Below are 288,358 nucleotides of genomic sequence, written 5' to 3'. Positions count from 1 at the left end.
AACATAATAAAAATATCTTATACTTACACACTGACTAATCGTAACCAAACTATGCTTAATGTATATATTTAAATTGTGATTTTATACTGGTTTAAATTTAAATGTATGTTACATTATTCTCTGGAAAATTTGTTAAGTGACGATGATAGAAGACGGTTGTCAGATGCACGTTTAAAGTTATATTAAATGTCTGGATGTAAGAATTTTATACTCGTGCACATTTTCCCTAAAATAAAATATAAACAATTTACCTGCTTGCATCTTCATATGAAAAATACTTATTTTCCTTACTTCTTCGGTAATTTAATCAAAAAAAAAAACTATGACTGTGATATTATAATATAACTAATAAATAGTGAATATTAGATATTTTAGATCTGCACTGCCACAGCAGTTATATAAAGGGTTAAATAGTTGCAAAGGGTGTATAATAACTAAAATAATCGATTATTTTACGAACTCACAACAATAATTTGAACCCGAGTATTTAAAAATTGTTTTTGGAACCAGTGAGTGATTTTCTACAACTCGGCTCAAGCCTCATTTATTAACTACTAAAAAACTGGTTGAATTGCCATAAATTGAATATCATATATATGTAGAAAGTGGCATGCTCAGGTGAGAAGCATTTATATGACAACATTCAGTGGGTAATATAGAAACGAACAAAAATAAATGTGACGTAGGTATATTTGAGAATTTTATTGACTTTAATTAAATGAGATCTTTCACCTGTAAGAAAATATTAAGATCGATTTTGAAGATTGGATAATGCAATAAAAATAACATCCTTTCCCGTTGATCAAACATATTAACTTGCATCTAGTGTCAAAATAATTTTGTTGGTAATATTCCCCCAATTATACGTATTAACAATCAAACACCACTCACTGCAAATTTCTATGGAAACTGTACTGACACATGTAACGAATATTTTGATCGTAGGGGTGTTTTGCGTTGACAGGGCGGAACTGTGTATATTCAGACAATTGGGTAAAGGTTAATTTATTGTATCTATAAAGAAATTTGTAAAATATTTTAAGCACCCTTATATAATATATAATATTATCAAAATTATCCAGATAGATGATTTCCAACTTATAATAATTATTTACCCCTTTGGTCAACCGTTAATGGAATTACGTTATATCAATATTATTTCGCTGAAGGTATGAAAGTAAACGTTTGAATTTAAGGACTGGACATATTAGCATTTAAATCAGAAGGTCATATGGTCAAATTTTGCGACCGAACCCATTGGTTGTTTTTCTCAAGCACATTTAATCGGAATAATAATTATGAAAGTAATGTTTATGTCTTTAATTATTGTTTTCTTTTTAAAAAAGGTTTTTATATGATTGATATTTTAAAATACAACGTTCACATTGAAAAATAATGAAATTCCTAATTCGGAACATTTGATACATTAGCACATAGGTATTAGAAAAAAATATTCATGATGACTGGAACTCGAACCCGCATCCATCGGCTTCTATCTAATTTGATTTACGAATAAAGCTATTTACTCCAAACTTAATCACTTCAAAATTATCTAACAACTATTTATCAAATTTCTTTAATATTAGCAACCATATTTTGTGATTTTAAATCAAGATACTTATTATTACTAGGTATTTTTAATTTTTACGTGCTTGCAGCAGCCAATAACTTTGAATGTTATATTCTTAAATGTTGTGATTTGTTGAACGAAAAATTAGTGTAGTATTATAGTGATATTCATTAAAGTTCTTTCAACATTAGGTAGGTACCAAAATATAGTACTTACATAAATTATCGTGAATCTAATTATTAATAATTGTTTATTTTCACTCTTTTTGTAAAAGACACCTAATATTATTAATTCAAATTATTAAAAAGCAATTAACGATGTATGAAACATAACAGTAAAATAATTCACAATCGTTTCTTATTGGAGTACTGGATTCGCATCTGACATGAATACCTCCCCATGACATAATTTCGTTTTGACCCTCTTCAGCAGAAGTGATCCCGTCTAATTGAAATTAGAATACCTCACTGCCAGTAAACTTAAACCTGTCTCCTCCCGTAATTCAAATTTAAATTTTATCTTTATCTCTTGTGAGCCCATTAATACACTTTGTTCAATAAGGAGGGTACAATAATATAATATATTTCACAAAACAAATAAATTAAATTTATTTTCATTTAACATTTTCAATATTTTTTTTTAATATAAAGTCATTCTATTTTTTTTTTTGTTACCCTGTCCGATCCTAATAATATCTTATTATGGGCTTCCATAGAGTGAAGGTTTTTATTAAAAGATTTTTGTTTTTATGAGAAATGGATGTTAGCCACTTGCTCAACCTATTAGGTCCATACTCCAACTCAAACACAAATTTAAAAACAATATGTGTACCCAGGAATCGAACCTGAGACATCGAGTGACTACTAAAGTATTAAAACCAACTTAAGTTTTTTTATTTATTGTTTTTTTTTCTTTATGTTTTTATCGAAGTTTTTCAACATAAAAATACGGTACTCACACGGAAAGGAAAATATATTGTAAAAACGGCAATTGATATTAAGTAGTACTAATTATTTTTTCCTCTCGTGGTGTAGTGGTGTAGTGAAAGCTCCGGGTTCGTTCCCGGTAAGGTCACAAGTCACAATATATTTATGCGACTTTCTCAGAACCTGATTGCTTATAATTGTTTCACTTCTATTACTAAATACACTACTGTTTCCCTACACTACTGTCATTCGGTCTCTTGGCCTGTTGTAGTGTTATAAATAATATATATATTGATAATTTAATTTTATATTTTTTTATTCGATGACTCGTCAACTCCAGTCGAGTCTTGGTCTCTTCGATTGCTTTACTAAAAAATACTTTTGTCATATTGAATATTTTTTCATTGTTATATTGTTCAACTTAAGTATTATTAGGATTACATGGGTTATTAACACATTCCAAGCTTACATAATGCACAATAAACGGCTACAATAAATGTCACGATAAAATTCCGAAAAAAAACCAACCCCCTTATTAATAAAAATTCCAGTCGTGCTTTCCCCTGCCGGTCACCCTCGCCGTATAATGAGTGTATAATTTGTAGAACAGTGAGTGAAAATAAATAAGATTGTAATTTTATTTCGAGTTGTTTTTTTACAGGGATGATTTTGCCACCCCTTATAATTTCGGGGAAGCGAACCCGGTGACAGATGCGAATGAAAATACACTGTTACGTTAGGGGATTTCTATGGTCACATCAGTTGGAATTTATTGTATTTAGTATAGGTAATATGTTAACTTATTGCATTTAATCGAAATATAAAGTACCAATAATAATTAATTGTGCAAACGAAAAAGAGAGTTCAGTAAAAAATCACTACTTCTCAAAACAGGCAAAGGTTGAGCTTTAGTTAATATGATTATACTTATATTTTGTATGCAGTTTGCCAATTTCAAGGTAGTTGATTCGAAACTTTTCTCCTTTACGCATATTACCTACCTATGTGCATTATGGTATATTTGGCATATTATATAACTAAAGCAGTATCACCCGACGATGCACGGGAGTGGAATGGTTTAATATTTGAAAATAAAAATTCTAAATTTAATACGTAGAGTGCAAAGGGTTGAATTTAAAAAAAAGTAAAAAAAAATATAATATTAGAGATTTTTATTTTTATTTAAATATCTCAAAAAGTAGTACATATTATATTTATTGTTTTAAGGCTTTTCTATATAATATAAATATCCATCCATAATATAAATATCCAATCCATCATTCCAGAGCTTTTCGATATACAATAAATGTGGCTTTTCCATTTGGTGCCAAAATATAATATAGATTTTGACTACTACCCACTCTTGATGCCGCGACATACAATTATTGTCCGTGAGTGAAGCATTCCAATCTAATGTGGTAGTAATCCGTCACTCGCGCAACCTGCCGATTAGCGATTCTAATAACACAATTATTTGCATATAACTTTGCCATGTGACCTCGGATCGAGCTGAAATAAACGCCAATATTTTTTAAATGTACACATTCTAGCGACATTTTGAATAAAAAAATGGGGGTTGCAGCATTAACTTCCGCGTTTCAAGGCCCTGTACGCGGCGGCCTTTTCTGTAAAAACTGTAAAACTGTCCCCGGGTGCAACTGGTTAAATCTAAAATTCGAGACCCCGACCACTTTTGCCGTCTACCATCCAAATTTGTCGAAATTCGACTGCCCGTGTGGATTTTTATAAAAAAAAAAAACAAAGGATGGTAGATACAAACATCTAAATATATTCTTCAAATATAGTATGATTTTTTTAAAATTATTAGATTGATTGATCTCTCCTTTTCTTTCATACTCAGTTATAGTACCTATATTAAGTTTGTATGTATTTAGTGACGTCTCGTGAGGGGTAGGCATGTGATGTGTCGCTTTTGGGATAAGTTAATTTCTGGACCTTAGTCCAGAATAAGTGAATATTACAGCATTTGAAATTATGTATCGGTGGATGCGGTTGTCATAAAATTATTCATTGTGATTAGACTTAGATATTTGTTTAATATAACTTTAGGTAAATGATATATTATTATTGTGGTTGGTATATATAAAAAATGTACATAAAATTGAATTACAATTGTCAAGGTACCTACTGGTACTTTTAATGTATGTGTTAAATATTCGCTCATTATGGAGACTTCGTCACGGTGTACCCATACCATAGGCAGTGACGTCCAGTGAAGGCGGGCAGATTGATCATCGCTTGCGGTGATAGTTACTCGAAGTGCGGCAAATCGAGGAGAATCATTTAGTATATTATATAGATATATTACTATATTAATGGTTATTTTCTTAGCATGGTACACTTGGAACATTTGAAAAAATTAATACGCATGCCTATTTACACCCAGATGAGGCATGTGGCGACGGTATCTACCCACCTAACGGTAAATACTATGTAATAAGGACGATTCACTTTCTGTGACTCTTTTGTTTCAAATATAATAGATAAAGAATACAAACATTCCAGACAAGCATAAAGACGTTTACATACAAAGAAATACGTAGAAATTAGAATGCGTCCAGAAGAAATTTCTTCAATGTCTTTATTTTAAGACATATAACTTTACTATTTTCCTTTCGATAATTATTCGTCAAATGATTATTTTCCGACTGCCTTTCTATAAGGCATGATTATCTTTCACTCTCTTGAATCACGTCGGTCTTTTCATCTCTTGAAACACTTTTCGCGAGGGATGTTTTCTAATCCTGGTGTCCTAATGAATTTGAATTTACATGCGCCTGTCAATTACCTACGTGGTCTCAACCATGATTTATTCTGCATCGGAACCGTTTCCTCGTGTCAAACCTATCAGGCACCATTAGCGAGGGGTGCAAGACTAGTCAATGTGCTCCCCAAAGACGTAGACATATTCGGTGACGTGCTATGTATTTTGTATTCGAAATTTTATTTTTCTGTATAAAATTGTATCTACATTTCTACATATGTTTTTTGTATTTTTTTATTATTATTATTATATATATTATGCTCTTCATCTCTCTTGTGAGGGTAATATTTGTTATAGGTAATATACATCTCATGTTGTGAACGCCTTGAATTTAGATTTGTTATGTCCACACTATTTTATTTTTTTAAATAAATGAAAATTTATTATAGTTTATTATTAGATTATTTTAGTGTACTATTGAGTTAATAAAATGGAAAACTCTTGATTTATAATATTTTTTTTTTTGATTATAATATGTGAAGTTATTAGCTACAGATAGGCCATTACTATACACATACATTATTGCTTTTTTAAATAATTAGATGTATTAGATTATTTTTTTATGATGCATGATATCACACAATATTATATATATCTTAATAACGTGATAAAAGCAAATAGTACCAACATAGATAGCCTAATGCAGGGGACTAACATTACCGGGTCTTTGTCGTGAAAATTGGGCTGGGGAGTGAGGGAGAGGGAGGGGGTTGCAGTTTGTGCACTTTGGGGTTATTTCCAAATCACACCCTAATCTCCTATATATTTTTGTGAGCCTTTTTCCTTCTAATGCTTGCTCATTTGATGTTTACTGCCGATGTTTACAGTTTATCGAGCATGGCGGGTAATATAGTCAGAAATTGAATTAACTTACCGATTTCGGCATCACCAATCGCCTACGTTGCATGCTTAATATTATATTTTAGCGTTTTTACTGCAATAATTAATAAACAGCATAATTTAATGAGACTATACACAATAGGACTATATAGATAAATTACATGAATTTGGATGTAAATTAAATTGAAAGCCAGATATATTTTTACAATATTGGTTCTTGTATGATGCACTTATTTACCATTTAAATTAAGTTAAATACGTATATGGATTTATAGATACGGAGAATAAAATTATCTGACATGTTGAGATTAACCAAACTGTTTTGCGAAAAGCGAAAGTAAAACTAGATTAGGCTGTTGCTTGCCGCCCGCGTCGGTTTGGTTTGGCCAGTGGTTTTCGAGATGACCATATTATAGTATATATTCTTAGCTCTGAAACAATAAATTTCGTAGACTTACTCTACACATCTTAATTTAAAAACAATATTGCTTTATTTACTAAAGTAGAAAAACTAGTAGTTTTTTTTATTTAAACTATTTATTTACGATCAATTTTTTTTGGTACAATCACAATATTGAAAAGGGATTTCAAGTTATAAACATAAAATATTTTTTTAGGAAAATCGATGTTTTTTAAAACCAATAGAAAATACATTACTTAACTATGTATTATTCAAAAAGATTTTTAGTGCATAAGAGAATACGTAAACAAAATTTTAATGATAAACATGACCATAAAATAATACGTAATAATTATATGGAATAAATGAAGTTTTCATTGACATTAAAGGATTTTATTTAACGTATTTTTAGATAATAAAGATATTAATTGAGTTAGCATTTACTTGGTAGAATTCCATTTTACAAGAAATGAAAATATAATTAAATTTGTAGAATTTAATATTATATAATTTAATTTCTTAAAATAAATATAGTGAAAAAGGTAAATTATCAATACATTGTCTCATTTTGCAACCTTTATATTTTTCCTCTAGGTTTCCCTGGCAGGTATAAATAACATTCACTTTAATAATAAACCATATTACATTTAATCATTTCGTAAGGGCCAAAGTGACGCCGACGACAGTTCTATTGAAGCCACAAACAACATCGGCGTAGTACTAGTTAAGAAGTTTTTTCTTTCGGACCATTTTTGAAGAGAAATTTTTTTACCCGTGGTACACCAAAATCAGAGGTAGAGTGAATCTGGGTATAGATAAAGAGAAACGACGGAATAATATAACAAGTAACTAGCCACAATGTGAACAGGTAAAATAATATCTACTGAAATTAATATTTTTTGTAATATTCAAAAATATAATTGAGTTGGTACCTATCTATTATTTTATAAGTATGTTAAAAAAATGTCTTGACCGCAGTGGTTCAGAATAGGGCGATCTGAATGCATTCGTATTTAGTTTTGAAAATTCACAAATGTGTGGTGGTGAATATTCACAAATCTATTCAAACAAAACTGCTATGAACTGTAGTTTTTCATATTTTACTACGTTTTTATTAGCTCGTATTCTTGTTTGTCCAGTACAAATTTTTTCTTGTTTGTCCAAGATTTGTATTGGACGATTGAAGATTTTTAACTAACTTCACGACTAGCTAGACATTTTAAACTTTTAGAATATATCAGAACACGATGACAATGCATTCTTTTAATACTTTTAGCCATCTTTAAGCAGAATTGAATTCATTTTCAGTTAATTCTGTTTTGTATGGAAAGTTACTTATTACCAAGGGGCTCCTAGCAACTAAACTATTAATATATACGTGCGTTACTATGGAAATCAATATGAAATGTCAAAATGACATTTCAGTATTCTATATTTATTCAGTATTTCTATCAAGTACAAAAAAAAGTATTTATTAATAGGTAGCATTGTCAAGTTTATATGATTCAACAGAAAATTTAAAAACGTGGTAAGTATATAAAAAGTTCTTTTTATCATGTAATTATTTGTATCGAAGTATTATAATTTTTACAATAAGTTAGTTGTTATTGTTAAAATAAGTGATATGTTTTAACAACACCTGTAGGCTGTGCTATTTTTTAGAGCGAAATAGACAGTTTTGACTGTTCAGACGGCTAACTTATTGTAATAATTATAATACCTTAATACAAACATAATATGATAAACTACAGTCTTGTGTATAGAATAGATACTCAAACCGAGATCCCATTTTATCAATTTAATAGTTAAATATAAGTAGGTACTCACTTAAATTATATTTATTATTTAAAATTTAATTCATTATTAATTTTATATTAAATCAGCTAATTGTTATTACAGTCTCAATCACTTTGTCTCAGCTAAGTATATTCTTAGTACGTAGCCTAAAAGAAATGATATTATATGAAAGGCATGGTAGTTTTATTATCACCGCTATTAGGAACCGGTTAGTCCAATATTAGTTTTTTAAGCTTTTAGTCACAAGAAAAATAAAGGTACATAATATGGTTTTTTTCAACGCCGTTAAATACAGGCATTGACATATTATAAAGTTGGCACTTTTTCGCGCTCTAACAAATTTACCTTGTTAATCGTCTCGCAAAAGGGTAACCGCACAGAAAAAAAGCGCCCGACGCGCCAAAAGCTCGATGAATAATTGAGAAGGAGCTTTCTTATTTAACGAACTTGAAGAACTTTATTTATAAGCACTTATAACTTATTCATCCGACATGACGCCTTGATCCGTACGGAAAATCTCCGCAGCATTTTCGACCGAAAACTCTGCGAAACATTTTTGTGACACCGTTCTTACTCAGCTACAGCCTTATTATTAAATATTATTATTATTACATTAATAAACTAAACTAAATATATTTTATAGGTCATAACAATAGTAAATTAAAATCTCCTAGGCATCTAACTAAAGCAGTGGTCTCCAAACTCAATAAGGATGTGAGCTACTTTCAGAAATTGAAATTGTCTCGTGAGCTACTTATACATATTAAATTTCTTTTTTACATATTTTTTTATCATCGTCCTTTATCCTTCATCATACCATACATAATATTATTATATTACTTAAAATAAATTAGGACATCGGACTTCCAATAAAACATAAAATGCGTACTTTAATTATTTATTTATAAACAAAAATATCTTGAAATAAGTGAGTAAAAGTAAAAATAATTAGTGAAAAGAATAACATTCACTTTCCTCCGCTATTTTTTCAATAATTCTAGTACCTTGTCACTCCCATTTGAATGAAATTATCAAAATGTAGGTAGGTACATCTATAAGTCTGTTTCAATATTTACTCCATCTTCATAGTGGTAAACGTTGATTCAGACAAGTACTCGTAGGTAGAATAAAGCAATGCCTTCATTTTGAGCTCAATTCGATCTAAAATTTGACACCTTTTTGTTAGTATGAAAGGCCATACAGATTCTACAGTTGAGGCAACACTCTTAGGCAAATTTATAAATATGATAAAATATACTACGCGAGCTACCGAAAATGCTGCTGCGAGCGACAGTTTGACGATGACTGATCTAAAGTATAGTTTATACTTTTTCATAACGGATATATTTTGTTTGCAAATGAGACATAAAACATTATTATTTTGTTCGATTACAAAATTATAGTCGACTCCATATTTTTGAATTTTTTTCTTTACCTCAAATGTTCGACGCTTTTTATTCATTTTAGTTTTGGGGTTATATTTTTCAACAGAGCCGGTAAAATTTGACAGTTAACAACACAACAACTATGGCAGCGGCGGGCCTGTATCTGCGCCTGCGCCGAACCCCCCTCACTTCGCACATCCGCATACACAAATATAAAAGTGTCTGACCATTCGTTATTGTCTGAGGATATTTAATTATAAATGTAATTTTTAATATTCGTTATGAAGAATAAAAAATAATACAGATTTAATATAAATTTCGCGGGACACACTTTATAAACCCCTGACCTAAACAGACGAGATTATTTATGATAACCCTATATTACTTTTTTTTTCTTTCTTCTTTATAATAATGTTTCAAGTCATGTTGTGATAATCTTAAACTTATAAATTGTAAAGTCCACAATACGTAAAAAATAAATAAATTGAAAATTTAAATTGAACCCCATAAAATGGCTGAATATATTTGTACCCATAACATGTGACAGAAGAACAATGAGAACAAGAGAAATTTTCATTGGCAAGAATTTCACCGTGCGGAAATTTGCACCATCATCGCGTTAATTTGATGTTCCAATTAGGTAGATGCTGAAAAGTACGAATCAATCCATTTCAAAATAAATGAGTAGTAGATATCTAGTAGTATAGTAGTAGGCATTAAAACCCAAAACATAATTTAATTATCATTATGGTTTTCAGTAAAAGTTAAAATACAAAATAGACATAACGTTGATGTACATGATAATTAATAATTTGGTTTTTATATCTTTAATCTGATATTAATTATTGAGTTATTTAAAATAAACCAACAAAAATGATGGTTAAATCGTTTTTCAACGTCACTTCCTACATCAAACTCATAGCTAAATTTAGCTAATAATTCGGCATTTGCAGGTTATATCCTTTGGACACTAAGTGTATTTAGTCTTGCAAAACGTTATTATCCAATAAAACCTATTTTGAAAAAAAACCGAGGATCACTCCCCTTTTCGTTATGCAAACAATCTCGTAATCATACAAAACATACATACCTACTTAATAATATCTAAAATCTAATACTTGTTTCGGAAAATCTCATGGTGAACAATTATTGTTCCTGCCAAATTTTACGTTACGAGAAAAAACAATAATTTAACTAAATACTTCATCACGTCGTATTGCAATGTTTTTTACCGATACACTTAAACGAATATATTCTAGAATTATATTTTTGTATACTCTGTACATCTGTAATAATATCAACTGGTCATTTACATGTATACGATATTTACATAATAGTAAGTATAGCATCATCAAAGTTACGTACCATGCATACGTATATATCAAATAACTATTGTGTAAAATATTATTTTCAATAAACAAATATTTATTCACAATCATCTTATTGGTGCAACAGTTATAAAATAAATAGCAATCCGAATTAAAAATAAAATTAAGAAAAAAAATATTTTGTGGTGATTTGTTAAGAATAATATCTATATGTTGTGGAGACGATAAGTAGGAAATATATACTTTTATTACATAGTATTGTTTATTATTAATTGCAATTTCTATCAACCCTGTGGCAATGAAACGTCTCTCTATTTTACCTGTCCGTAAAGTTGATATTTCTTATTCTGTCTGTGAAGGTGAAAGCGTCGTATTGTTAATTGAACTCGCAGATTTAAGTAAGTCTGTATAATTTTTGTCTTTAAAGATTTCTTTCGCTTTTAGTCTGAACAAAACTTCGTACAAAAGGAAAGTTACGAAACAAAGGTACATATTATATATTATTGTTAATGGGTAAAATATCGATACAGTAAAATTTTAGGATTATGCATATTTTAGATTTTTTTAAATGCGGCTTTTAAAGGTGATTGTTTACGGATACATAAGGCAGAATTCATGAATGGGTGCGTCTTGATGCATATTTCCCGCTGGTTGCCGATAAACGTCTAAAGACGGCGAATAACTTTATGACTTGACCATGGATATTTTCCAAACACACAAATCGTGGGATCAGGTAACGATTATTCACTCGTAGACTAAAATACAACTAAGTCTACGAATGTATCATTTTATTATTCATTAGTAGATAGATACATTTGACAAGTACCTAACTACGAGGGTGGGTCAATAAGTCCTTAGAAAAGCCGACAGGTGGCGCGACTAGTACTGCAAGCGGTTTGTTTTCATGCAGCGGCACTACCGATTCAGTATGCTGCGAAGTTTCAATCAGATTGGTCGGGTTGTTGTGTGTTTCTCGTACATTTAAAAAAAAATTTGCTTGTGTAAAATGGAAAAATGGAAAATGGAGAAAATTGAGTTTAGAGTTGTTATTAAACATTTTAATATAAAAGGGTTAACAGCAAAGGAAATAAAAAATGAGTTGGATTTAGTTCACGGCATATCTGCTCCTTCACTTGCAACTATTTATAACTGGTTAAATGAATTTAAACGTGGTCGTACATCAACAAAGGATGAACCACGCTCAGGACGTCCTGTAGAGGTGACTACACCAGAAATGATCAATAAAATCCACGATATGGTGTTAAGTGACCGAAGATTAAAGTTGAGTGAGATAATTGAGGTTACAGGGATCTCAAAAAGTAGCGTCATTTCTATTTTACATGACAAATTGGGCATGAAAAATATTTCTGCAAGATGGGTGCCGCGTTTGCTCACAGTCGACAATAAACGCAGTAGGGTGGTGGCCTCTAAAGCCCTGTTGTCGCTCATGCAACGCAATCCGGATGAATTTTTTCGTCGCTTTGTGACTGTAGATGAAACATGGATACACCACTATACTCCCGAGACGAAAGAACAGTCAAAGCAGTGGATTGCGAAGGCAAACCATGTCCAAAGAAGGCGAAAACCGTAAAATCAGCTGGTAAGGTTATGGCTACTGTATTTTGGGATGCACGTGAAATTATTTTCGTTGACTATTTGGAAAAAGGAAAAACAATAACAGGGGATTATTATGCATCTTTATTGGACCAGCTAAAAAACAAAATTGAAGAAAAACGGCCTCATTTAAACAGGAAAAAATCCTCTTTCATCAGGACAATGCCCGTGTTCACACATGTTTACGATCAATGGCTAAAATTGAAGAATTGAAGTTCGAATTGGTCGACCACCCACCGTATTCGCCAGATTTAGCCCCCAGTGACTTTTTCCTTTTCCCAAACTTAAAAAAATGGCTAAGTGGACAACGTTTTTTTTCAAATGAAGAAGTCATCGATCGGACAAATGCTTATTTTGAGGACCTTCCGAAAACTTATTTTTCTGACGGTTTAAAAAAAATTGAGAAACGTCTAACCAAGTGTATTGAGCTCCAAGGAAATTATGTTGAGAAATAAAAAAAAAATACAAAAAAAAAACCTGTTTTAATGCTTTTTTCTAAGGAATTATTGACCCACCCTCGTAATACCAGTCGCAGCATTTCGCCTTTATCAATGTGATATAATATATTATTATTTTTAAATCTAATAAATACGCATTTTTTTTGTAGTACATAATTGGACTTGTTACATCCGCCTCAGAAGGACATTTCCAACTAAAATAATATAAACTAAGATAGTATAGTATACCTTTTAACGAGAAATGGTTTTTAGTCAATTGCTTATCCTATCAGGTCCATGCTCTGCAAATTCATATTGAAAATACGTAATTTGCATTTACGAGATGCTAGATTCAAACCTGCGTACAATGAATTCCGAAGAAAATACTCATTACGTCTATACTCAATAGCAGGGTTGGAAAACATAGGGAACGCGTGCCATAGGTGGCAAGTACAAGAAATTTAGCTGGCACGTGAATGATTTAGAAATTCATTTTTTTGTCAAAGTTAATAGCAGTCTTGCCCACAAATTTTGTTATCATTGGAAATTATATGTTTACAATTAGATATAGCTGATGTTCGCCGTAGCAAGTGTCAATGAAGGCAATTCGTGACTATTATTTTATTTAATAAATATTATTTAACATGGCTAGTCAGTGGAAATAAAAAAAAAACAGAAAATATTTGAATCAAACAGGAAAGATTTTCAAAAATGATTGACTGAAAATATGGCAAAATTAACAAAGGCAATAAAGCAGCATATATTTTGTATTCTGAGACAGTTGTATACAGAACCTCGTCAGTAAAACGGTATTATCAGACAAACCATAAATTATTCATTGAGAAAATCAAAGAAGAACAAAAGCAATAATTGATCGGGCAATTAAATACAAAAATATTCAATCAACAAACCTAATGAAATTTATCGGCAGTTATTCAAATATAACACCTGCTTATTATTTTGCCTCAAACATAATCGCTAAAAAATTGCAAACCGCGCAGTGATGGAAAATATAATATAAAGGAAGCACGATTTCTTTGCAATTTTTAAAAAGACGTAAAAAAATATTCAAAAATAAAAGATATGCCTTCAGCTACAAACACGGTGATTGATATATATATATATATATATATATTAAACCTTTTCATAGGAATTCTTAAAAACTTTTTTCCATTTTTTCCTATCACAAACTGCTCGACACGTCAGACAGTCAAAAATAATATTGGCAAAATTTTTGGCACGCGCACGTAAAAAAGGTTCGCTAACCCTGCTCTATAGACTCAATGATTTGGTACCATTTAAAGGGAATGGGATAACTGGACGCCAGGACAATTGGACGCCGTACTGTCGTAGACACAAAAACAGAACGTAGACGAGGAATTTTAGTCAGTTTCCATCTACTACTTAGTAGTTTTAATTCATTTTACTCTTAACATGATGTTTTTTCATTGCGGATTGAGAATTACCATGCCTAAGGCTTTATATAAAATAAAAAACTCTTTTTTCGTTGGAACTTAAACATATGCACGATTAAATCATTATTTACGTGTGCATATTTAAATTCTCACCACCTATTAAATCATAATATAATAAATTAACTATAAATAATATTATTTTTAAAAGTACCTGTAAGTACCTAACGTCTATTTAATTTCAAATTGCGTGGCGTCCAGTTGTCTCGGCGCCAAATCGTCCTAGACCCCATTTAAAGGTAGTGCTAGTTTCATACGATGTAATTTCATTATATTGATTAAAGGAATAATAAATAAATGTATTTAGGGAGCTACCTAAAATGGTTACGAAATTATAGTAGGTAGGTAATATTTAAATTATTTTTACAAGTCAAGGTAAACTTTACACAATAATATGTAACATGTTGTCGACTCTTCACCAATAGTATACAAAAATACTCTTGTGAGCATATTATAATTAAGTATTTAATAAAACAGTTTACGTGTAAATTGTACGTATTACGTTTCGCCGTCACAGTTCATCGTGAGCTATCGTACAGGAAATCAATTGCCGTATAGCATTAAGATCAAAAAATCACGCATTGTTCTTAGAGCACTTCGCATACAGCAATGTTCTAATTTTATTAGTAATATATATATATATATATATCTGATAATAACGCTGTTATATTTATCGGATATTTGCTAGGTACGTCTTGATACTTACGAGAACCTACTTGCTAACCTACATTTGAATCATACAGAATTATATACGTATAATTTTATACAATATGATTTACTTTTTTAATATACTTTGTATTTTTAATTTATTTTTCGACCATGTCCGATCCTACTAAGATCATGATATTATGATCATATGATAATATATCATAATATTAACAGATTTTGTTTTTACGAGAATCAGATGTCAACCACTTGCTCAAGCTATCAGGTCCATAATCTGACTCGTACACAAAATGAAAAATAATATATGTACTTGCCAGACCCAGAATTCGAACCTGGGGTGCGGTTATTGTAGGATTACCAAAGTGTTAAAACCAAATAAGTTTTTTTTAATACCTACTCAATAATAATTAAAAATTTTAATTTACTTAACAACCTATTTGTTTCTGTATTTCCCTTGTATTCCGGTGGTTTTTAATAGGTACGTATTTTTAAATGTTTTATTTAGTGTGAGGTTTTATTACCTAATATACGATCCATATTTTTCATGAAATCATAATACTTTAATTAATGATGGAAATGGTTACATACCTAATGTAAAATTTACAATCTCATGTTTAACTTTCAAATAAATTTATTTACACTTGTATTGGCTCAATTCTCAGTATCTAAAATATTCATCAACTTTCGTACTTATATCTACAATCTACAATGTATTGTTTTCTTGGTATAAGCTCTTTCTATGTAAATAGCGAACGTATAAGCCATAAAGCATTGACGAATTAGACATTTCCTGCAACTTGAAAGTACCTGTATTTTTTTTAAATATTCAAAGAAATCGTATGTTTTATAATATGTATATATATATTAGAAAGAGAATATTTATTTTTGAGACTTTCACGGTTATTTGATATCTTTGTCGACATATATTTTATTGTCTCTTATCGGAATCAACTAAAACCTTTTTTACTCGTATGCCTAGTGTAAACTGACCACCAACGTACCTACGTGAACAATGTCTCATGAACATTCGCGTCGGAGTACAAAAAGTGATCATTTGTACCAGAATATTATAAATGTTCGTAAATAGTCGCAAACATGTTCTTTATCGGTTTTGATATTTTATTTATTACTTAAAATAAAACACAATATGTAGTGCTAATTCCATTTAGTTTCACGAGCGGGTTGGTTCGCTTGAAAGGGAAGTTGAAAAATTAATACCTTTGAAGCTTACACTAATATTTTTATAATCACACATGGGTATTTGCGTGACTGCTAAAGATGATTATATTGCTATCACCAATAGGTACAAAATATTTGCAAAATAACCTGCTTAACGGTTCAGTTATAAATTTATAACACTGTATAATATGTACTAGATATCACATTTAAATAAAAAAACATCAATTGTCCGACTGATTTGATTTTTCTGTATTCGAACATAAAAAATCATAATTTAGAACAACCTGAGAAACTTCCGTTTAACTTTAAAAAAATCCTAGAAAATATTTTTTACCGTATAAGGCTTGAACCAATGACATTGGCTTGAACCGACATTAATCAAAGTGGGCAGTGAAATTTTCTGATTATACTATCTAGCTATTTAAAGTTTTGTTAATATTCGCGACCTTATTTTAACTTTGTAACTAAACAGCGTTAGAATACATAGGTATGTATAAATTTTAGTTTCAGTGTATTTATTCGCGTTTCGCTTTAGATAAAAGTCTGACGTAATAGTTTTTCTAATGATACATTAGATATTAAAATACGAACGGTGGACAAGTTTATCTGTATTGAGTAACTATCAAATATGTATATAGGTAGTAGTTTGTTGGCGGAGCATCGTCTTTTGTAGTGATATTATAAGCAACATTTTATTTGCGCTTCCAATGTAGGGTGGGGAGCTTTTAGTGGATTTTGTACTTTGGCTAGAGTATCTATTCGACAGGGGAAGCCCCATCGCCCAATTGACTGCTCTGTCTAGTCACTGGCCTTTACCACAGGGGACCACAGGTGGTATTATTATATGTTGTCTCCTCCTGCCAAGCTACTCTCCAGGAACTAAAACATTGTTTTTCAGATTCGGAAAATGAGCTTTTGTGAGATGCTTTGTTGGCTGAAATATATGAGATATTCTAGTGTATGGACTATTTCTTTATTGTCAATATATATATATTTAAATAGGTACAATAAATGGATAGCTGGTGACATCTGTACATACAAACATAATGGGGTCAGCAATTCTTATGATTAACAACTTCTAGAAAACAAAATTATTATTAAATATAAAAAAATAGCGACTACAAACACAAATACAAGTTTCGTTATTAACAGAGCACCAATTGAACGTGTGTTTCATTATAGATATTTAAAAAACATGGGCCAATAAAAAATGGGACTAGTCTCAGGAAATAAAAACTAGAATTGAGATCGCAAGAAATGCCTTTCTCAAAATTAGACATTTCCTTAACAATCGAGACCTAAATCATGGTACGTCATTATGTTCTCTCAATTATTTTCTATGGAATGGAAGTATGGATGCTAAACTAAGAAATATCCCAGAGAGTTGAAATTTTCAACATGCGGCTGTATAGAGGCATCTTCAAAATGCCTTGGATTGACCGGGTGACATGATGAAGTTCTCAATCGAATGGGAAAGGATCGACAAGTTTTGTATAGTATCAACACCATAAAACTATTGGACCTCAACTACATTATGAGAGGACAAAACTACAGCATTCCCCAATATGTCATCCAAAGAAAGAAACCCCAGTATGAAACATATATAACATTAGGTATTTTAACAACTTTACATTATGATTTTCAAACAACGCTGATTGAGCGTATGACTTGTCGATAATCCTTTATTTTAGTAGGCTATTTTAATGTGGTTGACATAAATTGTTAGTTTTAAGACATTATACATATTAATTAAAATAAAATAAAATACAATATATTATACCTACTTCATTCAGCAACGGTTTCGTCTACCCAACGTGACATTATCACCTGATATGAGTAGACGAAAGTAATCATGATGTTTCATAAATTATTTAGATTAACGTTTCACTCAAATGAACGATAAAAAAATAATTCCTAAGAATAAGTTTATTAGTTTAGTGATTTCTTGTATGTGTTCTTTTTTGATAGTTACATATTAGATCAGTTATGATATTATATACTATATACATAGAAAAATGTTGACATTAGCTATAATAATAATATTTGTAAAAAATAATAAGTAACTATCTACATTCAAATTCAATATACCTATCTATGTACAAAGCACTATATGAATGTAGATACATAATATCTGCCTATAGTAAACAGAACCGCAATGCGAATAGTATTATACAACATTAATTTAAAAATGATATGCCTATCCAATGAAACCTTTTTAGACAGCTTAACAATTTAATATTAGTAATTTAGAATTAATAATACAATTATATTTTATTCTAATATTAATTTAATGGAGCTCCACAATAAATACATCTTAGAGATAAAAAATATGAACAATAAATAGGTACTGGATCAACAATGGGCGTAATTAAAATTAGGCTGTTTTGATGTGACAGTGTTTTTAAAATTTTTTATTCCCTGTTTACCATATGAACAAATGTCAATTTGAAGATTGCTAGTAACACTCTGCTGATCAATATTTAAATATACTGATAAATCTTGTTTGATTTATTTATAATGTTTATACTTTTTTTTTTTTGAGAAAAGTGTAGTTTAGAACTTATGCCCTTTTTCCATACAAGTATTTAATTAAAACCCATTTTTAGTATTATAGGTGATCGTAATACTCTCGTGACAGAAAATCACATACCTCTACATATTTATAATTTCTAGAAAAATCGATGTATTTAAAATCCTACTACATCGTTTGAGGGAATTTATTAAATCACCTACTTTAATGATGAAGATAACCATAAAATGGTACGCAATAATAAAAAATAAATTGATTCAATGAATACATATTTTACAGTTTTTTTTTATTTTTTTTATTAGAGTACGTTTTAACATTAATAGATTTAAGTTTTGTACTGCAGTGCATTTACCATTGGTGAATACGCATTATGCCAAAAGATGCCGAAAGGCGAAACCCGATTCGCAAAAATGACTCAAATGGAATAGTACAAAACTTCAATCCACTAGAATTTAAATGAAATCTCCGTCAAGTATCCTCGGTCGATAGTATTAATATTATTAAATGTATGAGATTGCAGTTTTCTTTAGAGGCATTACCCTCAGCCTTACATTTCAGTATTCTAAAGAAAAAGATACGTCATAAAAAATTAGTTGCTAAAAAGAAAGTGTAAACCAACCGTTATAATATAAGTAGGTAAAACATAGATGATAAAAGGCACGAGTTGAATTAACGTCTATGAATTAGTGAACAAAAGTATCATAAAAAGTCGTCCAAAAATCAATATTTTTAGGCTCTCCTGTAAAGTATTGACTTACCTCAATTTCAGTTAGTAATTTATTAGTTACATACTTAGTGTTATCTGCAAAATATGTTTCCAATACATTTCTGCGAACATGTAGTACCTAAGTAGTTGAGCATGGCTAGGGTTTGCAATACCGGTATTTGAAAACCGGTACTCTAGTATTTATGAATACCGAAATACCTGTTTTAAAATTCCAAAATATCGGAATTTTTGGTATTAAGAAAGTACACTAATCTACGTTTTTGAAAATGAATTATAGGCTATGTGCTGCTAAAATGCAAATGCAATAGATGTGAAATAATTAAAAAACAAAATCCATCAATAATATTATTAATTATATACTTGTCGCGATGAATTATCATAATATTATTTCGAAATAGTAAACATCCATGACAAATGTTCAATTATTCTATAATTATGGATGGCTGTACAAGCATTGAATTTAAGAAGCTTTTCTTGCAGCCGGACTTATTTGCACTTAATGAATACTAGCTTTTTTGGGGGCTTAAAATTATTAATATACTTATTCAAATTATTTGTAAAAACCACCAATTCTACAATATTATCACCAATATATATTTTTAAATGTCAGCATAATAACAACTGTAGGTATCATACAGGTTTTTGCTATTAAATAATATTTTAAATATATTTTAATTGATATATTTACTTTTTAAGTACTTCTGTTTTTTTAATATTTTAACAAATACCGGTATTAATGCCGGTATTCAATAAGAAATACCGAAACACCGGTATTGAAATTTTCATTCGGTATTGCAATCCCTAAGCATGGCATTGTGTTATATAGAACAGCCCGTGGCAGCAAGTTCCCGCAATCAACGCTTCTCGAATGGAATTAGTTAAAGTTAGATGAACCGACTAATCTCAGAGCACATCCATTATTGCATTTCCATCTATTCTAATGAATGATGAACATATACTAATGCACCCGGGCCGGCGCGGCGGTGGAACAGTCTGGTCTGGGGTCGACGTAGCCAACTTTGGACAATGGACGAAGCATCAGTAGGTGCTTGCTTACTTTTGTCACCTTCGCATAATACCTAGTTGTTATGACTCAGATGGTTTAACTGTCAACTAACTAAGCTTTGAATTGAGGTAAAAAATGTCCGGCGAAAACCTGTTTAGACAGAGGTTAAAGAATGTATAAAGTCAATGCTACTTTGACACAAAGTTGCAGTCTGTTATCTACGCCACAAAAAAATAAAAAAAATAATAATATTAAAAAAAAAGATTATACTCCACTTGACAACTTAATTCTGGAAGAAGCGATATATATATTGTTTTATAATACGAGTATTGTTAAGGCTATACTTCAGCTGGATCACGGTCCAAAACGATCGTGACTACGCGACGCGAAGATTGTGCAAACGACGCGTGCAGAACAAAACATGATTTGTCATAGAAATTCAACATGCGTCCATTTAATGTTCTGTTTATTATTCTATTAGTAATAATAATAATATATTCATTGACATGTTTTCTTTTTCAAGTAAATGGGTAACGTTTTTTAGTCTACACGATTTAAGAATTAATTCCCCCGCTGCCATCACAAAACAAATTGACGTGTTCACAGCTCGACTTTCGCTCTCCGATTGCCAGCGAGTCCGAAATTTCGTCGCACCTATAGATGAAAATTATTTGCCGTTTCACTGAAGTATGCTCTTAAGGGAAATAAATGACCGTAATATTTCAATTTCAATTTATTTTTGAACATATTGTGGACATTACATATTGTAAATTTAAGACGTTCACAACATGACATGAAACATTATAATAAAGAAAAAAATAAGAAAAACGATAAAAATGAAAATATAAAAAGAGAACATAGTATAAACATAAAAAATCAGTGTGAAAACAATTATACATTTATATTGAAGTTTAAAGAAGTACACCGAGGTTGCTAAGGAGACCTATTTTAAGAATTTATAAAATAGCGTAATTATATTGAATTATAAACTCATTCTCACGCAAGTGGAATATATCGACACCCGAAGCAATTTGGTTGAACATATGACTATCGTATTACATAGGTACTATCGCCCTCCCAATTGGCATTACCAGTGGCAGGTTGGTTCTGCACCTTGTGAGAATAAACAACTGATGCTCTCTATTTCAAACACATAGGTCAACACTGCCCAGAATGGCAGAGTTCTCATTTATACTTCTTATAAATCGAAAAAAATACGTAGCTAAGTAAAAATCTCTTCTAAATTGCAGCCTGTAATATGCATAGGTACCTAAGAGAAAGTCAGTTGAATACGTCTTATGACGGGGTATTTATGAAAACTATACGAAAATAAGCAAAAAATGTTTTTAAAATAACCTCCGGCTAATACAATATAAGATTTATTATAAGTTATACTCAAACACCATACACACTCCATATATAAATGAAAATGCAAACAATTATGTACATATATATCATCAACTATAATAAAATTAATTGTGACTATAACTTACTTCAAATAATAGTAGGTATATAGGTATTGAGAATACAATTATTTTGTATATATATTTATATACAATACGTAGATCTATATTATATTAATGAATTATAATGAATTATTGAGAAGATTTTAATAAATTATATTATTTTCGTTGAGTATGTATATTTCGTATGTGCCGTAGGGATGCCGTAAATCAAATGATCGCCAATAAATAAAAGTGGTTGGTACAAACGTTTAATTATAACGTTAAAGGTAAAACGGCCAAACAGTCGTTATTTGATCGCCGAATCAAGACGATAAAGAGAACTTCTCGATTGGGACTGTTTTGTTTTGCAAGGGGTTGGACGTTGCAGTTCGATTTGTATTTATAGCGGGAATAGAATATATGCGGGTATTTATCTGTAAGGTCAAACCACAGACGTCCTTATTTTTGAATTCGATAGAAAAAATGTAGTTATCTGTATTGATGTTGTAATATATTATATAATACGCATTTTCACGGGGGAAATGTCTTTTTTTGGATGGATTTTACAGACTGAAATTGAGCTCGTAGAATATAATCGCCAGATAAAAATTACCTAACTAAAGCCATTTTATCATTTTGCTTAATATTAACATTTTATTGTATTATGATCATGAAATGTTAATTTATAGAACGAATACATTTTTTCTGTATAAAGATTGTTATGACTTATCTGTCAATTATAACTACGCCAAATTAATAATTTTCGACCTTAAATACAAATATGGTGGATTAAATATCTATATCTCAAAGACAGATCACCTTATCCAGAAAAAAACACTCACATGAAAACGTAATTTAAGATTTTTCATGCCTCATCATTTTAATGTATTTACGGTTTTATTATTTTAAGAATATCAGGTATGTGTTATGAATGTAATAAACGTATGAATACTGGCAGATATTGTTGCAATTATGAGCCTTCTGTCTCTGGGATACAGAATTATTCGTTACACTAATGAATAATGTAAAAAAAGCATTTTGCGATCTTCTATTTTCCAAGCGTTATGATCTATGTACCTATATACAAGTCATATTTCAATAATATACCTACCTAAAAGTTGAAATATGTATGAGAATAATAGCGCCTGACACGTGCATGGATTTATTTGCAGCAATAGTGAGTATTTTAAACAATCGTTACAATAACTGTTTACACGTAAAAGTGCTGACTGTCTCTCCAATCTCATTCTTCACGAGTAAGCGAGACGCGATGTTGTCATTTTATGGTACTATTTGACATGTCGTTAAAATCAGTTAACCTCAAAATGAGTCTCTAGGTGGTGTAGTTCGTTGTTTTGCCGGCAGGTGCGCCATTCTCGTTCTACTTCGCCGGCGCATGAAAATTCAGAAGCTTTTTTGATTCATGCATGCAATCTTGCAACATGCATGATGATACGTGCTTACACGTGCATTTTCTTATAGCCGCAATAATACGTACTGTCAGCGGTAAATCCATGCACATATAAACGGGGTATAAGGTGGGTTGGATTCATTTGTTCATTAGGGAAGTCTTGCTGAAGGTATAATACATATATTATCTATCATTATTATTGTTTTTATTTTATCAATATGTATACCTTTATTTGATGATAATTTATAGATTGAGTACTATTGCTAATTTTTTTATATACCTATAAAAGTATTATACGTATGAGGCTGTTTTCCAATATTTTTGAGAAAAGACTTCCGTCGTTTTTCCTATATTGCGCTGGATATTATCACGAGCCATTGTTATCTCGAGCTCCGACGTGCTGCGTGGTAATACGTGTTTTTTAAGCATTGATCAAAAGAGAGAAAACAACATATTGAACTTACGTCCCTTCCTTGCGCAGAAGGACAGTCGAGACTTATAGGCAGTATCCGATTCACGGAAAGCGAATTAGTTGTGTAACTGTCATCCTAAATGTGGATTTATTTTCTCTATATTAGATTATACAAACCGAGAAGAGAAAGAAAAAAATACGAAGGAATAGGGGTTTGAAAACGTATAAGAATACACCGGAAGAGAAAAAGTTGTGTAAGTATAGGTACTTGTATACATTTGTATAAGTTGGGTATATTCGAAAATTGTAGGATGGGTTTGTTTTTGTGACTGTGGGGCTAAGATTTAAAATTGTTAAATTTATTAATGAATTAAAAACGATTCTTTTTTAAATGAGATTTATTAACTGCGTTTGTAATCGGAGCGTTGGAGCGGAGCTCGGAGCAGTGGAGCAATGGGGTTTTACCCGGAGCATCAAAAATTTGTAGTGCTCCACTGCACCGTGTGTTTTTTCATTATTCTTAAATTTTTGACTTAAAATCCAATGAAAATATTATATTTGGCACTTTGCAACACTGGAATTATTTTAAATACGCCAACACTACCGTCACCGAGTGATACCTAACCTCACTTTTTTGACAGAGGAGGCAGATACTGAAAGATGATTTGCTGTCGGAATTTTGTTTAATAAAATTAATAACTAAAGTGACGAATAATAAACCTTATTTTAAAACTACTTATTTTTTTATGTTTTCAATACATATAATACCGATTACTTTTTATCCGGACCGGTGCAGACCTTGGAGCGGAGCTGGAGCAAGTTTTAGGTCCCAGAGTGGAGCTGGATCGGAGCAACTCAAAAAAGGGTTTGCTCCAATCCTCCGTTTGTAATTATTATTACTGAAGCAACAAAGTGGGCTTGAAAATAAATGCAACAAAGACGAAAGTCATATTCAACTGCTTTGCGGGCCAAAAAGAGATCCTCATCAATGGCACTTAGTTCGAACAGGTGAAAAACTACATCTTTTAGGGAAAACAACTATTAGTGTCTATAGATGGGTGTATATTTGATGAAATTGTTCTCAGAGTAAAGCTAGGGTGTAGTTCTTTTGGCTGCCAGAATAATGTCTTCAAAAATGACCTCCCACTGTGCCTAAAGCGCAAAATGTTTTGAGGAGGCCGATAGATTCAGGCTGATGATGATGATAAATACTCATATTTTTCATTATACGAGATTCAATCTTTCATTTACCACTGCACAACTACGATAGATTTTTTATGAAACACACATAAAACAAAGTAAAATCGGAATAGGAGTTACCATCGAGCAATTTCTGAAATATTGCATCGTTCTAAATTCAAAGATGGAATCATGACAAAGTAAATCAACCGCCAAGCTAAGTAGTTTTTATAACATAATTTTCATTAATGCTTCTATGAAGGGACCTCAGTCTAATTTTCCACCTAATTAGTCCTACTACCTACGTATATACATAATGTGTACATTCGTATCTAAAGTTTATTGTGATTAGACACATTGACTGCTGACAAGATAATTAATTTTTAATAACCACATTTAAATATCATGCTAATTATATCGAATGGCTACCTGATCGTTAGGCGCTAGGTGCGTCTTTAGCGTCCAATGACTTAATACTTTTCAAATTAATACTATCGACCGAGGGTACTTGATGGAATTTTTATTTAAATTCTAATGGATTTATGTTTTGTACAATTATATTTGAGTCGTTTTTTGCGACCCGAGTTTTGCCTTAATTCGCCTTGCTTTTCGACTAAATACACATTGCCAATGAATACAATTAATTCCTACTTATATAATCACTTAATACAACATAGTAGGTAAAAATCACCTAATTATCATCAAATCAAATCAAGGATCATAATAAAATAATACACTTCTAACAAAACAAATTAGAAATAGTTGAAGTGTTTGTAAAAACCCCTACCTTATCACTAATAATACACTCGATAAACGTATACTTATTAATTTAATGTTCTAATGTAATATTATTTTGAGCGTGTCCGGAAATTTCTACGTATGCAGTTCGCCGTAGCACACTTGGAGATATATAGTCGTATATTAAAGAGCGTCCAACCTCTTTGGGTCGTATAGAACTGAGATAAAATCAAATCTAAATAAAACACGGTCTACAGGAAGCCAGCGGCAAACATATTTTGAAAATAGCCGATATACTGGATTATTTTTTGTTATCTTATAAGATTGGGTTAAGTTACGTTAGGTTAGGATCTAATGAAATTGCAACATTATTCTCTCCAATTCTCCACGAAAAACTCGTAATTTTTTCATCTCGGTGCTTTAGAGCTGACCGTATAATATACGATCATCGAACTGTGCTACGGTTAAATGTATTACGGACAATTTATATGTAACCTATTTTGAGATGGGTATTTTTCAATCAGATACACAAGTTTTAAGAAATATTTAACTTTTTTATTAAAGAAATAAATACAAAATTAATAAATTACACAACGAAAATTAAGTGTTAGACAGAGGTATCTGCAACCTAGGACAAAAAAAGAATACATAATATATTAGTGTTCAGTTATTTACACACTACATAGATTTTATATAATATACGCATTTTAAATTTGCATTTGGTGGGTTTTTGCCTTTATCTGTTTCCTTTTCTTTATTGACAATCTATTCATCAGATCTGTAGGTAATTTTGTCTCCGTTTTACTTGTCACGTCCTCCTGGAATGGAAGAGTACGTCGATATAAATATAATTTGTCTTTAGTAATTAGGTAAATATGAAAAATGACAATTTTTAGTCTTCAGATTTTGTAAACTTTGTCACAAAGTGAACGAGAGAAATTTATATTATTTCAACAATATTCATACAATGATAAGTCTATTAATAATCCGAATGATATTATAAATAATAACTGCCCTTTATTATTGTTTACGTACATTATTATTGTTATTATAGTAGCCGGATTTTATTATACATTAGATCTCAGTAAATGCTTCTATTTGGAGTCGGATTGGTCAATTACACTGTAAAAAACATCCGTTATCGTCCAGTCATATCATACCAAACAAAAACATGTCAATATCGTCTTGAAGGAAACTCGTTTACTTAAATAATAATATCTAATTTGTAGAATAAATAACAGCGGGTGGCGCTTTTTAGCAGTGGAGGGCTCCACATACCCGTTGTCTTGATCTAACTGAATTTTATTCGTAATTACGGTCGTCTCATGACCCGTAATTGCTGGTTATCTGGTCTTGTGAAAAAACAACTCTTGAGTTTTTTACCTTACGTTTCAGCGAAGGCTCATCATGGCTCAAGCCGTATTCGTTGTCGTAATCATCCATAGTATGATATGATTCATTAGCACATTGTTGAGACGATCCGCAATTCTTCTGCTATAAAAGAGAACAAATCAAACTATATTATTGCATAACAAAGGTGAGGTACTCTATACATAAGGTATAATATAAAGAGTGTGGGAATTGTTTGGTAAAATGAAGCCGTGTTTCTGACAGATGGAATCATGACAAAGTAAGCCAACCGCTAAGCTATGTAATTTTTAAAATATAATATTCAATGAAGTGACCTCAGTCTAATGTTCCACCTAATTAGTCATTCTACGTAACCTATACACAATGTTTACATACTTATCTCAAGTTTATTGTGAGGAGTTTAATACTTTTCATATTAATATCATCGACCGAGGGACTTGATGGAATTTTCATTTAAATTCTAATTGGTTTAAGTTTTGTACTATTATAATAAAGTCGTTTTTTGCGACCCGGGTTACGCATTTCGGCATCTTCAGGTACTATGTCCACTAGTCAATAGTAAACACATATTGATACTGTATATTTAGAATTGGTGAGTGCGCATAGTGCCTGAAGATGCCAAAAGGCGAAACCCGGATTGCAAAAAAAAAAAGACTCAAATGGAAGAATACAAAACTTAAATTCATATCATTGCAGTACTTATAGAATTATTAGTATTTGTAAAAAATCATGAGAATTTATACTTTTCATTTTAATAGCATATAAGCATACAAGTATTTCAACTGTAGAATTTGAGTTAAATATATGTTTTAAGTCTTTGAGTTAAAATTTAGATATATTGAATAATAACACCTATATTATATACTGATGAGAAAATATAAAGAAACTTACCAGAAGTACAGTGTTTTTTTGCTTTTTCTTGTTTTGAAGATAAAGAAGAACACTTAAAGTACCACCCATTATAGAATAATTATTTAGATAAGTAGGTACTTCTTTTCTGATGAACTTTTTGCCACTAAAATAATTTGATAACTGACGATAAAAAGTTCCATGCATTGTTTAAATACCCGTTTTATTCCGTAAATACTTCATATGTTTGCGGAAAAATTTGACCGGAAACAATACAAGTCGTCGAAAACGATTAAACCGTTAGAGACATAAACACAAATTTGCTAGTCACAATAGTTAAAACAATACAAACAAATCCCCATCCTTCCGCATATTTGTAACTGTTTTCAAAATAAAGAAATTTGTATGAGCCAATGGCGAGGGGTAGAGGTAGGCTGTTAAGTTTTGACATAATCTTTCGGCATCTGCACCTGCAAAAGAAATAAAGAAATAATGTATTAGTATTTAGTTATTTATACTTCACTAGCTTATTTGTATATATTTTAAAATTGATTTGGTGAGTTTTTACCTGTATCGACTAGCGGAAGACTGTATTCTTAACATTTATATGGCCACTGCTTTTGCTACACAATGCCATTCATTGCCACAATGATATTCATATATTTATTTATAAAGCTTAGGATATAAAGGAAAATCACTAAAATTCTGGATCTCCACTTTTATCTATAAACTGCAAGACTTGTAGTGGAAGCTATGTTTTCTAGTGAGTCATTTACTTAGTTACTGTTCTAATGTAATATCATTTTGAGTGCGGAAATTTGTACGTATACAGTTCGTCGTATCACACTTGGAAATAGATAGTCGTATATTAAAGACCATCCAATCTCTTTGGGTCGTATAGTACTGAAATAAAATCATGTCTAAAATAAACACGGTCTACAGGAAGCCAGCGGCAAACAAATTTTGAAAATAACTAATATACTGGATTAATTGTTATGTTAGAAAATTAGGTTAAGTTAGGTTAGGTTAGGATCTAATGAAATTGCAACATTATTCTCTGCAATTCTCCACGAAAAACTCGTAATGTTTTCATCTCGGTGCTTTAGAACTGACCGTATAATATACGGTCGTCTCTTTCCGATAGAAAAGCATTCGTTGAACTATGCTACGGTAAAATGTATTACGTACAATTTACATGTAACCTATTTTGGGATGGTTATTTTTCAATCAAATACACAAGTTTTAAGAAATATTTAACTTTTTTATTAAATAAATAAATACAAAATTAATAAACTAGACAACGAAAATTAAGTGTATCTGCAACGATATCTGCAACCTAGGACAAAAAAAAATACATAATATATTAGTGTTCAGTTATTTATACACTACATAGATTTTATATAATATACGCATTTTAAATTTGAATTTGGTGAGTTTTTACCTTGATCTGTTTTCTTTTCTTTATTGACAATCTTTTCATCAGATCTGTAGGTAATTTTGTCTCCGTTTTACTTGTCACGTCCTCCTGGAATGGAAGAGTACGTCGATATAAATATAATTTGTCTTTAGTAATTAGGTAAATATGAAAAATGACAATTTTTAGTCTTCAGTTTTTGTAAACTTTGTCACAAAGTGAACGAGAGAAATTTATATTATTTCAACAATATTCATACAATGATAAGTCTATTAATAATCCGAATGATATTATAAATAATAACTGCCCTTTATTATTGTTTACGTACATTATTATTGTTATTATAGTAGCCGGATTTTATTATACATTAGATCTCAGTAAATGCTTCTATTTGGAGTCGGATTGGTCAATTCCACTGTAAAAAAAACATCCGTTAACGTCCAGTCATTTCATAGCAAACAAAAAACATGTCAATATCGTCTTGAATGAAACTTGTTTACTTAAATAATAATATCTAATTTGTAAAATACAATATGTTACTTCATAACTAACTTAGTGGGAATTAGGCATAATATATAAAGAGTTTCATAAAATTTATTTTAAATCCATAAAATCGAAACAATATTTAACCACAGGTGGCGCTTTTTAGCAGTGGAGGCCTCCGCGTACCCGTTGTCTTGATCTAACTGAATGTTATTCGTAATTACGGTCGTCTCATGACCCGTAATTGCTGGTTATCTGGTCTTGTGAAAAAACAACTATTGAGTTTTTTACCTTACGTATCAGCGAAGGCTCATCATGGCTCAAGCCGTATTCGTTGTCGTAATCATCCAAAGGATATGCTTCATTAGCGTATTGTGGAGACGATCGGCAATCCTTCTGCTATAAAAGAGAAAAAATCAAACTATATTTATGCACAACAAAGGTGAGGTACTATGCTAATATCACAATTTGAAACACGAACAAATTAAACCACCTACTTAGTGATATAACTTTATTAAATAAGAAACCACTAACAACACTGTTAGAAGCTCGGAGTAATAATATAAAGAGTGTGGGTATTGTTTGGTAAAATGAAGCCGTGTTTCTTACAGATAGAATCATGACAAAGTAAACCAACCGCTAAGCTATGTAATTTTTAAAACATAATTTTCAATTTAATGAAGGGACCTCAGTCTAATTTTCCACCTAATTAGTCATACTCCGCATGTTTACATAATTATCTCAAGTTTATTGTGAGGAGCTTAATACTTTTCATATTAATACTATCGACCGAGGGACTTGATGGAATTTTCATTTAAATTCTAATTGGTTTAAGTTTTGTACTATTATATTTAAGTCGTTTTTTGCGACGAGGGTTTCGCCTTTTGGCATCTTCAGGCACTGTGTCCACTCAACAATAGTAAATACATACTGACACTGTATATTTACAATTGATGAGTGTGCATAGTGCCTGAAGATGCCAACAGGTGAAACCCGGATTGCAAAAAAAAGATTCAAATGGAAGAATACAAAACTTAAATTCAATATAATTTAAAAAAAAAAAAAAAAGTTGAGATACCAGTCGCCTCACGTCGCTGGTACTCATATAATTATGTTGTCTTTCCAAATTATATTCTAATGATTTATCATTGTAGTATTGAATCAATCCTAACAGGAAAAATTGTGAGAGATACTTGAAAGATACGGTAAAAATAAGAGCTAATGCGCACTCACCAATGGTAAATTACACACTGGCAACAAGTACAATAATTAATTACATATATTCTAACTTATATAATAAATGAATACAATGAAGTAAGTAAAAACTTTATCACCTATCTAAGTCGAATTAACAAACAAATTATGAATATGTAGTTAAAGTATTGTAAAAAAACATATTAATTTATACTTTTCAATTTTATAGCATATAAGCATACAAGTATTTCAACTGTCGAATTCGAGTTAAATATATGTTTTAAGTCATTGAGTTCAAATTTAGATATATGTGTCGCTAGATTTCAAAATCAGCCAAGTCCATAATAGAAGAATAGGAGAAAAACAGCTTTTTGTTTTCTCAAATACACAGTCACTAGGGTGAAAGTTTATATTATTTCGAGTATTGAATATTTAAAATTAATAAATCCCTCATTTTGATAGTGCAGAAATGTTAGAAAGCAGTAGTTCTTCAGCAATTCACAAAAAAGTCAAAAATACCTAAATGTGGACTTGGCTGATTTTGAAATGTAGCGACACATATTGAATAATAACACCTATATATACAGATGAGAAATAAAGAAACTTACCAAAAGTACATCGTTTTTTTGTTTTTTCTTATTTTGAAGACAAAGACGAACACTTACAATACCACCCATTATAGAATAGTTATTTAGATAAGTAGGTACTTCTTTTCCGATGAACTTTTTGCAACTAAAATAATTTGATAACTGACGATAAAAAGTTCCATGCATTGTTTAAATACCCGTTTTATTCCGTAAATACTTCATATGTTTGCGGAAAAAATTGACCGGAAACAATACAAGTCGTCGAAAACGATTAAACCGTTAGAGACATAAACACAAATTTGCTAGTCACAATAATTAAAACAATACAAACAAATCCCCATCCTTCCGCATATTTGTAACTGTTTTCAAAATAAAGAAATTTGTATGAGCCAATGGCGAGGGGTAGAGGTAGGCTGTTAAGTTTTGACATAATCTTTCGGCATCTGCACCTGCAAAAGAAATAAAGAAATAATGTATTAGTATTCAGTTATTTATACTTCACTTATAGCTTATTTGTATATAATTTAAAATTGATTTGGTGAGTTTTTACCTGTATCGATCAGCGGAATACTGTATTCTTAACATTTTCAACTATGCGCAACCTTTCCAGCTTTTTTAGGTGACTGCTCATTCTACAAAATACACCTAGCGGAAAACTTGCATGCAATTTAATATAATTTTCTTTTTCAAGTATTTTAATTAATTTAAAAATATTAAAAAGAAAAAAAAAATATTTCAAGATAAACTTACAATTAAATAAATGCTGTTAAATGTGAATCCATTCAAATTAAAGGGATCCTTTTTCTTCGTTATATTAGAGAAATTTAAATTTAATGATCAACATAACTATAAAATATTGCGTAATAATAAAATGAGTTCCTTTAATTTTACTTCACCATGTTATTCACATGATTGGAAAGCACAAGGTCGCTCCACTTCTCACAATGGATCGCAACGTCTTCGTTTAAAACGACTGCAGTGTACAGGCAAGTCTGTCAAGAGGGTCATCGTGACTGTGTCAACCACCGTAGGATTTCTTGACAGTATTCTGTGCTGTCTGTGGCATTGTTATGTTACCTATTCTCAGATTGCGGATTAAAATCACTCTGAAATACAGAGCTGAATGCTGAATTTCCGTTTTCCCTATCCTCTGCAATACTTGTGGCGGATGCTATACATTTTCTAGTGAATTTCATCCTTGTTGTAATTGTATTTTTTTCAAATGTAAATTTTGGGATGGACATTTTTCAATAAAATACCAGTTTTAATAAATATTTAAGATTAATTAACTATTTCTTTTATTCAACGAATAATTCACAAGATTTTAGGAATGTACCATTCTAATTAATCTAAAAATACTCACGAGAAAATATAGCCAATAGAAAAAAAAAAATAAGTAAGACACCCGGCAGGAATCGAACCTGCGTCGCTTGGGTATCGCGCCCTGTGCATTACCACTATGCTACGACTGCCATGTTTAATTGCGACAAATTTTAACTATTGGAATTTTAATACCTGCTCATAAGTGCTCTCCAAATTGAGTTACGGTAGATGATCCACTGCTCCACTGCTCCGTGTGTTTTTCATTATTCTTAAATTTTTGTCTTAAAATATTATATTTAGCACTTTGCAACACTGGAATTATTTGAAACACGCCAACAATACCAAGTGATAAATACCTAACCTCACTTTTTCGATAGAAGAGGCAGATAATGATAGATGATTTGCTGTCGGAAATATTGTTTAATAAAATTAATAACGAAAGTGACGAATAATAAACCATATTTTAAAACTACTTATTTTTTTTATATTTTCAATACATATAATACCGATTAATCTTTACCCGGAGCGGTGCAGACCTTGGAGTGGAGCTGGAGCAAGTATTAGGTCTCAGAGTGGAACTGGACGGGAGCAACTCATAAAAGGGTCTGCTCCAATCCTCTGTTTGTAATTATTATTACTGAAGGAACAAAGTGGGCTTGAAAATAAATGTAACAAAGACGAAAGTCATGTTCAACTGCTTTGCGGGCCAAAAAGAGATCCTCAACAATGGCACTCAGCTCGAATAGGTGAAAAGCTACAACTATCTGGGACAACAAGTGTCTATAGATCATGGGTGGCCAACCCATGCGGTCCACTGGGTGTCAACTTGTCGCCCGTGGACCAGTGAGAAAATAAAAATAATAATAACACAAATGCTATCGCTAGATGTGCTAATTTCGCAAATTGGGATCAAATATTGGCTCAAGATTTTAAAAAGCAACGTGTGCTTTTTGCTGCATTTGCAACGCCATTCTCCATAGACGTGAATTTATTACAGGGAAATTTAGAAATGGAACATTGTGAAATATGTTGCGATGAACAGTTAAAGGAGAAATTCCATCAGGTTGGTTTGGAAGAGTTTTGCAAAACATATTTGGACAAGGAGAAATATCCTGCATTTTACAAACATGCTCTAATGATGACGTCGCTATTTGGAAATACTTACACGTGTGAATAGCTTTTTAGTGGGATGAAGCATATGAAATCCCGAGTGAGAGCACGAATCACTGATGTGCATTTGGAAAACTGTTTGCATGTAGGAACAACCTCACTCGATATGGATATTGATGCACTTAGTTCTGCCACACAAAATCAAACTTCTTACTAAAATTTCTTATTTTTATATTATTTTGTTTATTTTTTATTATTTAAAAAAGTCTAATCTAATAAATATGTTTGATTCTCATTTATGTTTTATTTTATTAATATATATTTCTTTTTTGTTTTGTATAATAAAAAATCGGTTGTGCGGCCGGAAGGAAATCTCATTTTTAGAATCTGGCCCGGCTGCTGAAAAGGTTGGCCACCCATGCTATAAATGGATGTATATTTTATGAAATTGTTCGCAGAGTAAAGCTAAGCTGGAGTGCTTTTCGCCGCCTGAATAATGTCTTCAAAAATGACCTTCCACTGTGCCTAAACCGCAAAGTGGTCAACCAGTGTGTGCTTCCCGTAATTACATATGCGTGTGAAACATGGACCCTGACTAAAAGAGGGATCCAGAAACTTAGAGTAGCACGACGTTGTATGGAGAGGTAGTGCGCTGGGCATCACGCGAAACGACAAAAAGAGGAATGAGTGGATAAGGAAGCAGACAAGATTTGCAAGCAAGACTTTGTCATGAAATGATAAAGTTCTGCGGAAGTACGTGGCAACGAAACGCACAGGACCGAGATAAGTGGAAGCAGCTTGAGGAGGCCATCATCCAGCAGTGGATAGGTTCAGGCTGATGATGATACATACTCATATTTTTCATTATACGAGATTGAATCTTTCATTTACCACTGCACAACTGCAATGGATTTTTTATGAAACACACATAATACAAAGTAAAATCGGAATAGTAGTTACCACCGAGCAAATTCTGCAATGTTGCATCGTTCTAAATTTACAGATGGAATCATGACAAATTAAACCAACCGCTAAGCTATGTTATTTTTAAAACATAAACATAAATATAATGGGAATATAATAATCTCCATTATTAAAGAACAATAATAAAATAATAAAAATAATTAAACAATATACTTACTATAGTATGTATTATATTATGTAGGTCCATACCATATTATGTATTTTATAATAATCGAGCATGTTATTTATGTTGTTATCAAGGCAAGAATTACAATAAAAAATATATATAACAAACAAATAATTATGAATAGTTAAAATGTTTGTAAAAAAATCCATAAGAATTTAAACATTTCAATTTTATAGCATATAAACATACGTATTTAAACTGTAGAATTCGAGATAAATATACCTATTATGTTTTATGTCATTGAATTAATAATTTAATTGATGTGTTATTACACATCTTTTTTCATCAATTTAATTGATGTGTTATTACATATTTAAGTGTTATTATACATGAGAAATAAAGAAATTTACCAAAAATACAGCGTTTTCTTGCCTTTTCTTATTTTGAAGTTTAACACTTAAATCACCACCCATTGTAGAATAGTTATTTAGATAAGTAGATACTTCTTTTCCGATGAACTTTTTGCAACTAAAATAATTTGATAACTGTGCTTCGTACATTATACGTATCATTTGTGTTGAGTATTCTTGAATATGCCAGCATTATTTGGAGTCCTAATAGTTCCATCAACACAATTAAGTTTGATCGAAACAACAATAGATTTCTTAGATTTCTCTACTTAAGAACATACGGGTTCATTCCTTATGATAATGGTAATAAAATGAATTTTCCGACTCGTTTTCTTCTGCGTATGCTATCAATGCAATTCCTGTCTAACCGAAGAGTGATTGTTCTTATAAAGCATTTCTTTTTATTTCTTAATGGGTTCATTTATAATCCTTCTATACTGGCAAATATTAATTTTTATGTTCCGACCAATATCACTCGTAACTCTACGGTCTTTATGACACCTCGTCGCAGAACAGATGTTACGTTTAATGATGCTGTTTATCATTCGATTAACTTATTAGATGGCACCATAAAGGTTGATTTATTTTTTATTAACTATATAATGTTTGTGGACGTGTTAAATAGGTTTAATTTGTAATAGTATATATGATCATGTTTCTTTAATATTTACATAAACACATGATGTTTTTTCTACTTTTTCGCTATATTAGTTGTTATTTGTAATTAAGACATTTTTATAATTTTGTATTTATTATGTATTTTGGCGCATTGGCCAATCGTTGTAAAGTAAAACTCTTTTTTATTTCTAAATAAATAAATAAAAAATTCCATGCATTGTTTAAATATTCGTTTTATTCAGTAAATACCTTGTTTGTTTGCGGAAAATTTTGACCGGAAGCAGTACAAGTTGTCGAAAACAGTTAAACCGTTAGAGACATAAACACAAATTTGCGAATCACAATCAAAACAATAAAAACAGATTTAATTTTTAAGCCCCATCCTTCCGCATATTTGTAACTGTTTTCAAAATAATGAAATTTGTATGAGCCAATGGCGAGGGGTAGAGGTAGGCTGTTAAGTGTTGACATAATCTTTCGGCATCTGCACCTGCAAAAGAAATAAAGAAATAATGTATCAGTATTCAGTTATTTATACTTCACTTATAGCTTATTTGTATATATTTTAAAATTGATTTGGTGAGTTTTTACCTGTATCGACTAGCGGAAGACTGTATTCTTAACATTTACATGGCCACTGCTTTTGCTACACAATGCCATTCATTGGCACAATGATATTCATATATTTATTTATAAAGCTTAGGATATAAATGAAAATTACTAAAATTCTGGATCTCCACTTTTATCTATAAACTGCAAGACTTGTAGTGGAAGCTATGTTTTCTAGTGAGTCATTTACTTAGTTACTGTTCTAATGTAATATCATTTTGAGTGCGGAAATTTTGTACGTATACAGTTCGTCGTGTCACACTTGGAAATAGATAGTCGTATAATAAAGACCATCCAATCTCTTTGGGTCGTACAGTACTGAGATAAAATCATGTCTAAAATAAACACGGTCTACAGAAAGCCAGCGGCAAACAAATTTTGAAAATGGTCGATATAAAGGGTGTTTTTTTAGAGGTATAGAACTTTGAAATGAAATAAAACAAAGATGACTTTTTATATTGACATGAAATTTACTTTATTCGAAAGATGCTCTTCTGGCATTATATCTACCTAGGTGCTTTTAAATAATATAGAACTATTTTTTTCGTTCATCAAAAAAATAATATTATATTAAATATGAATGGAATGGAACTATGGAAGGAATGCGACAATAATATTCGTGTTCACAAAGTGAAAGAATAGCTAGGTAGCCAAGTATAATATTATTATAATTCACATCATATTTTAAATCGGACCGCGAATTACCTGTAGCTAAAATTTGTATTAGGAGCATATGAACGAAAAGAGTAATTTTTTGTAATACCCAGAAAGTAAAAAGATGCACTCACAGAAACCTTCCGAGATTATAAGGGATACTTGACCATATAATTATATATGACGCGTGTGAAAATAATGCATTTAAATTTCCACGCAACTACCTACTATATAATTAGTACTTACCTAGATGTTTAATTCAATAAACAAATGCATTGGTTTGGATACGATAAATGAATGACATTCATACGATCAATAATTTAATACTCATCATTTTTACGTTCTTCAGGAAGGATTTGTATTAGGCGCACAGAAAGTCAGGAAGATGGTAGGAAAACAAAACATCGTTAGGTGAACAATGAATGGTGTTGCTATAATCGTTGCACAATTTTTAATAAAACAAGTATTTTAGTAATACTAAGAATCCCAATAAAGTGATGAAAGAATACTTTAGAATAATATGATCCTAACATTAACGATTAATAATTTACGTTGTACAAATTGTAAATGTACATTAATAAAATATAATTAATTTACCTAGTTTTTTTGGTTTTGTTTAAAAATGTCATCATTAATTAATTAATTTTAATCCTTTGAGCAACCACTTGACTATTTTAGTGAAACGATGCACTCACAGAAACCTGCCGAGATTATTTTAATAAGACCACAAAATAATGCAATAATACTAGTTGGTGGATATTGTTTCAATTATTTGAACGCCTTGGTTTGCATACGAAACGCAATAATACTAGGATTTGTATTAGGCGCACAGAAAGTCTGGAGGATGGTAGGAAAACTAAACATCGTTAGGCGAACAATGGTGTTGCTATAATCGTTACACAATTTTTATAATAAAAAAGTATTTAAGTGTAGGCAGTACGAACGTAAAGTTGTGAAAGAATATTTTATTTGATCCTAAGATTAAGGGTACGCTCTACAGAAATGCCCTTGAGAATTGAAAATTTGATATTTTTATATGTGGTCCGAAATAGTTGGTCTACTAGTAATATTAAAAATTCGCCGCCGATGCGTGCCTCAAAAGCAATGGTCACAAAATTTAATTTAAAACAAACAAACTTACTCACAACTAAGCGAGTATGGGATGACCAAAAAATAGTATCTTCTAATATACTTAAATGTAACTAAATTCAGAATGTTAATCAGCCGTTTGGTGGGAAATATTGCAACCAATATGGTGGATATTGTGATATTTTTAAACTTAGAGCTTAGTTTAGTAGTTTAGAAACTTAGAAATAGATTAATAACTTTTTAACCTGAAATTGTACGAGAACTAAACATACGAAGGAAGTTGAAACACATAATATCTACATATATTTTTATTTCATGTGCTATCCAAAAAACATTATTAATGAATAGTATTTATTTTTAATGTGTAAGACCTACATCATTATTAAAAAAAATAGGTAAGTATTATTTAATTCTCATGCATATTTTAACAAAACGTAGAATATATTTAGTGATGTACCCGATTAGTTTAAGTTTAGTCTGACACTTTTACAAACTAGTAACGCAACTTTTTTATAATATGTACTAGTGAAACAATAGATAGGTACCATTATTGTATTTTGTTGGTTGAGTAAAGCTAATGCACGAAATAATTTATAACGCCTAAAAATAAATATTAGGTATCGTGCAGGCACCCTATATACTTATATTATTTTTCACATTGTTTTACATTCGGCCGGCCGGCCGGCGAACATCGGTGACGGAACCTAATAAATCATTGCAAAGAATTGCTTTGCCGACAATAATTATTATTATGTTTTTTAAATAAAATCTTCGATGACCAGGGATTTTTTTGTAAATTTGATTTAAAATGACGTAGTACTCGCTCTGTGGACTCTTTTCGACTGAAATATGAATCACACTGGCCCCTGTTATACCCACTCTTAACGATTAATGATTACGTCGTACATAATAAAATATAATATATTGCCTAGTTAATCTGTTTTTTGGGTTTGTTTTAAAATATATTTTTACTATTTAATTAATTAATATTGTATGGACATATTTTGATTAGGCATTTTCTGCAGTCCTAAAATTGTTAAAATCATACTAATATTATTGTACCTGTCTAGTTGAATATAAATAAAAAAATCGGTGTTATTTATGTACGCGCGTTAGAAGTTATACTTCTTTGGCGTAACAAAACAAAACTTGTGATAACCTAGATTCAACGCCGTTGGTTTATTTCTATACACTTTAACTTATATTACTAAATTATATAATTATTTATCGTTGTTTTTATTTTTAAAGTAATAACTGCCACTATGACGTTTAATAGTTTGTTTACGTAAGGAATTGCAAATGGCCGACAATAATAAATTCGCTGCCTAGGCAACGGAACAATTTTAAACTATAATATTATACTGTATAATCGTCACGATTGGAGTATAATACTGTGGCGTAATGGTTGCGTTCGGCTGATAACCGAACAATCGGTGGTTCGAATCCAATCGAGTGCATTTATTTTTGTGTGAAAAAATAAATTATATGTCACGTCATGTCACACGCCAAAAATATACTCCGATCTGATTTTCCAAACGCGCCTAAAGAAGTATAACTTCAAAATTAAAAATATTTATAGAATAAGAATCAATCAACATTATTAGTACATACTATTATTATACAATCACTATCACCATAATTAACAAAGAGATCAATATTTTGAATAAAAACATTATGAAATGACTTAATATGGTTATTTTGTTCGTAGGTGCTTACAATAACAACGCATTGTAATATCATGAACATACTGTCAATTTATATACCTAAGCACGATAACCGAGATTGCTTTCTGGTTTTTCTAACAAGCTGTATTAGCTTATATTTCATAATTATTAATAATACAATAATTTTATCGTCCTTAAAATTAATATAATAAACTTCGCTTTCTCCACGTTTTTATGCAAAAGTTTCATTTAATTCAATCGATTCTTTCTATCAAATCACTAAATAATAATACCTACGTATTTTCGAAATGTTTATAATACAGCCAACTTATAAAAGTTTGTATTAGGAGCACATGAACGAAATGACTATTTTTTATGAATAACCAACCACTATGTTGGAGAAATAATGCACTCACAGAAACCTACCGAGATTATTTTAATAAGGGATACACGACCACAAAATAATGAATAAGAATTATAGATTTTGCACAATACAGTGGATATTGTTATAATTTCAATGAACGGCAAGTTTGCATACAAATCGCATTAAACTTACTATTTTACGTTTCTTCATCAAAGGATTTGTATTAGGCGCACAGAAAGTCGGGAGGATGGTAGGTAAACGAAACAGCGTTGGACGAACAATAATGTTGCTATAAATAAATTATAATCGTTGCATATTTTTTATTAAAAAACAGTATTTTAGTAATACTTCGAACCCCAATTAAGTTACGAAACAACCGTAAGATTAACAATTAATAATTTTCATTGTATAAAATATAATAAGTTTTTTTAGTTTGTTTTGTTATAAAATTGCATTATTAATAAATTTATTTAAATTTAGTGTATACCTACTCTTTGGGAAGGCACTTTCTGTAGCTCCAAAAATAGTTTACTTAACCATAATAATATTATGGTAGGTAGGTAAGTCTATAATAAATAATATTATTTTAGAAACATTTAGGCCGATAACGCTTGTTTGACTATATTTTTAATACATTGAAAACACATAAATAATTTAATAAGCGAATTTGTCACGGTTTTGTTATAACGACTTGCTATATATAACTAACGATTTTCAGAAATTAAAATTAATCCAATTGAATAAATAGATAGGTACATAATCTATATTATATGTAGGTAACTGAATTAAATAATATTGAATTTAATTAAAACACAATAATATAATAGAACCTAGGTTCTTATTCCACATAAACTAAGAATGATCATTGATCAGGATCGTTTATCAGTTGATAATACCCCAGGCCAGTGGTCGGCAAAGTCATTAGTTAATAAAGCCAAATATCAACAGTATAACGATTGAGATTTCTTTTGAGAGCCAAATTTCTTAAACTTAAACTATATGTAGGTACACTGCTTAAACTAAATAAACTTTAATTAAAGTTTTAAGTCTTAATTAAACTATAGGTACCTACACTGAATAAAACTTGATATCATACTTAATAATGATCTTATTTATTGATAAAAATTAAATTGTAAGTAAGTTAAACATTAAATTAAATCATGACAAACACTTAATGTGAACAATGGCCTTCTATCTCCTTGAAAAGTTTGGGTAAGTCGGGTTTGTATGTTGTTGTTTTTAATTTTAGGTACGATTCCAGGTTCAGATCATTAATACAACTTCTCAATTTACTCTTGATATGATTCATGCTTGAAAACGATTGTTCGCATGAATTTGTAGAACCGGAAAAGGAAAGAACAGCAAACGCTAGTTTTTTCAACTGATCATATGAGTCAGGAATACTATTCTAGGTCTTAAAAATGATCATGCCTTTCTTCTCCAGGTCTTTCAAAGCAAACTACTTGTGCTGTGAACCAGGTTCATATTTATTTTTCTCCAATATGTCCATATCAGCACTTTTTTTAAATCCAGCAATTGCATTTCAATGTTGCCAATATTAAAATTAAAGCAAGTTACCGTAGCATTAAGAGGTTTTTTTTTTAAAACAAAGACTAACATTGCTTTGCTGTTTCTGAATTCCTGAAACCTGTTTTGAAGAGCTTCCCTCATATTCAAAATTTTTGTTTTGAAATAGCAAATCTCAATATCAGAATTATGTTCTTAGCGATGTTTCAGCAGGCTCAGAAAGTCAAAAATTCTCTTTCTAAATCTTGAGCAAAAAGGGATAATTTGTTTTAGAATGAAATAACTTCTTCTAACATCGAAAAAATGTGTTTCCTTCTCCCTGCAGTTTACGATTAAGCTGATTTAGATGAGACGTAACGTCTACCATGAAATAAAATTTTTGGATCAACTGATCGTCCGCTATTTCTGGATAGTGAACATCCTTATATTCTTTAATTCCAGTTGATTAAGAAGCGAAACGTTTTAAAACGTTTCCTCTTCATAACCAATGTTCTTCTTATGCAACAGAAGATCTGCGTACTCACTCTCCATTTCAACTAAAAAACTTTAAATTGGAGATGATTAAGAGCTTTAGCCTATAATGGAGTTGATAATCTTAATCACAAATTCCATAAGTTTGTAAATTTCTTCTGGAAATGTCTGCGCACAAATTTACAATTTAATGCTTCTATGAAGGGACCTCAGTCTAATTTTCAACCTAATTAGTCATACTACGTATATACACAATGTGTACATACTTATCTCAAGTTTATTGTGAGGAGCTTAATACTTTTCATATTAATACTATCGACAGAGCGTACCTACTTGATGGAATTTTCATTTAAATTCTAATGGGTTTAAGTTTTGTACAATTATATTTGAGTCGTTTTTTGTGATCCGGGTTTCGCATTTCGGCATCTTCAGGCTAATGCACACTCACCAATGGTAAATACACATTGACAACGAATACAATTAATTCTAACTTATATAATCAATTAATACAACAAAGTAGGTGAAAATCACCAAGTTAAAGTGTTTGTAAAAAAATACATAAGAATTTATACTTTTCAATTTTATAGCATATAAACATACGTATTTCAACTGTAGAATTCGAGATAAATATACCTATTATGTTTTATGTCATTGAATTAAATTTTAGATATATTGATTAATAACACATATTATATACTGATGAGAAATAAAGAAATTTACCAAAAGTACAGCGTTTTCTTGCCTTTTCTTATTTTGAAGTTTAACACTTAAATCACCACCTATTGTAGAATAGTTATTTAGATAAGTAGATACTTCTTTTCCGATGAACTTTTTGCAACTAAAATAATTTGATAACTGTGCTACGTACATTATACGTATCATTTGTGTTAAGTATTCTTGAATATGACAGCATTCCTAACAGGTCCATCAACACAATTAAGTTGGATCGAAACAACAATAGATTTCCTATATTTCTCTACTTAAAAACATACGGGTTCTTTCCTTATGATAATGGTAATAAAATGAATTTTTCGACTCGTTTTCTTCTGCGTATGCTATCAATGCAATCCTTGTCCGCCCTAAGAGTGATTGTTCTTTTAAAGCATTTCTTTTTATTTCTTCATGGGTTCATTTATAATCCTTCTATACTGGCAAATATTATTTTCATGTTCCCACCAATATCACTCGTAACTCTACTGTCTTCATGATACCTCGTCGCAGAACAGATGTTATGTTTAAAGATGATGTGTATCGTGCGATTAACTTATTTGATGGCACCATAAAGGTTGATTTATTTTTTATTAACTATATAATGTTTGTGGACGTGTTAAACAGGTTAAATTTGTAATTGTATATATTATAATCATGTTTCTTTAATATTTACATAAACACATGATGTCTTTTCTACTTTCTCGTTATATTAGTTGTTATTTGTAATTAAGACATTTTTATAATTTTGTATTAATTATGTATTATGGCTCATTAGCCAATCGCTGTAATGCTGTAATGCGGTAATACTCTTTTTTCTAAATAAATAAATAAATAAATAAAAAGTTCCATTTATTGTTTAAATATTCGTTTTATAGCGTAAATATCTTATTTGTTTGTGGAAAAATTTGACCGGAAGCAATACAAGTTGTCGAAAACAGTTAAACCGTTAGAGAAATAAACACAAATTTGCAAATCACAATCAAAACAATAAAAACAGATTTAATTTTTAAGCCCCATCCTTCAGTATATTTGTAACTGTTTGCAAAATAACGATGTCTGTATGAGCCAATGGCGAGGGGTAGAGGTAGGCTGTTAAGTGTTGACATAATCTTTCGGCATCTGCACCTGCAAAAGAAATAAAGATATAATGTATTAGTATTCAGTTATTTATACTTCACTTATAGCTTATTTGTATATATTTTAAAATTGATTTGATGAGTTTTTCCTGTATCGACTAGCGGAACACTGCTTTCTTAACATTTATATGGCCACTGTTTTTGCTACACAATGCCATTCATTGCCACAATGATATTCATATATTTATTTATAAAGCTTAGGATATAAATGAAAATTACTAAAGTTCTGGATCTCCACTTTTATCTATAAACTGCAAGACTTGTAGTGGAAGCTATGTTTTCTAGTGAGTTATTTACTTAGTTAATGTTTTAATGTAATATCATTTTGAGTGCGGAAATTTGTATGTATATAGTTCGTCGTATCACACTCGGAAATAGATAGTCGTATAATAAAGACCATCCAATCTCTTTGGGTCGTATAGTACTGAGATAAAATCATGTCTAAAATAAACACGGTCCACAGGAAGCCAACGGCAAACAAATTTTGAAAATAGCCGATATACTGGATTATTTGTTATGTTAGAAAATTAGGTTAAGTTAGGTTAGGTTAAGATTTAATGAAATTGCAACATTATTCTCTGCCATTCTCCACGAAAGACATCTCGGTACTTTAGAGCTGACCGTATAATATACGGTCATCTCTTTCCGATAGAAAAGCACACGTCGAACTATGCTACGGTAAAATGTATTACGTACAATTTACATGTAACCTATTTTGAGTTAAGTATTTTTCAATCAGTTACACAAGTTTTAAGAAATATTTAACTTTTTTATTAAATAAATAAATACAAAATTAATAAATTACACAACGAAAATTAAGTGTTAGACAGCGGTATCTGCAACCTAGGACAAAAAAAGAATTCATAATATATTAGTGTTCAGTTATTTACACACTACTTAGTTTTTATATAATACTAGCTGAAGTACCCGGCTTCGCACAGGGTCGCTTCGTGGTTATATTTTTCTTAGATATTTAAAAAATAATAAGAGGTAATTATTTTTTTAATATTAAAATATCTGTGTAATATAATAAGTATGGCAATATGAAAATAATTCTAATAGGAGTAAAGGTCAAACAAAAGAACACTAAATTAAAATCGAATCTAAAATATGCAAACGTTATTAATGTTATTAATATGTAGTAAAAAAAATCAATATTGGATAAAACAAACAAACAATAAACTTTGTATTTTATATAATACTGATTTTCTAATTCAGAAACTTTCGCAGGTGTGCGCACAACAACCGACAAAAGTTTCATCGCAATCGGATGAATGGTATAGGAACGCATACTAATAGAAGAAGATGATGATTTTATAATTCAAAAATCTTTGTGGGCATGCGCACGACAACTTACCAAAGTTTCATTGCAATCGGATGAATGGTATAGGAACGCTTACGAATAAAAGAAGAAAAAGATGATTGTACTAATCCAGAAACCTTTGCAGGTGTGCGCACAATGACTGACAAAAGTTTAATCGCAATCGGATGAATGGTATAGGAACGCATACGAATAGAAGAAGAAGATGATGATTGTACTAATCCAGAAACCTTTGCGGGCGTGCGCACAATAACTTGTCAAAATTTCATCGCAATCGGATGAATGGTATAAGAACGCATACAAATAAAAGAAGATAGAATAGAAGAAAAAGAAGAAGAAAATGGTTGTATCAATTCAGAAACCTTTGCGGGCGTGAGCAAAACACTTGATCAAAATTTCATTGCAATCGGATGATTTGTATAGGAACGCATACGAATAGAAGAAGAATATAATTTTCTAATTCAGAAATCTTTGTGGGCATGCGCACGACAACTCACCAAAGTTTAATTGCAATCGGATGAATGGTATAGGAACGCATACGAATAGAAGAAGAAGAAGAAGATGGTATACTAATTTAGAAACCACTACAACTGACGAAGGTTTCATCGCAATCGGATGAACGGTATAGGAACTATACGAATAAAAGAAGATATAATGCAGAAGAAGAAGATGGTTTTTCTAATTCAGAAACCTTTGCGGGTGTGCATACAACCACTTACCAAAATTTCATCGCAATCGGATGAATGGTATAGGAACGCATAAAGGACAGATAGACAGACAGACGGACAAACAGACAGACAGACAGACAGACATTCATTTTTATATATAAGATAATATAGCCTATACTCTTCGCGCAAGTGCAAGCAATAAGTTGACAAAGTTTTATCGCAATCGGATGAACGGTATGGCAGCGCATAAAATACGAACAAACAAACGAACAAACAAACAAACCAACAAACAAACAAATATTGATTTTTAAATATTAGATACGCATTTTAAATTTGAATTTGGTGGGTTTTTACCTTTATCTGTTTTCTTTTCTTTACTGACAATCTTTTCGTCAGAATCCTGATCCACAAGTAATTTTGTCTCCTTTTGACTTGTCACGTCCTCCTGGAATGGAAGAGTACGTCGATATAAATATAATTTGTTTTTAAGTAATTAGGTAAATATGAAAAATGACAATTTTTAGTCTTCAGTTTTTGTAAACTTTGTCACAAAGTGAACGAGAGAAATTTATATTATTTGAACACTCTCATACAATGATAAGTCTATTAATAATCCGAATGATATTATAAATATTAACTGCCCTTTATAATTGTTTAGGTACATTATTATTATTATACTAGCCGAATTTTATTATACATTAGATCTCAGTAAATGCTTCTATTTGGTCAATTCCACTGTAAAAAAACATCCGTTATCGTCCAGTCATTTCATAGCAAACAAAAAACATGTAGGTATATCGTGTTGAATGAAACTCGTTTACTTAAATATTAATATCTAATTTATTTTGTAGAATACAAAAGGTATATTACTTCATAACTAACTTAGTGGGAATTATGCATAATATATAAAGAGTTTCATAAAATTTATTTTAAATCCATACAATCGAAACAATATTTAACAACGGGTGGCGCTTTTTAGCAGTGGAGGCCTCCACGTACCCGTTGTCTTGATCTAACTGAATGTTATTCGTAATTACGGTCGTCTCATGACCCGTAATTGCTGATTATCTGGTGTTGTGAAAAAACAACTATTGAGTTTTTTACCTTACGTTTCAGCAAAAGCTCATGGCTCAAGTCGTATTCGTCGTCGTAATCATTGAAAGTATGAAATGTTTCATTAACGTATTGTAGAGACAATCCGCAATCCTTCTGCTATAAAAGAGAAAAATCAAACTATATTAATGCATAACAAAGATGAGGTACTATGCTAATATCACAATTTGAAACACGAACAAATTAAGCCATCTACTCAGTGATATAACTTTATCAAATAAAAAACCACTCACAACACTGTTAGAAGCTCGGAGTAATAATATAAAGAGTGTGGGTATTGTTTGGTAAAATGAAGCCGTGTTTCTTACAGATAGAATCATGACAAAGTAAACCAACCGCTAAGCTATGTATTTTTAAAACATCATTTTCAATTTAATGAAGGGACCTCAGTCTAATTTTCCACCTAATTAGTCATACTACGTAATGTTTACATACTTATCTCAAGTTTATTGTGAGTAGCTTAATACTTTTCATATTAATACTATCGACCGAGGGACGTGATCGAATTTTTATTTAAATTATAATTGGTTTAAATTTTGTACTATTATATTTAAGTCGTTTTTTGCGACGAGGGTTTCGCCTTTCGGCATCTTCAGGCATTATGTCCACTCGCCAATAGTAAATACATACTGATACTGTATATTTACAATTGGTGAGTGCGCATAGTGCCTGAAGATGCCAAAAGGCGAAACCCGGATTGCAAAAAAAAAAGACTCAAATGGAAGAATACAAAACTTAAATTCATCATAATTAAAAAAAAAAAAAGGTTGAGATACCAGTCGCCTCACGTCGCTAGTACTCATATAATTATGTTGTCTTTCCAAATTATATTCTAATGATTTATCATTGCTGTATAGCATTATTAGTATTAATAAAAAAATCATGAGAATTTATACTTTTCAATTTTATAGCATGTAAGCATACAAGTATTTCAACTGTAGAATTCGAGTTAATTATATGTTTTAAGTCATTTAGATATATTGAATAATAACACCTATATTATATAGTGATGAGAAATAAAGAAACTTACCAGAAGTACATCGTTGTTTTGATTTGTCTCATTTTGAAAACATGGAAAAACACTTAAAATACCACCCATTATAGAATAGTTATTTAGATAAGTAGGTACTTCTTTTGCGATGAACTTTTTGCAACTAAAATAATTTGATAACTGACGATAAAAAGTTCCATGCGTTGTTTAAATATTCGTTTTATTCCGTAAATACTTCATATGTTTGCGGAAAAAATTGACCGGAAACAATACAAGTCGTCGAAAACGATTAAACCGTTAGAGACATAAACACAAATTTGCTAGTCACAATCAAAACAATATAAGCAGATTTATTTTTTAAGCCCAATCCTTCTGCATATTTGTAACTGTTTTCAAAATAAAGAAATTTGTTTGAGCCAATGGCGAGGGGTAGAAGTAGGCTGTTTAGTTTTGACATAATCTTTCGGCATCTGCACCTGCAAAATAAATAAAAAATAATGTAAATAATGTACATCGTCATTTATACATCAATTATAGCTTATTTGTATATAATTTAAAATTGATTTGGTGAGTTTTTACCTGTAACGATTAGACTGTTTTCTTAACATTTATATGGACACTGCTTTTATGTACACTCTTTATCTTCCTTCCGAATACTACATAATTCTTCTTGAATATCAGAATACAATGATATTCATATATTTATTTATTTATTTATAAAGCTTAGGATGTAAATAAAAAATACTAAAATTCTGGATCTCCACTTTTATCTATAAACTGCAAGCATTGTTGTGGAAGCTATGTTTTCTTGTGGGTTATTTACTTACTTAATGTTCTAATGCAATATAATTTTGAGCGAGTCCGGAAATTTGTACGTATGCAGTTTGCCCCGTCCGACCGACCTCTTTGGGTGGTATAGTACTGAGATTAAATCATGTATAAAATAAATACGGTCTACAGGAAGCCAGCGGCAAACAAATTTTGAAAATAGTCGATATACTGGATTATTTTTTATTTTAGGAGATTCAGTTAAGTTAGATTAGGTTAGGATCTAATGAAATTGCAACATTATTCTCTGCAATTCTCCACGAACTTTTCTTCTCGGTGCTTTAGAGCTGACCGTTTAATATACGGTCATCTCTTTCCGATAGAAAAGCACACGTCGAACTGTGCTACGGTAAAATGTAATACGTAAAATTTACATGTAATCTATTTAGAAAATAGGGTATTAAACATCGGCATCTGCAACCTAGGACAAAAAGAATACATAATATATTAGTCTTCAGTAATTTACACACTATCAAGATTTTACATAATATACGCATTTTAAATTTGAATTTTGTGAGTTTTTTCCTTTAAGTATTTTCGGAACAATCTTTTCATCAGATCTTTAAGTAAGTTTTTTTCATTTTACTTGTCACGTCCTCCTGGAATGGAAGAGTACGTCGATAAAAATATAAATTATTTTTAAGTAATTAGGTAAGTATGAAAAATGTCATTCATGTCTTCAGTTTATCTAAACTTTGTCACAAACTGAACGACAGAAATTTATATTATTTGAATACTGTCATAAAATGACAAGTCTATTATCCGAACAATATTATAAATAAAAACAGCCATTTATTATAGTTTACATTGTTATTATAAAAGTAGCCGAAGTTTATTATCCATTAGATCTCAGTAAATGCTTCTATTTGGAGTTGGATTGGTCAATTCCACTGTAAAAAAAACATCCGTTATTTAAAAGGTTGGACGGGAAATAAGGAATGCCAGCCACCATATTTGGCCCAACCAACAACTATTGAGTTTTTTACCTTACGTTTCATGGCTCAAGTCGTATTCGTCCTCGTAATCATTCCAAGTATGATATGCTTCATTAGCGTATCGTGGAGACGATCCGCAATCCTTCTGCTATAAAAGAGAAAAATTTAAACTATACTATTGCATAACAAAGCCAAAGATGAGGTACTCGGCAAACATCACAATTTGAAACACGAACAAATTAAACCACCTACTTAGTGATATAACTTTATTAAATAAGAAACCTCTAACAACACTGTTAGAAGCTCGGAGTAATAATATAAAAAGTTTGGGTATTGTTCGGTAAAATGAAGCCGTGTTTCTTGCATATAACGCACAGTAGAACCTTAATTTTATTATTAATAACTTAACTATGCAACGTTATATCACTATGTTGCTTCTCACTACGGCTACCAAATTCAAACACAACATAGTTAACCATCTTTTCTACTGAATTAACTGAAAATAATTACCACTAACTTTATATTTAACACAAAAACAATAAATTTCTTTAACACGTGCTCGCAGTTTTAAATGAATATAGTCATTCAAATCAATATTTACCAACAACGCGTCAAAAAATATTTAATTTGGCCGTATAAATTATATCTTATTCTAACGCATATTGTGGAGACGTATCGAATGCTTTCTCTGTCACACTTATGAGTCGTTTATGTTCAGGCCTTAGTAAGAAGCAGAATATCGTGTTTATAGAAATATAATAATTCCCAATTCAATGTTTTTGTATCCACAGTCTATATATACACTTATATGTCTAATTAATCATTCTGCGTAGTGCGTACATTCCTACATACATATGGTAAGGAGTTTATATACTTTGTTATAATATATAAGCATACGATAAACCGTATGATCTGAGTCAAATATATCTTTAAAAGTTAATAATTTTAAATAATTGATAATGAATATGAGATAATAATGCTAACACTAAATATTAAATCAAACGATAATTATTACAGTGTTGCGCTTTCTTAAATTATTCACGTTTAACACTAGAAAACAGCACCCATTGTAAATAAGTTACCAAAATAAAATTAAAAACTGGCGAATTATGTATAGTTTTTTAGGTAAATATCTAATTCTGTTCTTAGTAAGTAATGCTCAGAAAAAATCCATGGTGTAGATATTCAAAACTAGCTATTGCAAAAACAGAGATTACCGAACGATGACAACAAACACGTTTCATGGCAGCCACTCTTTGTAATATTTACAACAAAATAACACAATATACTATATACCTATATCTTTTCGAAATTGTTCGCATAAGAATTAGTATATTTTATCGTAAGTTCGAAAATATGTTTATATATATAGAATTAACTCAAAATAAACTGTCAATTCATGGTGGAAATTCATTGTACCACTTAATCAAAATTGATTGTAATTTAATTAATAGTCATTGACTTGAGATGAGATTGAGTAGGTACTTATATTGAAAATACAAATAATAAAACGAACTTAAATTAAAATCCCAATCTTCAGCAACGTTCTTGTAGGAAATACATAATTTTAAAAATCCTCCATAAAAATTGAACCAAAAAGAAATTTCATCACACATCTTATACTTAATGGTTTATGTCTCGTACATATTAACTTTCCGACACAATTGTTATTCTTGCGAATATTTGATAACAGTTGCGCTTTTTTAGTTGTTTCAAATTCTATCAAGAAATGGCTACCAACCTATTTATGCTTTCAATCAAGTGTCATCGGCGTAGCTGATTATAGAAAAAAAACTCTTCAGTAACTGATGTTTCGCATACGACACTATTCTATAAGATGGTGTTAACGTCACGTTGTTCGCAGCCGGAGAGGATTGTGCCATCGCGTCCGACTGTTGCAAGATTTCAATGGGAGGGAACGAGAGGGAATGCAGTGCTGAATGGTATGCGGGGGGGGGGGAAACCGCACGCCAGCTGATAGAAGACAGACTCTACGTTGTTTTTAAGAAATTATTTTGTGTCTCCACTTGCACTACTTCATTCACAATGGAATCATTCAAGTAAGTCTTATGTAACCGTAGCATAACATAATGCATTTGATAGATACATTATTATCAATCAAATTTTTGATTTTCACCAATGTCAAATAATACGTTTTATAAAAATTTCAACAACCTGGTTGCTTTTCCTATTTGGATTTTTTGGGAATATTCTGACAGCTAATAATTATATAGGCAGGGTATTTTCGCACTTCCGTCATAAGTTTTATATTTTTAACAATTATTGTTCATTTGTATTTTAATGTTTTGTTTGTTTTCCAGTTTGTAACTACCTAATATCCTAATAACTAACACACTGTGTCGATAACAACAAACCGATAAACTACCCGTGAGTAAAATAGATTGACGGTGATGCGCAAGCTTACTTTTGAGTAGCTCCGTAGGCGTATTATAATAAAATAACACACAATAAATTGATTATAAAACTCGGTATATGTCTAGTATTCATTATCATATTATTTACTACGATACATGAAGTAATGAAGCATCACGATCGAACGTTTCCATTAATTAGTTTCACATAAACAAATAATATAATAATCGTTTCATAGCTAGTTTTGCGAATACGTACCCCGCGTGCCTAGCATACCGCATTAAAATTTTAATATTATAAAAAAAAAATATTTTAAGAAATGTTTATAAGTTGGTGAAATATGCCAATGACCTAAATGCATTGTTTAAATATTCATTTTATTGCGTAATACTTTATTTATTTGCGGAAATTTTTTCCCGGAAACAATACAAGTCGTCGAAAACGATTAAACCGTTAGAGACATAAACACAAATTTGCTAGTCACAATCAAAACAATATAAACAGATTTATTTTTAAGCCCTATCCTTCCGCATATTTGTAACTGTTTTCAAAATAAAGAAATTTGTTTGAGCCAATGGCGAGGGGTAGAGGTAGGCTGTTAAGTTTTGACGTAATCTTTCGAGATCTGCACCTGCAAAGGAAATAAAAAAAATAATGTAAATAATGTACATAGTCATTTATACATCACTTATAGCTTATTTTTGTATAATTTAAAATTGATTTGGTGAGTTTTTACCTGTATCGATTAGCGGAAGACTGTTTTCTTAACATTTATATGGCCACTGCTTTTATGTATACTCTTTATCTTCCTTTCGAATACAACATGATTCTTCTGGAATGTCAGAATACAATGATATTCATATATTTATTTATAAAGTTTAGGATATAAATGAAAATTACAAAAACAGCTAAAAAATACTAAACAATATCAATTAAATACTACAATTAGGTGAGATTTATACCAGGGTTTGCGAACCTTTTTACGTACGCGTGCCAAGATTTCTCAAATATTATTTTTCGACTATCTGACGGGCAGAGCAGTATTTTATGGAGAAAAAGAATAGTTTTTAGGATTTCTAAAAAAAGGATGTTCTAGATATCACTCTAATACCATAGTAGATATATTAACGCACCTATAAGTTTATTACTTTTTTCAACTATATTTATTTCGGTCCACCAATTTTGGAACCGACCAATTTATTGTAAAATACTTTTAGAATATAAAAAAATATTGTTTATATTCTCTAAAATGAATACACGCCATGGTTATCTCATACATGCAAAGTAAACGTTATATAAAAATTATAATATCAATCTCAAAGCCAATGTGATCTCTGGCATTGCATTTCATTGGTCAGTGCCTCATAATTAGGAGAGTATAATGCTATTCATGTTAGTAAATAATCATTAAGATGGTCATCGGTGAGTTGAGATCTATATTTTGATTAGATTAAATTATTTTTTGAAAACGATGCCGCTTTTTTTGAGCTTGGAAACTTTTTCTGTCCACTGTATTCCAGAAGAAGAGAAGTAAAAAAAATGCTCTCTCGCTCCGTCTACTCCTTTTAGTATCTAGCTCATTGCTTCTCAAACTTTTTCATACTACGGCCCCCGAAATCAGAAAAAAATATCCAATGGTCCCCTCCACAAAAATTGTAGTCCTTAGTGACCAACCAGTGAATAATTATTATTATACGTACATGTTTATTAAACATAATACATAGCATTGATCGAGTTGGTACGCAAATATCCAATCCTTTATGATTTGTCTGACAGCGACTATAAAATACAAGGAAGAAAGATAAGATATGGGATGAAATTGGTATTGAAATTGATAAAAGTGGTAAGAAGGTCGACATAATAATATGTAAAAAAAAAAGTACATACTTGCCTAACTGTACTGCCTGCCTGTACTGTAGTACCGCCAACCCTATATACTAAATTTGACAGCATGAACACAATATTATAAGTACAATAATCGGTAGAGTATGTACCCACCTATTGCAGATTTATATTCGTCAATAACATCGTGATTTAAGGGCGGACACGCTCAGCGTAGGTCAAAATGGAGCTTTTATTGTATTTTCAAAGCACGATCCTGGACATTACTTAAACGTTATAGATAATCTATTTATATAATTTTGAAGCCTTATTATCCTTTATATTAATTTTAAATATTTGATGACTGCATAAAGTATTTTTATTACATAAAATAGTATTCTTTTAAACCTCTCGCTCTAATGTTTTAGAATTATTAGATTTATTACGTTTATTAATTTTTAAATGCATTTATAAAACCATTAGTATAATTTATGTCGACATTATTATAGTGAAATATTTACGATAAAAAATTATATTGATAATCTCTGTGATCCCAAATTTTACAAGTATTAGGCATTTTATTGTTCAAAAAATGGGCTAAGATTAACTCATTTGAAGATAATTCTAAAGATACTAATTATAAGCTATGTCTTTGACCATTCAAGTGTGATAAACATTCTACGAATAATGATTGCTTTATAATAATTATTGACCTAAGAATAAGGTAGTGTTTTTTTTTAAATACGCCATTTCTTTTGCATTCCCCAGTAGTTAAGCTACAACATACGGCCGTAGCCATAAATTGACAAACTATAATTGAAGTAGGGAGTAAAATGATGTTAACGCGCGTGTTTGAACATGTACCTAACCGATTTTTTTTAAACGAAGAATATTTTTTAGGTTATGTAGTTTTTAAGATTTTTTTGCACACCTAACAATATGTATAATAATAAAAAGCACTTCTTCTTCACCTGATAAAATTTTGTCAAAACTCACTTTGACATTAGTATTTAGTCGATGGCTGCAACCAATGCTGCCACCTTGTTTTCATAGAATTAAAATACACTTTACCGCAAAGTGGGTAAATTTTGTAGCAATTCCGAAACCGCTATAGTGTACGTATATTTTTCATATTTAATTCATCAAATTATAGACTATTCGGCGTAAAATATTAATATTATTAACTATTTTAAATCTGGCGCGGAAATAAAATTATTTAGTCTTTACGAAATTAAACTTTACGAAACGTTTACTTTGTATGTATGAGATAACCATGACGTGTATTCATTTTGCAGAATATAAACAATATTTTTTATTTTTTAAAAGTATACTTTCAAAGATAAATATCATACGGCTTATCGTATGCTTATATAGTATAACATAGTATATAAACTGTTTACCATATATATGTAGGAATGTACGCACTACGCAGAATGTTTAGTTAGACATATAAGTTTATATATAGACTGTCGATACATCAGTGGCGAAGGGTGACTTTTGGGAAGAGGTAAGCTGTAGAGATCAGAGAAAAATAGCACACTTGTAAGGTATACTTACAGGAAATAAGAAGATAATACTTACGATATTAGTACTGATGAATAATAATATGTGCACACTAATGACAACGCCACACTGAATCGTTGAAATTTCAATAGCTCACCGACGGTATAAAATTGAGCGATGAGTTTAAATTATGTATTTTCATAAACATTCATACACGTAACATACGCCCAAAAATATATCATTGGTGGCTTTGAAAAAAGCCGTTGTTGTCATTTTGCCATTCAAAACACTTCAAGATATTTCAGTAGGTAATTAATATAAAGGCTTACTATATGATCATTTGTACTCTAAGTCAATTCGTCTGTTTTTCTGCAGAAATTTTTTTAAAACATCATCATAAAATGTTTGCCCACGTTTTAATTTAATTAATAATTCTTTTTCAATAGCTATAATTGAAAGATTCGATAATCTAGTTTGATTTTGAGTATTTCGACAATATGTGTGGACACGTTTTAGAGTAGAAAAACTCCTTTCTGCCGTCGCTGTCGTGGTCGGTAGCGTTAAAAATAATTTGACTAGTTTATAAGTCTGTGAGAAAGCTTCCACTAGACATTTTTTGTTTTTAAAATATTCGAACAACTCTCTTAAATTTGAATCTTGAAATTCTGGTAAAGAATAAATGACTTTAAGTTCGTTTTTCAATTGACTTGAATCAAAAATACCAGAATAACTGTTTTTCAGGGATTCAAATAGTTTATCTGGAAATTTTCGTTTAAACGATTTAAATAGCGTCGGTTCAAGTAATTCTAAAAAATTTAATTTTTCAAATGAAACAAATCTATCGTTCATTTGCATTAAAATGTTATCGCAAACCTCCTTAAAAATGATTTTAAAATATTGCTCATCATTTAATTCATTTCTGCGACGTTTTTTTGGTGGTTCACAGAGGTTTTTATATTTATTATATAAATTACTAAAACTATTTTGGAAGTCGGTCTCTAACCATTTTTTAAATTCGTTAATTTTTTTAATGGAATAAGAAATGTTTACAGTTCTACTTTGAATAATTTTAAATAAAATATCCGTTCGGGCATAGATTTCGGAGAATATTCCTAAGTAAAAGTTAAATTCAAATTCTTTAAATTTACTATCATAAGCATCTGCAAAGGTTAAAGAATCTTCATCCCATTTAGAAGAATTATTCTGTATTGTCTCGAATGTCGTTATGAAATCAGATCTATTGTCATGTATTACATTAAGTATACGAGAGTGGTAGTGCCACCTGGTCGATGCAACACTTGGAAGACGGCGATCCATTATTTCATTGAGCAATGCACTTCTCTTTGTAGATGTATTAAAAAAACTCACTAATTTATTAATGTGTCCAAAAAATTTTTTACATTCCGCAACATTTTCAACGGATCTAGATAAAACTAAATTTAAAATATGAGCATGGCACGGTACAAATATGGCCATAGAACATTTTTCTCGAACTTTTGATTGAACTCCGTTTAATTCTGAAGACATTACTGCAGCCCCATCATAACTTTGCGCTACCAATTTTTCACTACAATTAAACTTTTCTAATATGGAGAATACATGTGAACTCAAAACAATGGCAGTTCTCTCTGAACTTACGTCTACATAACCTAAAAATCGTTCTTCTACAGAATTATTTGAAACGTATCGCAAAATGGTTGTTAACTTTTCACGGCGACTAATATCTGGTGTTTCATCTATCATTATAGAAACAAAACTAGCTTCTGCAATTTCAGCCTTAATTTCTGAAATAATTACGGATGATATTGACGAAATTAAATCATTCTGAATCTCACCTGATAATCCAGAAAAGGCGCACGAAGATTTTAATGAATTAAAATGTCCTTCAATTACAGAATCGTAAGATGATAAAAATTGAAGAGATTCTATGAAATTTCCACGATTATTTGATGATTCACTTTCATCGTGTGCTCGAAAAGATAATTCTTGTTTACCCAAAAAAATTGTTGTATCTATCAATCTACGCATTATATTAAGATTTCTGTCGACTTTCTCATTGTGTACTCTAGCAATTGCCTTTTGTTGTTTATCAACGGCAAATTCGATTCTAGTTTTACCAAAAGATTCCAGATTTACGATTGAATGTAAATGTTTTTCTGTAGTCACATGTTTTACCACTGAATTTGTCAAATTATTTAAATCACTTATACCAGAATAATTCCACGCAGACTTATCTGTGGCAAAAAGCATACATGGCCAACAATATAGTTTATTTAATTGACAACTGCCAGTCAAAAACGAATATTTGTCATATAAATTGTTGTGGAAATGTCTAACATAAGTTTTTTTTTGCTGTATGCAAATTTAAATGAACGGTTGATCTTCCAGCTTTGATAATTTCTGATTTTTGGTTAAACGTCAAACTTGAAAATGATATTTTTAAAATTTGATCTGTACTACAGCAATGACCAATTTCAGTTGGAAAACTAGACATTTTTACAAATAATTTGTATTTGAAGCACTGACGAATGACTTAGGGTACAAAAAAAGATAATCTATCCACATTCAGAATACAATAAATCACAGAATTGTCTCACAAAATAAAACTATACCACCATGTTTTGAACAACAATCTGACTGAATTAAAACGATATAAATTATGTTTGTCTATGACTGAACTAATCTAAATAATTATCACGAGATACAATTATTTGTTATTTTTAAAATCAATTAATAATTATATCTGATTGAACCCAATAGACATTATTTTTTTAAATCATCTTATTTATTTATTATTATTTAAAGCGGCAGGCATAGACAATAAACTTTGCAAAAAGAGTTGGAAGGCGGTCACTCGAACGCTTCCAAGACGTGATAAAATTTGTAGACTTGCTCGAAGACATGAGTCATATAAGGTATAGAAAACCATTTTCGATTATGAAGTCAATAATCGACAATCGTCATTCAAAGAAAAACAACAGATGTCGTCACTCGCTTGTAATTTTTTGTTTGATTCTAAACTCGGCTAATTTACATAGTCTACATTCAAATTCACACAATAGATGACTCTTAATATTTTAAAATTTTCTATATATTTTTTTATTGCAATTTGAAATAAATACTTGAAGATATAGTTTTCTTAGAAGGTAGGCTTTAAATAATCGCTTAGTATGGAGCCTTCGCCACTGCGATACATAAACATTGAATCGGGAATTATTATATTTCTATAAACACGTTATTTTGCTTCTAACTAAGGCCTGGACATAAACGAATCATAAGTGCGACTGAGAAAGCATACGACACGTCTCCACAATATGCGTTAGAGTAAAATAGAATTTATACGGCCAAATTAAATATTTTTTGACGCGTTGTTGGTAAATATTCATTCGAATGACTATATTCATTTAAAACTGCGAGCACGTGTTAAAGAAATTTATTGTTTTTGTGTTAAATATAAAGTTATTGGTAATTATTTTCAGTTAATTCAGTAGAAAAGATGGTTAACTATATTGTGTTTGAATTTGGTAGCCGTAGTGAGAAGCAACATAGTGGTATACGACTATATATTTCCAAGTCTGGTATGGCGAACTGTATACGTACAAATTTCCGGACACGCTCAAAATGATATTACATTAGAACATTAAGTAAGTAAGTAAATAACTCACTAGAAAACATAGCTTCCACTATAAGGCTTGCAGTTTATAGATAAAAGTGGAGATCCAGAATTTTAGTAATTTTCATTTATATCCTAAGCTTTATAAATAAATATATGAATATCATTGTGGCAATGAATTGCATTGTGTAGCAAAAGCAGTGGCCATGTAAATGTTGAAAACATGTGTGAAAACAGTCTTCCGCTAGTCGATACAGGTAAAAACTCATCAAAACAATTAAAAAATATATACAAATAAGCTATAAGAGAAGTATAAATAACTGAACATTAATACATTTTTCCTTATTTATTATGCAGGTGCAGATGCCGAAAGATTATGTAAAAACTTAACAGCCTACCTCTACCCCTCGTCATTGGCTCATACAAATTTCTTTATTTTGAAAACAGTTACAAATATGCGGAAGGATGGGGCTTAAAAATGAAATCTGTTTTTATTGTTTTGATTGTGATTTGCAAATTTGTGTTTATGTCTCTAACGGTTTAACTGTTTTCGACAACTTGTATTGCTTCCGGTCAAATTTTTCCGCAAAAAAATAAGGTATTTACGCCATAAAACGAATATTTAAACAATGGATGGAACTTTTTATCGTCAGTTATCAAATTATTTTATTTGCAAAAAGTTCATCGGAAAATAAGTAGGTACCTACTAAATAACTATTCTACAATGAGTCGTTCTTTAAGTGTTCAACTTCAAAATAAGAAATGTCAAAAAAACGCTGTACTTCTGGTAAGTTTATTTCTCATCAGTATATATGTGTTATTATTCAATATATCCATAAACTATTAAGTTTAAGATATGGGATCAAATTTCTTTTTGGTTCAATTTTCACGCAAGATTTTTAAAAATATGTATTTCATACAAGAAAGTTGTTTAAAATTGGGTACTATTTAATCAAAGAAAATGCTGGAATTAATTTAAGTTCGTTTTATTATGCGTTTTTTTAAATTCAATATAAGTACCTACTCAATTTAATAGTCAATGGCTATTAATTAAACTTACATTCAATTTTGATTAATTAATACAATGATTTTTTACCATAATTGCCAGTTAACACCATACAAGCATTTTAATTTTGAGTTAATTCAATATGTAATTGAATCTAAGTATATGATATACATATTTTCGAACTTACGATAAAATAATATATTAATGCTTATGCTAACTTTTCAAAAAAGATTTTTTCCCTTACAACAAATTCGAAAGGGTGTATATTAGTATATTGTGTTATTTTGTTAGAAATATTACAAAGAGTGGCTGCCATGAAACGTGGTTGTTATCATCGTTCGCTAAATTGTATTTTTGCAATAGCTAGTTTTGAATGTCTACACCATTGATTTTTCTGAGCATTACTTACCAAGAACAAAATTAGGTATTTATCTATAAAACGATACATAATTCGCCAGTTGTCAATTTAATTTTAGTAGCTAAAGGTTGAATGGGTAATAACTAAATACCTAACTTATTTACAATGGGTGATGTTCTTTAGTATTAAACGTGAATTTAAGTAAGCGCAACACTGTAATAATTATCGTATAATCCAATATTTAGTGTTAACATTATTCTCCTATATTAAATATCAATTATTATTTAAAATTAATTACTTTTAAAGATATATTTGACTCAGATCATACAGTTTATCGTATGCTTATATACTATAACATAGTTTAAGCTCTTTACCATTATGTATGTAGGAATGTACAGTAAAAATAAAACATTGATTCGGTTCGTGGATTGTAGGCGTACGAAAACCTACGAATACGCGCTCATCGGCTGCCGGGTATTTGGCACGGCTCCCCATCCGTACGCACACCGTCGACCAACCGAATCATTGTTTTGTTTTTACTGTACGTACTACGCAGTATGATTAATTAGACATATAAGTATATATATATATATATATATATACTATGGATACAAAAACATTGAATTGGGAATTATTATATTTATATAAACGTGTTATTTCGCTTCTAACTAAGGCCAGAACAAAAACTAACCATAAATGCATTAAAGTAAAATAGAATTTATACGCCTGATTTTTTTATGTACGCGTCGTCGGTAAATATTGGCTTGAATGAATTTATTTAAAATTGCGAGCACGTGTTGCAGAAATTTATTGTTTTTGTATTAAATATAAAGTTAGTGGTAATTATTTTCAGTTAATTCAGTAGAAAAGATGGTTAACTATGTTGTGTTTAAATTTGCTAGCCGTCGTGAGAAGCATCATGGTGGTATAACGTGGCATAGTTAAGTTATTAGGTAATGAAATAAAGTTTCTACTGTGCGTTATACGCAAGAAACACGGCTTCATTTTACCAAAGAATATCCACACTCTTCATATCATTACTCTGAGCTTCTAACACTGTTAGTGGTTTCTTATTTAATAAAGTTATATCACTAAGTAGGTGGTTTAATTTGTTCGTGTTTCAAATTGTGATATTAGCATAGTACGAGTACCTCACTTTTGACTTTGTTATGCAATACTATATTTTGTTTTTTTTTTTATAGCAGAAGCCGAATAATAATGAAGAAGAAGAAAACGCTAATGGAAAATATCATACTTGGGATGATTACGACGACGAATACGACTTGAGCCACGAGCCTTTGCTGAAACGTAAGGTAAAAAACTCAATAGTTGTTTTTTGGGCCAAATATGGTGGCTGTCATTCCTTATTTCCCCACCTACCTCACTTCCTTATTTATTATGGTCACAAGACCAGGTAACCAGCAATTACGGGTATTATAAAACTCTTCATATAATATGCCTAATTCCCACTAAGTTAGTTACGAAGTAATATATTCTACAAATTAAACAATCTATTGTATTCTACAAATTAGATATTATTAAAGTAAACGAGTTTCATTCAAGACGATATTGACATGTTTTTTGTTTGCTATGACATGACTGGACGATGACGGATGTTTTTTTTACAGTGGAATTGACCAATCCGACTCCAAATAGAAGCATTTACTGAGTTCTAATGGATAAACTTCGGCTACTTTTATAATGATAATGTACCTAAACTATAATAAATGGCAGTTATTATTTATAATATCATTCGGATTTAAGAGACTTATCATTGTATGAAAGTGTTCAAATAATATAAATTTCTCTCGTTCAGTTTGTGACAAAGTTTAGATAAACTGAAGACTAAAAATGACATTTTTCATACTAACCTAATTACTTAAAAATAATTTATATTTATATCGACGTACTCTTCCATTCCAGGAGGACGTGACAAGTAAAACGGAGAAAAACTTATTTAAAGATCTGTTAAAAAAGATTGTTCCGAAAATAGATAAAGGTAATAACCAAATTAAAATTTAAAATGTGTATATTATATAAAATTGAAGTAATGTTTAAATAACTGAACACTAATATATTATGTATTCTTTTTTTGTTCTAGGTTGCAGATACCGATGTCTAACACTTAATTTTCGTTGTGTAATTTATTAATTTTGTATTTATTTATTTAATAAAAAAGTTAAATATTTCTTAAAACTTGTGTATCTGATTGAAAAATACCCATCTCAAAATAGGTTACGTGTAAATTGTACGTATTACATTTTACCGTAGCACAGTTCGACGTGTGCTTTTCTATCGGAAAGAGATGACTGTATACTATACGGTCAGCTCTAAAGCACTTAGATGAAAAAATACGAGTTTTTCGTGGAGAATTGCAGAGAATAATGTTGCAATTTCATTAGATCCTAACCTAACCTAACTTAACCTAATCTTCTAACCTAACAAATAATCCAGTATATCGGCTATTTTCAAAATTTGTTTGCAGCTGGCTTCCTGTAAACCATGTTTTATTTAGACATGATTTTATCTCAGTACTATACGACACAAAAAGGTTAGACGGTCTTTAATATACGACTATATATTTCCAAGTCTGACGGCGAACTGCATAAGTACAAATTTCCGGGCATGCTCAAAATGATATGGCGTTAGAACATTAAGTAAGTAAATAACTCACTAGAAAACATAGCTTCCACTACAAGGCTTGCAGCTTATAGATAAAAGTGGAGATCCAGAATTTTAGTATTTTTCATTTATATTCAATTCTTTATAAATAAATATATGAATATCATTGTGGCAATGAATGGCATTGTGTAGCAAAAGCAATGCTCATATAAATGTTAAGAAAACAGTTTTCCGCTAATCGATACAGGTAAAAACTCACCAAACCAATTACAAAATATATACAATTAAGCTATAGTGAAGTATAAATAACTGAATTTCTTTATTTCTTTTGATGCCAAAAGATTATATTGAAACTTAATAGCTTACCTCTACCCCTCACCACTGGCTCATACAAATTTCTTTAATTGAAAACAGTTACAAATATGCGGAAGGATTGGGTTTAAAAATTAAATCTGTTTATATTGTTTTGATTGTGATTTGAAAAATTGTGTTTATGTTTCTAACGGTTTAACCGTTTTCGACAACTTGTACCTATTGTTTCCGGTCAAATTTTTCCGCAAACAAATAAGGTATTTACGCAATAAAATGAATATTTAAACAATGCATAGAACTTTTTATTTATTTAGGAAAAAGATTATTACGGCATTACAGCGATTGGCCAATTCGCCATAATTCATTATAAATACAAAATTATAAAAATGTCTTAATTACAAATAGCAACTAATATAACGAGAAAGTAGAAAAACATCATGTGAACACAAACATTTTGTAAATATTAAAGAAACATGATATATACAATTACAAATTTAACATATTTAATACGTCCACAAACATTATATATTTAAAAAAAATAAATCAACCTTTATGGTGCCATCAAATAAGTTAATCGCACGTAAATAAATTTTGGGATGGGCATTTTCAATGAAACACCAGTTTTAATAAATATTTAAGATTTATTAACTATTTCTTTTATTCGGCGAATAATTCACTAGAATTTAAGAATGTACCATTCTAATTATTCTAAAAATTCTCACGAGAAAATATAGCCAAGAAAAAACAAAGTAAGACACCCGGCAGGAATCTAACCTGCGGCGTTTGGGTATCGTGCCCTGTGCATTACTACTATGCTACGACTGCCATGTTTAATTGCGACAAATTTTAACTATTGGCATTTTTAATACTTGCTCATAAGCGCTCTCCAAATTGAGTTACCGTAGGCGATCAATTTTTGTATTCTAAATTAAAGTATTTATTACTTTACTTACTAACCGACGTCCCGGATCACTCCAATCGTTTCTGTTGTAAGTTACTTGAACTTGCTAATAATTTTAATTAACTATAATAAATGACTATAATAAATATAAATAGTTAAAATTTGTCGCAATTAAGCATGACAGTTGTCACATAGTTTTAATGCACAGGGCGCGTTACCCAAGAGACGTAGGTTCGATTGCCGGATGTCTTACTTTTTTCAAAAAAGATTTTTTCTATTGGCTATATTTTCTCATGAGTGTTTTCAGAATAATGTATGTTCAATATTAAATTAATTAAATTATGGAATCATGGACTCTGAAGGCAAGGGAGCAGTGGTGTTGGTGACGAATGCTTCTTATTTATTGGACAGAACACAGGACGAACCAGTCAATCATCCAGAGACTTCAGATAAACGAAAGGCTCTCAACAATATGTCTGAGGCGCATTCTGCAGTTTTTGGACATATTTTTCGGCGTGGACCGGATAACCTGGAGAAGCTGGTGGGTTTGGGTAACCTCCAGGTAAGGCCAAGCAGATGAAGAGCATCGGTGCACTGGAGCGCCCGATGAAGGAGCTGACTAAAGGGCAGCCTTTACTCTGCCCTGAGAGAAGCAGATGATCGAGAGGGGTGAAAAGTCTTAGTCGCTCAAAATATCACAACATTTCAAGGTGTTCACGATCCTCAGCCATGAGGGACGACCAAGAAGAAGATATGATACATCACTAAATAATATATATTGAAAATTAAGTTATCTATTATATTATTTTACATTTTCAATTATATTATGGTACAATACAAATTAATTTATTGTCAAGTAATTATGCATAATATTTTTACTGAATATTTAAATCTATAAAACGTATTTAAATTACATTTAATAGCTAATTATATAATGCATTACCTACATTATCAATCGATGTTTAAAAAAATAGTATCATTGAGTAGGCACAAAATTAAGCATTATCTTTTTTCCTATGCTCGGTATATATGAGTTATTTAAGTATCTAAACAAAAGAATGCCGCGTTATTTCCTTCACAGTCCTATTTACCTGTTCAGAACGAACTCCACTAGAATTGCCTCTTTATAGGGGGTTTTTATTGCCAGGGAGCACATGTGCTTATACATGAGATGTTCTTTTGATTTATTCCGATATGACCATCAATAATGTACAAGGTTTGGGTATTGCTTCTCCAATTGGATGTACAGATATAAACAAGCTTCCATAGCTAGACTAAGACAGGCGGAACGTACTGTGAGTTTACGGTCGCCTTCACATATTAACTTTATATATCCATATTTCTTGATGTATACATATTTTTATCAAATCCGCTAAGGAATTCTCTCAAATGCGCCTGGAAAAGTGGGTACCAATTTACGATATGTATCTTATTTATGGGCCGACGAGTATAAAACTTCGAAAAGGGAAGCCAAGTAGGTATACACCATTTAATATCTCCGATAGATTTGCATCCCGCGGAAAGCAGTAAATACATTTTTAGATATTTTTCGATATTTCAGCGAATCGCGCGGCAAATATTTTATACTCCATCAATATTTGGTCATGCGCTTTACATAATTGATCGAACATCGGTTGCGGTTCAATATAATATACTCGTCTGTAGATATGTGTTTTCATCGAATGACTATATTGCACCCTTTAAGTTTAAATAATATATAAAAAATAAAATATTAAGTACCTATTATTAATAACATTAAATCATTTTCTTCTAAATACCACCAACCTGTTGACTTACGCTAATACGAAAAATATGATTCGCAACGCTACTTCTACATATTATTATATAGAAGATTGCCAATAAGACTTTTTTCCATAATTAATTAGATACCTACCTACGTCCTATTTTATATGATAAAAATAACCAAACGTAGGTAGGTACATTCTGTGACCAACACAATAATATGAGGGATGTGAATCGATTTATTGTTATATATGGGAGTTAGTGTGATATGAAATTCCCGTTCATTTAATATATATTATATATATTATTTCCTTGATAAAAGTTTTATGAAATCTTTGGAAAACGTTAAAAATAAAACAGTGGTTTCTTCACCGGGCTCTAAAATAGATAATAAAAAGATCTGTAAGTACATATTGAGTAATGGCGACCTTCGAAGTTAAATACGCAGTATCTTTGCCTACTCTGATCTTACTCTGCTGCTGGTGAAGCCAAATGCATGGCGAATATTGAGACTGTTGGCAAAGCCTTAAGGTCCACATGCCCAACGTAGGTCAAAATGGAGATTTTGTGGTATTTTCAGAGCATAACCCTGGACATTCCTTAAACGTTGTAGATAATCTATTTATATAATTTTGAAGCATTATTTATCCTTTATATTTATTTTAAACATTTGATGACTGCAAAAAGTATTTTAATTACATAAAATAGTAATCTTTTATACCTCTCGATCTAATGTTTTAGATTTTAGAATGCTTGTTATAGTCATATTTCAGTACATCCATGTGCAGTGGTGTTAAAATTTTTTAGATTTATTAATTCTTAAACGCATTTACAAACCCATAAGTAAAATTAATGTTAACATTATATAGTGAAATATTTACGATAAAAAAATATATTTAATAATCTCTGTGATCCCAAATGTGACAAGACTTATGAATTTTATTATTCAAAAAATGGGCACGATTAACACATTTGAAGATAATTCTAAAGATACTAATTTTAAGCCATGTCTTTGACCATTCAAATATGATAAAACATCCTACGAATAATATTTTATAATAATTATTGACCTAAGAATAAGGTAGTATTTTTTTGAAATACGCCATTTCTATTGGTATTTCCCAGTTGTTATGCTAAAACATACGGCCGTAGCCATAAATTGACAAACGATATATTATGAAGTAGGGAGAAAAATCATGTAAACGCGCGTGTTTGAACATGTACCGAACCGAAAAAATAATCGTTTTTTTTAAACGTACCGTTATTTAATATTTTCATATAGTTATTAGTAATAAAGAATCATTTTGAAATGAGACCTCATTATACATAGATACATCTACCTAATGTTAAAAATAAGTACCTAGGTATGCATAGTTTACAAGAAATTGCGTAGGTCCTTTGATGTCGATTTACTCAAGTTGGCCACTGATAGTTTTACACTTTTTTACAGGATCTGAATTGCCATAGATGCTTACTGGTTATATACCTACATAGGTACATACCAAGGTATTAACTGATTAAGACTTGTAGGTATTCAACAAAAAAATAAATTATAAATTGCGTATTATCATACTATCTATCTGGTAAATTTATAAATTACATGGATATTTACCTATAAATAAGTAACAATTTAAATAAGCATAGGTACCTACCTAAATGCGTAAGTATTGATTGGTGTTACTTTGGGAGAGTGTCACATTATGCGCAATTACATATTATATCTAATATATAATAAATAATAATATATCTACTTAATGTTGCATGCTATACCTAGATATATTCAGAAATCATAAAACTTATAACTTATAAGTATCTACTTATGCCAATAATAAATTATCACAGGTTTGGGCAATCGCCGTATGATCTATTGTTCTATATTCTATAAGCACATGGCTGTTCAATTATGTATTAACCATTTAGGTAGATTGGTACATAAATACATAAGTAAGTAATATTTACTAATTCGTTTAATAGCTGATTTTACTAAATAATCATAATAATAAATTGTGTTTACGCAAATGTGCCACGCAAACACGCCAATTGCGTTACATCGGCGCGCGCAATTTTGTCACACGCCAAAAATACACTGTTATCTGTTTTCCCAAATGAGCCAAAAGAAGTATAACTTCAAAAATATTTATGATTCACTCCAAACATGGGGTCCTGTGATATGCCCGTTTAAGAACCGGAGTGGTGTACTTTGGTGGGGACATTATCTTCAATGGCCCAGTACAGGGTGGTATAATACTGTAAGTTAGTCACCAAAATTTGATAGAAGACGGTATAGGTAAAAAGAAGAAGAAATTTGTCTGTAATTTAAATATAATAGCGTGGCAATAATTCATTTGTTGTACAGTATAGATGAACTGCGTTTGTCAAAAATCATTTTCGTTTATATTATTTTTATAATCAACACCATCGTTGTAGCGGCAAGTGTATGGCGGTAACCCCCTATAACTTTTGTTCAATTGAGCATGAACGCTAAAAACCGGATATATTAACAGGGTTGGAGTGGCATAACGATGCGCATGCGTCCGGGCGCACTCCCTTAGCAATCGCAGGATCGAGATACCATTTCCACCCTCGTTCACGGGGGGAGGCATAAAAATAAACAAAGTGGTCTTTAATGAAGGCATCGTACTGGATTTTTCATTTTTTTGTCTTTGAAAATTTAATAATCTACTTTCTCACGTGTTATGAATTTGATTTATTGGATTGAAGTGTACTATAATTTTGGTAATTTACATCAGCGGTCCCAAACCGGTGGTCCGCGGGCTACCAGTGGTCTGTGGGGGAATTTTGGTGGTCCGCAGAGTAATTTTAATATATTTGTAATTTTCGTATTTATTAAAAAGTTTCAGTATTTCTTATAATATTTTTTTTTTGCAATTTTAGCCTTATTAAATCGTCAGTCCATATTCAATGTGTTAAAGAAGAAATAAATTGAATATCTAAAGTTTGCTATTCGGAAGAAAAAGAAAGCCTAATTGATCTATCATCCGACGATGGTCTCAAAAGTAAATTCCACTCGTCTGTATCAAGATCTCGTTTTTGGCTTTCTGTTAAATATTAGTACCGATTATTGAGTGATAAGGCCTTAAAAATTTTGCTTCCATTTACAACTACATATTTGTGTACAAACTGAAAAGGCATTCTCATCAGTTACGGTAATTAAAACCAAGTATCGTAGGCGGCTTGAAATACAAACGGCTCTTCGTGTTGCAGTAACATCATTGGAACTAAAAATCCAACAGCTTGTTTCAAACAAGCAGCAATAAAGGTCACACTGATTATCTTTCTGTTACCTGTAATTAATATTTTATGCAATTCTATATTGACGTAGAATTCATATTAATTTACTAATTATTGTATTGATTCTTTTTTAATAAAATGTAATTGAAAATGGTTTTTTTTTTGCATTCTTCGTAATAAATATCTGTGTTAATAAGTTTATTTATTATAATTGAAGATCTTGGCATAAAAACATCAAATGTCCACATTTTTCCATTTTCATTTTATTGCATTTCTATATTCCCTGTGTATGATTACATACAACTGTGCAAAGATATATTTAAAAAAAAAATCATAAGTCCCTCAAATCTGCTCTCAAAAATATGCCACTTTTCTAAAAACCGCAATAGTCCAGGCATTTTTGTGTGAAAACAGCAAAGGTCCAGTAGTTCTACACTTTTATCACCAGGCGGCGTTAGTAATGTTAGTATACATTCCATACAATTTAGTGTCTGAGCTATCAAATTATCCTTGATTCGTTTAATTATTGCTTTTTATAACGTTTTCTTATGACTGTTTTTATATTTTATCATGGATATTACTAGCATAGACATCTGAAACGTCTCGAAAGAGAAAAATTAACGAAACCATGCAACGTTTTTACCAAATAACGGTGACTTTCATTATTGTTCAGTTGGATGCAATAAGGAAAATTCTGGGCCCTTCATTATAAAATCTAAAGAGACCGGAGAAAAAGATTTTTTTTAATATGAAATATAGGTTAAAACTAAGGCATTTATCCGTAAAAATTTGTAGGCTAGTTATAATGTACAAAATAGACCAGGCTAGTAAGGGAGAAGTGCTTTGCGAACATTTCAGTTTATCTCTAGGCTGTGGTATAGATTCAATGTAGTGAATAAAAATCAAATGCAAGTCACGATTGCATTTAAAACAACATATGGTGGATTAGTTCCATTGAAAGGAGCTAAATAAAAAAATATTTTTAAATTAGCTTAATATTTACAAAACCCAATAAATGTATCGTTTAATTTGCTGATAGTGAAGGTGTCAGACGAGGCTTATCGGTTTTCTTTTTTCGTGTTAACTATCAATGCATGGTGGAAATCCATTGTGTTAATGATTTTATTTAATGAAACACATTTTTTTAGTACTTATTCCACTTTTAATAAATAAATCTGGATAGGTTTCGTCCGCCTTAGAGGGACATTTTCAACTGTTGAAGACAGTTGGCAGAAAAACAGAGGCGGACGAAACCGGTCCAGATTTATTTATTAAAAGTGGAATAAGTAGATACTAAAAAATGTGTTTTATTAAATTAAATCAATAATAATAATATGAAGCTAATCAGTATTAACCCGCACATGATTAAAACATTTTTTCAAATATTTAATTCTTGATTTTTTAGAAACATTGAAGTCGTTTGTTAATAGGTAAATAATATGTCCAAACCTTATTAAAAGTTGTATTATGATTAAAAAATAACAGAAATATATATTCTTTATTTTATTTATTAAAATTATAGTTTTAGTCATACTATTTACATTTCGATCTTTTCAATTTTGCAATAAAAACAACAAATGTCCAAAAATTGTGTAAAAACAGCAAATGTCACACTCATTCTTTTTTAAATATCTATTTAACCGAAATAAATTTAATATTTTTTTTACATTCATATAGTGCATATACGGTTTCTCTATAATTTCTCATTGTCAAATTAATAAAAAAAAATTTGACAACCAAGATATTATGTTTTTACCCTCTCCTGAAAAAAAAGTGTTTTGTGACATTTGCTGTTTTTATGCCAAGATCTTCAATTCTTTTATCATTATATTGACATATCGAATTTTTAACAAGTGTGGAAAAAATACATTGTAGTGGTCCGCAGGATTCAAGATTTTGAGTTTAGTGTTCCGTGAGATCCAAAAGGTTGGAGACCGCTGATTTACATCATCACCACCATCATCGTTTTTCGCTGCATAGATCGGGATCGGTTCTGTCTTTCTCAAGTAACAAATTGCAATCTCTGTAACGCTCTGTTATCGAAGAATAGGGCCGGCACAAGGTCTTCGCACCCTTTGGCACAGTCTCAAGTATTCCGTTGCCATGGCCAACTCTCCTTCATCCTGAAGCGGTACCACAAAAGTCTCATACGGCGGGAGGCGCAAAACGTGGCGTGATCTTGTAATGACCATATTTTCATATTAATATAAGTAGTTTTACCACAAACCAACACAAGTTTACAGTATTGCAGTGGCGAACTGTGACTTTTGGAAAGAGGTAGGCTGTGGAGATCAAAGAAAAAGAGCACACTTGTCAGGTATACTCACGGGAAATAAGACGATAATATGATATTATTACTGATGAATAGGTACACACTATGTCAACGTCACACTTAATCGATGAAATTTTAATAGTTTACTCATGATAAAGAATTGAGCAATAAATATAAATTATTTATTTTTCTATACCTACACGTAACATACGCCTAAATATATCATCGGTAAATATAGCGTATCAACAGCTCAAAATGACAAACTACTAAACAAAAAAATAATATAATATATAATATGTTAGTATATGACTGAATTAACTGATAAATAATAATCACGAGATAAAATTATTAATTATTTTAAAAAATATTCTATATTTATATGACGTGATTGAACCCATAGATATTTTTTTAATTATCGAATTATTAATTATTATTTGAATAAATCGGCAGTCCGCGACACTAAATATATCCATAGATAAGCCTCGCCTTATAAGCTTATAGATTCGTATGAACAAAACTAGACCTACCCCGATGCCCTTGACACGCAGTTCATACAATAAGCTCGCCAAAATCATCTCGAGTATATTTCAATACTCGCTAGAGCCGCTATTTTGTCACTTATTTTTTATTTATTCTATATTATCCTGACGATAAATGACTCTCATTTTTTTTTTTTTTTAATATTAATTAATTATTCTGATAATATATTCAATTGATTCCTGCACATTTTTTATTTATTTAACTTTAAATACCGTCTCTGTTCTGGCAGAACACACTAACTGGAGAATACTAGTTTTGAGTAATTTGACTTTGAAGTTGTTAAAATGTTTGAAATGGTCTATCATGTGAGTTTATTAAGTAATCGTAAAAAGGATGACTTTAAAATAAAGACTGTTTATTTATTAAGAAGGTTACCAGACGGTAAAGTTTGAATTAAGGAACATTTTGGTATAACTATCTCAATATGTAATTTTTTCGAATTAGTGTCTTCTGCCAGAACAGTTACAAGGTAGGCTTCAAATAATCGCCTACTATGGAGCCTTCGCCACTGCAGTATTACATAATACGTGTTAGTTAAAGGGTATCCTTATCCTCATGTAACCCCTGAAAAAAATCTCAACTGTTATTAAATTTATAAAGAGGTGGGTTTTCAACCTCCTATTAACCTGCGCTTCTGCCCAATTGAAACTGTCTGTACGACAGTCAAGTGTGTGACAAAAACCTTAGCTTCCGATGCAAATTGAAATCGGCTCGCAGTACAAATTCGATACATTATGTGCACGTGCTGCAGAAGGCGCTCCACGTGGCGGGCACGTGCGCGCTGATTGCACCGAGCACGCTACGCGCGATCACCGTGACAATTCACGAGGGCCTGATGATTTGATTACGCGAAACCTAAAGCGCACTCCATCCCGGCCGCTTAAAATAGCGTCTCTATCATTGACGTCATATTATATGTTTGCAATTTGATAATTTGCATTGGTGTGATTGCCAGGCAGTATGGACAACCTCCCAGCATTCGAAATGGAAAATTTTACGAACCATGCGCTCGATAATTTTATGAAAATATTTACTTACATTAAGTATATAAATACATAGTTTTCTAATTTTTGTAGATTTTATAAAAAAAAATAAGTGTGTTAGAATCTTTGTTATATGGCTTATCTACCTCAGACGGTCAAATTAGTTTTTATTCAAGACGGAGCGATAATTAGTATGAACTGGAACGGCGCTCCGGTGCGCTCCGGTCCATTTCGAGCCCTGCAACCTTCCAGATAAACCATTCTTAAGATTTAGACTACCAATTAAACACAACAAGGTTCTTAATTCAGATTCTAGACAGATTAATAATATACAATGACATATATGTAAGTTTACCTAGTTACTACATTTTATCTGAATCCGTTTGCACTGTATAGCCGCATTATGGATTTTATTTAAATATACCCTATTCAATACATTATTAATATTAAATCCAACAGTGTAATAATAACTTTCTTCTTGATTCTTTTAGACAAATTGTAACATTTTGCGTTCTGTATTTGCGATGATGTGTATATTCTATGATACTTTATTATCTGAAGATCCATTCCATCTCTTTGTATATATTTTGAGATTAAAATGAAATTATTAATTTCAGGTAGGTATGACATGTGGTTTGATGACCAATTGACTGGCGATGTAGCGAGATGTTAATATAACCGAGAGACTGGACTCAAGTGTGATGACGGTTGACTGTGTCGAGTGACCGGATTCGATGTGAGAGTGCAGATGCAGTACAAATGCAGTTCACATATTACAAGAGACATTTTTGCAACTGTTAATACTATTCTTTCGATATGATACCGGTATTGTTTTTTTTTTTTTTTTTTTAAATATTTTCAGGAAAATACAAGTAAATTTTTTTTTTGTCCGATGCTTTGATACTTTGGCTTCAATCAGTTTATTCTGATACGATACCAGCGCATCTATTCTATACACGAGGATGTTATCGGCAGCTATCGAGGGTATTTTATCATATTTATGTAAGTCTAAGCCGTTTAATCTGTTAAAACTGTCTATCTCGCTTTGTGTTAACACAGTCAACAGAAGTGCTGTTAAAACATAGCACTTTTGACAGTTCAAACGATTAAGTTATTGTAACAATTAACTTCTCAATACATAAATATGATAAACTACCGTCGATAGCCGCTGATAGCAGCTTTTAGAATAAATGCGCAGTACAGGTACTTTCTTCAGATCCTATAACGATACCTTTTTATGATATGACTGCCCTACGCCGAAGGACGTAATATGTTAACTAAGTTGTCAATAGAAGTGTAAAGTTTTTCGAAAAACGGTCATATTTTACTATGCGGATATTTGGCTCATCTGTGGATCACGGGCATTACAGTGATCATTGTTTTTAGACTGTAAACTTTACAAAAGGTAAAAACAATTTAGTTTGATTTTAAATTATATGAAATTAATTGAGCTGAGCTCTTTGCGTAGTGTAAAAATGATACAGTTTATTTACTGTTCTACCTGACCATGACGTCCGGTTGTCTACCTAAGCTGCGCACACTTCCTTCCTAGCAGCGGTTACATGTTGTGCGTTGCCGCGTGGCGCGCTTATGTTGCACAAACCAGAATGTCAAATTATTGTATCAACCTGATATAATACTTCATACACCGTTCGTCATCGAAGTGATTTCTTAAAGAAAAAATATTTATCACAATTGAATACCGTTGAGAAGAAAGGTGCAAAGTACCATAAATACAAAAAAAAAACATATTTTACGTGGAATGGGTGCCAAGTAGTATCATGCGTTAAATTGCAAAAGGTAAAAACTATAGATGCGACGAAATTTCGGACTCGCTGCCAATCGGAGAGCGAAAGTCGAGCTGTGAACACGTCAATTTGTTTTGTGATAGCGTCGGGGCAATTAATTCTTAAATCGTGTAAAGGTGACTAAAAAACTTTACCCATTTACTTCAAAAAGAAAACATGTCAATGAATATATTATTATTATTATTACTAATAGAACAATAAACATAACATTAAATGGATGCTTGCTGAATTTGTATGACAAATTATGTTTTGTTCTGCACGCGTCGTTTGCACAATCTTCGTGTCGTGTAGTCACGATCGTTTTAGACAGTGCTCCAGCTGAAGTATAGCCTTAATATTGTATGACTGCAACTAGCCATCGGTTGTCCACACGCCGAACTTAAACTGGCTCATTGCCATTTCATCATAATGCACGCTCGTGGCCCATAAAGTACATGGTACATAAAGCACTGGGCTCTCACCCAAAGGTTCCGGGTTTGATTCCCGGTGAGGTCACAATGTATTTATCCTGTTTTCTCAAAGCCTGGGTGTTTGTGATCGTTTCACTTATACTACTACCTATCTCTTACATCGTGAATTCTTGTCTGCGTCCTTATTCATTGTTTTTTTGTGATCTTTTCGCGCTATGTCTTACATGCAACTATCCATACCACGTATGAAATAATAATGATATAATTTTAGAATGTATGTTTTCAGTTCAAAAGTGAATATTGGTAAAACTGGTGTTTGTTAGACTCAAACAACCAAAAATATAAAGTATAATTTCGATTATCTGCTCTGCAAAAGGATACGACCAAAGCCTGTACAAAAACGAACTTTAAGTGCGGTGAGAAAGCATTCGGCGTGCTTATATCTCCCTCAGTATGCGTTAGAGTAACATAGAATTTCTACGGTTGAATTAAATATTGTTTGTAAACGTCGCCGGTAAATATCGATTTGAATGATTACATTCATTTGGAAACTGCGAGCACATGCGGCTGAAATTTATTGTATTTATATTAAATATGAAGTTAATGGTAATTATTTTTAGTTTAATTTAGTAGAAGATAAGGTTAACTATATTGTGTATAAAATTTGGTAGTCGCACTGAGAAGCACTATGGTGGTATAACGTTTCATTGTTAAGTAAATAATATTAAAATTGAGGTTCTACTATGCGTTATACGCAAGAAACACGGTTTAATTTTGCCTAACAATAGCCACTCTCTTTATATTATTACTCTGAGGATACGACTGTTTTTTAGATAATATAAAATCATTTTGGTGACGAATTGTTCGTTATCTGGTGGCTTGTTAGCGCAGGGGTTGAAACCACTTCCGCTTCCATAGGAAATGAATCAAATCAAAAGCAATCACATTTTGTGTGTGAATTGCTTCCATACAATACCTAACATGTTGATTTAATATTGCAACTTGGTCTACATTCCATAATGTTTCATATTATACTCGAATCACTATTTGATTAAAAAAATACGTTAGCGAAACCCTTCTGGTAAAACAAAGTCATATCCATGACGACCAAAAATAATTTGCACGTCACTGAATATAATACAGTCGAACTTGGTTATTACGAGGAAGATGGGACCGACTGAATTTGCTCGTTATATCAGAGAGTAGGTATTTTTAAATCAGCGGTCACATAACACAAAAAGTCGCAATTCAAACAAAAATAGACAATTAGAATTTTCCCCGAAACAAGCATGGCATTCATAAACTACAAAATAAGTTGTTTATTGTAATGAACGCTGGTAGGTATCTAGTGACTTCACAAACCTTGGATTTTTTACACGCAATTTCAACCATATTCGTGTATACTTTTTCAATATTTTCGGCGAAAACGTCGGATTTTATTACTAAGGGTCGAAATGTTTACAATTGACACATTAACAGTTTAAGAAATTTTTTGACCATATTTTAGCTCGGTATAACCGATAAGTAGATCGTTATAAAAATTAATATATGTATGTAGAAAATCATAAACTAAAATGTCAACGAATGTTTCCTCGTTACAATCGAGATCTCGCTATATCCGTAATCGTAATAACCGAGTGCGACTGTAATATAGTTTATACCTATATAGTATATATTTATTATTGAATTGATAGGTAAATCGCGTAAATCATCATAAGGCAAAGTGTGGTATTATTCAAAGACAAACTTTTAACCTTAACCCGTCTGAAGAAAAGAAAAGTGAAAAATTCGTCACAAAATATCATAAAGTATCAGGTTAGTATGCTCTGCGATGAGATGTTTGATTCTTAAAAAATATGTCAAATTTTAAATAGAGAAGATAATAAGTGAAATTAATTTCCATATCTGCTCAATGGATCGATTATAGCACACAGCTTTTATTTATTACTAGCAATAGCCAGCGATTTCACCCGCGTGAAATACGAAAATAGAAAATGAAAAAATATAGGTACTGATTGAATTTAGTTATTTTCGTCAAATTAACGAGATAGGCAACGGTTGGATCTAGGTGTGTGCCACTTTACCCGAATCTCACCTTTTAATTTTGTTGATATTGGAAATCGAATAGGACCAAGGAGATTCAAAACTTTGTGGTTAAAAATAATTATGGTTTAAGTCAAAATCGATCCTGATTTGGACCTAAAGTTAAAACTCCTCTTGTAAAATTCAGGAATGTTTTCCAGTTACTTATCATATTTTGATAGTACATAGATCAATTAAAATAAATAGTCGAAACATAAAATAGATATTATATTCAGGCTTTAATAAAGCTAAATTTGCTAATATTAATATATTAGCAAATTAATGTTGGCAAATAGCTCTTTATACTGCTGAAGGATCTGTCAAAATAGACATGATTCACAATCAATGGTCTTATCAATACTAGTATTGCCATTTATGCGAAAAATTGTAAAGCTACGATTGTGATATTAACACACAATATATAAATCTGTGTTATCTAGACACTGAAACAAAGAAATCGAATTTTATGAAAATTGGACTTGATCCATAATTATTGTGAACCACCCAAATGTTATTTTTTTACCACGTTTTTGTCCAGTACAATAATTGTTTTCTTGTTTGTCCAATACAAATCTTGCAATCGATTTTTAACTAACTTCTCGACTAGCTAAATGTTTGAACTTTTAAAATATATCAGAACACGGTGACAATGCATTCTTTTAATACTTTTAGCCATATTTAAGCAGAATTGAATTCATTTTCAGTTATGGAAAGTATGGAAAGTTTTTTCGGAAATAAATTGTAAAAAGTAAAATACTATTAATGGTTGCTAAGGGGCTCCCACCACCCAAGATGTCAACACCCACGATGGTCGCACGGCTTAAGCGTTGGCCTATTGCGTTGCGGGTCTCGGGTTCGAATCCTGGGTCTGACAAGTACACATATTGTTTTTCAATTTGTGTATGATCAGAGTATAGACCTAACAGGTTGAGCATGTGGCTGACATCCATTTCTCGTAAAAACAAAATCTGTCAATACAAACCCTCACCCTGTGGAGGCCCATATGATCTTATTAGGATCGGACATGGTCGAAAAAAAAATAGAAAAAAGGGGGTCCTAGCAACTAAATTATTAATATATATGTGCGTTACTGTGAAAATCAATATAAAATGCCAAAATGACATTTCAGTATTCTATATTTCTTCAGTATTTCTATCAAGTACAAATACATAGAATTGTCAAGTTTATATGATTCAACAGAACATTTAAAAACGTGGTATATAAAAAGTTCTTTTTATCTTGTAATTCTGAAATGCAAAAATCATTCAATCCGTCTAGTATATATTATAATTATTTGTACTGAAAACTGGTGCATTATTAGTTTGACTGCACACGTGCATTGTGCAATGAATGAATATTTTTGACATTTGTTTTTTTTACCCGTTGGATGGCAGCTTGACCGGGAAATGATTGATTATAATTTGATTTCATATGAATGCACTCCGTTAAACAAGGGTATTTTTGGAAATCAATAGACTGTAAGTACTTACGTGCTTTTGGGTAAGCATCCATTTGGCGTGGTGTCGAATTAAAATGTAATTCCTATACAGGTGTGCAAATGTATACAATGGCGATCCGAATATTGATTTTAATAAAAATGTAAGTTTTTTATTTTACTACAGAACAATGGTAAAATTTATTAAAAGCGTAGATTGCATAGAGAATTAATTACATAGTGAATTAAAAGATACACCAGTAGCGATGGTGTAGGTAGGCTATTAAGATCCGTCATAAATAGTGCACATTAAACTTTGTTAGTCATTCATACACATTTGTTTTTATTAACAGATTACAATTTACAGATGGTGTTGGTTAGTTTTTGAAAATTAATTAAACCCTGCCTAAACCAAACCATAATAATTTTGGTATATTTTGGGTGACACGACAAAATTGTGCACACGTTTTCATTCATATTTATTGGTTTTAGTTGTATTAAGAATACATATTACAACGATTGTTGGTTCATTTTTAAAAATTCATCAAGCCCTGCCTAAACCAAACTATAATAGATAAAACATTATTCTGACTATAAAATATACAAAATTATGTATGATTTAATTGCATAAATTTTGATATTTTATAGATAGATGAGTATTTTTTTACTAATATCTATTATGGCTTAGTTTTCGCAGGGTTTAATTGAATTTTAAAAATTAACCTACACCATCTGTAAAATGTAGTCTTATTTCAATGAAAACAAATACGTATGACTGACAATGTTTAGTGTGCACTATTTATGGCATATCTTAACAGCCTACCTCCACCCTTCGATACACATCACTGAGATACACAATAATAACAATAAAAGAGTAAAACAAAATATCAGTAAGAAAATGTATAAAACTAAATGATATAAGTACCTCCCGTATTGTAATACTTATATAAACTAATATTTATAAAAAAAAATGATATCCTAGGTTTTCGACGATATTTGGAACTTGGTACCCTGTATATATTTTGAAGAATTCGGCGGCTGAGATCAAACGTCGCTTGGCTGATAAAACAGCTGAGTATCGTTAAACTGTCGAAGTTGAGACCTGACCTGTCAACCTGAGACAGCGAATGCAGTTACTGTTTTGGATACCCTTGCGAAACTATTCTATACACAGGGCTGCTAACGGCAGCTATCAACGATATTTAACATATGTATGTATTGAGGCGATTAATTGTTACAATAAGTTATCCGGCTAAACTGTCACAAAGTGCTATGTTTTAACAGCCCCTCTCTTGGCTGTATTAACTTTTAGAGTGAGATAGACAGTTTTGACAGTTTGACGGTTAACTTTTTGTTGCAATTATAATATATCTATACTTAAATATGATAAACTACCATCGATAACCGCCTTATGTATAGAATATAGACCCCTTGAGGTATGCAGTGGACTGGAGGAGATATTTTCTATACATAGGTAAATCTTGGAAACAAAAACTATTGGTTAAGTATACATATTAGTAACACATATTTCGGCCATATATTTCGCAACGACGAGTATGGTTTATTTAAGTTAATAATGGAAAAACACGTTTAGGGCAGCTAAGGTATATCCAGAAAGAGATTCTCTATTCCGATGGCATTGAGGAATGTGCACTATAATTTGGTCACCTACCTGGGATAAATACCGCATCCAGTAAAGAAGAATATGAAATATTATATCGTAAAATATTAGATGCCACAATAAAATTATCAGCATCAGCTGGAGTCGATTAATCACTGGATAAGGTCACCTTCTTCCACTCCTCATATGTTTCAATAAATACCTACTAGGAAGGTCGTCTAATGGTCGTAAAATGATTCACAGTTTTGTAGCGACGCCAAATCAATTAATGTGAAATTCACGATATTATAATGGTTCATCACGGGTAAATATAAATATTTGCGTGCTGGAAATAATATACAATATCAATTGGAATGAATTTTTAGTAGAACATTTTTGTAATTTTACTATAATGATTAAAATCAAACGCATGAAAAATCTGGCACAAAATTAACGTCCAGTCTATATAATATAGTTAATAACGTATCATCTGACAACATTCACATTGACGCATATTTTTTATATGTGTGTACCTATTATAGTATATAAATCGTAGTGAAATATTTCAATAATATGACGTGTATTTATCAGGTATCTGAGATCATCGGTGTATTCTTTGTAGATAAAAAAACAATGCCTTCATAAGCAAACAAAACGTTTATGGTCGATGCTAAATAGGCTTCTTAAGGGTATACCTCAGTTGAGGCATGGTCTAAAAAGATCGTGGCTAGGCGATGCGCGGATTGCGGGTGCAAATGACGCATGCCGAACGAAATATAATTTGTCATATAAATCCAACATGCGTCCATTTAATGTTCTGTTTATTGTTCTACTAATAACAATAATAATATATTCATTGACATTTTTTCTTTTTAAAGTAAAAGGGTAATGTTTTTAGTAATCTTTACACGATTTAAGAATTAATACCCCCGCCGCCATCAGGAAACAAATTGACGTATTCATACCTCGACGTTCGGTCTCCGAGTGCCAGCAAGTCCAAAATTTCGTCGCGCCTACAGTTTAAAATTATTTGCTGTTTCACTGAAGTATCGCCTTAAGTATTTTATATATTGGATTTCTACAAACAATTTAATGATTAAAAAAAATCTTTTCTAGTACTAAATATTTAGAATTAAAAGTTATCCAACCGCAGCCCGAAAATTTAATTCGACCGTAAAAATGATCGTTATGAAATATTGTGTTACACCCTCTGCATATTTTCCCATTAAAAACAGGTAGGGAATAGCACGGTCAGTTAGTCTCCTTATGTAGATGTAGATGAGTATGTTTTCCTATGCCGTTATGCGTAAATTAAAAGAATGAATAGAACGCTAATGTACCGACCCTTTTTCATCGGGATGCTAAAACCCCGAGAGAAATGGGTATTATTCGTATTCGAGTATAAATATTAGGAAAAATGAAAGCCTTTTCATCCCCTAATGTAACAAGAGTGGTCAAATCAAATGCTCGATTAAGGATTTGAGAGGTTCTTTGTAGGAGCGCCGTCTAGTGGGTTGGTTCAACACTACGCAAAAATTATTCATGAGTGTCATTTTGATTCTTTGACTTCGATGCATTTAACATAATATTTCATCATACTGATATCACTTCGTCTACATGAAATACGGATATAATGGATAAATACACCGAATGAAAAATACTTCGATTACTTTTTTCAAATTAATAAGACCGAATGACAGATAGTTATTGGATCCCCGCCCATACTTCAATTCACCGGTTACATGTACATTGTACGTATTACATTTCACCTCTTATCGGAATTTATTAACGCAGTTTGCACATTGACACATATTAAAATGTAGGTAGAGTTAATTGTTCCATCATTGTCATCAGTATGTATCTGTTTATTACGAAAGAAAATACAGTCATCTCTATAGCACCGAGATGAAAAAATTACGCGTTGTTCTTTATTTTAAATTGAATTACATACATATTTTCTACTGTCTTTCCATTGTATTTCGGTAGTTTTTATTATGTATTTTGTAAGTGTTTTATGTACAAGTCGGCTTACAGTAAGCCAGGCTGGAACCGCGCTAATTTTCACATCCGATTTTGGCAAAATTAATGACTTCAATAATGAAAACCTAACCTAACAAATAATCCAGTATATGGGCTATTTTCAATGTTTGTTTGCCGCTAGATTTCTGTAAACCGACAAGAATCGTGTTTTATTTAGACATGCATTTTATCTCAGTACTATATACGACACAAAGAGGTTGGACGGTCTTTAATATATGACCATATATTTCTGATATAACATTTCACGGGGAAGTATGATACGGTGAACTGCATACATACAAAATTTCCACACACGCAATTCACCCACACCACCGCGGCCTTCTGATCACTTTACCTACTCGTATTGAATTGTTGTAAGTGCATTATTTTCAATAAATTTTATAATCTTTTGAGATATCGAGATGATACTCTAGTAATAATGATTGGTACCGGAACAAAGAAATCTATATTTTGACCTTAGATATAGTGGAAATAATATTTTGAAATCACACACACTTTAGCGTATTTTGAAAATTTGAACTTAGATACAATGATTGTAAGTGCGTTACCTTCTGCGTGTGCTAGTGACAAAATAAAATGCTCGAGTTTTGAGATGTCAACTATTTTTTGAATTGATCATCCTTAAGTCAAAGCAAAAAGTCGGCTTCAAATTATTGGTCTATACCAACTGACTTTGCATTTTATCTTGTTAATCTATTGAAAATATTTTATATTAAAAATTAAACACCTTCACAACAATGCAAACTATTATTTCGTCGTTATATATTGTAAAAATCGTAAATCCGAAACTCTATTTTTAGGAGGCAGTAACAAGGCTGTAGTAAAGGAGCTAGAGGAAGTCTTCAGCCAATAGTGAATCGCAGTCGGCTGATTGTAATGATACAATGAATTAAGTTTTCAATTTAATGTATTGTAACAGATAGAGTCATACTCAACTAAAGTGTGTATACCTATATCGTTATAATTATACCTTTAATATCAAAATAGTCAAACAATCAATGTCAATATTATGTGGAACAACTTTAAATTTTAAAATGACAATAGTTTTATTATTATAAATATTTGATGTGTATCCGTACTACTGTAGACTGTAAATTTAATAAAAACATGACACTGTCGAATGACATTTTTACGTGATGATTCTGCGATACGAGTTTTCAAGGTAGGGCTTAATACTATTTCAAGTAGTTTTTTAAAATACATAATAATACGTTACCCTAACTAAATAGTTTTATTGCGAAAGCTCCATTTCATCTGATACTTTATTCAATGTAAAAGTATTTGGAGTGCAAATTTTTCGTACGTTGTTTGTTAATTATAAAGTTATCCAACCCCTTAGCATTCGAATCACCCTTAAAAGAAGGGGTGATTCACTATAGGATAGCTGATTAAGGATACGAAAGTGTAACTGCCATTTGATGCCAAGTGAAAGTACAAAATGGTACAACATAATTAATACAAATGGTATATCGTTGCCACCTTAGCGGTTTTCTTGCCAGATCTAGTGTTTTTGAATAAGCATCTAGCTAGCGAGATTTGAATCTGGCGTATAGCTTTAAATTTAGCGTTATTAGACACTCTAAACAGCTGAAAACGAGTATTAAATAACCTCACTCTTTTGACAGAAAAGGCAGATAATGAAAAACGATTTGCTGTCGGTAAATTTGTTTAATAGAATTAATAATGAAAAGGACGAATAATAAACCTTATTTCAAAACTTCTTCTTTTTTTTTTAATTTTTAACATTAGGTATTTGTATACATATAAAACATATTTGAACTTTTTACCCGGAGCGGAACTTGAGCAAGTATTATGTCCCAGAGCGAAGCTAGAGTGGAGCTGGAGCGGAGCAACTCAAAAAAAGGTCCGCTCTAACCCTCTGGTTATAACTCAAAAACGTTAAGGCTATACCTCAGATGAGGCATGGTCTAAAACGATCGTAACTATGCGATGCGCGGATTGAGCTAATGACGCGTGCCGCACGGAACATAATTGGTCATAAACATTCATCATGCGTCCATTTAGTGTTATGTTTATTGTTATATTAGTAATATTAATATATTCATTATCATGTTTTCTTTTTCGAGTACAGGCATAACGTTTTTTAGTCATCTTTATACGATATTAAAATATATTCTTATGACGCCATCACAAAAAAATCGACGTACTGCCACCTCGAATGCCGCTTGGCGATTGGCGACGAATGCGAAATTTCATCCCATATATTGTTGAAAATTTTGTAATATTTTGATGTTACCGATCTTTTTCCGAAAATATAATTAGATTATGGAATTCTATATGATATAAGAAAATAGTAGGAATAATAAAATATGTGAATACATTTTTAATATCTTTACAATAGTATGATTGAAAATATGTCATTTGTTGTTATTTAGTGTAAACATGAAATTCAAAAAACGCTGAAGAGTTGATGATTAAATTAAAATTCTAAACAAAAATAAAGCTATTTTTCAATAACATAGTTCAATCTTTCCAAATTATCATAGTTTATTGCATTCATTAGATTATTGTCTTCGTTTGATGCATGTATATTTGTGATATGAATTGCAATTATTTGCTTTTTCACTTATGTACGAGTATGCTCTTAACTTAAGGCCATGCATTAGTTGAGGCACGGTCTAAAAAGATCGTTGCTAGGCGATGCGCGGACTGCGGGTCGCGGGTGCAAATGACACCTGTCAAACGAAATATTATTTGTCATATAAATCCAACATACGTTCATTTTATGTTCTGTTTATTGTTCTATTAGTAACAATAATAATATATTCATTGACATGTTTTCTTTTTAAAGTAAATGGGTAACGTTTTTAGTCATCTTTACACGATTTTAGAATTAATTGACCCGTCGCCATCACGCAGCAAAGTGACGTGCTTCTGGCTCGAGATTCTCTCAGTGAATGGCAGCGAGTCCAAAATTTCGTCGCGCCTACAGTTGGAAATTATTTGGCGTTTCACTGATGCGTCACCTTTTAAGCGACAAATTCAAACTAATAGAATATTCGACGAAGTACGCTCATGGGGAGTAGCGGCCGCGCGTAGTGCCCTATCTCACTCAGTTTCAATCGCTATAAGTACATTCATGGGGTGATCATTTTCGCGTCTAGTACCTACTCAATGATAATGGCCCAAAGATGAGGGTGCAAATGTACAAACAAGGCGCAACTTAAAATTCGTTTTATCCGTTTCGACATTTACATCTGTTTGGGCGAATCACGGCAGTAATTTCAAAAGGAAATCTGGCTCGGTAAAAACATATCGCTTATTTTTAGTTCAATACTACCCCACCGATATCGCAGGGCTTATGTTATGATGGGGCACCGTGCCAATTGTATTGTGATTTTTATTAGAGTAATATTTTATGCTAATAAAACATGCTGTTATATTCATAAACTGTATTAAATAGGTTGAGATAATATATTTTGGAATTCATAGTTGTATTACTTAAAACTCAAAAATATTAAAACAAAATAATATTTAGTACGATACGAACTCACTTCTTTCACCGAATTAGAGTTCTTATTAATTAATTTACCGATTCAACTGCCATTTCTGTGAATTAAAGATTTTTTAAATGCAGACAAGAACTACCAAAGCTGTAATCTATATCAAAGTAATGATATTACTAACAATCATTTTTTTAAATATAATATAGTCTCTCGCATTAATAATTACAAATTAAATTATTTTTGAATTATACCTATTATTAACTTGAAGATCTATTTTTCTTAGAAGGTAGGCTTTTAATAATCGTCTACTATGGAGCCTTCGCCACTGATACTTATACACAACTCCAAATGGGCTGGACACATAGCTCTAAGAAGGGAAATTTAGTCATCCAGTGGTATCCGATAGGTACAAAACGTCCGCAAGGTAGAACTAGAGACCACCGGATCGATGAAATGATAAAGTTCTACGGGAGTAGGTGGCAACGCAACGCACAGGACCAAGAGAAGTGGAAGCAGCTTGGAGAGGCCTTCATCCAGCAGTGGATAGATTCAGACTGATGATGATACACAACTTAAGAATGTATATACCAAAAATACTCGTATTATAGTTTGCTATAAATGAAATATACATGTTATAACAAAATCTTCATATGCACAATGAAAGCGTATTTAAGTGAGACGTAAACACTACAGCTGTGAAAGCAGTTCTACTCAGAAACCCAGGAGAAAAGAAGACAACATATTAGAGTTAACCATTTCCACTCTTCATGCATATGCAGCCACAGTTTGTGCATGGCCGACATACAGTTTGCCATAAACGTATCAGAGTCAATAGGTTTCAGTCAATCACTTCCAAGAGCCACACAAGGCCGATAAATTAAATACGAATCTAATTTTTCAAAACTTTTTCTAGCTGTTACTTTAATTTGTGTTAAAGTCAATGCTCAGTGTCATAATATATAGAGAGGGCCTATTTTTAGGCAAAATGAAGCCGTGTTTCTAGAGTATAAAGCACAGTGGAACAACGATTTTATTATTATCAACTATTATATCTATGAAGCATTATATCATCGTGTTGCTTCTCAGTACGACTACCAAATTTAAACACAATATAGTGAACCATAATAAATGTTCTATTAAAATAACTAAAAATAATTACCAGTAATTTTATATTTAACACAAAAACTATAAATTTCAGCAACACGTGCTCGCAGTTTTTTAAATGCATGTAATCAGACAAATCATTTTTTTCCGGCGACGTTTTCAAATTGTTTAAATTCAGCTGTAGAAATTCTATCTTACTCTAAAGCATATACCAGGGATATAAGCGTGCCGAATGCTTACTCACTAGCACTTATTGTTCGTTTTTGTTCAGGTCTCGTTGTCAATGGTATACTTAAATATTGCCAGAGAAGAATTGTAATTACTAAGACACAAAGAATCTAGAGATAAGCTGGAACGGAAGGAGGTCAGTAAAGAGGTCGCAGAAGCGGTGGGAAAGAGTTTTCATCAACGCCAACGACTGAAGAACGACCAAAGAAAATAGCGCCGGATGGAATAAAGCGGTGTTGAGGCCAAGGCTATCGGCAGGGGGCGGTTAAATGCCTTCAGAACGTAATTTAATTATGTGGTGATTTTCCGGGTATTTATACTATACTAGCTGAGCCAGTTGGCTCTCGCCAGTCTGTCTCGCTAGGTCTTGCAGACAGCTTTTCGTCATAGTGACTTGGTGTTGGATTTTAATATAATAATTGTAAAGTGTGTATAGACGGCGCCATAGTTTTCCCTTCGGGATGGATTTTCATTCACGTCAGACAATTGAAAATTTATCTGATTTGTCAGTTTTACGATATGCATGTCGTCACTGCCAATACAAATTTGGAGTCATGTGCGTAGTCTATTCTGGAGTCTGGCCTTCTCAATATCATCTGACACCATTTCAGGCTGCTAAGCCTAGCAGAACAGCTGGCAATCGCCGATTGCTACCACTGCAATTTTAATTTTAATACAATATATGTGTAGGTATGTGCATTTAAATATGATAAATAATTATACATCTCAATCGTGATTATCATAAATAGCGATCCAATATAACGCGAATATTAATCTCTTTACATAATAGAAAAAAAGTTAGCAGCATAAAAAATAAATTTAAACATTATTTTGTTTCATTGTCTATAAAAAATAAATGATTGGAGCCACAGAATAATATTTAAAAAATCATATTTTGTTTTAAAAATTAACCTTAAACAACATAGTTTCCCGGTGCGGAACATTCATATCGAGACAAATGTTGATAAATAATGAAGCAATACATATTATATCTGATAAGAATAGCAATTTATAAGACCTAAAGATGTGGAATCAGCTTAAAAAGGCCTTCGTCCAGCAGTGGATTGATACAGGTTGATGACGATAATGACGATATAAATGGGTAGGTATATAAAATCACAAATTTAAAAAAATATTGCAGTTTATATGACCAAGAAGAGTAGAATTAGGTTGGGATAACCTTCATCCAGCAGTGGATTAATCTTGGTTGATGATGATAATGACGATATTATGAATGGGAAAATATAATATCAGCAATTTTGATAAATATAGCAATTCATATGACCGACAGAAATTCAAACAACTTAGAGAGGCCTTCATCCACCGGTGGATTGATTCAGGCTCATAATGATAATGAAAATATAAATAGATATAATATAATATCACCGATTTTGACAAATACAGCAATTCAAATGACAGAAAGGAGTAGAATCAGGCATGGGAGGCCTTTATCCAGCAGTAGATGGGTTCAGGTCAATGATGATAAGGACGATAGAAATAGGTATAATATAGTAGTATAATCAGGTTGTGGAACTCTTCATCCAGCAGTGAATTGATCCTGGTTGATGATGATGACGATATGAATATGTAGATAAATGTAATATCACCGATTTTGATAAATAGAGAAATTCATATGACAGAAAGGAGTAGAATCAGGCTAGCGAGGTCTTTATTAAGCAGTGGATTGTTTCAGGTCGATGATGATGATGATGATAATGATGATAATGACGATATGAATATGTAAATAAATATAATATCACCGATTTTGATAAATGCAGCAATTCATATGACAGAAAGGAGTAGAATCAAGCTAGGGAGGTCTTTATTAAGCAGTGGATTGGTTCAGGTCAATGATTATGATGATGACGATATGAATATGTAGATAAATATAATATCGATTTTGAGAAATACAGCAATTCATATGACAGAAAGGAGTAGATTTGGGCTAGGGAGGCCATTATCCAGCAGTGGATTGGTTCAAGTCGATGATGATAAGATGGATAGAAATATGTATAATATCACAAATTCGTTAAACCAATAGTAGTAGAATCAGGTTGCGGAACTCTTCATCCAGCAGTGGATTGATCCTGGTTGATGATGATGATGATTATTATGATGACGATATGAATATGTAGATAAATAGCATTAGAAATTCAATACTGTCAAGAATACAATCAACGTAGAGAGGCCTTCATCCAGCAGTGGATTTATTGAGGCTCGTGATAATAATGGCATTATATATAGATAGGTAGATAATAATATAATATCACTGATTTTGATAAACATAACAATTCATGTGTAAGTAAGGAGTAGAATAAGGCTGAGGAGGCCTTCATCCAGCAGTGGATATGTCAAGATTGATGATGATAGGGACGATAAAAATAGGTAGATATTATACAATATCACACATTTTGATGACTATAATAATTCGTATTAATTTCTTTTATTGTTTGCAATGGCAACTTTGTTAGTTTAATATGACTATCTGATCTATGGAAATTAGTAGCCTAGGTAATTATTCAATAAAAAAAGATTGAGTGAACAGCCACAAAGTATTTTAAAAAAATCAAATTTGGAATATCACGTTATCTATGAAATGGCGGACAGTGGTGTACCCCGCTGTCAAAAGATATTATACGTAGTGAATTGTACCAATATTATGGTTTTGGCGCCAATGCCTACATTACGATATTTGAATAAAAATAATCGAATCCGTTTGTCAAATAAAGGATTAGAAGGTCTTAAGCGACGAAGACGTCATTCTGTGAGGCGTAAACAGTAAATATGGCGATTGTATACGGTGTGTAAGAAAATATCGGATATAAACGTCACGTACATGTAAAATCATGGAAAATTTCTGAAATGTGTTCAATTCAATCGGTAGATGAATCGGTAGCGCACATTTCGAAGTGGAGGTGTAAAAATAACAATAAAATGTCGCTTAAATGAGCTTTTAGTGCGTTTTCCAAAATCTCTTAGGATAATAATATATAGGAGATACTACGGTATATTTGTTGACTACAACTAGTAATTACACCAATTACATAATTGACACCCACGGTGGCCGCGCGGCTTATGCATTGGACTATCACGCCGTGGGTCTCAGGTTCGAATCCTGGGTCTGGCAAGTACACATATTGTTTTTCAATTTGTGTGTGAGTCAGGGTATGGACCTAATAGGTTGAGCATGTGGCTGACATCCATTTCTCGTAAAAAAAAACAAAAATCTGTCAATACAAACCTCTACTCTGTGGAGGCCCATATGATCATATTAGGATCGGACATGGTCGAAAGAATGGCCTTATTGTTGAGAGGGTTCAGAAAAAATTGTTGAGGTTGTATGGATTCTATCCGTGGCTTTATCCAACTGACTATCTCTTAGGTATGCTTACATACTGCAGTCTGCAATTTAGAAGAAATTTTTATTTAGCTACGTATTTTTTAGACTTATACGAGGTAGGTATAAATAAGAACTCTGCCATTCTGGGCAGTGTGACCTGTGTGTCCTTGATGACTATCTTAGAAATAGGGAGCATCAGTTGTTTATTCTCCCAAGGTGCAGGACCAACCTGCCACTGGTAATGTCAATTGGGAGGGCGATAACTATGTTCAACCAAAATGCTTCGATTGTTGATATATTCCACTTACGTGAGGGTGAGTTTAGGTGGACGTTATTTTATAAATTCTTAAAATAGGGTCTCCTTAGCAAACTCGGTGTACTTCTTTGAACTACTACAGATGTATAATTGTATTTTAATTGCGTTTATATTATGTTCTCTTTTTATATTTTCATTGTTATCGCTTTTATTACTTTTCTTTTTCTTTCTTCTTTATAACACTGTTTCATATCATGTTGTGAACGTCTTAAATTTATAATTTGTAATTTCCATAATATGTAAAATAGATTGAATTGAATTGAATCTTATTAGGATCGGACATGTTCGGAAATCTATAATAATAATATATAACACATGATTTTTCCTGATAGGTCACGTCAACGAATACAGACGACGCAGTGCAACATTCAAAAAATGTGTTAAAATATTTTTATTTATTATCTGATTGCGGGTGAGATTTCCGGAAATATTTTGAAAAGAAATCTATTTTGTCTGGTTTCCAGTGATTTCTGATGCGCTAATCTTGAATTGCTCATGACATGGCTGAATTATCAATATAAGTTTATTCAATACATTCATCAATACACTGTCGTAGTATAACCTTTCCCTGAAAAATAAATTTTCAACACAATTACTAGTTTTATGTTTGTTAATTAATAAATAAGTATATAAAAAGTGGAAAATTATATATTAAAATACTTAACAAACGTAATACTTGCAATATTTAAAACTAATTAATCAGGTTAAATTTTTAAACCACTACATTCTAAAGTACGCTGAATTATTTGAAATGAGTAGATTCAGTTTTTTATAATTATTATCATCTTTCTATGCTGTTTTTTTCAATAATTTTTAATAACCAACTATCACCTATAATCTATAACCAACAACACCCACGGCTGCCGCGCGGCTTAAAGCGTTGGCCTATAACGCAGTGGGTCCCAGGTTCAAATCCTGGGTCTGGGAGTACACATTTTTTTTCAATTTGTATATTAGTCAGGGTATGGACCTAATAGGTTGAGCAAGTGGCTGACATCCATTTCTCGTAATAACAAAATGTGTTAATACAAACCTCTACTCTGTGGAGGAATTTTAATATATTGCGAAAGCTTTAATATTTTTACTGAGTATGTGAACCATTTATTATAATTTTACATTTGCGTAGCATCAGACGTGGGCGTTGGAGAGAAATTATACATATTTTCTCTATTTGTTGCTCCCTATATTAATGTAAACCTTATTTACATCCACTGAAGTATATAATACAATCCCGAGTCTCAAGCGATTATCATTTGTGTCTCACTTAGCCTTTCAATCCGCTAAAAGGCTCAAAATCCCTGACCGAGAAAAAAATCCGCGCTACCGAAAATCTCTCGCGTATAAAATATCCTTTGATCCTGTTCGCTTTATTCTGCCGCCACTGCCTGAACATCACCTCACTGCATTACCAGCAGTGATGCCAAATAACTGGCATGCGAGCCAAATCTAGAAGATATGTATTTATTTAATAGTAAAAATAGGCACTACATTATTTTACAAGTAATTATTATTGTCTGCAGCGGATGTGTGAAGAAATATATTTATATGAAAGTGTAATGTAGTACTCATGCTTACTACCTAATTGCCGGGAAAATAAAAATAATTTATATAGGATATTAAACATTAGAAATATAATTTAAGCATAGTTGTAAAACAATTGATACAGAATGGACGGGAATTGGTATATTATGGCTTCGCAACCCGCATAGAAAAATTGTATTGGTTTCATTAAAAAAAGACATTCTAGATTAGTTATCGAAGCATTCTTCTCATCATTCACATCGTCAGATATGTCTTGGCGATGCATTATTTCACTGGAAACACAAAATTTTTTTTTTTCAACAATATGTATTTTATTTTATGTTATTTAAATCATTCAAACCAGCAATGTCTATATTCTCGAAATTAAATAATACTCTATATAAAAATCTATGTTTTCCAGTAGGTACGTATTTTTCTTTTCGATCATTGCCTTATTATTGAGGAATGCATTCATCATGGGCAGTTTTTATCCTGCTCAGGGTTCACGTCTAGTTACCACTGGACTCAATTGGGCGGATTTCTGATACCGAATAATAACTATCAATCTTGGTGGAGAGATATTGTATTAATTAAAATAAATTACTATGTTATTCCACATAATTTTATAACAATCGGAATTTTTTCAGCATCAGTTGAGAATGTCATATTGTAGCGAACTAAATCAGTATTAAATTATATAGAATGAATATATTATAATATAATCAATTGTAATTTATTTTCATATAGTATGGACCAACTAAGCATCTTGTTCGGTATATTTGATAGCTATATAGATATTATATCATTGCATGCTTGATCTAGTGTACCTAATACGAAAATAAATATTTGATATATTATTATTATTTGGTTTGTACTTATATAATATATACTTATATATATTATAACATTATCAAATAACATAATATCATACATATAATATGACTCCAACTGGCAATCATAGTCGCTGAAACTTTTCCTACCGCTGCATTAGTCAATCCCTGGAGTAGCACAAGGGACTGAACTTTCGATTAGCCCTATAATAAGCTAGCGATCTCGACGAATATATATTCCCCACAGACAAGGAATATTGCGTACATATGATATCACTATCCTAATGTCCGGGAACAATGCAGTGAGTTATATATAATATGTAGGGTTGACAGGCATGCCTAGTGCAAAAATTATACATATTTAAATTTAAATACGTTTCACTTATTCTACAATTTCAGACACTTTTCCAACATATATATTATATAAAATGGAAAATTATAAATCAATTGAGAACTGCAATAGAAAATTTACTAAATATATATTTTTATTATAAATTCTGTTAAATAACAATTAAATTGAATGTAAATGTATAATGTCGGTAATAATTTGAAAAACGTGCCATAGCCGTGGATATATTGTTATGTACCAAAAAATGACTTTGTTCTCAATTTTTAAAAATGATTACGTTTACATACATCAATACACTTAGTAATAGTAAGTAGGTGATCATGAAATATTGATTTCTAAGATGAGAAATTACATGGAGTCATAATGATATACTTACATACCTTTCGTACAAAATCTGCAGATTATTCAGAATAAACTGTCAAAGATAGGCCATTTTTTACGTTTCTTATGTAATATTCAAACAGTAAATTCCATGAATATAATGGTTTTAAAAAAATATATATATTATGTCATTAATGTTGACAGCTATTTCGAAATATAGACCTATCTTCGAAATGGTCAACTAGTTAGAATTTTCAATCTGTATGTTTCATAATGTTTTTTTTTTTTATTTATAGGTGGGTACTGTTATTATTTTAATTTGTAATAATCGTTTACCTCTACATGTCAAGAAATCTTCGCAAATTCTAAATATTAAGAGTTATAAATAAATTTAAATTATTTTAGTAACGCTGCACTAAGAAAAGTTATATTGTATATTATAAAATGTGTCTTTAAAAAATATGAAGTTGCTCTGAAGAAATAATTCTTCTTCTTCTTTCACCCTGTCACGTCCCAACATTGGGGCATAGGGCAAGCACAAGTTGGCGCCACTTCCCTCGGTCCATCGCCAACTCCTGTGCCTCCCGCCATGTCAGACCTGCAGCACGTAGGTCGCTTTTGTAGCATCGCTGCAGGGTGAGGGAGGGCCGGCCACGGCGACGGAACCCTTGAGGCTGTGCCACAAGGGTACGAAGTGCCGCACTCTTTGGCGGCATCCGGAATACATGTCCCAGCCACGTGAATCGTCTCTTCGTGATAACTTCAATCACCGAAGGCTGTTGTGTCTGCTCACGAACTCGGATATTTGTAACGCGGTCGTACCAATGTACCCCTAAGATTCTGCGGAGACATCGATTCTCAAAGCTCAAAAGCCGTGACTCTTGAAGCTTAGTAAGATGCCATGTCTCACAGCCATACAGGAGCACAGGTAGCACGCACGCGTTAAACAAACGACATTTGGTCCTCACAGAATACAGCCTTGACCTCCATGCGACTCCAAGTTTGTTGAACGCAGAGCCCGCCACACCCATGCGGATTCCAAGCTCACTAGAAATACCACCATCATCGGCAACCGTGGCACCCAAGTACTTGAATCTGGACACCAGCTCGACGGGTAGACCAGAAACCCGCAGAGGAGTGTCGGCGTCGATGCAAGCAGCACTGCACATGGATTTGGTCTTAGCGGCATTCAGATGAAGACCCACACGCATCGAGTTCGCAGCTAGCCTGTTCACGGTCACCTCCAACCTCTCGATCGTCGAGTCAAACACGACTGCGTCGTCTGCATACTCCAAGTCGCACAGTCTTTCTTCGCATAGATCGCTTGTGTCATCATGATGTAGGCGTATCCCACTGTCGGGGCAAACCGTCTTACGCATTATGAAATCCATCATGATGATAAAAAGAAAGGGCGCAAGTACACATCCTTGCTTGACTCCTGACGTGATTTCAAAGAGGTCAGAGGATGTTCCGGCTGCTCTCACGCGACACTCTGTATTAATAAATATAAATAATTATGCACATCATAATAATATGTCATATTATGATAATATCATAACCTCGTGAGCAGTCATTGGCATAATGATAAAACAACGAAGTAAAAACATAATGTAGCATTAAACGACAGCGTGCAAATGCACCTTCATTCGAGCATACATAATATGCTGTAGGTCTTTTGGAACATGGAGCGTGTCGGCTTATTTAGTGATCTACAAACCAATACTATTATTTAGCCTAGCGGCAATATTTTAAGTTAGCCACGTAGGTACTTTAAAATGCATAATAATAATGGATGGAGAGCAACCCTAGTTGTATGTGACTTCCTCTAACAAGATTCACTTGCGCACAATGGTCGTCGAGTACACTGCCTATTGTTGCCGGTAACTCTGTGCTAATATTATGAGGATTCTTGCAACAATGAATGAGAGTTCACTGTTGTTACAATGCCATATGCCGGCCTAATTGAATTATGTGGATCATATACATTCATACAGTTTACATACTTTACCCTTTATCCCTCTGTGTTTCGATGTTAGAGGTATTCATTTACTAGACAATATTATATATTATATCTAACGAATTTAAACATCGATATTCCGAAAGTGACTTTTTACAAATTGTGCAGGAAGCTAAAAAAATCGGCGTGTGTACTTATGTACGCGCATTAGAAGTTATACTTCTTTGGCGTAATAAAACAAAAAATAACAAAACAAAATATTATTGCAGAATGTACCTACTTTGGAAAAAAAATCTCAAACCTGTGTTTGAAAAATTTAGCAAACCGCTATTTCGACCATCTTTGCTTAAACAGTTGACTGATTTTCGTTAACAATAATAATTTATTACAAATCAAAAGTAAAACATAGCCTTATTTAATGGTTTAACTGAAACGTGATATTGGCTTTTATGATGACACATAATAATTATTATTGTCTTGAATTATAATAAACCGCTAATAAATGAATTGACATGGGATATACGACAAAATATTATCCTAAACCGTAAAAATATGTATTTTTATGTATGAAGTGTCTAAGTATTGTAAATTTACAACATACCATTGTTTGAATTATTTACCAACTCAACATTCACAAAATTAATTTATTTATTATATAATTTTTGCTCATAAATAAAACTTACATAAATATAGCCTCAAACCTTGGTATACAACCTTTACAATGAAAAATAAATATACACTCCAATATAAATAAAGTTTTATGAATATAAATTAACAGTGTAGAATGTTAGTCTCCAGAAATTTGTTTATAAATACGTATTTTTATTATGACGTAATATTTATATATTTATATTGGTCGCTAAAGACGCACCTAGCGCGTAAAAATTAGGCGGCCAATCGATATAATTGGCATGTTTTTTAAATGTAGTATTTAAAAATTAATTATCTAGTCAGTAGTCAATGTGTTAAAGCACTTATTTGACGTGTCTTAAAATCTTTAAATTTTTCTATGGTTTTTCTAATATGTGTATCTTTGTGGCAATTATAAATTTTATTAAATTTATGTAGGTACCTATATAAAGTTTTAAAAATTAATAACAGGTAATAAATTTGCATTACCTGTACACTAAGACACTTGGAGTATAAATCTTAAATCTGGGTAGATGTTGCTCGTGGTACGGATTCTTGGAGGCGGATTCTGGATGAGACCTAGACACGCTGTAAATTGTATTACTAAAGGAGAAGTGTTTATTACCTAACACAGTACCTTATACAACGTACCTATCAGTGGCGAAGTGTGGAGGTAGGCTGTTAAGATCCGCCATAAACACTAAACTTTGTCAGACATACGTATATGTTTTCATTGCATTAAGACCAAAATTTACAGATGGTGTTGGTTAGTTTTTAAAATTCAATAAAATATCTAAAATTATACCATTAAATCATACATAATTTTGTATATTTTATAGATAGATTAATATTTTGTATCTATTATAGTTTGATCCAGGTAGGGCTTAAAAAAGAATACCATCAACATGTGTAATATGTATTTCTAATTCAACGAAAACAAATAAGTATGAATTAAAAAGTGTGCACAATTTCAACCAAAACTATTATTGTTTGGTTAGGTAGGGTTTAATTGATTTTTAAGAACTAACCAATACCATCACGGTAAATTGTAGTATTTGTTCAATAAAAACAAATACGTATGACTAACAAAGTTTAATGTGCACTATTTACGTCGAACCTTAACAGCCCACCTTTACCCTTCGCTACTGCTAGGTATATGAGATTGAGTCAATTCAGTTTGATTATAGTCTTCACTTTTTACTTTCAACAGAATAAGTTTTTTTGACCATGTTTGATGCTAAGAAGATTATAATAGTATGGGCTTCCACAGAGTGCAGGTTATACAGATTTTTTCTTGCTCAACTTATTAGATTCATTCAACTTATTAGCCTAGATTCACCCTTCGCAGCTGGTACCTATATTGATTTTTTATACTATTGACAATGTATTTTTCTGCTTAGTTCATTGAAAAATAATTCCATTTTCCTTGAATGGATTCAGAGGAATGTAAAAGAAAAATGTCACACGGAAAACAGATATTCCATGTACATGTACAACTTACCACCAGTAGGCACCCTAGCATCGAAATAAAAGTGGGAGAAGGAAAAGGATATTGTGTTTGCATGTAAGTTTAGAAAATACACGAAAAAGTAAAGTTGTATCTGCCACCTAGGTACATACTTGCAAGAAAACGTATCGAGGGAGCGCTACTATAATAAATTCATATTCACATAGTTTTATTCTTATCCTTCGCGACTTCTCCCCGAGCGTCATTTTAGCCAAGGAATGTGTGTGTGTGTTTTTTTTGTTGAGTTTTTGATACGTTATTTGGGGTTTTCCCTATGTGAAAGATAAGCCATTCCATTTATTTTTAGTTCAGAGTAGAAAAAAATACCATTTCCAATCCAATACCTACTAGAGCAAAGCTCACAATAGTCCAGTAACGAAGGGTGGAGGTAGGCTGTTAAGATCCGCCATAAATAGTGCATATTAAACTTTGTTAGTCATACGTCTCTGTTTTTATTGAACTAAGACTACAATTTACAGAATGATGGTGTTGGGTAGTTATTAAAAATCAATTAAACCCTGCCTAAACCAAACCATAATAATTTAGGTATACTTTGAGCGATACGACAAAATTGTGTACACTTTTTTAGTCATACTTATGTGTTTTCGTTGGATTAAAAATACATATTACGTATATTGTTGGTTCATTTTTTAAATTCATTAAGCCCTGCCTCAACCATATTATTCTATCTATCAAATATCCAGAGTAATTTATTACTTAATTGCATAATTTACTATATTTTATAAATATACGAGTATTTTTGGACTATTATCTATTATGGCTTGGCTCTCGCAGGGTTTAATTGAACTTTAAAAACTAACTAACACCATCTGTAAGTTGTAGTATTACTCAATGAAAACAAATACGTATGACTGACAAAATGTGGTGTGCACTATTTATGGTAGATTTAATAGCCTAGCTCCTCCATTCGCCACTGCTATAGTCAGACCCTGAAATAAAACTGTAAATTAATATCGTAGTGTTAGTTATTACAATATAATTAGAGTGTAATATAGTGAACTGTTGTAGAAAATAATGATTGTTTTATATTAAAAGAAATAATAGGTATACTCACGATGACCGCGCGGCTTAAAACGTCGGCCTATCGCGTTGTAGATCCCTGGTTCGAATACTGGGTCTGGAAATTGCACATATTGTTTTTCAATTTGTGTACGAGTCAAAGTATGGACCTTATAGGTTGAGTAAGTAGCTGAAATTTATTTCTCGTAAAAACAAAATCTGTTATTACAAGTGGAGGTCCATAATTATGATCTTATTAGGATCAGATATGTTCGGATGACGAAAGTTATTTAAAAAAATTAAAATGTACAATCAAAATTCAGATCAGATTCAGATTTCCTCATCGCATTCAAAAATAATCAATAACTAGCACTACTATTGTAAATCAGTGTCCCGGCCTATCTATAATCGGGTTTGATACCAGGGTTTGCAATATCAAGATCCCGCTATATTTTACAACGTTTTTCTTAGCTCGTATTCTTATTTGTCCGGTAGTTCTTTGTCCGGTACATATCTTGCAATCGATTTTTAACTAATTTCCCGACTAGCTAGACATTTGAATATATCAGAACACGATTTCAATGCATTTTTTAATACTTTTAGCTATCTTTTAGTAGAATTGAATTCATTTTCAGATAATTCTGTTTTGTATGAAAAGTTATTTCGACACCATTATTGGTTACAAGGGGTCTGGGGTCCTAGCAACTAAATTATTAATATATACGTGCGTTACTATGGAAATCAATATGACATGTCAAGTAAAAAAATTTTTGATCGTTTAAGCTAGTCAAGTTAAGTTTATATGGTTTAGCAGAAAATTTAAAAAAACGTTGTATATAAAAAGTTCTTTTTATCTTGTAATTATTTTTATTCCAAAATCCCGTAAGAAAATATTTGAATTCCATGATTTGTTTTTATGTTTTTATCAACCAAATAAATATATTTTTGTATGAATTAATATTATGTTTTACCATACAACGGTATCGGAAATATGTGAATAATTATAATTCATTGTTTTTGTTTGTGCCATTGGATGTGATTATTTTATTGCCATAAAACCAAATTATATCGGTACCGACACATTAACAAAAATTTAACTAAACGTAACTTGTTTTGTCTAAATACAGGATTGAGTAAATACTTAGGTACATCGTAAACTCAGGATTGCAAATTTTGTCCGGAATTGCAATCGATAATCACTACAATATAATATGAGACTATTGAAAGCAAAGGCAATAAACTTCTATGTAGTATTATTATTAAAGTTTGTTGCATTTACTTCCATTGCCCATACCTATTATGTATTCTGGGTCTATCTAGACTGTAGTGGTTTCTCAATTTTTATAATATTATGGATCGGGTAAGTATCCCCAATTCGAGTAGTGGATTCAAACATACAAATATTTTACATCGAATGTTAATTAATTGTACCTGACATCAGTTGAAAGAGCGGCAATTTCGTTCAAGTTCGCGAAATCAATCTCGCGCCAAAAAAATAAATATACATGTTGTCTTTTTCAACATGTGCTTGATCCAATGACTTAATCACTACTTTACGGAGGCCTATATGGCGGATGCTACACTGAAGAGTTGGTAATTTTATTTAAATTTACAAAGTGCAAACCACATTATGACACATCGAATGGAAAACGTGTCCACGGTTTTAATCCACGATGAACATAACGGCGAAGGGTGGAGGTAGGCTGGATCCGATATAAATATTGCACACTAAACTTTATCAGTTATACGAATTTGTTTTTATAGATCTAAGACTACAATTTAGAGATGATGTTGGTTGGTTTTTAAATTTAAATCAAAACCTGTGAATAACCAAGCCATAATAGATAATAGTCGAAAAATACTCATTTATCTATAAAATATTTAAAACTATGCCATTAATAATCATACATGATTTTGGATATTTTATAGATAGACTAATATATTTTACTTATTATGGTTTAGTTTGGGCAGGGCTTAATTAATTTAAAAAAAAACCAACATCATGTGTACCTAAAATGTATTCATAATTCAACGAAAAGAAATAAGTATGAATGAAAAAGTGTGCACTATTTTGTCGGGTCGCCGATAACATACCAAAACTATTATGGTTTGGTTTAGGCAGGGTTTAATTGATTTTTAAAACCTAACCAATACCACCTGTAAATTATAGTCTGTTCAATAAAAACAAATACGTATGACTAATCAAGTTTAATGTGCACTTTGTATGGCGGATCTTAATAGCCTACCTCCACCCTTCGCTACTTATGGGTATGCAGGTCATGATTATATAAACATAATTCTAGTTATAGTTAAAATCAAATATGGCTAAATATCTAAATATTATTATCATTTTTTTTTGTAATTGTTACAGCAATAGTTGGGTAGATCTTCATTTTTGAAAAGCAGGTAATATTTTTCAAAATAATTAAATCCACCTGTGTAGAACACAGGTAAAAAAATGGTGTTAATCAATCATGACAATATTGATTTTTTATATTGTGGAAGATCAATGCAGTATTACTACATTTAAACTTTTACAATCATCCGATTAATTAATTGCAATAAGATTATATGAGTCGTCATCATTATCATCGCTTCTACAATTCAATGTACCTCTTAGACTACTTCCTACCTCTAAAGATATTTTTTCAAGTAATGGTTGTTAACCCATCATGAAATATATTATATTATTTAATTTTCTAGTAGGCATGACCTACCACATGTTGTATAATGCTTTGTTTGCTTGTACCAATAGAGTCAATAAACAAACATGTTTTGAATATACATAATTTTGAAAACACTTCTGAGAGAAAATATATTATAACATATAAAAAAAATCTTTTTTGAAAAAAGAAAGACCACAGAAAACGGACTTGCATCTTTTGGATATCGCGCTCATACACATAGACCAGGGTGTCTTACTTTTTTCAAAAAAGATTTGTTCTTGTGGTACCTACGAGTGTGATATTAAATTTATGACTTTCCCATTTCGGAACATTTTCACAAATACTTCACAACAGTTATCAATTTGTAGTATGGGTTCACCAAGATTAGGATTAACTATAACTACAACCTATTTTAAACTTGCTACATTGAAAAAACAATATATGAATTTGTCAGATGTGGAGTTTGAATATGACATGACCAACCGTATCGAAAACACACATTCTAAAAGTCATCTACCGCGGGATTGTGTAAGTAGTTGTAATACGATTCAAAAAATGATTTGGTTGTGTTGACGATTTACAAAATAAAATAAATGCTAATTCAATTCATATAATAGGTACGTATATTTTATTGCATTCATTCATTCATACATAAACACTATAATATTTACCAGTTATTTATCATTACATATTATAAAAATGGATTGATATGATTTAATAACGCTAACAAATATTTAGATATATTTTATTAAAATAATACTTTCTATATTTTCCTTTCAATTGAAGTTAGGCAACAAGTATTTATTTCATAAAAAAATGATTTGGAATAAATACGTTAACATTTTTGACCTTTTAAATAGTGTCTAATTTATTGCAAGTTTCCATCTATCGGAAAAGCGATCGACGTGAACATGAATGGACAGTCCCCTGAATAATGAAATACCCATCGATAAATGTTATCGATAAAGAACTACTTCGAAAAGATCGCCCGAAATGTGCAACATTTAAAGAAAACAATAGACAACTCGAATACAATATTTAACGTCTGAGAAAACTTTCTAAAGAGATTAATTACACTACTAGTAGGTCTACGCTAACGTGTTCAGTGCGGGTAGCGAGTATCTCCCAGTCGCAGGTATTCCACGTGAGAGGGCGAGAGGAACGCGGGGAGGGCGCGGAGGCCAAGTGCGACAAGGACAACAGAACAAAGCGGCCGGCCACAATACGTTGCTCTCAAGCATTGTGCTCGCAGACCAACCCCTAACTACCCTCCAATAACAAAACGCCTCAATTCACACTAAAACATACTGCACTTGCTACGTTTCAATACTATAAAGTGAGCAGACATAGTTAATATCAAAACGGCTTATGTTACAAGGTTTCGTGTTTGTTATAGCGCATTCGGGGTATACGCTGCCCCTCCAAGAGCCACGCGGCGGGATAATTACCTCAGATCCAAAACGGCGGATGTTTGCTATAAGGTTGTGAATATTTTTGGCGTTTTCGTACTGGGAAGCATCCCCTCGTCGGGGAGGAAGGCTCCGTGGGCGTTCCCGCGCCGCCGCGGCGCTGTGTGACGTCACACCATCCCTGCGAGCGACATGGCAGACTGTAGGCAGTCTGAACAACCGAAAGCTACCAGACGCAGGTGCAAACAAACCACTCCGCACCACAAACGCAGCGTAACTCACCGCCATAAAAACGTATTTGGAGCGCGAATCCCTCCCGGCAGGTTCGCATCCACGCGGCGTTTTTCACTTGTCACCGTTCACCACAGGGTCAATCGCACGTTTCGGCAATTCAATTGAGCTTTTGATGAGTTTTTGATTCATTGTGTCTACGATATAGCTTTGTTATTTATCTGACGTCATGTCTGCTAAACGTGAGCAGGGAACGCGTCCGGTCATGTCGTTCAACTTCTGCGCATAAATAAAAGAACTTACCTATTCGCACACGTCAAAAAAGAAAACATCCAGCTTCCATCACGTTGTGACAGTGACATTAATATAAAATAACAATTTATTAAATTCACCAAGAATTGAAGAGTGATTACAAAAAGACAACTTGATGATTATAAATATATACAATAAAATAAATAGAGTGTTAATTATTGCAAATAAAAACTTTTTTTCTTTTATATAAAAGACAAGATAAGATGATTATTGTTAATTCTTAGAACTGTAAATAAAATAGACTGGTTAATTTTGAATATATATGTTTGAATGAGAGATGGTATATGAGTTATACTGACAGAAAGTAAAGCGCGCGTGTCATTAGGCGCAAAACAACTGTGAGACTTTCAAATAAAAAGAGCTTTTTTTCGACTGCCGACGGGCGTCGACTTTTTTCACCCGAGGTCCAAGAAAATCGTTCAAAATTTTCGACCGCCAGTACCACTCGCCCTCCAAAGTGTTGAAGCTCGAAGACGACCCGTGGGGGAGCTGCGCCATGTACTCCCCTGACAAAATGAAGGCGGGCGGGGGGCTGATGGGGCCCCCGGGGTGCTTCCCGGGACGATACAGCCCCACGTACCGTAGCCCCGACCCTAGGAGATGCGTGCCCAATCCGTCGGTAAGTTACAACCCAGTTTTACAATTACAAAGATTTATTAATGTAATGTCAATCTCGGGTGTAATTATTTTCAATACAAATGAACAGTTTTATGTTTAGTAATTGATGATTTCACCAAAAATACCAATTCTAAACTACTATTTATTTAATACATATTATTATTTTTACAAAGACGCACTTAATTGAAATTCTATATCTATATTATATTCAAACCAATTACTAAAACGTTAATTAAAATATATTTCACCGCACGAAAATATCTTTAACCAATCTACATGCTAGGTATTTCATCATTACCATGTAACTTAATTTAATACATACTTATCTGTTATAATTTCCATGACTTATTGATTAAATAGGTAAGTATTAATATTTTAATGTTTAAATATGTGACTATCTATTTATATGTTAACAATTCTCAGTATTATTATTATGGCTTAACTGTGTTTCTATAAAATACAACTAACATTTTATACTAATAATACATATTAGTTTCAGTGGCAATGCGATTGTTTTTGATATTTTAATTTTAAATATACACGTGTACTTATTTTGAAAATGACATAGTACATAATTAAGAATTGAATAAATTCCGGATTTTATTGATAAAGTTCTGTAAAGTTATCAAATAAAAATGAATAATAAAATTAAATAAAAATAAAAGATTATAGGCACATATATATTTTGATTCTTGAAGTATGTTTTGTTGTACATAAGTTTTATTTAAAGTATTGGTTATTATTCTTAAAAATAGACAGCTTATAAATTGAAAACTTATATTATATAGTGCATTATTAATTATACACTCTAAGATTTTTTCTATACAGTGCCTAAGTTATTACCACTTCTTGTATGAGATGAATTTATGTACTATGTTATTACCAATTGAAAATATTGAAAAATGACTAATTGCCTTCAGTAAGTATTGTTTTAAAAAAATATTAAAAATAAATAATACAATAATATATAATATACCTCTACCGCAGAGGTTACCGTTGACAAACATGGTATGTTTTGTCACTGTTTATTTACTATATTTACATAAAAATGATAACATGTATATTTTTGAATAGTTTCTTATTGGTATGGCTACTGTGAAAATTTTGCTTGCGACGGCGCTGGTTATGTACATATCTAGATATATGAAAAAATGTTTATTGCTGGCGCATTGCTACGCCGCGCGGTTCCCTGCTACGATTGGTGGGATGCTGCTACGAATATGTTTGCACTGTCTACAGATAATCTATATGACTGCCATAAAAGTACATAAATGTAAGTATTATTTTCATTTTTTATTGACTTCATTTACATAACTTTTTTTATATACTTATGTATTTATTTATTTGTGTACTATACATTTGATTTTAGGTACCTTGTATTTAGATAAGTATATTTCGTAGTTTGTTTTCTACACTATTAACAATATTTTGTATGTGATAGATACTCATTATTTTTGACTGAGTATTTTTATAAAAATTAAATAAATAAATTTAATATAGGTACCTACTACGTACCTGCATATGTGTATTTTCTGGATAAATGTTAAATTTATAGCTCACTAAAGTATAAGGGTTTTACCATGATTTTTTTTAGAAATCAATTTTCTCATACCAGTCTTAATCGTTAGAGTAAACACATACAAATATTATGTATCTCTTTTCACAAATTAAACAAGTATTTACCAAATATTTTATTATTCAAATGGTTATTTAAAACAATATAATATTTATGTAAGTAAATAGGTATTCTTCAGAAACATTATATTTATTTAAACCAAACAATCATATAAATATATTATGTATCCTTCTGGGTGTCGTATTTTTTTCAAAAAGATTTTTCTAGTCTATATATATTTCTCAGAAGCGTTTTCAAATTGATGTACCTATGTTCAATATTGTGAATTCGTTGAATAAAAAAAAATAGTTTATAGAAATATATTTCCATGACTGACTCTACCCTAAGCACGAAATTATGGTCGGTTAATAATATAGTATAATATAAGTATCTACATATACTTACATATTATATTAGAGTGAAAAATATATTTGTATTATTTTCTCACAAAATTCGAGTTTCGGAATCCTTTTCTATTTAGTTATACCAAACTTCTAGAATTGAAAATATTTTTTTCTTTTTTATTAGGTAACTACCTTTAAATGATGATTTATATCTAAAATACTTCTTTCTACCAGCTCAAGAAGTATCTATACATAAATACAATAATAGTTTCTTTGTAGGTACATTTAAATATAAAAATAAATATATAAATTTTGGGGTTTTGATCGTTATAAATCCATTTATTATCATTATAAAATAATACTAGAAACGTAGATACTAACTTAGAATAGCATAGAAGTCATCTAAAAAAAGTTTATTTATCCTGAATCGTGACATATACCTATACTTAGATATAATATTTTGGCATTGAAATGTCAAAAATATATAACTACCAATAATTTGGAAGAACCTCAAAAATATACCTACCCCCATTCGTTCCTAGTCTTTAAAATAATATATTTTCAAAGAATAATATAAAAATTCTGTCAAGGATTGCAATCACTGGTAACAAACTACCATAATTATGAACATTATATAGATCTTATTATATGTCATCGACTTGTACCTAATATTTACTATGTGTTAATTCGTACTTCTAATAAAGTAAAAATTGTGGTACAAAATAATTATATAATTCCGTCGTTTTATAGACTAAATATGCAATAAGTTATATAAAAGACAAAATACGTTATCTCCGATATGATATTTTGCCAAAATCACACATGTCTCACCCCGCATCTCTTATCGAAAGCCCATCAATGCATAATTGATTCCTCCAGTATCCACCGGAGGGACCTCAGCCGGTTGAAGATGGACTGACTGAACAAGTACCCACAATACTTGTTGTGCTCTCCTAGACATCACTATCCAACTCATATACTGTCTATATATAATATATATATGGAATACTTGTAGAATGCTTTGAGGTTAAAGTAGGTAATCTCTATATTAATTTTAATCACTAGGACACAATATAAATTCATACTTCTACAATCAACGCTGCCTTTCACAAAGTTATTGCATTGTTTCCTCAATAAATATATTACTATACCTATTGCGTACCCATTTGAATTTAGGCTATATGCTCAAGAGGATGGATGAATGGCTAATTATCAGTCCTCATATGAAAGTATGTTAGGGTATCATATACTTTCAACATACATATACACCGCCATGGACCAGAAATCACGATTAACGTTATGTACCGTTAAGCATCATGCTGAAAAAAATCTATGTTCCTAACTAAAATTATGTTCTAAATAGTTTATTTTTCGTCTTAACACTACATTATTTTCAGTATATTCTTATAAGTGTATAAGAAAATTACATAATATGTAGCTATAACTATATAATCTGACGGCACTTAAAAACATTTACAGTTGTTTCTTTATATTTTATTAATTATTTTTAATATATACAGGACATATTCAAATATGCTAAAGCCATTATTTATAATACTATTATATACTTATTACTATTTAATAAATAATTATGTAAATTCTAAATAAACTCCACTTAAAACACAATCACACCAATCGCTAAGTTGGTAATAATAGTTAATGTATAGTAACATAATCATAATACGACTGCCAAAAATTGCCTGTAATAAATAATATTAGAAACGATAACAATAGAGTTCAGTTGTAGTGTGCATCTATGTAATTTTATATATTATGTTTATTAATCTGCAAACAATATTTATCAGTAATTAAATATGGATGAAATAACTTTTACTATAAATGGTGAACTTATAATTTCAAAAGCATTAACTGAGAAAGTACCAATGCTATTATACTTACTATTATATAATAATAGTGGAATACTATAAATTTAATTTTTAACCAACAGTTATTTCATTTATTACACCATATCCAAGACTATCTATTTTTAACTCTAAAATAATTTATTATAAAGATTTCTCTCAATGAATTGATACTATTCCACTCATAATTCAAGTAAATTCTCACTGCAGAAGGAAATGCTTTATATTTTGTTGTGATATTAATTCTTTTTACTCAAACTATACTTTATTTTTACATCAATAATAGATATTCCAATAAAACGGACTATTTGATTTAAAGGTATCATATCGTATATTTCATTTAAGTATTTGCAAAATGATTGAAATCACTTCTTGATGCCGTAAATATTTAATGCGGTACGCTTAGCCTGCAACACTTCGTTTATGTTGAATACTAAATTAGTATCACGGTTTTAATAATTTAACAGATATTCACCTTACGACTACTGTCCACTAGACAAGTCCTGATTAAAAATTTAGCAAAGATATCTTTTTTTATACTACGACAAACACATTAACTGTAATCAAATACGTACTATATCTATTTTAACATTATTACTTTTAAAATTAATTCGCTTGTCGTCTATCTATCTATAAGATGTTTATAAACTCATTAGAATGTCATCGTGCCGTATTATAAATATTAAAACATAACCTCTACTAAGAATAGTAAGTAATATTTTCACTTTAAAATTAGTGTACTCGTATGTACCCTTAATTAGTGTTTACAAAAGAATACTACATTAGATTTTTCTTTTATTTTGTTAACTGTCAATTCATGGTGGAACTGCATTGTATTGTTGTTTTTATTTAATAAAACGCAATTTTTTATAGTACTTATTCCACTTTAACTAATATATTAGGATCGGTTTCGTCCGAAGTTGAAAATGTCCCACTGAGGCGGACGAAACCGGTCCTAATATATTAATTAAAGTGGAATAAGTACTATAAAAAAAATTGCGTTTTATTAAATAAAATCAACAATACTACATTAGATATTTGTTTACATGTCTATGTGTTAAAACTGTGAACTAACAAACCCCTCCCACTTTTAACCGCAATTATAAACTAACAAGCTCCAACGATTTAGCCGACAACAGCGCCTTCCTGCTTTTGCCTAAATCTTCTTGTTGGAGAGTATCCTTAGTTTTCTTGTTATTATCAACTCTAGTTACTTTACGATAATAATTCTAAATAATACTGAGCATGTCATATAATCTATGTGTGCACATAAATTGCGAGTTACTGCATGTTTTACACATGTAAATGATTGATAACAAGAATACCTAACAATATGTAGGCAGATACTAGCAAGTGATAAATTTGCTGTAGGTACTACATCTACAGTAAATAGCAAAGGTAACAACCGGAAATAAATTTAAATATAAACTAACTAATATAATTTGGAAACCTCAGAAACATAGATGTTAGAAAATATTTCGGTACGTAGCAGGAGTAGAACTCGTATTTATTGGATTATGGCCAACGTGGTTCATTATTTAAAAAAATAGGCGTTCGTATGAATGTGCCACTTTTGGTTATCTTTAACCGGTTCATGTATTTTGGGAGAATATTATTGTCTAACACTTTGATAGTTAGGTATATCTTGTGACTCTAGGTTTAACACCCATACATAACGATTGGTTTCACAGTGACGATGTACCTATATCGGGAATTTAATCTCCAACCAGCATATATCTGATATATATACATATGATATCTGAATAGACTCTTCAGTGATAAGAAAGCTTTATTTCCACTCGTCAGTCCGCTGGAGAGTTCGAGGTTCGTCTCGTTATTTTCGAAGATATTGGTTCCCAAGTACTTAAATTTCAAACGAAATGCTGGCCAAAATGTTTCTGTCTGACTATTATTCCTCTGCATTATGACGCGTACTTGTGAATTTTTATAAAAATACGCAATTGGTGCTTTCGCGAAATCGACAGAAACATATTGTTCGATTAGCAACAATGACATTTGGCATAACACAGATATCACTAAACTAGTGCTTGTAATAATAATTTGATTGTCAAGGTTAACTTAACCAGTGAAGTAAATACATAGAATATTCAGTATTAAAAATACGACTGTATTTATTATATCTTCAATTCAATTCGCTTTATACATAGGTAATTTTTTGCGTTTTTTAAAATCTCGTTTAAAATTTATCAGTCAATAGCGGAGAATATTTAATGATGGTAGAATTTTATTTTCCGAAACAACTTTTATTTACGTTAGCAAATTGGCAAAATACAATTTTATGAATATTCTCACTTTTAATAAAACTCTGCCGTGTTATTTTTTCTTTTAATGGTGCGAAGCAGGAAATTGTTTTGGGTAGACACCTAAATAATATATACATAATATTAGTATACTTAGTAATATATAGGCACTGATGGAGACTCAATAGTACCTAAGCGATTTTTTTAACGCTAACATTGACTCGTAAAAATAATTGTTAAAACAAAATATCCCGAAAGTAATATTTCCAAGATTTTATTTATTATTTAATTTCATTCATTAGTGATAAAAATTATACTTTGAAATTTTGTGAAATTAAGTTGTGACGTTATTTAGTTTATTTTGTGATTTTTGTGATTTTTGGGGTAAGGCGATGTATGCGTATATGACAGAACAGTTTCCCGTATGTTAATGTAGCTTGATGCTATTATAATATATTTCTGAAACCAATAATATGTATAGCACATTGGTTCCTCGGTCTGTATGTTAGTTATAATTGTTTACCTTTGCCCACCAGGCAATCTTCACCTCTTCACCATTAATATAAATTATAAATGGTCATTTAAATTATGCCAATTTCAGATGAAACTGTCTTTGCAAAGTGTAGAAGGCAGATCAGTACGAGTGTGGAGAAAATTAATCCGTATGTACCTACCATTAAACATGTTTTGGCTCTCAGCGTTGTCTAATGACTAATGCCTAAGACAGTACCTAATAACCAAATTTAATTATATACTCTTCACAACTAAGCTGATTCCATAGCAAAAGTATTATTTTGGTATTTTAATTGTGAAGAATAATAATGTCAGTTCCAATTGTTATGTTTAACTTAGCTATGTATATTCCAGAACAGTTTTACGTTCATGACAAAATTTTACCAAATAATTCTGCCTATCTTTATTTACATTTACACCATGAATTAAATTTACATTTTAAATAAATAATAATATATGGCTTAGTAGTTTACATCGGAAGGTGTCCGATGTATGCAGTTATGAGTCCAACTCGGTACTAAAATTTTTCAAAAATATATTTTCTAATAAGTGTGTTTGCGACATTATCAATGTGGATTTTAATTTTACGACTTGTTTTGTCAACTCATGCAGTCTTTAAAATTGGTAAAAGAATGTTTGTTTAAATAATAATTAGTTTAAATATATTATTATTGTGAATTTTTGATGACATTAGTAAACTCATACAAATCAAGTAAAACATTGATTGCATTAAAAGTTTGTATACCTACTACTCTAATTACGAATTATCCGTTCATACTTCATGGTATATTTTCCGATATGCACGAAGGCTTTGATTTTATGTCCGTATTGCGTTTATGAAGGCTTTCGTGATAAATTTTCCATTTGAAGTGTGACAGAGATTTTCCGAATCATTGAATTAATGGGCTTCCATGTTGGTACTCCACTTTTCCGACATATATTCCTACCGTGGCATGATTTGTCCCATTAACTTCGTGTAGCGATAAAATTCCATACGATTTACTGATAGACAATATGTTTCGCCTTTTATTCTTTCCTATACCTAAGGATCGATTTATTATTAATGATCGGCTTTCGTGAGGACAACTTTGGGACTGATTACAAACACCGTTTACAGATAATTGTGAAATATTCGAATTCAATCCGAAGTATATATTTTATTAGATAATGATTGGCCTACCGTTGTAATATAAAATACATTGTGTATATATAGATATACATAATTAGGATTTCAATTCCAGACAGAACGATTTCTAACTTCGGTTCTTTTGGAAATTTTTACAATATAGAAACCATGGATTCATTAGATCATCAAATATGTACTATACAAATGTAAACAACTATTTTCACTGCAAGATTGAGTAAATGAATCTAAACAGAAGAAAAGTGGTTTAAATTTATTGATTGTTAGACATTTATTCAACAGTTAAAACTCACATATCTAAATATATAATATATAAACTTATCCATTAAAAAAATATTTACACCGAATGTGGCTCGTAACAACTATCGCATTTCGGGTACTAAGCTTTTATTTATTTAGTAGTTTGATTGACAACAAAATAATATAAATTGTACTTAAACAGCGAGATAGTATGTTATAGTTGAAGATAATATAATATAAATATAACCTTAAAAATAATATTTACAATATATTTATTATACTTGTAACTACGTTATATCGTACTGTACCAATGGTTATATTATAGGTATACCTAATTACTGATACTTTTGACAACATAATTACATAAACGCCTTTAAATATTTTCAGTATTAAAATACGTACTTCTTCTACTCATTTATCGGTTATGTTTGTTAAGTCCATTTTCAAAAGATAAGCTAATGTCATCCAATAATAAATAAATCTGCTTTTGAGTTGCCTAACTAATAAAGTGTCAGAACTACCTGCCCACGTGTCTGCTACAATATTCAAAAACAAAAATATATTGTTTATTTCGATGCATATTTAATTTATTATTGTGGCGTTTTTTTAGAAATTTATATTTAGTATTATTTACATTATTGTTTTAGAAGTAATTACAATGCAATACCTAAGTCGACAGTGTTTTAAAACTCTTGCAAGTTCGTATTTTTTACCACGTTTTTATTGGCTCGTATTCTTGTTTGTCCAGTACAAATTTTTTCATGTTTGTAAAATATAAATCTTGCAATAATCAATTTTTAACTAACTTCCCGACTAGCTAGATATTTGAAACTTTTAGAATATATCAGAACACGATGACAATGCATTCTTTTAATACTTTTAGCCATCTTTAAACAGAATTGAATTCATTTTCAGTTAATTCTGTTTTGTATAGAAAGTTATTTCGGAAAAAAATTCGTAAAAGTAAAACACTATTCTTGGTTGCTAAGGGGGTCCTAGCAACTAAATTATTAATACATACGTGCGTTACTGTGGGAATCAATATGAAATGTTAAAATGACGTTTCAGTATTCTATATTTATTCAGTATTTCTATCAAGTACAAAAAAAAGTATTTATTAATACATACAATTGTTAAGTTTATATGATTCAACAGAAAAATTAAAAACGTGGTAAGTATATAAAAAGTTCTTTTTATCGTGTAATAATTTTTTTATTGAATTTTTATATCGTTATGATATTAACATAATGATTATAAATATTAACGGTCTTAAAATATATAAAAGCTTTATCTAGACATTCAGTAATAATTATAAAATATTTATGTGACATGCATTTCTCGTACCACAGTATTAGGAATTGCAATCCCGGACGGGATTTTCAAACTCGGGATTTTGGGATTATTCTTCTCAATCCCGATTCCTCGATTTCGATATTGGTAAACATAATATAATATCAGTTTATTGTACCTACAATAATATATATCAATATAGAATTCCATACAGATATTTTAATTTTGATGACATATTCTACTTGTTAAGATTTAAGTAGGGAAGAAATTTTATAGTTAGATACATTTATAATACATAATATTAAGTAAAAAAATGCCGATCTTATAGTTCCGTAAATCATAACACAAATATAAATATAATAATATATTCCCCAATATTATGCTGAAAGTAATAATGTTTACTAAATTTTTCAGTAATCCTTGACGAAAAAACTCAATAGACAGTTTCTTACTTTTTTTAAATTAGTAAAACCGTTTTCTAAAATCTTAAACAATGATGGATGTTATAATTTTGCAACGTTTTCAAAGATTTTCATATAAGTATATTTTTCTTTTTAAAAATTATATTTTCTTTAAGCTATGTTTATTTAGTTCATTAACAAGAAAATTAATTAAGAAAAAAAAAACTAATTCTGAATTTTCGTGATTCTATCATTTTCGATTTTGTAATTTCGATATTAAGAAATTGAACGGGATTCCGAATTGCATGCCCTAGTTAGTATATTATGGTATTGCAGTTTATTACACGCTCTGCTTTTCATTTCGATACATAAACAAACCGCACAGGTCAGATAGTATCGCTGAACGTTTATTCACCACCGTATGACATGTCACACAATCCATGCACATAATATGTATGCTTTTACACTTATTTCATTACTTGAAACAAGTGATTAGTTCTCTATCAAATTGGAAGTTTACGTAATAACTTGTAGGTACGAATAGTAAAATGTCGCATGCAATACCATACTTATAGTATGTAATATTCTTCTAATGCAAATTCCTATCGGATATCGGTTACCATTTAAGGTGATCTTTGCTTTTTTAACTGTTGCCTGGAATAGATCTGTGGAAACAGTGTTGGTTTGATACAGAATAGATGAATCGGTAAATGCTTCATAAAGTACCTACACAACATTTAAAAAACGGTGTGTGTATTTATGTACGCGTCTTAGAAGTTTGGCGTAACAAGACAAAAACAAAACTTGTGATAACCTAGATTCTTCGACTAGCTCTTAATTATCTTGTTAAATTACAAACTCAAGAAAAAGGGCTGCTTATTGGAGCGCCGTTGGTTTATTTCTATACACTTTATATAGTATATTACTAAATTATATAATTATTTCTCGTTTTTTTTATTTTTAAAGTAACAACTGTCACTGACGTTTAATCGTTTACGTAGGGAATTGCTAATGGCCGACAATAATAAATTCGTTGCCTAGGCGACGGAACAATTCTACTATCAAACTTGTGTTTGTATACAGCTGACCGATTCGCAGCTAACTTCATACTGTCGTATTGGTGTGCGCGCGCGGCTCTCAATTTCACTCCCCACCAAATGCCCCAAAAGAAGTATAACTTCAAAAATCGTATTTAAAAAAAATCATTACAGCTTAGTATTAATTATAAATTATAGCTAAGGATTTTTTTTACAAAGGAGCTCCTAAGTCACTCTTAATATACCTAAAACGATAACTGCTGTCTACTAATCACCGTTTGAGATTATTAAGCCACGATATATTGTAGTGTATTTTAGGTAGAGAATGATATACTTTTATCTTCTCATAATGTGGCTACACTATCTTGCTAAAATGCCTAGTTTTATAACTACAAAGAACTTATCAATCATTTTTATTTATTTGAGGACATATACATTAGTTACCTTGCCTGTTTTCAGTTAATATATTATTATAACGTATATACCTACAGCCATATTTTGAAGTCGTCAACCCTCTGTAATATTGTTATTATATAGGTGTAGGTACAGGTAGGCTTTGTATAATATTTTGTAATAAATTAAAAATATACCAGTTAAACCAATACTAAATCAAGAAATATTACGGAGACCTATGGCTATAATATAGAAATATCCACAAAATTCTACAGTGACAAATAATAACGTTTTCAAATGTATGGGAAATAATGTGAAGTATGGGAAGTACTGACATAATATGAAAACTAGAAAATAAAAATACCTCGAACACATTATAAGCGGACAAAAGTATGGAATTTCTTAACTCACTAGATAAACGGTATACGTAGCAGAGGAAGATGCTAGTGCGTAAGGCGCTGACCTTTTATCCGAGAGTTCCGGGCTTAATGCCAGGTGAGGTTACAATATATGTAGGTGTGTGATTTTTCTCAAAGCCAGGGTGTTTGTGATTGTTTCACTTTTATTCACTATACCTACCACTGTGATTGGGCCTCTTGGCCTGTAGTAGTGTTATAAAGAACAGTAGGAGTGCAGCTCCATCTAACTGCTAGCAGATGATAGAGTTGTCAAGATCGCCTTGATCATGGCCGACATCCGATAGGGAATAAATAGTACAATAAAAAGAAGAATTTATATTTTTAAACAAAATATTGTCTTTACAACATACACTTGGGGATAACTAAAGGTTATAGTTATTTTGTTTGTATGGGTTAGCTCACTTTACTTCTCGCCAATTCGTAATGTAGCTTACGCCATTTTGGCTCCTCGAATTTTATATTTGTACGTATGAGCAAATAATACGTTCCCATCAAATACACCTATGCCGCGTGGTTATTTCATTAAATTGTACGAAAAAAAGCATTCAAAGGCCCCAACATAACAACAATTTTACGGTAATATACGGGAGCAGACCTGAAACCTTCGGGGGTTAGCAAACATAACTCCGCTGTGAGAGGAAGAGTGAGACCCCTGTAACCCTTTCAATGCACGCTCAGATTAATTATCTTATTTTTTATTGTGTTTCGAAATTATACAGAACAATACTTACAATAATTTTGAATAATGTCGAAAATATATTAGGTATTAATAGTAATTTAATTATACCTCAATTTACATATTAAACGTCAAAATACTTTTTTACATTTTATTCTGTAGTTGATGCGGATTTTTATTTCAACAGAAAAATGTAATACTTAGGTAATAGTCCATTCATAAAAAGAATCTGATTGTTTTGATAGTGACTCCTTTTCGTGGCTCTGTTACTGTTTTGTAAGTCGTTTTGCCATTATTAAATGACAGAAATGTCATATAATTAATACAATTAGTATATTCAAAAAATACTTATAATATTTTCATATTCCATGTTTCTTCTGACACAGTAATTCCCAACCAGGGTTCTGGAACAATTTTTATAACTTTATGACGCTCCCGTTAATTACTGTTTTTTTCTTACCTTTAAACAACATTCTATTGACACAAAATTGTAACATATGTATGAGTCCAATTTATGTGTTTTATCAGAAATTCAGATGTTTCGTAAGCCAGCTAAAAATATATTATTTACAGTACCCACCTATTTAGTAAAATATGATATTATTTATTATAATATATTAAATCTTATAGTGTTATTTATCCTTACCGAATTAAAACAATTACAAAGTATTCCAGAGTAGGTATCTTAAAAACTTTAGTGTAAAATAATAAATAAAAAAACTCGGCGCCTTGATGATCGTTACTTAAATCCTGACGGCTAAAAATATTTAACATAGGACATGCTTTGCCTACTAATTGTCTGAATGCTGGGTGTCCGAATTAGAAAGAAAATTTATTTGTCAAAGTAACCGAATCCAAAGGATTCAAACAATTTTACTTTACTGAAAATAATGTAATTACAATAATAAAACTAAAGAAGTAATAATAACAAACGAATTATACGTCGCACAGAATGTAAGCTACTGAACAAAAAATTAAAATAATCGGCGCGCGTAAGTAATCGGGGCGGGGCGCGGGCTGCGCATCTATAGTTATTTTACGTTTATTTTTCGTAACGCTTTTGCGTTGGAGATCATGAGTAAAACATGTTTCATGTTAATATTTTTTTCATTAGGTAAATTTTCTTTTATTAATCTAAGCTCTTTGCACCATAATATTATCATTTGCCTCATTTCTAAGGATGATCACTGAAACTAGAGGCATTGTCAACAACTTTGTTCCATCTACAGCAATTTTGATCTAATTATTTTAGGTGTCGTTTTCTTGGTGCTATCGCTCCACCTGACATGTCCAAATCATCGCGTCACCGGATCTCTTCTAACAACAATAGCGAAGAATCAAGTATTTTGCAGTAATCGCAATTCGATTAATCTGTTCACGTATTTATTTTATTATTGCCATGTAATACTTATTCGTATTCACATAATGTAGGTAGATATATACGGGTAATCATTTTTCTTGTATTTTCGCTAGTCAGGTACTGCAATATGTTATTTTCCTCGCAGTTTTATTAAAATTACCGAAAAATTTTAAGGTGAAGCAACATATACTTACAAATTTGTTTTCATAGAAAGCACTTGCAACTCGCATAGTAGAAATTCCCTCGGCGGATTGAGGGTTAAATGGAAGGAAAAGTCGTAGCCAAGTCAAACATAAGTGAGCGCTGGATTGCCACAAAATAATTTATAATTTTCAAATCCAAATATAGCTTAAATACAATGACAGGTTTAATAAAATAGATGGAGCAGTCACTTCATTAGAAAGGATGAACATTATAATAATAAATGTATTTTCAATAACGTAAATGTAAAAAAGAACAATGAAATCAAACAATAATTAATCAAGTGTAAATCTTGGAATTATAATATAGGTAATGTATTTGATTCAATCAATAGCAATTTTCTGCATAGACATCATTTTCAAACTTTTCAAGGCTTTCAAAACTGTAAACGCCCAAGGCTCCCGCGTACCTAAAACCACCACTGCTTATATTTTTCAATAATTAATAATAATACAAGCATTTAGTTACCTATACTTATAAGCATTTAATTGACGATCTTAATTAGTTTATGGTGGGTACGTTTTTGAGATTCTAGATAATTATTCTAAATTTAAGGTTAATTGCATAAAAACAGTACATAAAATTTGATTCATCCGTTAAAACTAGACTATTTATAAATACTTCAAGATATTTTCATTTAAATAGTGTTTACGTGTTAGAACTTCATTGTAATAGTTTTAAAACTAAGTTTTCTGTTAAATCTACGATGAATAAGTTATTTACAATGACACCTGTTTCGGAGTACCAATACATCCTTGATATTAATATAACTAATTTCTTAAACTTAATACCAAATTGTAACTGACAAGACTATTCGACTGATACTATAAGTTTTCTTTTTTAACCACTAGTGACGTATATTACTAAGCCAAAATGGTGTTTACGACACCTTTCAACCATGCATTTGAAACAAGAGTCTATTTGGTTTCATCATATATTTTACTATGACATCAATAACATAGTAGTTAGCATTTCGCTATTTCCCTACTATTAGGTACCTGCTGACACATTTTTGAAATGCTGAAGATGGTATACAAAATAACCTTTTTTTTTTTTAATCATTGATTGATTATTGGCAACAGTATTCTCTTTTCTCTAATTAGATTATGATGATAATAATAATATGAGTATTGGATTCAAACACAAGTTTACACCTACAATGTTTATACTCCTACATTATTTCACTTTTTAGATGAAGTGAAAAAAGTGAAAGAGGGACAACTGAAGGGCTCTTATTGACAATAAAGGAAGAACTTAATCGATAGAACCTTCGGCCGGCAAGTAAATTTCTACAAATAGTAATATTTTTATAATAGTTATGTTTTTTATACATATTTTTGGTTTTGTAATATAACAATCTTCAAAAAAATGTCTTAAATTGTCTAATTATTGAAATGATTCAATAATAGTTATAAAATAAATCATTTAACTACTAACCAACGTATGGAATTGACAATTATAGGTATCCACTTTTTTGTTTTTAGGCGAGTAGTTTTTTTATGTAACAAAAAGCATACTTTTTCGATATCGCTCACATTTTATTTGTTACACTAGACGGCGTCGACTACAACGTCTCATTGTTATTCTCAGCATAGCCGAGCGGTGTTCATAAAAGAAAATAATAATCATAAAAAATCCACTGAACGGAAACGTATGGGTAGGGCAAACAGGACTGCGGGTATGCTGGGAGAAAAAAGAGAGAGGGGTAGGTCTGCCTCTATCTGACTCCAGCTCTAGGACAGGGATGCTTAAGTATTTCATATTACAACTTACTCTGAGATCCTATCAAATAGGTTTTTAACCATAGTAACAACAATACAATTAAAAAAGAAGTCTGTGAAAAGAGTAGTTAATTAATATGCTAACCAACTCGAGTAACAATATAATTTTATTTACGTAAGTACTGTTATTTCTTGATGTAACAACTTTATTAAGTTAGTTAAATATTTGGAAGTATTATTTTAGTAAGTTTTCCACATTATAATATACAATCTGGTTTCGTTTTACAACATTATCATATTTGAGGTAATATGTTGGGCGCTTATACATTCACAAGCTTTGGAATAAAATTTATACCATAATATGACTTTAAAAACTCACATGGATTTGATAATATATATTATATATTAACATAAAGTCAAACTAAAATTTCAGAACATATACTTGATAAAAATCACCATGTGTACTTAGGTAAATACTTAGGTACCTATTGCAAAACACTTTTTTCTTTTTTTTTTTTTTAAATATAATAGCACTGTTATTGTATTTGATAAATAATTTGTTTTATTTATAAACACGTATATTTCTTCTTCCAAGCTTTATTTATAAGTCTTTTCATATTTTTTTATAACCAAGTTATAAATACAATAATATTAATAACGTTGTTATTTTAATAATAAACAAAAATAACAACTAAAATAGTATTTATTATGTAACCGGATTGATAAACGTGTTATATACCAACTAGTTTAACTAGTTTTTGTTTCAATATTTAAAAGAAAACTCAAAGACTACATTAGAATATCGGCTCTTTACTCAAGCATCCCTGTAATACAAAACGGTTTTGCTATACAGATAAGTAACAAAATGTTAGCGATGCATGCTTTCATTTTCGCGGTACGCATTTAACCTGAAAGAACGGGAGGTGATTGCGAGGGCGGACTCCAAATGGAGACCCTCTTGCTACAACGTACCTATATGTATTGTACCTATAATGTACCAACAGTGTACCTACATACCTTTATTGTACCTAAACTTGTACTACTCGGGCTGCGTAGTGACGTACCCACTTATCAGGCCCGCGAATATGGCAGTTTCTATTCTAGTGGTTTCTACTGGAGTAACGCCTTTCTACTGATGGCTTACTAAAGTGAGAGTTAAGACATATTTCTAACGTGAAGCAAAAAGAACCTTAACTATTATAGAATATGAGTTAATATATAAGGTTATTAATGCTGTTTTTTGTAGCTTATCAATGTAACTAATGCAGTAAGCAATAGTAAAGTAAGCAATGTACCAAAGTGAATGTACTACATAATTATTTATTTAATTTACTATTCACTTTATTAAATGCTTATTATATTTTTTAAATAAAACTTTTTCAGCCGCGAATGTATACATATTATAATAATTAAAGGAATGTGAGACCTGAATTTAGTCATAAAATATCATAAAGTATCAGATCTACTTGATAATCGAAGAAGTGTTTAATTCTGAACCAAAAATATTTAAGAACTTTCTTCTAAAAAGATGGAACCTAAACATATTGCAATGAGAGAGAAAAAACAACTTTTAGTGACTACATACTGTAGTATTTTTCAAATAGTGAAGTATCTCATTTTTTTGCTTAAAATTGAATTTACGTCAAATTGGAATATCCTTTAGAATTTTTCTTATAGGGAAACTTCATAAAATTTCGTTATTTTCCAGTTCAACAATTAAATCAGTATTATTACTATCGATCGAGGGTACTTGATGAAATTTGAATTTAAATTCTAATGGATTTAAGTTTTGTACTATTTATTCCATTTTAATTGTTTCTTTGCGACACTGGTTTCACCTTTCGGCATCTTCAGGCACTATGTGCACTCACCAAAATGTAAATATATACTGACAGTGTGTAACGACTCAAATGAAATAGTACAAAACTTAAATCCATTATAATTAAATCAGTATTCGAATATCAATAATAATTGCCACCTTATTAATTATATATACTAATGTGACTTACGGTAGTTATACCCGACGAATTCACATTATATAAAGACTAGGAAGTACGTAAGTAAATTATTATTCAGTGATGACAAACAAATTATGAAAGCCCACTGCGCCACTGTAACAGAATAACGTATGTGTATGTGGTTATTTTTATTTGTTTTTAAAACACAGAGAGGGTGGAAAGTCAATATCTCTTAGTGCGTGCAATGCATGGGATACCACACAATAAAATAAACGTAAATGTCAAAAATACGTATCGTATTGTCATTTTTCGATGCTAAATACAAACTTTACCACTCTTAAAGAACCAATACAGTGTAATTGATATATATTATATATCTACACCATATAATTATATAATAATATGTACGTAGTTATTTTCTATACAGTTCAACAACAATCAGGTACAATCAATTAAACTAGAATTATTGGTGTCAATATGAAACTTATCGGACACATATCGGTTTTTTCTTTAGTTTTTAATACTATGGTTATGAGTCCCAATTACATTAATATTACAATCACAGGAAGATTGACTTCGAGAAAATCAAATAAATGTATTGCTAATTCACTGTCTTCTAGCATCAATATGGTGATTCGACATAAAGAAAAAAATCGGTTTGTGTACTTATGTACGCGCGTTAGAAGTTATACGTCTTTGGCGTAACAAAACAAAATAAGCAGTTACCTAAATCTATTAATATTAAAGTGGATTAGGTTGATAATAACATACGCGATCCATCTGTGTCTCATATAGCACATGCTAATTGTAATTTAATTATTGTTTTGGACCAAAACTCATCTTTGCCATACAGCGGTTATAATCGATTCAGAAGTGCCCATGATGAATTAATAAAAAATCAAATTTACTTATATTTTTAATTATTTACCAACTCAACATTCAGAAAATTTATTTATTTATTGATATATATATTTACTCATAAATAATACTTACATAAATATAGCCTCAAATCTTGATACACAATCTTTACAATGAAAAATAAATATACACTCCAATATATATAAAGTTTTATGAATATAAATTAACAGTGTACAATGTTAGTCTCCAGAAATTTGTTTATATACATATATATTTATTATGACACAATATTGGTTATGTTTACAGCACGTGCTCTTTACTTAGTTGTATTGAACGACTAACTAAATGACGCTATGCGCATGCGCATGTACCCTTGAGACCGAAATGAATATAATCATAATAATGAATTATGTGTTACATCGGCGCGCGCAACTTCGTCACACGTCAAAAATACACTCTGATTTGTTTTCCCAAACGCGCCAAAATAAGTATAACTTCAAAAAGATATGAATATATACGAATATAAATATATAATATATATTCATATTTTCAGGCTTATCCTGTGGCGTAATGAACCAGCAGTGCCCTTCAAAGTTATGCTGACATGGTCTCAGGTTCCTATTATGATTTATATTGTTGCTTCGGTCAACCTTACTGGTAGATATTAGTGGTGATAACTGCTTTTTGGCCAATTAAAATAGTGAAAATGAATAACAATAGATAAATACTTTGACAGAAACTGACTTTGCAAGAAATATGCTATAATACTACATAAATATATACATACTAGATAGTAACGTCAAGTAACATGCGGATAAGTATTTTCCATATCTATATCAGTTTTCAGTTCAGTTTATTTTAAATAATATTGTCTTTGTATCTATAGTATCTTCTGAATCTTTCTTACCTATTTCTTAATAATATGGCAATATTTATTTTCGTAAAAAATTAGGAGTACCTATATACCAATAATTATATAGTATTTATATGTCATGGACGTCGTGGTAATTTACTTACGAGTGGAATAATAAAATAATAATAAAAGTCATTTTTTACTGTTCATGGCAATTACAATTTATTAATATATTTAGCAGATTTGCGCAATTAAGATTACTATTAACATGTTAAAACGTTAAATAATTATGTATTGTCATGTAAACTGGTAAACATACAGAATCATGAAAACATCACCAAAATAGTTATAGGTATTTTACAAACCACTTTACTTCAAATCTAAAAGACCAAAACAACGAACAATATACGTCGATAATAATATTTCAGGAAGCTTTCAGTGTAGAAACATATATATATATATTTATGGACTTGATCTTACATAATACTATATTGATATTCGTATATACAAAATACATAGCAGTGATCCGAATCGGCTGGGGTTTTCTTGCGACAATCATAAACCCCCAACAAACGAAATCGTATATGTATGTAACTTTACTATTCAAAGTTACAGTGCAAGGAACTTTCATGATATTATAATATAAAGTACACGGAATAGCGATTTTAATAGCTTTTTTAGTATGCCAAAGTAGTCCATATACTATGCCACTAAAGATTTTTTTAAAGATAGTTTTGTAGGCACAGACTCAATTGATATTTAAAATCTAATCGTAACAGAGATTCTTAATTCTTAAAACCATAAAGCCGTAATTATTGTAGTGCAAGAAAAGTTTTATATTCTGTTTTTCCGAAAGCTTTATTTTCGGAAATAAGGTAGTCCAGCCCTTATGTACATATATATATATATATATATATATATATATATTAATTCACTATTTACGCAGTGGTAATATTTATAGCAAATTATAAAATGAGTTTATCACATGGTATTTAAATTATCCATAAAAATTGCGTCACGATACGTGTTTCACTTGATGAGCTTTATCAAGCCCATTATACTACTTATACTTGATAAAGTTTATTGTTTTACACGTGTTTTGACACAACGATTTATTATGTGGTGTACACCTCGTTTTATTATTTATCTAATAGCTTCGTAGATCAATGTATTTCATACACAATTTCAATTACACATTGTACTCTACACATGGCTCCCATATCCTGATTCGGGCCCCAGACTAGGATCTTTGGTGCCCCCCCCCCCCCTGTACCTATAGTAAAGATAAAGGTAGTGTAACGCTCTACAATAGCGTTTTCCGAATGGTGTACGCGGTAAAATTAATCTGTACCTATATATAGTGTTTTTTTTGTATACCTATGTATTTTAATACATCCATTTGAATTATGAAGTTGTCGAGTATGGATACACAATTAAATATTGTATCGTACAGTCACATAATTTTAAATAATAACATCATTGAAGAGACTTACTTTTTTTACTATTAGAGAGAAATTGTGATGTGTTTATATCACTTATCTGGTCGACTCGCCACGCCGGACCCTTTCTGAGTCCGGGCCCCCAGGTTAGAGACCAGTCAGCCCCCCTTTGTGGGGGCCATGGCTCTACATTATGTAAGCACTCGGAAGAAACCATTTACAATCCATAGATTTGATTTGATTTGATTTGAAGTATCACGTGTTGCCACTCTCGGATCTTGACCCCTAATTGGGGTCATTAGATGTTTTATAATGGGTCACAAACCATAGTATAAAATTAAAGGACAGCCAATAATATATCCACATACAAAAATAATCAGTTACCAATGTAAAAAATAAACAAAGTAAAAAAAAACTCGTAATATTTGACAGTGAACAAATAATAACTAAGTAGTAAGGCAAAATTAACATAAAAGAAAATTTGGTGATTGCAAATTCACATCTAAACATAGGTAACGTGAGAGAAAATATGATGATTATTACGGTTACATGTAAATTGTACGTAAAACATTTCACCCTGGCACAATTCGCAGTGTGCTTTCTTATCGGAAAGGACCGTATACTATACGGTCTCCAATTTTATTAGATTTAATATGAACATTAATTTAATTTTCATAGCTGATTTTGGCAAAATTCATGAATTAAATAATGAAAACCTAACCTAACTTAACCTAATCTAACCTAACAAATAATTCAGTATATCGGCTATTTTCAAAATGTGTTTGCTGCTGGCTTCTTGTAAAGTGTATACCGACAAGAACCGTGTTTTATTTGACATGAATTTTCAGTTATATATACGGTTATATATACGGCCATATATTTCCGATAAAACATTTCACGGTGAAGTATGATACGGCGAACTGCATACGTACAAGTTTACGGACACGGATTCATACTCCATATTATGATATAAATTGTTTATTTTTAATGTGTTTTATGCAATAATGAAAATGTGGCGGTTGGTCTTTCCCGGTAATTATAATACAAGAAAATTTTGACTTAGTAAAGTTTGAAAATCCATATCTATAACGCGTGTAGTAAATATTATGTTGATAACTCACTGGCATAAAATATACTAAATAATTATAAGAAGAATTTTTATAAATTCGAACATTGTTAACATCAGTTCTCCTGCACAACAAATACATTATTTAAAAAAAAATAGAATTTATACAAGGTTTAAGAATGTTGGAATCATTATTATGCTTTTACTACAAATATATATTACCGACTATGGGGTACCGGCGTTTTAATCCCCAGTATAAAATAGCAATCGTAACGTTAAAGTGCGAAGTGTGTGTGTGTAACAGGCGAGTACGTGGGTACATATACCGCGTCGAGGGGATATTCCCTGAGTTTACCGACAACTTTATCCGAGACGTGGTGTACAATACTTTGCGATAAACATGTAGGTATCAATATATTCACATAGTACCTATGTATATAAAGGTGTTTCAATAAGAATTGATTCTTTTATTTTTTTGGATAAAAAGTAAAGTAACAGGAAGAGTTATGATTTTAATACTAATACAGAGTGATTATTTAATATGTAATATTGTTAAAATAGTCGCCTCGGCTCCTCTGACATATCATAATTATTTAGGGTATATTTCACATGACTTTTACGCGTAAATATGGCTAGGTACATATTGCCGATGACGAGCCGGATATTACATTTAAGATCAGGAATCATTTCTGACTTATCAGCGTAGACTTTAATTTTAAAAAATAAACTGTAAACGAAAAAGTCCAACGGTGTTAAATCACACTATCTCACGACCAGGAAACATGTCTGCTAAAACTCCCGTATTTCACATGCATTATACAGGTTGTGCTATTCTGATATCTAATTCGTACAAAAAATGTAAACATAACGTCATGGTAATGGTTACCATCAGCGCAGTTCCACCTTCCTGCCCAGAAAACACGCCAAACTATAACTTTTTCATGATGTATTAATTTCTCAGAAACTACTTGAGTATTATCCAATCCCTAAATCCGGCAGTTTTAATAATAATAAACACAATCGTTTCATTTTATTGATGTCACTTGAATTTCACGCAATTGTTGTTGAACCGTTATTTTGGCTGTTGTACCTACTGTATAATTTCCCAAAACTACGTCAAATTTGAAATGAAACCAGTGTATAATGGCGGCAAAATCATAACTGTGACCTCTTATTGCTGCACTAATATGCCTATTATACTAACACAAGTTGTTCGTTTGCTTTATTTGAATCAAAACACGTTTTTTCTCATTTTATATCGTAGAAGAAATAATTAATATATCAATTTCACGTATAAGTAGCTTGTTCTTAGAGCGGATTTTCACCTGGATGATTTAGGATTTTGGCAGCGTTCTCCGTGTTTTGGTTTCTTCCTATCAGTATTCAGCAAAACGTATGTGAGAGCTGTGTCAGAAGAAAATACGAGATATTTTTGATTTGGTCTGTCTCTTTAGAGAGAAAGAGAGCCCTTCTCTGTCTTTTCCGACCTTCAATTTGATAAAATACCACGATTTCTTCTAGTTTGCCGTATAAATAGAAACCATATCTCGAATATGGTGTTGATAGATTCGTTGGATTATTTATCCATCTATAATATAAGACTCTCAACATATGGTTTTATTACTACAATTTAAATGCGTTTTGCCTCAGTCTTAAGATTACCATTACTGCCCAAGTTTCAGAACCGTACACGTGTGCAAATTGACAATACCCGAAAATAGATCTTCCTATTACGCACATTTTAATTGGATCTTTAAGTAATATTACTCATTTTTCTCAATGGTTGCATTTCAAAAAAAATGTTTTTTTCTCTCCATTGATTGACTATTTTTATGATTGATCATTTATGATAGTTTCTCGACCCGAGGTTAACATTATTTGAATAGATATTTTAGTTATATTGCAGTTCAAAACTATTTATCCCTACAAATAAATTCGTAAATACCTACTAACATTTATAATGCATTATTTACATTATAATTTACAGTATTTTCAAATCTAACATTAATGTAATACCAATATATTATGTGGATTACCAACATGTAAATAAATATACTTAAGTATCGCTTTATTTATACTTTATATTGTTTCAACTTTCAACCTATCGAATCGGTAATGGTTACTTATAAAACGGTCTTTGCAATTTATATGGCCATAAATATACATTATTTGTGTGCTTTATCACGCAACCAATGCAACAGCATAATTATTACATTAGGTACCATTATGACCTACGGGCGTTTCAATAAAATCATAAAAACCAAATTTTTCTCAATAAAAAAATATACCTACTTAGATATGTATATTAAATTAATAGAACTTATTTTTTTACAATACAATGCATATATATTAATTTATAAAGTATACATACGTACATGGTCAGATTGGTAGTAGGTATGAGACCGGCATGTAGAATTTTCTAGCCAATTAACCAAAAATTGAATTTTAGATTCATATACATATTATATTATGTTATGTAGGTAATACATACATTAACATTATATTTTATATTGAGTATTGACATGCAACTTAATGAGTTCTAATATTGAATATTGAATGGCTTAGAAAATGAGTCATTCAAAACACATGAATTATTACGTATGATTTCATTCAACAATTTTAAATTTATGTGTTGTCTTATTTGGCAAATGTGAAGCACAAAAATGCACTTAAAGTACGTTGGCCCACTGGGATTACTCACGGGCTAATTCGCCCATGCCTATGTACCTATATCAGTGTGCAATTCGGTGTATTTTTCATACTAATTTACCTGAGTTGACACGATTCTTCTTCTGATAGATCATTTTCATCTAAATAACGAATAGGATCCATCTCTCGTGATCTTCTCAGGAAAAATTGAAAACTGTCTCCATTAATCTCTTTCATATACCTAGTTACTCCAGCGCGTTGATGAATTTGTGATGTTTCATCTTCCATGAATGCCACTCAAAACTTCCAGCGATTTTTTGGGAAAATTTAAAAAAAATGTATATAAGACATATTTTTGCAAGATGACTATCTTGTTCTCTGCCCTCTTTAAGTAACTGTTAGCAGCCGATACCAACTTCTTCGTCAGGATATGGTCCCAGATGATTTGATCGTTTGATTCTCCACAACTTTTCTCCATCCCGCTTAGTATTTAGCGGTACGGGGTAGCCTGTGGCACTTTTGATTTGGTTATCCCATACATGATACCCGTACCTATATTAAGTACTTATGTTTAAAACAATAGACAAGTTTTTTTTTTTAATTTAATCTTATATTTTCCACTATGCTTTAAGATTTCTTTTAATATAATTTCTGTATAAGTATACTATACTTTATATAAAAATAATGTTCGTCTGTTTGAGTCTGGAAATATAGCATAGTGGTAGATGCACAATCAAAAGGTTGGTTCGAGTCCATCGAGGATAATTTTTCACTTTTTGATTGAACTATGATGCTATTTCCTTACACATTAACCGGTTTCACTCTACCATTTATTTTGCTGCGAAGCGCGTAAGAAAGTTTACCTTCAATAAATAAATGACGTACAACCTTACCTTTATATGTATTCAACTAAATATAAGGTCGTAGGTACATATATATTGTGACGATATATGGTAGGTAAAAGTACTATTAGAATGGGCATCGTGAAAAGTCTAGGTAAGAGAACGTCGCCTGTTTTTTTTGGGTTTGGCCATTGGAACGCGTCCTCAAATCCCCTCACCACCCATTCTGGCTTTATTGCAATTGTGCCACGGCTGCCCGTTTCTACCATCCCTTGTCAAGTTAAGGGGCGGCATCTTTTTTTGTGATGTGATTACTTGTGTGTTTTTACTGTAGAAAATAAATAAAATTAGACTTGTAATAAATATCTAGACTAGAGTTTTTCTCGGCAGATTCGATGTAGATGACTTTAACTCTCATTGGTATGATTATAAAATAATGCAAACAAAATTTAAGATATAAAAATAAAGATTCTTGAATTGCATAAGTTCCAAGTCAACAGTCACGCGGAGTCAGTGCCTAATGCCCATCAAGTAAGAATACATCAGATGGATAACAGTGGAATTTAAATTGTTATAAGTAGGTACATATTACAAAAAATAATAATAGCCATTTTAAATAACTGTGAGTAGTTAGATAGAAATGTAATAACCAGTCGATATGTACAAAAGTTTTGAAATTGGACACGATGTAATGCCATAAATCGCAATTTAAAGCCTGTTACTACAACACCCAAAAAATAACGCATTTCCCATTATTTAAAATTAGTTCACTGGTTTAAACTGTCTTCACCAGTTCAGAGTTTAAAAATTTAAGATAATAAGTATTAAACGCAATATCAATTTAAGAGTGTAGATTCATTAATATTCATAAAAATTATCAAATCTCATGAAATTATTACAGAAGTACGATATGTTATATTTCTTTGGGTTGAGTTAACACCGGATTATGTGTCTATATATAAATATGTATGCTAGAAAACATATTCAAGGTCATCTGATATATAGAACATACACATAAAGCACAAATAAATTAGCATTATGCCTGATTTTAGAGGGCATGTCAAACTTAAAATTGCAATAATAACTCCATAACATGATTTCGAGACTTACCAACTTTTTGCACCAATCACCATGACCTTATTTATTTTCCTTTCTTATCATTAAAATGAAGTTATGTTGTAACTTTACTAAATGATACATTTTCAAGTAATTACACAGAAATTAGATGAAATTTAATATATTTTAAGGAATTTATTGATAAATAATTTAGGGTATACGAGTACCTATATGATAATATATAAAATTAGAATAATATTACGATAGCATATTATTCATTAATAAAATAGTACATATAAATAAGTAAAACATTCCACAAAATAATATGTAAGTTGCTGAGTGAAAAAGGCCTAAGGTACGTTTTGGCAAAACTCGTGTATTCACATGGTAAGATTGTTTAGAATGTCGTCTTAAATACCTATTCCAAAAGTGGGCCAACAAGAGACAAAGTTTTTTTTTGTGAAAAATATATTATGAAAAAATATATAATTTTTAAAATGGTTTGTAAAGTTCAAAACGGACACTTACCTATTATTGGTAGATTTAATATTATTAATTCTAAAATATATTATTTAGGTTACTGTCTTGAAAATCACTGGTTTGCGGTTCTGGCAAGAACTAAAGGTCGGTAGACCCAACCGTAGCGTTGTAGCATATCGTAGCTTCCGTTTCAGGCTTCGTTTTCATCGTTCGCTAGCAGCCATTGCAGGAAACGGAACGGGAAGTAAGGTGAGGCTATGGCAGAAGTCGTAGACCCTGCGTACTTATACAAATTTAATATCATTTTGGATATAATAATGTTTATTTTACCCATTTATATTAATTATTAGTATCTACTCGATGACATATTTTCTGCTACAGGTTTAAATGCTAATTGCTATATTGAACATAGATAACTTGAAAAAGACCACTAGAAAAAAACATATTTGAAAGAAAAAGACGATGCTCGACGAGGTTTAAACCAGTATAACCACTGGTATCGCGTCAGCTGTGCATTAACCAATTATGCTACGAGGCTCCTATCTAATTACGACAATTTAAACTAGTAGATCATATATGAAATACTTATCAAATTTCGTTATTATTTTTTCGTTTCGTTTTGTGTATTAAATCACCGAATAATAATTACTATTAAATATGTTAATAATTACTAATTAGGCAGTCTACCAAAAATAGTTTAAAACTTCGTCTACGAATAGCTCTCACTCTCTGAGACACTGTTATGGCAAAGATTTACAAAAATTAACATTTTGCCATTAATTTCCGACCTGCATTTTTATACTAATCCTAATAAGATTATAATATAGGCCTCCGCAGCATGGAGGTTTGTATAAAAAGATTTCTTTCTTTTATTTTGTTAACTGTCAATTCGTGGTGGAACTGCATTGTATTTTTGTTTGATTTAATAAAAAGTGGAATAGGTACTACAAAAAAAAATTGCGTTTTTAAAAGATTTTTTATTTTTGTTTTTACTAGAAATGGATGTTAGTCACTTGCTCAACCTATTAGGTCTATACTCTGACTCAAACACAAGTTGAAAAACAATGTGTATTTGCCATACCCTGGATTCGAACCCGGGACGTTATAGGCCAACGCTTAAGCCGCTCGGACATAGAATTAGCAATAGAAAATGTCGACATATTTAGCTAGACGATTAAAATATTTTGTGGAATAAGTATGAAATATTTTTATTACGTCAGTAATATTTTCTTTGTAATTACAATCCTTAGAATATTGATATTTTCATAATTTAACTCCTTGATCATTTAAAGTTTCGCTTTAAAGAAGTTGTGTACTTTATTGAAACATATATATACCTACCAAATACCTAAGCGTTTGTTAAAATATAAGAAAATGGCTCTCTATCCCTGACCAATGACTTTCAGCCCATGCTATTGGCTCGGAGGCAGTCTATGTTGTACCTAGGTATTATTTAACTGCCACATATAAAAGTGCCTAACCGCATCAAAGAAAACTCGACAAAGAAGGGGAGAAGCAACGGGGTGAACGGAGGCGGTGGGGGGAAATGAACCGATATTTCTGTCAAAAACGTGACATTTCGCCCTTTGTTTTCTCTAGGCCTGTATTAGTGCTTTAAATCACTTTTAGTAATTATATTAATCCACCTGACTTCATTCTTACGTTGTAATTATAGAGTCATTAATATAATAAATGGACTGAGAATAAACAATAAAAGTATATTATGTGGAATTACACAATGAAACCAGCTGAAGTTTATATATTCTGATCTAGAAGGAGAATCATATTAATTAATAACATCGATCAAGTGAATTTATTTCAGAACATTTTTGGAGTGTGAACAGTTAATACTATAATAAGTATTGTCTCTGATTTTTAATGTTAAGTATATTTAATAGATTGATAGTTATTTGACGTAGGTATGTATTTTTTAATATTATCGAACTAAATAATTACCTACATATCCAGAAGTTACATTGATAATAATAATGATATTATGTACTGCATACTTTATAACATATTCTAAAAATATAAACAAGCAATTAACGGCGGTAATATAATACAAAAATGAAAAAAAAATAAACCATCCAAATTCATAAATAATTCAACATACATAGGTATTTATTATTTACATTACTCTGACCTCGATTTCCCTTTTCAAAGATACGCTACTTTGTCACACTTGATGAATGATATGTACACTATTTTTGCATTCTGAATTACTTATGAGATTTTTATGAGGCGATCGACAAAAAGTATATTCTTATAAAAAAAAAGCATTTTTTAAGAGGGGACATGCTCAGCGTACGTCAAAATGGAGCTTTTATGCTATTTTCAAAGGATAATCCTGGACATTTCTTAAACGTTCTAGATAATCTATTTATATAATTTTGAAGCCTTATTATCCGTTATATTTATTTTAAACATTTGATGACTGCATAAAGTATTTTTATTACATAAAATAATATTCTTTTAAACCTCTCGCTTTAATGTTTTAGAATACAGTCATATTTCAGTACGTCCATGTGAAGTGGTGTTAAGATTTTTTATATGTATTAATTTTTAAAAGCATTTATAAAACCATCAGTAAAATTTATGTAGACATTATTATAGTGAAATATTTACAATAAAAAATTATATTGATAATCTCTGTAATCCCAAATTTGTCAAGAATTAGGCATTTTATTATTCAAAAAATGGACAACATTTACTCATTTAAAGATACCTTTAAAGATACTAATTATAAGCTATGTCTTTGACCATTCAAGTGAAATAAACATTCAACGAATAATGTTTTCGGTACTGTTCGGTTATACCGGAGCCAGCGGAAAACGCATTTTGAAAATAGCCGATAAACTGGATTATTTGTTAGTTTGGGTTAGTTTAGGTTCGGTTAGGTTGGGTTAGGTTAGGTTAGGTTAGGTTAGGTTAGGTTTGGTTAGGTTAACCTAACAAATAATACAGTTTATCGGCTATTTTCAAAATGCGTTTTCCGCTGGCTCCGGTATAACCGAACAGTACCATGTTTTCTTTATAATAATTATTGACCTAAGAAAAGGGTAGTATTTTTTTGAAATACGCCATTTCTATTGGCATTTCCCAGTGGCTAAGCTACAACATACGGCCGTAGCCATAAATTGACAAACGATAAATGAAGTAGGGAGTAAGATTACGGTAACGCGCGTAAAAGTTAAAGTACATTAAAGTACAAAAAAAGTATTTATTAATACATAGAATTGTCAAGTTTATATGATTCAACAGAAAATTTAAAAACGTGGTATATAAAAAGTTTTTTTTATCTTGTAATTATTTTAGCTTTAAATATTATATATATTATGTTTGAGATTCAAAAATTAGAACAAAGAATAAACTTTCGTACAAAACGACAACGATCGATTGATTTACAAAATATTCCGTTATATGGAAACGGCGTATTTATGTATTAATTAACGTAAGTATTTATGTTTTATTCATATTTAATATATTTATATTTAAATGCAAGTACATCTTATTCGATAATATCCACGCAGGTATTCAATAAAAATCTAATCTTTGACCAAAATACCATTTATGAGTTTTACAAGAAAATATATATTATTTTTAATAGATTCAACGTTTAAAATGTATCATTATATTAAGACATGGGTGGCCAACCTTTTCAGCAGCCGGGCCAGGTTCTAAAAATAAGATTTCCTACCGGGCCGCACAACCGATTTTTTTATTATACAAAACAAAAAAGAAATATAAATTGTATACAATATTAATAAAATAAAACAAAAATGAGAATCAAACATATTTATTAGATTAGACTTTTTTTTAAATAAAAAAAAATAATCAAAATAATATAAAAATAATAAATTTTAGTGAGAAGTTTGATTTTGTGTGGCAGAACTAAGTGCATCAATATCGATATCGAGTGAGGTTGTTCCTACAAGCAAACAGTTTTCCAAAAGCACATCAGTGATTCGTGTTCTAACTCGGGATTTGATAAATGCTGAGTGTTCCCAAATAGCGAAGTCATCATTAGAGCATGTTTGTAAAATGCAGGATGCTCATTGTCCTTTTAAAATCTTGAGCCAATATCGAATCTCAATTTGCTAAATTAGCACATATAGCAGCAGCATTTGATATTATTTTTATTTTCTCACTGCTCCACGGGCCACAAATTTACACCCAGTGGGCCGCGGGTTGGCCACCCATCTATTAAGGTCAATAGATTAGCAACCGATAAATTTATATATAAGCTGGACAATTATTAATTATAGGTATCCTAGAGCTACATACCATCCGAAAGGTAAAGACAATGTGAGACGAAGTTTTTTTTGTTAACGATAATGCGTAAGGCATCGGGTTTGATTCTTTTTGGTGCGGACATAATACATTCATGTGATTTTCTCAAAGCCCTGGTGTTTCTGTGATCGTTTCGCAGAACATTTCACCATGGCACAGTTCGCTGTGAGCTTTCTTATCGGAAAGAGATGACTGTATACTATATGGTCTCCAATTTTATAAGATTCATTATGAACATTAATTCAATTTTCATAGCTGATTTTGGCAAAATTCATGAATTCGAGAATGAAAACCTAATCTAACCCAAAACAAATAATCCAGTAAATCATCTATTTTCAATATTTTTTGCTGCTGGCTTCCTGTAAAGTATAAGCTGACAAGAACACGGTTCTTGTCAGCTTACACTTTTCAGGAAGCCGATAAAACGATAAGACGATAAAAAACTATATAGATAATCTCTGTGATCCCAAATTTGACAAGAATTACGCATTTTATTATTCAAAAAATGGGCAAGATTAACTCATTTGAAGATAATTCTAAAGATACTTATTATAAGCTATGTCATGATCTTGTTTGAAAGTTACTAGGATTAGAGATTAAATGGATTAAATAAGCAACCATGAATAGGGATGAAATTCTTGATCTGGGTGCACCATAATATGACATTGGAGAGGGATTAGTTCCGTCTATGTGACGTTAAACCGAGAGCACTTCTAAGAAATAAAATGATAACCTAATTAGTAAAGCTTGAAAAATCGAGGGGATCTATCTATACATTCATTTTTTATATATATTTTAATCGAGGTTTCCAATCTAAAAAGGCATAAAGAACTTTTGTGGAATATAAGCTATTTTTATTTATCCGGTTATATTGTTTAAAATGTCAACTTCATCGTGCCGAAAAATAATTATCATTCAGTAATGATTTTTTGTAAGTCATTTAATGGACAATATAATATGATTAAACCAAATATGTTGAAGGAAACCTTATTCTATAGAGATTAGGTATATTATGTAAATATTTTAATATATGAAAATGAAGCTGAACAAACTATCCTGGACTACTAGTTTTTATACAATCTCTGAAAAATCAGAAAGGCATTCATTGTTTGTTGGATGAAAATATGGCTCTTATAATAAACTGAAACTAAGGCCCGTTTCAGACGGGACACTGGTGTCGCGCTCGTATATAATAAGGAAGCCTTTGTATTCGAATAAAAGAGCCATTTTATTATGCTTATGAATGCCCCAGCTAATGAGTCAAAGCGTGTCCGGTACACTTTTCCGTCGACCGCTACATTCTCAAGCCGCTGATACACATGTTTTTATGACCGCAGCCAGTTTTATGTTCTAATTTATATCGCGAAATTATGCGTTGACTCATTAGCTCTGGGCGTTCATAAACATAATACAAAGGCTCCTTTATAAGAATACAAAGGCCTCCTTATTTTATACGAGCGCGATACCGGTGTCCCGTCTGAAACGGGGGTAAAACACAAAATGATCTGGCAGAAGAAGTGAATCTTTAACATCTTTGGACGAAATTTAATTACAATTTTCTCTCCTGTTATATTAAAAATGGTCAATAATTGGCTAAGCATTGTCGATATTATTTTTAATACAAACTGTTATCTTAGGATAATATTTGTTTGATAAAATAAAATAAAATAATAACTGTTAATAATTATAGGAGATATAATGTATTATTTTGGAGCCATTTTGATGACAATTAATCCATTTGTTCACGGTTCAAAGTGGGTAAAAGTGTAATTATATCTATATTATAAATATATACTACTTACTTACTTACGTCACCATGTTCGATCCTGAGAGGATCATATGGGCCTCCACAGAGTAGAGGTTGTATTAACAGATTTCTTTTACGAGACATGGATGTTAGGCACTTGCTCAACCTATTAGGTGCATAATCTAACTCCAAACACAATTTGAAAAACAATTTATGTGTATTTGCCAGACCCAAGATTTGAGCCTGGGACCCATGATATTATCAGCCGACGTTTAAGCCGCTCGGCCATAATAAATAACATAGGTCAATTTTGTTATTTTTGATTTAATAGTTATTTATCAGATACTTCAATCACTCTCCACTCAATATAACTGAGTATCAACCCTATCAATCATTTTCAATTAAACATATTATTATGACGATGAAGTATTTGTCATTTTGGGCCGCGCGTTGTGCATCACTGGTTTAGAAGAAGAAAAAAAGGAAACATAGGTAACAACATTGAAAATATGGAACTGTTGGTAGCAATATCGAAATCAATTTCATTTAGTATTTGTGTGTTATTTCTATCAATTCAATTGCTAATATTAATTTTGCTATGTGTGCCAGCGTTCACCCAACGGGTTGTGAGCGGCCCAGAAATCATTAGGCTCTTGCGCACCGAACAAAAGCCCGGAGGACCTTTACCACAGTGCAAATTTGCATATCGCTGAGTACCCAAAGGGCTGCTTTGACGTCAGGACCGATCGGAGGTGCGGGGGCCCCCCGTTGGCTTGTTGGCCCAACGCACTGCCACCGGCGCAAACTTTATGCAAATATTTCGCTTTCGTGTGTTTAACGGTCGCCAATGCCGAGCGAGGTGGCAAAGTATCTAGTATTACATAGTATTTTGATGCGCCTTTGTCGGCATACTACCTCGTTGGTATATAATATACATACCTACCTACTCTGTATGGCTAGTGATGTTTCTAAAAAACGATTCAATTTGTAAATTTAGTTCGACGTAGTTCTCCCTACCATATATTATCAGCAACGCTATTCGATTATAATTGAAGAACTGAGTGGACGAAGGAGTCATGTTACAAAATCAAACTCTTGAGTAAATTAAGGGTAACGTTTTTTGGTGTATTTATATTCATAAAAATCATAAAATTTTCATAATTGGAATTATTTTTTTAACAACTAACTAACCAGTTCTAACAACAGCCCATGACAGCTTCATCCATTTTCAAATAACAAAAAATAAAGTTACATAGCCCCTTAATCTATTGCCACAGTGACAGACAATTTAAATTTTAATATATTGTCTGATACATGCCCATATGAAAGATGGGTAAATAATACATTAATCTACGTAAAAAACCGACTTTTTTTATAAATTGTAACATAACTTCTTCATCCATTTGTGTCTTCAATTATAAATAATAATTAATATTATTATATTATATCGGTTGCAGTTGTGAAATTTTTGAATGCATGGATTTCGATGAATATGGGATCAAGTTCTAATTGGTAAAAAAAATTCTGGGAGATTATTCCAAATTATTTTTATTAAATTATTCTACCATTTAGCTGGTTATTTTGAATTTATAATGCTAAAAATATGCACAGAAAGTTGAAAATAAAATATAGAATTTCCATGCTCTTTCCCTAAGCGAAATAAACAGACATCGTTTGGTACCTTCAAAATATTTATGATTTGCCATTATTTATCAGGCAAAAATAGAGTACCTACCAATGTAGAATTAAAAAAAAATAACTATGCATTATTATGTATGTGTCAATTGATCCCACATTGGAGTAGAGTAAAGGCGGGGGGGACTATGTAGTAGTATTTAATTTGCATTAATTTTATATTGATATATGTACTGTGAATATCAGTGAAAATATTTCAATACGAAGCAATTATTTAACAATAATAATTACCTCGACGTCCTTGACTAATATTATTATTTTTTTCTAGATATAATACGTAAATTTATTTATTATTCCACCTAAATTACATCTTTTGAAAATAGCGCTACCTTTAAACAATAATTAATTATTGAGTCTGTAATCGTAACAATTTTATGAACGCATATTATAGCACTTTTAATAGATATCATATAATAAAATCTTAAATGAATTCAGTTATAACACAGATAGAACGAAAAGATCTATGGAGAATATTTGTATGTAAAATAACAAATTGGCATACTTACTATATTATTTAAAAAATAATAATAATTATAATATCATTATAACAATCACATAAATATATTGTGACCTCACCGGGACCGAACCTGGAGCCGCCAGATGATAGTGCCTTCAGCACTGAGCAACAAGGATTACTTACTACAGGTACATTATAACAGTGCTCCGTAACCTTTTCTCACCCACGGCACACCAAAGGTCTTCGCAGAATTCCGCGGCACACCAGACGTAAAACAATTTATATAACAAAACATGGACCCCACATCTCCAGGTCTTTTTTCACTATTAAAGTAAATTTGCAATTTGTGTTTATCTCACTTATCTGGTATACCTGCCACGCTGGGTCCCTCCCTGAGCAGGCTAGAGATCTGTCAGACCCCCCCCCCTTGTGGGGACCATGTACCAAAATTACATTGATTTTTTTATTTGATAACTAATTAAATATTCATAACAAACTAGGAAGAACTAAATCTACATATTTCCATGTATTTGTATTGTCAATATAATAACCTGTTAATGTGATACCTGAGCTTTTTTCAATGAACGTAAAAGTTTTATACCTATATTTTACCTTGATAGTTTAAAGAGCTGAGAGACTGCTTATTATGTTTAATTACAACTTGAGATGAATAACTTTCCTCACTTAGATATGTCATAGAAAATGGGAGCTGAACTGCGGTAGTCTTGTCGGAAATCCGAGGATATTCTTTATTAGCCAAGAAAATAGCCAATGGAACATCGGCGAAGTTCAGTTTTAGCGTCCCGTCGTTTCTCAATAATTCAACAAATTCCTGTCAAATTTATAGGGCAAGCGCTACTATAAAATTTTCGGCATTGGTTGCAAAAGGGTTTCGAATCCAGTCGTATTGATTGTATAAAAGTAATGATGAAATTTCTTTTGCAGCAAAGTTAAATGTTTTCGAGACGGATCCAAAATTAATTGCTTGCTTTCAATGGTGATCTGGTAGGTCATTTGGTACGTTTGTAGAGATCCTTGTCTTAACTCCTTCTGCCAAAGTTCGAGTTTATTTTTGAATTCTTCTAATTTATCAGAGCACATCAATATATTTTCATTCTGACCTTGCATTGTTTTATTAAGTTCATGCAGGTGCTCAAATATATTACCAGCCATGTAAGCAAATTTGGCTATTAAGCAAGTAGGTACTGTATAATATAAAAAGTTATTTCTGTTTTCTTTAAGCAATGCGCCGCGGCACACTGGTTGCGGAGCACTGCATTATAAGACATCATTCACTATGTATATAAGTATATATTGTTATTATTTTAGTTTTTCAAAATCGTTTACCTTTGTCAAGAACAGACAGGCTTGCGAATTCGGGGAATTTTACTTATTTAGTTTTTATTGTGTCAAATATTGACAGTAAAACTGTCCTGTTGGGAGGATATTGTATTTAAAATGAACTAAATTATATACGACATAAATAATTGTTGACATCTGGATTAGCGTTGCTAATTTAGCGCCTTTCTTTCCATTTAGCTTTCATAAATCTGGCTTGTGGCGTTTAATATTTTTTGATGCCTCCAACAGTTTTAAATGTGTTTAAAAAAAACTCTAGATATTTAGTATATTATGTATTTTCACCCCCATCAAATTTCTGACTATCGGGTACGTAATGCAGGTAAGTCGGTACTTACCTATTTTAGTAAAAAAAATAAAACACGGTGAAACAATTTCATGAATTATTTAATGTTTTTGTATATTGTTCCGAATCTCCGCGTATATAAAATATTAATTTAACAATTATTCATCTAAAATGTTTGTTCTTTAATTCTCTATATCTGCAAAAAGAAGCTTTCCTCATCAAACATGAACCAAAACTTGAATGCCGATGACACAACATAGGTATTTCCTGTCATTTTTGAAATTCATTTCTATTAAAATTTGTGGTTTTTACCTGTAGATACTTATCGATTTTTCTTCAACTTTTGAACTTTCTTTTCAATACGCGAAAGCAAAGGTATTGACTTCATTCCTCGTAAAATAAGTAAATTTTATTTTCACAAAATCTATCGTTTTTTCCTGCCAAATAACTTGTTTTTATACCCGTCTGGCATGTTTTGGTCAACGACAGTAGGCATCACTGATCTGGATCGGTTTCATTCACTTTACTGTTAATAATGTCATATTAAATTTAATCAAACGTAAATGTTGAGTCAGATGTAACGTTATATTTCAACAACCGGTTCTATTGCAAAGCGTAGAGACATCATTATGCACGGTTATATTGTGATATGTACTCACACTACGTGGCTTTTTGTGTTCATATTTGAGTTGAAACTTTAATTCAATATTGTAAACTTTGCACTGTCAATATTATACAGGGATTCTCGGTAAGGCGGTAAAATATCTAGAATTATATAGCATTTTAATTCACCTTTGTCCGTTGATACGTATGCCTTTACCTCAGCTCGATATGGTACTTACACGTAACACTCGCACTTAAACTGTATGTTTGAGTTAAAACTTTAATTCAATTTTCTAAACGTGCACTGTGGACTTAAGTATTATCAATATTATACCGCTACATAAATACTATTACTAATAAATAGTTTTGGGGTTATTAGTAAACTTATATTTTTCTCTTTATGGCTGATTTATATAACGGTCTTTTTTTAAATTATGGCGCAAGTTCGATTTACGGCCCATTTTTTTAAATATATAATATTTTCTACATCGGAAAAAATATAATGTAAAACAAGTCGCATCATAAAATTTGGAAAATAAGACACAAAACGAAAACTTCCCGGCCTACTCTTAGTTAATCTCACGGGACTTAAGACTTCATTTCGAATAAGGAAAGAACAACCTAATTCAAATTGACCACGATCATTTACTTTTTAAGTATAATGAAACCGATTTCATCGAAATCGTATGAAACTTAGGTATGCACCTATTATATTTCGCCTGACGACTAACTATCTAGGAACGTACCTCGGTTATATAGCAAGATATTAGTAATTTAGTAAATAAAACCGCTTATTATGGCGCAGGTACTTGAGAGGCAGTCTCACTGATACTAAACTCCTACAGTTTTGATTCATTTTGACCAGGATATCCTCGGACAGCTGATTTCAGATATAATATATTATATTCTCATCAGTATTTCAATATATATTTTAAATTATCAATATTCCTACTGTATCACTGCTGCATTATTCGGTAAGAGATAAAAACATAAATCCATTCATGTAACTTATTTAATCGGAAATAATTTAGAATATAACTATAAACGTCACACTGTAATTCGTCATTCGTGGTGAAGTAAAGTGTTCAATATAAAATCATCGATTTCTTTATCACGTTATAGTGATAACAGTGATTATGTAATATTTCTTTGAACAAGCTCATGAATTAGTTCAGAATTGTCAATGTTTGTTTTTTTTATTTTTAATATTAATAAAATCATGTCCTCGCTTTTTCGTACTAGGTGGTTGTTAGTACACCCAGGCTTTGAGAAAATCATATAAATATATTGTGTCCTCACCGGGAGTTCCCGGATGGAAGGCCAGTGCTTTACGCACTGCACCACGAGAGCCGCTGAATTATCTGTTATTGTTTCTGTCTACTCTTTTAATGAAGATTTCTGCCTTACATTTTTTGACTTTTATTCAACTAAGTACGTAATTAAATACGTATTTTAACTAGTAGAAGAATTGTCATCAATAAAACATATTAAAAATATCTATATTATGTTATGTTGAACTCTCACAAAACTGTCTTTCGTTTGTCTATAACGTATATTGTTTCCATTTGAATCCGATTGTTCACGGAAGGTATAACGCAATAGACGTGTCGTTATAGTCAGTAAAGTATCTGTCGGTTTTCGGTTATTTTGGATAAACTTTTTATGAAAGGCCATAACAGTTTCAAGTCGCGACGTAACTTTCAAAAAGTAAGAGTAGTCGGAAGGTTTTAAAGCTAGTAAAAATAAATTACTTTTTTCTACAAGATGTAGGATGGTAAAATGTTAAGATGAGATATTCATTTAAATGAATAGTGTGGTTTTTGGTAAACGTACTCCGGTTAACTTATAGTTATTGTAAGCGTATTTGCGTGCCTGAATAATATTTGAAAATGTTACCTCTCAATGTATCTAAAATGTAAAGTGTTCAACCAATTAGTGCTATTAGTTCTCACATATGCATTTGAAATGGACCTAAATACATATTTAACAAATCTGAAATATACAAAATTAATTAAACTGGGCTGAAAATGTGCATATTAGATATAACGCAGAAAAAACAGAAAATAAATTAATAGTTAAAAACGCTATATGATAGAGATTGTCAAGCTTGTGAAGTGGCAATGAGTCAGACAAGTCAGTATTCTGGGTCCAAAAATCTACTGAAAAACAACATGTAAATTTTCCAGACCCGGGATTCTAACCTGGGACCTACAATATTATAAACAGACGGGGTAACTTCTCGGCCATTGTGGACATTAAAAACTCTTTTAAAAAATCTTTGTCAATAATTCGTGAAAATTATCTTTTTTTCTGTCTTGTGTAAGTAAGGAATAGCGAACCTTTTTAAGTACGCGTGCCAAAATTTCCCAAATATTAAAATATTGACCGTCTGGCATGTCGATCAGTTTATCATGGGGAAAAAATAGTTTTTTTTTAATTATGTTCTAGGTAAATGCCACCCACAGAACATAACATACATATAACTTGTCACTTTTTTCAATTACATCATACATTTCAGTCCACCAATTTTGAAACCCCCACCCGACACCCACGGTGGCCGCGTGGCATAAGCGTTGGACTATAAAGCCGTGGGTCCCAGGTTCGAATCCTGGGTCTGGCAAGTACACTTATTGTTTTTCAATTTGTGTGTGTCAGGGTATGGACCTAATAGGTTGAGCAAGTGGCTGACATCCATTTCTCATAAAAAAACAAAATCTGTCAATACAAACCTCCACTCTGTGGAGGCCCATATGATCCTATCAGGATCGGACATTGTCGAAAAAAATTTTTTTTTTGAAACTGTCTGCCTGAATTACTACTACTAGATCCACCAAGTATTTGTTTCTTATTTGGTGTAGCCATTTTTTGTGGGTAGACAATTTGTTTGTTAATGTATTATTATGTTGGTTATTTACATACTAATTTACGTCAGAATTGCTCCGATCAGATAATGCATTCTCTCGCTACAGTGGCCTCAAGCATTGTAAATCAATCAAAATTAAAGGTTCGCGGTGCGGGATCCTCCGCCGCCATCTGATGAGGTTTTGCGATAATATAATTTATGTGACACATAAAGCCTTAGGACCGACCTATGGAATTATATTAACATTAAACATAATGTTTATTCTTGAATAGTATTTGCCTGTTTTTTTTTATGCAATCTGTCATTTATTATAGGTATTTCACAATTACAACGTTTTTCTTAGCTCGTATTCTTATTTGTTCGGTGGTTCTTGGTCCAGAACAAATCTTGCAATCAATTTTTAACTAAGTTTCCGACTAGCTAGACATTTAAACTTTTAGAATATATCAGAACACGATGCCAATACATTTTTTTAATACTTTTAGCCATCTTTAAGTAGAATTGAATTCATTTTCAGTTAATTCTGTTTTGTATGAAAAGTTATTTCGACACCATTATTGGTTGCTAGGGGTCTGGGGTTATAGCAATTAAATTATTAATATATACGTGCGTTACTATGGAAATCAATCACGCGTGCCATAGGGCCGTTCCAGACGGGACACCGGTGTCGCGCTCGTATATTATACGAAGGCCTTTGTATTTGAATAAAGGGGCCTTTGTATTATGTTTATGAATGTCCCATAGCTAATGAGTCAACGCTTTTCGGGTACACTTTTCCGTCGGCCGCTATATTCTCAAGCCGCCGATAAATTTGTTTTTATTAGCTCAGCCAGTTTTTTGTTCTAATTTATAACGCGAAATTATGCATTGACTCATTAGCTCTGGGACATTCATAAACATAATACAAATGCCCGTTTATTCGAATACAAAGGCCTCCTATATTATATACGAGCGCGACACCGGTGTCCCGTCTGAAACGGCTCATAGGTTCGCCACCCCTGGTATAAGTGTTGTCAGCATTTGGATAAAATAATACTTATATTTTAGAATGCGAATAATAATATACGTATTCTTCGTTATTGAAATAAGTTGTCCTTCCAGCGTGAATAATAATAAAAATTAATAACAAAAAACAAAAAAAACTTAAGAGAGACAAACTGTGTTATTTTTATTTTACATGAATAATTTTCGTGTATTTTTTTTATATAAAACTTCGCTCGCGTATAATATGCAAGAAATAAAATAAACAAATGGCTCTTGAAATTCACCGCTGTCTTCGCGAGTTTATTGTAGTTGAGTTAAGTGAGCCTGGGGCAGGGGAAGAAGAAGTGTCCAAATCGAGTTGTGAAATGTGTCGGACACTTTATGGCAGGGCCAGGTGACGTCACTTGCCGCCTCCCGATCTAATAATGAAAGACAAGGTGTCACGCCGCTCTCAACTTTCCACAATCTTAAACGTTCGGCTTTCCACTTTCCAGAAGCGAATTTCTAACATGAAATAGAATTTGAATTATGAATGTGTTCACAAAGTATCTTTATTCGTAATATTTTTTGGCAGAGTGTCACCTGCCCACCACTGTTTCGAAGGTTTAAATGCATAGTCAGGTAAAATCATTCACTTATTAATGGTCGCCCTCGATCATTGTATAGATCTGGTTATACAAGTTTCATCTTTACGTAAACAATTAAACTTTAACTACCTACATTGCAATAAGCGTCATCAGTTTAAATCTGCATTCAAGTCTTTACAGAATTAACTCTATTAAGTTAACGCATGTATTATGTCGTTATTTTATTCAATGAGTAACTGTGATTATTTTCCGTTAATTTCTTTTACAAAGTCAAGTAACATATCAACAATAACATTGAGATTTTTTGTGCTCAAGAGTTGATGGGCTAAATTCACTTAAGTGTTTGATCCAGAGCAAGATTTCCATCGAAAATCATTCCTCTAACAATATGTTTGTTAATAAAATTTCCATTTTCTGGAGTTACAAACGCGTTTCTTAGCAACGAAAATATTTATAAAATCTATCGAAAATATTTAACAAGCAAAGACATTATATACCGACACGTTACCAGTTACCACTCGGCTATCGTGGGCGTTAAAATAAGTATGTAGTATGTAATATACATTATACCTACGTAGAGAAAAAAATAATAAATTTGTGAAATTTTCACATATGTACGTTAATGTTTTTAATGAAATTATAATAAGTTCAAAAAAAATATATATACAACTTAAGCGCTTAAATTTTTTAAAGAGATTTTCATTTCAAATTTTAATGTTTTTTTATACTTAGTTTAGTGAAATTCAGCATTGTACAGTGAAATTTTACAGTTTAATAAAAAAATAACCCAGAAATTTCAATATTATAACTGAATCAATGATTAATCTCAGAAAGGATTATTCGATTTTATGACAGATTGAAGAAATGTTTACCTCTTATTTTTTGCTGAATTATAAAGAGAAGACATTTCTACATCGAATGGCATTATAAACTCAAAACCTTGAAAATTTGAGTTGTTCCCTTATTGAAATGAGGTACCTATATCGATATATTTAAATGCTTTATTAATTAAAATAAAATACAATATTGATAATAATAATTAATACTTCTTCCACATAACGTTTTTGAGATGAATTTTTGTTGTTATGCTGGCAAAATTTTTAATATAAATTTTCGCCCAATATCTGAAGCTTGCTCTGCATACCTAACCGTTTTCTTTGTTTTTTTAGCTTCCCTCCATTTCTTGAACGTTTCTATCCAAAAAGTTGTTGTCTCCTTCGAAAATCTTTCCGTCTCGGCTTAACTCGCACTTTGGCCGGGAAAAGTTTCCCGACAGCCAAGGATGAGGTATTTTTTACCTACGAAAGTTAATTCTCTAAATTACGCTGTTGACGTGATTTGTGATTTTTTGACTCCTCTCTCTAAATCTAAAACATTATTCTTTTTCTTGAAAAAAAATACGTTGAAATGAGATATATTAGCAATTTGCCGCTTTTATTTAAGCAACATAAATTATTGTTGAGTCTCTTATATTATAATGTTAAGGTTTTGCGTTTATATAATAGATTCTATAGAAAATAGGTAGGTAAGTAAATTATAAATACAATCATATCGTATATATTTATATAAAATTCTGGTAGATGCTTGTAAGTATCAAGTCGTACCTATCAAATATTATCATAACAGTGTCGGCGTTATTATTAGACATTTGAAAACAATCAATACCAAATTATTGAATCTAATACAATTTGATCATTGCTGTCTGCAATGCTCCACAAACATCGCCTTATTTTTTTCCCTCAATGCTATACGACCATCTCATTCTAGTGTGACAGCTCACGGTGAACTGTGGTACGGCGAAATGTAACAAGCATAACTTACATGTAACCATATTAAAAAACTCCAAGTTTTGGTGGAATTTGAAACTTCAATACCTAACGTAGTTATATATCTGTGTTTCTCAAACTATAGTGTGCGTACTCCTGAGAGATATACGAAAGATTTGAAGTGGTACACCATTTAATATTGTTTCCTACCAATGTTCAAATGATACACACAAAAAAAAACAAATTGAAATAATTCATTCATACATGTATTTGAAATAAGAACTTTGTTTGTCTACTAGGTACTCTACTAAAAATAATTGTAACTTTGACACGGAACAGCTGGAACACTTAAGCGCCTGCTAAACGCTCATGCTTTACCACAAGCTTACCTGCGCAAACCGGTTTGTATCGGGAAGCCCGTGTATATGGACGGGAAAACTGTAGCTCGCGCAAACCGAAAAGCGCTCTAAAAGTAGTTTGCACAAACTATGCCGTGTAGGCAAGTCACTGCCGTCTAGCTGGGGCTTAACTCAAAAATTAGTTCTGTTTGATTTTAATTAATTTCACAATTTTTAATGAATGCTTATTTTCTGGATTCATCATCTATAGAAGGTCGGCCACCATCATGACAATTTTCACGTTATCGTCTCCCAGTGGCAAAGGGTGGAGGTAGGCTGTTAAGATGAACAATAAATTTTGTCAGTCAAACGTGTTTTGATTGAAATAAGACTACAATTTATAGTTGGTTAGTTTATAAAATTTAATAATTAAACCCTGCAAAACCAAGCCATAATAAATGATAGTCAAAAAGTATTCATCTATCTATAAACTATCTAAAATTATACAATTAACTCATACATAGCTTTGGATACATATGATAAAGATAGAATAATATTTTTATCTATTATAGTTTGAATTCTAATGTATTTAAGTTTTGTACTCTTCCATTTGAGTCGCAAAAAAGACTCAATCCATTAGAATTTAAATTTAAATTCCATCAAGTACCTCGGTAAGTCGATAATATTAATAGATTCGTTTAGACAGCGCTTAATGAATTTAAAAAAAATGAACCAATAATATGTGTAATAATATTATGTATTCTTCATCCAACGAAAAGAAATAAGTATGAATGAAAAAAGTGAGCACAATTTTGTCGTATCGCCGAAAGTATTCCAAAACTATTGATTGAACAAATTAATTGATTTTTAAAAACTTTTTATTTTAATTCTTACAAATGGAATTATTCCGTAGCGAAATTAAATGTAAATATAGGCAGGTAGTTGGTTTACTTTATCATTTTTGTGACATAACCTGGCTTACATTTTATCTAATAATATAGCGGGGGAAACAAAAACAAAAGGATATACGGAATAACCGGGTCGCAAAACGGTGGCATTGGCGGTTTGTGTTTTATTTTCTATATTAGATTATGTATAAGTATGACTTGAAGAGTCACCTAAACGAGTTGAATACAAATTTACTAAGTAACTGTTACGAAGGTTATGTTTTTTATGCTTCGTTATTTATTGTAATATCTTATAATTTAAAGATTGTTTGTGATTCTATAGTGTAACAATTATGTTGCCGAATTATTAAAGTTATCTAAATGTATATTTTCATTTTCGAATTTTGTACAAGACGGTTAAGAGGTTGTCTGCCCCAGGTTTTTCCTCCCCGCGCTTAGCATCAGTGACGCTGTGCCTCTTTCTACACACTCCAACCAACGAATTCTAGATACCCTCATTTTCCCTTCTGGCCTGTCGAAGAAAAGCTTCATTGGTAATCTGGTATATTCTAAGATATGGCTAGTCTAATGGAGTCACTTTACTTTCACGTATGAGGATGGGGGAACCATCATAAGTTATACCTTCTTCGTATATGGCTCCGAAGACCCTTCTCGGTATCTTTCTCTCATCTTTTTTTGATAAATCAACATGGGACTTAAGGGTTCTGTATAATTTTATGTTAGGTTTTCTAAAACGATTCCTCAAGTGAAATGCATCTGTAAACATAGAATTTATTTGCCATTGTAATTTTCTAATTCTTAAAAACTTCTAAAACTTACTCTACTGTTAAAGAAAGTAACGGTTTTTTATTAATAAAAATTACGATTCATTATTGGATTTTACACAAAATTTATAGCATTCAAATGGAAAGGTTATATAAAATAAACACATCACAGAGGAAAGTTTCCAAACAGTTTTAAATAATAAGTATACGAAAAGGAAAATTGATGAGTAATTTATTAAGCATTGTATTAATAACTTTTTTTATTCATATATCGAATGCACAATCAAATTGCTATAATGAAATGAAAAAATTTACTCATTTATAGATAACGAAAAGATAAAATAAATGATAGTTTTATCTGTAAAACTTATCAACCTATCAAATTGCAGGGCCAATATATATGAAATTGATCCCATTACTAAAATCAAACGCATCCTCGCAAAATTAAAAAAGCCCCTAAATGTATAGTAAGTAAATAGGAAATAAATAATTCCATAAAACTTTAAGACACAAACATGTTCATAATAATATTTATGCAAACACGTTAATTAAGTATTGAAATAAAATATAGGTACTTATATACTTATTATTTAATATAAACCGTAGTTTGTTAGTTATTAAATCATATGAGTTTATTGCGATCAAAGCCAATTTAATCCATTTAGAAGCAATTAATAATAGCTATATAGGAAAGTTATAAATATAGAAGAAAAGCCTCACATTAATTTAAGTTTGAGAAAGGGGTAAAAAATTATGGCAAATAAATAATTTTTTGAGGGCAATCGTATAATATTGTTTTATAATAACTTTCTAAATAAAATTAAAGTTGTGTAACATTTGACTATAACTATAAGATTTTTCTAAAGTATATCACAATATGGGGATTAATTATAACGTTAAATGTATGTACGTACTCACTGTACCGAATCCAGTAGCGTTTCGGTATTGCCAGTGCGATAAAAATTTCCCGCCACTGTCCCGTTAGTTCCCTGGCTCATCAAAGATGCATACTCCCGTTTGGGCCAACCTTCACTTCACTTCACTTGTTGACAAACACATATACACGTATACACCGCCACAATCGCGTAGCCAGGAACCCACACACTGACATAGGCTTGGGTACTTACTCGGGTTTCGGTCAACTTGTCCCTGGATAAAAATATTTCACAATAACGAACTTGAAAATAGTCGCCGTTTTTACACTAGAAAGAAAATTTTATGGTAACAATTCTATATAAGATAGCGAAATTGTTACACAGGTTTTGGTAGATTGTTAATCTAGATTCTAGATAAAAAAAATATCTTCTTTTTCTTTATACTCGTTAGTTTGTTGGGTTTGACTATTAGGTTTGTTTTATTCGGATTTTTTTTGAATTTGTATTCCAAGAAGGTATCTTTCGATCTTTTAGAAGGTTGCTAGGAGGAGTAGGTATAATCATATAATTATGGGATTTATATATCGCATATTATTCTATTCGCTCGTATATTTCATAATTTTATTTTCATCATTAAAAATATAAATTTACAAATTTAATTAAAATTTAATTTTATAATTAATATCAAATTGATTTATAATAATAAAAAAATCACTTTGTTAATTTCCTATTTTTTTTAAAGCTTATTAAATTATAAAAGAAATATGTTTGTACAAGTCGGTTATGGGGAAGCCAGGCGGGAACCGCGCTAATCGTCATAGCAGATTTTGGCAAAATTCATGAATTCAAGAATGAAAACCTAACCTAACTTAATTTAACCTAACCTAAACTAACCCAACCTAACAAATATAACAGTATATTATCGGCTATTTTTAAAATGTGTTTGCCGCTGGCTTCCCCATAACCGACTTGTACCAAATAGTTTATAGTCAGACTAATATTACTTTTTTCAATACTGAATATATTTTGATTGAAATAAATGATTTGGGAAAACCTCATATCATTAAGATCTGTCATTATCTCTTTAATGAAACCTACTAAGGCTTTCGGATTAGGATGTTTTAATTTGTACACACCAAATGAAAGACATGCAATCTCCAACTCCAATATTTTTTATACGAGTTTTCCGAATATATTGTTTTATACTTACGATTTTACAAATTATGTTTTTCAGTGTTTTTCAAGAAAAATCTAAAATAGTTAAGTATCTCTATATAATATATTATGATGATTATTAAGTGTGTAATTTTAGTTTTTAATACGTTCTATAATTAACGGTTTCACTAAATGCTACATGTAGATAAAAAAAAACAGCTTATATTAATTAATACAATATACCTTCGTTATAGTACTTATTTCACAAAATTACTAATAACAGTTTAACAGCCATAAGCCAGGGTGATAATGTCTTGTTAGACAGATAAAATTGGTTAAAAACCCATTGTAATTTGTTTTAGTCATTGCGATGTTTTCCACCAAGAATCGACAAATAAAGTGATAGTTAAAAAATATGGGTTCTTTAAAATATACAACAATAACTAGGGACAACCGTTTTACTGGGGACAATTTTTGCCAACCCTGACTCAACTCGACAAGGGGGGGGGGTACAGTAGAGTCACCAGGTCTACCTGGCGGAGCCTGTCAGCGGGCACATTAGTCGCACTGGCATGCATTCTTTATCAGAGGCCCTGCTCCAGAGCGCGTTGCGGGGACTCGCACCATTCTATATATATTTGATGACGCCTGGGGGACGATTTCTTACCTGCCGCCGGACAGTGGTGGCGTATGCGAGATTTACACGTAGGAGTTTTTTTAATCTTGTCAAGAGGCAGTGGTGGGTGGAATTTTCCGTTACGCCACTACATGATGCTGGATTTAGCTTTCTATCTATAAAACCGATATAGCTGGGAAAATAGTTTTTATTGTACTTACATACTTACTTATTTGAATTCTAATGAAAATGAGAATTCTATTCTAAAAATATTATGTATAATATATTCTATCTTGAATAAAAATATAATAGTATTATACTGTTAATCTGATCGATAAAATATAATCAAACTTTATACTTTTATAAAATTTAATAAATATCGAATCATAGATTAGTGTTGTCTTTATCGCCAAAAATCAGTATGGTTTCTATAAAACAAATAAAAACAGCACAGAATTCACGCCTCTTCTGAGCTAGTTTAACTTTTGAGTGTCTCGAAGAATGGGTAAGACCAGCAGAGTGTCTTCCATAGTATGGCGTAACTCGAAACAATATGGTTTAATTCTCTGATGGCCATGTCTACAATCACAGCATAATACCCCGTGTACACGTGCATGGATTTACGGTTGACAAATATTATCGCGGCCATAACAATAAAATGAATGGGTAAACGTGTATTATCCTGCAGTTGCAAGCATGCATGCATGAATCAAAAAAGTTTGGAAGCTTCTGAATTTTCATGCGACAGTAGGGATTTTTTCAATCTGCGCCTACGCAGTAGAACGATAGTGGCGAACCTGCCGGTAAAAAAATGAACTATACTCATTTTGAGGTTCAAATAGTACTATAAAATGACAGCATCGCGTCTCGCTTACTCTTGAAGAATGAGATTGGAGAGACAGTCAGCACTTTTACGTGTAAAAAGTTATTGTTACGATAGTTTAAAATACGCACTATTGCTGCCAGTAAATCCAGTATAAAGGCGCTATAATGCAAAGCACGTAAACAACGCTTATTTTCCATGAGAATTTATAAGAATCCATGTAGCCATTGAAAAACGACGTGACAAATAAGAAGATTTAGGTGACCCACATGTTGATTTACCTACTACATATTAATTGGTATTGCTGTTAATAATTCACCAAAATCAAAGACGTTTTGTGAAACAGTAAAAACATATATATCTTCTATTAGAATGGTAATACTGAATCATTTTTAAATACTATTTTATTTATAGTATATTGAAAATACTCATTTAAGTAATTTACATTTGAGGTTCTGAATATTGAGCGAATACAAGTTCCCCAGTAACAATGCTATGTAAATAGACATGAAAGTTAAATATGCAGTTAATATACATAACTGTTTTTAACATTCACTAAAGAAGACTCACTTAAAAATAATTGAGTTTTACAAATTATATGACACTAATAACATATTATATATACACCATGGATATAATCCAATATTATAAAAACAACTGATTACAACTTTTCTTACAAAACAGATGAGTATTTTATTTCACACTTAAATACATATGTATGTAAATTATAATTGATTTTAGTTTTTTAGTATTCCATTTGAGTCAAGTTTTGCGACCCGGATTCTGCCTTTCGGCATCTTCAAGCACTATGCACACTCACCAATGGCATATTACACACTGACAACGAATACAGTTAGGTAATCATTGTTTAATTAATTTACCAATGTATGTGGTGATCGTGCTCATCTTTGATTTATAATTACTCAACTCAACTTTCTCGGTTATTTTTACTACCTTTTTATTAGCTCGTATTCTTGTTTGTCCAGTACATTTTTTTCTTGTATGTCCAGTTAAATTATTAATATATACGTGCGTTACTATAAAAAAAAAATTATCAAGTACAAAAAAATATTTATTAATACATATAATTGTCAAGTTTATAATGATTCAACAGAAAATTTAAAAACGTGGTATATAAAAAGTTCTTTTTATCTTGTAATTATTATAGATAAATTTAATTTCAAATATCTATGCAAAAAATCAAACATAGGTACCTACTTATTTTTTTTAAACTAAAATACTTAGTTAATTTGAATTTAACATTGATATATTCATAATATTTTATTCAAATAAACATCTAAATCTTGTGTGTACGTCACTGTAAGAGGAACATTTTGTTATAGGAAATAGTTTTTTTAACGTCGCGCCGAAAACGTGGAGTTCGACCGAATGCCCTCTTTCGACTTTCACAACAAAACACAGACAAACTGTGAAATCAATTCCAATGAATATTAACTTACAGTTTTCCATACTATTAAATAAGCGTTTGAACAAAGTTACGATGGTTTAGGATTTAAATATAGCGGTTTAAGTCTGATATACTATAAAAGACACTTGAAAACGTCAGTACGTAATACTCACAAGATAAAATCAAAAAGATTTATAACTGTATTCTGTAACTCATATTAGATTTTTGATTTGTCACAATGTTTTCTTTCTCCTTCTTTCTTCGACGTTTCAGAGCATCGTAGAGACCATTCTCATTCGTATCCAAGTATACAAGTATTCATTGTATTCGTATTCAAGTATATTCAAGTTACGTGTATGAGCTTATCCATATGACGCCGCGATACGTCACGGGTGCATGTGGTCAGCTCAATGAGGTCACATGTACCTGAAATGCGCGCGAGTTTTTACGCGCGTGTCAAATCGCGTCATCCGGATAAGGCCTATGAGTGCGAATACCGTTTTAAGTGGGTATAATAGAATAGGAATATGTTTACTTAAGAAGTAAACGTTATGTAGTAAATAAAAAATATGGTATGGAAGTAAAAAAAATAAAAGTAAAATATCTAATACATAACAACCATATTGATGAACGTCTCGTATCTAGATAATATTAGTAAATACAACGATACATATTTTCAAAATATAAATGATGATTTTTAATAACTATAAAAAATAAGATTGAAACAAAAACTATTTTAATAATTATAATAATTTTAAATTCTAATGGATTTAAGTTTTATACTATTCCATTTGAGTCGTTTTTTGCGACCCGGGTTTCGCCTTTCGGCATCTTCAGGCACTGTGTACAATCACCAAAAGGCAAATACCTACGCACTATTTAATAAATAATAATTATAATATATTGTATTAGATTATGGTGTACAGCGGCAATTTTCTTTGACGCAAATGACGCAAACGATTAGTCATAAAATTTTAAAGGGTTCCTCCAAAGTAGCGTATGCTTAGTAAATTTTGGTTGTTTTATATAAATAATACCGATTTAGGCTACACAGCTCAACAATATTAAAATTATTTACTTCCTGTATGAAGTAGGTAGATCATGGGTTGCTAAGAAGAGACAGCAAATTAAGGCAGAAATTTCGAATGAATGACTTGAATTAAATGCGACATATACATAATAAAAATAATAAATCGTTCAAATACATGAAGTTATTTGGAAAATCAATATTTGATTGTTATTCTTTAACATTATGGGGCCTCAAAATCATTCAGCGCACCGGGCCTCTGCGTCACTAAGCGCGCCACTGATGGTGTAACAAAAGCTTGATAAGACTTCAATAGTATGATGCAGTGGTGCTTGGACAACAAACTATGTATCTTAATTAGGTACCTATATGCCATATGGTGTAATTTTGTTTTATTGGCTAGGTATATACATGCTATTTATTATGTGGTGAAACAAATACAAGTGCTGCATTTTTATGTTATTATGGATAACAAAAACAATCGGGGGTAAATCCAAAATTAAAGAAACAAGCTCTATTTTTGACCACTCTGACATCAATATTTTAGAAGTTTTCTTATGAGGTATATTTGCATAATTTATTTTGTGTTTATCTATATCGATTATTATATTTTTGATTTTGGCATCATTTAACTGGTGTCGTTTTTATCCAAAGAAATATAAGTGTCGGTTTGAGATTTTTCTTTTGTTATTGTTCAAAGGTTAGTAGTTCGATACCAACTGTGTTTTTTTTTGAGTTTCTTTTAGTTTTTCGTTTTACAAAAGGTGTAGCTATAAAAATACTAGTCCAGGTAAACGTTAAACAATCGCTTAGTAGCAAGTCTTCGCCACTGGTAGTTTATAAGTCAACTAGTTAGTTAATTTGGCTAGGTATATAGTGGGAAAATGTTGACTTTGCGTTGAATAACAAATGATTTTGCGCTTAATAAAGCCACATTGTCAATTTCTACTAAAATATGGAGGGCTGTCGTGGGCGGAGATATAGTAACGTGCCTTATGCCTCCATAGTTTCTGCCTCTCGTATGAAGACCGCTTGTCAGGTGAGGCCAGGTAAAGCGTACAGGTAATGTATTGTTCCCAACTGTTCGACGGTTCGCGACAGGGTTCTCTATCCGTAGCACTGTTCAAACTTTTCGTAGAGCGGACCGTTTAGCCAGGCGGTGCGGTGCGGTGTGTCTACGCCGCGCAGTAGCACTAATACAATAATTATTGATCATCATACGATTACTATGATTTTGATTCACGTTTAACAGTCTATCATTGAATGGTCAAATATTAATCGAATGGTGAAAAGTCAAATATGAAATGTATATATATATATATATACTTATAATAAAATAAGAAATAAAGGTATCACTTAAATCGTTTTTTTAGTACTAGAGGTGGGAAAACTGGTCGATTTTTAAGACGAAGTATACTTACTACCAGTATAAAAAATACTTAGTATCGAAACTTAATCCAAAATCCTTACTAGTATTTAGGATATTATATAGAGCGTTTGGCGTACTTGACTTGTTAGAAGCCATTTTTACACAGATTGTTTATATATGTACCTAATTATTTAACATTTACACAATCACGCATAAAATTTGAATTCAGTTTATATGTTCCAATTATAACACTAAAAAATCGAGAAACTCGACGTGACGAAACCAGATAGACGCGTAAATACTTATCAGAACTCTAGCACTAGTACCTATTCCGGGACTTGAGACTGACGTCAACTTGATACAAGTATTATACTCAACTGGAACTAAAACTAACTCCATATTATTACTATAAAACGAACATTTCACAATTTCTGTCCTTCACTATAAAATTATCAGCTTTACAGCTAAGGAGAAAGGGAGAGCAATGAAAGTTGAGTATATCACGACTAGATATACGTGTATTATGCTATCTTGCTCGCGTGTATTTGATGTCAATAGTATTGAAAGTCTACCAACAGTAACAACTAGCGAGTCGTGGCGATGATCTTATCAAGTTTCATGGAACAAGTTGATTGGGCCACTTGAGTACGCAAACTGGTGACTGTATTTCTAACTCACCTCCAGATAGTACTATTTACATTGTAACTTCTAGAATAGTTTTGTCTCGCAAATTGTAACAATAAGTTTGAGAAGAAGTAATTTATTCAATTTGTTTACACTTAGGTGCACATTTAAGTACATATTATAGAATTATAGAATAAGTTTACTAATTAGTTATACGATTATATCTTAATAGTTTGGTTTGTATCCAAGTAATTAAACAACTAATTTGTACGTGTCTTGCGTCAGCTTATAATGTCATCGGTTCGAATCCTGGGCCTAGAAAAATGACATGTTGTTTTTCAATGTGTATTTTAACCCTAATAGGTTGAGCAAGTGGCTAACAACTATTTCTTGTAAAAAAACCAAAACTCCGTGGATCCCCCATCAAATTTAATTTCATGATTTCATTAAATTTTAAATTTCGGTTTTGATATTACATGTAAGTGGAATAATATAATATACTTATATATATATATTATATCCAAAATCAATTTGTAAATAAGTAAAAAACCTTTATCTTTTCCACTCACTCATAAGCAATAATTCATAGATATAAGCTAGATCTAAAAAACTGAATGGAAATTTATCATAGACAGAGAAAATATTATGTTTTTAATTCTCAAGGCACACAAGTTATTGTGATCGGTTTATATTCGTAGAAATCAATACATAAAAATACGGTTAAAAGATGACACTTTCTGACATTACAGAATAAATTGTCATATACATGTAGTACCTATGTATGCAAGTGACAGTAGATGCGTTGTTATCATATATAACATGAGTAGTAATAATGCATTTTGAATTTGGAATGGTTACGAATAAACATTATATCGGAAAATACCACCTATGATTTTAATATATAATAATATAATATTATAATCGATGCCACTTATAAAAAACAAATAAATCGTTCAGTACTTAATTATTTACAACATATTATATTGATAATAGTACTAATTCTCAGCCAGTAGTCAATGAATCGATTTATAATTTTAAATATTTTAGCAGTTTTGTTGTACTCATAGAAATCTGCGCTTTTAGATACTCTGGAGCACAGGTACATAATTGAGTTGGTAATAATATGACGGCAAGCTCAGTTGCTCTCAGGTGAGTTGAGCCCTATTGAATTTGCCGACGCGATCGCTTAATTATTGAGATCTCACCTCAGCCCGCGAGCTAGAGGCCTTCTTGTATGGAACCGAACTTTCTTGTGCAAATAGAGGTCATGATTAAAATTAATTTTTAAGGATCCATATTACCCGGACTCGCGCAACTTCATTCACCTATTCATCTTCGTGAATACGAAACTCGCTTAAATAATCCTAATTATTCATGTTGTGTTTATTGATAATCTTACTACACGACAATATTTGGCAAAGTTTGTAGTCACTCCTTATATAACAAGGAGTAATTATTACGTGGCAGCGAACGACATAGGACCGAGAGAGTTGGAAGAAGCTTGAGGAGGCCTTCATCCAGCAGTGGATTGACCCCGGCTGATGATGATGAATTGTTGGAAAAACAAAGTACTCAGTAGTTAATACAAGAGCGCAATATATAATAAGTGAAAATAATAATTAGCAAACAGATGCAGTTATGTGTTTTTGGTAGATTTACATTGCCTCAAATATATTTTATTTAATTTTAATTTTGATATTAATATTTTTTTATAAAATTTACAGTGATCTAAATTAGAGTCAAATGGTATGATTATTTCTTGCACACGTCTGTTGACAAACTGAAAAAAGTCATTTGAATTTCCTTATTCGATGTGAGACGTATACGATTTTACAAGTTTAGTGACCAGGTGTAAATTTTCTCACGATTTCCCCTTATGAATTTTCACATTAGTTATTACCAATACACATTATAATCAAGGTGCTGGCAACCTTTTAATTTGTTCACTCCTATGAGAGTGGATTTTTTTTTACAAAGGCCCGTATTCTTTTGTGATAATGAAGCTATTTAATTGGCTTTTTAAATTAGTCTTTCACATTATTTCATACAATTATCTGGTCGTGTAGAGTTTAAAATCGAACATCTGAATGTCATTAATCCTACCATCAAAGAGCTCATTTAATCTTAAACCAATTTATATAATTGGTACAATTACCATAGTACACCGCCACATTTCTTTCATATTGTCAATATAGTTTTCATAGATTTAAATACATACCTAATTTCATATTCTGTAATACTTGCTATAAATCAATTATACTTATATTATAAGATTTAGTCAATATAGTATATATGCAATATAGTATACATAATTTATATATATATATATCTATTTTTCCTAAGTGTCATATCGTCAGCTTTGAAAGATTTTCAAAATTCGCGGAAACTGGCAAGGTTAATCATAGCAACAAACGTGGAAGAATTTCTTCCATATGGACATGAAAAGACCATACATATGTCGTTGATGTTTTCCTGAAGAATGCTATGTGCAGTTCTTCTTTATCGCCATCTAGAAACTATCGGTAAATATGGTATGAAAATATAAAGAAAAGCATCTAAGATAATAATTTTATCAATTAAAATCAAAAACTCAAATTCTGGGATTAAAAATGACGGAATTTTGGAATTTATAGATATTTATAGATGAAATCGATTAAATAAGTATCATAGAGAGAATAATATAATTTTATACTTAATATCCTATTAAAATATATGGAAAATACTATTTATTGAACGTATTACTATAAAAACTTCTTAAACACTAAAGCTTAAAAACAAAGAAAATTCTAATTAATTTTAATTCGACCTCTTATACATTCTAATAATATATAATTAATATACATATTACGTATCACAGACGTTAAAAATGTAGACTGGTTTATATCCAATCCCTTAATTCCGGGATTATAAATTATCTTCGTGATTGCAATTCATACTAATAATGGAATCATCTTCATTAAAAATAAATAAGTACTCAAGTAGGTGATTCAATTCAATTTATTTATTTGTACATATCGTGGACATTACAAATTATATGTTTAAGACGTTCACAACATTAATCGACGTAATACATTGGTCGATTAGTAGGAATATATTTTAATCTACATTAGGTAATTAAATAAGATAAATATTATGATACATATAAGTATAGATAATAATCGTACGTACCATATGTTGACTACAACTTTGAGTAGTTTAGTTCAGTTCAATTGACGGGCACCAAAAAGTCAAACTGTTGAAAAGTATACAAGCCAGACATTCAGTCGTGTGGTTTGAATAATTTATTTTTTGCATTTGTATCAAGATACATATCATTACGAACGAATGAGTGAATAAGGACAGGCAGTGATTTATTCAGCGAGACCAAATAACTGTTAATTTGTATTAATTGTTTTTAAAATAACATTGTTTATAGGTTTATTACCTGTAATTTTTATTCAACATTCCACAACGTTATCAAATTGTGAAACCGTGACAAAAATGTTCAATTATTCTATAATTCAAAAATTATTGATGACTGTACAAGCGTTGAATTTAAGAAGATTTTCCTGCAGCCGAGACTTAATTGCACTTGATGAACTTTTGAGGGCTTTAGTTAAAATTATCAATATATTCAAATTATTTGTAAAAAATCACTAGTTCTACAATTAGGATCAACACATATTTTTAAAGGTCAATATAATAAATGTAGGTATGTAGGTTTTTGCTATAAAATAATATTTTAAAAAGCTTTTAATAGTTATATTTATTGATTAGCACCTACTTCTGTTTTTTAATGTTTAGGAAATACCGGTATTAATACCGGTATTCAAAAAGAAATACCGAACAACTGATATTGACATTTTCATTCAGTATTGCAATCCCTAGTTGTAGCATAGAATGTAATATTCCAACCACCAAATAGGTCACATAAATACTAGTTAAAAGTTCAATATGACCAGCTAAAAATGAATACGGTTATACCGAATTGAATGATATTTAGAATGGATAAGATGATTTTTAATGTAATATTGTAACGTATCTTACAGAAATTAAATACGGTACATAATTGAATGACACATTATAGGTAAGCACCTACATATCTAATGTTAGCTAGCTTAGGTACGTCATTTAGATAAATATTTATTTAAAAAAAACATAAAATGACAATCATAAAATTACGCTTATTTATATTATAGGTTCTAACTACATACACATCGTTATGGTAATTCTAACTACATAGTCGATAAATTTTATTTGAAAACACAGGACTTCAAAACCAGTACGGAGGAGTAAACAATATTTACCTAGTCAATTTTATTTAAAAATTCAAGTCAATCACATTGATTGCTTTAACCAGACATAATTTACAACTGCTGTAGGTACAACAATAATTATGTAACCTATCACTTTTAATATTTCAGTACATTTAAATGAAAGCTCGAGAATATTATAATAACCGTAACAGTCTACACGCCATATTACATTTACCATTGATTATCAATGCATAAGCAAAATAGGATTATTTGTATATTAAATATAGTAAATTCGTGTTTAAAAATATGTTTTAAATACTATAGTAATTGCATGGAGACTATAAATACAGATGTTAAGTATACATTAAGCATCGGTACATAATATAATATAGCATGTTTGTTTAGTTTATATAGACAGCGGCTTAGCAAATAGCTATATAAAATAGTGTGACCATAACAAAAGAAGATTTGATATATAAGTAAAATAGGTTTCTAGTTATACCTACATCCAGAAAAATTGATGTTCTTTTATATTTACTGAAATCTAAAATACATTCATGAACTATTCAAAAATATTTTCTATTGTTATCAAACAATATTTTTGTGTTAAACAACATCATACAATAATACGTAGGTAATAATAAGATGAGATTGTTTAACCAATCCACATTTCATAATATCGTTATCTTTTTAATTTAAAGTTTATCTTTGACTTTTTTAAATGTTCTTAGATACGTATTGATTAGTTCGAACACTTTGAAGTTTAAAATGTATTTTTTAATACATTGTATTCAATTGCAAGGTTCAAATTATTCTGATGGGTGTTTCTAGTCTCCTCCAGTCCTCTGGATACCTCAAAAGTACTTAAAACAGCAACTGCATTACCTCTTTGGATTTCTATGCTTATTCGCTTTTTCAGATACTCAGTTGAATGGCAATCACCTGTTTTATCAATCAAGCGACGACCAATCTCAGCCACCGTCTTCAAAGCAGACGGTCTTCAGGGTCCAAACGTCTCAAACCCCAGGTGACAGATAATATAATAAGGTGACAGACAGTCGTATTTTTTGGCTTTGTTAGACTCCGCTAAGAGAGCTGCTGAACCTGATGATTGAACTGATTTATTCAGGTGAGATGTCGCAAGTGTATCCACTACAGCGGGATCCCAGACCATACATTTACCGTCCCTCCGTAGAATCATCCGTGTCCGAAAACTTGTAAATGTGCAGTTCGCCGTACCACACTTTACCGTGAAAATGTTGTTTCGGAAATATATGACCGTATATTAAAAACCATCCAACCTCTTTGGGTTGTATAGTACTGACATGAAATTCATGTCTAAATAAAACCCAGTTCTTGTCGGTTTACACTTTACAGGAAGCCAGCAGCAAACAAAGTTTGAAAATAGCCGATATACTGGACTATTTTTTTGATTAGGTTAGGTTAGGTTTTCATTCTTGAATTCATGAATTTTGCCAAAATCAGCTATTAAAATAAAATTGAATTAATGTTTATATTGAATCTAATAAAATTGGAGACCGAATGTATAGTATACGTCATCTCTTTCCGATAGAAAGCTCACGGCGAACTTTGCCACGGTGAAATGTTTTACGTATAATTTACATGTAACCAGAATCATAGTGATACCGTCAGGTAGCTTGCCATCTTGTCGACAGACACCAAGAGGATCCTGCCTTGACGAATTGACATGAATTTTTTTTATTATTCATTAAAATTTGTAATAAATTGTTTAAATATTAAATACATATACGATATACAACCGATATAATGAACACTTCTAGTATTTAAATAACTAACATACAATATGTGTGTGCCTACGTATAGATCGTAAAGTGTGATTTAAAAAAAAACAATGTAACGGAACAGATTAATAACCCGCAAAGTATTAGGCAAACAAGTAGGTATTATAAGTGTAGGCAGTGGCCATTAAAGGTTTTATTTGTGTTTGCATCGCATTATACCTCAATAATATGGGGTTATTAGGTTTTGTTTGAACATCGATCATGATTACAAAATCAATCGCTGTAGTGGGACGCTTGGAGAAAATATTTTAAATTATTCCAATTCAACCCCATTCGAATATTTTGCTATTATTTGATTCAATTATAATACGACTAAATAAACCAACAATCTTCACAATATAAATATTTGTTATATTTACTTATTCTTGGTATACTCTGAACTAAATAACAAAAAAATGATTTATAAAATTAGTTTAAAAATGCCATAAATATATAAACATATTAGAAAAAGTTTTTTTTTCTGTTCAATCATGGGTTTGACTCAAACAAAAAGATAAAATCAAATAAAAGGTCATTTTTTTTTTTGTTCGGACACTAATAATTCATTTAAAAATAATTAGTACTTAAGTGTTTTTCGTGTTTTAAACAGTTAGGTGGGATATAGTATATTCGTTGGTGCGGTAGATAGGCTTGAATACTTTATTTTACGAATTGTTTCATTTCAGTAAAATAATTTTTTTGTTGATTATGTTGAAAAGCAAATATGTAATAAATTTTCTCGTATATTTAACATAGAAACAAACTTTGTGGTCGCGCCAAACGAGTCGTTTCATGTAATGAACAAGGTGTTTACAATGAATACGTAGCTACATATTAGAAACAAATAAACTTTATTATTGAAGTTATACTTATTTAGGCCTCTTTGGAAAATCGGATCATAGTGTATTTTTGGCGTATGATAGGTATGTTACTTTTGTGTGGTATTACATATTTAGTTTATGTGAAAACTATTTTCTAACTGAATATTTTTGGTTGATGTGAATTTTGACTAACGTGGTGTGCAATTATTTTATTTTGTTACGCCAAAGAAGTATAACTTTTAACGCGCAAGTACACACACCGATATTTTTTTATAATAAAGTCAATGATGCTTAATGAATATATTTCTTATTTTAATGAATATCCACATAAATACAGTTATGTTCCGTGAATGTAATCAAATCATACGCTGAAATAAGGATGGCAAATAATTTCTAAACGTAGTTTTTGTGAAGATGAAAATCTTTATTCGCTTGCAGCACTGATAAAATACGCCTGCTAATTAATATCAGTTGCTATGTTCCTACGTCAGGATTATATGACGTGTCTATTTAAGACAGTCAAGATCAAAAGATAATAAAAAATGGTACCTATATAATGAATTGTCATGTACTTTGAGGTTTAAAATGGAATAGGTGGCATTGTCAGCTTAGGGTTGGCACTTTAACACTAAATAATATTATTATGTGCATTACTAACGTAAAAGTAATACCATAAAAATACCTTTAAAAATGGATTTAGTTTCATATAGGTAGTGTCCGAATGATTTAAAAAGATTAAAAACATAAGTATTATAAGTAGATGATAATTTTTAAGATGAAGTATAATAGGTATTTTATATGTAAATATTTTATTTATCAATGTACAAAAGTCCTGACAGAAGCGCCCGAACCAAAACCGCCCAGAAATTGCTGCCAAAACAATTTAGAAATGAGACAATTTTTATTTTTCATAATATTATATTTTAGATACAAAAGTTCAAAAAAAACATACGATTAAAGATATTAGTAGACAGAATAAAGAATTTCAATATTGCGTGTTAACCTTCTTAAATATTCTAAATTAGAAAAAATATTTTTTGGCTGCATTTATGCTATATTGATACAATTAATAAGACTTATAATGATATTTATCATTATTCACATGATGAGAATGAATACAATAGTATTTTTTGGTGAAAAGTGGCAGTTAATCAAAAATTAGAGACCAATAAAATTTCAAATCACCCTCATGTAAAGTAGCAAATAGTCACTTTCACTATTTTGACTTAGCAATATTAAAGCCTTCACGAATTTAACAAATACTAATTGTAGGTTTATTTTTTGTCACCCTTTAAATTGTTTATTTTTACGCGCAAACACTGAAGGCATTACCGCATATTGCGGTCACCCTGTATACCTAACCCCTATGTTTATACTGTAATAATGTTTGCGTTTAGAATTTCTGTGTTTGAATTCGGGTTTAGTTCATTTGTAGTTTAGGCAACAATAACACAATGGCGCCATATATTTCATATTATTATGACTTTTGTGTGCCATGTAATATGTAATGTGACTAATATATTATTTTGTACAAGGATATATAATTATTATTCGACAGTGGATGTTAAAATGGGGAAAGTGATGAAATACTTAAAAATGAACATTTATTAATTAAATTCATTTAAACTAATAAAATACATTAATTTTCTCAAATTAAATTGTATTATACTCAAGTAATCATATTTTAATAAAAAAATATTTGTTTATTCAATTATACACAAGATTTTAGAATTGTACTTATTCCAAATGACGTCTATGTACTTTATTTTATTTTTAAACACACAATAAGTTTTTACAAGCTATATTAAACAACGCTTTACGATATATTATCGTTACCCGGCTAGGTAGGTACTGTACTAAAACACGCATAATAAACATAAAGAAATAACAATATTACATGGAGTAGGTATCTAGAAAGATCATTTGATTCGCATTTTTACTTTGAACTTAATCAACCTGATCATTGGTGCACCAGTTTTACCTCTAGCACCTCAATTATAAAGGCATACTTACGAATCAATAATTGACTATACCACTATATATTATCATTATCATCAGCCGGGGTCAATCCACTGATGGATGAAGGCCTCCCCAAGCTTTCTCCAACTCTCTCGGTCCTGTGTCGTTCGCTGCCACGTATTTTCGCCGACCTTTACCAGTTCGTCAATCCAGCGGCTTTCAGGGCGACCCTGTGGCCGTTTCGTACCCCTTGGGTACCACTGGATGACGGCATTTGTCCAGCGGCCGTCCTTTTGGCGAGCAATGTGCCCCGCCCATCTCCATTTCAGCTGTTTGGCAACGTCTATTACATCGCGTACTCTTGTCTGCTTCCTAACCCATTCGTTCCTCTTACGGTCCTTTCGCGTGATGCCCAACATGCACCTCTCCATGCCTCGCTGTGTGACTCTTAGCCTTTGGACATCTCACGTGTTGAGCGTCCACGTCTTGCAGCCATACGTGAGCATGGGTAGCACACATTGGTTGAACACCCTACGCTTAAGACAGTTTATGTTCCTGGTAGCGCTCTATGATTTCCCTGACGACCTGTATATGATCCATAGTACTGTAGCCTCTTCTGAATCCGGCTTGCTCTCTTGGTTGGTTCTCGTCTAGAACTGTTTCGAGACGGTTTGAGAGTATTTTCGTGAAAACCTTATAATGCTCGAATTTATTACATAAATCTTTCTTTCATATACATTTTTAAATATATTATATATTATTCAGATCAGTAGGTTTAATTGGTACCTTTAACTCTCCTCTTTTTTCGTATTTTAACGCGTTTCAAATGGTTAATCAACTTCAACTCTTCAATTCTACATAGCTCTTTTCAAAATTCTACAAATAAGGTCTAATTCTTGAATGATCTATTTATATTCTAAGAATATTTTAATGTTTATTTATATTTTTATAGTTTGATGGTGGGCAAGTTAAGCCAAAACATTCAAACTATACACGATTCATATGAAAATAATAACGACAAATTATACTATTAATTGAATTGGAATTTACGTGGTAGAACTCAATTATAACGGTTTTTAAAAAAAATGGTTTTCGATAATTCTACTTTAACTAAATATATAGTTATAGATGACCGTTTCGAAGATGGGCTTATAGCCAGAAATAGCTGTCAACGCAAAAATAACTTTGATTCAAAACCATGACAATTTATTCAACATGTCCATTGGATATACGCTCTTGGGAATAAAATTCTATCATATACAGCAGTTTAATAATATGTTTTACGTAAAAAAGATTGTGTTGCAAAAACGACAGGCTGACTAATTTTTTAGTAAATATCACTTGTACCAATTTAATCATCAATACATCAATTATTTTTTGAATAAGTCATAAAATAAAATACCTTTCATTATTATTTTAGCAGTTTATAAAATTTAATTGTACTAAATGAAAGCAAATCCCAAAAGACAAAGCATTTTAACCTAAATGAAGTATCTACCTAAATAAAGTTTTTTGAGTTTTTTCCGTTTTTAGCTAGGCCCTAGTTACTACGGTATCGAATACATGATTTATATCCGATAATATACCGTTCACAGTTCTACAGTTCATGGTGGCCTGTAAAACAGTGGGTAACCAATATCGATTTGCATCATTACAACCTGTCCGTGAAAATGCCGCCAGATGCCCGTGCGTGCGTTGTCATTACAAGTGGTGGGGTCCCGGGCCTCTAATCACGCACGCAGTATGTCGTCGACCACCCAACTCCGGAATACTATATTATCGCCGGACGCCTCTGCCGGAAGTCCGTCATTTCCCGCAAACGTCGCCACGGAAATGCGAGGAGCGTGACGTCACCCCCTTCCCTCTGCCAAAGCACCCCACTGAAATCTCGAAATTAATGTCATGCTTTAAGTATGAATATCGCATTGTGTTTCAATTATTCAAATTACACAGCGGGGAGTAATAAACTTGTCAATTATCATGAGAATTTTAAATCACTCATACCTGTATATTGATTAAAATAAAATTTAATATCTATTCGCATGACTAAAATAACTTAAACATAATTAACATTATGCTGATATGAATTATAAAATTCCTTTATATTTATCGTCTGGGGCTTGCAATTCTGGGATTCTCTTCGATATCTTGATCGCGAAATACCGGCTTCGGTGTACCTACAATAGGCCACGAGGGTACCAACTAAAAATCACCACGTCACCTAAATACCCAGGTTTTAGAATATCGTATTTATCTGAATGGTGACCTTACCGGTAATCGAGCCCAGCGCATCTATTCTATACGCAATACTGCTTTCCACCGCTACGGCAGCATATATATAGTATATAGACAGTGTTGACTGTTTAGACGGCTAACTTATTGTAATTGTCACAATAAGTGCTAATACTTCGATACAAACCTACCCTAGATAGCGGCCGAAAGCAGTTTTGTGTATAGAATAGATGAGCAGATTCCTGATGTGAGATGCTAATATATTTATTATGCTTTGAACAAAAATTGGAGATTGTGTTTATGAACTATGGAAATATAACTTAGAGTAATAGTAGACTAATTCAGAAAACTAATAAAATCAATGGACATTAAGATTTCAGTTCTAGTGCTTATGGCTGAACAATGTTGCCTTTATCAAAAGACAAGACTCTTTAAGTACATTTTAGCTAAAAATTAAACAATATTGATGTGCTTTTCAGTAGGTATAGTAATAAGGAGTGTGGGTCAAAAAATGTTTCTTTTTTGCATAACTATATATTTCCCTTTACAATATTACAAAAACAACTAAATAAGTAGATTAATATTATATACTTTAGTACAAATACGATTTTTTTTATTAAAACATTGCTCGTTTTCCCAAATATTAGGATGGCAATCGAAATCGATAATTCTAGGTATACTGGGATGAAAAATGTTTATCGTTGTTGCAATTCCTAATATCAACTTACACCTTTTATCTATCAGAAATAGTATCAGTTTATAATAATCATATACATAGTAATAAATAAAAAAAACAAGGTTATATATTTCTAGTATAGAAACGACCAGTAATATTAATCTACTAGGTATCTCTGATTATGTTATTTTAGACATCTATTACCTTATTTTATTCAGATTAGGCACATACGACCAGTCTTGTTTAAAATAATATATACACACAGAAAATTGAATTAATGATTTTAATATACGAGTATCTATCGGGGGCATAATAACCTAATCAGATATTTAAGCTAGATATAAAAAAAACAACGTACATAACACCAAGATTTTTTTATTTAAAATAAGTATCGACCTTTTTAATGAATGAATATAATATAATATTAAAGAATATAGAATTCTTGCTTAGACATACATACATACATAATTTGGAACATAGCAAGAAACATAAGACGTAGACCCACAACTGTAATATCAGTACTATCACAATCTGGACTCTGTGATAATTTAGCTATCGATCGACTGAGGTGTTATTTCGATTTCTATTTGGTAGAAATATGTCAATACTTAATACCTATTCATGCTTCTGAAGTGTTTTAAAATACGTAAAACAAATAAATTATTATTGTACTTAGTTAAAGGTATAACTAATCTACCTATACCAGCGATTTCCAAACTGGGAGGCGCGGAGTGTTGCAAAGAGAGGCGCGAAAAGTTTAACTCAAATGTAGCCACAGGTTGCAGTTTTCAAATGCATAGTTTATAAAGAGCCTGGGGTCCGGGCATAATAGACATCACAAAATGTAATCCAATAGTTTAAAAAAAGTCACCTGCAGCGCTACTTTGTTTCAAATCTATTAAATATTTGCGATAATTCATAGAAACTAAAACCATAGTTCAATTTTGATTGGATCGAAGTGAAGAAATAATATAATACTGTGTCAAGAAAAGCAATGCAAGTTATAAGTAAATTAGGTACTGCTATATCATTCGTTATATCATATTTTTATGCAAAACGGGATTATCTGCATTAGCTGCAATAAAATTCAAATATCGACCCCGTTTAGTAGAAAAAGAGCACTTTTTGCTAAGAAACAAGCACATCCATTGCATGAAAAACAAATTAATTTAAAAATGAAAATACTTAATACGTAATAAACATACTTTGTAAAATCTTGTTTATTTTAATACTTAATTAAGTTTTTTTTCTTTGTTGTATTAAGAAGTACATTTTTGGCTATTTAAAAAGGTGTCTGTATTATTTAATGAAATAAAGAGGGGGAGGCGCCAAGATTAGATTTTTTTAAAAGGGAGGCGTAGTAACATAAAGTTAGGAAACCACTGACCTATACAGTATACAGATGTGCATTTTAATAGTAAATCCAGTGGCGTGGATGCATCGTCGCAAGAGTAGGTATCCAAAACGTTGGGGCTAAACCAGACAAGTGCCCCTAAATCGCAATCATTCTTTAATTACAATCGTTGGCTACATACCTACATAATAATATATTAGTTAGTACAATCTTAATATTGATACATACAATATATTATGTATGTAGGAGGGTACGTGAATATGCCGATAGAGAAAATATTTTCATGAAATTTACTTAGGTACCTACTAACCAAGCCGACTCTCAAAATAACTGCTTACTTATTTAAAAAAAAAACTTAAATATATATATATACTTATACTTAGTTATTTACCTATATTCTATTTGACACTAACTACAAAAGGCTATGCGGCACAATGATAGTGGCGCAGTAGATAATCGAAATGAAAAAAAAAGTGGCCGTCAACTTTACTGATGATAGCCGATTTTTTTTGGCGACACATTTAACATAGGTTGAAGAGTATCGCCAATTATTAAGTCCCAATGAAAAGTAATTTTTACATACAGATAATGCAATTTTATGATATTTTTTTCCATTAAACTGCTTAATTTTATAGTGATGTATACGTGGAAAAGGGGAGGAAAGGAGGGTTGAAATATTAATGCCTTCAGTGTATGTAGATTGCTGAAACCGTAGTAGGTAGTAAAAGTGGATCACAAAAACACACGGGCTTTGATGCCAGTTTTCCACTCCTAAATATATGGTAACCTAAGCGGGATTCGAACCCGGAGCCCCAAAATGAGAAACCACTGGCTTACGCATTGGATTAAGATGGCCGCAAACATTTAGGTTCATAGTGAATATATTATATAATGTTTATGGCAATTTTAGTTTATAAACATAATTCTACGTTTACTATCAACATAGGTATCGATAGTATAATTATCACACTAAATAATATCATAATACAATGAAATAGGACTGATTTTAAAAAGTTGAACTTGTTGTCGATGGTTACATATCACTAAAACATAACCTATATATTTAAAACATTTTTACCGTGACTCAATATTAAACTGTATGAACATTTTAGCAAAACTTTGTTTGAGAAAAAATTAAAATACTTACCTTCACCAACGAAATCACCTTACGCAAGATCCGAAAAAGTTAGATGAAAAATGCAAAAAAGCGAAATTACTCAATAACAAACGCACGCATGCATTAAACATAAATCAAACAGGTCAACTATGAACTTAGCCACGCTTCGCTGAATGTTACAAGTCTTCAAAAATGTTGGCTAGTTTTAGAGATATTGAGGTGGTACGATTTATCTAACGGTACGATATAACATACTTTCCCCTAAATTGTACGTAAAACATTTCGCGGTGACACAGTTCGCCGTTAGCTTTCTTATCGGAAAGAGATGACCGTATACTAGGTATACGGTCTCCAATTTTATTAGTTTCAATATGAACATTAATTCAATTTTCATGTTTGATTTTGGCAAAATTCATGAATTCAAGAGTGAAAACGTAATATAACCTAACAAATAATATAGTATATCGGCTATTTTCAAAATTTGTTTGCTGCTGGCTTCCTGTAAAGTGTAAACCGACCAAAACCGTGTTTTATCTAGACATGTATTTTATGTCAGTACTATACGACCCAAAGATGTTGGACGGTCTTTAATATACGGCCATATATTTCCGATACAACATTTCACGGTGAAGTATGATACGGCGAACTGCATACGTACAAGTTTTCGGACACGGATGAGTCTATGGAGAGAGGGTAAATGTATGGTTCCGGACACGGTTGTCGATATATCCGTAGGTTGGCATATAAAATAACTGGTGTAGGTATTGTTACAATGAAACTTGATTTTCTTTTTCATAACAATACTAATCACAACAATACTTTGTTTAAATGTTGTTGTATCTGTCCAAACAAACCAAAATAAATACAAAATTGCCGCACGACCCGCTATAACATAAAAGTACTAAATTCGAAATGGAGTTGTTCCAAATACTAATTCAATATCGTTCAAGACACGATCCACACATTCACACAACGCATATACATCTACCACACACACACGTGCAAAGATGACAATAAAGCAGACAGGTCCCATAAAAGTACTACAATCAAGTTCGTATCTAAACCGGTTCGTTGTAATTTTGTATCAAATCTCGAACACCCGAATCCACTTACGCTTCCCCGCTGAGGGTAGCGTATCGGGATCTCGCTCTGGTGTGATCCCTTCTCGCTCCAGCACTACGCAGGCCACGCCCCCCGGCCAATAGGGTGGCTTGCTCTATCGATCTAAAGTACGTCACATATCATGGCACTACGGCACGGAAGCGCTACGGCAGTGAACGCTACGGCCGGCTGCTCTACGCCGGGGAAAATGTGTCTACGCTTTGAGGCGACGCCATTCTTACGTCGCGAAGCTTCCCGACGGCAGGCTCTTACGCTACTCATCGTGATTGACAGAAGAATATAAATATCAGAGAAAAATGAATACAGGGCAACGTTGGAATATTATGAAATAAATCTAGATTCTTGATTATTAAATGAAATGTTAAATGTTATGTGGTATTGAAATGCCTAACTACTTTGTACATTTAGATATGTATGCTACGAGTAGAATCTATTATTGTAAGTAGGTATTGGTTATTATTAGTAGTCAAAATGTGTTTCTTTCCTCTGTATTTAGTTACCTACTAAAAATATATTACGTCGCTGTAATCAAAATAAAATGATTAAATTCTTTGGTTTTTTGGTTCAGTGGTTTAATAATTATTGTTATTCTTTATTTATACCTCTGACAATGAGTAAATAAATAGAAAATGTCTGTAATATAAAATATATTATACAGTACAAATAATGAATTATACACGGTTAACTATATAATATGTACTGTAACAACATTGTGCCACTATTAAAATAATTTTAGGATAACTAACTTTCATATTGGATTAAGCGGCATAGGCAATATTAAGATTAGAGATACATAGAGATAGTTACCTACTTAAATATTATATTATTATAAATCACATAGTATGTTAAAGTATCATGAGAAATGGTGACGATGACGGCTTAAGTTGATCGGTGAATAAGGCGCTGACTGATTTCAAGCCTCCATACAATGGAAACAATACAATTAATTAATTATTAGAAGAAGAAAAAACCGCCCACGATGGCCGAGCGGCTTAAGCAATGCCGTGGGTCCCTGGTTCGAATTCTGGATCTGACAAATACACATATTGTTTTTCAATTTGTGTTTGAAGTTAGAGTATGGACCTAATATGTTGAGCAAGTGGCTAACATCCATTTCTCGTGAAAACAAAAATATTTTAATACAAACCTCTACTTGTGGAGGCCCATACGATCATATTAGAATCGGACATGGTCAAAAAAAGAAGAAGAAAAAAATATTTTAAAAATTTATTACATTTAATTAAATTATGTAAATATTACTTAATATCTGTCTTATTGTTGCATAGCTTTTTTATGACGGATTTCAAGACACCTTGAAAAATTTAACCTAAGTTAAAATGGAGTAATAAAAATTTAAGCACAGTCCTACAAACTTATCTAAAGAACGGTCAAAAATGGAACTATGAACTACCATATGGACGCTATTTTGAAAACGTCATTCGAATGACAGATTCTGTTTAGTTGCGAGTCTTGATTGGGTAGTTTTCGACAGTGGCTCCCCATCCATTCTTTAGATAAGTTTATAGGTATGTGCCTTAAATTCTGAAAAATACGAATCCGTTTAAAAAGTGTGTACCCACTTTCCGATAATGCGGGCGCCTCCTCCACTTCAAGAAAAACCACCACTATCAGTTTAAAAGTAGATAAGAAAAAAAAAAACTAAATTGGCATGTTCATTAATTTTTTAAATGGAACTTGTCTTTGAATGGATTTGTCCAAATCATATTGAAATAATATAAATAACCGAATCAATCTAGAAACAATAGGTACCTACTGTATAATATTAAACATCATTGAATCTCCCAGCCCATGCCGATCTTAGCCGCGTAGAAATGGATGTTAGCCACTTGTTTAAACTAACATGTCCATATGCAAACTTTAAACCGTCATTGAAAAACAATTCAATTACCAGACCCGGAACTATTAACGGGTATGTTAACGCTCGTTTATGCCACGGTTTTTTATAACTACTAAATAGGTATTGTAAAGGATTTCAAAATCATGAATTCAAAAAGATCCTGCGTGTAACGTCAAGCTTTAACGTAAAAATTTTAAAGCATAAACACTCATCGAGGTCTTTTAGCAAAATTGAATAATTAATGAGTGATGAGCAAATTCCTGGCTGCATCGCCCGCAGCCGGGAGACCGCAAATGCATCAGCCCCGTACTCGCTTCGGGAATTTAATCGCCATTGGTAAAACCATAACGGTTATTATTATCTTTACTCAGGAAGGATATTAAAATTACGACCCTCTATGCAGTGGCGTCATAATAATTATTATAACTAGGTGGAAGTACAGTGAAACATCAAGGTAAAAATTAATATGAGATAAAAATTTGAAGGGTCTTTTTAATTGCGGTAAAAAAAACAACCAAAAAACGATGAATAAAACCGATTTTAATTCATTAAACGTATGATAGTGTATTATAAAAATATGTTTTCTTTACCATATTACAATCAATGCAACAAATTTAAAAATAATCTTACAGGGTTAAGATCACCGATGCCCAACCCATGGTTAGCGAACCACAGTGCGTCATAATTCGTAGTCTCTTCGTTAAACAATCGAAACCTAAATATTAGCTCAATTAAAAATGCCATATACCTATATAATTCACAGAGTTCAAGGAAATATAATATCGTCTCTCGTTTAAATTTTAGTTTAAATCCAGGTTATTATTTTATCTTTTGTAATAATAAACTAAATAAATAATATACTTATTTTGGTTTATTACTGTATGCGAAATATTTTGACACATGCATTTTTGAAGTCCACCACTATTTGGTGGCGGCGCCATTTATTGTATTTTTATTTTATGTACCTGTATTTAAAAAAAGCATAGAAAAAATCAAGGCAGATAAGTTTCTGCAGATAATATAATAAACCGAATGTGATGGCCAAAAAAGAATCGCGAAAAATACATTAATAATGGTATTCACTTTTATAACTTTAATAACGCCCACGTTGGCCGCACGGCTTAAGCGTCAGCCTATAGCGTCTTGGGTTCCAGGTTAGAATCCCGTGTCTGGCAAGTAGGTACATTTATTGTTTTTTAATTTGTGTATGAGTCAGAGTATGGACCTAATAGGTTGAGCAAGTGGCTGACATCCATTTCTCGTGAATCTGTTGATATAAAACGTCCATTCTGTGGAGGCCTATATGATCGTATTAGAATCGGACATAGTCAAAAGAAAAGAAGAAAAACTGATTTTTAAAATGTATTACATTTAATTAAATTATGTAAATATTACCTACTTAATATCTGTCGTATTGTGGCATCGTTTTACCTATTTTATGACGGATTTTGTGAAGAATTTAACCCGAGTTAAAATGGATAATAGCAAGATCTTTGATAAATATTATGTAAAAAAAAATTGTAGTTCATTTTACAATCTAACAAAGAACTAAGCCGTTCGAGATTTTTTTTATGAAAAATTGTTATCAATATAATATTACTACATAATATTATGCTTTAAATCCAACATAACACACAATATAATTTACCGGACGTATAATTCGAATCCCCGATCCCCGATCCCCAACTTTGTAAGCGGATATACTGCCACCCGTCCATGGTGAGCACTGGTTACTAGGATATCTATTATTTAAACTTGATTATATTTGTGTAACAATAAATATATACATAGCTATTATATAGTTTTAATATATTAGTATTTACCTATCATAATTAACTCAAATATAATTAATTAATTCAATATATAATTCAAAAATCTTTAAAGTAATTGAAATATAATTTATTGAATAATTTACCTTCTACGTCTAATTACGTATGAATATTCGGGTATCTAATATTTGTCACAATAATTAACTAGCAAAGAATTCATACTGTAAATCTTCGATCAACCTAATTATTAGTAATTTATTTAGCCACATATTACTTACATTTATTTAGTTACAGATTACACGATTTATAATATTTTACCGTCTTTATAAACCTAACGTTAAATTTGACATGTGCTTGATAGAATAATATATTAGCTAGATATATATTCAGCCGATATTAAAATATTTCGATAATAAATTGCCATCAATTAAATGCCGAATCTCTTGAGTAGTTAATTGTTACACACCTAAGTGTTTTTTCAATTATGTTCTTAATACTTTAGTAATTAAAAAATATTTTTTTGAATGATTTTTTTTAAATAACGTTTCCATGATAGTATTAATATTTGAAAGATTAAAAGGAATTAATAAAGTGGAGTACGTGAGGTGTCTCAGTGTAATATGTTTTAAATAGTTGAAGTACACAACAGCATTCTATTACACCATCTCCCATTATCTGCGTCCAACGCAACTAATGTGTTGCCCTTAGCATGTTATTTAAATGTGGTAATTCAATATTAATTAAAAAGTCCTATAAATAAATAAAGATATGGAACAATATGATTATCTTGGGAAAGCTTTTAAATTAGGAAGACAAATATCCAATCAAATAGATCGCCGTATTTGGCTTGGCGTTCAGTAAACTAAAATAAGTCTTAAACCTACCGCAATGCCTCAAAACACGAGAGTCGATCAATGTGTACTTTCCGTGCTAACACATAGGTCAAAAACATAGAGCCTGATAGGCGGTCTAATACACAAATAAAGAGTGGAATAGCGAGCTATGAAACATTTTTTTTTAAATAATGACACATAATATCGTAATTTAGGATATCTATGCATTGCAGTTCAAGACTTAAGTGGCAGTGAATCGGGATGACCAATGGGAAAGAAAGGTTCCAGAATCATTCTTAGTCATTCTAGTAGAATGAATGTCTCGGAGAAATATAAACTCGTCATCAATATTAGGTGGTCACATAACATGTAGGTATGTGCCAACATCACTTAGATAATATATTATACGAGACCAACTTTCACGAATTTTCCACGTACCTAATTATATATGTATTAACAAAGTAATTTATACACAACCCAACTACTAGTTTCAGACGCTAAATGACATTAAATAAAATTACACATAAGATAAATGTACCTAAGTTATAAACCTATTTTCCTAATTTTGAATGGTGGATGTTGTAGACATGAACGCTACAAACAAAAGAGCTTATTGAAAATTGAGAATACTGTGTAACATCGTAATAGCTTATTTCTTTCATTCCCTTATACATATCTACTTACTGATACCAGGTCCGCATTCAGACATATACAGCGCTCTAAATTAAGTAACTACGTGTTTACTGGCATTATATCGCCATTTAAAAAAATACAGATAATCATTGGTTAAACTAGTTTTTCTCGGTGCTACAAGGCAGGACTTAGCCTACTCCATTGGCTCATGTTTCTCAAGAATATTCTTCAGTTTTCCAGACATTCGGCAAAGGTACCCACCAGGTCACGATAATTGCTGGTGTTATATCGTCTGAGATTTTTTCAATATGATCGGCCTATTGTAGTGTTTGGGACTAAAACGGTTTTCTGTTCGAATAGATTGTCCAGCTCGCGGTTCATATATTTTTTTGTATATTTCCTTTATTCAGTAGATAACTAGTTATTGTAAATTAAACTTGTAACTATTGTAAATTAAAGTTATTGTTAAAAAAAACAATATTATTATGTACTTAAATATTATATTACAATATTTCTTCTTTCGACCATGTCCGATCCTAATAGGATCATATGGGCCTCGATAGAGTGAAGGTTTGTATTGACAGATTTTGTTTTTACGAGAAATGGATGTCAGCCCCTTGCTCAACCTATTAGGTTCATACCCTGACTCACACACAAATTGAAAAACAATATGTGTACTTGCCAGACCCAGAATTCGAACCTGAGACCCACGGCGTGATAGTCCAACGCTTAAGCCGCGCGGCCACCGTGGGTGAAATATTATAATATAATAAAAAAATTATTATATAATAAATATATTATAAAAAAATATTATAATATAATCGCTTATAAAGTTAATAATTAAAATCTAACATACCTACATAATTCACATAAGCACGCGAAACCGGTCATGAATTATGTGGAATAAGTATTATTTATCATGTTTTATATATTATGATATATAATTAATGCACCTTTTAATTAATAGATATTTTACCAATAATATTCATTTAACGGAATGAAAGTCATACATATAGTTTACCGCTTATTCATACATACTATCATCTTTGGATTATTTTTTTCCAACCGAATCGATTCAAAATTTGTACTTATAGTAAGAAAATATTTATCAATTTAAATAAACATTTTATAAAGCTATTATTTAGTAAATTAAATGTTCCTATTACCTATCAATAATATTGTTCGTGTTTCCTGATGATTGGATTCATGATATCAGATATATTAAGTTTATGTACTAATCACAATTCAGAAATAATTTATGATGCAATATTTTCCCCCGTATTTAAATATCCTGTTCAAACGAAATGCCTTGAATCGGCCCTGCCAAGAAGAGCGCACGTTAAAACTCAAAGTACTTATACACTTCTACTCATTACGTTAAGCTTTTTCAATTACCATAATCCTCACCCCATTTTCTCCTAACAACCCCAGTGTTTTACAACCAATCCCTTATACATATCTGGCGCTAACCTGAGTAAGTAAGTACCTACTGCCTCCCCTCCTTCGCTAAGTATTGCCTACTTTTCTACTCTACGGGAATGGATGAAAGGAATATATAAGTGTTTTCTATTACCACCATTTTCTTTTTAATGCTTCGGCTTTGAACAATAAGGGTTATTTTAATTATGTGTTAAGTATATTCATTCTTGCGATAATAAAAAAATAGTGAGTTCGATTAGAACTCTCATGGCTACTCAGCCATAAACAGTGCACATTAAACTTTGTTAGTCATACGTATTTGTTTATATCGAACTAATTACAATTTACAGATGGTATTGGTTAATTTTTAAAAATCAATTAAACCCTGCCTAAACCAAACCATAATAGTTTTGGTATATTTTGGAGAATATGACAAAATTGTGTACACTTTTTTATTGATACTTATTTGTTTTCGTTGGATTAAGAATACATACTACACATATAAAAATATTATTCTATTTATATAATATTCAAAGTTATATATGATTTAATTACATCATTTTAGATAGCTTATAGGTAGACGTGAATTTTTTGACTATTATCTATTATGGCATGGTTTTCGCTGGGTTTAATTGAATTTTAAAAACTAACCAACACCATCTATAAATTGTAGTCTTAATTCAATGAAAACAAATACGTATGACTGACAAAGCTTAGTGTGCACTATTTATGGCGGATCTCAACAGCCTACCTCCACCCTTCGCCACTGCATGACTATGTATATATAAACATCGCATATGTCTATTTTATGAATATATTGTATGTAATGTAACGTTGTTACACGCCTCACGTAATATTCAAAAACTGTTATCAGTAATGAAGAATGAATTTTCATAATACATTTTAGGATAGGTCATATCGTGTTGTCGATAACATATTATCACAATATCCAAGTAAAGACGTCGTCAAACGACTAACATGTGGCATGTAGCGATAAGGAATACCGTGAAAAGGCGGCTTTACTCAAGTAATTTTGTCACTGATTCCATAAAATATGGTCACATCATGGAAAGCTTCAAGTATCATCTCACCGTCTGTCAGTTTTGCGTATTGTATCGTATTTCCGTTCAATGTATCGTCATATTATTATCCTTACAGTCAGACGCGTAATACTTATTCTTCTTGTTCGTGACCTCATGACTAAGGATTTTGTTAGTGCAGGGGTAGCCAACCTTGTGCATACCATGCGCCAATTTTTTTCACAGACGAGTTCCAATGCGCCATACAACTCAAGCACCTTTTCTACCTTCTTACGTTCACGGTTGGGGTTGGAAAATAGGGATCGGATCTGCTTTGCTTAGGGGAGGAAAAAGAATAACTCAATCATGCAATTAAATTAATTAATTTATGCCAGTTCAAAAAACACATGTTTATTGGATCACCAATCTACAATAGTCAGAAATGATCTCTTGGACAAGAGGGTAATCGCTGTCATGGACCCCGCTGATGGTGCTACAGCTGCCGGAGAGTCTCGTTTGGTGAAGATAACTCTGGACCACAATTGTTGGATATGATGAGAGAGAGTGTGAGTTCTGAGCGGGATGGAGCACTGAGAGCCTTTGAGCGTTGGGATTTCACTAGTCTTTCAATGTTTGGTGTTAAATTTGTTACTGAGAGCAGCAGAGAATTCTTCAAATTTGAATCAGTTATTCGCGACCTTGCTACTCTCTCATACACACACACTTCACATCCTACAATAATGTAAACTGTCAAAAAAATGGGACGAACTGATGAGTAAGAAGACTGTATGACTCGAACCAAGAGCACTCAGGAGTTGAACATATGAAGATGAATTCAGTTATGGCGCCTACTTCAAAGATGCAATGCACCGCTTGTAATCACCCAATGCGCCACGTTCGGCGCATGTGCAACGGTTTGGCCACTACTGTGTTAGTGGAAGACCCGTGACAATCATGCAATTATCAGGAGCATCAAATGTTTCCTTTAATATTCTAACGCGGCATGTCTGAAAGACAATACAGCAAGGACGTCATAAATGAACACCGACGATATTAATAATTATAACGGTTAGGTCACCGCTTATAGCTGCGACAAATCGTAATAACTCATAGATGGCCACCCTTACTTATAACTGCAAGCAGTGTTGCCAAGCTGTCGTTGACAAAAACATGCCAGACGTGATATGAAAACAAGGCAAGAAAAAATGCTAGATTTTGTGAAAATACAATTGAAAGTAAATTTACTTATTTTACCACGAAGGCAATACCTTTGCTTCCGCGTATCGAAAAAATGTCGATACGAGTAAATCCACACAATTTAACACAAATTTATTTAAAAATTGACAAACAATGAACAAATACATAAAATGTGTCAACGACGTTCAAGTTTCGTTTCATATTTGAAGACGAAATATTATTTTTTGTAGGACAGACATAGAGAATTAAATAACACACCTTTTAGATAAATAATAGTCAAATTATTATTTTATATAGGTACGCTGAGATTCGGAATAATATACAAAAATATTAAATAATACATGAAATTGTATCATCGTGTTTTATTTTTCATTAAAACAGGTACCAACCTACCTGCATTACGTATCTGATAGTCGGAAATTTGATGCCCATGAAAATACATAAACTAAATATCTAGCGTTTTTAATACATTTAAAGCTGTTGGAGGCATCAAAAAATGCTAGTAAAAACGCCACAAGCCAGATGAGTTTTTTGCAAGCTAGATGCCTATCGAAAAATGCTATATATGGTAAGAAAAATGCTAAATTGGCAACGCTGATTGCAAGCCGGGTGTTCATCTGTATCTCAAAATTAATATGATTAATGTATATTGGTATGTAATGTTTAAAACTAAGTAAACGATTATTTGATGATAATAAATAATAATACTATCTAATAAATAAGACAGTAAAGAAAATTAAAGAGGCTCATCCGTCACCTATTACAAATTTTACAATGTTCTTTTTGTTGTGTTTATTATTGGTAGCACTTATAGCAAACGTAAAAAAGTATTTAAAAATATTAATTTTATTATAGTACCTACCTAAATTGTAATATTATGATACACTAATTGTGCGACTTTTTATGCATAGCCGGTGGTCATTACTCATTACTACGTATGTTGATTTTAATCACAGGAAGGTACCGAGTGTAAACTGTGTAGGTAAGCAAAATAGTGGCGCGTGCCATTCATTGACTAATTGATATTAAATTCCTTATGAAATACTATTTAAAAAAAATAATAAAAATAACAGTCGAAATATTACTATTAGATTATCACATTACACCTATTGTTTATTATTGAATATTAATTTATTTAATACGTCATAACAGCTGACGGCTAGAATGGCCCGCTTCAATCAGGCCGTGACACTGATGATACTGATAGTGCTCAGTGGCAAAGGGTGCCTGTTGAATGTAGGTAATCTGTGGTAGATAACTGAAAAAAGTCATAGAACAGCCATATTTACTGTAGATACTTGAATTTTGTTCAACTTCACTGAACAAAATAAATGTTCACTTTTTTATAATAGATATTACACAAAAAAGACATCAGGCACTAAAATAGATATTAAAAGGAAGTAATGCCCAACCGCGTTTGAACTCGGACTCACGAAAATTGGGTGTTTTGAACGTGAGACTATTTGGCATCGAGTCCAGCGCGCCTAAATGAATGTATATTTAGAAAAAATAGATGGCTGTAAGCACAGGATGGCCCGTTAGGTTTAAATACCTACTGCCTCAGTTCACGTGATGGTATGAAACTGGTTATATAATTGTGTTTGTATTTTCTTTACAATCCATGTATAACTGTATGTATGTGATGTATGCGTGAAATTTTCGAAACCACTTGAACCTTTTTTTTTAATATACCTATATAGTCTATTAGGCAAATGGGCAATCAATTAATAATACATAGCTGCGTCCATTGGCAGATTATATTATGTTTGTAGAATATAAAACAATTATAACTTAATGAAAAACGTTAATAGGCAATTAAAAAAAAATCTTAAAAGGGTAGGCTTTAAATATTTGTCTAGTATGGAGTATTTGCCACTGTTAGTGCTAGGCTATTGCCGTTTTAGTTAAAACCGTAAAAGCAATAATCTGCTCCACTCTGTTGCTGCCCATATGGTCTTCTTAGGATCGAACATGATAATATATATATATATATATTTATATCAGTGGCGAAGGGTGGAGGTAATCTATTTAGATTCGACATAAATAGTACACACTTAATTTTGTCAGTGATAGTTAGTAGTTTTCAGCCGGATTTGCCGGTTAGTTTTTAAAATTCAATCAAATTCTGCCTAAACCAAACCATAATAATTTAGGTATGCTATAGGCGATCCGACAAAAATAGTACACACTTTTTCAGTCTTAATTATTTGTTTTCATTGAATTAAGAATACAAAATATATCAGACGGTGTTGGTTAGTTTTTTTAAAATTCATTAAACCATGCCTATTCCAAACCATAATTGATAAACAATTATTGTTCTATAAAACATATAAAATATGTACTGGTTAATGTCATACTTGTTTATTTATTTATTTAAGAATACAAAACATTGTGGACATAACAAATCTAAATTCAATACGTACACAACATCAGATTTACATTATAAGTCAAACATTACCCTCACAAGAGAGAAGAGAATTTATAGAAAAAGAAATATATAAGTATATATAATAACAATAATAATAACAAAAAAAAATAATCAAAACATACTTAAGTACAATTTAATACAGAAAAAATATTTTTTGAGAACGAAAAACATACAATTTTATACAGAAAAATACAGTTTCAAAAACAAAATGCAAAGTACATCATTTAAAATGTCTATGTCTTTAGGGAGCGCATTTACTAATCTTTCACCCCTCGCTTATGGTGCCTGATAGGCTTGACACGAGGAAATGGTTCCAATCCAGAATAAATCATGGCTGCGACCACGTAGGTAATTGACAGGCGCATGGAAATTCAAATTTTATAGATAAACGAATATTTTCTGACTATTATCTACTATGACTTAGATTAGGCAAAGCTTAATTGAATTTTAACAAAATTAACAAACTCTATCTGCACATTATTGTCTTAGATCAATAAAAACAAATATGTTTGACAGACAAAGTTTATTGTGCACTATTTATGTCGGATCTCAACAGTCTACCTCCACCCTCGCCACTGATATATGTATATATATATTTACCAAGTTCGATCCTAAGAAGATCATATGGACCGCAACAGAGTGGAGCAGATTATTTTTTTACGATTTTAACCGAAACGGCAATAACTAGCACTAGCATTAAAGTTTACAGTTTTGTGTCACAGCCTGGTTGAAGCGGGCCTTTCTAGCCGTCAGTTATTTTGTATGGTGTAAAATTAAGCACACGGCTATTTGACAGTAATAAATAATAATAATATATAAATGATAGAGCAGTGGGAATAAATGATGTAGACATCCATCACCTTTTATTTACATATTTTATTTCTTTAATGTTTACTATTGGTTTCACCTATCAATAAGTACTTTACGTATAGCAGTTGACATCCTAAAATAAGTATTTAAATATAACGATTGTATTACTTTTTATAAGTATATTTTAATTTAATTATCTTATAGTGCTGTTGTTTCCATGCATAGCCTCTACGACGATTGATTCTAGTCTACTGTAAAATGGGTAAGCAAGTAAGTGGCATCCGCTATTAATATTTGACTAAATTTATTATATAATTATTAAATTATCCAGTATACACCAGTATTATTATTTTAAATTACACAATATAAAACGAATTAGCAGGTATTTAAATAATATAGATATTTAAACTGCAGCCGATAAATTATTATTGGTGTATTAATATTATGTAGGTATATTATTTCTTAATTGATATTATTTATTTTACACAAAGATAATGTTGTCTATTAAGTAAACTTAAATGATAGTACTGGTTATTGTTAGTACTTATAATGCAATATGATATGTTTAATATGGAATCAAAAATCTTCATATATTGGATTAGAATATAATCAATAAATAGCACTACCATCCTAATTTACAATTCAGTGGCACGTTCTGAATACAATCGGCCTTGAGCGTCCACCTGGTGGTATTTTTTTAAAATTCGTATAATTATTATGTTACTGTTCGTTTAGTATAATAGACCATTTTATTTAATTTCATAAATGGTGATATTAAATTAAATTGTAGCATTCGTACGGTAATATTACCCGTTAAAGTAGCTATTAACTGTGTTTTTATGCTCAGTATATTGGTAATATTCGCATGTAGGTTACTATATTTAAATGTAAAATTCAAGAAATAATTGTCACCTTGAATATGACACATTGCGTGAAACAAATTAATTCCACACCTGCAAGTAATAAATACCTATATTATGCATCATTGCAAGCGCATTTAAAATTTATAAATACAATTAGATTGTGATAAAATATGAAATACAATTTTTGCAGGTCAAACTTTGATGACTTTGTTCTGATACATAAAATTCCAAACTAAGAAGTCTAGAATATAAACAAAAAACGTGTTCTTTACCGTTATAATATTCTACGATGTAAACGCTAGTTCAATCTGCTAAACAATAATAGTTATATTCTTCTTCTTATTGTGCCATCACCTAACGGAGGTCGGCTACCATCAAGGCGATCTTAGATTTTTCGTTTGCTACCCGGAACAGTTCAGTGGAGCTGTACTCGTACCAATCACGGAGGTTCTTAAGCCACGAAATGAGGCGCCGTCCTCTGGTACGGTTACCATTGATCTTTCCTTGAAAAGTTGGGAAATACTGTGCTTTTGTCCTCTCATAATGTGGCCGAGGTACTATAGTTTCCTGGTTTTGATACTACGTAGAACTTCTCGGTCCTTCCCCATTCGATTGAGAACTTCAACATTTGTCACCCGTCAGTCCAAGAAATTTTGAGGATGCGTCTATACAGCCACATCTCATCATCAAGTTTCAAGTCTTCGTGACATCTCTTGGTTTAGCGTCCATATTTCCATACTATAGAAAAGAATTGAGCGAACATAACAACGTACCATACGCAGTCTCAGACCTAGGTTAAGTTCTCGATTGCTAATGAGGCGTCTCATTTTGAGAAAGGCACTCCTTGCGATCTCAATTCTAGTTTTCATTTCCTGAGACTGGTCCCATTTCTCATTGCCCTATGTACCTACCTAAATATTTATAAGGGGTCACACGTTCGATTGGTTCGCTGTTAATGACAAAATTTGTGTTGGTGTATGGTGTCACCATTTTTGATACTATTATAGTTATATTAAGAATTTATAATAAACACTTAGTATAATTATCTTGCAAGTCCTATTTAAAGAAATATAAGTAGTTTTTGTAATGCTGTCTTAAGCATTTCTTGATATCTACGCCATAATTTTGACAATTTGTCAGTGTAAATAATCAAGGCATCTATCCATTACCTGTTTCTAAAATCACTCAGTTCCCTTTGAGACTACTTTTCTTTAAAGCACGCTTAACGATTCTATGAAGCCATCTCCAAAAACGCGAGGCAAAGAAGGACTAGCTCCCTTCCAAATGTAAATCAAGTCATCTTGTTAGGACTCGGAGAAGATACAGGTCTGACAACGTTAATTGAAATCTTCCACGGTAAAATTTAACTCTTTCTCTAGTCTTTGAGTAATTATTTCGAGAAATGCCCGCTTCGCTTTGTGTTTGTTGTGAGCTCTTGGATATCTTGCTTACAAGTCAACACGCCTACAGGCTGTATCAAAGAATTTCAACGCGCTTTATTGAAATACTAAACAAATTGAATTATCAAAATAAATATCTAAAGCTAGATGCTCTTAGAGTGCTTTCTTTCTCTTTTGCCATAGGATAAAGCAAATTCGCGTTATTTTTACTATAAAAATATATACTTAGGTAAATTGGATTTTCTCTGGTGAATAACAAAGTTATTTTTATTTAACAATTTTTGAAGCATTAAAATTTTATTTTATAAACTTATATCAAAACTTCGAAACTCTAATATCATTTATTGACAAATTAATCTAACTACCTACATTATTTGCATAAAATGATGAACAAATCTACAGTTTCTACTATGAGATGTTGGCAGTCACATAAGGTGCCCGTTTATTTGAAAAACTATTGAAAAAAAGTTTAACCAAATAGGACTTAATCGAGACTATCGAGAGTTTTACCAATTATGTTGCTGGCTCAATTACTTAGGTATTTTCTTTTTAAAAAGCAGCTAAGGTAGGTAAGTATTTTTCAATTGTAATCTTAATCGGTGAAGCTCTCGCCTGAATTACAATGGATATTGGCTCAAATCGTACAAGTTTCAAATTGTTTTCGAGTAGGTATGTTTATTGAAAATTTTATTCTACTTATGAGTAATAGAAATATTTTATATTCTTAAATTTGGTGTAGGTAGTTTTTACTAAAAAATAAATGAATTTCAAATATTGTTATTTTAACATATAAACACAATTCTCTATAGGTAGGTACATTACTAATACCTCAAACCTGAAATTTATAACCAAAGTATACCTATATCCCAAACAAAAAACAACTTGGTAGATGGTTGAAAATTGAACCTGATTATTGGTTTACATGTAGTTATTTAAAACATATACAATGTTAACCATTTCTTTTATTCGACGAATAGTTCACAAGATTTAAGAATGTAACATTATTTTATTGAACATACATAATTTGAAAATACTTTTGAGAAATATATAATCAATAGAAAAAATCTTTTTGAAAAATTATTCTGCTGGACTTTGTATATTGGCTATAATATATTTCTCAGATGTGTTCATATAGAGATTTTAGATCTCCAGTTATCATATATAATACATTTGATTGATAAAAATATCCAAATATACGTAAATTTTTGTTAACTGATTCAAAAAAGTAATTTTTCTTCAAATTAGGAATGGGCTAGTCAATAATTATTCATATCATTAATAAATTAAGATGTCAATTACTGTATTATATTTTTGTAGGCTCAAGGGCTTAGTACTCATAAGATTTATAGAGAATGCCCTCTGCAAAAGCCTCGAAACGCAAAGTAATATCCCAAAAAAATAAATAGTTACTTTAAAAATCAACTGTGAAAGTCTCAAGCAATAGATAACATTCACTTGATAGAATTCCACTTGACGACACTATCTACACCTAATATTAAGAATAGTTACGTATATTTTTAATATCGGCATCTATTTTGGTTGTGACACCATTATTAAGTCTTAGACACATTTTATTGTTCAATACTCTTATACGACAACAGTGACAAGGTTTCTAATTCTAATATTCATCCAAAATCATGATAATTATTATTTCCAAATCCGTTTTCAACGGAAAATTTTCATTACATTCAGTTTAATAACACCTAACTCACCTCAGACACTGACAGGTTACTCTACAATTAGAATACAAGACGTGTACCTAATGTAAAAATTAACACATAGTAATATATATTTTTAAAATATCATTAATGATATTTATATATTGTGTGTAATGCTGTAAATTAATATCAACATTTAGTCATGAAAATGAAATCGATAGCTAGACTATACGTGTTAGAATTAATTTGCCTAAGTTGTGCATTTTTTCCAAGAGTTCGTTTTAGATAATAAATATAAGTATAAAATGTTACAACAACCTGTGGATGTAAACATAAATGTATATACATAATAAATCCACTTGGCGAGTCATAAAAGCAATGAAAATAATTACTTCTCATCGCGTGAAGCTTGACAACAGAATAAGTCCTAATCGCTTTCCTTTAAAGCAGGTGAAGGGCGGGCAGTGGTGCGCAGGGAGGGCGGCTTAGAACAATCATCTTCGGGGATGGGCGTTACAGAAGAGAAGGGTAGATAGAGTCCGGCGGATCAGAATTTAATATCTTGATCATCACAATCCTACAATAATTTCAATGTTAATATATTGTTATATAATATCGATAGCGATTCACTGAAAATTGATCGCATAATACGATAAACTTTAATAAAAATTGACATATTATATCAGTTTACTTTATAATTGCTGCATTCTTCAAGGATAGATAAACGAAAAATCTCCCGGTGTCGCATATTATTCAATTGCCTGTAATCTTGAACCATTCAAAATTATAAAGTTGTCTAATCGCCATAAAACCCTGCACTACGTTCACCGTCAGCTAAACCGAAACTTTCACACTTAAAGTCGCATTCATATAAATACACATAGCTGTACACTTTACTATAATGTCTCTTGAGAATGGCCTCTACAACGAGCCCGAAACGTCGACGAAATAAGTGGGATGAAAACACGGAGATAGTACAAAAATCAAATGCAATTCTCCAGTTTTCGTTTTCTTTCGTTCAAGATCTACTTTTTCATACTCTTTTTAACTCCATAAATAAAAACATCTTTATATATGCTTATCTATCATATTAGTTTTCTTATTAACTAGAGCATTAATTTTTGTTAGCTATTTTTTTCAATAATGTGTATTTTTCCAAGGAATACACTTTTATAAAAAACATGGTAAGTATAGCATATAAATATTGCAGCACGTATTCCTATTGACTGGTGAATAAATAAAAAAAATATACCTACATTTCTATATAACTATTCTTTAGAATTAATATATCATATAAGTGGCATATAAATTAATCATGTAGCATAAGGTAAATAACCGTGTGTTGCAATGGAAATTAAATATAATATGTGTAAGATTTAAGTTTTTTGAAAATAACCAAACACAATCACTGCCGAGCTGTTAATTAATTTTTATTACCACATTAAAATAGCATGTTAATTATATCGAATGGCCAGGTAACGCAAACGCGCCAGTCGTGGTGTCAGCACTAAATGAGTTAATGAGCTTGGGAATCTTACAAGATGCTAAACTATAAAGGGTTAAAAATGACCTTTAGTTGACATGACATATGTATAAAATATTTATATTCAAGCACCCGTCATTATGTATAAAGATATAGAGAGTTAGTATAATCAAATAGTGGGTAATGGGTAATTAATCTCTTCGTATTTTATATGCACATTAGCCTCTGTATGTCACCGTGTTTAAACAAGCCACCGACAAGTATATAATTTTTCACAATAAGTACTATTTTCGCCAATAGCGTCAGCAGAGTAGAAAAGCGGCCATGGCGTTTTAAAATGTATAATTACAAGCTCACTGTATGAGGACAAACGACGTCGTGAATAATTTCGGCGGTCGCATATACAATTATCCAATCCCAAAGAAGAAAAGGCCCTGGAAAATTCCACGCTTTATTAACATCATTGGTCGTATAAAACGTGAGAGGTGTAGCCGACTAGCATTTAATAGACGCCAAATCTTATTTATTCTGTCGGTCGGTATATAGGGTTGGCATATTGCATGTAGATATACTGTAATATATCAATCTAGTTTTACAGATACAACTATTTATTTTAATGTATCATAAAAATGTATATTAATCTCTTAAATAAGTACCTACCTATAACATCATTTATGTTGCATGTAAAATTGAATGTGGATCTTGGGAAAGGAAAGAGGTTTCTTAACAGATTATTTTTTTACGAGAAAATTCGTGTTAGGCACTTGCTCAACCTATATATATTAAGTCCATACTCTTGATTCAAACACACATTGATAAACATCACGTGATTTTTTTCTAGACCCGGGTTTCGAACCCGAAACCCATTGCTTGATAGAGGATTTTTTTTCAATAATCATTCTATTCGTGTTTTTTTGATTCAGAGGTCTTAATCCAGTCCATCATTCAGGTCATTTAGGACAATGCTTCCCAATTTTCGAGTCAAGATACAATATAAAAATTATAAAATCACAAATTCAAATAACAAAAACACTTTTTTTCAAACCTTTAAATTTACATATTTTTTATTATTTGCCTGAAAAACATAACTATATACCTACCACCCTTTCGGACAAAATTTTTTTAGTAACATAATATAATATATTAAGAATATATTACATATGTAATACACATAGAAATGATTCATAATTTCATATAGGTGGGCATAAATGTTCATCAAAATAATTATGGTATTAAGTTTCATATAACTACAGTTAAAAATAATTTAGAAGTTCAATGGTAGATTAACAATTCTTTCAACGAGATAGTTGGCGTTGTAAAAGATAACTGTATTATGTCGATGTCTGAAAAACCTGTCCTACTCTAGAATTGGATAATAATGCCGACAATATAAATATCGATGTCATCTCGCAGAATGAAATAAATCGTACAACCTTCATAGATACTAGGAAATATCAAAAACATCACGCAATAGTGTTTCAAGCTTTAAAAAAGTTTTATATACAATAAAATACTACTTATTAAAATAAACAATCACATGAATCGTAAATAGAAGTAAGTATCCAAATAAAAGAATCAAAATTACCGTTAGATTTTTAATTTTATCAAAAATCGTTGTATAAATAATTATGAGTGATTGATTCATCCTTTCAAGATTTTAAAATTAATCTTCAAAAATTTATAAAATTTAAATTAGTTAATTAGTAAGTACATTTTTCTTTTTATAAAACCTTAATTAAATTCATTTGTCAAAGCTTACAGTATAACATTATACATAAGCGATATTACATGATACTCAAATGGTGGTATACCTACATAATAACAAATATTATTGTTCATTGCCACTGTCCTTAAATAAAGATAATTTATTATTCTCGATAACTTCAATCTCGCAGCAGTGTGATTCTGAATTTTTCGAGGACGAAAAAAATTCCGACTACTTTGGACATAATGGACAACCCTGACATTATGTGTACATAGTATAAACCGATCTAAAGCACCGTGACCGAGCGCACATTACGTATTAAACCTCCCTCATGTCCTAGACTTATTTTCTGTTTATTCATCATACCGGTACAATTATGGTTAATTTCACGTCACATGCTAAGGGAAAGACCGGCTTACACGATGACATTTTGTCACGGTAATAGTAGGTATAATGTCGTGACTCGCGAATCGTATAGACAATGTGTAGGTACTTTCTAAGATATTAGAGTCAAATACCGTATTGGACCACTTACGACCAAATTGACTGCACCCGTTTGTAATTCTGACATTGACAATGTGCAATGACAAATTTTACATCACGACTCAACTGCAGTCAATTTGATATTATATAATAATATCAATGTCAGTCCATAATACTAAGCAATCAACGTTGCCAACTTTTATAGAAATCAATCTTGCAAAAATCACATCTGTCATGTGGCGTTAAATCTATCGTTTCTTCATTTTGCGATTATTAAAGACCTCAAATATTCCTCCATATGATTTGAAAATATTTAATTAGAGCGCTCTGGTTTCAAAACTCACAAACTCCACAATATACCAAAAATGAGTTATGAATGCAGCAATATTATTTATATACGTAGGGTCGATTGAAAGTATGACGTAACATTCTAAACATACAAACTCTTATATATTATAAAATGAATGTAAAAATATGATTTATTTTCAAAACTTACATTCTCCAAATTATTGTTATTTTCTAAACTAAAAACCTCCATTCCAGCCAATAAGAGTGCAACATTGAACTGTCATGGCCGACAGTTTTTGTTTATCTTTATGGTGTAAACGTCTGTTCCACGGTTCTAAACTAACAATCTCCATAGACTCATGGCAAAACTAACAGTATCCATGTTTAAATTGAAGATATTTTGTATTTATAACAAAAGTTAACATTTTTTTCATTACAGTCCATTTCTTTATCGATAATGCATTGATTGAATACAACAATAATCACAATTTTCATTTTAAATTTTACTGAGAAAACTGTTTTTTTTTTCAATTTGTCAAAAACGGAGATTGTGAGTTATGAAACCAGAGCCCTCATTATTTGCTTGAAATAGCTAAAAAAAACACTACGAATCTAATTCTAAATATAGGGATATCTTTATAATGCACTCATTCTCCAAAATCTAACATGTTTACCATTAAAATATAGTAAGAACAAAACATCAGATATTTTTTTATTTTTCAAGAAATCTAGCATTTTTTCCTGCCAAATAGTGTAAAATTAGTCCTTCGTTTATCACTATTTTTTCTTTCATTATACCTAATATCTAAGCATGCAGTTTAGAATCGACATTAGGGTCGGATAAACCAGTAAATATGATTGAGTCGTCTACAGTCATAACTCACATTATGCAATTTTCTCATTTTTGAGTTAAATATAGCAAGTGATTTCAACGGCATTAATCAAAATAGCTATCAAAAGTCACTTTAAACCATCTGAAAATCGTTGACAAAGTTGACTGTTGGTATCATAATTTTTTCAACGAATGATGTGAGTTCTGTCATCAAGGCGTTTCTAACCAATCAGGGAACTATATTTCTCATAATGTGCTGTGTGTCTGCAGCCTTAGGAGTAGTGTATGTATTTAAAAAAAATGTAAATCGACATACTCACTCATTTATATTCAAGGGAGCTCAATATGTATATTCTAATTACAAAAAACAGTGCCCTGGTGGTTGTTTGCAATTATCTCAAAACTCGATTTTTGGAATAAGTGAGTAATGGCTCTAGGCAACTCAATTATTGTTATAATTTTTATATGCCTTTTGTTTAATATATTTAAATCATAAAATGAAAAACTTAATTCTGATATATACACATATAATTTTGTTATGACAAAAGATGTTTAAGGAAATCTTTTCTACTATACGGAATGTGGACATAATATGAAATTGAAGCATAGAAAAAGGACTCATGAGCATAGTTGCGATTTGTTTAACATTGTTGATTTTTTTCGTGGCTTGTGGAATCTTTAACATCAACAAAAACTACACGTATTTCTAACAACGTTTTAAAACCACCACTAAGGAGTTTTTAAGACGAATCAATAAGACAAAACAATAATATTACGATGCCCAGTGATTATGAGTGAAAACGAGGAACTTGATATCGTTAAATGATCTATGGTAATTAGCATGTGTAGATTGCCAATATATTTAGATGATCAGTCATTCACATTACAAAAGAAATATCGCAAAATACAAATGGCAATTCGATTTTCGGTTCCAATCATCTAACTAACAAGATATTAATTTTGCTTTGGTTATCGATTCAACCACACTAAAAACTTTCCAGAAATGCTTGGAAGTATTTTAATACAAAAACAAATATAGGTAATGCGTATTCGTTTAACGTTTTAGTTTGGACAATAACTTGATTAGGTATGTAGGTGATGTATGTATGTGAGAGGGCTCTATCCTGATGGATCGACCAGATAAATACACATGTCAAATTTGTTCTAATTGTAAAAAACTCGCCTGCGGCGCTATTTTACTTCAGGGGTGTTAAGATTTCGAAGTATGTAGTTGTGCGATCCAATTTTTGATTATTGTGTGTCAATACACTGAATACCCTTAATTTTACCTCGAACACCATTTGGAAAACGTTACTAGACAGCGTCACACTGCCTTTGACATTGGTGATAGGTAGGGGGCCTGCTCAAGATCCTGGCCTGGGGACCCGCTTCAGGGTGTGGGGGCCATGATGTAGGTACTTTTAATTCAGTAAGAAATTCACTTGTTAGCATTTAATTACCTACTCAATTTAATATTATTATTGAACATGCATAATTTTGGAAAAACACTTCTGAGAAAATATATTTTAACCAATAGAAAAAATCTTTTTGAAAAAAGTAAGACACCCGGCAAGAATCGAACCTGCATCTCTCGGGTTTACGCCCCGTGCGCATTGTCCGCTATGCTACTATTATTATACTATTTATGATACTAATATTATTATTTACTTGTCTAGTATAAGTTTTTACTAATGTCGCAGGCTGTCAATAATATCTGTAAGGGAACGTGAGGACAGTGTGAAATAAAAACTACCGCACAAAATAGGGAGACTGGAAAAGTGGACTGGTAATGGGGGCAGGAGGGGATCGGTGGGAAGCGGAAAATTTCTCTACCCGTCGCAATAAGCCGTTTGGCATTAAGTAAACTTCAAACGGCCGACCAGCCCTCTCCCCCCGCCGCCCCTTTGAGTGGTATCTCCCTCCTCAGCCAGTACGATTGTGTCATGTAAGGCGGTCAAATACGAGGCAGAGGGTTACGATCGATATCCCACCACCCCAAACACCATATTTTACCCGTTAAGTGGCTTGCATAAAAATGCAATTTCAGTTGACGATTAGCTTCCGCCACTCTTACACATGTTCTAGCAAACAGAATAAAAAGAATAACATAAAATACTTTCAATAAATCATACAACACAACATCTTACCAGTTATAAATTAGAGCAATATTATTATAATTAGTCATATTAACTAGATACTTCAGTTAAGTATGTTGAATTTATTATTTGCACTTGTAAATTATGCCACATTTGAGTTCGAAGTATTTGTAATTACCTTAGTTGCATATTTCCTTGCCATATTACTTATTATAACTTATATCAACACGAATTTAACAAATGTTTTTTCATATTATAATAGTTCCCTTGGTAGGTAATAAGTATTAATTTGACTTAAAATAAAATAAATTTGATCCATTATATTGTCGGTCACACATCTTTCGAAAGTTTGGCGATTTTCTCAAAACACCAAACTTGCATATTATGTCTTATTATTTTCTTTAGGTATTGAGTATTTTTATATTTAAACCATTGTGAATTTCAGTTTTTTGTTGATTGTTTTATTTTTATTTGATCAATGAATTTAAATTGTCAATATATTTTATTACTTTCATAAGTGTGTCTATTCAAATTAACGTTCCTACGTTAATCAATCAGTAATCACAATCTGCGTGTCAAATTATAATTAGTTGAAATAAATAGTTTTCTTACAAAAATTGTTATTATAATTAGAAAAAAATAACATTTTCATATGTAATAAGTAATAACATAATTGTGTTTGAATTTATCTTTATTTCACAATAAAGTTTTCTGCTGCAAATTATATCTTCAATTATTTTTTAATTATTCAGAAAATGGACGACACAATGGTGTACGTTTATTTGTTTATAATTTTTGTATTTTTATATATAGTTTTTGTTTGTTTATATTTGCTGTATCTATTTGTTTACGATGTGTGAAGAGCGTAAAATTATGACACACATTCAAGTACCAATGTAATTTTTTAAAATGTAATTATAAATGTTAGTAAAATATATTACAATGGCCGTCTTAACGCAAAAATAAAACACTTAAATACAATACCATTTATATAATCACCTACACATATATGAACAAAATACACATACTGCCACACATACAGATTCATAAATGGACGAACCAACATGGCTTATTCATTACCAAACCTCAGACAAAAATATATTTTTCATAACGCAAAACGTACTTCATACTACTTCAGACGCAGAATATATTTCGAATATGTAAGTACTTACCTATCTACCAGTGACGAAGGGTGGAGGTAGGCTGTGGAAATCTGACATAAATAGTGTACGCTAAACTTTATCAGACATACTTCCCCTAATACCCAAACCAAACCACATTAAATAAAAGATAAAAAATATTCATATTATACTAAAATTATGCCATTAAATTATACATCATTTTTTAATTTAATTTAATTTTTAATAAGAATATTTTTATCTATTACTTACGGTTTTTGGCAGTGTATTATCAGTTCAATGAAAACAAATAAGTATGACTGACAAAGTGTGCATGTCGGGTCTCCACAGTCTACGTCCACCCTTCGCCACTACTATCTACCTGTATAAGTATTATGCATACCTCATGGTACAACTATAACTTTTAAATTAAATTTATATATAATTTAATCCGTTAGTAATAGTATTCGGATATAATTATAATTGTTATCTTATAAATGTGAAAGCGTTGCTTAGTTTTAGATGCATGTGAAAACTAAAATAATATTTGTAAATGAGCCTGGTCGCGTCTTGCCACCCCCTACCTATAAAAACCCAAAATGGGAAGCAATTTTCGCGCCTACGTTGATGCAGATTTTGCCGATTTTTACCGAATTTCAACGTCGTCCATACATATGACAGCTCCAAACCCTACTTATCGGAAATCAGTACATCGCAGTAGCAGACACAAACGCTGCCACGCTCTGATAACCCTTTGTATATAATTTAATATCAAATCGTCTACACTACATCACTTATGTTGTACGATGAGTTCTACAACGTATAGGATTAACATAAAATGAGTAGGTATATAATATCAATATTTTGGTTGTATGTATTTATTTAGTTTTAAATATACCAAAACAGGTATCTTCTAATGATTATTATAATAATGTATTTATAATATATTACAATAGTTATGTATATTTATACATATACGATAAGTCTATTTACAGTATTATTTTGTAAAAATGAAGATATAGTACACCACTAAACATCCTAGATTGATTATTGAATTTTCGATGTAGGGTACCTAGTTACAAATAGAAATGTCCAGTAAGTATAAATATTTTTGTAACCGATACTTAGGTAGTTCAATTCTTTGATAAACTCGTAAACGTGACAGTGTTCTCGCCCAAGACTACTGCGAATTACTGATTTCCGATAAATATGGTTTGGAGCTGTAGTTTGTATGGACGACGTAGACATTCGGTCGCCAAAAGCTACATCGATGAAGGTGCGAAAAATGTCTCTGATTTGCTTTCTGATGAGTAGTGTTTGGCAAGACTTTCTAATCATATAAATTAAATTTTTATTATAAACAAATAATTTTATGAGAATATGGATACAGAATGAACTCCACCTACGTTGCAATAAGATGTATTAATAAAAATCTGAATTCATGAATTACAGAAGTATTCTCGTACTTTCCTGATGCGGCTTTTTAGCCTGAAATATTACCACAAATAATATATAAATACAGTTTGTATAATAAATAGCTGATACCTATATACCTATTGCAATAACGGTGATTATTGCAAATTCGCGTCTTTGGACTACATATTATTTATGCTAATGTGTTCATTTTAATATTGTGATTTTATATAAGAGAATAATTAGTATTTTCTGGCGTAAATAACTTAATGTGTACTTAAATATGAAAACCATCTTCAGCATCAACATTGGTAGATACCTAACTATAATTTATTATTACGAACTATGTTAAGATAGAATATTTTTGTATGCAATGTGTTTGAAAGATTATTTAGATATTATAAATTATATATATATAAAAGTATTGTTAGTATATAACTAATCGAATATAATATACTGTATAAAACCATAGTTGATAAAATATAATATATGATCAGATATTAACAAAAACTTAAATATATAAAGGATTTTTTTTTTAATGTATCTACTTACTAACTACAACATATTACGAAGTGTCCGTTATTGATAAGTATTGTTTTAGATATATTTAAGCTTTTAAAACACTATACTGATTATTATATCTCTTTCTTTGCAGACCCGTATACTTGAAGATGCATCCCTTATGTGTAATTCATGGTCACCAAGACATAATGTAAGTTTTTTAAAAATCAATATTGCGCTAAGCTTATTTGCCTGCGATTTTTTCATTGATTGTTGCTATACTTGCATTGCCGCGAATGAAATAATGATTTCATATGATTTTAAATAGCTTCGCAGTGTAATATTATTATAATACAATTATATAAAATATCGATGTCCGCGCGTTGCTTTTTCCTTCTAAAGAAATTGTGTTCGTAAATATAATGATTTAATTTAGTGTAGCTATACATAGGACAATATTGCTATTTTTGCAGTATGTAAAACGATATTGTAAACAAAGTGACATGTTGTATAAACGAGGTGCTGAGGATTAAATAGGTGCATTTAAAAAATGTCTTAGTTGAAGTTTTCATAAAATTCAAACATTTAATTGCGTATATGAACAGTTATAATCGTTTTATTTCCTACGGTTGATTATATTCCATAGACACGGTGTATAAAACGCTGTTATTATTTTCCAGACCCATTTGACTAGACTAGCTCCTTCTTCAAACATTAAAAATATTAATATAAAAGCTTAAATATTGGAATAGTAAAAATGGATTATTTGAAAACAATCTCTCATTTACAAAATATTTTTTTTAAGTTTTATAGAATTTACAATTGCATATTATAATCTGAAGCAGACTCATTCGCCAGTGCAGTTGTATTCACTAAATACTCAGCTCCTCATTTATTATTGTCAAATAATAATAGTTAGTATTAATTAAATTAGCGTTTACGTAATAGAGTTCCATTTTAATGGTTTTAAAGCCTACTAATATAATATAATAGGTAAATAAAACCAATAACATCTACTTTCAGTTCATTTCGCGACCACAGTATAAATCTAAAATGCGCATAGATATACCTGAATAATTTTATTGAATGTTTATAATTTTAATAACATATGTGTTTTATATTTCGATATGTTAATAAGTGAAAAATCGTTTAGTCATCTATTCAACTAACTGTATTTATTATTATTTATATTATATTTTTGCTGGTCTGTAACTATATTCTATTAACTGTTATTTTAGAAAATGATTAAGTAGGTATTATCGATTGAGGGTACCTTTTTAATGTAAATTGAATTTAAATTAAAATTGATAAGAGGTTCATATTAATTCAATTTATATCAATATTCCGACGAAGCCCGGGTTGCAAAAACCAATTTATATGAAGTCGTACAATACTCTTATCAGTTTAAATCTGAATATTTTCTTAATGGAAGGACCAAAAAATAATTATTTTAAATATATTATAGATATATACATAATAGTTTTCGTTTTGTCGTGTGTTAGGTTGATATTAACTAATTACATGCTTATGTACAAAAACTGTTTCACCTATGATGAAAAAAATATTTATATTAATGTAATCTAATCGTTTAGAAATGGTGGGGTCAGATTGGCGAAATAACGGTGAGTATTATTTTTCAATAGCCTCTATATAATTATTATACCTACATATTATAATATCATTGAATATATTTTTTTATTTTATTTTAATGGACTTAATAAAATGTACATTGATGACTTGTAAAATATTATGTTACGTAATACCAAGTTAAAATTACTTCCAACTCTGAGTATATATAAACTATAATATGCCTAAATGAATACGGTTCATACGATTGAGAAACAGTCGAAATAAAATTGAAAAACTGACTAATACATTCTTGCGCCATTTTTATTTAACTATCAGTAGGTGTTATAAACGATTAAGTATATTATTATTTGTCAATGCGATATGAAAATATAAATTTTATTTTTTAGTAATATGCGCTTTATGGTGTTCATAAAAATAAATAAGAATATAGACTTACCGTTTCATTTTTAAATTAATAATAATGTTTATAATGTCACAAGTGATCATGTGTAGAATATTTTTTCTAACAAAGTAGCATATACAGGTATAAATAATTATGTCGCATATTTGAAAGCCCTATAATATACCTAGTAGTAAATTGGTAGAATCATTTAGTTTAGTCGGTAAATTGTTAATATAATATATACATATTATATGCGGTTACAAAATTGAGAACTGAATAAACCTATACTGAGGTTTTTAGCTTTAAATCGGTGATCAGAATGGTGTTTATTTTTCAAAAATAAAAATATTATAAAAAATAAAAAAGCCTGTCAAAATAAGTGCTTTCTCTTTTACTTATATAAACGAAAAGTTTATTATTGATTGTAAAACAGTTCCAGTGTGGTATTAAGCAAAAAATAAATAAGAAAATCCATTTTAATACCAAATGTGAAATGATTGAAGTTTCTATAAAGTGAGATATGAAGAAATAAATTTGCATATAAAACCTTTTTCTACATAAAAATACTGCTAAAGCAAGTTAAAATTAGAGGTAGCCCATCTCGAGACCCGATTTTTAAAAATAGTCACTCCTATAAATGAATCTGTGAACTAGTTGTTGAATAATCACTGGTTTAAATGGAAATAAAATGAAACAAAATAAATTAAGCTACGTGAGAACAGACTCATACCAGTGTTATAAATTATTAATTGCACCTGTACATTCATCCACTTTAAACACCTAACAAGAATCGATGGTCGATCAATTACGACCGCAAAAAACTAATTGATTGAACTGGTGTTTACGTGATAAAACTTCATAATAATGGCTTAGGAATAACCATTAAAACAACTGAAATAATAATATATTCTAAAATACAAAGATATGCCAATCTCTTCAGTTATATTATAATCGATGGATCGAGGATTCAATGAGTGTGGATGACATATAATTTCTTAAATAAACTATTTGTATTTTGTAAAACTTAAAGCTAAAATTTTGAAAGACCGTAGTACATCGTCGAGGTGTTTGTGAAATTACAATTAAAAAAAAACACTATGATAACATCGGGATAATGCTTACCTAAGTGTAAATTGTGTAATGTTGTGAGGAATTTATATGCGAGTTTTCATGAAAAAGGTTTTGATGTGGAAAACAGCTATGTACGAAAAATAGAAGGGGTATGGGGGTTGCATCTCGTCGGTCGAACGAGATTTTCCAACGTTCTCTGCACCGTTCATACATATTGCGTTACGCATTTCTATGCTACCTATCTCTATCCGACCAGTTGATTCAGCTGACCAGCGGAAATCTCGATGATGAGTGAACCTTTTTTTACATAGGTAATAAAATAAACAACACCGTACTGACAATTGACCACACTAACAATTGCACGCGTGACTAAATTTTACGTTTTTTTTTTCAACACAAACAACAAAACATATTAGAGAGCTTCCTAGATAGTTTTAAATAACTAGAGCTTATAGTCAAGTCAATGAGTTACGTCAGTGGAATTTTTTTTAACCTTTCATGAGTATTATATAGAACATTAAAAAAAGAACGACAAAGCAAAAAAATCATCTTCCGTCCATTATACATAATAAATGGTCAATTTTCTGTGGGCCACGAAGTAGATACAACATAATTGCATGGATAGATAATAATATGTACGTATTTAAATTTTATTTCAGTCCTAGTTCTAAATATGATGTTAAATTAAAATGCAGTATTTCTTTAGAAAAATATAGTACTATTGTTGAATTTGTGTCCACGATGGATAAGTTATACAATTTCCGCCAAAGTCGTGAATCTGAAATTCCGCGTTTGTCAAATTCACATGTCATCCAGACCATGAAGAGTGAAGACAGTTAGCAAACACCTTCAATTATTACTGTGATCTCCATTAAGTTCTGCCGCTCACCAATCTTTTACAGTTTCCATGTTCGTTTTCTGCTCTTGATAAAAATCAATAACCTTTATCGCATTTCCACAAAATATAATAATTATTATATTTATAAACACTACGTGTAAATGAATATTGGTATTGGTGTATACTATATACTAGTAGGGAAGGGTGGAGATAGGCTGTTAAGATTCTCCATAAATAGTGCACATTAAACTTTGTTAGTCATATGTATTTGTTTTTATTGAACAAAGACTGAAATAATAAATTAGAGATGATGTTGGTTAGTTTTTGAAGTTATACTTCTTTTGGAACGTAGTGAAATTGATAAACCGTATTGAGAAACCTTTACGGGAGTAGAACGCCGCCGCGTAATCAAGGTATACCAACGTGCATTTGTGAATTAATATGCTGTCCTGTCATGGCGACTTTCCTTTGCGTCAACCATTCACTTGGTAGCCGAACGCGCTGTGTTTGTGCTATCACTCGGAACGGCAATATTGATAATTTTATGATATACATATGAACTGCGGATGGTTGCCAGCTGAAGTGGTTACACATTAAATTTAATTTCACAAAATCGCAGTAATTGAATTGAGCTTCTGTTGGCGTGGGTTTTTATTATATTCCGTACCTGTGTCATTTTTACGACATATTGTGTTACCTATGAACATTAAAATACTTTTAAGATTAAGAAATAAAAAATTCAAGTTAATATTTTGTTACAAATACAAAAGATTTTAATGACAAACCATGTCACTCAGATTTCATTGTCAAACAAACATTCTAAAAGTATTCAAATGAGTTCAATATCATTAAACATATTGTAATCAATATCATAAACATTTATCATCAATAAATATTATTTTAGGCGAAGACTACGTTTTCGTTAAATTATATTATACTGCTTACGTCAGTTTGAGGTTATGTTTATCAAAAATCATTTATTAACTATCACTAAATCCACCTTAAATAAATCACATTGTTTAAATATGAACTATGTTGAAAGTTAAGTAGGTAATATAATTTATTGACGTTATACTAGAATATAGTGGAAATTAAGTCAGCCGCCGCGTGATCGAGTTATACCAATATAACAGTCATTAAAGGCCATTTGCAATACTTTACGTCAACAAAGGATCGTCACAATGATAGTTGTTACCTTTTATATAATTTATTTAGTAATATAAATTAAAGTGTGTTAAAGCGTAAAAATAAACCAACGGCGCTCCAATAACTTGTTTTGCTATTTTTGTTTTGTTACGCCAAAGAAGTATAACTTCTAACGCGCGTACATAAGTACACACACACCGATTTTTTTAAATTAATTAAACCCGGCCATAATAATTGTGGTATACCTATTTTGGGCGAAATTACACATATACTCATTTTACACATACTGTTAATTTTTTATAAAACATTAAACTCTGCCAAAAGCAAACTATAATAGAAAAAAATATTATTCTATCTATAAAATATCCAAAGTTATGTATGATTTAATCGCATAAGTTTAGATACTTTATAGATAGACGAGTATTTGTTTACTATTATCTATGTTATGGCTTGGTACGCAGGGTTTGATTGAATTTTAAAAACTAACCAACACCATTGCTAAATAAAATTGTGGTCGTATTTCAATGAAAAAAAATACGTATGATTGACCAAGTTTAATGTGCACTGTTTGTGGCGGATCTTAACAGCCTACCTTTGCCCTTCGCCACTGCTATATACACAGTGTAGTCTTAGTTCAATGAAAACAAATACGTTTGACCGACAAAGTTTAGCGTGCACCATTTATGTCGGATCTTAACAGCCTACCTCCACCCTTTGCCACTACCGGGTAGTGTATATATAGGCTCGGATGCCAAAAGTTGTTGTGATGCGACTACAAAAAGCGCGCGGAAAATGCGGGCGCACGCACACAACCACTCAAACATTTCACGGACGTATAAATAAGTACAGCCTTTTATAAATACGCACGTCGGAAAGTGGAGAGAGGGGTGAATTATTAACGAGGCGTAAGCAGTAACTTAGTTGGGCCGCCCAATGCCCTGCTGTACTGCCGACTTATTCTTAACATTACCCTACCTCCACTTTTGATAATGCGATAAAACTTGGTAACAATGTGTCTTTCAAATACGTATGCGAGATTAAGCGGTGTATTTTATTCAATTCAATTTATTTATTTTACATATTGTAGATATTACAAAATACAGTCGAACTTGATCATTACGAGGAAGATATGACCGACTGAATTTGCTCGTTATAAGCGGTACTCGTTATATCAGAGAACACGTAATTTTAAAATCAGCGGTCACAATATAACAAAAAAACGTCGAAAACAAAAAATCTGAAAACCATTGTAAAAACCCCCTAAACAAGCATGGCCTTTATAAACTACAAAACAAGTTGTTTATCGTAATGAACGCTGGTAGATACCTACGGAATTCACATGTATGGATACACAATGCGTGAATACTTTTTCATTATTGTCGGCGAAAACAACAATTAGACACTTAACTAGTGTCATAAACTTAATCCGTCCCCCGACGGCATTCTGTCAGATCGGATTTAATTGCTAAGTGTCGTAATATTTTTAAACGATCGACCCATTAACAGTATTTTAGGTCGTTCAATAAGTTGTTCGTCAAACAGTGAATAAATGTATGGAGAAAATCATAAACCAAATGTCAACGAATGTTTCCTCATTACATCCGAGATCTAGCTATGTCCGAGATCATAATAACCGAGTTCGACTGTATAAGTTTAATATGTTCACAACATGACATGAAACATTATTATAAAGAAGAGAGAAAAAGAAAAGTTATAAAAGGGATGAAAATGAAAATATAAAAAGATAACATAATAATATAAACATACAAACGCAGTGAAAATACAATTATACATCTATAGTAGTTTAAAGAGCTACACCTAGTTTTCTTAGGAGACCCAATTTTAAGAATTTATAAAATAGCGTCCACCTAAACTCACGCTTACGCAAGTGGAATATATCAACAGCCGAAGCAATTTGGTTGAACATAGTTATCGCCCTCCCAATTGGCATTACCAGTGGCAGGTTGGTTCTGCACCTTGGGAGAATAAACCACTGATGCTCCCAATTTCTATGATAGTTATCAGGGACACACAGGTCAACACTGCCCAGAATGGCAGAGTTCAAATGTATACCTCGTATAAGTCGAAAAAATACGTAGCTAAATAAAAATCTCTTCTAAATTACAGACTGCAGTATGTAAGCTAAATACCTAAGAAAAAGTCAGTTGGATAAAGCCACGGATAAAGCCACGTTTATCTACTCCCTCAAATTATGATAGGTACATTGGTACATAGAAATAACTATTAAGCGAACAGAAATAACACGCTCGATTATTAAAAACATCATAATTTTTAAGCTTTTGTGGACTGTAATTTTGAAGGATGCTTGTGGATTCCGGATCTGGGGGGAGGCAATTTACACGAGAATACCAGGCACTGACCTTTGATGTTGAGAGGGCTGGCGCGTACTGGAACTGGTACCGGGTCATGCACTCATGCACTAGTAGCTAAATAGTTTTGAAATGTCACTTTCACTGTTACACTTGAATTAATACGGATCATGATGACGTTTGTATGACACCCTCTGCCGGTAACACGGCTTGAATAGATGTTCTGATTTACTTAGTTCATACGGAGTCTCGTATTTAGTTTTTGCTTAAACGACGGCTACACTGTAGCAAGCAGTAGCAAAGGGTGGAGGTAGGCTGTTAAGATCCGCCATAAATAGTACACATGTTTGTTAGACATACGTATTTGTTTTTATTGAACTAAGACTTTACAGAAGGTATTGGCTAGTTTTTAAAAATCAATTAAACCCTGCCTAACCAAACCTTAATAGTTTTGGTATACTTTGGGCGATACAACAAAATTGTGCACACTTTTTCATTCATACCTATTTATTTTCGTTGGATTAAGAATACATACCTATTACTCATATAATTAATTCATTTTTTTAAATTCATTATGCCCTGCCTAACCAAACTATAATAGATATAAAATATTGTTTTACCTATAAAATATTATTAAGTTATGTATGATTTAGACGAAGTTTTCACTGGGTTTAATTAAATCTTAAAAACTAACCAAAACCATCTGTAACTTGCAGTCTTAGGTATTTCAATGAAAACAAATACGTCTGACTGACACTATTTATGGCGGATCTTAACAGCCTACCTACACCCTTCGCCACTGGTCGATACACAGCTAGATGTAAAGAAGGAAAACTGAGAATTAAAAGAGTTAAAGTGACATAGTTATAAATAAAATTAAAATAACACAACTTTTTACATTACCACACTACTTTGTGTGAAACGTTAGAAGCAGTTTATTCTTAATATAAGATTTCACTTTAAGTACCTACGCATGTGTATAAATGTTGTTATTAATTTTATATCAATGTTGGTACACTATTTGAATGATTTAGCCTGACTTATCTTAAACAATAAAGTAATAAACTTATAAAATATAATAGTAATAAATAATGAAATATTGTAGAATAGGTAATGGATTTACAATCGCATACTAAAAAGATATATATGGACACCCAGCTATTTTTTGTACTGGTTACTATTAGCTTCGTCTATAAAAAAAAGGTATTGTAAATACCTAGTTGATATCGTAAAAAAAGTTTTAAAATATAATGTTAATAAATATGTGAGAGATGGTTGTGAACCATTCGCCGAACTAAACAGATTTTCTTAGTCAAACACACAAGCATTTTTTGCTAAACCGCGGATCGAAATCGTAACTCACGGCTTCATAGACGACTGCTCTACCAATTTGGCTACAATGTATACGTCATAATAGTTAACATACAATAGTATAAAAAATCTCATCTAAATACATACTAGTAAATAAACTTTTAAAAATATTTGTAGTGTAAAAATAGTTCAGCGGTTTATATTAAAAAAAGTTATCTAAAAATACCAACAGGTACCTACAGGCTATAGTAAAGTACAGCGTGACTGTCTAAATTCTAAATACGTAATGACTGTTGACTTTTAAGCTTCATATCGAAGACTAATAATTTATTCAGACGAAGTGTCAACATCAATACGATTGTTGCTTGTCTAACGACTGATCTGGTCACAGACAACTTTTATGTAAACATCGTAAACACTAAATTTCACATAGAAATAACTCTATTGCGTTGTTTAATAGGTATGTCATAGGTGCTATTAAAATAGACATGTTTGTTAATTATTGATAATGTTAAATTACAGATTGTGGAATACAGAATTAATAAATAAGTTACGGATAAATTTCCAGCTATTTCGGTTATTAACGTATTTTTCATATTCACTGACAGACAATATTTTAGTTATTATATTGGTTAAATAACATAAATAAATTATTAGATATTTTGTATTAAACTGTATTTAAAGGTTACATTGGGCTAAATATATTATTTAAATGAAAACGAATACGTATAACTGACAAATTTAGTGTGCACCATTTATGTCGGATCTTATCAGCCTATCTCCACCCATTGCTACCGCCGAGTAGTGTGTACCTATAGGCTTAATATAAAAATAATATATTTAGATTGTAAAGGTCTTTTAATAAGGACGCTCGATTTTTAAATGTTAATTAAACAAGTTGTGTGTGAGATATCCACTCAATTTTTTTTATTTGAAAGAATATTTTATGGCATTAAGTGTGGAATATCGTGTTGTTCAAATGTCCGTCGCGGCTTTGCTTGGTGGCACGTATTCAGGAGGTCCAATTTTCGATGACTTTGTCGCATAAATCTGGTTGAAGTTGCTGTATGGCGTTCGTTATGTTGACTTTGACGACATCAATTGTTTGCAGTTTATTCGCATATACATGCGATTTAAGATAACCCCAAAGGAAGAAGTCTAAAGGCGTTAAATCGTACGATCTCGGTGACCAGTTCACATCGTCGCCGCGCGAGTTAACCATGCCCTCAAATCGCTCGTGAAGAATGTCCATCGTGGCATGCGCTGTGTAGTACGTAGCGCCATCCTGTTGGAACCACATGTTATCTGTATCCATATTATCCAGTTTAGGCCACAAGAAGTTGCTTATCATCGATCTGTAGCGCTCGCCGTTGACGGTTATGGCAATGCCAGTTTCGTTTTGTAAGAAGTACGGACTAATGATTCCGCCAGGCCAAAATCCGCACCAAACAGTGACTTTCTCGGAATGCATTTGGTGCTGGTGTATCTCGGATGGAACAATTCGGGCTGTACGAAGGTAGGTACCGAATTGGAAAGCGGCCACACTGGATAGGGACAGGTGGAGAAAACTGTTAGAGGAGGCGAAGACCCACACCGGGTTGTCGCGCCCCTGATGATGATGATGATGACTAAACAATTCACAACAAATTTGACAGATCTCACTTTAACAAAATGGCTGCTATAACCTTAAAAAATCGACCCTACTTATTGAAAGACTTTTTATAAGAAAATTATCACCAATAAATGTGTATGTGCGGTATGTTTAATGTCATTCAGAGAAACCAAAAACATACCTATATCGCTAGAAATAGTACCAACGTGTAGGTATTAATCTCTCGGTTTATGCAGTGTAAATAACAAATTAAACTTTAAAAGCTATACTGATTCCATAGAAATATAAATTTAATTATAAAAATATTGTTTAACATTGATTTTCTCAAAACGCACATCCAACAAATTAAAATGATCCATTGCAGTGACATTTTCTGGTTTATTGTTTAATAATTGAATTAACCTAGCTAGTGATATTAAGATAAAGTGTTTTGTTAATTCTACGATACGCTGACAGCTATTATTTTAGAGTTACATATAAATTGTACGTGAAACATTTCACCGTAACACAGTTCGCTGTGAGCTTCCTCATCGGAAAGAGATGACCGTATACTATGCGGTCCCCAATTTTATTAGATTCAATATGAACATTAATTCAATTTTCATAGCTGATTTTGGCAAAATTCATGAATTCAAGAATGGAAACCTAACCTAACCCAACAAATAATCCAATATATCGGCTATTTTACAAATTTGTTTGCTGCTGGCTTCCTGTAAAGTGGAAACAATGTAAACCGACAAGAAGCGTGTTTTATTTAGACACAAATTTTATGTCAGTACTATACGACCCAAAGAGGTTGGGCGGTCTTTAATATACGTCCATATATTTCCGATACAACATTTCGCGGTTAAGTGTGATACGGCGAACTGCAGACGTACAAGTTTCCGTACATGGTATTTAGGAACACAATAAAGTAAACGTTACGAAAGAAATTCATAAACCTGTTTGAATGTGTACCTGACTGTCTTTTCAATATTTTTAATAAGCGAATGAAAATTTAATTCATGAAGATTTTTAAAATTATTTTAAAAGTTTGACGTGTGAAAGTAATATTTTGTTAACATATAAGTTAATGGCCTCACCAAACCACACCCAGTCATAATCGGGCTATCACGTAACCCTACGTTTTGATATGAATAATACAACATTTTTTTTTACTGGGAACGTCTCAGGAACAGTTACCCAAGAATGAGGTCGCCATGCACTCAAATGTGCTTTAACTTAATTTACATGACTAAGTTAAGAATACCCATGCGAGAGATGATTACGTAGAGGCAATATTAAAAATTGTTGTTAGTAACAGAAGCTAAAACAAAACTGCCGAATATTGCCTTACGTTACCTTGTTTTGTGAACAATAGAAATAAAGTAAGTACATACATACATACTTATTAAATTATAATTACTTCTTTAGTTGGTATACGTACGTCGTACATAATATATTATGATGATATAATAAAAGAAAATAATTTTTATGTTTTTACAATATATTTATTTAATTAATAACTTATATTTCCATTTTATTCATTCTCAATAAATTGGTGAAATTAACGTAAATACAATACAGGTGTAATTATTTTAGTCATAACTTATTATCACGTTTTTTATTAACTCGTATTCTTGTTTGTCCAGTACATTTTTTTTCTTGTTTGTCCAATACGAATCCTGTTTAACTTACTTCACGACTAGCTAGACATTTGAAACTTTTATAATATATTAGAACACGGTGATAATGCATTCTTTTAATACTTTTAGCCATCTTTAAGCAGAATTGAATTCATTTTCAGTTAATTCTGTTTTGTATGGACAGTTATTTCGGAAAAAATCGTAAAAAATAAAACACTATTATCGGTTGCTAGGGAGTCTGGGGTCCTAGCAACTAAATTATTAATATATACGTGCGTTACTATGGAAATCAATATGAAATGTCAAAATGACAATATCTGTATTCTATAATATTTATTCAGTATTTCTATCAAGTAAGTACAATAAAAAGTTTTTATTAATACATATAATTGTTAAGTTTATATGATTTAACAGAAAATTTAAATACGTGGTATATAAAAAGTTCTTTTTATCTTTTAATTATTTATTAAAATAAACTACAATTATATAATTATATAATATAATTATAATAATAAAAACGCTTGAAATACGTCGTTAGTGAAATTATTTTTTTCTTTCTTATATGTAATGAAAAAATAAGGAATCTTTGAAATTCCTCTCACACCCTCTGTTAGATTTAATTTTGAAACCCCACCCAAATTGAAGCCATTTCATAAAGAGGAAACTTTTAAGGTGGTGCGCTAACAAAATTTTCCCGTTTCCATAATGTGGGTAAATCCGGGGTAACCCTTCTTGTTTTGCTTACCCCAAACGGAATCCACACACTGCCGGATTCAGCGACATAGGAGGGTTAACATGCTAACAATAATTATTATCTGCTGTTAGAGAAATGTTTTCTGATACTGACATAATTAAGACTACGTACTTAACCATTTGTGTGTTGGTTTCTCTCATAGTTTCATCCTCATTAACAAAAGAAAATGATCTTTCCCTAGGAGACTGATCTTAAATATTGGCATGCAAAACTCTTGAAGTTGCCGAATTCATGTTGATTTAAATTTAAATGGCATAATATGACAATACGTAATGCTGGTTAGTAAATAATTACAAGATAAAAAGAACTTTTTATATACCACGTTTTTTAATTTTCTGTTGAATCATATAAACTTTTCAATTAAACAACTTTATGTATCAATATGAAATATGTATTAATATGACAATTCTATGTATTAATAAAAACTTTTTATTGTACTTGATAGAATACTTAATAAATAGTATAGAATACAGAAATGTCATTTTGACATTTCATATTGATTTCCATAGTAACGCACGTATATAATATTATTAATTTAGTTGCGAGGACCCACTTAGCAACCAATAATAGTGAGTAGTAAATATTACTTTACAAAACAGAATTAACTGAAAATGAATTCAATTCTACTTAAAGAATGCATTGTCTTCGTGTTCTGATATATTCTAAAAGTTTCAAATGTCTAGCTAGTCGGGAAGTAAGTTAAAAATCTTGGACAAACAAGAAAAAATGTGTACTGCACAAGAAAAAATCTGTACCGGACAAACGAGAATACGAACTAATAAAAACGTGGTAAAATAGAAAAAAATCATGCTCTCCTGAAATGATTGGATAAGAAATGACTCGAGAATTTGCCCCTCAGTTTCGAATTGAATCGTAATAATTTTGCTGTTTCAACAGATGAACAATCACAAATATGTCAAAAACGTACCCATGTAATTCGTACCGAAAAGTGAAAACAATATAATAATTAGGTATGTAAATAATTATTATTGTGATAATTTACAACCACTGTATAATTTTTTTTTTTTAATTTATCAACCCTATTTTACGTTTTTGTAACTTCGATTTACTACCTTTATAGTAATAATACCTTAAATATACATTATAGTGTAGAAATCCTGTAAACAGATTAATAAAATGTTGAAAGTATTTTTTTCTTACAGAATGACGATTATGACGTATATAATTGGGTACTCCGTAATAACAAATTATCATGCTATTTTTACAGTCGTTACAGTTGAATGCTGCTTAAAGCAGTCATTAAGAATATCAAGATATCAGAATATCAAGTCCCAAAGCTGATTATGTATGTGATTATAAACCGAAATGGATGTAAATATCCCCGATATAAAACAGGTGAAAATGCTAGTTCAATTGATATTTTCGTCTACATACCTTCACAATATAAACATATAAGTGGAGTCAATATTGCCAGTGTATGGCAAATAATAATGTTTCGGCCGGTTTGCCACTTTGTAGTTATTTACCGCCGGATGTTAATGAAGGATTAAAATGTAAAACATTAGGTAGACATTTTAATCTTCTACGCCACCGTGCTTACTCAGCGCTTCTGTTCTAGACCAGGATTTAAAATAAATAATAATTATTATTATTATTATTATCAACAATATATGTAATTAAATCATTTCTGAAAAGTCAAAAATGTTGCAAAACGAAAAAATGTTTATAAGGTAGTATGTATATACTATATACCTTCCCTTTATAACTAAAAGTTATTATTCTTGATTATCGAAGATGATAAACAAACCCTTATTCTATAAATGAGTTAAGTACCTAGAATCATAACTGACATACCTATTCCAAAAATCGAGTTTTGAGATATCGCAAAAAATCATCAGAGCACTGCTTTTTTGTAATTAGAAGTAAAGTATTGAGCCTTGAATATTAATTAGTGAGTGAGTCGATTTACGTTATTTTTCAATACATATGTAAAATACTCCTAAGGCTGCAGACACAGAGCACAATATGATAAACAGAGCTCCCTGATTGGTTAGAAAGGCTTTGGTGACAGAACTCACATTATTCATTGAAAAATGTGAGTTATGACACCAACAGTCAACTTTGTCAACGATTTTCACATGGTTTAAAATGAATTTTTATACCCAAATATTTTTCTTTATATATATAATATGTACTTATATTTAACCTAACCTAACCTAACTCAAAAATTACAAAATTGCAAAATTTGAGTTAGGTATGATTCTAGGCGACTCAAATAGCCTAGATATATGAAATTACAGCAAAAACCATTCAGGGTAATAAAATTCTATATATAATCGTTTTAACACTACAATAGGTCAAAAAGCCCAATGACTAGTGAGTAGTGAAGCAGTAGTGTATTTAGTGATTGAAGAGAAACAATCACAAATACTTAATCTATGAAAAAATCACGTAAATATATTAGTGTAACCTCAACGAAAATCATACTCGAGGCCCGCGGATAAAAGGCCAGAGCCTTGCATACTGTTTTTTAAGTTAGATAGCCAAATTTTCCAACAGGAGTGCATTCAGGCACAAAACGCTCATGAATTTTCAAAGTTCTGCGAACTCTAACGAAGCTTGAAAAATCTAATGGCTGCATTGAATTTTTTTCTTCAATAATTTTCTGTATTAAAAAGAAAATTATTCATTATGGGAAACTCTAGTTTAGAAATACTTTTGAATAATATGAAAAAAAGATCGGTGTATGTACTTATGTACGCACGTTAAAAGTTATACTTCTTTGGCCTAACAAAACTTGTGATAACCTAGATTCTTCGAATAGCTCTTAATTATCTTGTTAAATTACACACTCAAGAAAAATGACCGCTTATTGGAACGCCGTTGGTTTATTTCTATACACTTTAACTTCGGTTACATGTAAATTGTACGTAAAACAGTTCACCGTAGTACAGTTCGCTGTAAGCTTTTTTATCGGAAAGAGATGACCGTATGCTATACGGTCTCCAATTTTATTAGATTCAATATGAACATTAATTCAATTTCCATAGCTGATTTTAGCAAAATTCATGAATTCAATAATGAAAACATAACCTAACCTAACAAATAATCCAGTATATCGGCTATTTTCAAAATTTATTTCCCACTAACGACAAGAACCGTGTTTTATTTAAACATGAATTTTATCTCAGTACCTACTATACGACCCAAAGAGGTTGGACGGTCTTTAATATACGGCCATATAAATCCGATCAACATTTCACGGTGAAGTGTGTTGCATTTCTTTCTTCTTCTTTTCTTTACCTCTCAGTAAATCCGTAAAAAAAAGAATTTTACCAACCATAATACAATGGTTAGTCAATAGAATTAATATAACTTTGATCCCACGTAAAATGCATGAGAGTTAAATAATGTAAGACGTACTACAATGTTATGTCATTTACATGAATATACTATAGTACCAATTTATACATAGTATGTATATAGTTATATTATAACCGGGTACCTACTTATTAGGTACAGCCTTTTAAGATTTTGTACTTAGGTACTATAATACTAATTGTATTATACATGTTTATACAATAGTTTATTACATAATAAAAATACAATAATCATACAATAGTTTATTAAAATTATTAATAACTATAAGTACGTTATAAAAACTAAATAATGGAGTAATCCGCTATGTCAGTTAGTAATTAAGGAATTAATTAATATATACCTTAATTTAACATACTAAAACCGACAGCCAACATTATAACGCAATTTAATAAGCATTCCATGTAACAACTACTAGTTAAAATTGTCGTCATTAACCAAGATTCCCGTAGTTTAATTGGAAAAACATACTGGCGCGAATCCAGCAGATACAGGTTAAAGTCCCGTCGGGTGTCGAATTTTTTTCTACAAAATGATTTTTTCTAGTGTGTATATGTATGCATGAGATGTTTTCAAATTAGGTATATTCAGTATATAGAATGTAAAATTCTGAAATCTTGTAGGTATCTTATTCGTTGAATACAAGAAATAGTTTATTAATTCTACTTGTAGTTATAAACCCTGACACTCGCACACTTTAATACACTCGAGAATAGTCTCATTTTTTTCCGCCACGGTAGGTATACACCATAAATGGTATGGAGATGTGAAATATGATAAAGGGAAAATGTGTGGTAAACAAGCATTTTTTTCAATTATTCTTAAAGTTTATTACGCAATACCGTAATAATAACAACAAAATTAATGCAAAAAGCAAAATAAAATAATTCGATCATTTATAAATAACCCAAAAATGTATGTACATTGTGATTCCTATTACGGTATAGGTACAGCATATTCATTTTCATTTTAAAAACCACCCTCCAAAATCCGCTGGCAATACAAATACCCTAATGGATCACCTTTGAAAGGTTTTGTAAATGGATAAAATATAAGCCTACCATTATGGATAAATGCTGTCTTATGTAATAATAATTTTCGTTAAAATAGGCTCATTAGCTTAAAAAAGTTCTTTTACCCATATTAGCGTCTTTATATGAATAAATAATGTACTTACACCGTATTCGGAAAATGATTGTCTGGTTTGAATCACATAAATACTGTGCTTGTTGAAAGATTTGCATATTTTATTACCTACAAGACATCTTTAAGATTTTTCAGCAGAATTATTATGCTGCGTTTCCATGGAGACAATTTCAATTATTTTCAAATTTACCTACGACATATCTGTCAAGCTATGTCGTAGTAGTAGTTATGGCTATGTCGTAGTAGTAGTAGTTATGGATAATGTAGTACCTAACATTATCCATAACTTTTTCTTCAACTAGGTATCCATCGTTATACAAAATCATATTTAAAATTATACTTAATTAATCGATCAAAATTCTAAATGTATCTCGAAAAATAATATTCTTCATTAAAAATATTGGTAAATAAAGATTTTAGGTACAGAAACGCTACGCTAATTCAAATAATCGACAATGGTGACCCAATGTGCTAACTACTATTTTTTATAAAGGCATAATCCACCCTACTATAAGCTACTGCCTTTTTAATCTATCTAAGCTTCGATTAGAAGAGTTGAAACATATAATTTCCCCCTGTTAACCGATTAAAAAACTGATGTGATACATTTTATATTTGTAACCATCAGCGCATCTATTCTATCACAAGACTGCTTTCTCCCGCTATATATGGTAGGTTAATATCGAAGTATTAGCAATTATTGTAACAATTACAATAAGTTAGCCATCTAAATAGTCAAAACAGTCTAACTCGCTCTAAAATTTAGCATAGCCAAAAAAGATGCTGTTAAAACCACTTATTGTGACAATAAATTATAACTAACTTATTGTAATTATTACAATAAGTGCTAATACTTCAATACAAACCTACCCTAGATAGCTGCCGTAGAGCCCGAATAGATGCGCAGATATTTATATTATATATTTGGCGTCCAATGTCCAGTTCAATGCGCAAGTTACTCCTATACTACGATTCCATATAGGTACATACATACTTATGTACCTATGTGATTTTTTCAAGCCTGTATATTTCTGTCATCGTTCCACTAATGTAGTTGTCTATTGCAGTATTCATTTATAAAAATACGACCATTATTGCAATGATTATAATTAACCAATTATGGTAGAGTTATGAAAAACTATACATTATCACGAAATTGGCAACTTTCCACCAATCATAAATTGATCAAAGAGAAAAATAGCACAATGCACTCTGGCAAATTATTTAGTAGTACCTATTTCTGTAGATATAGAAATACCCAATGGGTTTATTGAAGTTAATCTGACAGTTACTAAAGTACTGAAATATTAACGAGCAAGTGAGTGTAGTTACTTGATGAAATGATTGTATTGTTATATCGTCAATTTTATCATCGAAATTTCGCAAACTTTATATATTGATAGTTTTTGATGACCCGAGTAAATATCGACTTTTAATGTAGAGCTTATTACATAATATAAAAAAGTTGGTTAAAAGATATGAGTAGCTTCATTATTTACATATTTACATATTTTTTGGTCAGTTATATAGGCATTGTGTAAATAAATATTGAAGAAGCTACGATTAACTATAATCCCCCCCCCCCCACAAAAAGATCAATACGAATGTTCACGAAAATCACATAAATTTGAAAATATCTCATATTTCGTTGAGCTTACCAAAAATTATTTTTCTTACAATTTTATTTTTTTAATTGTGACTAAAAATATTGTACAACGAACAATAACATTTTTAACATTATGTAATATGTATTATGTATATGCATTATGTATATATTATATAAGATTAACAAGAAAGTATATTTTTAATTTAGGTCATATTGAATAAAAAAATCTATTACATAGTACCTACATTATAATATATATATATTATACTAGAAGTATTAGATATATTATAATACATATGTATCGAACACTTCTAACTTATTATTAGTCGCTTTACTTCTTCACAAATCCCAATAAATGTGTGCATATTTTAAAATATGTTCACTATTATTATTTCACTATATTATCACTATTTACGACGGATCGTAACAGCCTACCTCCACCCTTCGCCACTGCTACTTAAATCATAACAAAATTAATGTATTTGGAGATTACGTGAGTGAACTTGGTAGTCAGTAGGCAAGGAATATAGAATAAATATTGAATGAATATTGCGCATGTAGCCATACTATCTATATTCTATAAAATACTGTCGTCACTCGGTTCCCTGGCTGGTGCTCTCATGCGTAAAGCTAAAGAAAAATGATTTGGTATTAAACAAATAAATTAAATTATTATATATTTAATAAATGCTATTAACCCGATACACACGTTGACTTTAATATGAAGTGACCCCTAGTCCGCGGTATTTTTTTCATTTGTTTAAAATTATGGCTTATTGGGAACCCATGCACATTAGGCAAAAACGATAGCATTGTTTCAGAATATGCTAATATAGAGCAATGTTTCTTAACTGGAGGTCCACAGACATTTTTCCGTGAATTTTTGGCGTCCAAATGCCTATGAAATCTAATAAAATCATCAAAACCCATGCACCTGCATTATGTTTTTGTTCTTAAAATACATTAATAAATGGTTTTACGTTTCGAAATCAACCGCGAGCAGAAGTCATTGTATGTTCCTATATAAATAATATTTTTTTATTTCTGCGTTAGCTGGCGGCTTACAGTTTCTCTTATTTTCAGTGGTCCGCAGGTTTATATAGGTTATAGAGGCCGATAGTACTGAGGAACGGAAGATGCAAATAAATGATGCGATAATCAATCAAAATAACTGTGTTGAGGTGATGACTACAAGCAAATCTACTTATATAATTCATCGGTGGATGACATATTCGATATCGAGGGAAAAATTGAAGCTGTAGAATAAAAGCTAACATTTTAACTTTTAATATAATAACTAAACTCACATATGAATATACTCCAAATTCAGACAATTTTATCGAAGAGAAAGAAATGAGCGAATTTCTCTATGATGGCTTGGAACACTTTGGTGGATATATTATATTTATTTATCGATTAAAAATAAAATTCCAGGTATGACTCAAAACTACTATGACAATTTTGTCAGCATCTTTACCTATATGGACAGATTAATAATTTATCGAAGGTAGCTTGCGGAAACCAAACAAAAAAATCATGAAATTGTTGAAGCATCTAGATATTTTCAATTCGCACAGATCTAAACTCGCTCAAACTTAGTCGCGATTTTTAAAAAATGTGCGTAAGGTACTGGCCTTTCGTCCGAAAGTTCCAGGTTTGATTCCGGTGAGGTCAAAATATATTTATGTGAAGCTTATATTAACGTATTCTTGACACGTGTTTAAGTTTATCCCATATTCTTTCACACTCTAGATCGGTTGTCTGTTACTTTACATCCGTTAGGTATTTCAGTTCCCATTAATTCTGTGTTCCATGGCTGGCAAGTTCTAACTTCATAAAGTGGTGAGATGTTGGTTCTTAAGTACCTACCTTCTTAAAAACAGTGGTGTTCTCAAATACCGAGTTACCCACCAAAGTGATTTTTGGGCATGTTTTCTTCTTTGGTACTCTTAATACTGGTTAGAACGTGATCTTTTCAATGATAACCATCGCAGTTATTTATTTCGCCGCATCAAACAGAGGAGTATGTGTGTTTGTTTTTCCCCGAGCATCACCAGATCATCCGCATAGCCCAGGGGTTTTTAACCGAGTGCCCGCGGGCACACACGCGCCCGCGTAGCCATTTTCGTGCGCCCCCGGCAAAGTATTAAATAATGAAAAAAATATTTACTGAAATCGCAACAAAATAACCTTATTTTTGAGATTTGAGTTAAAAAAAAATTCATTTCAAAAGGTCAAGCATTCGAACAATAATTAGATAACCATTATTGGCTGATGGACTTAGCTTTTTTTACTGATATTTGTGAACAATTTAAATCTTGACCTCCAGGGAAAAAATAAAGATATACTTAGCCGAAATGATTAGTTCTATACATGCCTTCAAAGCTAAAATACAGTTTCGGACAAGTAAATATTTTTTCGAAAAAATCTCTTGTACATATTTTCCAAGGATGAAAAAAGTGATTGGTGAAAATATTTTTGACGTAAAATTGTTTATTACTCGTCTTAATATGCTGTTACTCGTAGAGCAATTTGAAAATGGATTCCAGCAATTTTCCATTATCGAACCGATGGCTACATTTTTTTTTAATCCTTTCAATACAGACATAGACATTACTAAGATTGCTAATTCCGTAGCTGAAATTCTTCAAGAAGACACACCAAAAATTGAAGAAGAAATTTTCGATAATTATTCAAAATGACATTTTATCTTAAAATCGAACGATCTTAAGATAGGTAATGTTTTAACATTTTTTTAGAAATCCGATGTGCGCCTGCCACTAATATCCCAAATATCAAATGCGCCCGTTACCGCAAAAAGGTTAAGAACCCCTGGCAAAGCCTATTAATATGTGAGATCTGTTATTAAAATTAGAATAAGTATTAAATTTACAACAATAATTGTCTAAAGACTCTAAAGATGCTATATCTAAGAAATGAAAAATTAATGAAACTATTACTTCAATAAAAACTACTATTTTTATAAAACAATATATTGGGTAGGTATCCGAATGTACATATTCATAACAAATTCATTTAAATAAAACAAATTTAATAGTGTGGACAAATTAAAATACTTAACACAAATCTTAAAAACAATCTTTTATTTTGTAAAATAATAATATTATTCAGAGCAATGTGAAATATGCTACGCAGTTATTTTCCGCTGGACTTGGGGTTCCGAGTGACGTAGGTGCGCAGTAAATGTCAAAAATTAAACACGGAGTATCCTACTATATTCATTCCACATACCTACCTATTTTAGTAAGTAACTATTTATGTAGAGATTGGGTGCTACAAAGTCTTGTGTATGCATAATATAAGATATACAGTTTATTTTACGATTCGTCTATGTAAGACGATATTATACACGAAACTACCCTACTTTCGTATAAGTACGAATTATTATGATATACCTACCTACCCATTTGGATTTATGTGATGTTTTATATAATATGTACATATTGTTTGTTAGTATCATTCTCCTTCTTCTTTGGCGGGATCTTGTGGATGAAGATCGTAACTCGGATGAATTGGTTATCGAACATGGCTTGGCTCTACCCCAGGGCTCTAAATGGACCGGAATGCACCGGAGCGCCATGAAATCGGTGAAATTAACGCTCCGTCTCGCTGAAAAAATAATTTGACCATCTAAGCTAGAAATGCAATATAACAAAAAATCTAAAACACTTATTTTTATCAAATACATATAAAATTTGATAAATTGTTGAGCGCTCCAGTTCGTCAATTTTTCATTTCGAGCGCAGCTCTACCCCTCTTGACATATAACAGCATTCAGAGCATTTGTCGGTATATTGGAAAACCTGCGCGGCACACTTTGATCCATCTTCATGACTCTCTCTCGTTCTCTTTTTCGTGGTCTATCGAGGTTTCTCAAGGTTTTCATTCTCCTTACAAAGTATGCGACCAAAAAACTGAAAAGTCTAGTGCATTAAAATCATGCAGAGGTCTATTGGCTTCAATACAATGCATGTTTGATTCTCTGGGGCACGGTTCCTGTTCCGTGTATATTATCATGTATATTATCATCTCAGGTATACGAATCACAAAATAAACTTGGTTATATTTATTATACATACTCAAGTCGTCGTAGCACCTGTACTAGTAATCACGTGCCATTGAGAAATAAAATAAATACACCATTTAATGTTATTGTCCAGGTGGAAAGATATCTTAGGTAGACGAATCACAAAATAAACGTGTACCTATATCATATTATTATGCAGACGAATCCGAAGCGCGCGGGTGGTGCTCACCAAGTACAACGTTACGGAAGTGAGAAGTGGCAGCCACCACGACATCTTGTCATGGCACCTTAATGTTTCGTATATTATGGTCTTAGTTAAACGAATGACAAAAGAAACTGCGTCTGTCATATTGTGTAGACGAATCCGAGGCACTCGCCTAGTGCCTATCTAGTACCCAGGTTACGGAGATGAGGAGTAGGAGCCACAATTACTTCTCGGTTGTCGTCATGACCTCTTGTGTATACTATCGTCTCAGGTAGTCGAATTACAAAATAATTACGTCTCTCTAATTATGTAGGTATACAGATTCGATCCCAGCACCCGGTGTATTGTGTTGAGTTATCTAGTTATTATAACACTAACTTCTATGAAAAATATATAATATAACAATATATTATATGGCAATAACCAGTAAAACGATAGATACGGAAGAGTCGACATTAATCCGTTAATGTATGCTATGTTACACTTTTCAACCAATAATAGGCGCCAAACCTTCCATTATATGGTTTCAAAATAATATCATGACGTATTACTTATCACGGTAGTCTAAAATAAATCAGTGGATATATTCTTCATATATGATATTATTATTAGATTCATTGTATTGACTGCTATAATTAAAAAAATATTAAGTATAAATATAGGTGTTGGTTAATAATTAATGATTTATGTCTAAGCTTTCTCTAAGCTCTATTAATATGACTCATAATCGATAGCTACTCATAAATTAATATTGTGTTTAAATTGCGAACGGGATTGATTTTTTGGGTCTCATATAGACAATAATATTTAGGTATGTCGCTAGACTTTTGTAGGCCAAAATGTACTTCGAAGTGTCCCGGTCCACTATTTATTTTAATGAAAGATCGTGGTCATCATAAATCGACTGAGAAACTACATTTTATAAAATATCGCTCTTTTAAACTTCTATATTATATCGTCACCTCAATACTATAACTAGATTACTTTGATTTGGTCATTGTTGGGAGAATGAAATTTAAACTATTATTAATTATTAATTTATTATTAATTGATTAACATAAATCCAAGCTATAATTGGTACTTATTTAAAATAAAAATGGAAAATCGTGCTTGTCTAATTGGGAACAATTAAATAATGTTATTTATTAAATTGTATGAAAACATATTGTAGATAATAGTACTTACTTACGTAAGTATATTGTTTTATTTATCTAATGCATTTATGGTTTTAAAGTTATCTAATATTTCCAAACACAAAATTAATACAGTTCCCATTAATCCCATTAACTTCTGACTTAGGTACCTACCTAGTTTTATTATTTTGTAGAGAAGAAAAAAATGTAGTTCTACATTTTTTTGATTCTAATCATATTCAATAGCTATCTCAAAAACAGTGAAAATCAAGTTATCTGGTTATAGTATTGAGGTGACAATATAGGTATATAAACTGATTGATATAATAATTACTATGACGTTCTTGCGTTTATTTTTTCTTTCTTCTTAGAATAGTATCTAATGATGTATCATTTAAGAAGAGGGGAAAACGGTTATGCAGTTATTGAACTTTGAAGGTGATTTACTAAAACTTGGCTAATGGTTAATGTGACCAAACATCCCGTTTTCAGGCGGCGTGTCCCGGTGTCCCCGAACAAAACTTCGGGATGCCAAAATATCCCGTTTTCGAAAAGAAAGAATCTTGTGACCAAGACACAGAAATATTTGACGAGTATTCACTTATTTCTAACTACATGACACCGCAAAAAGTGTCTGAATGGAACACTGGGAATGTTTCAACCGAAAGTCGTTGGGTGGAATTGTTCAAACACTTTCGCGCCAATAATTTAAATCACAAGATTTTTCATATAATTATTGAATATATTTTTAATGCACGTTACATGTATTAGCCATAGCTCGGTTTTTCCACTCGATACGAACCAAAAATATTTCTGAAATGTTATAAGTAGATACCTGCCCACCCTCTTCGTGTCAGTCATCATGTAATGTGCGGCTCTGCGTACAGAATAGTAAAATTCATTTCGGTATTGGTTTCGTATCTTTGTACACCACCTGTCTGTTTCGTTAATCCACTCTTAAGAAGGTAGGAGGTGGTATCAATCACTGTTTCTCTAATTTGAAATGAATTTCAGGAAATATCATTTTATACGAGTACCTAGTTGAAATTAAAACTATTTTCTGAAATATATGCTATTGTAATTTAACTTCTAGATTAAAGCTATCTTCATCTTTGTTTATTGGTTGGTCTCAATAAAATTAATTATAATAATTTATGTATATGAATAATAGTAAATAATAACAAATTAGAGACATTCAAATGTAATTCATAAGAAGAAAATAAAGCCTTCTGGTCAACGATTTGAAAATTTGCCTGAATTAACTTAAGACCTATTGCAAAAATAATTTACTGAAAACTACTAAAATATGAAAATTACTGTAAAGTAAAACTGACTACATACCTACATATTATTAATAATTAAAAAAAACACATGTTATATACTGAATCCACTTTTTTATATTAAATAATTGTACTGGTTTCGTCCACCTCAGAGGGAATTGAAACCTGTACAATTATTTAATATAAAAAGTGGAAGGCGGCTCTAGTGGTGCAGGGCGTAAGGCGCTCGCTTTCCACGCGAGAGTTCTGGGTTCGATCCCGGTGAGGGCACTATATTTATGTGTTTTTCTCAAAGCCTGGGTGTTTGTGATTGTTCAAAATTACTAACAACCATCTTGTACGAAAAAGCAAGGACATGGTTATTAATAATTCTAGAGAAAAAAAAATTAAGTCGATCCAGTACATTTATTAAAATTATTAATACAATGAATTTCCACCATGAATTGACGGTTAACACAATTATTATAGGAGTGTCTACACACGAATAGTTTCAAAATATGTTTTGTTTTATCTAATTAGCTAACTAACAAACTATAACTAGGTAATTGGTAGGTAGGTAATATTAATTACCCTTAAAGTTTTTCGTCTCGTCAAAAATAGTTTTAATTAATAAAATTGATTTATTGTTATGACTAAAAAAACTTTTTCCTATTAGAAAGGAGGTTAAATATACGAAAATAATAATTACTAATAAGAATGATTAGGTACCGAATCTGTAATATAAATCAAGGGTATTAATAACATGATTATATAATGTTTGAGGCTTTTACGGTTGTTTTTTATCGTAGTAGATTTTTGGGTTTCCACCGTGTGTCCTTCTTAGACATCTTAAAAAATCTTAAAATTTATTTTTGAGGTTATACTTCTTTTACTTTTTTGCATTTGGAAAAACAGGTCAGAGTGTATTTTTGGCGTGTGACGAAGTTGCGCGCGCCGATGAAACACATAATTTATTATTATGATTATATTCATTTCGGTCTCAAGGGTACACGCGCATGCGCATAGTGTCATTTAGTTAGTCGTTCAATACAATCAAGTAAAGAGCGGTGTTGTAAAGATAACCAGTATTGTATCATAATAAATATATATATGTTTATAAACAAATTACTGGAGACTAACATTATAAACTGTTAATTTATATTCATAAAACTTTATTTATATTGGAGTGTATATTTATTTTTCATTGTAAAGATTGTGTATCAAGATTTAAGGCTATATTTATGTACCTAAATATTATTTATTAATAAAATTATATATCAATAAATAAATAAATTTCGTGAATGTTGAGTTAGTAAATAATTTTAATTCATCTTGGGCACTTCTGAATCGATTATAACCGCTGTATGGCAAAGATGAGTTTTGGTCCAATACAATAATTAAATTACAATTACCATGTGCTATATGAGACACAGATGAATCGCGTACGTTTTTATCAACCTAATCCACTGTAATATTAATAGACTCATGTAACGGCTTATTTTGTTTTGTTACGCCAAAGAAGTATAATTTCTAACGCGCGTAGATAATTTTTAATATTTTTCATTCATATACAGTGAAACTATTATTCAAAGTCCCTGATTCACGCAAAATAGCGTCGCGAAATTACTAAGTACATAATCTGACAATGACAGACAATGAGACGACGGCGTATTCGTATCCCGCAATACATTGGATGGATCGTGAAACTTTAATAAGAAGAAATGGGGAACCCAACTTGATTTATCAATTAGACAAAAACGCTCCTTCAATCATTCACTTATTTCTGAGATAATATCGGAAATTAACCACTGCTCGACTGTCTCCTCTTGATAAAACATAGGAGCCTATGTATCTTACTATGTATCTAATTAAAACAAGTACGTAGTCATCTACTTACATGACTGATGTAGACACTTATTTACTTATCTATTTATCGAATATGTTAAGCAAAAGGGGCGGAAAGGTTATTTTATAGAATTAAATTATTGTTTAGACGGTAGTTTTTAGACAATTGATCGTGCTATAGTGCATTTAGTGAAATTGAAAATTTCCTCATCAGAATCAAATTCGAAATCTTTTTCACGAGCTGCTAATTGATAATTATCATTGTGTCTTTCTTCAACCACCATCATCATCACCATTAGCCTGAATCTATCCACTGCTGGATGAAGGCCTCTCCAAATTGATTCCACATCTCTCGGTCTTGCTTATTGCGTTGCCACGTACTTCCGCAGAACTTTATCATTTCATCGATCCAGCGGACTCTAGCGGCGTCTACCTTGACGACGTTTTGGACTTCTTGGATACCACTGGATGACTAAGCTATGCGTCCAGCCCATTTTCATTTGAGGTTTCTTGCGAACTCCATTTTCATTACTGCGTGTAAATAAGGTATGATAACGTTAAACTCTTTATTATGTAGACTGTAGAGAAAAAAGGTAATTTTGAAAAACCTCTTAGGTAAATTATGTATTTTCTATGATAACTATCACTTCAGAATTACATTCAGCATCTTTTTTTTTCTTCACTGGCAATTAAAAATTTTCAGACGAAATTACATTTGGAAACATTTTAATAATAATTTTTATCTACAAATTTAAAGTATCACTATTAAAAGGAAATGAAAGACGTTTTTTCCCCCTCTTTATCATTCAAAATATGTGCAGTATTTTTGGTCGCTTATTACTTTTTTCATTTTTCAAAACCGATAACGAAAATATTGTAATACCTACCAATCTACCGATTTTAAAATTAAACTTTATATGGGTTTTTGAAATAAAAATAAAAATTAAAACAATTCGCTAACATAATGGACCATATTTTTAAATAATAGGTTAATAGTCACCGTATCAACAGAGAAGGCACAGTTAACATGACGTTATCATTAAAGAAAATAGTCAAGGAAGCTTCAGAATATATTATCATGCTATAGAACATTAAATTATGATCGTCTAGAATCATAATTTCTCAGGTTCATCTTCAGCTTCTTAACTTCAGGAACAGTTATTTCGTGACGAAGTATAATACTATCATTTGATAGGGTAGTTAGTGACAAACGTATAAGTATGACAAAAGCAAAACCACATTTAAAATTGTTGTTATGCATGGTTGCAAATTATCACATATTTATACCCTTTTTAGTGTAGAAAACCCGAATTAACTAAGTTACGTTTAAATTGATACAAATACAAGGTACAAATTAATTTGATAATAGTTTGACAATTAAAATATCTAATTTAAAAAAAAACTATTTGATAGGTCTTCACATCAGCATTGAGAACACTCGTATAAAGGCAAATTTGACAGTGCATTAATGTGTAGTAAAATATTTGTAACTGGCTTGTAACATTTTGGAATGCATAAAGTGTCTAAATACTCTAAATTACTCAATAAAACTTATTTCGACCACCGCCCACTTTGAGATTTGAAAAAAATCTAGTGCCTCCCTTATTTTTAAGTCATCTTTTTACATTACCATCTGTTACGTATATTAAAAACAGTTATTGCAAATATAATTTTTAAACATGCATTATTATATGGATAGGATAGATACGGTGTGACCCATATGCCATATCCTATTTCTGAGATCAAAGAATATTACAATGAGAGGAAATAAAACTCATACTTAATCATATTTGGAAGTATTTTTATTAATATAAAAAGAAGGCTTTGAATTTAAAACTTATCTAATGTGAAGGATGAATCTGGTGCATTTCGACGAGTTTATTAAGGGGGGACATGCTCGTCGAAGGTCAAAATTGAGTTTTTATTGTATTTTCAAACCATGATCCTGGACACTCCTTAAACGTTGTAGATAATTTATTTATATAATTTTGAAGCCTTATTATCCTTTATAGTTATTTTAAACATTTGATGACTGCATAAAGTATTTTTGTTACATAAAATAGTATTCTTTTAAACCTCTCGCTCTAATGTTTTAGAATATAGTCATATTTCGGTACATAACTGTGCAGTGGTGTTAAGATTTTTTACATTTATTAATTTTTAAACGCATTTATACAACCATTAGCATAATTTATTACGAGATAATTTTTGTAAAATATTCACGATAAAAAATTATATTGATAATCTCTGTGATCCCAAATTTGACAAGAATTAGGCATTTTATTATTCAAAAAATCGGCAAGATTAACACATTTGAAGATAATTCTAAAGATACATATTATAAGCTATGTCTTTGAACATTCAAGTGTGATAAACATTTTATGAATAATGATTGCTTTATAATAATTATTGACCTAAGAATAAGGTAGTGTTTTTTTGAAATACGCCATTTTTTTTGTCATTCCCCAGTGGTTAAGCTACAACATACGGCCGTAGCCATAAATTGACAAACTATAATTGAAGTAGGGAGTAAAATGATATTGACGCGCGTGTTTGAACATGTACCGTTTAAAAAAAAATTAAAAAAAATTCGGTTGGGTACATGTTCAAACACGCGCGTTAACATAATTTTACTCCCTACTTCAATTATAGTTTGTCAATTTATGGCTACAGTCATATGTTGTAGCTTAACCACTAGGGAATGAAAAAAGAAATGGCGTATTTCAAAAAAACACTACCTTATTCTTAGGTCAATAATTATTATAAAGCAATCATTATTCATAAAATGTTTATCACGCTTGAATGTTTAAAGACATAGCTTATAATAAATATCTTTAAAATCATCTTCAAATGTGTCAATCTTGCCGATTTTTTGAATAATAAAATGCCTAATTCTTGTCAAATTTGGGATCACAGAGATTATCAATACAATTTTTTATCGTGAATATTTTACAAAAATTATCTCGTAATAAATTATGCTAATAGTTTTATAAATGCGTTTAAAAATTAATAAATGTAAAAAATCTTAACACCACTGCACAGTTATGTACCAAAATATGACTTTATTCTAAAACATTAGAGCGAGAGATTTAAAAGAATACTATTTTATGTAACAAAAATACTTTATGCAGTCATCAAATGTTTAAAATAACTATGAAGGATAATAAGGCTTCAAAATTATATAAATATATAATCTACAACGTTTAAGGAGTGTCCAGGATCATGGTTTGAAAATACAATAAAAACTCAGTTTTGACCTTCGACGAGCATGTCCCCCCTTAATGTCAGGCTAGAATTCACTTAAAAACAGCCGCGTTCAGTAACATGCAGCCGATTTCTCTTTTTAGTTAGCAACGTTTCTACAGCACTATATTCACATTCACATAAATACGACGATGGGAATGCTATCAGAAATTGTTGAACAACGACCATAACCCACGGTACAGTTGAGAGATTCGCTTCTGCAGCCAAAATTCTTGGTAGCCATACTTGAGTTTATTTTTAATTCTTCGTTTGTTGTCAGTTCTATAAGGTCTTCTAATATAGGATTTTTATAGATATAATTTGTCTACTGTCGCTTCTCTAGATTTTCTTAACGCCCCCTATTTTTTTTGAACCTTCTACTGCCCACCTGAAAGCCTCCAGCGGCCACAAGGGGGCGTTATCGCCCACTTTGAGAAAGACTGCTCTAAACGATAATCAATTTATTAACTACTATTATTGTTGTTGTTTATGTTGAAAATAATTCTATAGAATAGTATAGATGGTACCAACCTACTACCTTATTTGTACGTATATACATACACTTGCCAAATAAAATATTATAACCAACCTCGAGACTAAATTTAATCATTAAAATCTTATTGGACATTTTTTTACTTATTTTCATAGTATTATTACATATTGAACAATTCAATAGAAGTTTTAAAATGTAAACGATTTGATTTTATTCTAAGGAGAGTGTAGTTAGTTGTACACGGGATATTTAGTGATGAAACTACGAAATTTAAAACAATTTAAATTTATAAGATACATTAGAAATTAGTTTACAAACAAGTTTTTAATATATTACCAAAGAAAATATGCACTTTACATTATGTATACCTAATAATAATTTCATAGAATAAGTACATGCCAATAATATGTTTTTTTTTTTAATTTAATACACATACGATATAATAAGACATTTAAACACACAGATAATCACAGACAGACACTAAGCACACAGATAATCTAAATAGGTCTATTTTATTCAATAGTATCAATCCGCGTTTTTTATATACTTAGAACATAAATATTATTAAAGTATATACTTACCTATGGAAATAAACGTCAAATCATTTTAATAATAAGTAAGTATTATAAAAAATAGGTACTCAACATTGTCTTATGTAACCACTATGTTTTTGAACGCATGTTTTTTTCATCAGCAAAGGGGCGGAAAATCTGTATACGCGTCACTCATAAATATTCCATATTCCTGTTCATCATAGTACCTACCGTAGACCGAGTGAAATCTGGCAACATTGCGTTTTTCGCTTTTGCAGATTTTTCGTAACGATAACTATTATCTACATAGCTGTTTATATATATTTTTTACTTCCTTTGTTGTATTGTGTCATATATATATACTTATACAATTAGGTAGCCATCTAGAGCAGGGATTCTCATGTGCGGCCCTAGTGGGCGCATGCGGCCACTAGAGGATTTTGCTTCGGCGCTTTACAGAATTATATTTCAAAAAAATATTTATAAAATTATGAAATTGGTTGAATACACATGACTAGTCTTAAATTTCTTTCCACGCTCAAATGAACCATAATGTGTTCTTGTGATGAGATCATGTGTGAAATAGTCCGTTTCGTAGAAAATAAGATTAACATCATGTTCATCTTCTTCTTCAATCAACTGGGCTAACGTTAAATATACGTTATTGGTATTAAGTCATGACCAAGTTCCTACTAAAAAACCATTTTAATAATATCATGGTTGAAAATTTTTGGTCAAAGTTATACGTTGACCAAGTACCAAGTCAATTCAAAGAATTGGCAACAACCGCTTCATTAATATTGCCGATTTTTTTTACTACTGTATACTGTGAAAGATCATTCAGTGTAATGCACTTCATAAAAAAACAAATATCGAAGTCAGTTGACAGATGTAAACTTAGAAGCAGCCATGCGGCTCGCATTGGAAAAACGGAGTATTGAGGAATTTCCATTATTTTAAAATATCCGGCGATCCAACAAAACTAGTGCTCACTTTTTCAGTCATACTTTTTTGTTTTCGTTAAATTACGAATACAAATTACAGGTGCTGTTGGTTAGTTTCTTAAATTCATTAAGCCCTGCCTAAATCAAACCACAATCGATAAAAAATATTGGTCTGTCTATAAAATATTTATATGATGTATAGTTTAATGTCATAATTTTAGATATTTGAAAGATAAACGATTATTGTTTGACTAATATCTACTATGGCTTGGATTAGGCAGGGTTTAATTGAATTTTAAAAACTAACAAACACTATCTACACCAGTGGCTTCCTTTTTAAAAAAATAAACAAGCTTTTACTATAAGTGTATACCTATTTATTCATTTTTAAATTAATTTATTTTTCATGCGATGGATGTGCTTATTTATTAGCACAAAGTGCTTTTTTCTACTAAATGGGCTCGATATATGGATTTCATTGCATCTAATGTAGAAAAATCCGTTTCGCATAAATATGATGTTATAAATGGTAGCAGTAGGTACCTACTTGCATTGCTTTTCGTGACAAAGTATTATCTTATTTTTCAGTTCGATTCAACCAAAATTGAACAAAGGTTTTTTTTTTCTATATAGCCATTTTTCCATTTCCATTAATCAGGAAATACACTACAAATAATTATAAAATATATATAAATCACACAGACATAAATAGTATAAAATGTTAATATTGTTGTGTTTTTTTTTACTAATAGAATGAATTTGTAGTGTGTGGTTATCTCGCTTAACTGGTCGATCCGCAATGCCTGGACCCCAGGTCAGCCTAACTCTTGTAGGGGGCCATGCATAATAGTATAGAAATGAGGTACTTATAATAAAATTAGTCTCCATATTATCTTCATACACGTTTGCAAACAACCTAACTTTTATAGGACTGATTTTTATGTAGTGTATAACTAGCAGCCGTTTTATGAACCATGCACTTGCAAACTGCAAACCTGTGACTAAGTTATTGCGTTAAACTTTTCGCGCCTCCCTTTGCAACAGTCCGCGCCTCCCCGGAGAGGCGCGCCCCCCAGTTTGGAAAACGCTGATCTACACATTGCAGTCTTAGTTCAATGAAAACAAATACGTTTCACTGACAGCCTACTTCCACCCTTCGCCACTGGTAAATACTATTTATCACTCCGCAATACCACGACATACTACTTCATCGACCATCCGCCAACATTCAATTATATACGAAATCCTAAGAAGCATATAGTAAGTAGGTATTTATGTTTTTTAACATCCCTACGTACCAAAGTCACCGCATGCTACTGGTAGACAGATACCTTGAATATTAATTTACCTAGCTGGGTACATCGGTTACTGGTTTCTCAAACGTCACCAAGATAGATTGTTCGTGATGTTTAATATCGCGTGAAATTATTGTCACAACTATGGCAGCATCTTCTTGAACTCAACGTTTACCAAAATTATCATCTAGATAAATTCAAAATAATCAAATCAGCCGGTTTCACCACTGAAAATACAAATATACCCCGATCACTCCAAGCTTCGATTTTTTTCCAAAAAGACGTTCATAATAAATTCTGTTTTTTGTCGTTGACAGTCTGACACCCAAGCTATCGACGATTAGTTCGTATAAAACACTCAAAACTTAAATAATATAAAAGCGATATACGATTATATACTGTACCTATCTGTGGGCCTATTATATACACAAGTTATTATATACTAAAATGATAAATACTACATATCACTTTATCATATTTATGTATTGATGTTCTTAATTGTTACAACGGTCTAAACAGTCATCTCGCTCTAAAAGTTAAAACAGCCAAAACAGGGAATGTTAAAACATAGCACTTTTTGACAGTTTAGATGCCTACGATGGCCGCGCAGCTTAAGCGTCGGCCTATAACGTAGTGGGTCCCAGTTTCGAATCCTGGTTCTGGTAAATACACATATTATTTTTTAATTTGTATAGAGTCAGAGTACGGACCTAATAAGTTTAGCAAAGTGACTAACATCCATTTATCGTAAAAACAAAATCTTTTAATACAAAAACCTCCACTCTAATATTACTCCCATAATATATTCTTATTAGAATCGGACATGGTAAAAAAAAAACAATTAAACTCCTCAAAACATAAATATGATAAACCACCGTTGATAGCCGTCTTGTGTATAGAATAGTTTCCATGGCTTGCTTAATTTGATTGCTGAGGGTCGCGTTCATCAACAGTATCTACTCAGACTGTCTTAACAATAAATACTTAATCACAATGCCAGATCTGAAGAATGTACCTACACTCATTGAGATATTTTACCAGTGAAATAGGTATACAGCGATAGGTAAGTAATATATAATTATACGTTAAATTTATTAGGTGACCTACATATTATAATAACATATTAATACATGGTTAATTTGAAAAGGATATTTGGTTATTACGAGGAAGATGGGACCGACTGATTTTGCTCGTTATAAGTATTACTCGTTATATCAATATCAATTTTTTTTCGCGCCACGTTCTATTTAAGCATAGAACATAAAAAATCTGAATACCATCCTAAAAATCCCCGAAACAAGCATGTCATTCATAAACTACAAAAGAAGTTGTTTATTGTAATGAAGTGCTGAGCCGCCGGCGCTAGTAGGTACCTTCTGTCTTCTCAATGCTTGGATTTTTACATGCAATTTCAACCATATGCGTGGATACTTTTTCAATATTATCGGCAAAAACACCAATTAGGTACGTAGACACTTAACTAGTGTCATAAACGTAAAACGATCCCGGCGGCATCGGTCCAGTTAATTGCCCGGTCGGATTTTATAAAAAAAATGTTGTTTTTAAACGATCGACACATTAACACTTTTGCTCGGTATACTCGATAAGCAGCTCGTTATAAAAATGAATAAGTGTATGCAGAAAATCGTAAACTAAAAATCATAAAAAAACCAAAATGTCAACGAATGTTTCCCATTACATCCAAAATTTCCGCAATTTCCGCAGTTTCCGTTATCGTAATAACCAAGTTCGACTGTATTATTATTTATTATACGGTGTGTTATATTAGGAGTTGTCCGCGAAAAAATCGTTTAAAAGCAATAATAATATTTTTTTTATCCCTGCGGCTAATGAATAAAATAAATGCGATGATGTGGCCAGGGTAGAAATAGTATACGGCAAGGCGTCTATCTCATAAATTATGTGGATCCTACCACATACACACACACACACAGCAAGACACACTTTTTCCACCGCTCCTCTTTCGCAAGCGTATTATATATTGTAAGGATAAAAGTATTACACGCTAAAAGAGCCTTAAATAATAACCTGTAATGCCGTTTGTATGTGTTGAGCGACTTTTGAAGTGGGACACATAATATTTTAGAGATGCGCGAATGGAAAAAAATACATTCATAAGAAAGATTTAGTATTTTTGTGAGATTTAAGCTTTTTTAGGCTTACTACCTTTTATTAACATTTTTTGACAGTACATTTTGAATATTCCTAGCATTTATGAAGCTTTCAAGATATCGAGAAATTTTAGGGTAGTTCTTACAGGGTTGTATGTAGATGTACATTTTGTTCATGTTGCGTAATATTTTAAAGCGTGCGGGAAACTAATAACAACAAAACTAATAATAAAAAATACAACCCATTTTAGAGTATTTCAGCCTCAAAGTTTCATAAAACTAATAGCTCACTTCGTGTGATTAATATTATCGTTTGATTGGATTTTTCCTCTATAAATAACTTTAATTTTCGATTGAAAATGCCGTCATACTCAAGGGGTACTAAACGTCTACAGATGCGATGAACTGATAAAGTTCAGTGTATGTATGTACGTGGCGGCGAAGAACTAACTACCGAGAAAAATTAAGGGAGCTAGGGGAGGCCTTCATCCAGCGGTGAATCGACCTCAGCTGATGATGATGAAAGATATCATTTGACTCACAAAACAAGCATTACAAAAGTAATAACATGTACAAAACAAATAGAATAAAAAACAGTTTGATAATAAATTAAAATTGAATGAAGATTTTGTATAATAAATTTTATTTAAATTAGTGCCCGTCTTATTATTATTAAAGCAACAAATACTTAATATTAAGGGATTAAATTAACACATCTTGATATATGATTAGACAGAATATATGAGTCTCGCGGTACAGTGTATATAGGTACAAGACATTGGTGACCGTGATCAAATTATACGGCCAAATTTATAACAGAGCTTTTGGATAAGTAAATAATTAAGGGTGTGCGGTGTGATAGGATTTACTAAAAATTAAAATGGAAATGTGATAAACTACCTACGTAGGCTAAAGATATCATCAGATCATTGGATAAATCTAGTCATCCAGTCAGGGATCGAAATGGACAGGAGTGCACCAAAGCCCCGATCCGGGTCGTAAAATCAAAATATTCTTAGCGTTGGAGCTAGAATGGCCATATAAGCCATATACAAAAAATCTGATACATTTATTTTTATAAAGTACACATAAAATCGGATCTTAACTATGTTAATATTTTCAGAAAATTAACGACCGCTCCTGTTCGTAAAATTGTCCATTTCGAGTGCTGCATCCAATAGTACCCAAAACGATTGAGCGTATAGTCAATAGTGCATAGAACTGAGAGTAACGGAATCATTTTAGAAAAGCCTTCATACGACAATGAATTGATAGATGATGATAAAGATAATACCAACCATAAATGATATCAAATCATAAGTATAAAAGGTTATAAAATTCAATATTAGTCGAGTAGTAGATAAGTTTGTGATCCCAAATCCTGAATAATGTTGACATTCGTTTTCATATAAATTTCAATATATTTTATAATAATAATAAAAAACGATGGTCGAGCGGCTTATGCGTCGGCCTATAACGTCATGGATCCCAGGTTCAAATTATGGGTACGGCAAATACATATATTGTTTTTCAAATTGTGTTTGAGTCAGAGTATGAACCTAATAGATTGAGCAAGTGGCTAACATCTATTTATCGTAAAAACAAAAATCTGTTAATACAAACCTCCACTCTGTGAAAGCTGATATTATGATCTTATTAGGATCGAGCATGGTAAAAATAAAACTTGCTAGTTCCGTGATACATCCATGTAAAATCAATGGAAGTTGTCACTGTACCTACTCCTCTTACTTATTTTCGTTTCACGGTTCTGCAGAAAATGACATCCATAATATTTTACAAATCTGTTATTTTTTTAAATCTTTTTTAAAAACGTCGTTGGTATTAATTATTCTATTTCTACACATAAACCTACAGAGTACATACATAATATTTTAACGGATTTTTGCATCGACAAATATTATTTATAGTCATTTTTTAAAAATAGAGAGATAAAACCGGGATCAAAAATACTAATCGCGGGATCGAAAATTCAGACATGAATAAAATTATAATCCTTAATAGTGATGTAGGTATTAGGTATTTTTTTTAAATTCATACTAAAACAATATAAATTATACCTAAAAATACGAATGTACAATAATAATTTTCAGATATATTATAGGTACCTATCGACTTATTTACGCTAATAAACGCAATTAATACAAATATATGGATAATCCACCTACTTATTACAAAACGTTTTGCTTTTGAGTCATACACTTCTGTAAACATTAGTTTCGACAACCTAGATTCTGACTTTACACATCTTCAAGGCATAAATATATAATGTAAGCCCCACAGTATTCAGGCCGTGGTACAATGCTGTAATTTTTGATTATAGTGCTAGTTATTGTGTATACTTCGAATGCAATGTTTTTATTTGTTATTAGATTTAAAAAAAAGATTTTATATTATTAAAAATGGTAAAAAAAGTCAATTTACATGAAGTATCTACCTACCTATATTTCTATCAAGCCTTGTAAATAGTATTGTAATATTTGCTAATTTTTAGATACAAATTATAATTATTTTCTTTTTAAAATTCTATTTTATTTATTAGATATTAAAAATCTGAAAACATGAAAAAATAATGTGATTATTTTATGTTAATTCATAAATTGTTTCCATAAGAAGAAATCCACTTAATTTTAAAATTAACAATAATATGTGCTTTTTCAAATATACATAGATTTATTAAAATACTTCATTATTATGTATCTTTAAAAATATATTACTGCTTCCTTTTAACTAATTCTCTGTGAATGGCATCTTTGCTGTAGAAATAAACTTTCCACGCTGATTGAAAACGGAAATGATATTTTAAAACTTGGTTTTTCCATAATGAAACTTTTCTTATTAACACAGAAAATGATTGAGAAAGAGATAGTTTTTAAATTAAAAGTTGACGAGTAAAAGAATTTCAAAGAATTCAGAACTTTGAAAAGTTGTGACCATAACGAATACGGTCGTCTTGTTTCATTGAAAACTTTAAATATCTCATTGAAAAATTTGTAAGATTGACCTACTTATAGCTAACCTAGTCATTAGTTGTTGAGGTCATTTTTTGCCATAATTTTCATACGTTTTGAAATTTTTTTATGTACATATTTATATATTATTTGTATAATGCGACGAATTGTATTGGTGATAAATTGGTGGCTGTTAATTATTAGAATATGTATTGACCCTGATAAACCACCTTCTCTAACTTATTTGCGTTACGAAATAATTAGTTTAATCCAAAACAGTAAGCACATGGACTAAGTATCTTCAATTTCAATGTTGATCGCACTCCAAGTCCCTGATCCGAATGACATCCAGTAAAAAGAATCCCCATGTTCTAACCGATATATATTATTATTATGTAGATAGGTGTAGTTATTTTATAACTAATAAATTGTTTTATTTACATACCGATGTTTATTTAATTCAGTGCAATTTTTTTCATAAATCACCAGGCGTATTATTCGAATTAAATCCGGGCTCTCCATTAAGCTCTCTTCAAAAAAACACCCCCCTGCCGCAGAATCGTATAACAATTGCACAACAAAAAAATAAGCCTTCTAAAATGCCCGGTATAAAAATCATCCCCTACTTTGACAACGGGAAACCACCCTTGCTTCGCTGAGAGGGATAGATAGAGGATCCGCCTGTATTATTATGTTGTGGAGAGTGCATGGGGTGGTTTGAAACATGGATGATGAAACTTTTCCTAAATAGGTAGGTACGTATAAGTTTAATACTATACACAACCGAATCCACCGGATACAAAATTGAATTGTTAGCTATCGCTAATGTGACTTTTCTCAAAATAAATGCGTTCCCTGGTCAAAAGCAACTGGTAACCCTCGTAGTCTAATCCTAATGCATTTATGGCATAGAATAGATAATAAATACAATACCGATAGGCTATATTGAATACGCCACATGTTGATGCAGGGTTTTGAATGTGTGAGTGTCCTACGAAAATGAAACACGCATTATGCACGTGCAATAGTGTGTGTAATACAAATGCATAAACCGAGACCATTTTTCAGTATTCGACGTATAACGTATTCTTGACACGTGTTTAAATTTATTCCGTATTCTTCCTTACTCGAGATCGGTTGCCTGCTACTGCTTACCCGTTAGAAATTTCAGTTCCCTGGTTTATGGCCTATTGCGTAGCGTCGCAACTACCAGCCGTCATTGTGGGCGGTGGCCCTATTAAGCAATATCATAATATTTATATCAAATCTAATGTCGGCGTGGTCATAATGTTGAAGCTAGATTAACGTATTTAAAATTACGAATTAACGAATTCACACTTTGTTTTGTTTTTTTTTTAAATTGTGAATTTATCTTTGACTTTAAATTAAAATATATATAATGTTTCTAGATACATATTTACTAATTAAAACACTTGAACTGTAAAATCTCAAAAAATGTCTTAACGTTCAAGCTTCGTATTTTTCCACTAGGCACCTCTGGTAGGAGGAGTATTCACCTTAACAGTTTTCTTAACCTTAGTACCTAAAATATTTGTAGTGACCGAGTGGGCGGTATTTACAATATTGTCAATCAGGAAGGAATCTACTTTGGGACAACCACACTACCAAAGTCTTGATATTAGGAAATTATTCAATTTTTTTTTTGTCTGGTAAAAATAAAGTGTAATTAGTTTATTCATTTATAATCTATAACGAGTAAATGAATTGGTACATCAACTTTTTATGCAACAAAATAACGTGTTTTTTCTTTATATAAATAATTAACACCAATATAGATCCGTCCTCCAACTCCCTCGTCACGGACAAGTTGGGTCGCAAGATAACGAGAAACCAGAAAAGAAAACACGACGAAATCAACCACGTCCAGAAGACGTACGACAAAATGGATCCCACCACCGCGGCTCTCGAAAAAGAACACGAGGTCATTAGCAAGGAATTTTGATAATAATATTACTGATAGATAAATAATATATATTGGTTGAAAATTCAAGCGCGCTAGTCACTGGTTTCCCATCTCTTATACAAGACATCGCGTGTAAGTGCCGCCGTACCATATGTCAGTTTAACAGGTGTACGACAGGTATTTTCGTGTGACCTAACGAATAATTTTATGAGAGGGGCTCAAAGTGGAAACGGAATTGGAGTTACGAAGTTCGGCCACTTGTAGGTACGTCGCGGCGCACGCACGCCAGAGTGAAACAAATAACCAAAAAAATTAAACATAATTCGTCTAGTTAAAGTTTTTCACTGACTCTACCTCATTTATTGTATGTAGGTTTAACTAAAAATTCCGGTTGACCATATCTTTAGATTCATATAAAAGAATAACATCGAAAATTTAAATTAATTTGTTTTTGAAAGTAAGAATGCAATACGATAACTTTCATGTCTAAATAATCTCAATTTTATTTTATAAGAACGTGGAATTATTATCTCTTTACTGTAGGTACCGACTTATGCACTACGCAATCGTGTATTCCTCAGGAATAATTTATTAAACTCAAAGAATACGACACCCGACGGTACTTGAACTTGTATCCACTGAATTCGCGCCAATTTGATAGTCGGGCGTCGTATTTTTTTCAAACATTTTTTTTCTATTTGAGGCTCACGATGGTCGAGCGGCCGTGTCCGGAAATTTGTACGTATGCAGTTCGCCGCATCACTATTCACCGTGAAATGTTGTATCGGAAATATTTGGCCGTATATTAAAGACCGTCCAACCTCTTTGGGTCGTATAGTACTGAAATAAAATTAATTTCTAAATAAAACACGGTTCTTCTTGTCGGTTTACAGGAAGCCAGCAGCAAACAAATTTTGAAAATAGCCGTTATACTGGATTATTTGATAGGTTAGGTTAGATTAAGTTTTCAATCTTGAATTCATGAATTTTGGCAAAATCAGCTAAGAATGTTCGTACTGATTCTAATAAAATTGGAGACCGTATAGTATAATATGGTCTTCTCATTACGATAATAAAGCTCACGGCGAACTGTGCTACGGTGAAATGTTTTACGTAGAACTTACATGTAACCCCGAGCGGTAGCGTGTCACCAGCTTCAAAAGAACAAGAACTGTCAGTATAAAAAATATAATGTACGGTGTACATAATGTAAATAAATTGTATATTCTAACTAATAATAATTTATATATCAGTGAAACTATTTTTTAAAGATTTGTCCTGTAACAATTTATATTAGCCTTGATTATTTTGCGTATCCTAAATATTATAATAGTGCTATTGACGGTTAGAAATATTTTTTTAATAAGGACGATTCACCCTAATATAGTGCATTCAAATCCTTCATACACACACACGTGACCACTTCCACTGACTGGCAATAATATACGTTAATAAATCATTTATACGTAAAAACTAATAGGTATGTAGGTATCTAATCAATCTAAACGTATATGTCGGATCAATTTTAAGCATCAGATATTTCAGATATAAATGACACGGACAAAGAATTATCATTAAAGTCGATACTCGTCTCAATGATTTCTCATAATGACAGCCCTCATAGTCCAGTGATTGAGGGGCTGAACTTACATCCGGGGGCTCCGGGTTCGATTCCCGGTGAGGTCACAATATATCCATATGATTTTCTTAAGTCTGGATGTTTGTGATTGTTTCACTTCTGCTTCTAACTACCTACTGGTTCACTAAACTATTATCATTCAGCCTCACGACCTCTTGTAATGTTAAAAAATGATACATAATATATATGTATGTAAGCATAATGAATACTGAATAGTGAATACCCAGGTGTACATAGCAATATATAAAGGATAGTTTTTTGCCAAAATCCAAATGTTTACGTGATAGTGTAACCGGGTACCACTCATCAGAGAGAAGTAATACTAAACTGACTAAACTCATACGATAATAAATAGTTTGAAAATTACAGTGATAGGAAACTATTAAACCTACATTGACTCTTTCACATGGGAATATTTGATACCAAAGTGAGAACTGATTTGCGTTTCATTTTTGAATATTTACTTTAATGCCTATAATATTTTTAAAAGATTTTAATAGCTATATTTATTGATAAGCACCTACTTCTGTTTATTTCATGTTTAAGAAATACCGGTATTCAATAAGAAATACCGAAAAACCGGTATTGACATTGTCATTCGGTATTGCAATCCCTAGTCCTGTGAAATCAGGGAACACAAAAATGGAAATGGAAAACCGTTCAGTGATAAAGAATAAATAAAAGAAGTGTAGTTCAAACGCTCTCACGATTTCTTTGAAAATTTTGAAAACAAAGAATAAAAGAAAACTTTTCATTTTTTCCCCCATTGAAAACTACTCGGCACGTCTGACAATCAAAAATATTTTTTCGAAAATTTTACATACGTAACGTAAAAAGGTTCACTAACCCTGCACTAAGACGTACCCGCTGTCGATAGTGCTAATTTTCCTATATATATTTAAACATTTTATATCATTGTTTAAAAGCGGCTACCTCTGTGATATCATAATTTAAATTTACATAATATAGATGGTAGCCATAGACTATAGATACATCTAGACACCACCCGTTGCATTGCTAAATGAAGCTACGTGCCGTGCGTTTGGTTTGTGGGCGAGCGAACGCATTCGCCTACAAATGTTCGAGACCATAGACCATTTCGCTAGTGCTCGCCCAAAGTGCTCGCACTGGACGCTCAGAATTTAAATATAATTTTCTATTTTTTTACGTTATATAGTATTTTTAAGCGGCCAAAATGAAACCATTAGGTAAAAATATCCATAATTTAAGTTATTTTAAAGAAACACTAGGTCACTGATATTAAAATAAATAATAATATACAAATAAATTGTCACGAACATGTATCAACTTACCTATGAAACGTAATACCATCTTCTTGCTTATCAGTACGGCTACCATATTTTAATACAACACGCAGAACCACCTTTCCTACTTAATTAACTAAAAATATATACCACTGACTTTGTGTTTAACACAAAAAATAGTAAATTTAGCAACACGAACTCGCAGATTATCGATGCTACGTGAAGCGATTCACCACGATGTGTCGCAGAGATTATAAGGGTGCCCAATACTTTCTCACTCGCACTCATGCATCGTTTTTGTTCAGGCCTGATGGTGGCGCTTTTAGCAGTGGACTGTAATTTGAAGGTGATGCTTGTGGTTGGTGGATTACGAATCTAAGGGGGGTTTACACAGGATGCCAGACACTGACCTTTATGTTGAGGGGACTGGCGCGCGCTGGAGCCGCTTCGGTGTTCATGCATTCACGCACTGGTAAACGAACGGTACACTTTGATGGATGATATATTAATATGAGGTTGATGAATGATGATGATAAGTTCAGGATGGATGATATAGACGCGACGTTCACTCAACGAAGGTCGATAAGATATGTTTTGAATCACTCAGTAGTTAACGCAGCGCGGCAACACGCACCCGTTCGTATTCTTGAGTTGACTCTTGAATCACTCTGTAGTTAACACGGCCTCATTCGTATCGTATCGATATAGCTCGATAGCCTTAGCAAGCCTACGCGCTCGGCTGTTTTGGAGTAACTACTCCCTGTTCTTCGAAATTACGGTCGATCTTATGACCCGTAATTGCTTGTCGTCTGGTCTTGTGACAGTAATAAAAAAGGGGATTTGATGACGGCCACCACAATCGGGTCAACCAATAAGTAATCATGAAATAATTAGAAGACAAAAAGAACTTTTTATATACCACGTTTTTAAATTTTCTGTTGAATCATATAAACTTGACAAATCTATGTATTAATAAAAACTTTTTATTGTATTTGATAGAAATACTGAAAAAATAGAGAATACTGAAATGTCATTTTGACATTTCATATTGATTTCCATAGTAACGCACGTATATATTAATAATTTATCTGCTAGGACCCCTTTAGCAACTAACAATAATAACTTTACATACAAAACAGAATTAACTGAAAATGAATTCAATTCTGCTTAAAAATGGCTAAAATAAAAGTAAAAGAATGCATTGTCGTCGTGTTCTGATATATTGTAAAAGTTTCAAATGTCTATCTAGTCGGGAAGTTAGTTAAAAATCTTCAATCGTCCAATACAAATCTTGGACAAACAAGAATTTTTTTTACCGGACGCACAATTAAAAATCTGTACCGGACAAACAAGAATACGATTTAATAAAAACGTGGTAAAATCATTCTATCGATAGGAATAAGTTCATAAAAGCCCCATCGATAATCAAACTTAATTTACTTGTATTCGAAAGACAAAATATAACCACTCTATAACACTTATAACATTCTGTATCTATCGTAGGTAGTATAACCATTTAACTATTTGTCTTCAGAGTTTATGATATTGGATTATTCTCCGTTTCAATTCCCTACACAGTTTCGGATTAAAGCACTGGCGACTGGGAGCTTAAAACGTAAGTGCCCATTGCAAGGTAATGCGCATGGCCACGTTTTCTTATATACAAATTTAAACATTATTATACGTATGAATGAATTGAAATAATACATTCTTGTTCATTTCTAGTGTTAACGATACGATTTATGAAGGATGTGATTAGATGGTCTATACTATATTATATATATATATATATATAAATGATTCAAGTCGAATTTAATACTGACGAATGTGTGTGTATTAGCTTTTCGAATCAAGATCTCCAATTATATTCAACTATAATATGTCAAATAAATCAGTGGTCCCCAACCTCCGGCCCATGGATTAAATGGTCCGGACCGCCCAAGGAACATTAAAGTATTTCGACTTTCAAGTAGTGCGACTTTCCTTGGAAGAGAGGTTAACCGGAGAATGCCATCAGAGCACTTAAATCCCTATTTCCATTTCCGACATCCTATCTCTGTGAAGCGGGGTTTTCTGCAATGACAGCAACCAAAACAAAACAACGGAATAAACTGGAAATAAGCAACACACTTCGGGTGTCATTGTCCCCTATTACCCCCAGATGGAACCGTCTCGTTGCAAAGAAACAAGCTCAGGGTTCTCATTGATTTAGCGTTCTAGTGAGTTAAAATGTTAAATCACTTTATATTCATTTTTTGGTGTAACTGTATTCTATTTTATAGGCATGTTCAAATACAATTAAATTAAAATTATTAAATCAAAACAATCAACGTCCCCTCGTCAGCGGGCCGCGGTAAAATTATCAAACGTTGACCGGTCCGCGGCGATAAAAAGGTTGGGGACCACTGAAATAGATGACTGAAACGTCAATCATAAATTAAAAATCTTGGCATATTGTTTGACTCACGTTTATCATTTCGCTCAGACATCAATTCTACGGCATTGCGTGCGAGCAAGCTTCTACTGCACTCGTACTATCCGTCATGAGACAAGCCATGCCGTTTAAGAATCCAAATGTTTTACGTACACTCTATGTGTCGTTAATACGGAGTATTCTTGAATATGGGTCCATTATCTAGAGTCCTTATGAAGCTTTACAGCGTATTCAGAAGAAATTTCTTCGACATTTTTATGTTAATGTAACTATATAAATATTTTCCATTTAACAGTTTCTCAAACGAATATTTTCCGACTAACTTTCTTCAAAGCATGCTCGCCTTTTATTCTCTTGAAGCTCGTAGGTCACTTCTGCTCTTACAGCATATTTCCCTGCTCTCACGTGGTATAGCTTAAAATCCTGATATTCTGGAAAATTTGAATTTTTATGCACCCGTAAATTACATGCGTGGTCACCTGTCAAGCTCATCAGGCACCAATAGCGAGGGCTTTGCGACTGGTAAATGCACTCCCTAGAGAAGTAGACATTTTTAGCGATGAATTATGTATTTTATTTTAAAAAATCTATTTTATTGTTTAATTTATATATTTTTTTAATTAATGTTTTTTTTTACCATAAAATTTATTAATTCTAAAATTATTATTTCGAAAAATTAATAATTTCTTATGTACTCAATGTATCTTAAATTATATCAATAATCACCAATGTACCAAAATATGGCTGTACCTATTCTCAATTTCAGTAGACGGAGTATACCTACAATAATACCATTTTACTATATTATATTTTCTACAACGTCTACGGATTGTTCATACATAACTGCCATGGGTACCTAAATCTCATCATTTTCGATCGTTATATGGCACATTGGTAAATAAATATTTTGCTAAATTCTTACCAGTTGACCAAAACAGGTATCTCTTCAAGGTTAAGAAATAATAAAGTAAAAAGTTTATAATCTAAGAAAATCTTTACTCATTGAATTGATAATCATATTGATCTCAGAATACGTTAAAGACACTGGCGGCTCCCTCTATAGGTCATTCGGTCATTGACCTGCCAAAATAAATACCTAAAAGTGCGGCCACACCGGCAGCAAGTCGCGCGACAACTCGTTAAATTTTACGATAATTATCATAATTGCTTAAGAAATTTTACGATAATTATCATGCTTATCGTAAAATTTAACGAGTTGTCGCGCGACTTGTTTTCGGTGTGGACCCGGCATTACAATCGACATAATAATATTAATAATATGTGCAATGTCATATATAATAATATTAATAATAATCGGTGGATTTGAAATTATAGGGCGCGCGATATTGTGTCAACCCAGTCTATTGGGCTTTTTTTGTTTGGGCGATAATTCCCCGAACAAAAATATTGTGTTCGCCGGCAGTCTGAAAATTGACCCAAATTGAATATTTTTATAAAATTTCCTCTCTCGTTTCTCATACATAAGACAGAGATCGATATAACACAAAATACGAGATCGAAGCTTGTGACGGTGCGTGAATTACTGTAATATCGGCAATGCCCGAGTGTGAGACAAAAGATTTTTTCACCTAATTAAATGAAACAGAATGATAACACTGACTAGATAATTGGTCTCAAGACGCAACTGTGTATGCGGTTCGGATTCGTTGACAGGTTTTGACGAATGCCTTTGGTTATTTTAATAATATATAAGGAGTTTTTGGTGATTTATAACATTTTTGTGAAGCAGTTAGTACGCACGCAGTAGCAATTGAAGTCTGTGATACAATTATAATGGAAATGGAAGCACGATTTGCATCCAACGATCATCTCATTATATCCGATTTGTTCAATAAAGAAAATTACACTGATTTTAAAAATAATTTTCCCACACGTCAAGTAAATTTGGTAAAACTGTTAGAAGAAATAAACATAATCAAGTTAAAAAATGAATTATTGGTGTTTTATCAACGAGATGATTTGCATGGCGCTATTAGTGCAGTTTCTCTTCTATATTTTTTACTCAGCAATAATTTCAACGAAACATTTGCCGAGTCGATCAAAGTTCTCCAATTTATTTGCGTTATACCAATGACAACAGTTGAAAGTGAAAGATGTTTTTCCACTCTCAAAAGAATAAAAACCTTTCTACGCAATAGGGCCAGGATAGACTGACCGCTCTTGCAATGCTCAGTATTGAAAAAAAATATGTGGGAAAAATAGACAATTTTTATAATCGTGTGATTGATGATTTTTCAAAAAGCAAAGAAAGAAAAGTGGACCTGATTTACAAAAAATTATAACGCGTTGTGTGCAATTTCGGTTAACGATGGGTTGGCGTTATGAAAAACGGACATTTTTTGAAGGGTTAGTAGGTACCGACCTATAACAATTTCTAGCACTTATTCTATAATGTATAAAAAGTCAATTTGCAATACGTCTTTTCAGTATACAACGAAAAGGCAAATTAATATAATATATTCAAAATTGACCTGCTAGGTTTTTCCGGATTAAGCCGCCAATGGTTAAAGATTAATTGTTTTGTATGTAAAATAATGATAACCAATAAAACCATCGTTAATACGTTATCATCATGAATGGGGATTATTCTTTGTTCAATGTACCATTGTCGAGTAAATAATATGATATAATACACTTAATATAAAGATAGCTATAGTACCTATTTAGGTAGTTAGCACAAAATAGTTTAATAAATAGCATTCAGATAATCTATACCTTAATACAATACGTTATAAAGAAGGGTTTTGAATGTGTGAGTGTCCTTTGCAAATGAAACGCACATTATAGACTTGCAATAGTGTGTGTCGCAAACTTTAAATACACCAATATTTAATGAGCGTCAGTGCATAAAGCATTAGTCAGAACGAAAGACAAGCTTAGAATGACGTATTCTTGAAACGTGTTTAAGTTTATCCCATATTCTTCCAAACTTGAGATCGGTTGCCTGTTACTCAGTTTGTATTTCAGTTCCCATTAATTCTGAGTTCCCTGATAGGTAGCTATAACATTTTGGTGAACGTGTAACTGAATAAACCGTTCGCGCAAAATTGACGATTTGGAAGAACCTTGTACCTATCTTATATTCGTACCACCTGATCGCCCCCTAATAGTAATTTAAAATAAATTATATCGTTCCGCCACTGTATAATATACCCCAGTGAAGTCACTACATTCTGACGACCTGTGTCAATACTGTCGTATTGTGTAAAAAAATAACTGGTGAAACACGTGAGAGTGCTCTGACAAAATATATCAAATAAAAACTGGCTGACGGTAAGCGCATTTCAGGCGCCCTTTGTATTTTATTTGTCTAGTGATAGAGTACCTAAAAAAACAATGTTAATACATTGAAGTTAACAAATGGTGAAGGTAGGCTGTTAAGATCCGCCATAAATAGTGCGCATTAAACTTTGTTAGTCAAACGTATTTATTTTCATTGAAATAAGACTACAATTTACAGGCGGTGTTTCAATTAAACCCTGCGACCCAAGCCATAATAAATAATAGTCAAAAAATACTCGTCTATCTATAAACTATCTATAGTATACTGAGAAAGTTTAGTGTTCCCTATTTATAGTTGATATTAACAGCCTACCTCCGCCCTTCGCTACTGGAAGTTAATGGTCCCAACAAACCACACCCGCCCCGCCCCACATCCATGACTGTTAAGAGTACCTAAGGGAAAGAGAATCACGTAGAGACAAAATTAAAAATTGTAGTGAATAACAAAAGCTAATACAAAACTGTCGAACATCTTCATGTTGGCAATATGACGCCATAAATTTTCAAAATTTTCCTTTGTGGCGACCAGGTCAGACGATCCAATAAGCCTATTGAACCGCTCGTTGAACCGCTCGAATAACCGCTCGAATAACCGCTCGTTGAACGGACGTGAGCAGCACTTTCCTTTCCGTACACATTTTAGGACATTCCCAATGTTAATACAGTACCGCCAACGAAAGTATGGTACATCCTTCTTTTTGGAGTGATTGTTTTTATGGACGGTAGAATAAATCTGACTGGTGAATCCGCTTTAACCAAAAATGTTGAATCTTCTTTAGGAATATTATATGTTTCATCGATGGTTTAAAAACAAACAGTACCAACCTACACAACTGCTTGCTGACGTGATCCCTTAAAATAGTGCAAATTATTATTGTAGGATATATTTGTAGACTATATGTTACGAAGGAATGAGTATACCTTATAGGTTATATGATTTCTGGGTTCGTCAATAACAAACGTAAATGCCACTTTAAAATCATAATGGGAGACTTCAACGCACAGGTTGGATCTTACCAACGAAACGGTGTAGCGGTCAGTCGCTTCGGCCATTGTGAAAGAGTCAACAGAGGGGACATGCTTGTGAAATTTTCCAAACACGGCAACGTCCACATCGTGAACTCATTCTTCAAGAAAAAACCATCTTGTAAATATAATGTACCTATAGATCCACCTATCCGCTGAGTGAGAGCGCGCCACATGCTAATATTTTGACATATCACTCAATGGTTTTTGTTTTTATACTGCGATGAGCTTAGATCTAAATTCGGACACCTTCCGATTTATGATGGTATCTATAGCACACGGAACCTATGAGATCGACTACGACTACACCCTCACCGACGAGAATAATATGTTTCATGAACTGGGATCATCTACTGAGTATAGTGGTACAATTCTACAGCTCTCTCTATAATGATGAAACCGACAGAAATGCAATGATTTCTGATCCTCAGAGGAAGAAAAATGATGTTGCTTGCCTTACTGACATTACTCCTTCTGATGTAAAAACATGGGATAACAGGACGGTGTGAATAGTGGGAAACCTCCATGAGAAAATAGACTAATAGTAGACATTCTCAAATGAGACGGTAAAATCGTCAATGAAGTACTTGCACGACTGTTCACAGCCTGTCTTCACGAAGCGAATGTCCCAGAGGCATGGTAAAACGACTCGATCATCATCCTCCATTAGCCATGTCGCACATATAAATTTGTCTCGACTACGACACAGCCATTAAAACTGCTGCAACTCCGCGCATGCAGCCATGATAGTGTAGTCATGCGGCTAGCCGACACAACGGTGTCTAACCACGAACAACAGCATCGAGCGACGGCCCGTGTCGAGTGAAATTTGTTGCATGCAGATGTTTTATCAATCAAAAATCACGATGTATTAAGTAACATGTGTTTTGTGAATGCTGACTAAATCATATTTCGACAAACTCGGCGTGTTTCAGTCGAGACGAGTTTGTATGTGCGCCTGGCCTATTAGTTAACGATGAATATCTCAGTCACCCGCATTTTGCAGATGACACTGTTGTCTTTGCGAACGACCCAGAAGACCAGAAGAATGGGATGCGACAGCCTACACATGAAAGCCGGTGGAGGGTAGATTTAAAGATAAATGTCTCGAAAACGAAGGTAAGCAATGATAAACTGCTTTGCTGAACCAAAAGCAATCTTCATTATTGGCATTCAAATCAAGCAAGCTAAAAACTACATCTATGTTGGACAACAAATAATAATGTCAATTTACGTTGGAATGTATGACGAGATTGGCCCTAGAATCAAACTAGCATGGAATGCCTTTAGCCGCAAGAATAGTATCTTCAAAAGTAACCTTTCATTGTATCTTAAGCGTAAAATTGTCAACCAATGTGTGCTACTAGTGCTCACGTATGCACGTTAAAGATGGGCTCTTATCCAAAAAATGCGAGTAGCGCAACGTGGTATGGAAAGATGCATGAAAGACCACAAATGGAACCAATGGATAAGAAAGCAGATAAGAGAACGCCATGTGATATAGGTCGCTAAGTATATAAAATGTCAATGGGCTGGATATGTCGCTCAACAATGCATATATCATAGAATGACACATACGAAAGTGGATCATGTATGCAGTGCTTTTTAAATACTTAGTTGGGAGGGTCAGGAGGGTGAATAGTAGAATTCACTACTACGACGACAGAGCACGTTATCAATTGTTGGAATAACACTTTAGAAATAGGATATTTTTAACTTCCGAAGAATCTTGGAATACAATTGAAGTTATTCAGTAGGTATATTTTTTTTAATTTGTACCTATTTAGACGCAGAATATGAACCTAATAAATTGAGCAAAAATAAATCTATACAAACTCCACTCTGTAGTAGCCCATACTATTATGATCTTCTTATAACCGAACATGGTAAAAAAAAGGTTGAGCAAGTAGCTAACATCCATTCTATGTGTGGAATACCATATTATAATAATACCACTTAGGATCAAACATCGTCAAAAAATACTTATTCAGTTGGAAGTGAAAATTGAAGGCTACAAGCTGACACTGAATTGACTCAATCTCATATACCTAGCAGTAGCGAAGGGTGGAGGTATTCTGTTCAGATCCACGATAAATAGTGGACATTACATTTTGTTAGCCATACGTATTTGTTTTTATTCAACTAATACTACAATAAAATTTATAGATGGTATTGGTTGGTTTTTAAAAATCAATTAAAGCCTGCCTAAACCAAAACCATAATAGTTTTGGTATATTTTGGGCGATACGACCAAATAGTGCACATTTTTTCATTCATACTTATTTGTTTTCGTTCGATTAAGAATACATATTACACCATTTGTTAGTGCATATCTTTAAATTCAAGCCCTGCCTAAATCAAACTATAATAGATAAAAAATATTATTCTATCTATAAAATATCGAATGTTCTGTATGATTTAATTGCATACTATTTGATATTTTAAAGATAGGCGAGTATTTTTTGACTATTATCTATTATGACTTGGTTTTCGTAGGGTTTAATTGAATTTTAAAAACTAACCAACACCATCTGTAAATTGTAATCTTAGTTCAATGAAAAGAAATACGTATGACTGACAAAGTAGTGTGCACCATTTATGGCGGATCTTAACAGCCTGCCTCCACCCTTCGCCACTGATACCTAGGTACCAACACCAAAGACTAAAAATAAAATAAATCAAAGCATGAATGAAAAATCATTATCTTATTTTCAAATTTCAATCAAAACCTCAACCTAATAATGAAAATGGAGAAAGGAAAACGCTATCTAATTATCTAAAACAGTCCTCTAATTATCTACGAATGGCTCTCATGCATACTTTATTCGTTTTGTTAACAATAGTCTAACTTATTTTTAGGAAAATATTTCTCATAATTCCTACATTCAACCTGTAAAATATTTTGCACGCAATTATTAAATTATACTACGCTTTTATTCAAATGCAAAATACTATTATTAGAAACTTTGCCCTGAAGGGGAAAACTTGAACAGTGCTTACTTATTAAACTTAAGTAAGGGGGGACATTGAGCATACATACTAGTTTAATCAAGTGAAACTAAACTAGTTGTGAAACCCTCATTTAACAAATAAAAAATTACAATGTAGTATGATCGGTGTCACAATATTAGTAATAATGAAAAACACTGCGATAGATCTCGCAGTTCTTTTTCAAAATACATGTTCACGAGTAAACTTGGCCATTCTAACGTATTACCGTTGTCAAAACAGTAATTATTAATAGTAAGTAACTGAATGAAACACTCCACTGTCGTATACAATAATTGTTAAATATCACAACAATGTGCATAAAGTTGTGATTATATTGAGATTCATGACGCGTACTGTCACGCTGTTTCGTCATTTTGCAGAATATTTTGAACGATCACCACCTCTGTATATTCAATGATGGAGAGTACCAACTCTAATGTACTCAATAGTATTTTGAATTATTATTCATTATTCTTGCTAATTTCAATTAATTTTAACAGTTTCTACGTGTGCGTACGTTAAAATTACTTGCGATATTATATACATAGATAATATTTTGAACAGAGCCCAACCTGCAGGTCACAGATAAAAGACAACATTCTTATAGAAAATTCATAGTGCCAACCGCTAAAAACAAAAAACACGCGATTTTGAGATACATCGAAAATATGTAGGCATGTAGAAAATGATAAAAAAAACGTTCATTGAGTCATCCAGGTGTCGATGCAGTGGGGTACAATGTGAGGTGACCTCATTGTTGTTCTGGTGATTTCGGCAGATTTTGCTAATTGACAATGTTCGTTTAAAGGTCCAACATGTGCTACGGAGTAGGAGCATCAGTCTGATACCATTTTAACACCAAGAAAAACGACATTACACACTTTTTTCCAAAAGCGGCAGCTTACTGTGACATCACGTGATAGTACACGACAAATCCAACAAATCTTGTATTTTTTTGAAAAATACTTCCATGCATATCATCCACCACCCCCTACATCTCCACATATGTTATAGGGGCGTATACCAATGCGTAACGAACGTTGGCCTTTCCTTCCCTCCAATACTGTACTGTGGCAACCTCTCAAGATTTTGCTTTGACTTTTAGATTAATGTAGAGTTTTTTTTACGAGAAATGAATGTTATTCACTCGCTTAACTTATTAGGTCCGTACACTGACTCAAAAAACCATATTTATATTTGTCAGGCACATGATTCGAACCTCGGACCCTCGACATTATAAACCGTTGTATTGGCCGCTCGGCCACCGTGGGTGTAACAAATTTACATTCGTAGAAACCAAATTGCAATGTCTGACAAGTCTTATTATTGAGAGATGAACTAATCTAGAAAGCTCATACCTTTTAACCGACATACTGGGACACATCCATAGAAGGTGTTCGGTACCTATAAATCTGGGGGTCAGAAGCAGATGGCGGTAAGTCCACTTTTTTTGAAGCAGCACGAGAAGCAGATTGCAACAAGTCCAAAAATGTTGTACTTTCAAAGATAAATCATATATCTGTGCAGTTAGTCCTCTACCCTGTATAATCAGAATGCAGCAGAGTGACTTATTGCATTACGTTTCTAAATTGTGACAATCATATCGACTACAATATATGAAAAATGTTGGACTTACTTCATTCTGCTATTAAAGTTTGGACTTACTTCGTCCACTCCTTATTTCGTATTTAATGCTATTTTATATTAAAAGATACGATACACTAATTTTGATACAATAATTATACTAATGTAACATTTAAAAAAAATTAAGAACATTATGTTTTTTTTACTGAAATAAAAAAAAAACGATCATTATCTCTCACATTTGTTATATTTTAAATATTTTTTTAAATATTATTAATTAATTTGTAATATATAAAACTGCTCCCCTGAACAATTTCACTTTTTTGACTTACCGCCTTCTGTTTCTCAGCCCCAGAAATATAAGTATATCTTTTCTCAATGAAAATTTTAATACACAGTGCGATCTGGTGACGTGTTTATTTAACAGATTTACTCTTTGCAATATACAAAGAAGATCGTCCTGAAGGCGGCTGACTTTAGATGGAGAATATGATAAAAACTAGACAAAGGCTAGTTTTAGTGGTCTACTAATTAGTCATCAGTCGTAGGATATTAATTTATCCAAGATAAAATACTGTAATAAAATACCAACGTTAACGTCACTCTGTGGGTACTTAGAATCAAATGTTAATAAATGTATTTCAAGATATAACTTAGACTTAGATATTTAAAAGTTACATTTATAGATTGATTTGTATATGCCACTACCGGAATATCTATGAGAAATATAGTATAGTTGCCAACCGGCGCCCCGCGGCGAATGTGGAGTTCGGACTTATGGCTAGGGATTGCAATACCGAATGAAAATACCAATACCGGTATTATGCTTGAAAAATATAAAAAAAACAGAAACCAATAAATATAGATATAAAAATCTCTTTAAAATATTAATATTTTCTCGCAAAAATATCTAAATACATAAGTACCTACATGTTTGTATGTAATAATATAAAAATAGGTAAAGATAGGTAATGGCAAGATATGGTAGAGATACTGATGTTTACAAATTTAATACTTTGAACTATTGGCACTTTCTTCTTCGAATGGTCGTTCAATAAATATATTTTACGAAGTGTTCTTGGATGTACCCCACTAGTAATCCTACCTAATGTTTTATTACAGTTTTTACACTTCACCGCTTCTTTACTTTTATCCCATTAGAAGTAAAACCAAACACATTATTGCTGACTTTTTTATTTAAAAAAAATACATTTCGCCACTTCAACATCATAATGGGAGATTTCAATGCACGTATTGGATCATACCAAAGAGATGACGTAGCGGTCGGACATTTCGGACATGGCTCAAGGGATGGTAGAGGGGACATGCTTGTGGAGTTTGCTGAAACCAACAATCTTCACATCATGAATTCCTTTTTTCAACATAAACCTACACGTAAATGGACGTGGAGAAGCCCGACAGGAAGGACCAGCGAAATCGATTACATCCTCACTGACAGAAAATATACATTTTTAAACTGTAAGGTGATCAATCAGTTTAACACCGGCAGTGATCACCGGATGGTGAGATGTAAGATAAGATTGAACGTCAAATCAGAAAGATCCAAACTGCAGAAGAAGTCAAATGCTCGCGTATACCTGCAGAACAATACTGAATTCCAAAATGAACTCAAAAATGCACTATCGGCTTTCTTAGATGAGAACGAAACCGTTTCCCTATCCAACGCGGAGGATATAACGAATATTATTCTACAATGTGCAGAAAAAACAGGCGTAAAAAGCTCAGAAGTTACACCTTCCACCAAGCTTTCGAAGGCAACATTGAATCTTATGGAGCAGAGAAGGAAAACCAAGAGCGATAGACAGGCGCAAAACGATATGGAGTTTTCATCACTTTGCAAAACCCTCCGAAGGAAGATTAGAGAAGACCTTCGTAAATTCAATGTAAACCTCATACAAGCAATTGTGAAAGCAGGCAGAAGTTTAAACAAAAACAAGCAATGCTTGTCGATAGGAAAACGTCAAATCACAGCACTAAAAGCAAAAGATGGTTCTATCGTCAGAAATTGGGAACACTTGTTAAGCCGAGTTGAAGAGTTCTACAGCGATCTCTACAGTGATGACACTGACAATACGACTATAGACTTAGATCTTCAGAGAAATGGAAATTCGGAAGACCATACTCCCGAAATTACATCCTGGGAAGTAACCCATGCTTTAAATTACATGAAAAGTGGGAAAGCCCCCGGGGAAGACGGTTTAACGATAGATATCCTCAAAAAAGCAGGAAAGGATGCAAATGAAGTACTTGCACAATTGTTCACAGCCTGCATATGCAAAGAGGATGTCCCAGAGGTATGGAAAAATGCCAGCATTGTCATTCTTCACAAAAAAGGTGACAGAGAAGACCTAGCAAATTATCGTCCAATAAGTCTACTCCCTATTCTCTACAAGACGTTCACAAAAATTCTCTCAAACCGTCTGCAAAATGTACTAGACGAGAACCAACCGAGAGAACAAGCCGGATTTAGAGGAGGATACAGCACTATGGACCATATCCAAGTCGTCAGAGAAATCATAGAGCGGTACCAGGAATACAAACTGCCACTATGCATGGGTTTTATAGACTATGAGAAGGCGTTTGATTCGATAAAGAAATGTTCAATACTCGACGCACTCAGAAAACAAGGAATCCCTGGACGCTATATAAATATTTTCAATAATATATACAGTAGCGCAACAGCATCTGTAAATCTCCATAAACCATCGCGCAGATTTCCTATCAGCAAAGGAGTCCGACAAGGTGATACAATCTCACCTAAACTATTTACAGCTACCCTTGAAGACTTATTCAGGCAACTTGACTGGAATGACAAAGGGATCCCCATAAATGGAGAATACCTGAGTCATCTGCGCTTTGCCGATGACATAGTAATTTTCTCGCAAGACTCAGAAGACCTCCAAAGCAGAATGCAGGAACTCGCTGAAGTAAGCAACAAAGTAGGTTTGAAAATAAATGTAACAAAGACGAAAGTCATGTTCAACTGCTTTGCAGGCCAAAAAGAGATCCTCATCAATGGCACTCAGCTCGAACAGGTGAAAAGCTACATCTATCTGGGACAACAAGTATCTATAGATGGATGTATATTTGATGAAATTGTTCGCAGAGTAAAGCTAGGCTGGAGTGCTTTTGGCCGCCTGAATAATGTCTTCAAAAGTGACCTTCCACTGTGCCTAAAGCGCAAAGTGTTCAACCAGTGTGTGCTTCCCGTGATGACATATGCGTGTGAAACATGGACCCTAAGTAAAAGAGAGATCCAGAAACTTAGAGTAGCACAACGTGGTATGGAGAGGTGCATGCTGGGCATAACGCGAAAGGACAAAAAGAGGAATGAGTGGATAAGGAAGCAGACAAGGGTTTGCGATGTAATAGAGTTTATTAAAAGCCTTAAATGGAGATGGGCTGGACACATAGCTCGAAGAAGAGACAATCGTTGGACAAATCTAGTCATCCAGTGGTATCCAAGAAGTACAAAACGTCCACAAGGTAGACCTAGAGGCCGCTGGATCGATGAAATGATAAAGTTCTGCGGAAGTACGTGGCAACGCAATGCACAGGACCGAGAGAAGTGGAAGCAACTTGAAGAGGCCTTCATCCAGCAGTGGATAGATTCAGGCTGATGATGATGATGACATTTCTCTATTTTTTATAAGCTACTATTGAGAAGATAAACATCAAACTATTAGGCACAGCAAGTCCATTATACTAGACTTGCTATTTAATGACATAAATATAGTATTGGCCACTAAGGCCGAGGATTATAATGATTATACAAACAAACAGTAGGTAGGTATTTGAGCGCAATTTCAGATACATACAGATCCGCGGGCGACTGGTGAAAAGATTTGGATAAAATTGAAATTAGAGAAGTAGGTACCTACCTATAATGTAATAATGTATTTGCACGTGTTCTTACTGGTCACCAAGGTCTAAGGCCAACGGAAATAAATCAGACGGGAAAGAAATACAGTCGTGATATACCTTTTATATTAATTAATACACTTTATATCCACTTTCAATACCGAATATATCGGTATTGTCTAATTTTCAAAACCGGTATTTTGGTATCGAAAAATACTGTGATACCGATTTGAAATACCGGCATTGCAATCCCTACGTCTGGCGACAGGACTCAGCCGAATGCCAAATAATGTTAAAAATTCACGACGCGTGACCGCATAGAGAAAGAACGACGCTGTGTTTTCATCTATTGACTTTTTAGTGGATTATCGTCTTACGACTATACGAGAGCTGGTTGAAAATTTTTCGGCCTAGAAAAATCAGACTAGAACCATTAATCAGTTTAGTTTGATTCGACATATTATTTTTATTTTTCAATACTCAAATATTTATATTTTTTTTTAAACTTGGCGCATTTTAACGTACCTAACCAGGGGTACTTACTTAAAAGGATTCATTGAGATTTTCAAATACGACTCCACAGTACCTATGCCAGCATTGTTTGAGGCCGAATCGTATTTTGAGGGAAAAATGGAAGTTTAACGCTCCTTTCACATTAAACGGTTTTGACCTAGAGGCGGCAGGTTATATGAAAGTATAGTGAAGCAGGCTAGTATGGCGAAAAAGTATGGTGGGGCGGTCTGGTAATCAATTTGTGGCAAAATTTGAACGTTAACATTATATTATATGGGTACGTTATAATGACCAAAGTAAATCCTCTGTGATGCACTGAATTTTTTTTATCGCGTCGCTATTTCTCGTAAGTTGTCGGCTATTGTTGGCCTGCTTCATTCAGCTGTATGAAAAAGCCGATTCCTTGCCCCTCTTTTAATTTAATACCTCTATGGTTTAGACCGTACGGCAAAAAATCGAGCGACTACATTCTTTTAGTAGTGTGAAGAAGAGCATGGCCCTTTTCACATTACGAGGCGATGGTTAAAACCCGAAACGGCGCCGTATAGCGGCCGTCCATTTCACTGTAAGCACGGCGGCCGGTCGGTCACCGATGACTCAGTGGTGTACGTGACCTAATGCACGCTTTCATATTAGACGGTTTTAAATCGTCAGTCGATTCATTATAACCAAAAAGCACCACAAACTGAGCTTGTGCCGAAAAACCCGTGCATAAACAGTATAGTGACTTGATCCCGATTGGGATTTTTACCGTTCGATTTTTTTCCGTACGGTCAAAACCGTATAATGTGAAAGGAGGGTGATGGTTCGATGGTATGTGAATAAGGCGGACGGCTTATCAATTGGAAGTCAATGACAAGCAGCGCAGCTAAAAATAACTTCTTCTTGATGTTTTTCTCATTTCTCTATGAGGATATCGTAGTAACAACATAATTACCTTTATTATTATTGGGGAATCACAAAGTCGCGTCATTTCCCTTGGTCAATCGCAACATCAAGTGCATCCTGCCACACGAGACATGCAGCGCGTATATTCCTTTTGCCTTATTTTGGCCTTCTATTATTGTTGGCGTGTAAAAAACAAAGTCATGCCAACAGCTTAGTAAGATAAAAGTGATACACGGAAACATCAACAATGATATTATAAAAAAAAGTAGATACCTACCATATAAGAATATTATTTGTTCAACTAATAACTTTTAAAGATTGATATTATAAATAAATAATATCTCATTAGTTAACTCCATTAATTTCCAATACGTTACGATTGTTCCTAGAATGGACGATTTTGCACCTTTTGAGTGTAGTATTTTTATTGTTTATAAGTAGGTACTAATCATCTATTATTAGGTTTTGACGATTTATTATAATATGCTTATCGAGTGTATTATTTAGGGTTTTTTTACCAACACTTCAACTAGATATTCGTAATTTGTTTGTTTTATTTGATATTCAGACCCTCGACTTGATAGGTAGGTAGGTAGGTAATGGAGTTTTTACGTACTATACTTTATTGTATTGCTTTGTTAAATAAGTTAGAGTTAAAGTGTTCGTTGTCGGTGTGTGTTTGCCTTTGGTGAGTATACACAGCGCCTGAAGATGCCTAAAGGCGAAACCCGGGTCGCAAAAAATGACTCAAATGGAATAGTACAAAACTTAAATCCATTAGAATTCACTATAATATATAATATCACAAATAAGTCTCAAGTCAAGTCAAATAACTTTTGTAGAATCGATACAAGGACTCCTGTCACAACGTGTAATATCGTACCTACTCAGGGGCCGCATTCAAACCAAGCTACTCATCTGAATCCTCAATTAAAACATAATAATACCCACCGTGGAATGTTAACTATCAAATAGTATTATGTATTTAAAAAAAAATGTGAAATAATACGTAAGTACTTAACTTTGATTGAAAATGAACACCATAAAAATGTATAAATATAATATAAGAAACCATAAAATAAACTATAAAAATGAATCAGGTTGAATAATTGATACTTACGTAGGTATATTTAAAATTTGATACTTTCATATAATCAATTATAATATTTTACTTCGCAAAAGCAGTACTTATTATGCATTGTATATAAACATTATTTAAAATATTAAAGTATCATTAAAATGCATTACAATAAATGAAAAATGCGATGGCGCTATGTGTGACGTAAACGCAATGCCGGCAATCTATTCAAAGTGCTTTGCGCGTCATTTCCAGGGGGACATCTTCTCGGGCCTCAACGATGGTCTGCTGTCGAGGGCGGAGGCCCTGGCCGCCGTGGACATCGGCAAGCACCAGGGGGCGCAAGGCGGGCCTGCAGCACTGCCTCAACTCAAGCACGACATGATGTATCACCATGGAATGGCGGCCCCACCACACAACACCAGACCACACCAGGTACCTTGCTCATTAGATTATTTTAATTTAGCGGTATTTTATTTTATACACACAATTATATGCTTAGTCGTACTTTAATATCGCTTAACGGTAAACCTAATTGCGAATTCGACTATTTAGTTGGTGGCAACACCAATCCATAAATGATTAAGGAATTGAGAAAAAGGTATATCGTCCCCTTATTTGCATAAGGTCGCATGTGACTTTTAGGTCATTCTGAGATAATCGACTTTAAAGATTTCAATTCTATTTCTTAAAGTATTTTTACATTTAACGCTATTGTTAATATGTTATTTATTTAGTTTCAACTATCTAAATTGTAATAAAGGTAATAAAATTTCAAATTGGCTATGATGAACACCAAAAAATATTAAGTAGATACTTATTAATATAATATTATGTAGAATCTAGATATTATATATAATGTTCTACCCCGATTCCACTTGTCAGCATTTTTATCACTCAGTTACGAACCTTTATTTTGAGACATAAAATATCGACGGAAACCGCAATATCAAAATATATATTTGCATCTTTTAGTACTTCATAAACTATATTCGTCGCTCTGTGAATAAAAATGATATTCACGCAAGAATCAGTCGGACGAAATCCATTTCCATATTTTGTGAAAACATAGAATGTTATATGTATACCCACAATACATGCTTCAATATTACGCAATGTAGATTTATAGACCCATAATAATTGTTTTATAATATTTAAGCTATTTATTATAGTTGAATTAATGAATTAATTTTCCTGTTTGAATTATTAATTATTACAAACAACAAATAAATCTATATAACACAATAAATAAAAAATATTTTAATTTATCAGTATTTAATAATGCGTTAATAGAAAATAAAAATATTTAAGCTAGCAAACAACAATTTAATTTAATTTAATATCTTTAAATATTTTTGACAACAAATATAATTGTTTGCAAAAATATGCCTAATATCAAATTTAAAGTAGGTCAGAATTATTATCTGTCTGTTTTCCAAAATACACCGAAGTGGTAAAATTGTGTTGTAATTTATTAATGTATAGAAAAATCCATCATTTATTTCGAATGTTATGTTTTTTTTGTTATACTTAATTCGAATTAAATCAACCAACTCATTTAATAATAACACATCTACCGCCCTGATAATATTTATATAATACATATTTCGTGACAAATTATGGTCGTGCATAATTTGTTTATGTAATTTTTACGCTACTGTTGTTAAGAATGTTTTATTTATATTATAAGTTTGTGGAATGTGGACGCTGGTACATTCAGTTTCCGGGGCGTCACATCCCCCTAAAAGTCACCCCTTCTTAACGCGATAACAAACGCATAAAACACCGCGAAATTTTTATTCGAGGCAATTTTACGGTTCAATAAATATAAAAATATTGCAATTTGGCGCCCGCTGCGGGAGCCGCTCGGAGCAATCATAAACTCTCCTAAAGATAAACTGGGGGACTTTCTCACATTTCTTCACATTTCAATTTGTGTAAGGATATGTTTACATCTATTTTATTTTATTTTGGTCGCCACAGAGACCAATTTTAATGCTTTTTAGTCTTGGGCTTGGATGACTGCTCCTGAGACATTCACAAGTTTAAAAAACTACAGTAGTCTCACATCATCTGTTTATACTTCTTGATACAGACGAGTAAGACCGGGTGTGCTACGGGGTTTTTTGACGGTTTTGTTTTTTATGTCAGATCTTAATAATAATCATATGGGCTTCCACAGGGTGGATGTTTGTATTAACAGATTTTTGTTTTTACGAGAAATGGATGTCAGTCACTAATTGCTCAACCTATTAGGTTAGGTCCATAATACTCTGAATTCAAACACAAATTTAAAAACAATGTGTATTTACCAGACCTAGGATTCGAACCACAACATTATACGACATTACGGTGAGTTAGACGATGGGTTATATTTTCTATTAGTTTGTTGTTAGGGCCTATATCATTCATATGCTCGTGTAAAGTCGTGTTTTCATGCTGTCGATATCGTTACATTACTATGTAGGTAGATTGTAGACGACGTTGTTACTTCTTGTATGTTATTGAATACACACAAAGCTATGAGCTATCATAACGATTGTTTATTGTGAAAAGTCATTCTCCGTCATTGATAGTATTCTTTTTAATACTAAATGAGCCGTGAAATAACTTAAATTACACATCACCATAGTACCTACTAATTGAACTCACTTTTTAAACCTTTCTACAACTATGGCGGTTTTATGTGTAGGTAATGGTTTTTAGACATTCACCTATTTGACTCAATACTGTGGAAAAAAATGGTAGGTACCTACCCACCTATTGAAAAAGAAACAGAATTTTATCCAGGAGCGTTAATTCAACCCGCGACCAATAGATTTGCAGCCTGTCCTGGTGATCTCTCCACCGACTCCATTACTCATAACGTTTTTTTTTAGAATTTAGAAGAGAACAAAAAACATGTTCTTGCTTTTTCGTACAAGGTGGTTGTTGTTGTTAGTAATTGTGAACAATAAACACCCAGGCTTTGAAATATCACATAAATATTGTGTCCTCACCGGAAATCGAACTAAGAACTCTCGGGTGGAAGACCAGCGCCTTGCGCATTGCACCACGAGAGCCGCCTATATTAACGTTAACATAATTTCCGAAAAAAACACCCTATTAGGTATATTTTTTATTGAATTTAAGCCGACCGATTAAACTTAAACAAACTAGCGTAACTTTTCAATAATAATAACTTCTACCCTAACTGCGATATATATTTGTTTCGCTCCAAAGTGTCATTCATACAAATAAATATAGCTATGTTGTAAAACATAAATAATGAGACAGCAGTACCCATTTTATTCCCTGCGGGCCTCGCCCCGTCTCACTCGCACGGCATTCAACTTTTCTTTTGTGCCTTATGTCGAAGAATAAAAACGGCGATTGAGTATGTAATGCTACCTAATGTAACATGCGAGCCACAATATAGTGATCTTAACAAAGGGTAAACTATATATTCCATAATATCGTCTGCCCGCGGCGAAAATAATTGGTCTATCGATATCATTTTTTTTATTTATAAATTTTTCTAATATAATAGTTTGATGAAATCTGTTAAATTGAGAATGAAGTTAGTAAAATATTCCTACTTCACGTAAGCTAATAATCGTGATATCGTTGAAGTCAAATGCGTTGAAGGAAACATAATTTAAATTAACAAAGACCAATAACATAATAATATAAATGCGAAGCAAGCACTCACGTTATTCTATTTAAATAAGCTGCTATTCATTTATTTAGATTTGTACAAACTTTACTATTTTCACCCCCATTTATCAAAATCAGAAAACAATTATTTAACCAAGTTCTTAGCAAAACCGAACCATAAGTGCGAGTGAGAAAACATTCGGCACGCGTAATATCTCCGCAATATGTTTTAAAGAAAGATATAAGACACATCGACCGCTCTCAAACTCTCAAAAAAATCTGCAAACCGGCTAACTCCATTTGGGCAAGTTCAGGTAGGAGAAAAACATAATAATTTAACTATCGAGGGGAAATTAACAATTCCAAAAATATTCATAATATAAATTCCATATTTTTTTACAAATAAGCTGCACTATTAATTAATATATTATTTTAGTTTCCCTTTTATATATAAAGAAAATGTATATAAAGAGCGGAGTTGTTCCATTTACGATATTGGAAATTTGAAAATCTCATTCTGATCAAAAGTTCAGTTGACTAGTTTGAAGATTAAGCAGTCGATATGATGTTGTCTAATCGACTGAGTGAAGCCGGTAAATGTTAGTTTAACCTTTGTGCTTAGGAAAAACTGAGAATATTTCAAGAGAATTTTAGATTCACTGAAAAAACCAATGCCATAAATATATCAATAGTGCCATGCCCAATTCAAGAATTTGACAAATAAATGTAGTTTTAACTTTAAATAGCGTTAAGTACCTATATGATAATAAACGTACCTACCTATATGAAAATAAGACACGGGTTATACCAAAAGAAGACTAAACTTATCAAATAGATTATAAATATGGAATTGAATCGTTCTAATTCACGAATTTGATAATAATCACGTGCGGATGTTACCGATCTAGTTAGATTAACAATCACAAATATGGTAAGCGTGTAACAGTTGCCATTGGTTTAAAAAAGTCAAAACAAAGATTCGGGCCACATAAAAGGCTACCGCGAAACTAAACTTTACTGAACTTCTTTTATTTTATTAATATCCATAAGTATTCCGTTACAACAGGTGAGTATAATCTAATTCAATTAATTAACATTTTTTGTAGCTCCAGCTTCGTGATCTATCAATTAGTAATGTGATCTGTAGCTTCCGCATATGGCTTATATTATGATAAACATGAGTAAATATAAAACAAATATTACTTTGGCGGATTCATTATCTTCTGTGTTCTTGCATTAATTTAGAGGGGAATTCCCGAATTAATTCGGCATTTGATTCGATTATTAAAGTTAGCTCTAACCCATATGGTTTAACCATTCACTTTCCCTTTAATGTTAACTTTCAATAGATATATTTAACAATATTAACATTTCTATGGATTCAATTAATACTTTTCTTTTTTTAAATTATAATAATATTTTTTGTAAATAAATATACCTAGGTATTTAATTGATTCTTCATTTTTATCTTTATTATTTTTGTATTAAAGACGAAATGCATCTTTGTTTTCAATGTTGTTTTGTTTGTGTAATATTCTGGTTTTTATTATGAGACATATTGAATTTTTGCGGTGTCACAAAATATTAGACTCAAATACCTTACTGCCTGAGATACATAATTTTGCAAGCTATATAAATATTAAAAAAGGAAATCTAGCAAGAAAAGTGGTATCTTGGAAACGCTGACCTACCAATCATAATGCTGACTCAAATGACCAATTGGAGCGCCGTAGATACGGCAACTCAGTATGGCGTAGAGCCCTCTACGATGAATGTCACATTGCGGAACACGTAACGAATCTTAACCACTAATAAACAAGTATTCAGACTTTTTAAATGTTATTTCTCAGATCATGGTTCTATCTATCAGTGGCGAAGGCTTCATAGTAGGCGATTATTTAAAGTCTACCCTCTAAGAAAAATATATATCTTCAAGTATTTAATTTAAATTAAAATAAATAAAGAGATGTGTAAAAAATTGAGTCATCTATCATCAGAATATAGAATACCGTTTAGTTTATTTAAGTTTAGAATAAAAATTAAGTGAAAAGCGCCATCTGTTCTCAACTAAACTAACGAATTAATGGAGAAATAGTCCCAAGTCTATTTTATATGGCCCGTCACATACATGACGTCAGACATGTCTGGAAATTTGTATGAAGTTTATGAGCGATAGACGAACAGCCTAAACTCTGTATGGATATATTTATTGTCGATGACTACCGCTTTAAGCAAATAATAATTAAATAAGATGATTTAAAAAAAAATATTTATATTGGGTTCAATCAGACATACTTATAAATTATTTTTAAAAATAAAATATAATAGTATCTCGTGATTATTATTTAAGTTACTTAGTTCAGTCTTAAACAAAAATAATTAAATTTATATCATATTGTTATCATGCAGTCATTATTGTCAGTCGAAACGCGAGTGTAATATCGTATTATCTTCTTATTTCCCGTAAGTATACCTCATAAGTGTGCTCTTTTTTCTGATCTCTACTGCCTACCTCTTTCCAAAAGTCACCCTTTGCCACCGCTATATATAGTTATTAGTAAATTATTTATCTGAATATTTTATGTCGTCAAGAGGTCTTATTACAATTTAGCTGTATGTCCCCAAAATTTTAGACATAAATGATGTTAGGTACGTAAATTATTGCAACTATTGACTAATTATATCAAGAATTAAATAGCACAGAAGATTCAGTATACTCTGTCCAGTGAGGTATTTTGAAAACTCATTCTACTTCCAAGTTTTCGAAGTTAACTCAGAATTTATTTTTCAAATTAGTAAATATTTTATAATAATAATATATTATGCTATTGTTAAATTACTTTACTTACTGTTTACATTGCGTTAACCAATGCAAGACTTTTCTGGGACATGACATAACAATATAATTCATTTATATGTAGGTAGGTATATATGCACGCTGGATGCCACCTAATTTTGTAGGCTGTATAACCTCTGTTGATCGTGGTAACATATTATTACTCTTGCGGTCTTTATAATGACTATTTTTATTGATATATCCATAACTCCCAACGAATTTAAAACAATTTCAAGAATCGACAACGCTGAAGACATTGTGCTATCTACCATTTTCATTTTTTCATAACGGGCAAACCATCCTACGACTCTGTCAATGGCACGGTCAAAGAAACTGTGTCCAGAAACTTCACCGTAAAATGTTGTATCGGAAATAGGTATATAGCAGTATATTAAAGACCGTCCTACCTCTTTCGGTCGTATAGTACTGAAATAAAATACATGTCTAATTAAAACACGGTTCTTGACGGTATACACTTTACAGGAAACCAGCAGCAAACAAGTTTTTAAAATAGCCGATATACTGGAATATTTGTTAGGTTAGGTTAGGTTTTCATTCTTGAATTCATGAATTTTGCCAAAATCAGCTATGAAAATTTAATTAATGTTCATAGTGAATCTAATAAAATTGGATACCGTGTAGTATACGGTCTTTCCGATAAGAAAGCTCACGGCGAACTGTGCCACGGTGATTTTTTTTACGTACAATTTACATGTAACCAAAAGTTACCGCGTTGTTAATTGGTCTACTCACCGGACTTTTATATATCAATATTTTATCTAAAAATCGTAAAAATATTAAATATTTTTTTTAATATTTCGATGACTTAAATAGCATACTATCTTTATAAACCTAATACAAAGTATCACACTCTTTCAAGTATCCTTTTATAATATGTTTTAATGCAATGTTTGATAGTAAACACCAATTCAGATCGATTTAAAACAAATATTTAACAAAAGAGGCGATCTTTAAAGTTTCAAGTGTCCCATTGTCGCTTTTATAATATGAAGCAAACAGATTTTTTGAATAGTAACAAAGACCATCGATGAAAAAAAAATATGAGAAGTCCATACAAGTATTCGCCTAAAGGATTTAACAAGCCTTTTTTAAAAGACCTCTTTGCTCAAGTATTCGTTCCTACAAATAGTATGCATTAACTGGGTGACCGAGAAATGGGTTCACCCACAAAATACGGTAATGTTACTAATTTTATTTGCGATATCTAACTAAAATGATGAAGCTAGTTTCACTGCAACTCTAACAGTATTAAAGTTACATTGCAAATAATAATGAATATAATATTTTCAAATAATCATACTACCACGTGTGTTTTGTCGTCATCATATTCCAATATTTGATCTTAATAACAGGTTTATTTTTAAGGTAGACTTACAGGTGTTTTGATTTTTTTTTATTTCTATTCGAAATAAAATATCTGCCTAATTTTGAGACAATTTTCGGTTCTTGTCGGTTTAAGGTAAGCCAACGGCAAACAATTTTTGAAAATAACCGATATACAGGATTATTTGTTAGGTTCGGTTTGGTTAACTTAGGTTTTAGATTAGGTTAAGTTAGGTTAGGTTTTCATTCTTGAATTCATAAAGTTTGCCAAAATCGCCTATTAAAATTGGCGCGGTTCCCGCCTGGCTTCCCGTAAACCAACTTGTACCCAATTTTCTTATTATACAAAAGACCTGAGTATAAGTATAGTAAATAAAGTATAGTTTTCTTTGTTCATAAAACATAATAAGTACTACATTAAAAACAATTTTAGATTGCCATCTGTTAATATTAACACAAACAAAATACTTTCAACATTATTTATTGGTTTATGTCTAAAATACTGGTTTTATTCTACATTATAATCTTTATCTACTTACCCAGGGCTAATGGTTCCATGCCCATGGTCCTGAATTGGTAGGGGTCCCGGTGCCTGATAAATAAATTGAAATTAACATATTCCAATAAATTGAGTTTTGAGCCTCCCACTAAGAGTATTAGCCCGATGCGTTTTCAATGATTGTCAACCGTCCCTGTACTTACCTACAAAAGTAGCGTATATATGCAGTACTTTATCTAAAGTTAATAATTGGAAAATGCATTTAATATAATAATATACCTAGATCTCAACTATGATATAATTTCTGAGACCGACAATACAATGGTTACAAATTTATTTATTATTGTTTTATTCGTCACAATAATGATATAAACATAAATTATTATACATAGGGATGAGAGAAAAAACATTTTATATCGAAAAAAGTTGAAATACCTGCAAGTATGAATATCCTATAAATAATTATAATATTGTGTTACTTTCGCAAATGTTCAACCCGAATTAAACCCGGTATTATTTCGTATTTCAGATAAGAAAACATATTTTTTAAATATTATTGTTGACTATTACATTTTGAATAATATGACATCTTAGAAATTTGAGTCGATAGTTAAACATCATTGTCGATTGTAGCAGTGAAAAAAATTATCTAAACATTCAAACAAATTTACTCAGTCCACCGCGAACAGTTTTGTAAGCCTTTTCACTACATTAGCATAATATAGATCTATACATATAGCATAGAGAAACTATCAATAAGTAATTTATTATACGATATCATTTCAATGATAATATTTTTATGATAAATTTGTTCAATTCAAAATTTCAATAGGTGCTTAAACATCTACCATTTTTAATCACCCTATGCTTTTCATGAGTGTCAAGTTTGTGTGTGATTGTGAGCTTATACTTGACGAAATGACCACTTGAAAATACCCCGTCCATCATATAGTATTCGCTTGCATGTGTGCGAAGTACGCGAACACTAATGCAAACTATGTCCATTTTATGTATATGTATACATACGGACACAAACGCACTTACAATTATTATTAGACTCACGCAACCCATTCATGCTCCCAGGGGTTGATTTTATTCACTTTTCTGATGCATTCGCATCTTCGCGGAAGACATTTTTTTTTATTTATCTAAGAAAATAATTTCATTCGAAACTTTTTGTTACAAAATTTCGAGGTTTGGAATTACGAGATTAATGTTATTTTAGAATATTACCAAGATACACTAAGTACAATTATTATTAGTAAATATATTAAAAAAGAAGTATAAAAGCGAAATTTTTTTTTTAAAAAAAATCGTTTTTACTAACATTGGAAAAATAGAGAGTCTGGTCTAAAAATTGGTCGACCAGATTAATAGCCATTCAAATCCTAAGCCGTCCACAGTTTTACTTACAGATCCAATATTTATTTTTTAATTCAGCTTAAATTTTAACGAGTCCTGCAGTATTAATATATTAAACGTCCACGACGACCGAGCGACTTACGTGTCGGCTTATAATGTCGCGGTTAAAACCTTCACTCTGTGAAGGTCCATTTATGATCTTATTAGGATCGGTCATGATCAAAATATATTTAATTGATATTTAATAAAATAATTTACACTATTAACTTACTGATGTTATAAGTATTGTTCTTACAATAAAACAAAGAGCCTTCATCTTTCGAGTAATATTCTGATTTTTTTTATTTAAGCCATATTATAATATGATACACAATATTACAGCAAATTAATCACTATATACGTGTGTATTGTTATGTTACGATTTGGAGAAATTCAGAAATACACGTGATATTAGAAAAAATCTTGAACAAAGGAACCTGCAGCTATCGGATTTCTGCTAATATGAGTTACGAGTGATTTAGCCACCTACCTACATACGATAAAATTGACTAAAAGCTAAGCGACCAGTGTTAATCAAATTTCGTATCGATGGTATCGATAATAGATTAATGTTAAGATCCACTAAAAAATAATTGAAAACATAGATTTAAATCACATAACGGAATATAAGTCGTGTTCCTGTTATCAGCCGGTTTCAATTAGAATTATTGCAATTTATAATTTTTTTTTATCATCTGATAACCAACCTATCTAGGTTGGTTATTTTTTCAAGTTCTTTAATAGATTTTATAAAATGTACCTAAATATGTATGTAAATAAAAAGTCGCGGACAAAATAAAATAATTAGATGTTAAAGATAATTTAATGATAAAATTCACTTTACGCCTTTACGTTCTATACCTATTGAATTTCTCAAATACCAATTGCCATACTTAGGTACTAGTTTTTGAAATATTTTCTAAGTAAGTCAATACCCTTGTGGGAAACAGTTATTCACCTGTACGATACGGAGCTTCGGCTAATAATTTTACACAGCTTTGCAAAGATGCTTAGCCGAGCTTAGTAAACGGTGAAGTAAGGTTCATAGTCATTCAGCTGCAGCCAAGCGGTAGCGAATGGATACTTTTCAAAGTGATGCACTGGTCAAGGCATTGAAAACATTTGGATACTGTAGCTTGAACATTTTATTGAGATATTTTATGAACTTAATTTTAATAACAAAATATTTGTCGCGTGGTTGAGTGCATTTCGCTGATGTGTAATGTAAAAACCGTAACGAATAAAGAACGACTTGTGTTGACTACAGAGTTTTGTAAACTTAATTATGATTAAATTAACCACACAATGATCGAAAAAAATGTGAATAACGACACCGTGTCTGAGAAAAATGAGTGAAACAAAAAAAAAACGATTCTTTAGCAAGTTTTTTTTCAATTAAATTTCAATTAAAACAAAATTAATCCTTATGAAAATTGACACACGGAAATGTTCTATTCTTGTGAACCATGCATGTCCAGAAATAATATTTTCGGAAAAATACAATATGTATAATATTTTTCAGATGCTTGATATACCCAAGTGCTTATACGAACGAAATTTTGACATTTTTAACGTTTAGGATTTTGAGGTTTCTGTTATGAATAGATTAATAAACAGATGAATTGGGTGTGAAATATACTATAATACGTTATGTATTAAATCTGTATATTTTTCGCCTATTTTCTGCAAAATGTGTATACGACACGCTAGCGGCTAGAGGTACAAATATTACTAAGTATGAATATATATCTGTAATTAATAGCAACAACGTAATATTATTTGACCTCCGTGAACTCACATAAATTTGTATATTGTCACCTCCTCTATAAACTACTGAAAGAGGAAATTGATTCTTGAATCAGTTCAAGTTATCACAATTGGGCTGCGCCAGGTAAAAATACTTTCATTGTAAACAAGTGAAATTTTTACAATATTAACAAATTCAATTGCTTATAATATAGAACCACCTATTCTATGGAATACATGGTATTTTGCCAAGTACCTATACTTACTACACTAAGTTAACTACATCGCGTACATAATATTATAGTAGTACATAGTCGAATCATATCATCTGTTTTATTAATATTTTTTTAAGTCATCGTTATTATTTTTAGATTTTGTGTCATGCTTAATGGTATTATTATTCGTAAAAACTTCGTTGGTTACATACATTTGATATTTTATCTATAACACTATGGACTACATTATTATTTTATAGCACTTTTAACAGTTATTTGTTTCATCTATAAAATAAAATTTATAAGAATTTTACATTCTTAAATCTTGTGAATTATTCGTTAGATAAAAAAAGTAGTTACTTAATTAAAAAATATTAACAAGTTCAAGTAAGTTATAACAAAAAATCTAAGAGTAATTAAAGTAATAAGTACCTACTTTAATTTAAAAAACGAAAGCCGATCGCCAATAATAATTCAATTTGGAAAGCACTTCAGAGAGTATTAAGAGCCATTCGTTAAAATTTCACGCAATTAAGTATGGAGCCTATAGCATTGTGGTATATGTGCATGGGCGCAAAACCCGAGAGATGCAGGTTCGATTCCTGCTGGATGTCTTACTTTTTACAATTATGTAAGTATGTACAATAAAATTTAGTTTAATGTTTTAAAGAGAATTTTGCTGGACTGGAATGAGGCCATAAAGAAAATGTGACAAAGCATGTGGATATATTTTCACCATAAGGCATCCCTATAAAAGGGGAAACGGAGTAAGTCCATTCTACCAACCCCACGGTTGGTGCCTTGGTTTGTAGTCTCCTTGAAGAGGAATAAGCTTAAGCTGATACTGAGGCTAAGAACAGGGCATACAATGAGTTAAAGATTTGATGTCCTCATGGGAAGAAGCAGTTTCCAGCTCTGCGATGAATGTGATGTTTTGGAGGACATTGTATATTATAGCAGTATAGTGCCCTAAATATGAACGATACAGAGTACACCTGCGAATTGCGGATATCTTTGAGAATGTCGACAAGCTGAAAGGTGCTCTGGTGAGGGGGGGGGGTAGGACGGAAGAGCTTGGCAAAATTGTAAAGTTAGTTCTTTAACATAAGTTGTGTGAGGACCTGATCGGCGGATCCGCTTCTAGAAGAGAAGAAGCGATATGACAACGGGTCGCAGTCAAAGCTTGAGTTTCCAATATATAATTCAATCCAATATATATATAATATATCGTTCAAAGTAAAAAGGTTTAGCACATCTTTTACTAGTGTTACTCTGGCATATTGATGGTACGAAGTCGTGGAGTGTAGGCGCACTTGAAAGTGCTAATGCCAGGACATCAACTAGAATAAACACGCGCCCTACGGATGGTCGGTTTCCCATGAAAACCACTTATTACTTATATTAATAATACCGCCAACCGATAATTATTACTGCCTGTCTTTATAACGCTGCTGTTACTAACAAATTTGTGCAAATAATAGCTCAACGGTACTAATTAGTGCATAATATGAGATACACTGGAGAAAATATATTATTACCATTGAAATGCCTTTGAATGTTTTTTTTTTTTTATACAAATGCATTTCTCGTATTACTTTTGGATATATGCAATGGCGTTACGAATGAGAACTTGGGGGGAAAGGCTCAGGGGGGCAGGCCGTGGCCGGTTAAGTGAGATATACATACACCACAAATTTGCTTTAATAGTAAAAAAGTAGCCTGCGGCGCTATTAGGTATGAAGATCATTTACGATGCGATTTGATATTATATGAAGATTGAAATAGTTAGATTATAATTCATGTGTAGAATTTTATTTTATAATTATTTTTAGTGTGTTTTCTGACTATAAAAATGGCTATTTATCCAAAATGTCGAAGGGTCGCATCTTACTTGGCCACCACAAAGTGGGTCACGATTAGTGCTTAGTGATAATATGATACTGAGTGCCGAGAAGTCAATAAACCAACTGGATTTATTTTAAAATACAAAAATCGCTAAGAATATACGAAAAACCCTTAATTTGATCTCAAAGAACCCTGGGGTTTCGCGTAATACCATTTGGGGAACACTAATGTAAAAAAAACAACACCACTGCCCTTGACCTTGGCGATAGGTAGGGGGACCCACCAAACATCCTGGTCTGGCGGGCCGCTTCCGGATGCGGGGGCCATGATCCCAAGTATTTACTTTCTAAGACCTTAATCTAATAGTGTGAACTAGGGTTTGCATCCCGGGATCTTGCACAATTTCCTGATCCCGAAATGACGGGATATTTAGGCATGAATAAGAAATAATCAAATTAAAAATATAGCTTCCTTTGGTGTATGTAGGTATGTATTCTTCTTGCTATGGTCCCCTTTATGACAACTCCTCGTTTGATTTCTGTCTCTTGTCACTATATCTGGTCCGCACAACGCAAAACCAATCACCGTGGCAGTGGATTTTTTGGAAATGCACTCAAATAAATTTGAGGCAGAATTACACAATGGCCACACTGAAAAATATCGCGTTTCTATTGTTTCCAGCAACACATTATATTGTGTCGTAATATATAACCTAAAACTAGTGGAGTAATAAATGTCCTAGATACGAATGACTAATAATGCGACTTCTATGATAAATATATAAATAGCGGAAGCATAATATTTCAATTTTCACAATGCGAGCAATGTGGCGGAATACTTACAGTTATTTCGTACACTGTTATTTTATTCATGTATGTATTAAAACATAATATTTTCATAATAATATCACATTATGTTGTGTAAAAGTGATTGTACAACGTGTCTCAATTTATTTTAGTACTTATTTATGAAGGAAAACATACAGTTATAGTTTTATAAATACATATTTTTAAAAAACCACTCCCTTTGCACACATATTTTGAATCTGATTACCGGATTTCTTCTACACGCAGCGTGTAGAACCAGTCTTTCTAAAATTCCAGCAATTTCTTCCCGTATACATTGTTACAGGTGTATCAATATTCTGTGATCTTATAACAAAAATGTTATTTAGATAACAATTGACCTAAAAATCAAAAGGTTTCAAGTCCGAGGACCGTACCGTGTCCGGAAACTTGTACGTATGCAGCTTGCCGTATTACACTACTTCACCGTGAAATGTTGTATTGGAAATATATGGCCGTATATTAAAGACTATCTAACCTCTTTGGGTCGTATAGTACTGACATAAAATTCATATCTAAATAAAACACGGTTCTTGTCGGTTTACATTTTACAGGAAGCCAGCAGCAAACAAATTTTGAAAATAGCCTATAGATATATTGAATTATTTGTTAGGTTAGGTTAGGTTAGGTTTTGACTCTTGAATTCATGAATTTTGCCATAATCAGCTATGAAAATTGAATTAATGTTCATATTGAATGTAATAAAATTTTAGACGGTATAGTATATGGTCATCTCTTTCCGATAGAAAGCTCACGGCGAACTGTGCCACGGTGAAATGTTTTCCGTACAATTTACATGTAACCGGACCGTATAGGTCAAGGGATATTGCCATTCTATGAGTCATTAAACGCCGCGGAAACATAATATTATTTTGACGCAAAACAGCCATTAACCGTGTAGTGTCCATGTGACCCACTTAACTGTGGTTCTAGAAAATTATGTAGCATTCCACGCAGTCTTTTAATGTAATACAAATTCTTTTTTTTCGACCTATACAGATCAAGTCCTCCGTCAGGTAAAATCTATTTTATAAAGCAATAAATTATTTTTACATAATTAGTAGGGATTCTTTATTTCTTTGATATCCGTGATATCGATTTTTTCTCGATAACGGCAGTTATACGCAAGGGATCCACACTAGTTTTAATAGCAAGTGTAATTGTAAATTTAGTACTCGGTGTCATATGGAGGGGGACGCGGAAGAAGTTTCCAGGGAGCAAAGAGGGTGGAGATAATGATGAAATATCGGGCATTGGGGAACGGAGGCCCTGACCGTTGATACGATTTTTTTTATTTTCACTTTATTTAACAACATTCACATGTTATATTTTGTAATGCAAGTATGACTAGAGCCAATGATTATACATGTACCTATGTATAACCTTAAGTAGTAATAATATATTAACTACCTATCGACGTCGGGTTATTGTCCAATTTTGTACTTTTTGAGAAGATTGAATTTGAATGATTCGTATCGATTGAAAAAAGACTATAGGTACGGACTTATTAATGAATCTGAATGAGAAAATATCTTCTCAATTACAATATTTTTGAGCAGGAGTACACACAGAAAAAATATTTGGTTGGGGGGGGCAGTCCATTTGGAAAAAATATCAATAACAATTATTTATTATTGATTTTTAAGACTGCGCGAGGGAGCGGGGTTAATAAAATCTATCAGGTGTCACTGACTTCCACATTTACCATGTCTACTACTTATAGCATCTCTCACCCAAACAATTTTCCATGTATATTCACCATACCCAAGATACTCCACTTTTTTATTTTGGCAATGTACACCTAGCCTGCACTTATAACTACGGGGGCTCACCTACGAGTTATTGCGATCTGTCGCATCCACAAGTGGTTATCGAAGGCGCGTAGCTTAACGGTCGTTAGTGTCCATTTATGTCGTCAGAGCTCTCTTTTTTTTTAATATTCCGCATCGGAATATTAAAACAAACTTCGGATGGCTAAGATAGTTGCACCAGTTTATGAGTGCCACGAATCTTCCAGTGGCCACATATTTTGCGTGTCATATAATGTCGATTAGGAGTGGAGCCAACTCGTTCAGGAAGTTGATCAACAGCTAAATCACCCGGATAAAGATCCTCAGTCATGAGGTCCTGATGAAGAATAAGAAAAAGTAATAGTTCATTTAATAATTTGTTTTCTTTTCTGGAGAGGTCCAGGCTCAGAGTAATAATATAAAGAAAGTGTGTATTATTCAACTATATGAAGCTGTGTTTCTTGCATATAATGCACAATATAACCTCGGTTTTATTATTATTAACATATGAAACGTTATACCATCATGTTGCTTTTCAGTACGGCTACCAAATTTAAACACATCATAGTTAACCATATTTTCTACTAAATTAACTACCACTAACTTTATATTTAACACAAATACATTAAATTTCAGTAATACGTGCCTGCAGTTTTGTAATGAATGGAGTTATTCAAATCGATATTTACTGGCGACGTGTACAAAAAATATTTAATTCGGCCGTAGAAATTATATCTTCCTCTAACACAAATTGCGCAGAATATAAGCGTGCCGAATGCTTTCTCATTCGCACTTATGGTTCGTTTTTATACAGGCCTTGGGTCCGGGACTGAAAATTAATGGAAATGGTATTCTAAGCCTGTCTATGAGCAAAACTTAGATAGAGTAGACACTACCATAAACAGGAAAACCCAAAAAATGTAAATGTTTCTTAGAAAACAAACTCAAATTTATTACCGATTCCAATAAATTAAAAATCAGAGTAAAATTAAAATAATCTGTAAGAGAACACCTTTTAAAATGACATTTAAAACATTGCAATGAGTATATAATAATAGTGATGACAATTAAATACAAATTTATTCACGAACTGTGCAACTGAGAGTAAAGGTTTATCCGATGACTTCTCTCTTGTATTTTGTCAAAGTACTTACAAGAATTAAGAGTTCCATAATTCTGAAGATGTTATAGAAATACCTGCTTTCATGAAAATTAAGTCTATAATTATTATAAAAGTGTCTTATTCTGTTTCATTCTGACAACTACATCACAGGGGGTGGCATTTCACCTTCTCTCTAGATATCACAAGTATTCAGATCATTCCATCTTCCTCCCAGTAGCGAGCGATGGTGGTAAACTGTGGCAAACTGAAAAAGTGCACACCGAACTTTGTCGGTCGTACTGTCGAGTTTTCACATAACGAAGACGACATATTGCAGATGGTATTGGTTAGTTTTAAAAATTCAATCATCAACTCTTACCTAAACCAAATCATAATAGATAAAAAATATTCTTATATTTATAAAATATTAAAAAGGATACCATTAAGTTATACATATATTTGTCAATAGTAAAATTTAGTAAAAATAGTAAAATTCAGTGGATAGCAATTTCTTGATTGATAATATTTGTTTTATGCTGTTCACATTTTCTAATCCTACAATCCCATGAAAACTGTGGAATTAACAATGTCTTTTTTTAGATCTAATCTATTAGTAAATTAAATATTACTGTCTTTAAATTATATTTATATAATTAGTTGTCAAAATATTGTATGTTTTAATTGAAATTGAAACTAATCAAGGAATTTTAAAAATTTCGATGTTAAGATTTTGGGATTAAGAATTTAAGCAGGATTTCGGGTTGCAAGTCTTCCAAGTCATAAATTTAACAATACTTTAATATAATATAATGTATCTATCTTAGTAAAATAACATCCTTCTTTCATAAAGGTGCAGTATGTATTAATAATAATAATTCATACATACATATTAGCTTGCCTCAATAAACCAGTCCCCAGAATTATTAAATGTAACTCCGACAATAACGTTCTCCGGGACCTTAAATTATTATTATTTTGACAATATGCATCAAAGACACAATATCACACCCTCGTTATAATAGTATTGCCCCCTTTGTAGTATTATGACCCCCTTCATGTCAGTCGGCAAGCACGCCACTTGTTTATTGGTGTAATAAATGAATGATGGAAATTAGACCGGGGTACGGATGATAAAATTTGGCGGTTAGGGGTTATAGCTAACCCTCTCCGAGATGAAAAACATTACGCGGCTTTGGGACGCTTTCGTGGGGCGCTTTTGATGATATCTATTGAGTCTATTATTTACACATTTCTATAGATAGTAACAAATTTTACATTAGCAGCATTATTTTTATTACGTATGTCTTTATAGTTTGTGAAGCATTGCAAACTAAAAATTACTCTAGATCAAGGTGTGTAAAATCACCAGAATGAAAGAAATCAATCTTACACCAAAATTATTCAAGAAAAATCATAAAGTGTCAAGGCAGCATAATAATAAGGTATTTGTTTCCGAGGTAAACGAACATAAAAAAATAAAAAAAAAACAAATTTTATATATAGAACATTAATTATAATTTATGATTTTTCCTGTCAGATCTTGGATTATATTAAACGTAGCATTCTTTACCGAACGTACCTACTTAATTGGATGACAATAATTTAATAAAATAGAATAGAATAGAAAAATTGTAATAAAATGAGTACCATGGTACCATTTTGCGTTACTCTTGAATTTGGTACACAGAATTTTATTTTAATGTCACGGCGAGCGGTAAAACATATACATGTTAATAATAGTACTATCGATCGAGGCTACTTGATGAAATTTGAATTTAAATTCTTCTTAATTTTAAATTACTTCTCTCACGTGTGTCAGTCTTACATAATTTTGGTATTTTTTGATGAATTATTAATTCAATCAATTTTATCGTAGGTACTGCGGCTAAAAATATTATAAATAAAAACTTTTGTCAATTTTATATAATCACATGTAATGAAATAAGACTATTTTTGAGCACGTATGTTATTGTTGTCAGGTTAAAACAAACAAAAATATATTTTAAAGGGGGTCTAGCAAAATGATCAACTGGTTTGTTCCACCCTTCATATTTCACCGCCTCCTCCCCTTTCGACTTGCGATGCACATCTTTAGTCTCGCTTAAGAGGATTAAATTCGAATCTAACATGTTGCTGTCTGTACGTTACATACAATGTATCTAACATATCGTTCTCTGTACCCTTCTAACAAAGTATCCAACATCGTGTCATATCTCATACAAAGTGCAAACAATGAAGGCTTAATTCCCTGCGGATTTTGGCACGTGACCTGCGCTACGTTTGACACCCGTGCACTAAAAACTAATCCCAATTATAGTTATTTCATTACAACAACCTTCTCGGATCGTATTAATCCATTTACAAATCACTTAAATAATGAAAGTTAGGCATTCCGATCGTTTTATATTGTATTTTTGATAACATATTTTATTGTGTGCATTGCGCCAATTAGAGTTTTGATTCAATAATAGTAATAACTTAATAATATAATATTCATTTTTAGGTAAATTTTAACTACACGATTATTGTATGTAATACACACCTAGCAGTAGCGAAGAGTGGAGGTAGGCTGTTAAGATCTGCCATAAAAAAAATTATTACTGTTTATTTAATAGTGTACATTAAACTTTGTTAGTCATACGTGTTGGTTTTTATTTAACTAAGACTACAATTTACAGATGGTAATGGTTAGTTTTTAGAAATCAATTAAGCCCTGCCTAAACCAAATCATATTAGTTTTGGTAGACTTTGGGCGATACGACAAAGTTATGCACACTTTTTCATTCATACTTATTTGTTTTCATTGGATTAAGAATACATATTAGACATAATTATTATTCGCTAATTTTTTTAAATTCATTAAACCCTGGCTAAACCAAATTATAATGGACAAAAATATTTTCTATCTATAAAATATCCAAAGTTTTGTTTGATTTAATTGCATAAGTTTAGATATTTTATAGACGAGTATTTTTTGACTATTATTACCATGGCTTGGTTTCGCGGGGTTAAATTAAATTTTAAAAACTAACCAACACCGTTTGTAAATTGTAATTTTATTTCAATAAAAACAAATACGTATGACTGACAAAATTTAATGTGCACTATTTATGGCTGATATGAACAGCCTACCTCCACCCTTCGCCACTGACACCTAGTATATTAAAGCAAAAGAGAATCTTCTTGCTACTATTTTACATGAGACGAATATGAAATTGTTATTAAAAATATGTTGCATATAATAGGTACCTAATTATTATATTTTTCCCTGCCAAAAAATGCTAATTTCAAAACGGGACAAGTATTGAATGAAACTTTTGGTACGCGAAAATGAAATTCTAAGCAATTTAACTTAATAAATTTAATTTAATAATTCTAAGTATTCCTCACGTTGTTTTAAATCTTTACATTAATTTTAATAACCACTGTAATGAATTGCACATCATTTAATAATGGTAAAAGAAATATGCTTTAATTAGTTTTTTCTATCAAAATTAAGAGCTTTTTGATATTAGCACCTGTCTGTGCTTGGCGTATGTATATATTATTATAAATGCCCGTAGTTAGGTTTATCCAGTCAGTTTAGTTTAAATTATTATATTTTTATATTATGTGTGTTTTTATTATTCTAAATGATTAATATATTTTTTAACTTATATTCGGTATCATTTCACTAGACAATAAGCAACTTAAGAGTATGAAGATTTTTCATATGCAGGAATTTCATACTTTTCAGATGGCCCATCACGGAATGGAGGGCTTAGAAATGCTCGATCCTATCACCTCCTCGTCGATGACAACGTTGGCGCCCATGGGAGACAGCGGCCCTACTCACCACCAGCTGCACGGCTACGGCGCCATGAATCACATGATGTCGCACCACCACCACAGCGCCGGCCTCGCCGGAGGGGCACCCCACCACCCCTCACACCATCCAGCGATGGCCGCCGCAGCCGCAGCTGGTCTGCACCCAGACACAGATACAGACCCCCGAGAACTAGAAGCATTCGCAGAACGTTTTAAACAACGACGCATAAAACTAGGAGTCACTCAAGCGGACGTTGGAAAAGCACTCGCAAACCTCAAATTACCAGGAGTAGGAGCACTTTCACAAAGCACCATTTGTAGGTTTGAGAGTCTGACTCTTTCACATAACAATATGATCGCTTTAAAACCAATATTACAAGCCTGGCTAGAAGAAGCGGAAGCACAAGCAAAAAACAAAAGACGAGACCCTGACGCACCAAGTGTCTTACCAGCCGGAGAAAAGAAACGTAAAAGAACTTCGATAGCAGCACCTGAAAAGAGAAGTCTAGAAGCATATTTTGCAGTACAACCCAGACCTTCGGGAGAGAAAATAGCCGCGATAGCTGAGAAATTGGACCTGAAAAAGAACGTCGTGAGAGTTTGGTTCTGTAACCAGCGCCAGAAACAGAAACGGATGAAGTTCGCCGCGCAGCACTGACCTGCCAACAACGGGGGAGCTATTCTGGCATACCCTGGTTCGGGATATAACTACTAGTGAGCGAGTGAGAGACATGACGACCGCGATCGACGTATTTAAGTGAAACATAGCAATTCGACACTCCGTACCTTTTAGGATAATAGAAGCCCGGAGTCGAAGGCGGAAGACCCTCGACCGAGCTCGCCGGACGAACGCCCAACAAAAGCCGGTGTACTTCTGACTATAGGATAAATTTTAAAAAGAAACGATAGAGTAAGTTTTTATACCACAGAAAAAAAAACTATTGAAACCGACATGCTTGTGAATGTTGTTATAATAATGAAAATGAATTATGTAATGTAAAATAAATGAAAGGTACAATACAAATTATTATTGAGTAATTTGTAGATTGACACAAACTAGACGAGCTAAGCCACTTAGATTATAATAATATAAAGGTAGGTTTACCACTAAGTTATGGACTTTGTAAATATGAAACACTTCTAAAATAGATACATCTGCTTTTGAATTTAGCTCTAAGTATTTTTGGTCACATTATCGCTGATAACTTTTGGACGGTTAAAATTGTATTCATTTTAATACGATTGTAAAGTGCAATATTATACATTTTAAGGGAATAAAAATGAACAAAAGCAAAGCTATAAGTAAGTAATCGAGAATATTTTGCTTTCTTATTATAATTAATAACTCTCAAATAAAAAAGAGAAGAATTTTGTAATAATATTATATATGAATAAAAACAAACCAAAAATGTATGATAAATATACTATTAAGCAATAAACTAATTTTGTTTCTTAAGTTAAGAATCAATCAAGTCAATACAAAACATTTGATAGGTTAAAAACATTCAATTATTCATTCAGCTTTGTTCTATTTAATGAATATAACCTTACGAAAGAAGATTTATAAATAAATACAAAAAGTATATTTGTTGAAATAATTACTTGCCATACGATTTCGACACATATTCTCACACTTTTGTAGAAGTCTTGGCACATTTTTTCGAAAAATGTAGCATAAGATTAATTATTGATTTACATACTTTGATCAGTTCTAAATAGAATATTATAGGTATGGTTATTATTAATACATTAAAAAACAATATTAACATAAAAATCTTAAAGTAACTAATGCAGAAAAATAACCGGTTGTCATTTTTTTGACATTATAATATATTGTGGATTCTTGAACATTTTAATGAAACTATTATTTATGTAAATAACATTTTTTTATTAATGAATTTTATGTACTTATGTAAATTGTTCATTATTTTTTATAAATTATGTTTAGGCAATCTGATAAGTTTATTTACTCAAATTGATAATTAATTATGCCTCAATACTTTGTACAACTCTAACAATATTGTAATATAGTTTACAGATAATATTTTATTGTTACTTTGTGTTTGGTTACTTTAATACTATTATTTGTTATAATGATAAACATGATGTTATGAACATTTACATTTTTGGGTTGTTTAATTTAGTTATAGTTTTGAATGATGAATAGAATAGATGGATTGATTATCTTTCCATTATTTAAAAACAATATATGATTTCTTGTATTTTGTTAACTGTCAATTCATGGTGGAACTGCATTGTATTGTTGTTTTTATTTAATAAAACACAATTTTTTTTATAGTACTTATTCCACTTTAATTAAAGTGGAATACGTACTATAAAAATTGCGTTTTATTAAATAAAAACAACAATACAATATATGATTGCTTTACAAATATCCATCGAAAAAACCAATAAAATAATGTACATATAAATTAATATTTGACGATTGTAACAATAAAAACTCCTATTTTGTTCTGATTAACTGATTTAAATTTCATTAACTTTATTGTTTAAGATACAATTATTATTTAAACTTGAATACATTTCATCAATCAGTATTTAATAGTATTTTTTACTCATTGGTTTAAATATCAGAAGCACAAATACAATGTCTTTATTGTTATAATGAAATATCTGATTATTTTTTTTGTCATGGTATAATAAATAAATTAAAGCTCAAATCGTTTATAGATAAATGTTTTGCAAAAATGAATACTTCATCAGAAAAACCAAATGTATCTACACATTACTGTAAGGAATTTTTTCAACAATTATACTTGCAGAAAATTTTAGTTTCAGAACGAGATATCGAGAATTCACCACGTTACATGAATATTTGCTTATTGGCTTTAATATTTACCATTGAAATTTATAACTTTTTGTGTATGTAAGTTTTTGTACATCAAGATTTTTTTTTAATGTTAGTTGCCAATATTGTTTTAGTAGAGATAATAAAGAAGTGGGATTAAAATATCGTATAATATGCTAACAATTACACAGGGTAAAAGACCACATATCACACAAAAATTATTAGAAAATGCACATTTAAACAGTAGTTTCTACTAAATATTATAAAATGAAATGACAAACAGTACTACGCAAATAGTGAAAACGCATCTTTTCTTGAGATTAACCAATTTATATATCATAGAATATCAATTGAATAATTGAAAAGTATTGTAGAATGTTCTTAGAGCTTATAATCACCACGAATTTGTTTAAGTGATATTTAACCGTAGTTTTATTGGATTTTTTTCAACATTAAAAAAGCCTTTTTATGAAAATTTTCTGTTTCACAAAATTACCTCTGAGAATATTTAAAAAAATATTTTCGCAATTCGGAATGTCTACAAGCAATGGAATTTACGAATACATCTGTAAAAATAAGAAATGTAAGATATAATTATGTATCTTTTATTCATAAAACTCTATGGAATTCATTATAATAATGGTAATGTAATTAGTTTCAGTAATCTTCATGTCATGTTAAATCAAGTCATTCCGATATAAATAAAAATATATAGACAAGAAGCACTACATATGTTTTTTATTTCATATAATACAGTCACCATTTTTGTCACCTTGTGTAGAGCTTAATCTGCCCCAATTGAATTTAGAATTTAAAACATCATCAACCAAATGATAAATGTACCCCACAATCTATATTAATAAATAATAAACCATGCATTACAACACCTTCATTTTTTTTAATAAAATGTATAGAAAGAGGGGTTTATTTATTAAATACAAAATAACGTTGACACTATAATAATTATTATTACTTATGTTTGAGAATATATAACACTTCGTTAATTAATTAGTGTTGATTTTTTTTAAATGAGCAAAATAGGGGATACAAGATATGTTTTCTTTTGACAATTTCCGATCCTAATATGTGGGTCTTTACAGAGTGGAGATTTGTATTAAAAAGATTTTTGTTTTTACTAAAAATTAATGTTAGCCTCTTGGTCAACCAATTAGGTCCAAACACTGGTTGAAAAATAATATTGTATCGTGGGTGGTGTTGTGGGTCCCAGGTTCGAATCCTGGGTCTGGATCATCATACCAAAAGTCATCATACAGTCTCATTAAGAATCAATTAAAAAATAATTTACTAATCGAATAATGATTAAATTAAATAATATAACATAAAATCTTATATTGCTACTAATGTTTCTAAAATGCATATTTTTAAAACATCACAGATACTACTAGAAAAAATATTTAAAATTATGTACCTATGTCTAATAAAGAATACTACGTTGTCAATTCTTGTGAATTTTAATAGTTTATTAAAGTTTCTAAGTTAAGTTAAATCTTTGATCAAGAAGTATATTTTTATTATCATGATCTCAGAATAAGGTAAGTATATAAAAGAAAAGCAATATGACTCTGCACATACTCTGCACATACTACTGCACTCTACACATCGCAACCAATTCTCACAATAATATTATTACCGATCGTTGTTTTACTGACCACCATATTGACTAATTTTTCAAAATATACCTACAGTTTCTATAAATAATTAATATTTTTTTTTCTATGCGTTGTACAACAAGTATAACTTTGGAAGCAGCGAATATTTTTAAGTGAAAAGTGCTTTCTCGGATAGAGATAAATCTATATATTATTATAAGAATACTGGTTGACGCAAGATTTCTCTAATATTTGAAACGAGGAAAAAAATAGACTGACTCGTATACAGGATGGGCAGCGGAGGTTACTCCAGAGTGAAGACGACGAATGGAGCAGACCAGGGCATTCTTCGGTCCGTTGCACCATGAGTGATGATGTGAGTAAATAAAATATAATATAATGCAATTAAAACATAAATGTATTTGGCGAATGTAGGTCTAACAAGGTAAATGTATAATAATATATAATTAGTGGCGATTCATTTGCTAAGACATAATAAATATAAGGAAATATTACGAGATGATAAAAGAGAAGACTATAGGTTGTGATCATGATTTCTGGTATAGAGAATACTCGAAAAATTATGGCATAAGTTGATCGTTTCTCTAGTTTTTTTTTCATAAATTTCAAGATTTTTATTTCACGGAAATAATTAATGATATTTTCAAGAATCCGGGAATATTTTACCAGAACTATACAAAACAAACTGAGATTCGTAGGTATTGTTGCGAACATATCGTTTTTGTAGCTCCCCCTTTTTATTCTTAAATTCGCTGCAAAATTTTAAAAGTTTGTATATAAATGATATAAATGAATAAATGTATATAATCAAAGCTCTAAAAAAACATGTTTATGCGGTTATTCACAAAAAAGATAACTCATATAACATTTCCTCTTTTTATTATTTACCTGATTAAAAATAATGTTTGAAACTTCTAACAAAGGAAATTTATCCTAAAGTGATACTGGAAGTTTGAAAATGCATTTAAAGTGCATATACACTTTTGAGGAAAGTTGCAAACAGATCCACCTAGGGCCTGCCTAGGCAACTTACCATCTCTTGAATTATTGATACGTTTAAGGGGGGACGTGCTCGTCGAAGGTCAAAATTGAGTTTTTATTGTATTTTCAAACCATGATCCTGGACACTCCTTAAACGTTGTAGATAATCTATTTATATAATTTTGAAGCCTTATTATCCTTTATAGTTATTTTAAACATTTGATGACTGCATGAAGTATTTTTGTTACATAAAATAGTATTCTTTTAAACCTCTCGCTCTAATGTTTTAGAATATAGTCATATTTCAGTACATAACTGTGCAGTGGTGTTAAGATTTTTTACATTTATTAATTTTTAAACGCATTTATAAAACCATTAGAATAATTTATTACGAGATAATTTTTGTAAAATATTCACGATAAAAAATTATATTGATAATCTCTGTGATCCCAAATTTGACAAGAATTAGACATTTTATTATTCAAAAAATCGGCAATATTAACACATTTGAAGATGATTCTAAAGATACTTATTATAAGCTATGTCTTTGACCATTCAAGTGTGATAAACATCTTATGAATAATGATTGCTTTATAATAATTATTGACCTAAGAATAAGGTAGTGTTTTTTTGAAATACGCCATTTCTTTTGTCATTCCCTAGTAGTTAAACTACAACATACGGCCGTAGCCATAAATTGACAAACTATAATTAAAGTAGGGAGTAAAATTATGTTAACGCGCGTGTTTGAACATGTACCTAACTGAATTTTTTTAATTTTTTTTTAAACGGTACATGTTCAAACACGCGCGTCAATATCATTTGACTCCCTACTTCAATTATAGTTTGTCAATTTATGGCTACGGCCGTATGTTGTAGCTTAACCACTGGGGAATGACAAAAGAAATGGCGTATTTCAAAAAAACACTACCTTATTCTTAGGTCAATAATTATTATAAAGCAATCATTATTCATAAGATGTTTATCACACTTCAATGGTCAAAGACATAGCTTATAATAAATATCTTTAAAATCATCTTCAAATGTGTTAATCTTGCCGATTTTTTGAATAATAAAATGCCTAATTCTTGTCAAATTTGGGATCACAGAGATTATCAATATATTTTTTTATCGTGAATATTTTACAAAAATTATCTCGTAATAAATTATGCTAATGGTTTTATAAATGCGTTTAAAAATTAATAAATGTAAAAAATCTTAACAACATTGCACAGTTATGTACCGAAATATGACTATATTCTAAAACATTAG

At 31.5% G+C, this 288,358-nt stretch overlaps 1 protein-coding gene across 4 annotated transcripts; it reads left to right on the top strand.

The window, feature by feature from the left end:
- The first annotated feature begins 104,531 nt into the window (after nt 1–104,531).
- On the top strand, nt 104,532–282,594 carry acj6 (abnormal chemosensory protein 6). Of its 4 annotated transcripts, XM_085954716.1 has the most exons (6): nt 104,756–104,893; nt 110,802–110,809; nt 126,955–126,961; nt 199,378–199,434; nt 260,855–261,034; nt 281,595–282,323. In XM_085954716.1, the coding sequence occupies exons 1-6, from the start codon at nt 104,756–104,758 to the stop codon at nt 282,321–282,323; spliced, it is 1,119 nt and encodes a 372-aa protein (XP_085810842.1). The 4 variants fall into 4 exon arrangements, with proteins under 4 accessions (XP_085810991.1, XP_085810842.1, XP_085810928.1 ...); XM_085954865.1 differs by lacking the exons at nt 110,802–110,809; nt 126,955–126,961 and having other exon boundaries at nt 104,532–104,878; nt 281,595–282,594; XM_085954802.1 differs by lacking the exons at nt 110,802–110,809; nt 126,955–126,961 and having other exon boundaries at nt 104,756–104,878; nt 281,577–282,323.
- Nucleotides 282,595–288,358: the final 5,764 nt, after the last annotated feature.

The sequence above is a fragment of the Rhyacophila brunnea genome, unplaced genomic scaffold (genome assembly GCF_057557595.1).
Source record: "Rhyacophila brunnea isolate RB1 unplaced genomic scaffold, BYU_Rbru_1.0 scaffold_1, whole genome shotgun sequence".
Classification (NCBI taxonomy): Eukaryota; Metazoa; Arthropoda; class Insecta; order Trichoptera; family Rhyacophilidae; genus Rhyacophila; species Rhyacophila brunnea.
This window is presented reverse-complemented; position numbering and strand designations above follow the sequence as displayed.

Bases quoted from the DNA above. Each gene is read 5' to 3' on its own strand.
- acj6 (XM_085954716.1), top strand. From the start codon at position 104,756: ATGTACTCCCCTGACAAAATGAAGGCGGGCGGGGGGCTGATGGGGCCC. The intron at 199,435-260,854 runs GTAAGTTTTTTA...CGTCATTTCCAG, and splicing joins CATGGTCACCAAGACATAAT to GGGGACATCTTCTCGGGCCT. The intron at 261,035-281,594 runs GTACCTTGCTCA...CATACTTTTCAG, and splicing joins ACAACACCAGACCACACCAG to ATGGCCCATCACGGAATGGA.